Source organism: Rhipicephalus microplus, chromosome 2 (assembly GCF_043290135.1).
Source record: "Rhipicephalus microplus isolate Deutch F79 chromosome 2, USDA_Rmic, whole genome shotgun sequence".
Taxonomy (NCBI): domain Eukaryota; kingdom Metazoa; phylum Arthropoda; class Arachnida; order Ixodida; family Ixodidae; genus Rhipicephalus; species Rhipicephalus microplus.
Genome location: NC_134701.1, coordinates 120,951,080 through 121,239,437, shown reverse-complemented (window position 1 = coordinate 121,239,437; position 288,358 = coordinate 120,951,080). Strand labels below are relative to the sequence as shown.

Genomic DNA, 288,358 nt, shown 5'->3' with positions numbered 1-288,358 from the left:
TCAACAGACGACCGACAGCCACCGTTACAACCTTCGACGACGCTTCGTGGAATACCAGCCCGGTGAACGTGTTTGGGTGTGGACGCCGATACGCCGACGTGGACTAAGTGAAAAGCTTCTGCGACGGTACTTCGGACCGTACAAGGTGGTTCGACGTCTCGGCCCACTTGATTACGAGGTTGTCCCCGACGGCATCACGAACTCTCAACGACGCCGATCGCGACCTGAAGTCGTGCATGTCGCGCGCCTCAAGCCGTTTCATGCACGTTAACAAACTGAAACAGTGTTTTTTTGTATTATTGTTGTATTGTAATTTATTCATTGTACTTTCTTGCATTATTATTGTACCTTCATCTTTAGTTAAAGCATCGGGACGATGCCTTTTTTCAGAGGGGGGCAATGCCACGTTCCATTTCACAAGTTTTTGTTATCGTTCCAAAGCACCGCACGATTCTCGGCGCAAGCCGCGCCTGCAGGTTTCTAGAGGGTTCCGGACTGTAGTAGATCATTTCGATAAGATCACACCCACTGTGCGAACGGTACAGATTGTTCTGGAACCTACGCCACCGCCAGCGATAACGCTAGAACATTCGACGGCAAGGGTATAAATGCCGACGCGCTTCGCCGCTTGTCAGTTGTTGATCGAAGGCCGACGCTGCGTTCGCCGCTATCAGTCCGAGACTGCTATCTGTGCAAGACTGCTGCTGTAATTAGACTTTCCCTTTACTGGGCACAGGTTCGCCCAAATAAACAGTTAAATCCCAACACGAAGTTTTCTGTCTTTGGCCACGTCACGACCCCGTGACAATATAAATGAAAAAGACCAGTCAAGCGAATGGTAGTATATGCCTACACCTGTCTTTTCCTCCAGTACTGAAGCATTCGTGGCTATAATATTATTCGTTTCTGCTTGTGCAAGATAATCCTGCTGTCGGCTATTTAAGACCCTATATGATTGTAGTTTGGGCTTAGAGGGAAACATCTTATCGAATTCTATCCTAAGATTTTGATTCGTAACTTGCGCCGTAATCACATCTCGAATTTTTACATTTATTCTAACTAGTTGTTTCTGGACGAAAGCAATCTGAATTGTTAGAAACCGTCGCCAATGAGCAAGTAAAAAGGTGTCTGGGTCAATTATAAGAGCATATTCACATCGTCTTGGCGCATAGCTATAAAAGTTTAGAAACGTCTGAACCGTTAGGATACGAGAACGGCAAGGCATTGTAGGTAATCGTGCTTCCTGCCTTGGATTTCCGCAGTAGTGTCAAAATAAGCGACGGTTGTACCCTTCGGGAGGTGTCGGCGCTCAGCACTGATGCTAGTGAGCAGCAAGTTTGTGCATACCGCAGTGACAGTGACAAGACCTCGAACAACTGAAATACCGTGGCTATAGATCAGCGAGCTTATCTGGTCGGCAATACCATCGCTCTGAATAGCTCATCCCCTTCTGGCTCATACCCTGCCACCGAAACAAGTATGCTTGATCTTTGCGCGGCAACCACATCGTTATGCATCAGACGTAAAGGGTTATGTCTTGGTTCTGAGCAATCGACTAAAGCAGGGCTGTTGTTGCGAAACGTAATGACACTGTCACAGATGTTGACGACCGCGTCATGTTCTCTCAAAAAAATTCATTCCTATATTCAGGTCTTTAAAGCATGAAGTGAGAACGACGAACGTCGCCACAAAAGTAGAGGCACCGATGTCGAGCCTTGCTGTGCACATTCCGACAGGCATCAGTAATTGGCTGCCAATCATCCTTAGGTGAGGTCCCGTTCACGTGTCTTTACTTTCTTGAGACGTACGGCAGGTTCATCAATAATAATAAAGAAGTCGGCCCCAGTGTCGCCTAAAGCTCTAACTTGCTGTCCATTCATAAGAATAGTAAGGCCTCGGGTCGCAGTTTTGTCGGTATTACGTCATGTCAGCTTTACAGCATCCTGAGGTGGGAGTGATGGGGGCTTTTTTCTTCGTCTTGACAGCCTGCAACCTTACCCCCAGAGGTCGCCGCCTTCATTTTCCCCAGCGTGGACTGGGTGACCTCCCTCCTCTGGTGTCGGCAAAAGTTCGGCGCTGCAACAAAGGTGATTGGGCAGAAGAAGGAGAGCGTGGTTGCTGTCGGAAGCCCTGCTGGTAATCAGTTATATTCTCGTCATGATTGTTACGGTGGCCTTTGAAGGGGGGTCGAGGAAACAGAGGTCCTTGAGAACCGACATCGCCACTGCGGGATACGTAGTCGTTGGCATGTCGAATGTTAAACCGTGGCCTGAGAGGGCGAAACGGATTGGCGCGGTGCCAGCAATAGCGGGCTATGTGACCTACACCTCCGCAGTTGAAACAGAGTGGACGCCTGTCAACAGTGCACCAGGTGTCTCTTCGGCGAAGCTGTAGATGCCGTGACGACTTCTCACGTGACGAAGGCCATGGCAGGTCAGAAGATGACTGGTCGTATGGCTGGATGGCTGTGGGCCACCATGTCTCCTCCTGGGGTGGGGACCAAAAAACGGTTGCAGGTGGCGGGTAGTATGACGGCGGAACGGGTGAGGAGCTTCGAAGGGCGGTAGCGTACGCTATAGTACGTTGCTCGGGGGCAGGATCAGCAGTCGAGAATGCTTGGCGGATTTCATCGCAGAAGAGTTGAGCGACAGATGCCATCGGTGTATCCCCTACCGGAGTCCAGAACATCTGCAGTTCTTCACGAACAATCTCTCTGATCATGTCATGGAAAGAGCTATGATTGTCAAACGTCACAATGGCTGCATGAATTTTGGGGCTGCTGCACAAGCGGTCATATTGTCGGCAGCGTTGGTGAAGTTCCCACTCGAGAGCCGATGCTTCTTTGATGAAGTTCTCTGCAGTGCCTGGCGAGTTGAGCAGAACTCCGGTGAACAGCTGCTATTTCACGCCGCGCATAAGGTAGCCAAACTCCCTATCTTCGGTCATCTGCGGGTCAGCCCTCCGAAATAAACGCGCGATGTCTTCAGTGAACATGTCGACCGTTTCATTGAATTTTGGACCCTTATCTAGTAGCTGGTGGGCGCGGTCACATCTGTCGACATTGGAAAAGGTTTCAACCATCTGCTGGTGAAAGTCGGTCCATGTGGACAGGCTGCACTCTCTGTTCTCGTACCAAGTACGAGCGCTGTCATCAATATCGAAGTGGGCCCGGGAGAGCTTTTTCTGAGCAGACAATCGGTTAATCTTTGCAACACGGTCATAGTGATCTAATTAGTCCTCTACGTCTTCTTGTGTGCCGCCACAAAAGCGTTCAGACTCCAGCTATTCAAAAAATGTTACCTGAGATGGAGCGGGAGGACCGGTGCCGAGAAGTACGGCTAAGGCTGGTGTTAGTCATTTCTAGATGTCTTGTAGATGGCTTCGGCGAGGGGATAAACTCTGGCGGGAGACCTAGTAGCCAACGACTGAATTCATGGACAAGGGTTGCAATAGACACGTCCGCGCTGGATAAACAGCTCCCACTAGGGGTGTGAAGCATCGGGTAGCGTCGTGGCTCAGCACCTCCCAGTGCCGCAGTGCAACGCGAACAAAGGATGGCAGTAGCTTACGGCAGCGAAAAGAGCGTGCATGCATGTTCAAGATCAGCTGTACAGAGAGACGCCTGCTTCGTTGTCGTCTCGAAAAACCCCGGTCCCACTAGCTGGAATGTACAAAACATTCCTATCGTCACTTTTTTTTCATATACACACGTGTCAATATGTTTTGCCCAAGAAAACAGAGTTTGGAGACGTTTTGCGGATATGCGCAGTCGTTTCTTTTTTATTTCTTAGTTGTTTGATGTTTTTTATTAAACCGTGGCTTAGCTTTATCACTCGTTATTTATTTAAATGAACTTACTTGTCTACTGAAACCAAAATTTTGTCTCTGGAATGAATACAAAATTTATTAGACGAGCGAGAAGAATAGAAGGGCGAAAACGTTTTAATAAAAAGTATTTCTAATTCATCATTTAAGTCAATAAACTTTGCCTTACTGTAGCTGTGTATGTTTTACTGTAACTACACAAAAAGTAAGCGGTATGTAAAGGGGCAGTTGTATCACCCTATGATCACTTGAATTATATATTTGAGTAATAGGCCCTATGGTATCATCATAAATTGGTAATAGTGAATTTAGAGTGTTGGAACCACTAGTGAGTTGCTTAACAATTTGAAACAAATTAAAATTCATGGTTAAGTTAATAAAGTCTTTCTCAGTATAGTAAGAGGAGGACAAAAAGGGCCAGTCAAAATTTGGAAAGCTGAAATCACTGAAGGGATAAATGTGAGTGGCAGGACACTGTTTAGAAACCTCACATATAGACTTTCCCTTCACTGTTTCACGAAGAAAGGACCGTAATCTGGTGAACGTTAACAAGTGCCTAATAGTATTTGACTGGAGGGTAATGAACAAACAACCCAAATAATTTCGAGAGTCGAGTTAATATGCACACGAGAAGATACAATGTTTTTGTTATCAGAAACCGAGATGCCGCAACCAAGTTTTTCGTTCTATCGCACCTGTATATAGTAAACTGTTTGTCGTTATCAAGGACGTCTTTCTTAAATATTTCTGGGTTTAGCCTTTCTCTTTAAGTACCAGGATGTCAGATAAGCTGTACTCTAGAAAATAACGCAATTGATTTCGTTCAGGCCAAATACTTAGTCTGTTAGTAACAATAAAAAAAGCGGATAGGGTATCACCGATGAACGAGCTTTATTCACTAGTGAGATTTTTTGCTTCTGTAGCTATCTGGTGCATGTCACGACTGTGTCAGTGGTCCTGAAGTATGTATAGATTGCACTTCCTTTGCGCAGTTTGTCTAGATAACTTAAAATGTTTGTGCTGTGCTATTGCAAAAGCTACTCGTTTTTTCCTTGCCTCACGAGTCACTGGCGAAAAATCTTTGCGAACTGATAATTCTGTTCCTTTATTTTGTGCGCAGATGCAAATATAGCTTGCTTATCCATAAAACATTTAAATTTTGCAGTAATGGGTCGTAGTTTACCTGGAGGAAATCGACCGATTCTATGAATCCTGTCGAACTGCTCGCTTTTTTTGCGATATAACTAGTCTCTCAGAATGGAAAGTCGCTGTTTTTTGTTCAGTCGTGGCCCAATAATTCATGTAGTCTTCGTCAATACTGAAGAATAGCAACTTGTTTGCTGCGGCTTATTTTCGGTGTCCTCGCATCTCGGAATGATTATGCTCAGTTGGTCAGGTATGTCATGCAGTGATAAGCTAGCGCCAGACTCTGCGGCACCGGGAGAAAAAGGCCAGCTTCAAAGCTATCAACTCTATTGGTCAGCAGTGTTATTTTGTCATCAGTGGCTTCTTGCTGAGCCCGAACTCCCCTAACAAGTCCAAAACCACCACCTGTCCAGCTTGAATTCTACAAACTATCTTAACAACAGTTGCAAGAATGACCACACCCGAAGTTGTAACAGGACCCCAGTTTGGTTGAACATCCCCAGAAACCAACAACGTTTTGACCACAACTTGGTTCATAAGGAAAACTAAAAGTGTAGCTCGTTTTACACAATCCCATATTTCGTATGGGCACGACACCGCAATAAGTCACCAATAGTCACTCTAAACACAAGCATTACAAGGTAGGTAACTGACGTCGAATAACATAGGACTTTAGTGCATTGTACTCTCAGTGGTGCTGTGCCGAACGTGCGCAGTCTTCGACGATCGCTTATATACCGCCCATCGCGAACAGGTATCAGCCAGTAGCGGCCGACTTTTCCAGATACACTTGCCGAAGAAATCAGCCACCAGTGATCATTGTTGTCCGGTGTACTTGCTGATGAATCCGGAATTGGACGAATGATTGTTGATTATTTTTGCTTGTGTAACCAAGGCCCTGGTGAACAAGAGTGAATTTCGAAGGGTGACCTGAAATACCACAGGACATAAGTGCATCGTATTGGCAGTGGTGTGGTGCCACGCCCTATGTTAACTCTATGTTAATCAGAAGCGCGTAAATTATATGGAGCTAGTGAGGGCGTTGGCAACTTATATCATACAAGCTACGGTTGAATAATCAGGATTGTGTTCAATAGTTTCGTTCTAAGTAACCTCTTGTTAATTTGAATATAAGTAACTTTGACGTATTGCCTAAAATGTGCCGAATAGATAAAAACTTCAATATTATGTTAAATATTCTCTAGATAATCACTACTATATTGATTAGAATAAAAGCATGGCCAAGAAAATAGTAAGCAAGACTGCAGATGGGATCACTTCAGGCTCTTCATTCTCACAAAATATCCCCAGAGCTCAATACAAGTTGAAATACGCAGCCAGCCTTTTCCCTCGGTTGTTCATGTTCTTGAGAAGGATGGCCGCCAGAGATGCTTTGAACCAACATGTCTGTCTCGAAATGATGACCTAAGAAAACTTGGTTGCTACCTGGATTGCGAATAGGTGGCACGAGGGCTGCTTTGGGTGTAGCTATTGTGGTGAATATTTCTGTCGTGAAGTTTTTATCTGGACGAGGTCTGTATTCTGATGTTAGGTCTTGAACCTTGCGGCTAGCTCGAGGGTGCGGTTTTACATAGTTGTTTCATTGGCAGCGGGGCGTCGTCACTAGCTTCTCGAATGTTGCTGGTAAGTGAAAGTAATATTATTCCCCCACACATGCCATGGTGAATGAGGTGCGAAACAATGCCAAGTCGTTCATCATCCGGCCGTCCGTTAGCCCTTAATGTGCCCTTGAAAAAGCAACACCAGCAGCACAGTTATAGCAGCAAACACGATCACATGATCCCAAAAGTCGGATATGCGGATCAAATGCGGCGGTGATTTCCTGAGGTAGTATGTCTTGCCGAATGTCTTTTAATAATATCGTTGTACTTGCGAAGGAATCGGATTAATTCACAACAAGCCTAATGATCAGACGTGTATAGGTACTGCTGGGAGCGAGCTGCAAACAATTGAAGAGACCACACTAAAAAACACAAAGAAACAAGTGCGTCTTTAAATATGCCCTGCCGACAAAATATTGTAAATAGTATAGTTGTTAATCCAAGCGGGCCTACAAAATGAAATGCCCATGCAGAATATTCCACTTTGAGTGGCGAATTCACTCCATATTTCTTCAATTTGTATTGTAAATTCATAAAAAACCTAGAATATATCGATCAGGCGCGCGGCACGGTTTGAGTTTACATATGTCATCTCCTAAGCGCTGGCCACTGCTTCCCAAATAACTTATCTGTATGCTTCGTTAGTAAGTCAGCATGCATTTGTAATCTCAGAAACAGAACTCAAAGCTGCGTGGTGCACGCGTCGCTCAGACGGATTTAGGATGCGCTACGGAGCACTTGAGTCAAGCTAGCATTATTATTTTACAGAGGCACACTCGTACAACACAATAAAAAACTGAGTTTCTGTTTTGCAAATAGGTGTATTTAGGGTACTAACTCAAGCGCACAGTTTCAAGGGTGAATTTCGAACAACTTTGACATTCCAGCGTGTGTGTGTGTGTTTTCACTTCGCTACCTCCACCTCATTTGTTCCCTCTTTCCAATTTTTTCTCAACACCTCCACCAGGGTACGCTAGCAAACGAGATACTTGCTCTCCGGGTAAGTTCCCTGACTTTCTTCATACCATATGTATCTCTCTAATTTGTAAAGATGAATTAATCCGAGTAGTTTATTTACCATAACAACACTGTGTCCATGAAGAAACAGCCCGTTGTCTTGCACTGCCCATGAGCAAGCTTGTAGTGCCTTTTGATCCTACTGCGAATTTCATTACTCCAAACATGCAAAGCTAGATATTTAATTGGTGTCACAAAAATAATAAAACGCAAAAAGAATGTAATGTCAAATATACTTAAGAATCAGAAATATATTAGGTGCGCAAGGCAGCTGTGTAACAGCAAAGACCTTACAATATTTAATTTCTGCAGCACCTCGACTTTACTCTCACCTTCAATTTCTATATGCTGTGACATTTACATTGGTAGTTCAAACAGCAGCATTTAATCGCCACGCAATAAAAAATGAACAGTGTCTTCTGTAAGACGTAAATACGAGAAGATGCACCTGGTAAATGTCACCATCAGAAGCATCAGAGCGAGAAAACTCAAACGGCTACAAAACGACGAGCATTAGACTTCCAACGACAGCAATACTACAGGCAAAAACAAATGTACAGCAGCTACAAATAAGGTTTGTGCCCTACAGTAGCGATAGACACTGTACAATGAATCTTATAAAGCGCGATTTCGTATGGCCGTATTGAGTAAGAACCTTACTGCGTTGTGTGGTATGATCAACCTTGCACACAACCTTACTGGTTGTGTGCAATGATCGGTCATAGAAGGCTTAGTTAGCAGCCTTACACCGAAAGAACTTATTTACTCTGCTTAATGCATTAGCAAGACTAAACGACCACATTTATCTCTCTCAGTACAACGAGTACAAAGAGGAACATAAAGCAAAGAGATAGATAGTGCAACAGATAAATTATACAGGACAAAATTTATCTCGCCAGTCTAGATTCCATAACCCCTAAACACGGTCCGTAGACGGGCGTCTCAACTACTCGGCTCTTAAGGCGCACTAGTTGAGTGTATCATCAGCCTTCGTGCGTCCTGTGCGTATGGGAAAAGCAATGACGACGGAACCTTCACGCCAAAGCAAAAAACAATTTATTTAAGAAACGTGGCATACAAAAGCATCCACCCAAGCATATGAGACAGCGGCGCGGCAACCTCAATTTCTGGGCAACAGCAATCTGCAGGAACAGGTCACAGCATCCCTCCTTTCTTTCAGCCAAGTCGCCTTTCTTCTAGGCAGCGTGCAGGCTGCGCATTTCTAGAGTGCTGGTAGGCCACGCACAACTGCGCAACACGTGACAATAATCTCAGGAGGAACGGTGAGCATGGTTTCTACAAATTGATTTTCCCGCTCCCCCTTCAAAAAGAACGGTGTGGGGACTGGAGGTACGTCATACTGTCTGGCCACAAGAACCCCTAAACGTAACGGAGACAAAGACTATTAAATGTTTTGTTCTCGCCACCAACAAAAGCAATAGCGTTTTGCACCAAACAAGGAGGTGAACGGAACAACCGTGTTGTTTCAGGAGAAAAAAAACAAGCACGAAGAAAGGAAATAGGTCCTTCTTTTCATGAGTCCCTCTCCCCACTCCTCTACATTACCGCGGAATCAGGTTGTACAACTTGCTCGGTGGTGTCAATGACCTGGTGGCAAAGATCCAATGAGGAATGTCTGGAAACACTAAAACTCCATTTTCTCGTTTTGAAAAATGTTTGAGATTCGAGAAACGAAGAGGAACATACACTTGACAATCTGCGCAGTCCGTCAGATTGTACGAAAGCTGGTATTCTGAGTGAATATACAAGGCCACTCCCACCGTTTAGATAGAAATACTGAAGAACGTTTCAAAGCATTTGGGGGGGGGCGCGTTTCAACACCAAGCCATCAACTCCAATTTAATATTATGTCGATGCTTATATTGCCCTGTCTTTCCCCAAACACAGCGGCCAACCAGCCATGGGCCATCCAGCAGGCCCACGAAGCGGCCGTCAAGTACTCCCTGTCGGTCGCTACGTGGGAGACGCCCGCTACGTGCTAAGCTCACCCTACAGGACAGAAATAAAGTTTTTTCATTCCATTCCCTGTGCGACACATCGAGGTGCTGCCTAGATTGTTGTAAAGCATTGATCAGCCTCTGCCTCAGGTCATCTGCAGACTTTGCATCAGGCCTCCGAGAAGTTGTTTCACACGCGACAGCACTGTGCTTCAGAAAACCCAATTGTTTGTTCCGGTGAAGTTGAGCAAGAAAGAAACCTGCTAAGCGATTCACTGTCATTCTGGTTGCACACACGGTTTATGGCAGTTTTGAATCCCACTCTTTGTGACGCTCAGTAGATGCGACAAACAAAGATTGAAGATTTAGGTTTATTATTTCCATGACGTTCGCTTCTGGGTGATCTACGTAGATGCAATTGTTACCAATCCCCGGGGCGTCACAGAAATTCGAAAACACCTTGCTTATTAAGCACGTCATGTTGTTAACACTTTTTTTTCCAAAGTTAGCTTGTGCAAAGCAGACAATTTGACCCTATTTGTGAAATGGCCAGTAAAAACAAGCAGGTACTGATTTGCCCACAGAGCCATGGTAAACGAACAGATTATTTGACATTGTACTAGCCTCTGTGGTGACGTACTATGAATTGACTGCATTGTTCCTTGGGGTAAACCACCTCACTGTTTCGCCTTTTAAAAAACTGAGCAAGATTGTGCGTAGTTTAACGTATCACGTTTCATACCTGGCGATGTTAACACACCACAAAGATTCGCGAAAGTTTTCGGCCCTCAAGAGTGATCAGCAAAACCATAGTTATGGTAGAACTTCAGGAACAATTTGCGAAGATTGCGGGAAACAGCTACTGAAATGGATGACTCCACATTACCGTCGTCAACAATGAGACGATATTGGCCCAAAAAGCATCTTTCTCCGGACAGGTAGGAGTCCGTCTCCTCGTTACTAGTCCTGTGTCAGCTGGAACACGAGCATCAAGCTTTTGTGACACTATTAGAAATAGATTTGATATGTTGGGTTTAACGTCCCAAAACCACCATATGATTATGAGAGACCCCGTAGTGGAGGACTCCGGAAATTTCGACCACCTGGGTTTTTTTAACGTGCACCCAAATTTAAGTACACACTACTAAAGATAGGCCATCACTCAGCTGCGCTACAAGAAGCTCTTGTTTAGCCACTAAATTACCCAACGTGAATGCAGGGTTCAGGTGGTGTCGTGAGCACGCACAATGTTTGCAACTTAACTTGGCGTTCAACAGACAAACATGCACGCGAAAGCGCGTCAGTGACTGTCTTAGTGCTAGCTATCTTGTAGTCAGTAGTACGGTCATAGCACTGCAAGGTAAGCGCCTACCGGGTCAGTCTGCCAGACGAATTAGGTAGCCGCATCAGCCATGACAGTGACTGATGACCAGACTGAATAACCAACAGAAACCCATCCCAAAACAAGTCAAATTTATTCGCAAAAAAGATTTTCAGGCACTATTTCTTTGTACTTAGTAGTTTTTTTCCTTGCCAGTCGACACGGGGCATGCGAAAGCGAGGGGCGTTAGGGCACCTGTTCACATCTGTAAAGATATTGCGCCAAAGGCCGTAATCACTAGCATTGGTAGGTAAATAAAAGGTTTGTCAAGATCTGGCTGTTGAAGGGTCGAGTCCCTTCTAAATTTAGGCTTTCAGAAGCGCATCTAAAGTTGTTTCTTGCACACTTCTTCAAAGCCACTTAGCGCTTTTTTTTCAGCAGTTGCGTAAGCAGTCTAGACATCACTGCGCAATATGCAATGAGAACAAAACAAAAACAATCATTACCAGAAATCTTTCCAAATTCTTAGTTATTCGTAGCGCAGGAAAGTCAGTGATTGAGTGGGGTTTCTCCGGATTTTGTTGTAATCTTTCTGGACGACAAACCCAACAATGTTAATCTTGGTAATAGCGAGCTGCAGTTTTCCGAGATAGATTGGTTGACCACCTGCTCACATGCGGTATTGCGCTGTGTGCAAGAAATAAAAATTCTCTTCAAAGGAGTACGAACCCATCCTGACATCACAAAGGTTCCAAAGTGCCTAAATAGACATTGCATTACCCAAGATCACATTCACTGTGAGATGATATACATCATCATCATCATCATCATCATCCTTATCATCATCATCAGCCTGACTACGTTCACTGCAGGACAAAGGCCTCTCCCATGTTCCACCAGTTAACCCGGTATTGTGCTTGCTGCTGCCAATTTATACCCGCAAACTTCTTATTCTCATCTGCCCACCTAACCTTCTGTCTCCCCCTAACCCGCTTCCATTCTCTAGGATTCCAGGTTGTTACCCTTAATGACCAGTGGTTATCCTGTCTATGCGCTACATGCCCGGCTCATGTCCATTTCCTCTTTTTTATTTCAACTATGATATCCTTAACCCCCGTTTGTCCCCTAATCCACTCTGCTCTCTTCTTGTCTCTTAAGGTTACACCTACCAATTTTCTCACCATTGCTCGCTGCGTCGTCCTCAATTTAAGCTGAACCCTCTTTGTAAGTCTCCTGGTTTCTGCTCCGTAGCTAAGTACTGGCAAGATACAGCTGTTATATACCTTCCTCTTGAGGGATAGTGGCAATCTACCTGTCATAATTTGAGAGTGCTTGCCGAATGTGCGCCACCCCATTCTTATTCTTCTAGTTACTTCAATCTCGTGGTTCGGCTCTGCGGTTATTACCTGCCCTAAGTAGGCATAGTCTTTCACAACTTCAAGTGCACTATCACCTATCTCGAAGCGCTGCTCCTTTCGGAGGTGTTTGTACATTACTTTCGTTTTCTGCAGATTAATTTTAAGACCCACCTTTCTGCTCTCCATGTTCAACTCCGTAATCATGAGTTGCAATTCGTCCCCTGAGTTACTCAGCAATGCAATGTCATCGGCGAAGCGCAGGTTACTAGGGTATTCTCCATTAACTCTTATCCCTAACTGCTCCCATTCTAGGCTTCTGAAAACCTCCTGTAAGCACGCGGTAAATAGCATTGGGGAGATAGTGTCCCCCTGCCTTACACCCTTCTTGATTGGTATTCTCTTGCTTTCTTTATGAAGCACTATGGTAGCAGTGGATCCCCTGTAGATTTCTTTCAGAATGTTTATATATACTTCATCTACGCCCTGATTCCGCAGTGTCTGCACGACGCTTGATATTTCTACTGAATCAAACGCCTTCTCGTATTCTATGAAGGCTATGTATAGTGGTTGGTTATACTCTGAGTATTTCTCTATTACCTGGTTGATAGTATGAATGTGGTCGATTGTTCAGTAGCCTGTTCGAAATCCTGCTTGTTCCTTTGGTTGATTGAATTCTAATGTTTTCTTTACTCTGTTAGCAATTACCTTTGTAAATAGCTTGTATACTACAGAGAGCAAGCTGATCGGCCTGTAATTCTTCAAGTCCTTGTCATCTCCTTTCTTATGTATTAAGATGATGTTAGCGTTCTTCCAAGACTCTGGTACTCTTCCCGTCAGGAGACACCTCGTAAACAGGGTGGCTAGTTTTTCTAACACAATCTGTCCTCCATCTTTCAGCAGATCTGATGTTACCTGATCCTCACCAGCAGCTTTGCCTCTTTGCATGCTCTCCAAAGCTTTTCTGACTTCATCTGGGTGGTGTCATCTGGGTTACTGCTAGTTCCTATAGTATTAAGGTCGTGGTTGTCTTTGGTACTGTACAGATCTCTGTAAAACTCTTCCGCTATTATAACTATCCTATCCATATTGGTAGTTATTTTGCCTTCTTTGTCCCTTAGTGCATACATCCGACTTTTGCCTATTCTAAGTTTTCTCTTCACTGCTTTGACGCTTCCTCCGTTTTTCAGAGCGTGTTCAATTCTCTCCATGTTATACCTTCTTACATCGCATACCTTACGTCTATTAATCAACTTCGAAAGCTCTGCCAGTTCTATTTTGTCTGTTGTACTTGACACTTTCAAGATTTGACGCTTCTTAATTAGGTTCTTCGTTTCCTGGGAAAGCTTGCCAGTGTCCTGTCTAACTACCCTGCCTCCAACTTCCACTGCACACTCCGTAATAATACTCGTCAGATTATCATTCATTGTATCTACGCTAAGGTTGGTTTCCTCACTAAGAGCCGAGTACCTGTTCTGCAGCGACACTCTGAATTCCTGTACTTTCCCTCTCAGTGCTAGCTCACTGATTGTCTTCTTGCGTATCAGTTTCTGTTGTTCTTTCTTCAAGTCTAGGCGAATTCGAGACCGTACCATTCTATGGTCACTGCATCGTACCTTGCCAACCACTTCCACATCCTGCACGATTCCAGGGTGTGCATTCATTATAAAGTCTATTTCGTTCTTATTTTCGCCATTAGGGCTGCTCCATGTCCACTTGCGGTTTTCTCGTTTTCGGTAGAAGGTATTCAAAATCCGTAAATTATTGCGTTCTGCGAATTCTACTAGTAGCTCTCCTCTGGCGTTTCTAGTGCCGATGCCATAATCTCCTACTGCCTGGTCTCCAGCCTGCTTCTTCCCTACCTTTGCATTAAAGTCGCCCATCACTATAGTATACTGTGTTTTTACCTTACTCATTGCCGATTCCACGTCTTCATAGAAGCTCTCAACTGAAGCGTCATCATGGCTGGATGTAGGCGCGGAAGCCTGTACTACCTTCATCTTGTATCTTTTATCCAGTTTAATTACGATACCTACCACCCTTTCATTAATGCTATAGTATTCCTCTATGTTGCCAGCTATGTTTCTGTGAATTATGAACCCCACTCCCAGTTCTCTTCTGTCTGCCAAGCCCCTGTAGCAAAGGACGTGCCCATTCTGTAGCACCGTATAGGCCTCATCTGTCCTCCTAACCTCACTGAGCCCTATTACATCCCATTTAACACCCTCTAGCTCCTCGAATAGTACAGCTAGACTTGCCTCCCTAGATAAGGTTCTAGCGCTGAACGTTGCCAAGTTCAGGTTCCAATGGCGGCCCGTCCGGATCCAGAGATTCTTAGCACCCTCTGCTGCGTTGCAGATCTGACCACCGCCGTGGTCAGTTGCTTCGCAGCTGCTGGGGACTGAGGGCCGTGAGTTATTGGACGTAAGCATGTGGGAGGTAGTGGCCAGATACTGCACCAGGGTGGCCAATCCTTCTCTGGTGAGGGAGTGCGTTCCCGGCGGTGGTTACCGCTGAGGCCGCACCCCAGGCCTCTTAATGCAGTTCCATCAACACGCGGATTTTTTTTATCCGGTTTGGAACTGCGTGGCACCGGGATTTGAACCACGGACCTCTTGCATGCGAGGCGGATGCTCTAACCACTACGCCATCGCCGCCGATGATACACAGTGAGGTTATAAATCCTATTCACTGTGAGCTGAGGATTCTTGTAAAGCCCAAAAAAATGCGAACCAACTCAAACTTTCATGGCATGTGAATGCAATTCTCGGAACGAACCTCGATTTCCAAGTACCCACGAGAGCACTCTATAGTGCTGAAGTAACTAACGTTTGTCAGTGCAGAGGTTATGATTCATATAGCTGACAAATGACAGAATTCTCTCATCATGACCACGTTAAGCGTGCGGTTGTCTACGAAAAGACGTGCAGTGCTATTTTCCTTTACGGCAGCACCACTGGGTAGGCGCATGAACTTTCGGTTGTGGTGTCGATCATGTCGTCAAGCGCTTCATACAGAAGAGCTCTCTTGTACCAGCTTGCAGTCTCGGGTTGTTACGCCAAGGCTGGGCGTCGCCAGCATTGATGCGGTCAACTTTTATTAGCACTGAAGAGAAGGCTACAGGGGTGCAGGTGTCATGGAAGCAAACTGGAACAGGCTCCTCAAAACTGTAAAACGGCGGCGAAGTAGGATACACGGCTTACCAGTGTACTTCCGGAGCTTCTTTCATTCATCATCATTCACTCTTTGAGTATGCTGTGATTTTTTCCGGTAGTTCTGAGAATACCTATAGCAAGAGAGTGCCCTCCACATGCTCCCAAATGGCTCACCAAAAAGCCGATTGCAAACAGTTCAAAAAAAAGTCACAGTTTTGCCAAAAGGGAAATCACTAAATTCGACAGGAACATTCTCGTATGTTTTACGAAGCAAGGCTTCCGTTCGATTTCATGGAACTCTACAAAATGATGGTGTGAAGGCGCGTTTACACTAGAGTGACCCGACACTGAGACGACCCGGACGAAAACAAGATGATGGCAAACGCAGACCATTGGCCGACCAGTCACCCTTCGACGAATCCGCCATGCCCCATGAACACACTAGACCATCGATCATGAAGGCGCTTCAAACGACAGTATGTAGTCGTAGTGTAACGTAATAGCTGACTAAAAACGCCAGCGAAACGCATTCGCAGAGTTGTCATCAGCGTGTCGTTGCGAGATCTGCAGCTGCGTGAAAATTCGCCGATGTCCTTGCTTCAAACGACCACGAAGGGTAAAATCTTGGGGAAAGTAACACTGCCTCCTTAGTGGCTTTGACGGCGCGCACTGATCGTTGCTGCGATAGTACGGCAATCATAGACGCCCATCGCCCTTGTTCACTCACGAGATAAGCGCACAAGCAGACGCCCCCGGCCCGAAAGGCGATGCTCGCTGCGAAGAAACCGGAGGCTAGTGCATCCTTCCCCCGTATATATATGCATACGTATATTATACGTGAATGATGGTGGTAGCAGCGGCAAAAATCAGCTGAGAGTGCCGACATAAGTTACTTTCGCAGTAAAATACACTCTCTTAACCTAGACTGACGTGTGTACGTTAAGCATAGAGGCTGCTTTAGACTACAGCTTTTTGGAGCGAAGCTCCTGAAGACGCGAGCTGAGTGTACCGTCCTAGTCGTATGTAGACACCTCAGTTCTTGAACCGGCCTTAGCGGGTGGTACTTGTGCATATAACGAAATGTATATACTCTGAAAAATGCAAAAGATACGATACTAGAGAATGTTACTTGCGGTATGATAAATATTAAAAATCACAGCTCATCCATGGTGTGAATAATGATGAAAGGGGCAAAGCGTACGTCACTCCGTACATGCTTCCGGCCGTTCGTTCGTTCTCGCTTCCGTTCATTCGTGCGTCCGTGCATCCATTCGTGCGTCCGTTCATTTGAGCATCTCTTCAAGCGTCCGTACGTCCATGCGTCCGTCTGTCTATCCGTTTGCCCGTGCATCTGTGCGTCTGTCTCAGCGTTCGTCCATACGAATGTCCATTCGGGCGTCAAACAGAGAGACAACGGACGGATGCGGCCAGTGGATGAGTGATCGTTTGACGATAAAGAGTGTGATGCACGCAAAGTGGTGGCGGCTCGCGCTCGAAGATAAAACCCCGATGTGCGAGCGCGCCAGATAGTAGGAATGACATCACACGAAGACGTTGGCAATAACGTGCTCGTCAGCTGCGCCGTACGCTCGGTGGCATGGTGTAGTAAAATAAAAGCAGTTCTAGCGCGAACGGGCGTTCAGAAGGTCGGCGGATCCATAAAGTTTCTTGAAGTTAACTACAGGAGACTGTCACTGCGATCTTTCAGTGACCTTAGGAATGATGGGTAGCACACATTTGCCTAGTCTTTGCACTTGCGGGTGGCGAATCGTACTTGCGCCTTCGTTTATTGCTGCGTTTTTTATTGTTCCGAATGAAAGATTCAACCCTTTTGAATTTCGTTACGCGACTTTGAAAGATACGTCTAAAAGAATAAAGCCGTGAAGAGCAACCACTTAACATTTGCCGATTTTCGGCAAAAAAAAAGCAGCTCCAAAATCACACGAAGACACACTGAGCCTAAAGCAGGCCAGAAGTAAAAACACTACACAAATGTGTGTATTACCCATCATTGCCATGCTTGCTGAAGCGCCGTGCGTTGCAGCTCCCAGAGACACTAGCGCCGGAGTTCCCTCTAGTGTATAATAAAAACTCTATGGGCGAATGGACAAGGCTGCAGAGCAGCGTGCATGCAAGGTGGCGGCGGTTCATGCTCGAGGACGCAACCCCGATGTGCGAGCACGCGAGGCAGAAGCGTGCCGTGAAGCTGCGTGGTGGCACCGACAAGATCCAGGCGTACGAGAACGGGAGGCCGAAGCGGTGCGGTAGCAGTGTGTGGACCCAGCGTCACTCCACTCTCCATCATGCACACCTTGAATATGCTGTCTTTTTTTTATAGGCGTAGCAACAAAATCCAGTCCACAGTCAAGCAGACTGTGAGAAATCATGCGTTCTTTTTTGTAATAATGAGTGCCGAAAGGCACGTAAAAAAACAAAGCATTGATGTCACTTCGAGAATGACTGACAGGCAAAAATCTTGCATATTTAAAGAACGTCAAGGCCCAGGGTAGGAGGACGCGACGGTAGGCGAGAAGGAAAAGTTGGCAAACGTTTTTATTAGGCATTACTTCATATACACATCAGCATAAGGTCTAAAACTGTGTTAGAATTGCAGAAGGATAAGAAGCATATTCACTCCTTCTGGAAGACACTCAAGACCACAGCTTGGAAGGCCATGCACACCACCTGGGCACACACTTCAAGAAGGTTTTCAGTTCATCGCACTACTCTCAAGAGGGACAACGGTACAAGACAAGAGTAGATATACAGAAACTAGATACCAAATGTAAAAAGTATGAGGCATATCACCGACCTTTCTCCTTAGCTGAGCTACAGGCATCTCTACACTTCTGCAGCAATTCTGCCTAAGGATGGTCCATGTGGTTTATGAACTCTAAAATATCTACCCAGGAAACGCAACAAAAACTTACTTTTTCTCTACGACGCCATGTGGCTTTCTGGCACTATCCCTTCTACTCGGTAAAAGGTTATTGTCATTCCTAGTTTGAAACAAAACAAATATGCTTCCTTTGTTGCAAGTTACAGGCCTACCGCACTAACAAGCTCTCTTGTCAACTTTGAGAAAGATAATAACTTTCCGTCGCAGATGCTTCCTTCAAACTGGCAGTCTAGTATACCCGTACAAGCGTGGTTTTTGAGAAAGTAGATATCCACCACTGACCATCTTGTACAATTCAAAGAACAAATCAGGAACGTTTTTGTCCACTAACAGTTCTTCCTTTCAGTATTCTTGGTTGTAGATGTGGATTGTGACACCACATAGCGTTTTGTCATAGGAGAACCCTCACACTTTGGCGTCTGACGTAACATGCCGAACACAATCTAAAGTCATTTGTTCAATCGCACGTTCGCAGTGTGGAATGTTCTGTCTCGACCATTTGTACAAGAAATGGAGTACTGCTAGGCGGTGTGCAGAGTTTACACTTTTTAACATAGAAATAAATGCCTAACACTCCGCATTGCACGCAATATAATTTTTTGCACATAAGCCGATGACGCGCATGAAGGTTTAAAATCGTGCAACCTCGCAGTGTACAAGTACAAGTTTAACTTTGTTTGGATAAGGTAACCAAGTGGACAGCCGAGAATTGGTCCAAGTGTAATCCAAAATTAACCACATGATTGTTACTCTCATCTGGACATTGATCTGCATGGTCAGCGGCTACCAGTTATATTTGAACAAAAGCTAAATGCGCAGCATTTCTTAGCGAACTTCGGCGACATTAATCGTACGTATCTATCTATCTATCTATCTATCTATCTATCTATCTATCTATCTATCTATCTATCTATCTATCTATCTATCTAGCCACCTACGAGTTTTAGCTCTCCTGGCCGTTTAAATAATGCAATCTATGGCATAACATGACTGGCGTAACTGGCATATTCGGTATGGCATAACCTGACTGTATGACGCGCGCAACTGACTAGTCATAACATCAAAATAAAGACACGTGTGCCATGAATACCAAGATTTTCATGTCATGGTCTTGCTGCTCCTGCGGTGGTTTTGTTCCCGGGACATATCGCAAAACTGGTACAGTGTGACATGACTGCATGGCGAAAATACGTTACAGGCATTCACGTGGGAAACACGACACTTTTGTCATGTAAGACCATGACTACAAGCCACCCCTCTTGATGTGCCCATTGTTGTTTTGCTAGCTTCACGTTCACAAAATTTGATATTACATGACAGGAATGGTTGATGAAGGTATATGAGTGGTGCCAAGATAATAAAAATAGCATGCGTGTATTGTAAGAACATGACTACATGCCACGCTCATAATGAGCTCGATGTCGTTTCGCTGGCTTCACATACAACAAATTTGGTATAACGTAACGTGAACGAATGACGAGAGTATATGACTGGTGTAAACATGATGATCATGGCATGCTTTTCACGTAAGAACATGACTGTGAGCAACGCTCATTACGCGCTCGTGAACCGTTCGATGGCTTCATATATATCAAATTTGCTATTACGTTACGTGATGGACCACGAAAGTCAATAACACGTGCAAACATGGTATTCATGATATGGCTGGTATGTAAAACATGACGACATGCTACGCTCATAGCGCCCTCACGTTTGTTTTCCTAGCCTCTTTGATACCCAGTTTTGTATCACGTGACGTGAATGAACGAAGAACAAAACTGCCAGGCACATAAATTAAAATATTGACATGAAAGTCATGTACGGCATAATTTACGCCTGCCAAGTAATGTCGTGCTGATTTTAAAGTGATATCAACCTTTCTAAATCGCGCTTCGCATGTCGTTGATTCCAACGGTACGTGGATTCTGCCAATTGTTTAGGCAAAATCTTTGACAAGAAACTACCATCAGTACATTACAATAAAGATATCAGAAAGCAGGGCCTCAAAGCAATGATTCTACAAAACGTTTTCTTGCGGAAATCTTGGGTCAGCAATATGAAATGCCTCATAAATATTTATAAAAGTCTTATACACATGCGTCTAGACTAGGTAGTAATAAAATATTACTCTGCAGCACCAAGTGCCTTGGTAATATTAGCTTGACCCCGTGCACTATTTGGACATTCATCTTTCTTCGGATGCTTTCTGAACCAGCCAGATTGAAAAACTGTGCGTACAATCAAATGAGTTGCCCCTCTATCTGCAGTGATGTTACCTGTCCTTTGTATACTATCTCGAAGTACACCCAGAAATGCAACATCCGTCATACGCTACAATCAATTATGCATACAGTTCTCTCCTGTCTGAAAACATTCTTCCTTTCGACAGCTTTAATATTTTGTGTTAGGGACGTAGCCTAAGAAACGGTTGTGCCACTTGTGTATTGTTTGATGGCTCCTGCAGGATAGTCACCACCGTGGCAGTGGCAGATCAAATGTGGTGTGTCTTTCCTCAAGGTTGTGACGCGCGCGCTCATAGCACATATCCGCAAATACTTCAAAAAACTGCAATAAAATACACGTCTTGATCTCTTTAAAGAAGCTTCAAAGTCTAACTCATCTTTGTTTCATTCCACTGTCGACCTATTCGCGTCGGATGCTGGTGCTCTGTACGAACATTTTCACGGCAGATTGTTACGCTGTACTCGTAGCCGTAAGCACATCAAACAATGAAAACTAGAAAAGGTAGTAATTTGCTCGAATGTCCTAACTAGGGCAAAGCTCTGTAACTTCTTGAAAAGACACATTTTCACCACATTGGCGAAGCAGTGAATTCCATACGAACAACTTTGAATAAAACTCTGAGAACGGCAAGCAGATCAAAACATGCAGCACGCTGCTCACGCACAAAGAACGCATTAAGTCATCACACACAGGGCGAGAGCTAGCTAATAACGTTTACAGCTCAACACTTAACACACTGTTTAAACAACAAAAAAAACGACACACGAATAATATTCAGAGATACAGATATGAGTGCGAACTATCAAGCGTGTCAGTTGTTACTTCGTGTTGTTTAGAAAATGCGCAGTTGTTTTTCGCGAACGAAGCCTGTCCAGCCACCGAAGTTACCTTTGGGCGCCCAGCAACTAAATGTAATTGTTCTAGTGAAAGCCAAAGGTATGCGATTCTCGCTCATCAGAGGATAAGTGCGCGGATAACGCCCCTTATTCTGTGCATCGCGACGAGCTGGGCGCAGAGCTTTACGCCAAGCGCGTTCACCCTGCTATCTCGCTAGTGTTGCAGAAATCACACTATTTTCTCCGAGATAGGTGCCACCAGCGCTAAATAGTAAATATAAATAGCCTGCCGTTTCAGCAATGAAGAAAGTGTTCTTTCGTGGCTCAGTGGTTAACGCCACACACTCACAAACGAAAAGTCGGACGTTTGATTCCACTCTCCGGAGTCTTTTTCTAAAACGTTTTTACTGTTGTGTTTTCATACACATAGATACGTATACATATGCGGTGGTTAACGGTGATGCCGACGCCGACGCTGGCAGCAAAATCCAGACGATATTGTTCATATAACTGCTATCTCAACAAAAAATGAAACGCAGCCCTGGTTTCACTGTACGCACTAATATGCACAGCCTACACACTCAAAAAACATGCCGTAGTGTTTTTGGTGCCAGGGAATTTCGAGATTCAAAGTAACGTGAAGGCGGACCAGCTACCTGCTTCTGTTTACGCAAGCTAATTAATATTTCTGCGCTTGGCCTGAAACTATCTCTCAAGGTAATACGCAGAGCTTAGTGGCCAATCACACGGGATATAACACACATAAGAAACCACATGTCATGAAGCCACACATCGGTAACTGGCCGCCAGTAGCAAAACCAAGTCACGCAGAAGTACCGCTTACAAGACAAAGAACAAGGCATCCGCGCGCAGTACATATTCATACAATATGTCTGGTGACAATGCACCATTGTGTGAGAGATGTAGCAAAACACTAACAAAGCTTCACACTTTATTCTAATGCCAAAAAATTTAGACACACAAAGAAGACAACACTTTCCACTGCCTTACCCGCAACAAAAGGCAACGCTGCAATCTTCGTCTGCAAGCAACTGCTTTTCACACATGATGCATTGTTGGCTGCTTTAGGAGACGTTCGTACTTTTCGTGTCTGAACACCGGTATTCCGTCGCACGACGTCTCAAAGAGGCAGCTGCTGCGGTAGCTACAGTCGACAAAGCACCAGCCTCGCCGCCTTTGGACGCAAGGGCGCTGACGAGGCAGTTGGGCTCACGTCAAATACTTCACCGTGCTTTCTTTATTACGGCATTTTACCACTCATTCTCACACCATGATTTCATGTCACTGTCATAGTTTATTGCTTCTGTATTTTTGTTCTTCTTAGTACGACAAATCGTAAGGTCCTTGCGCAAGTCTGCCACAAGCACAGAGACGCCGAGAGCTTGTATCGCGCACCTATCGTACCTGCACCTGTGGAAAATGCAGGAGACTATTCGTTTTTTGGAGTCGTCACCATATCAGAAATCTCTTAGCAGAAGCAGTGTGACGCATAGTTGCCTTTTCTTGACAGCTATATGCAAGGACACTCTGTAAGCGTTTCACGTGTATTTACATGGAGATTGTCGCCGTATGTCCTCAGAAACAGCACACTGTACAAGAGGAATTGCGAATGCATCACGGAAAAATGCCTACTCGTGATCCCTTCGACCTTGCTATTCAAATTCTTGAAAGCCTACCTCAATGACCCCTCATCAAGACACCTGAGAAATGCCTACTCGTGATCCCTTCAACCGTGCTATTCAAATTCTTGAAAGCCTACCTCGATGACCCCTCATCAAGACACCTGATGGTGAGTCGAACCTCCACTCCCAATTCCGGTGAAGCACTACAGACGAACGTTATTGAATACCGTACAGCATTAGGTGAAAACTTGTCTCATTGACCAGGGACTCAATATAGCTTCATAAAAAACCGGCAGGCCTCATTCATTATATAAAACCCCCAAAAGCTGCGTTCAGACAAATAGAAATGCATCTGCTTGGTTTGTTTCCGACATCATAATTAGGGAAAAAATGGATTGTAGAAGCGACAAATTATTTGACCCGATGTGCTGAGGCAACACCTTTTGTAAGCGAGACAGCCTTCGAAGTAGCGGATTTCTTCGGCTCCATGATAGTAACATGAGATCGTTCTCCAACAGTAGGTATAACATATCAGTCGGAACAACGTTTACAGCCGATTTGATGCAGTTTATTATTAAAGCTTACCCGCACCTGCGACAAAAAAACTGCCTTAAATGGGCAAGAAAATTAGGGGACTGATTGTTTTATTAGAACACTGATCGAGGTCTTTCAATTTACATCGATTTGTAACACCATGCACGGGACACAATGCTACCATACACCCTTTCCCTTACAATGCCGGATTGCAGAGGGCAACACAAGTGACATCCTTGCAGCTTGTTTAAGGCCGAAAAGCCACCATATCTTTGAATGAAATGCTGCATGTAAGTGACAATTTCACCACTAACTAACTTAAGATCAGTGATTTGACCCAGAGGGCCGTAGAATTATTCCAGATGACACAATACCGCATTGAACAAATGCAGCGCAGGATTGCGGGTTGATACAACTAGCGTTGAACAGAAGTCGAGGATGTACCAGGTGACAGAATATAGATGTAGACCCCTGTATGAAACATAGACTCTCCGACGAGGTTCTTAGTCGTCACTTTGGTGTTACCGATTACTCAGCTGAATTAGCCCCTCAAACTACGAATTTAGGCCAGAACAACAAGCAAGCTCATCCAAGTGCCGACGTCGCGCCGAAACTGTTTCCGTGATTAAGTGAGGTCATAATACCGCCGGCAGTCAACTGCACACATTCTGGGAGCTGTCATACGGTGCATATTGTCAAGATATTTTTTTAAAAGACTATTATACCACTACAGGAAACATATAAGAGCACGTTCTTCTATGCGCCAAGACATGACCACATGATCCATTGAAAGCTTTGTATCCTTACTATATTTGTGTTATTTTTTCTGACGACCCGTTCTTGACAGAACAAAGATGCGTCTTTTTGGTTATTCAATAGCTCTCTGTGCTTCCACTTTAAACGCCTTGACAACAGTCCTGACAACAACACACAAGGAAACGCAGTCATGATTTGAACGTCTGAACCAAAATAACAAATTTTCTCTTGAACAATATTTTCAGCTGTAGTGCTCTCGCCACCATGACAGGTTCTTTTCGGGTATTGTAACAGTGGCTGCCATGTTTTTTTCCTTCTTTGATTACTGATTGTTCTAAATTTTGTGTTTCCAGTAACGAGTCACATATTTAGACATCTTGTTGTCTATAATAGCAGGGCGTTGAGTTGTCTCGATAGTCACTCATAATGTAATAAATTCACCTCCAGCCGCAGTGATTTTGCATAGATGTTTCATCGAAACGCATTGAAAGAAGGGTTCGGTAAAATAGGACGAAAATTTTAAAATAGCGAGAACTAATTTTTATTTCACTATTAGAATTAAAATAATGAATAAAATTTTTTTGGGTACAAGTTATGTGCTACATATATAATGCCAAGCTGCCACCATTCAAAACATTGTTTTAAAAAATAAATAGATCAAAAATGCTCAAGACGTGTTATCTTGCCCCAACCTGCAGGGGAAAACGAGACGCTGCGTGGGGCAAAAAGTGACAGTATGAAAATTTTATTCGTTTTGTTTCTTGCAGTACAAAGACTTGAAATTCACTCATGGGCCCTTACGCAGTCTCAAGAAGACACAGTAATCAAAAGTGTTGGAAAAACTGTTTTTTGTCTGTTAATTGAATTTATTACCTTTTCTGAACCAGAATCAGTGATTTATTTGTCTTAGTACAGTTTACTTGCTCTAAATATGACATATTTTGAAACTTGTGTGGCTTTTTTCCAAGCCCGCATACTTGCATAGCAAAGAAATCCTTGAAGTTCAAGCATCAGCCATCAGAAGAAGATATAGTTTGCTAGCTAGACAGCATTTTTCACATTCGAAAAAGAGTGGACCCAGAACTGCCAGAACGAAGGAAAGCAGAACAATCAAATTTTTTCGCGGGAAATCTATATCGGATTAGTGACGTCTTAGTGGTGTCATAATTAGTCAGGTACCTAAATACATATCATTGGACCGTTAAAAAAGTAGAGCTAGTTTTGTGTAAATTTGACATAGCCCAGTTGCAGGGTGAGTCATTTGTGCATAAAGAACACCTTCCAACATCTGTTATTGAGGCAGTTAAGCCAACTTAACTGAAACTAGCTCATCCAGAATTACTTGCAGAATGCCTCTATACAAAAATGAAATTATTAACGTGTTTTTCGATTGTCGTGTTTGAGTACGTTCAAAAAATGTTTTATTTTCAAGCTTCAAACACTGTAAATATGCACTCATGATACCGTGTTTACTTTTGTAGAGAGTAATACAGCACGTGTGAATGCACTGAAATATTTTAATTTTTTACCAGGGCACTGTACATTGCAGGGCCTACGGGCTCTCTATCTGCGTGGACGTTGCTTTACGGACACGGCTGCATAGCAACCGAAAATCGAGGCCCACCAGTCAAGATATTTTAACATGAAAAGAAAAGGATCTTGGTGATAAGTATCTGGCTGGGGCATTTGAACAAAACCACGAATTTGCTGTTACATCGTTGTAATTTTTTAATAATGCAGATTTGAAGTTCAAATGTGATCACCTCAACACATGCTCCTCAACTATTTAGGTTGCTTTTTCTCAGCAACCACAGTATTTAAAATAATTTTTTTCGGCCACTATATATGTGACCTAATGGAAATAAACTGAAAAATAAATATTGACTGAGGAAATGCATTTTTGCAACACGACATCTAATAAATGTTATGGAGGTATAATTAGGTACCTGAAGTAATAGGTTTACGAAAAATTAGCATTATGACTTTTATTGCTACATCTGCTCAGTAAAAAGAAGAACAACTCAAGATTACAAATGTAGTAAAGTAATTCTTCTATAGTTTATGTAGAAAAAGGTACAAAAACGTCGCCTAAATTACAAAGAGGGTATAAAGCTTAGCCAGTTCCGTTATTCAGCCCCAGTACTTAAGCTTCGAGCTTTGAATATGGGCAGAACACGCTGTTGAGTTCCTTCGAATCCCCTTGCAGACCAAACGCGGATAGTCTTTTTTTCTGCTATTGTTGTATTTCGTTGAACGCTTGCACCTCATTAGCTTATTCAACAATTGGCGGCTAGATATAAAGTGACGTATATTTTCCTCTTGTGCCACTTTGATGCAGAGCTCTAATGCGTTTTGTGGTGATTAACTTTGTCCACCGGGTGTTGTGAGGCAATAAATTTAGATAGATGCTAGATTCAGATTTTGTAGCGCTTGTTTTTCTGTTCAATTTCAATATTGGAGAAAAGTCGGTAAAGCTCAATCCCAATACGTGCTCTGCAACAACTGACTTGCCGATTTTGCGATTTTGATGCATCTATGAAAGCACCAATGCGAACATGAAAAAATCTTCATGCAGCAAGAATAACAATAAACATGTCCTGAAGGACAATGACTGCTTTTTATGGTGTTTTGTTTCCAGGAAATGCGATATCATATTGACGTGTGTGTATGCTGTCGTTCTTTATGAAAGGGAACATGCGAACGCGTGACCTGCACCCTGCAGCGGCTGACTACAGTACCATCAACCGACAGCAAAAGAAAACACGTTTGCTTTCAGTGTCATCTGTAGCAAAAATAAATAAATAACAAGTTATGGCCGATAGACAAGCACTGCTAGATTGCACTCCATCTCTGCTAACGCCTGCACTGCGTAGTCCACTGCCAACATATACAACGTTGTGCGCGACCACAACTCAAGCTGAAGTATTCGCCCGATATTGCTCACCGCCGAAACATAATCTAGTAGCGCTTGTCTACCGGTCATGAATCGTTATCTTACTTGGCCATAGATGACGCTGAAAGCGAACGTGGTTTCTCCACTTGTCAGTTGATGGTGCTGTAGGCAGCCGCCGCAGGGCGCAGGTCACGCGTTTGCGTGTTTCCTTTCATAAGAACGCAAGTGTACATGTGAACAAAAACGACATTAGGGTGATTTCGCAGACACCATGTAGTGGACCTCTGGCTGTTCGAGCCCGAAGAAGGCTATCTTGCTGTTCGGCTGCTGAGCGTATCAATTCTACCACACTGTCCATCATCCACTTATGTGACTGCTGCTAGATTCCACAGACGTACGCCTATAGAAGTCCTTATAAGTACAGCACTAACAAACTCCCCCAAATATCGCCATTTATTATAACCCTGGCGAAGACTTTTGCCGAACACGTAAATAAGAAGTAGCTACCACAAGGCTGCGTTGCCGGGTACTAAATCTAAATTTGTACGAACAAAGATCTGCTCAGGAACCTTCGCCACTGTGCGTGTTCTGTGATGAACTTGAAACATTAGATAATTTTTTAACCTGCAGGTGGTGTAACGCAATACGAAAAACCGTTTTAAAAATACATTTACGTGGTATTGGTAAGAATTTATCTGTGCCTGTCATTTTGTCTATTGCAGCTTCCATTACTGGATTCTCTAATGCGACAATATGCACGGCTGCCCGAGACTACAAAAATGAAACTAATAGGTCGACTATTATTCTGTATTTAGTGTCTAACGTGCCTACAAGACTATATACGCATAAAAATCAAATTACTGCTCTATTTTAAGAATAAATTTGTTTATTTAAATAATTCTATGCATTAGATAAAGCACCAAAATTTTCTAGGTCATCGGTAATCTTTCTATCATATCTACATTATTCTTAATCTGCACAATGTCTTTTAAAACCAATCAATTTTGGCCGATTCCCCACAGCGCGTGTAGGCCACGGACAATCGGTGAACAAGAACGAAATTTTCTTGCTAAGTTGTTGGCTCAGTACTTTTATATTTTTTTATCAATTTCGCAATTGCCACATCCAATCATTAATAAATCACCAGAGTATTTAGGAACGAAGCAATGCAGAAATTATCGGGCGAATTCACCTTATACTCGGCAAATCCCTTCTTTGGGTACAAGCTATGTGCAGAGGGAAACAACAACAACAACAAAGAAGTAGCTGTTATCACTGCGTCAACGTCTCTCTGTCTTTTGTGCGCGTTGCACTATGAAATTCGTGGAGGTGCGGAACCGCAACCCTGTCTAATGCTTCACACTTCCGCTATGAGCCGTTCATCTAGCCTGGACGCATCGCCACCTATTCGATTCTCTTATCATCAGTACAGTCAATGGCTGCCAGGCCTCGCGCCAGAGTTCACTCCCGCTCCGGAATTTTCTTCAAGACGCCGCTCACCTCACCAAATGGTCCACGCCAGTCTGCAAGAGGCGCCCCAAGACACCCCTCTGAGACACCCCTCTCCTCTTTCAACTGCTGGTTCCCGATCGTTTTAGTGGTAGCACCCATGAGACGTTCACGACTGGCTCGACCACTATGAGCGTGTTGCCAAGAGCAATCGTGGTCTGATCTGGAAAACCTCTCATGTGCTTATTTCTTTCTTGACGACAATGCTCGTACTTGGTATGAGAACAGAGAAGGCAGTTGGTCTACTTGCGGCGACATCCAAGAAAAGTTCGTCTATACGATTACCAGTGTCGATCTACGGGACCGTGCGCAGCAGCTCTTGGAGCTATGGGTTCGATACCTAATGAAACCGTTGCGGTGTTCACTGAGGTTATGACTCGTATTTTTTGTCGAGCTGACCTGAGCATGACTGAAGATAGGAAGGTGAGCTACCTAATAAGTGTCATTAAAGAGCCACTTTTCGCTGGGCTACTGCGCCACTCTCCAAGTACCGTAGTTGACTTTATCAAGAAAGCTACAGCTATGGAGCAGCTCCTTCATGAACGCTTCATCCAGTATGATCGATTTTTAGCAGTGCTCAAACAAATAGTGCTTCCATGACTGAGAATCAAAGCTCGTTGCGAGACCTGATTAGGAAGATAGTTCATGAAGAAATATAGAAGTTCCGGACTCCGGTTGCCAAAAAAACTATTGCGTCTGTCACTGAACTTGTATGCGCCGAAATCCTCCAAGCATTTTCTACCGCTGGTCCTGATGACGAGCACCATTCCATGAGCTACCCTGACGCTCTCCGACGTTCAATATCTGCTACACCGCCGCCATACCAGCCATCGCCAATGTACTCTTGCTCACCGCCGCAAGATCTGACACTGAGCCGACCACCAAGCCTATCGTCGTACCACCAGCTGTCCGCAGCAGCGCAATAGACATCGTGGCAAAAAGGAATGCTCAATGCTCAGACGTCCTTTGTTCCGAAGAACTGACGCGTGATGCACACTCGATCGGCGTCCACTATGCTTTAACTTCGGAGGTACAGGCCATATTGTTAGTCATTTGTGGCACCGAAAAGGTCGTCCTGCCATCTTGGGCAATGGTCTGACAGTCGACGTGCCAACTACGAATCTATACCACCTCCAGACGGTGGGTCGTTCTGAGGAGTCCGTACTCACTTTTATGATTGCCGTACTTCTGACGAGGAGACAGTACCTACTCACCAGCCGGGTTTAGGGACACCGATCCCGCTCTTTTTTCTTCACGTGCATATATATATTGCAACGAGCAAGGTTGCATAAAAACACTGGTTATTATTCCAGAAACGTTAGCCGCAACAAGCTGGTACAGGCATGAACCCGGCAAGCACGAGCCACACACGAATGTCAACGTCTTCTTTCACGCTGGCACAGAGCTGGCGCTACTATGCTTCGGTACAATTGCTCACCGCGCAGAAAGGAGCCAACCTGGCGACCTAGGGAAAAGACACGACAAGGGGGTCATAGCACGGTTTGAGGCGTGATATGTGTACTATTTCACGCCCACGGCAGCGTTGGTCCGAAGGTGGATCAATGGGTTCAACTTCATAGTTGACAGGAGATGTTTGCCGCACCACACGGTAGGGGCCATGGTATTTCGACGAAAGCTTCGGGGAAAGACTGGGAGGGGTAGACGGGACCCAGAGCCAAACCAGCATTCCTGGGTCATAGTGTACAGTAGACGCAGAGGAATCGTGGTCAGTTTTCTGGCGCCATTGGTCTTGTGCGGTAAATGAGCGAGCGAGTTGACGACACTCTTCGGCATAAGCAGCTGCTTCGGAAACAGGCGTCGCTTCGGAAACATCGGGCCTGTAAGGGAGAATGGTGTCCATGGAGCATGATGGCTCACGTCCATACAGGAGGAAGAAAGGAGAAAGGCCAGTGGTTGTTTGTGGCGCAGAGTTGTACGCGTACGTGACACAAGGGAGCACTTGGTCCCAATTAGTGTGGTCGTCAGAGGTGTACATGGCAAGCATATCTCCAAGGGTACGGTTAAAGCGTTCCGTCATGCCATTGGTTTGAGGATGGTATGCCGAGGATTTCCGATGGATAGTGCGACATGCCTTGATAGCTCGTCGACGGCGTTTGAGAGAAACACGCGTCCACGGTCACTCAGTAATTCACGAGGTGCACCGTGTCGCAAAATGAGATGGTGAAGAAGAAAGGACGCAACGTCTTTCGCAGTGGTAGCAGGCAGCGCAGATGTTTCAGCGTAGCGTGTCAAATGATCGACGGCGACGATAATCCACCGGTTGCCTCGAAGAGAGTTGGGTAGAGGACCATAAATATCAATTCCGACGCGGTCGAATGGTCTCGCTGGGCAGGTTAAGGGTTGCAAAGGGCCAGCAGTGCTGTGAGAAGGCGTCTTGCGTCGTTGACACGTGGTGCATGACCGAACGTACTGGCGAACGTGCCGATACATGCCGCGCCAGTAGTATCTGAGACGGAGGCGACAGTAAGTCTTAAATACTCCAGCGTGGCCACACTGGGGGTCATCATGAAAGGCAGCGCAGATGTCCGAACGCAAATGACGAGGGATGACAAGGAGCCACCTACGGCCGTCCGTCACGTAATTGCGGCGATACAACAAGCCTTCACGGACAGCAAAGTGTCTTGCTTGACGAGAGAGGGAGCGTGAAATCGTTTCTGACGAACTGTGAGAGAGGACGTCGAGCAAAGAATTGATCCAGGGATCCTTGCGCTGTTCGGATGGCATGTCAGTGATGCTCAACGATGACGAATCGCAAATGGCAGTTGATAAGCAGGTAAGGTCAGGAGGCAGTGGAGAACGGGATAGTGCATCAGCGTCTGAATGTCTGCGTCCTGAGCGATAAACAACACGGATATCGTATTCCTGAAGGCGTAAAGCCCAACGAGCGAGGCGGCCAGTAGGATCTTTCATGGACGCTAACCAGCATAAGGCATGGTGATCGGTGACAACATCAAACTGGCGTCCGTAAAGGTAGGTGCGAAATTTTCCTATAGCCCAAATGATAGCCAAGCACTCCTTTTCCGTGACGGAATAGTTGGACTCTGCCTTCGTTAGGGTACGGCTGGCATAGGCGACAACGTACTCGTCACAGCCATCCTTGCGTTGAGCGAGAATGGCACCGAGGCCGACACCGCTTGCATCCGTGTGAATTTCAGTGGGTGCATTGGGATCGAAGTGGCGGAGAACTGGCGGAGAAGTGAGTAGCCGGCGTAGCGCCGTGAATGCCTCATCGCAGTGGGAATTCCAGCCAGAGAGGTCCGCGCTACGGGAGAGAAGTTTAGTCAGAGGGGCAATTATAGAGGCAAAATTGCGAATGAAACGCCGAAAATAGGAACACAAGCCTACAAAACTACAAAGCTCCTTTAAGGTAGTAGGCTTGGGGTACTCGGCAACGGCACGCAGTTTGGCAGGGTCTGGCGATATTCCTTCTTTTGAAACGAGGTGGCCGAGAATTGTGAGTTTGCGGGCGCCAAAACGACATTTCTTGAAGTTTAGTTGCAACCCGGCTGCCGTAAGGCACTGGAGAACTTGTTCCAGACGGGAAAGATGAGTTTCGAAATTCGCCGAGAATACAACTATGTCGTCTAAATAGCAAAGACAGATGTGCCATTTAAGTCCCCTGAGGACACTGTCCATCATTCTTTCAAAAGTCGCAGGCGCATTGCAAAGACCGAAAGGCATTACATTAAATTCATATAAGCCGTCAGGGTTCACAAACACCGTTTTTGGACGGTCTGGTTCAGCCATTGTCACTTGCCAATATCCAGAGCGCAGATCCAGTGAAGAGAAAAACTCCGCACCTTGAAGGCAATCCAAGGCGTCATCAATGCGTGGCAGGGGATAAACATCCTTGCGTGTGATGTTGTTTAGTCGACGATAATCCACGCAAAACCTGATGGAGCCATCTTTTTTTCGCACGAGGACCACTGGCGAAGCCCAAGGACTGTGTGAGTGCTGAATAACACCACGTTGCAGCATCTCGTCGACGTGTTGAGTGATGACGTCACGCTCAGCCTGCGAGACGCGGTAGGGGCGCTGACGAAGCGGAGTATGATGACCGGTGTCGATATGGTGAGCGACAACTGTCGAGCGTCCCAAGGGAGGTTGTCCGTGGTCGAAGGTGGCGCGGAAACGGTCAAGTAGTTGAATGAGCTGATTGCGCTGGTCTTGCGTAAGGCCGGTGTCTACGCTGCGCAACAGAACGTCTTCGTCAGGTAGTGAGGGCGCGGTGCCAGCTGTGACAGCATCCACGGACATCGGTGTCGTATCAGAACGGGCACCGAAAGGAAAGATGTCATCATAAGTGTCAAGACTCCCAATGCATTCGCCATGCAATAAGGTAGCGGGATAAGGGAACGGATTGCACACGTACATGGCACTGGAGCCATCGGCAAGTGTTATGACGGCAAACGGGACGACAAGGTTCCGGCGACGAGCGCATTCTTGTGACGGCATAAATAGGGCAGTTGAATCGGAAACTGAGTTGCACAAAAGAGATACCGCGGCGACCGAAAAAGCAGAAATGACGACTTCAGCGGCAACGGTCACCTTTTTGGGTGAGCGAGGGAGATCTATGAATGTCGTGCTGAATAGATACAAAACGAGTTGAGCACGAGCGCAGTCAACAACCTCATGATTAGTGAAAAGAAAGTTCCATCCCAGGACGATTTCATGAGACGCATGCGGAAAGACGACAAATTCAACGACGTAAAGCACTCCTTGAATCACAACACGAGCAGTGCATGTGGCAGAAGGTTGGACGTGTTGCGAACTCACTGTGCGTAAAGATATTTCAACCAGTGGAGTCGTCACTTTGTTCAGTTTGCGGCATAACACTTCACTGATTATACAAATAGCGGCACCTGTGTCGACAAGAGCAGTTGTGGCGAAACCGTCCACAAACACGGCAATCTCGTTAGGGGGCGAAAGATGAGGTCTTGGAAATTTCGTCGGTGGCGCAGCTCTTGCCTCAGGAACTGCGACTGTTAGTTTTCCTCCTGGGCGTGGTTGTAACGGCGAAGCATGGGGGAAGGAGACCGAAGACGGGGTGAAGGAGATCGACGTCGGCAGAAGTTTGGTCGACGTGAGCGGGGGTCATGTGAATCAGGTGTCACATGCGATTCTGATTGCCGAGGTATGTTGCCGGAATGCTGCACATCATTAAAATAGAATCCACGGCGACGTCAGTAGCGCGCGACATGTCCTAGGATACCACAGTTGTAGCAGACGGGCCGGTTATCCGGAGTACGCCAAGAGTTTACAGGTGCTCGGGGTGGTGGAAAGGGCCGATTTACCGGATAAACTGAAACTGGTGACCGGTAGTAGTTGGTGGCTGGACTGTATGAAGGGAGCGGCGGTTGGGCAGGAGGTCGGCGGACGGCTTCTGCATAAGTCAGCGGTGCAGCCACTGATATAGGGGATGCGGGCGAAGGGAGAACCTCGGCAACTTGCGTCTGAATAGCACGGCGAAGTGAGTGGTCCAGTGTTGTGGGGGTCTCGTTGATGGTGGCGACAAGAGAGCTGTCGAGCAACTTCCTCACGGATGTACTGTTGAATTTGAGGCATTACCACGCTGTAGTCGGGGCCACTGCTTTTGCACTCCAAGGCCGAAATATCAGCTGTTTGCGTATTAGCGCGACGTGTAGAAACTCGTTGCTTGCACAGCTCATCGAAACTTTGACATAACTGAATCACGGCCGTGACGGTCTGTGGGTCTTTGGCCACGAGCATATGAAAAGCGTCGTCATCAATGCCTTTCATTATATTCTTTATTCTGTCAGCCTCCGTCATCCTGGCATCAACTCGCCTACAGAGGCTGATCACATCCTCAATGTAGCTCGTGAAGCTTTCACCATTTCGCTGAAATTGTCCCCGCAGTCCCAGTTCAGCACGAAACTTACGCATGGCTGGACGACCGAAAAACGAGGTGACGGCCTCTTTGAAAACCGACCAGGTGGGGATGTCGGCTTGGTGGTTGGTGAACCATAGGTTGGCCAAATCCGTCAAGTAGAAGATGACGTGAGTCAGCTTCGCAGGGTCATCCCACTTGTTAATCGCGCTAGCATGCTCGTACTCTGCCAGCCAGTCCTCGACATCTTGATCTTCAGTTCCGTTGTATACTGGTGGGCCACGCAGACGAAGTACACCAGAACACATGACAGGTGGCAGCGTGGAGGAGCCTTGTGGGGGATCGACGCGCTCGGTCATCGCGGACTGAGATGGTAGCTTACGGCTGCGGAGCTCCAGGACGTTACCCAGCACGTTTCCACCAAATGCAACGAGCAAGGTTGCGTAAAAACACTGGTTATTATTCCAGAAACGTTAGCCGCAACAAGCTGGTACAGGCAGGAACCCGGCAAGCACGAGCCACACACCGATGTCAACGTCTTCTTTCACGCTGGCACAGAGCTTGCGCCACTATGCTTCGGTACAATATATATATATATATATATATATATATATTGCGTGTAGCTCTCTAAGAGAAATGAAGCTTGATAGACGCGCAGGCGGTGGGCATTCAAATATCTTGACGCGACATATATTTGTGTCGCCAAATATATTAACCTTCAGGTTGCTATAGCGTATGTCTCTAAAACTAACCAAGTATTTATTAACCAGTAGCCAGGCATTGTAAAAAACTGTTGTCAATGCAAGTTTTTGTGCCTTCAATGAGAGCTTACTGTATGAAACGCTCAAAAGTAGTCCGCAATAATTGAACGACACCATCTAAATTCTAAAGTGTCTTTGGCGAAAGCATGCGGCTATTTCACTGACTAAACCATGTGGTTTCTTTCGGTATTTTTTTTTCGTGTTTCGTTTTGTTTTTTTGTTTTTTCTGCTTTCTTTCTTTTTACAGTGAAAGACGTTATGAGATCACAACTCGGGTACACGCAGTTGTTTTGCGTCACCGCAGCCACCACCGTTGTACGCAACCAGATCACGCGAAATTAGAAAAAAAATTTAGCACCAATACTAGAGTGGGGCTCGAACCCGGATTTCTTGGGTTCAAGCCCACTATTCTAGCACTGAGCTACGCTGGTGCTTGTGACTTGTTGGCAAACTTGCATTGGGCAGGCTGGATGTCGAAAAAGATATCACGTTAATACGACCTATATAAAGCGTTTTAAAGCAGTGAAAGTACAACCAGTCGTCGCACAATGAGAATAGCAATACGACTGGGCCTTGCAATGCTCTAAACCCCTTACAAAAGCTTCTTCATGTTCTAATAACTGTGGCGCATACATACTTCAGCCGTACTTCCTCATCGTCGTCACCCACTGCATGACCAATTGGCCCGAAATTCCTTGCAAGCGCTTAGCGGATACCATCATCTCAGAAGAATGAAAAAAAATAGAAATAGCGAAATCTGGCCTTCAACTCAAATAATTTATTATTAATGCCTTAGTGGGTATCAAGCAAGTGTGCTTGCAGTAGTTACCCAATCAGTGTTTTGAAAAGGCTCTGAAAGGCCGCTCTTCTATCTTTTGTTGTGACTGTGCTGTGGCTTTCGTGCAGGTCGGGCGTTTTTATTTTGCATTGTTAAGCAATAACGTGATTGATGAGAAAGGGTAAAAAAAGAGGACGCACTTCTGGCAGCGACGCTTTTTCTACGAGCCACTGAGCCATCACGTGATTTCTGAGTGAGTGCGATGGGGAGTGGCCTCAGCTAACACCACTCCATTGCACGAACGCGAGTGTGAGACATATATGACTCGCCCTAGTAAAAAACAAAATAGAATATTAATGTGAGGCTGCGCAAATCGTAGCACAGGCAAATGAAATCCAGGTAAAGGAACGCATTGGTTACCATTGGAGACAAAATACCACCGAACATGGCAGCAAGAAAAGTAAAGTGAATTCGGAATGTTTATAAGAGTAAAGTGGAATCAGCTGGCACATATATGATAAGTCAGATATCGTTGGGCTGGCATTTACCACACAGAGTAAAAATTACGGCATATTCACGGGGTGAATGATGATGAATGGGCGAAGCTCCGGAGGGATTCATCGGAAAACTGTGAATCTTCCGTGTAATTCGCCCAGTTGATCATCATGTAAAGACGTGAAAAACGCTGTGTGTGTATATACACAAATCAACTTTTATTTGTTCTTAGACGATGGATGGCTTGCGATGTCCCTTGCCTCACGCGCTCGCACATCGGGATTCTGTCTGCGAGCGTGCGCTGCTGCCGCCTTGCGCTCTCTCCGCTGTGCAGCCTTATCCATCCGGCGACTCCGAGCGCGCGCCAACAGCGAACGGATTTTATTACAACGCTCCCCCTAGCGTACGTCGCCGCACTAAATCGAACGATTGCCTTCAACCAATGACACGCGCCCTATGTGACATCATTCCTATTTTATAAGATCTCGCGTCTCTCATCAACTACAAGTACCGCTTTCTAGTTTATAACATCTTGCATCTTTTCATCATCAGCTACAAGTACCACCATCTAGTAAACACTACAAGAACTAAACGAGAGGTGGCTACATACAGGAGACGGTACCGCCATCTAGTGAACACTGCGAGAACTAAACTAGAGGTGGCTACATACAGGGGACGGCACCGCCATCTAGTGAACACTGCAAGAACTAAACTAGAGGTGGCTACATACAGGCTACAGGGGACGCACAGCCCACGCCCTAAGGAGCTTCGCCCCTAAAATAGTATCTCATACAGTCCGTTGCAGTGCGACTTAGTGTATCGTCTTAAAAACGCAGTGCGAAATTCATCAGTACAAAAAAAAAGAAAACTCAGAAAGGTGGAACGACCCCTTGTTGTTTCTCTTGTGCTCTCTTGTTTCGCTTTTTAACGCGAAAGTGTGTATTGCAGAAGTTAACCAAGATTTCAGTGATGCATTTTCGTTACGGAATTGACATCAAAATAACGCACACAAGCAGATCACCAAGTGCAAAATATTCGGCTACTGGGAGTCACACCCATGATCTCTCGGTCCAAAACAGCACCAGCCAGGCACGCTATCCACGACGATATAGTCACATACTTAGCAGGCTGTACTGACGTGCCTTCAAAACATTATATTTTTTTCTCCCAATACTCTTAGTACACTGTGAAGTAATAATTACAACCGTCGCCTCCACGAATGGCGTCTGCAACAAGTCGTACGGGTCCATTTAATTGGGCAAATTTCCAAAAAAGAAAATGCAAATTTTTCAAGGCTTTAACACTTTGCGAAGTGACTGCTTCAGGCCAAATGTAGGAATCGCTCATAGCATCTTTTCATATGAAAGCAACACTAGCGTCTAGTGTTACCATGACGGATTATGGACCCAGTATCGCGCTGGATACTGCTTCGCTGGAGCGACATGCTACTAGGAGGCACTGAGTAGGCAGCGCACAAAAGCTTCAACAACGTCAGAATAGGAGTGCCTATTCGCCATAACTAACTGTATTAGTAAAACAGGGAATGTTGAGCGCGTTTTAGCAATAAAGACAAAAAAGCGTGTAAAAAAGAACGTCCATCTAGAGCATTGGAACTAACAACCTTCGGAATCTTAACCAAGCCCTTTACCCACTACACCACGCCAGAATTTTTTTAAACATGGTATTATAGAAAGTATGTTAAAATAGTACAGAATATCACGCTGATTTGCACTGTTGCGGTTGTATAGCGACAATAATCGCCCAAGCACTGCTTAGACAGAAATTCAAAGGCTAAAGTCCTATAATCTAGGCAGGGTCCGTCATCATGCGCTGCACAAGAGAAGCGGAGAGACCAAGCCCATCCCCATGATAAGGTACCGGTCCGGTCGACAATCAAGTTTATTATAAATATCTGTTCAGTGAATAACCACTTAAATCAAGCACGTGCATGAAAAGGTGATTGGCCCTGCGTGTCGGCCCTGCATACGCGTCTGCCACAGACTGTGTATACCGAAAAAGAAAAACATCTTTTGATAAAACGCCGTTCTACACCACGCAAGAACATATTCAGGTTCTTTCAATGACTACTTATCAGCGCAGCGAATATGTCATCCGGCTTTATGATTACAAGTCGTAGTCAAGACAGACGCAATATTTCTTTCCGAATAACAACTGCGTCTTTATTAAACACTAACAAATGGCTGCTGAGTATCGAATCACATGTGGATATTGGAAGAGCACAAATTATTTAGTTGAACTCACACCTCACATACGAAAAATATGAAATAGACTGTACCAAATAGCCAAAGATTACGAGTTGTTACTGGCGACTTTTCTGCCTTGTTAGCCGTTTTTCGCTCCTGCTACTGGTGAGCATGTGAAAAGGCTTTATTATGACTTGTCTGGTAAATATATTCGCGTACACGATATAAAATTGAGTATTGTTATTGTATAACTATCAGTTAAAGCGCACGAATAAACGGAAAGGAAGAGAGGACAAGCGCTTGTCCTCTCTTCATTTCCGTTTATTCGTGTGCTTTAACTGATAGTTATACCATGCATATCCAACTAGCGCAACTTTCGATTCTATTGTTATTGTGCCAGTCAGAATACGGCAGTATACAGTGGGCGTCTTCGTGTGGCGATTTGCAGTTTAATCGATGAGTTAAATGACTTAAACCTGAGAAAATACTAATTTAATCTGGTGAAGAAGTATTCTAGTGTTTCCGTTAAATAAGGCATCAATAAATACGCACTGAAAATTGCGCTTTCTTACACACGAGTCAGAGAAGTAGCAGCTAGTGCAGCCGGCAGCTTTCGGTGACAGCCTGCGTTGCTGAAAGCACGACACATCAATCGTCGTCACTCCTTGTGCGGGCACCCCACATCAAGAAAAATGGTTAAATTACGTTAGCAGATGCCTGAGTCATATATTTATTTATTTATTTATTTATTTACAGAATACTGCAGGCTCACTTCAGAGCCCATGCAGGAGTGGGAAAAAAAAATCACAAGCAATCAGCAGTCAAGGCACACAAAATTAATAAATGTACGCATGACAATTAATATTCAACAGCAATTTTCACCACATAAATTAGTAACAATTCGTGACCAAATTAAGTATATTTACACAAAACTATACACACCAATACATATTCGCAATAACATATGGCGCAGCGATAGGAGCATTTTGGGGCTTAACGTTATGAAGTGATAAAATCAAAGTGTTCAATGTTCTGTAACGACTCAAACGGCAGGGCGTTCCAGTCTACAATGGTCCTAGGAAAAAAAGAGAACTTAAATGTATTAGATGAATGTATGTATTAGAACTTAAATGTATAACAGTCGTTCTGACACTTCAGAATTCGAAACATTTCTACTCGTAACTTAAACTGTACCTGAAGTAAATAGAAAGACAACCATTGTCGTTCATGCATTTACGCTGTGGCTAAGTCTGAAGACAGCTGTCTTTCTGGCCTCCGCCATGAAAGCTTGTGAAGTGGTTGAGAGAGCTCATTTACGTCTCGTCAACTTTGCGGCGATGTGGGAATATGCTGTCTCTGTTTAGAACGGCGCCTCGAGGCTTATATTGTTATGGGGAATAAAGTATACACAATGAATATACTGGCGTGCAAATGCGCACAACGCTGCTGCAGTCCGAGCACATTCCCCACAGCACTTCGTCGTCGTCATCCTCAGGCATCTACTTAGCCCGTGACATCACCCGCCGGCGGCAGAAGCACCGTCCCGGTGCGATCAATTCTCGGGTCGTGAGTAGTATGGTTTAAGCCGTGAGACGTGCACTATATCGGTCGGGACTGAAGCTGGTACTGACGTGGTATGGAGTGGAGCTATCTCATAGGTCACGCTGGTGACCTTGCGTACGACGCGATAGGGGCCAACGTAACGGGACATCAGTTTTTCGCATAGACCAACACGACGCGATGGTAACCACAGCAAGACGAGCGACCACGGAGAGTACTGTACGTCGCGGTGCTGGCGATCGTAAGCACTTTTTTGGTTAAGCTGCGAGGCACATAACCGATCCCGGTCGACTTGGTGGGCGATGTGAGCTCGGGCCAGGGCATCACGAGCAGAAGCAGTCGATGAGGGGGCGTCAGATTGGAGCATGGTGTTCATGGGCAAAGGCGGGTCATAACCAAACAGTAGGTAAAAATGTGAAAATCCAGCTGTATCGTGACGTGAACTGTTGTATGCGAAGGTAATGAAAGGTAAGTGTATGTCCCAATCTTTGTGATCCTTGGAGACGTACATCGCTAACATATTCGTCAGGGTACGGTTGAGGTGTTCCGTGAGGCCGTTGGTTTGTGGGGGGTACGCTGTAGTGAACTTGTGGTGAGTAGAGCAGGATCGCAGGAGCTCGTCGACTACTTTAGATAGAAAACAGCAGCCGTGGTCGGTGATCAACTGACGAGGAGCCCCATGACGCAGATTGATATCATGAAGAAGGAAATCGGCTACATCAGTAGCGCAGCTGGTGGGGAGGGCGTGTGTAACGGCATACCGCGTTGCGTAGTCGGTAGCAATAGCAATCCACTTATTACCGGTGGCCAACACGAGAAAAGGTCCTAGATGATCGAGGCCGACTCGAAAAAATGGCTCATCTGGTACTTTGATGGCTGGAGGGTACCAGCAGGTCCCAGAGCAGGTGTCTTGCGGTGCTGACTGAGGTCGCATGCCGCAACGTACTGTCGCACAGTATGGTAGAGGCCAGGCCAAATGAATCGGTGGCGAACGCGGTCATACGTGCGTGACACCCCTAGGTGTCCAGCGGAGAGGGCATCATGCAGCTGGGCCAAAACATCTGAGCGAAGATGCGCAGGAACAACGAGTAAAAGCTCAGCCCCATCTGGGCGGGCGTTGTAGCGGTGCAAGATGTCATAGTGAAGAGCGAACAGTTGTAAGGAGTGGTCAGGGTGGGGGGATTGCAGACCATTGATTGCAGGCACGCAAAGAGGCATCGCGGCGTTGTTCAGCAGCTATGTCGAAGAAGTCGGTAATTGAAAGAACAAGGACCTCTTGTCCATCTTCCATCATGTCAGGGGAATCGACTGGGTAACGGGACAAGCAGTCGGCATCGTTGTGAAGTTGTCCGAACTTATAGGATACGGAAAAAGTGTACTCTTGTAAGCGCAGCGCCCAGCGACCGAGGCGTCCCGTAGGGTCCTTGAGTGAGGAGAGCCAGGAAAGCGCATGGTGGTCCATAATAACTGAGATTGGTCGGCCATAGAGGTACGGTCGGAATTTCGCAGTTGCCCAGTCGAGAGATAAGCACTCGCGTTCTGTGATCGAATAATTTTGGTCCGAGCGCGACAACAGTCGGCTTGCGTACGCGACGACGCGGTGCATTCCTTGTTGCCGCTGCGCTAGCACTGCGCCTGTGCCGTGGCCACTGGCGTCAATACGAAGCTCCGTGGTGGCAGATGGGTCGAAGTGTGCTAGGATTGGTGGATTAATGAGAATCTCAACGAGCGACGAGAAGGCGTTTGCTTGCTATTGGCCCCAGGTGAATGTGACATCCGTTTTGAAGAGGCCGGTTAGAGGACGGGCTACTTCAGCAATCTTCTCGACAAAACGACGGAAATGGGAGCACAGTCCCAGAAAATTCCCGACGTTCTTGGCTGAGCGGGGTGTGGGAAAGTCGCAAACTACTTGCACTTTCGCAGGGTCTGGTTGAACGCCCGCAGCGTCAACAAGATTGCCGAGTACGCAGATTTGGCGTTGCCCAAAGCGACATTTGGACGAGTTTAGTTGCAAGTTGGCACGTCGGAAAACATCAAGCACTGTGGACAGACGGGTAAGATGGTCGTCGAAAGTAGTCGAAAAAACAATAACGTTGTCAAGATAGCAGAGACAGATGGTCCACTTCATGCCTCGAAGGAGAGAGTCCATCATGCGCTGAGAAGTGGAGGAGGCATTGCATTATCCAAAAGGCATCATCTTGAACTGAAAAAGTCCATCAGGAGTCACAAGGACCGTCTTCTCTCTGTCTTTGTCGTCCACAGTGATCTGCGAGTAGCCTGAGCGAAGGTATATTGAAGAGAAATATTTCGCACCGTGTAAGCAATCGAGTGCATCATCTATGCGCGGTAGGGGATAGACATCTTTTTTGGTAATATGGTTGAGATTGCGTTAAGCAACACAGAATCTCCAGCTATTGTCCTTCTTTTTAACAAGTACAACGGGTGAGGACCAGGGACTATATGAGGGTTCAATTATGCCCTTATGAAGCATTTTATTGACTTCTCACTGTTTAATAGCACGCTCCGGGGCTGACACACGATAGGGCCGTCGGCGAATGGATCGAGCGTCACCGGTGTCGATGCGATGGGTTACCACGAATATCTGGCCCAAATTGCGGTCGCCGAAGTCAAAGACCTCCCGATAAGAAGCAAGCACACGGCAGAGAGCAGAGACTTGTTCAGAGGTGAGCTTGTCAGATAGCATTGGCTTGAAATGGTCGGAACAGGAACGTGACGAGACCGACGTTGATGAAAAATTGGGTGGTGTATCGGTGGTTAGGGCGGAAAGTGTGTGGTCGACCAGTGGAGTCAGATGCGCAAGTATATATAATGCGAAATGGTATCATTACAACAATACAACACTGATGCGAAATCGGTATATGTGGGACATGCAAAAAGGCGTCTTTATTCCTGGAACCCACATGGCACTACAAGAATTAGATCTGGTATTGGCAATTTGTGAACAATAAAAAAGTGTGCTAGAAAGCAAAACATTCAGCGTTCGTTGCTTCGTATTACTGACACAATTATCTCCTCATTCGAAAGGAAAAGGTTAAAAATCACAGTGATTCCACATATCACACATGATGAATGTCTTGCGCTTATTTTCTTTTTTTTAATAGACAAATCGTGAGGTATGCTCGGGACCTATTAGGGTAGCATCTAACCGTGCCATTGAATCAAGCGTTTTACATTCAATGATTTGAAACATACCATTTCACAAGCTACATAACCGTGTGCGCCACACTGACAGAAACACTGAATGCTCTAGCATAGGGAACCAAAGATTAAGGTGGCAAGCTTCGGAAAACTCTATAGCACGGTAAAAATTTTTACACCCGAAAGGGTGTAAAAGGGTGCTTTTACAAGAAAGCACCCTTTGCAACACCCTTTAACACCCATAAATGGTCGATTGAAAAAAAAGCACCCATTTGTTTGGGTGCTTGCCTCGATAGCACCCTATAATAGGCTCTAAGGGTGTTTTTGTGCCTGAGAAGGGTGTAGGTGATGATTCATCAGATGGAATATGCAGCATAAGAAGAACACATAATTATATTTGGGATTTTACGTGTCAAAAACCTCGATATGATTATGAGGGTCGTCGTAGTGGAAAGCTCTAGAGATTTTGACCATTTGGTGTTCTTTAATGGGCGCTGATATCGCACAGTGCACAGGCTTCTACCTTTTCGCCTCCATCTGAATTCGACTGCCACTGCCGGCATCGAACCCGCGACCTTCGGACTGGCGGCCGAGAAGCGTAGCTACTGTACGAATATGTGGAACTTGCGTTAAGTGACGGCCTAGACTTAGAATGTGTGAAGGTGCTCTCCGAATACAGCAGAATGCCAGCAGAAGCAATTCGCGTTTCATCTATAATGGCAATTAACTGCAATCCACGTTACGAAAGCTATCCTTAGCGTTGGTTATAAGCTACATGTTTGCTGTGGATTATATACAGGAACATAATGTTCGCCCGAGTATGGGTGTGTGTGCGTGAGCCTGCGCATGTGTTCGCGTGTAAGCGCGATTGTGTGTACACCCATGCATGTGTGCGTGCGCGTGTATGTGCGAGTCCTTGCTTGTGTTAAGCGTGCCTGTGCACACATGTACGTCCATGCATGCGGGCGTTTACGGTCGCGTGTGTGTGTTGCCGTATGTGTGTATACGTGTATGTGTGTGTGCCTGTGAATAAGTATGCGTGTGTATCAGCCCGTGCGCCCTCAAGTTTCGTGTGTGTGTGCGGGGGGGGGAGGGGGGCACTGCTTCTTAGTGTTTAAGGTCCCACACCTGTTCAGACTGGGAGTCTATATGGGAGGTGGCTTAAGAAATGGCAGTGGTCAACGCACTGTACACGGACTATTCAGTACATGGAAAGAGCTGTACATTTTCGTACCTCATCATTGCTTACGAACTTGATGTGGTAGCTGATTAGGTCCGTTGAGGCGCTTCTACGCTCGAAAACGTGGGTTATGACCAATTCACACGGAAAGCTGTCACTGCACTTATGCACAACCATCGTTTACATTAACAACGTTTAACAAGAACGTGCCCTGCCTTTGCTACAGGTGCTTAGCTAGCTCATTGGGCAACCATAAGGAATTATGTGCTGATCATGTGGTCAGCAAAAAGTTTGTTATAACAACCTCGGGACGTTTCGTGGTGCGTGACAAGCCTTCTAAACATCCGCGACTGTGGATTAATTTGTTCCAGCTTCGACTACGCATTCAGTGTTTGCGGCACCATACGCGCAATTGCCAGACACAGACAATGCGAAAAGAAATTCCTCTGTAAAAAGGTGTCGCGATGCTCTCCCACTAATGCCACCGAGGACGAAATAATTATTGTTTCTGGCCATTCCATGGTGCACTTTGTGTTCCGCAAGTTTTGCTTCACTATTTTTCGCCCACTGCAATTGCATTCCGTCAAAATACTTAAAGAACCCGAGGCTGGTAAATAACCTGCGTCGCTGTGCGACTGGCTGGAAGGAGAGTTGCCGTTTACAAGGAGTCATTCCGTGTCGAACGGCCGTCCGCCGTATGCGCCATAGCGTTTGCCTTTCGGTGCCGTCTTGGCGGGTTTCCCGCTCCTCCCCCTCCCCCCCTCTCCGCTCACTCCGGCCAGCGTTGCTCCCACAACGGCGGCGTAGATAAGCGAATAGTTGCGTCACCGAACACCTGCGTCGACAGCTGCGGCACCGCCGCCAGTACCTCCTCCTTCTCTCTCTCAACGTTGCTCACTCTCTTGTCTCATCGTCTTTCAAATGCGTTGCGTTGGTCTGGGGTGTTGGTCGCTGTGTGTGTTCTAGCGAACAGGCGCATATTCAATGGTGGTCACGCATGACACCGTGTTCGAAGTGACGCTCGGATTAAGAAATATTCATGGAGGGGCAAACACAGACAACGTGGGCCTGTTAACGGTGAGTGTACTGTTTTTGTAGGTAGTAATCATACAGCGCTAGCTGGGCGTCTGCAGCAGCTCTGCCGAAGTAGGCTGCCAGCCATTTACAACAGCATGCGTTCGCGGGCCTGTTGCAGATGCTCGATTAAACGTGTGACTTAACGAGTTCACACTGCTATGCGCGATGTTGTGTAAGTGCCTGCATCACTCATACATTGAGTGATGTGATCACTTAACAAGGGCGGGATTAGTTGCTGATCGCACATTGTCTCTACACTGCACAAAGTGATTGATATTGTTTTAAGATGTGCTTTGGGCTACATCGTAATAACATTTCTATTAATACTCAAATGTGCAACGTGCTTCTGTAGGTGTAAGCGTAAAGAAAGAAAGAAAAAGAAAAAATTATGTACAGAGGCGCACTGTACGAAATGGCTTTTTTTTTGCTTAGAGACGGTATAGTTGGAAGTGCTGATATGCCGCGATGCTCCCAGCACGTGCGCCTCGGTCTTTTAAGCTATTTAGGACAAGTGTCACCAGCAACAGGAAAAGATCTAACAGACTTCCAAAGGCGCGTTGTTGTGGCCATCGCCGTGCGTTGTTTTCCCTCGTTTCTGTTTGCTGTTTTCGTGCTTTGCCTTCATCTGCGATAACGTTCGGCGTTATAACAGAATCGAGAGAGTATAGCTGACTGTGGGAGCTATGTGCGGTAGCTCTGGCATAAGCCATGGCTGCTAGAACGTAGTCGGCGTCCGCGCGTGTTGGTGTCGTTCGAGCGCTCCTACTTGGTTGATTGTGTTTAACTGAGTATTTAGGCACGGGTTACGTTTGTAAATCCCGTGGTGAATAATCGCTAATAGCGTGCCCCTGATTGCCATCAGAGGATGGGCTTGGATGTCGAAATATGCCAGACGCTTTTTCTGAAAGCAAGCGTTGAAAAAATTTTTTTAAAGAAATACTTTCATACGTGCTAGGCAGTGCCTATTGCAGGCCCGCAACTCTTTAAAAACTGGACGAGCTATCACATCTTTTATCAAATTACAATAAATTAAGATGATTGAATTATAAATGACGAATTTCTGTGCTAGATTAGGTGCACAAAACACATGTTCGCAGCGCTACGTCTAGAAAGCAGGCAAATAGGAAGCACAGCGTCAAATTTGGATTAGATTCCATTGACGGAGCGTCTTGTGAGGGTAGAAAGAACGAGAAAATTGTTCATTTTTGATGCCCTTATAGAGGCAGTCAGAATTGCACTGATTGGTGACTTGTAACAATTCCTCAGATTGTTAGAGGCGTGATTAAAGTCAGTAAATCTTTTACTTTTTTTTGCAGACCTCTTCGCTAGTGCCACGCCCAAGATCATTTGTTCTCATGTAAAAGAAAAAGCAGAGATGTCTTCACTGTTTGTACAGGAAGAGGTAAGTTTCTTGTGCGTTTTGATTAATGCTACATGTTCTGAACGTTGTACTTTAAGAATTGTTTTTCACACTGGCTCACTACCCTAGAAGGAATTTGATTCTTAGGTGAGTTCAGGCTTTCGTAAGTGCAATTTTTTAGCTGTAGTCTTACACTTCACCTCAGTTCGGGAATTTGCTGTATGCTGGAAAACTCTTATCTTTATCATACGAAATTATTGGAATGTATGGGTTGTATGCTTCGAGTTCAGTGTAATGTCAATTACACGCCATTTCGAAGGATACACACTACACATTCTTTATATATGGTGCTGCCAGAACAGCACGAACATCCTTTTAGGAGAAGTCATATTTGCTCTTATTACAGAATGAGAGGGTGCCGCAGACGTCCTGCGTAGTCTACCCCGGACCCAGCCTAGAGCAAGCCTGCTTCCTGAACCTCCACATGGATAACCGAAAAATCTTCCGTGTCAGTAATGACGAAGAAGGAGTGACAGCACTGATGAGTTGATTTTTTTTATTTTCTACATTGTCTACGGCCGCAAGGCCTTTAACAACCACCGTGATTGAGCGGCTTTTTCTCGGCGTGAGTTTGGAGTTTATCAAAGAAGTTGTTCAGGCAGTACGACGCTGAAAATTTTAGTGTCACAATGCCTGAACAACTTTTTATAGTGTGGTCATGGTAGATGAACAAATATTGTTATTTGTGTTAGTTATTTTGCTTAAATATAGCAGGACCATTCCATGCCAAACGTCCCAGCCACTTTGGCGACCATCTGAATTGTATTTGAAAACAAAATGTGCTGACTTACTGCATTGAAAACAGTGAACTGCTAGAATATTTCAGCGAGAAAAAAACTTTAGTTCATGTGGCTGGCTTATAACTTCCTGGCATAATGCCGTCTGTGTGCTGTATGTGGAAAATTTTGTTTTAAAACTGCCGCTTACTTTTTCTAAAGCAAATTCGGTCTACCTGTTAAGTAAATGTGCTTCTGTAAGGTATTTGAAGCTCAATAATAATAGTGCAATTTTTTCGCCACATTCGCTTCCAAGAATAAAGCCAAAATGTTTTATGTTTGCATTTTTATTGCAATATTGCACTTTGTATGAATATCTGAGCAGTGTATACTTACTCCACAGAAGGTATATTTTGAGGAAAAAATATCTTTATACCTCTCAAGCTGCTGATATATACGAGAAAATATCACGAATTTCTCAAAATCGTGATTTTTGTCCGTATTGAGATGCGATTTGCTCCATGTTGTGATACAATGAAAACTCATCATTATACCTAAACTGTAAAAAATGAAATTCTTTCTGTAATAAAAATCTTATCGCAAAAAGGACAGGAAAGAGCGCTGTCAACTGAATTTTATTGAAGGTGCTACGAGCCTTTTTATACTGAGCACAAGACCAGGGCTGATCTGCAACAACACATGTGGGACCATGACAAAATAATTTTAACCGAGAAAAGAATACTCTTTTTCGGAAAAGATAAGTGAAGGGGTACTGATGCATTGATCCTTGGCCTTCCTGATAAAGAGTTCTAAAATCTCTCATTTTTCTGCTTGCTTTTTTTTTCAAAAACCGTGTTTTATGAAACCTAGGACTACACTTACATTCTTTACAGTGTCCGGCCATGAGACTACTATAGCCCTTCTTGACATTTAAAGCATGCTGTCTTGCTTGATCATTGAAGCATTGCCCAGTTTGTCCTATGTTTACTTTTCCACGTGTTAGCGGTATCTCATACACATTAGATTGGCATTCAGTAAACCTATTCTAGTGACGAATGGTGCAAGATTGACTATTCCTGTTGCTGTAAGTACATGCACTTTTGAAAGCTTGCAAGGGATGGAAAACAACAATGTTATGTCTGCTGGCTCTTTTCCTAAAATTGTGAGACACCTTATGTACGTAGTACCGTGTGACATGCAAAGGTAAAGGTGATTGGTCATTCTCTTTTTCTTTTGGTCCTGTTTCCTTTAACTTTACTTTCTGCAGGAGGGTTTCGCAAACAAGTGTGATCATGCTGTTGGGGTATTGGCTGGTGCTATCAGCCCAGGAGTGCTAAGAATGTTCTGCCTTTTGATAGTGGGCATTCAAAATTAGTAGAAAGAGGAATTGATACCACATGTATTCAGGCCACCCTTCAGAAGTCATGTTAGCACAAGGGTGAGGTCAGGCTTAAAAACCAGAATAAAAGACTAAAAGATGCTGGGTATCCCAACAGAATCATCACACCCGTTTGCAAACCCTCCTGCAGAAAGTAAAGTTAAAGAAGACAGGACCAACAAAAAACAATGACAAAAACCTTTGCATGTTATACCACATCACGTGTCTCACAATTAAAAAAAATAGCCAGCATATATGATATTAGCGTGTTGTTTTCCACCCCTTGCAAGCTTTCAAAAGTGTGTGTACTAAACAGCAACAGGAATAGTCAATCTTGCCCCATTCATCACGATAATAGGTTTACCTAATGCCAATTTAACGTTTGTAGAAGTATTTTTTATCAGGTAAACCAATGATCAGTGCATCACTACACGTTCACTTATTCTTTCTGAGAGGGAGTATTCTTTTCACAGTTAAGATTATTTTGTAGTGCTCACACGTGTCGTCGCGCATGAGCACGGTTATTGTATTCCGTATAAAAGCGCTCGTAGCACATTCATTAAATTCAGTTGACAGTCGGTGCTCTTTCCTGTCCTTTCTGTCTCTTCCTAAAGTTGTCGCGCTGTGACTAGCACACAACCACGATGAACCAACTCTGCCAAATTAAGCTCTTGTTACGTAACACGTAGACCGAGTTTCGTATGGAAAGAAGGAGCGGTGCTTTAAAAATAAAATTTTTCACATACAACACCTAGACGGCATTCCAGGAAGTTCAGAAGGCAGCCCCGTGACCAAATATTTTTCCTCTCCTAAATTTTCCAGGAGTTCACTATTTTCAATGCAGCACGAGTTTTTCGAATACATTTGAGATGGTTGCCAAAATGGCTGGGACATTTGGCATAAAGTACCCAGCTGTGTCATTAGCCATAATTATGCATTGCCTCTTTTGTTTTTTGTGTGTCCTGACTCAGTTTTGTGTTCGTTTTTAGCTTATTGTGTTTCTGATCATTGTATTAGTTTCTTAAGTATTCGCTAAAGTTATATGTGCGAAAACCCGTATATGTTTGCATGTACATCATTTCTCATAGCCAATTGTTATACATCCAGGAATACAAAGCTTAGACCACTGTGATTGTAGACATTTGAAAACACTATTCATATATATTTTTGTGTGCATCACTTCTTGGGAACGATTGTGTACATGAAGGCGTATATAGTGAAATCATGGTGATTGTATATATTTGAAAGAATCATAAGTATATATTTGCCTGTATTTCATTCGTATTAACCGATTGTGTAAAGGAAGGAGTATTAAACTGGAAACCAATGGGATTGTAGATACTTGAAAGAATTATGGGAATATATTAGCGTGTATTTCATTTGTAGTCTCTATGTACTTGACGCAGTATACTAAACTGAAACCAGTGTGATTGTATGTTGCAAAGAATTGGCAATAAAGTGAAACTGAAAAATATAATAAAAATTTGAGGTGTTGCATGTGTAGTGTACGTATACGTGAACGTATATCTGGTGAAAAAGTTGTGTGGCAGAAGAAAAGTTTGTTTTATTTGCCTATTAAATAAACACAATATGCAAGGGCAGCAAGGCTTCATTTTCTGTAACGCGCATTATGCATATACTGTGAAGTATATATAGATCCAGCACAAGTTCATACACGATTGTACGCGTTCATATTTTTGCCCACACGCAATGAATGGAGCTCGACAGGTGGCGCACAATCGATAATCAGGACCACTTTTTTCAAGTAGTGTGTAATCAGTGCATGCTGATATCTATTAGTGCAGTCTAAAAGAATACTGCCACACCTGCCATGGGCACTCAACACCCTTGTGCACCCTTCTCGCACCCTCCTCAGAGGGTGCTAAAAAAGTGATGGACATCGAAGGCACCCTTCGTTAAGGGTGTTTTGTAACACCCTACAGTTTTTTTTACATGTACACTCTATTCTAAGGGTGCATGGTAAAGCACCCTCTTTGGAAGGTGCTCAATTAGGACCCTTAGGGTGTCGTCCACGGGACAAGCTCATTTACACCCTTCTGGGTGTAAAAATTTTTACTGTGTAAGATAGGAGAGGGCACAGGCCATTGAGTGTGTTTCGCCGAAGCGGGACAGCGTGCTACACGCGCAGAACGCGTTCTGACGTCGGTGCAGGAAACTTCGGCGCCGTGCCACCAGCTTGGCACGCTAAAGCGATACGCTTGCTGAGCGAAGTTGCCTTTCCGCGATGGAACAAGCGACTCACGGAAGCGTGAGCGAGATCCGAAATATTGCGTCATGGGCTGCCACAACAACGCAGACAAAACTAAGGTACGCCATTTATTTGTAAAGCTGTACTGGTTCCCCGGCAAGTCATGCGGGGGAACTGAATACCGAGTCGCGTTCACAAAAAGTGGAGCAAGCACGACACGAGAGCCGGAATAAAACGAGGTGAGCACTTCAACTTGACTAGCAGTGGTTAAAGCTCAGCTTGCTGGCTGGCAGGGAAGTCATCGGTCCATGCTAACACGGCTTCAAAGACATAGAATTTTGATGCCTTGACCTTTTAACTTTACTTTGTATTTATTTAAAGCACACCGCAAAGATAACACGTCTAGATAACACTGCTAGATAAGATGTCAAAGATAACACTGCTAGATAACACGTCGAAACATCATTTGTGTGACTTTATAAACGCCAACGGAGCACATCGATAGAGAATGCGGCTTCAGGTCGACAGAATGAGACTTAGCTCGAGGCATACGTCGTACAAGGTATCTTCACATATCTCAGCATTGCATTTCACAATGACTCGGCCATATGCTCGTTTTCTATAGCCCGCTCCAGATCATCAATGCTACTGACGAGCTTTACACCTTTTATTGGATTCGACTTTCAGAAGTGCTAGCTTAGCTCAGGTATATTTTTGAAGCTGCACTGCAAGCGGTACATTGTGAGTTGGGTTAAACGCACCGCGCTGGCTCTGCATGAGCACGTAAGCGAGCGGGAGCGCGTTGGCAGGAAGGGAGACCGCGTAATATACTGCATTCTCAATTTCAACTTTCCTACCACAGATGGCGCAGCCTATCCACACTGGTAGCGCCAGCATGCGTTGCTTGGGATTCCTTGACACCGGCACATTAGCACGAAACTTCCAGCGTTTCCAGCGCTCCCTTGTGTGCGCCAGCATCACAGCAGTCAAGCCAGTGGCCTACACCAGCAAGAACCAGCTATTTTCCAGCGCGCCCACCGAAGTGCAAATGAATACCAGCCTGTACCAGTGTTTCCAGTATGTGCCACTGCCCGAAAACTTGTGTCACGCTGGGGATGCTGGTTTTTGCAATAGGGAACCCTGATGGAAACACAATAGGCACCCGGCAATGCAGTTTACGAGATCTGATGGTAGTGCCAGAACATACAGCCTAGTGAGTAGGCGCAGCAAAACCGAGTCTTTCAATGTGTAGCCCTGCGAGCAGACGCAGCAAATGCGGACTTGCACGTGCATATTATTTTCTTTTTTAGTTGTGAGCAGGGTGCAACGGCTGATTATGTAAGCGCCCAGGAAGCGTTCTTTGAAAACGCACCAAATGGGGCATTGACACTTCAGCATCTCAATGTGTTCAGTGAGAGATTCATTTTCTTGGTATCATTTGCAGTTGGTGCCAACAATACTGAGGCGGCCCAAAAAGCTTCGTCGCGCCCTCTGGTCCACTGTAGAGTGCCTATGGATAATGAAAATTCAACTTCCATATTTCTTACAAAATAGATGATTTCGGCTGAGAAGTTGCCGGTATGTTTGCCTTTACTACTCAAAGTTAGCAATAGAACGGCATGTCTGTACGGGAACACTGTGTACCATCTGAAACGCGCCAAAATGCTTAGCGTCACTGAGATTACGTGAAACAGGAGGAGCAGAAGAGAAGACAGAACATCGCCAAGCTTTTGGCACTGTTCTTTTTCTCTTTTGCTCCTCATGTTTAAAGAAATATTTTTTGCGCCTCAGTATTCTGATCTAACTATGGACCAACTTGCCCAAAGAGAACTTTGTTTTTTTTTTTTTGGTTACTGAGATCATTAGTGTAAGGTGGACTAAAAGGAGACATGGGAAGAAATGCGACATTTTGCTTTTGTCGGTATCTGCCGCTAATACAAAAACTACTTCACTTTGTTTCTTTTTTCTAGCGGCAAGCGCTGGCCTTGTCTACATTCCCATGCGTAAACGTTGATGATTGCTACACAACTTTCGCCTCCATCATAAATGCAGCCGCTGCAGCCACCGTTCAATCGCGCAACCTGCGGGTCAGCAGCCGAGTACCTTAGGCATGTGAAAGGTGCGAAACGCAATTAAAAGATATAATTGCCTTAGAAAGTGTCTCATTACTGAACCATTAACTTAAACTGAATATACAATATGTCTTTGTTTTGAGGGTTTGGGCATACAAGAGAATATTGCCGTGGTGCAACGCGAACAAAAGACAAAGAAACGTTGACACAGCAATAACAGCGGGTCCCCAGCAGAAGAACAGGAAGATTGAGTTCTTCGTTCTCGAGCAGCCAAAGGCCCACTATATGGATTCCGCGAAATCACCTTACCGTCGGTTTTGTCCACATGTAGACACGCGTTATTTTCCTTTCTCCTAAAGAGCAACACCCCGATGCTGGATCAGTAGTGCAGATTTTTTTTTAGGAGCGAAGCTCTTAGGGGCAGCACCCGTTCGTCCCTCATCGTAGTGCATAGCATGTCTTACGCTTTGAACTGCAAGGTGGTGCCGGTGGAGGATTTTTCCTGTGCGTTTTTGAACAATAAAAAATTCGCAGCGTGCACGTGCAATAAAAGCCGAATTCGCCTGTCTCTCATTCTCCATTAGCAGCCATTGGCATGTGAATTGAGCACTATCTGACAAGAAAGGGTTGCTACGTTATGCTCGCTGGCCGTAACCTCTTTGGTTTTAAAAAGGTTTAGCGAACGGTAGGCCACACTGCCATGAAGACAGTGAACTAGTATATACCATGAACTCGAGGTGGTTATAGGTGGGAAGTAGACACGAAGCGCAAGTCGTAAAAAAGTGTGCGTGCGCCACCTCTTGTTTATTCCTTAGAATTTCCGCTGGTTGGTGGTGCTTCTATACGCGGAATATATGATTAAAAGTTGTGAGATGGTTCTTGCAGTGTTGACTAGATGAAGTAACGGATACACAGACAGATGCATGGACGGACGCTGATGGCTGAACGGACGGACGGACGCATGAACGGACGCAGGGGCAGATGCATGGACGAACGCAGGGACAGACGCACGGATGGACGTGCGAACGCACGTACGAAGGCACGCACGGATGGGTGGATTGACGCATGTTCGGTCACACAGAGGGACGCATGGACGGACGGAAGCAAGAATGAATGAACGGACCGATGCTTCGCCCCACTCTCCATTCACCCCGAGGATATGCTGCTATATTTTTTTAGAAAAGTCTTGCGCAATTACTCCCGGACAAAGCTTCATGTGCACTAGGTGAACGAGTTCAGGACGGTGCTCGCGACGCCTCGTATTATACAAACTGTCAGTAAAGACTTCGTAAGCAACATCACTCAGCGTCGAAATAATATGTATTGCCCAAAGTATCTCCTTACCAGCTTTAAGAAGAGTCCTCGTTTCTGTGTGGGCATCCAAACCCATACTGTGTCGACGGTCTGGGAAACGACTGTTCTGCGGTGAGCATTGTAGCGGCCTGAGTCGTACTCTTGCTGCTGCTGGATTCGCAAGCGTTCTATTTGCTTTGCTTCTTCGGCGCGTTCTGTAAACATCTCGGCGTCTGAATCAACGTTGTCACAGTCATGCGATAGCATCGCATGTAAAAATTCATACTTCCCGTTCGTGAATGAGGCTGAACGGAGAAATGCTGGTTGTTTTTCATTTGGCCATGTTTATGCACAAGTTATAAATGGCAAGATTTCGTCCCAATTTTCGTGTTCGACGAGTACGTACCTTAAAAGCTTGTCTTCAGTTGTTTTGCTTAGACGCTCTGTAAGCCGATCGTTTGCGGGTAGTAGGCAGTGATCTTACTATGGGTTGTTCCACTCAGCTTCAGGGCGTCACCCAAAAAAGCTGCTCTAATGCGTTTCCTCTGCCTGTGATTACGATGGTTGGTGCGCCATGCCTCAGTGCAACATCCTATGTAAAAAATTGGGCCACCTGCACTGCTTTACCTCTCTGAATAGCTTTTGTTTCCGCATAAAGAATAAGATATTGAGTCGCGACAATAACCCAGTGGTTCCCAAGAATAGAAGTAGACCCCAAAATATCCAAGCCAATCTGGTCGAATGGTGTTTGTTCTTGGGACTTGCACGGGCTGCACGAGGCCAGCTGGTTTAGTCGGTGGTAACTTGCGTTGCTGGCAGGTAATGATAGTACGAGCGTGGCGCTTTTCGGCTATGGTCGGTCTTGGCTAGTAATTTCCTTGCCGTACTCTGGCCAACGTTCTCGTGTAACCTAAGTGGTCTGAAGTCACCTCGTCACGTGCTTCGAGTACTTCGTAGCAAAGGGCTGCTGGGATGACAAGCGAGTAGGCGGATCCTGTCGAAGAGGTTTTGAATGCGAAGCATTTCTTAGCAAACTTCAGCGACCTTGAGCGTATCTATCTATCTATCTATCTATCTATCTATCTATCTATCTATCTATCTATCTATCTATCTATCTATCTATCTATCTATCTATCTATCTATCTATCTATCTATCTAGCTGCCTACGTGCATTTAGTTCTCCTTGCCGTTCCGATAATGGTATCAATACCAAACTTGGTATGACATAACATGACTCTATCAAGAGCATAAGGGACTAGTCATAACATGAAAATCATATGCATGTCTTGACTATCATGACTTACATTTCGTTATCTTGCTGCTCTTGTGGTGTTTTTTTGTCACATTGCGTGTTGAAAGTCTTCTATAGTATGATATCACTTCATGGAGAACCCAAGTGACAGACCCTAACATGAAAATCATGACATGCGTGTCATGTAACAACTTGATAACATGTCACACTCATCTTGTGCTTGCGGCCGGTTTGTTAGCTTCACATATAGCAAATTTCGTATTACGGGGCGTGAATGGATGACAAATGTATGTGACTGGTGCAAATATGATAATCATGATATGCGTCACATGTCACCACATGACTACATGCCACGCTTATGTTTCGCTAGCTTCATTTATACCGAATTCGGTATTACGGGACGCGAATGAATGAAGAAGGTATGTGACTGGTGCAAACATGATAATCAGGAGAGTGTGTCATGTAACATGACTACGTGCCACACTCATGATGCGCTCTCAGCCGTTTCACTAGCTTCACATATGCCAAATGTGCTATTACGTCACGTGAATGGATGACGAAGGAATATGACTGGTGCGAACTTAATAATCATGAGATGCGTGTCATGTAAGAACATGACTACATGCCACCCTCAAGGCGCCAATACACTTCTATGTGACCCAGTGCGTGTGTGCGCCGGCGTTCGTTACGTCTCGCCAAGTTGCTTTGACGCATGGGCGTTTCAGCGCGCTCGGCATCCCTCCGTCACGAGAGAGCCAGACGCAGTGCTGTCTGGGTAACGTCATCGGCGCGAAAGGCAGTATGTCAGCACGTCGCATTTCACGCCGGTTGTCGCCGGGCCGTGATGACGGATGCTCGACGCGCCGGTCGCGCCTGACGTTAGACGATACAGTGCTCACGTTCTGCTAGCATAGCGTTCGTGCGCGAAGCGTGCGGGGACGTCCACGTTACGTCAGAGTATAATGAGTCCTTCACAATACGCTCACCACCGTTTCGCTAGCTCCACATATACCTAATTTGGTGTTACGTGACGTCCGCAAATGAAGAAGGTATATGATTGATGCAAATATGATAATTACTACACGCGTGTCATGTAAGAACTTGAAAACCTACCACGCTCATGATGCGCTCGCGACCGTTTCGCTAGCTCTACATATACAAAATTTGTTATCACGTGACGTGGATAGACGACGAAGGTAAACGACACGTGCATACATGATAATCATGAAATGCGTGTCATGTAGAGATGACTAATATAGCGATGCTCATTGCATGCCCGAGGCCGTTTCACTAGTTTAACATATACCAAGTTCGGTGTTACGTGACGTTAACGACTGATGAAGGTGTATAAATGGTGCATACTAATCATGATCCACGTGCCATGTAAGAACATCACAACATGCCACGCTCATGACGTCCTCGTGGCTGTTTCGCTAGCTCTACATATATCAAATTTGGTATCACGTGACGAGAATAGATGACGAAGGTAAATGACACGTCCAAACACGATAATCATGGCATGCGTGTCTGTAAAACTACATGCTACGCTCATAGCACGCTCGCGGCCGTTTCGCTAGTTCCACATACACCAAATTTTGTATGAGATGATTTGAATAATGACGACAGTAAATGACACGTCCAAACATAATCATGACATGAAGGTATTGTACGGTGTAATTAACCTCCGTCTCGTAACATTGTGTTGACTTTAGAGTGACGTATCAACCTTCCCCATTCGCGCTTCACATATCATGGATTCCTTCTGTACGTGGGATCTGCAATTTTTTTTGTATAATACTCTGCCCCGTCAAAAAATGATGACAGCCATCTTGCGAAAACACTTGGTGCCTTCTGAGGTCTGCCGTACAAGTAAATACTTAGGCCAAGCAACTCAGACCGCCAAGTTGTTGCTGCTTAATGGCGGTGTTTGCTCCTCAACAGGTAGAGTTTCCGAGACAGTGTGTGAGTGGGATAGACAATCAGCTTCCATTCGTCGGCTACATGTTTACAGCCCGACACTCCAACGTGCTAATTGCCCAGTAGGACCTTTAAAATTCGTCAACCAAGAAAGTGAATAGTGGTCGCTGACGACTTTGAAAGGGCGGCCGTACAAATACGGGTGAACTTTCGTAACCGCCCATGCCACAGCGGGGCATTCCTTCTCAGTCACGAAGTAATTAACCTCAGTGCGTGTTAATGTTCGGCTTGCATAGGCGATTGCTCTTTCTGTGCTCTCTTGCATCTGTGCAAGCACAGATAACAGTCCTACATTTCTGGCATGCGGAGCCAAGCTGACGTCCGAAGATATGCGTTGTTATTCTTGGTGTTATCAGCGATGTTATTCTTGGTCGAGAGTGCTTGGACAGTGCCCAAAAGTGACTGAGGTAACGATGAAGTGCTGAATGCCACGTTATCACTGCGGAAAGCGTGAACGGCATTCCCGGTGAACGGTAAGCCATGTACTGTCTTGGCGGCAATGGGGCAAGCCCGACCTTGTTATGCCTGTGAGTCCACACCAAACGTCCATGCCTCTGCAAAAGGAAATCTGTGTCAAGGCCAGAAATCGAGCCCACCTGACGCAATCAACTCGACGACGTCATCAAGCTGCGGCGCCGGCCTGTCGCGCAATGCATTGCGAGCTCTATCAGCCCGCGAGCCTGTTGAAGCAATCGGCGCCGTCCAGTCTGCCGAGTGTTACGCAATGCGTGTCAACATCCCTCGTCCTTGGTGCAACCCAAGGAGGTTATAATAAAACTTCTGGAGTGTCGGAAAGGCTCCATGGCTTTAGTCCCTTCACCCTAGGCAATCATTGTTTTTGTCTGAATAAACAGTTAAAAAATGAATGAATAAAAGCCGACGCCGCCATATTGATCAGGGCAAAAAACGGATAGGCGCATTTTAGCGTACGTGGATTTCGTGTTGATTTAGTTCTAGCAATGTTGCGTGTCATGCCTCTAATTGAACAAGACGCTTCTGAACACATCTGTGATCCCATTTTGAGACAAGGATGTTGGGCTCTTGGGTAGTATTTGGCTGCGCGAATCGTGTGAAGCGGACACTGGGCTCAGCTTTCAATGTTTAAGTAGGCATGCTTCGCACATTCGCTTATTCTCCCATATTTTAGCGACCAAACGACTGCATTCGCAAATACATATATTTTCTTTTGGCGTCCGGTGGGACAACGACACTAAGAATACTTTTTTGGTAAGCTTCAGGATTTCCAAAAACGTAATATATTGTGCGGCACATAAGAGTGCGCTCTGAAGCGAGAAGACTAAGTTCAAAAAAAAGAATGACGAATAATGGCGACTTATGGCTGAAGTAGGCTGCTTCGATGAGACAGGGTAAATAATGAGACGCAAACTTGTAACATTACTACCGTATTTGCATCGTTATCATGCACACTTACAAAAGCCAGTACGAGAGTGTGTCTAATTAAATGAGCACTTCGTTTTTTAAAGGTAGTAAATGTAGCACCGGCTCTGCAATTCCGGAATATTGAGTTTCTTATATTAGCGTGAGCACTACGCTACCAGGGCCGCAATTTCTGATGTTGTGATATGCATCTCTGTATATAGGAGAAAAAAGAAACGAACTCCTCTGAAAAGTCAAAGAAATACACTTTCGCCTAAAACGTCTCTCATTCATGGAACTGTCAAAACCCTGCCATCCCTAAACTTCACCCACAAATTAAAAGAATGATACAGGTAAACAAAAACAAAAACTGAAATAATCACGAACGGGGTACAATTAACAGCTGAAAAAGAACGGTAAGGCATCGAAGCAATGAGACCTTTTAGAATATATTAAGGCTTTTCGGAATTTCATTCACCAGATAATGGAGCAGAACATATTATCAGATGAAGGATCGGAAGTTTTCCAAGCAACGTTTTCTCCGCATATCCAGAAGCTTCCTAAACGAGCACATGAAAAGGCGTATGTGAATACACCCGCCCACCTTTTTAATAAAAAGGGTTTGCACACACGCTTCACTGTATTTCGCCAAGGGCTAGATCTGTAAGAGTGCCGCGGCGGTCTAGTGGCTAAGGTACTCGGCTGCTGAACCACAGGTCGCGGGATCGAATCCCGGCTGCGGACAGAGGCGGAAATGTTGTAGGCCCGTGTGCTCAGATTTGGGTGCACGTTAAAGAACCCCAAGTGGTCGAAATTTCAGGAGCCCTCCACTACGGCGTCTCTCATAATCATATGGTGGTTTTGGGACGTTAAACACCACAAATCAATCAATCAGGTCTGTAAGAGTGAGACTTTTATTTTCGCTGCATGCCCTCACTGGTAAGTTCTACTGTGAGGCATTTGTGAATATATATATATATATATATATATATATATATATATATATATATATATATATATATATATATATGTGTGTGTGTGGGTGTGTGATATCACTGAGTACGTTTTTTTTTTCTTTTTATAGTGAAAGAAGTTATGAGTTCAGAACACGGGCGTCATGCGTAGAGCAATGTCTGCGGCCGCAGCCACTCGTAATTAGTATCGAACAAAAAAAACTCGGTAAATTAAAAATATCAATGACACAATGAGAGTCCGAACCGGGTCCGCTGCGTGCCAATCCAGCTTACTACCACTAAGCCGCACCAGCGCTTGGAACTCATTTCTAAACTGGTTTTCGGCAGTCTTGATGTCTGGAAATGAGTCGCATTAGTATGAGTAATAAAGCGTTTTAGAACATCACGGAACAGCCAGGCGTCACACAATGCGAATTGCGTAACGACTTGGTCATCCAACATCCCCATCCATTAAAAACTTGTTCCTGATCACCTATTTACTGTGGCGCATAACCACTTCACGCATATTCTTTCATCATCATCAGCCACTGCATTAAAAGATGCGATAAATTTCCAACAAGTGTGTAGTGAATATTACGTACGATTCTCTAAAGAATGGCGAAGGATAGCATAGTGAACGCTGGCCTACTACAGAAAATTTATTATTATTTATGGCGCTGTGGATACCCAGCAGTGTCCTTGTAGCATCCAAAAGAGTGTTTAGAAAAGGCTCTGAAAGGCCGCTCTCCCAGCTTTCGCTGTGACTGTGCTGTGCGTTCCGTGCAGGCCTGGCGTTTTTTGACACGCTTGAAACGCCAAGTGTCCAAAAAAAATTAAAGCAGATGTGCATTAAAGTCGTTCCCACGTTCCCTCGCCTCCTAAAAATATTAAACAGGTGCTTTGGTAGCAATAGCGAAACGCAGGGCAAGCATCACGGCACTTCGACGCAGGCACCGCCTCCTTCTGCCCTGAGCAATATAGCCGCCGCGGCTTCACTTCGAGACATGGGCGAGTGTGCGGGGCCGCCACTCCAGAAGTTTTAGTATAACCTCCTTGGTGCAACCACGCGTAGCGGCGGGCCCCATTGGAGGATTCCGACATCATGGCCAGTAGCGCTTCTGGTAGGAGAGTTGATTACTCAAAGAATCCACCCGGTGCCTATAAAAAGCCCTGCGGCGCGTCGCCAGCAGTATACCTGTGTGTCAGAGAAGCCTCTCGTTGCTTCGAGCCTCTTCGCGGTCGGCGAATCCAGTGTCCTTTGAAGCGGCGAGTTTCGTGCCGCCCTTCGTACTCTGGTCGGTGGTGCGCTTCGTAATAGAGAGAGAAGCCGACGGATGCGTGTGAGAGAAGACATCTCAGCTCATCGAGTCCCTAAGCTGTCGGCCCTTTTGCCGACTATGTAACGCCTATATTTCTATGCTGTCCATAAACCTTGCCTTAACTCACCGTCGTCTCGTCCACTCGTCTATCAGCTCTGCGCAGAAGCAGTCGCGAGCTGAGTAACACACGCTACCAAACGGCTGGTGACCATGTCGGTGGAGTTCGGAGCAGTGACACCTTCGGGGCCGTGTTAGCGTCTCGCCTTCGTAACAACCGTGAGCCATCGAGAAGATCTTGATGCCATCCTCGAATAGTGGCATAGGTGCTCTTGGTTGTAGGAGAGTCATCGGCTCCATGATCGCGGGAAGGAAAGAGCGCAGTAGCGATGACCCATGGAGACGCGCTTGCAGTTCGTACGTCATAGGCCAGTGGAATGAAGAGAGCCAGAGACAATGCCTGTATTCCAGGTTGGCTGTTAATATGCCTTTCGTCATTCTTCACTTCATTAGCCTCGTTCAAGCTCGAGCCCTTGCGCTCCTTCATGTTGCTACATATATATATAATAAATATATATATATATATATATATATATATATATATATATATATATATATATTTATATATATAGAAACATATATATAATATATATATATATATTTATATTTGTCTTGCCTTCATCCTGATGAAGGCAAGACTCTAGGCCGAATTGTCGAAATAAACCACGTTGTGACCGCTCACGGAGGTTATACTGGACTATATGCAACGCTACGGCCACTTAACCACCATGTCTGCATATATATATATATATATATATATATATATATATATATATATATATATATATATATATATATATATATATGGAGCTATACATAAATATATAGTGTAATATATATATATATAAATTTACAGCAATCAGAAGTCTCAAAGAAACTGGCCCTGGTAAAGATCAAATCTCAGCACGACACTTAAAACTTGCAGTAGACAATATTTCTGAACCACTTTCTATAATTATAAACCTTGCGTTCAAGCATGGCAGTTTCCCTACTTCTCCAAAAATAGCTAAAGTCCTTCCGATTTTTAAAAAGGGTGACAAGCAATCTACTTCTAATTATCGCCCCATCTGTATTCTTTCTTCCCTGAGCAGTCATCGAAAAACTAATAATAACTGGGCTAAACAAGTACCCTAATAAATTTAATGTACTGAAGCCCTGTCAATTTGGCTTTCGCGCTGGAAGTTCTACTAACCTTGCTATTCTTTCCCTATCAGACTTTATCAAACACTCCACAGACGCAGGATTTGTAGTAGGGTTAGTTTTCTTAGACCTCACAAAGGCATTCGATATCATTATTCATCTCATTTTATCCAAGAAACTCGAATGATACGGTATTACACGTCCATTTCTCAAATTTTTAAACAGTTACCTTCTTAACAGAAAGCATACGGTTTACATATTTGACTCATTTTTTTTCTACTAAAACAATAAATCAAGGGGTTCCTGTAGGGTCATTACTTGGTCCGTTACTTTTTTTACTTTACATTAATGACCTTCCTGACATTATACACATGGCTCACTGTGTTTTATATGCTGATGATACTACCATTTCCATTGCTGATAGATGTATTGACAGCGTAACTAATAAATTAATTGCTGTTTTTTGTAGCATGTGAAAATGGTGCCAGGAAAATTTCTTAATTATTATTCTAAATAAATCTAAGTTTATAGTTTTTAGATCAGCTCAACGCAAGTTAACTTCCTCACCACAGCTCACAGTTGACTCTCAATTGATTAATATCAGCAACAGTGTATCTTTTCTTGGCGTTCACCTCAACGCTAACCTTAACTTCGCTCTACATATTGTTCACATTAGAAAAACGGCAGCATGCGGCATTCGCGCATTACTCAAAGCTCGCTCATATTTTTCTCATAAACACTCCTTTCACTTTACTTCGCATTCATTCATTCTCATATCACTTATGACATCGCATCATGGGGGAATACTTACCAGCGTCATCTTTCATTCATACAACATCTACAAAATCGAGCAATTCGCGCTATTTTTAACAGTTCTCGCGACAGAAGCGCCGCTCCCCCTCTTCAATGCAATAAAATCTAAACTGTTAGCTCTCTATTCAGGTTATATTTAATTATTTTTCTGCATAAACAATATAAGAAATCAACTTTCTGCTAATTTCATTGATCCTAATATGTTAGTTATTACTAACACAACCAGGTTTGCGGCTAATAATAACTTTTTACTTCCCAAGGTTCGTACTAACTATGGTAAATCATCTTCTCTCTTCTGTACCATCACCATATGGAATAATTTGCCCACTTCACTAAAATGCCAAGTTTCTTTAAATTCATTTAAAAACTCATTAAAAGAGTACCTTTTAAATAGTTGATCTATCTTCTTTGTGTTGTTTTATGCTGTATTATTTGTTTTTTGATTCCATGCCTTTTTGTTTTCATTCTGCTTTGTATATTTTTGTTTCTACAATTCTAACAGCTGCTTGTGCTTTTATTATTTGTAATCATCACCGAGGGTCCCGTTGCAGTCGTGTAATTTGGGACCCTCGTCTGTATATTTTACTCCCTATATATATATATATATATATATATATATATATATATATATATATATATATATATATATATATATATATATATATATATATATATATGTGTGTGTGTGTGTGTGTGTGTGTGTGTGTGTGTGTGTGTGTGTTTCTTTATTTTCATAGGCGTTTCCAGACTAGAATGTTTTATTCGCATCATTACACAGTATGCCAAGTTGCTAAACTTACTGGGCTCATAGGATTGTAAAAGTGTTCTGTAGATCCTAATGCCAAAGCTTACTATGTGGCTGCCCAAAAGATAATATCAAACTGTATTACTATGTCGTATAGAAGATTGTTCGACAATTATTACCAAAAAGGCGCATTCAATGTACGAGACAACTCGTTCTAGAAGGAATGAAAGAAGCAGTTCTTTTTGAATCCTAATGAAATTTTATTTAAGAATAAAGATGGCCACATGTGGTTTTAAAATGTGGGTGAAAAGTAACTCTCACTCTTCAAAGTATTTTGGTGTTATGATTCCTTAACACTTGCCCTAAAAGGAAGTTTTATTGAAACATTTACTATTTTGTCGCGAAATATTATTACGAGGAAGACAGACGGGTACGTAGCTATATTATGAAAGAAAGTTTTGTAAATTATTTCTTCACCTGTAGGCATTATTCCGCTTTGTCTATTTCAGGCTTGGAAGTACAATTGCCGAGTACACAAATCTGAAAGTGAAGATAAATATTGTAATTCATAAAAATTAAGATTACAAAATCTTTCAAAAATAATACAATAAAAATGCTTTGTGCAAAATACTATTAAAAGCACCTAGTTTTCGCATGTTTCTTACTCAAATAATTTCCGTAAAATTTTCAGAGAGTGCTTGTATAATTCTACGTAAAAAAGAAATAAAACAAGTCAACAACAAAAAAACTGACCTCTTATTGGTCTCAGCCTATAAAAAAGTCTTGAGGTGTACAACTTATTGAAGTGTGAATTATGCAGTTGGCATAGTTCGTCTTGAAATGTTGCAGAAAGGGCAACATGTTTCCTAATTCTTTTTTTTGTTTAGTGTCCACTAATGTTTTTTTTTTTTTTGCTGAACGCGTCAATTCTGAGTTGATGGCAGGACAGTTTGCGTGTGCTTGTGAACCCATACGTTTTCAGAATCTCTAAGATAGTGAACAAAAAAAAGTGGTGTTCGGTACTACGACCGGGCCGAATTGGCTCGAAGCTGGTGTAAATATAAACGCAAACATCTCTTGAGCACTGTGTTGATGGTAAGAATTTGTTAACTTTCGGAGCTTCCACTTCTGAGAACTGTCTTTCCCGCATTCATTCTCTTGAAAAAAAGCGTTGAGGGAACTGCTGTGAACCGTAATTTGTGCTTTAGTATGATGACATTATTACACAGCGTGGTCCTATAGAAAGGTTACAAAATTGTCGAGCAACCATTCAACTCTGTGAAAGTGCACGACCAGCCAAACTTGTTCGTTCACAAAACACAGGTGTTGTCAAATTCCTATCTGGAACCGATAACATTCCCTGCAACTAAATCGAAAATTTTTACTCACATTTTCACATTTAAGTGAACCGTTTACCTATTAACTCTTAGATTTCAGCATCATACCTCTTTTCGCCACTACATACGCCATCGTGTTTTCTGTGCGGCATGCAAGTTGGTATGTGACACTGCTGGGTTTCATTTTCCGTCTTCTGTGGGCCAGAAGTGAGAACGTGACTTTGCACTAATTTTCGGCACCAATACTTGTGCTTACAGACAAACAAAACGTTCTCGCTATATGCAGTTCTGCTGGGAAATGTGTAATTTAATACTGCTATAAGCGAAATTAAAAATTTATACCGCTGAACATCTTAAGCAACCATTCTGCTTACAAAAGTTTGTACGCATAGAACAGAACTAACTGGTAGGATTGCATGCAATCTAGCAATGCATGAAAACGATTTTTATAAAACAAATACAGGCTGTTTTTCAAAGAAAGAAAACACGCGGGTGCTTGCCCTGCGCTCTGCAGCGGCTGCCTACTGCTCCATCAACCGAGAGCCAGTGAAAGAAACGCAGGCTTTTGCCGCCACCTATCGGCGAACGAAATAACAAGTAGTAGCCATTGGCCGAGCGTAGATAAATAACACTCCCGCTGTGGTCTTATAACGGGTGGTGCCGCCAAAAGCCGAAGCGTTCTGTTAAGCCGTAGGTTTATGGTGCTGTAGGCAGCCGCTAGAAAGCGCAGGCCGAGCGCTCGCATGTTTCCTTTTATAAACGATTACAATGTACGTTTTAGGTGCATGTAGTTTCGACCGCAATACTTATGTTATTTATTTGAAAGATGGCATTCATTGAATGCCCTGATTCAAAACGACGCCTAATGCTTCATGCTGACTAAGTACTAACACTTACACCTATATACATGTGTAACCCGTTGCTTGTGTTTCGTTATAACCCAGTCTCCTGAGCGAAAGCAATATACGAGATTATTCTAGCTTAGTCTATGTTTAACCAGTATTTTGATGGAAATTAATTCAAACAGGGACTCGCCAGTGCACAAAGCAATCGTACGTTTCTTGGTGCATGTTTTTTTATGAGACACGCACAGGAGCAGAGCAAAAAATTTGAATGCCGAAAAAAAAAGCTCTTTTCATTTATAGTTCTAAGACTTGAAATAGTACTTTCGTTGAATTTGGTTCCCATTCATGAAATGTGCAAGGTACTTTTCCCGCTTTCGAGAAGTACGAGGGAGGGGGTAGATATGGAAAGGCAGGCATTGTACATTGTTTGATTTTGCCAGTGTAACGGTTTATAATGTGTGAAATCTATGTTTCTGCAGTTAACCCGAGCATCTGTAGGCAGTACTTAAACAATTAGTGCCACAGTGCGTCTTCAATGGGACATTTGTCGATTGTCTTGTGAATGGGCTTTCGCGCGACACTCCTTTTTCGAGGCAGAAGTACTGACCAATATAATAAATCAGTGTATTAACACCCGAGCGCAAAACCTCTATCAACAACATGTCTCACCTTTTTCTTGTCGCAGTGAACGCCATCCACAGCGCCGATGAGCATGTTCCCTCCATTTTTGTTAATAAAACATCTTACTATGCATTTCCTCATGTCGTATTTCTAAAATAAGCAACAGCACAGTCGATTATTTGAAATTAGCCAGCCGTAAAAAGGAAACTATGTTTCAAAACCGCAGAACTATAGGTTATCTGGAAATTGGTTATTCGTTATTAGGGGAGAAACACCACAGTAGAAAAAAAAAAGAATGGTTTGAAAAGCCAGATTCCATAGGTTGTTGAAGTAGTCACCGAAAGTTACGATATCGCATATTAGGCATTTTGAGCGAAGATGTTTATATATATTATTACTGAGATCGGTTGATACGCGACAACCTCGCTAAATGAGCGACCACGAACAGGCATATAGTGTATCAGTGAAACCCCCCCACCACACAACTTAGGGATGACGTTATTTTGGATGACACGGCGGCATGTACTGCGGCGACACCGTGGGTGGCAGCCGTGGAACCTTATGCCTCGTCATTGTCGTTTCCCTACATCGCGTTGTCCCCACTATCACCGTCGGTCTATCTATCTATCTATCTATCTATCTATCTATCTATCTATCTATCTATCTATCTATCTATCTATCTATCTATCTATCTATCTATCTATCTATCTATCTATCTATCTGCTTTTCTAGTGCCTAAATCTTTGTCGCCTAGTAATTGTCTAGCTAACCTCGCACATACGATACGTGTACAATATAACGCATGTACAAATAACGAACCATTATGACAGATATGTATATGCCAAAGAATAAATATGATCACATGTGAAGTACTATGAATTGTCTGAAGCAAAACACACACATGTCGGGAAGCAATCATGGTCATGATATTGGCAGTGACTATGGTGACGAGGCCCGTCAACGCAGTACTATTGTTAGAGTGAGGGGAGCTGTCAGCTTATTGTAATCGTGACCTCAGTGACGGGGCCCGTCAGTGCAGTACAATCGTTAAAATGAGGGGGCCCGTCACCGTAAAGAATGGCTACGGTGAGGCGGGGGGGGGGGGGTTGTAAATTTTTAATTCTTCATATAGTACCGATTGCCGATCCCATTAGAGATTATTGCAGGAAGGACACAACTTATATGTATAACAAGGTTTAAAAAGATATCAAAGGCGATTTCATGCAAAATTACGGGATAGTTTTTTATGTATAAGGTATAAAAAGTTATAAAAGAAAATTCATGCAAAATAAAAGAACAGGGCCTGGATTCACAAAACTCACTTACGAAAACATTTTTGCGCAAGAGAAATTTTGTTGCGTAAGTCGATTCACGAAACGAAAAAACGTCGTAAGAGGCCATAGTTGTCACATCGGCCGCTGCAAATAAAGCGCGCTGTGACTGCCCGGGAACATGTCAGCGATGGTGATGCAGTTGCTATATTTGCTTACGTCACCGAAAAGTGCTCGCAAGTGGATTCACGAAGCGAAATTGTGCGTAAAAACAGCATGGCTGAGAGAAAATCCCAAGAGTGGTCCGGACCACTCTTAGGAACAATGTAGCTACTTAGAACCTGCTGCCGCGGCGGTATACTTTGGTGCCCTGGCTGGTTTTGAGTTATTTCACGCCCATTAGGGCTGCTTGATGACTGCTGGTGCGTTTTTATTTCTTTCGGCGCTTTGAGCTTCGCGTGTTGTTTCCCTTGTACGCAGTGGATGGTGTTGACAACCACCATCGTCCAATAAATTCGAAGTCGCAGTAATTGAAGAATTTTATTGGGCGTCAATGGCATAAAACTACGCATGTAAAGATTTGTGGTTGGATGAAAACCAATGTGATACGGGAATGGTCGGTGCATTCGAACGCGACATGACATAGGATCAACCTTATTTTTTATGTTGTTGTGTTGCGCCCCATCTCATCCAATTAAAAGTGCGACTCGAGATCCTTGCCTCATTGGTGGAAATTACCACCAAAGAGGTTAATGGGAGCACATTCTTTGCACGCTATTGGAAATAAAAATGAGAGGAAGTTTTCAGTGATTGGTTCCTAAAGTTTGTGCTCTAGTGTACTTTCATTGGCTCTAACTGTCCAATGGTTGCGATCTCTGAAATACAGCTGTCGATACACTTTGGGACGATCTCGAACAAAGCGTACTTTGTAAACCAAAGCGTATTAGGGGTGCGCGTGATTACGCATGGAACTACAAACAAATCATGCATCTTCACCTTCACTGTTGAGACACCGATATGGACCGTGATATTATGGCAAGCAATCGGAATGAAATGACCCTCGTAACTTTGTATGACACCGAAAGTATGCAAACCCTCACGATTCTGCAGCAAACCTTGGCTGAATTCATCCCTGTGTCAATTACCAGCCATTTAACTTGGCGCACGAACATCATTCAAAGGTAGAGGGAGCCCCTGACATGTATTTTGTGTGACGCAGCGACCACTTCACCTGAGAATAATAGCTTTGCGAAGGCGAATGTCTTATCGCATGCTCTGATCGAAGCAGACGACAAACGCGAGCAGACGACGGCTCGGCCTACGGGCACAGCTTGTGATTGGTTGTGAAGCAATACCCTCTACATCAGCTCAATCCATGACGTTGCCAAAACACTTCTTTCATCTGGCACGCCTGTCGTGTTCGTCATATCACCCCTCTCGCACATAAGAGCAAATTTTTTCACGCCGTCAAAATAGTTCAAGTACTTTCTAAGAGCTCTCTTATTGTCTTATGTGCTGCGCAGTTGTCGAAAACAACATGGCGTCTTAAACAGCGTATCGGTCGGTGCGACTTTCAGCAAACGCTTCTCGCACGAGTTACTTCAGCATTTGACCGGATATGTTGTGATTACAGCAGCCCTTTCGGTGCGTGTAAGCAGTGCGGAAAGCTGTGGCAGTGCAATGGTGTACGGTGAAGCGCAGCGAAGCCTGTGCGTCGGTGTGGTTATCAAGCGGGGATCGGCGTCGATGTATCGACGGCAACTAGCACTCGAGAAGCCTGCAATGTGTGTTTGTGTGCCAGTAACAGTTCGTTCGCTTGACTTTCCAGTCTCTCAGTTGGTAGCTGTGCGACATTCCGGATTGACAGCGTTTTGACACGTTACTTGAGTGACCCCAAGTACGTACGGAAACGCATGAACTACGCGCTCGGTTCTTGCTTCGCCACAGGTTAGCCCGTACGCTTCTATTTACTTGAGAGCAATGTACTGTTCGGAAGTGAAACGATGTTCGTTGTGAACAGTGGTGCTGTGTTGACGTTCCAAGACTTGTGAACAAGCTGTGCTCGTGTGACCGAAAATTGAAAGACAGCGTTAATAACTGTTTTGCCCTGCGAAGTTGTGGTGGGGCAGCTTGGCGCTTTTGTTTGTTAAGTCGTCACTTCTCCTTTTTGTGATAACCATAGTCCTAGCGCTGTGATGTGATCAACCAAAACTGCGAGATGCTACATTCTGTTGTGGATCGTGTTACTTTGGAAGCGCGCCTAGACAGTTCTTCGGTAACAACTTGAGAGTTCTATGTGGCAGCGAGAGCCCGTGAACGTCAAGCTTCCCTCCGGCCCCCAGACCTAGCGCTGTGATGTGATCAACCAAAGCTGCGAGATGCTACATTCTGTTGTGGGTCGTGTTGCTTTGGAAGCGCGCCTAGACTGTTCTTCGATAACAACTTGAGAGTTCTATGTGGCAGCGAGAGCCCGTGAACGTCAAGCTTCCCTCCGACCCCCAGAAAAAGCAAATATTTCACCGGTGCCTTGCTTTGGATGAAGTTGTAGGCCAATATCGCCTAACTACAGGTTTACGAGTTCGTCTGGCCATCGTTTTGCACGGCACTAGAGCCTTGACAACAGCCGGTCATGGCCAGTTCTTACACTTTATCAATGGACGTGCACGCCTGGCCAGCCCTTTATTGCTGTCATTGGCAGCTTCCAGTCTGCAGATGCCCTTTGCCTGTTGGCCGTACTTGGTTCCTCATGACACCGACGGCTACCAAATGCTGCCATCGGTGAGTTCACCTTGCAGAACTAAATTTCACCGGTACTATAATACACGCAGTTCTATAACGTGTGCAAGTTTTTAAGCCCATCAGATGTACAGTTTCTTCATGGTAAGTTGAAGCATGAAAAATTTACTACTACTGTTATATACATACATATATTATGGAGCAAGTACATAAAAAGTTTTTTGTGATTTGATACAAGTGAGCTCTTGTTTGATTATGAGGTTGGGCCTGTCGATTGACCACGTTTGATAGTTGGAAAGTTAATGTGAATTTATTTTTCAGGAGCCAGGTTGCACTTAAAAAATTTATGTTATTTTGGAAAATTAGTTCTATAGACGATTACCACTCTGGTAGTACTATACTTCAGTAGGACATATATATTGCGGTACGTAAATTTTACATGAGGCTTCAGTTAATTACAAAGTGACTATAGCAGATTTTGGTCAATTTAACGAAGCGATAGCTTCCTCAAATAAGTATTAGAAGTGAGTGCTTTTAATGATTGTTTTTATATATCTCGTTTTTGGCTCTTCACAGATCGCAGAGATTGGTTTGTTAAGGTCCTGTGATGCATCGGTTGCACATTCTGGCACATCAATCGTCATCATTACTTGGAGCACCTGTACAAATATAGGAAGGACACGTTCTCCCTAACTGTGCAAGCCTATGTCACTGCTGGGACTGTTATTATTCAGCGGATGTGGCGTGGAAGCATGCATGGCAGCCTCATCTGGAAGGACTGCGATCTGCTTGGGAGCTTCGAGGGCACAAAACTGCCTAATGGCTGGCTGCAAGGTTAGTTTTTCTTTAATACATACGATTACGTGAACACCACTTACTGTGCACAAATTGAAAACCCAAGCATGGTTGCTTTCAGTGGATACCTGTAATATTCTTACACATAATTCTTATTCAACATTTATAGAACTAAATTACAAGATAATTGAGAATGTTGAAAGCTGAAAGCCTGCAGCTTTAAATGAAACTCCAATAATCTGAGACACAAAAGCTTGTGCTTTGAAACGAGCACAAATACTTTGATTCCTTATTGAGCTCTCGAGGTTGTGACTGAACTCTCGAGCTTGAGCTCTCGAGCTTGTGGAAAGAGCAAGTGGGTGAAAATTGCCTGACTGTTCTCAACTTGCAAGGAGAAAGACCTATTGAAGAAGCCTCAGATGGCATAAGGCCAGTAACTGCATCTTTTACCTAATGTAGCTTTTTCTCTCTCAGTGCTGTTGCTTGTGTTTCAGCCGAACATGTTCACCACAATTGCATAGTGATATATATTTTTCTACAAATTGTACCTGACCTAAGTATGCATTGTTGATCTCTAAAGGTGACGTTCAGTGTGTTTCAAAGCCATGGCTTCTCATTTCTCTGTCTGTGGCTAGCCTATTTCAGCAGCAGAGCGATGCAGCTAGCACACATGCAATCCAAGTCATGGAGCGCTCCTTTGGTGTTTTGTGCAGGACGCAGCATATCCATCCGGCAAGACACTGGTATCAACAATAATGGTGAGTGTTGGTGGCACCTGTAGGAGCCCATTGTGTTTGTTGCGTATGATTATTTCCCCTGATGGAGTGCATTTCTGAAAGGTTTTCTTCATTTAGAATAATAGATGTCAGCAACAAGCACTCAAAATACACAAGTTCTTTGTGTCTTCTAGACTTCCCATTTGCTCCTATATGCGGTATGGTGAGCTGGCTATGTTAGACAGCCTTAAAGTTATGAACATTAGCTGTTGTGTTGTAATGCAGTCTAACTTGTGTTTCTTAGTGAACTTATTTGTGGTCTACTTCTCGCACCTAGTGTAAAGTCAAAATAGAAGAAACTCTATTGGCTTTTTATGCCTGTCAGAAGTTTAATGGCTTCATCTATAACATTGTAGTTTTGCTCTTGTACCATATTAAATATATTTTCAGTCTTCACTGTTTGTGTGTGTGTGTGTTGAGGCTTGTCATTGGCTTCTGAAAATACAATATCTGTAAATATAAGCACATAATTGACAACTATACACTCTTGCATGTAGCATGGTTGTAACAATGATCTGTATTTTTCTAAGTTCCAGCAGTAACAAGGGGTTCGGTGCTCCACTGTCATGTACAGTGTATCAAGAACAGAGCACAGAAGGCCAACAAGTATAAAGGGACTGCCAGTGACTGTTCTCCTGCTCAAAGTTTACAACAGCAGAAAGAGCACATTGTGGTGTGCTCTTTCTGCTGTTGCTTTCTGTTGCTGCAAAGAAGTTAAGCTGCTGCTTAACTTCTTAGCAGTGCATTATTCAGCAGTTCATTTGCTTGCATTTGAAATTATTTAAATATTGCATGGAAGATACCAAACTATGACACTAATTTAAAGGCTGCTATAGTGTTAGTGGGCAAATATTTTTGAGATGAACTTTTTAACATGTGTGTTAAGTGCCTGCGTGCCTCTACATTTACATGCCAGAAATCACAGCATCCATGGTCGCCAATGGTAACTAACTGTGTTTGGATTCTTTGTAGTACAAGAAGTAAAGCCATGAATGCAGTAATCATGTACTTAGTCGATGTAATCCTTCTGTGTACACTCATTTGTATAGCACCAATGATGCCATGAGTGTATAAGCTTTGAGAAGTGAATCTATGTGGATTATTTTATTTGGAAGGAAGAGGATCATCACTACTCCTAGTATATCTTAACAGTAGATTTTAGTGCTTGGGTATTATCCCACTGCCTGTCCCTCCTCCAACAGTCTACTTATCTACTGTGTAAGTGTAACTTTTTAAATGTATACGTTGCTCTGATAGGTTTGTTCATAATGTAATTCAAGTGACTTATCATCTATGCAGCTCTACTCAGGCTACAAATAAAAGTATTTATTTTTATATGTAGCTATAGCATGCATTCACTTGTGTTTTTCTAGGTGCCTGTACAATTGTTTAGCCCTACAAAAGTGCTGGTATATTCTAATATTGAATCTGGCATCTTAAAATAGTTTGTTAGTGGAAGTAAGAATGTGTTTATAACCAATATTACTATCCTCAGATGAACTGTGAAAACTCTGTGGAAATTTATTTACATTTTTTTAACTTTGTGAAGGCAAATGTTGTTATGTTCTTTTATTGTGGTCCCTGTTTCATGCAAATGACACATAATTACTTTGCAGTGGCATAGTATTAGTTGTTATTTTACACATATGTGCTGAGCAACTTCGCAGTTGAGGCCAGCAGCAAGACATACATGCAGTGCACTGGAGCATCACCTCACATAGTGTACAGTCTTTGCCCACCAGTAAACTCAATATTTTTCAAGCAGACTAATAGACAGCTGTATGGGAACTGTGTTGATGTGCAAACTTTGAAGTCTTCTTGAGGAGTGTTTTTCATCATTTTTGTCCAAGTGAAGTAGCTACCCAAGGCCACAACTAGTGGGAATGTGGTTGTTTCCTCTCTCCAAAAGCACTCCTACCAGCTGCCTCAATGTTAGCATGGGGTGAATTCACGAACTGGAAAAATAATTGGTCTTTGTTTTCTTGGCCGAAAGAGTCACTTCCACCGTTGAGCCAACACGACGCGCCAGAATAGAAACTTTTAGCTAAATAAAGTTGATTCTACTTTTGAGAAGTGTTTTGGGGAAACGAAATGGCACCTATAGCTGTCAATATAAACACTGTTTGCACCAAGGAGCTTTGTAGCTTATAATTGTATTATTCATGTATTGTCTAGAATTTACTCGCGCTGTGCCAACTTTCAGCCCAAGTGTCCTAACATGCTTTGTTAGTGGGTTGTGAATAAGCAAGCTATGTAAATAAACAGAGTGATATTGCAGACATGTACAAAATATTGATGCACAGCCCTTTTCTTTAGCATGACATTGTCAAAGGCTTTATTCTTGTGTTTTTTATAAAAACTGCTGGTCACTGGGAAACAGCGGAAAACTATGCATCAAGCTTTTGCGAGATGGTTCGAGAAACACCATGTTCAGACATAACAGTGCCGGTGGATTTTTCTCGTAAGTTACTTTCTGTAGTATTTTCAAAATGAGTGTAGTAGAATTGTTGTTTTATAGCCATTCATTTTAATATTTACACCTGAGTGTATGTATGTATGTATGGGTGTACATATGTATATGTGTGTGTGCATATATGTATGTATATATGTATTTTTTAAATGAGAATCTGTTTATCATTGGTGAGTAAGTTTCGTAATGATTTGGCTGAATTTGTTTCTAGTTATTTCTCTTTTGAGCCATTATACATTTCAAATTGTTTTGTACTGCAAAAAAATAAATGTAACCTTACGCAGAATATGTGTGTTCAAAGAATTTGTTTCATTTACCAACCTACAGTCATGGGCAAGAAATTGGGTAAAATGGAACGAACCTGCGAAGATTAGTTTAGAGCATAGCTACTCTACATGGCATATCTCGTACACATTGCGTTGGTTGAATATGTCGATTTCAACCTTTCAATTTTAATCAGAATAAGCAAGCTATCACCCGTGGTTGTATATGTGTGTGATATTTATGCATACTGTGATACCGGTTCGCAATTACAATTAAGGTGACAAACCTAGTCAAGCTGAATACACAAATTTTGTCCATGCACCTTTCATCTGCACTGGAACTGTTGATAATAAAAAATAAACTTCAGTTTAGAAATTTATTCTAGTAACCAAAAGCAGGGTATCTCTTTATCACACAAATCAAATTGCCATTGTTCTGTTCCATTCTGGACAATATGGGACCCTCTCAGCAGAACTCGATTAACTGGTATAGTTCATTTTAACCATTGACAGCGACATTACACTGAAGCGTGCAGCATGACAAATAGCGGGAGAGAAGAGACAAACTAATCACTCTGTTTGCGTCAGCTCTAACTGTCCGTGCTCTTTGGTCGTGCTGCATGTGATGATGCCCACCAAATTAGCACGAAAGCACGTCCCTACAAAGGCCGTCAACTTGGCTGCAAGCAGTTAGCTCACTGCATGTGTAGATTTTGTTCAAAACACCGTGAAGACTGATTGCTGGTCGAATATTCAAAGACGTGAAAAGTAATATACCAGGTATGATGTTGGTATTTCAGCACTGGACACTTTGCGATAAGAGAGGATGGAGGAGAAAATTATGAACCCTGAATTGTTTAATTTTTGAAGGAGCACAGTACAGCGCTTTTGGGTCAAAATAGGAGTGAATGAAGCAAAAGCGAAAGCCTACTTCTCAAAAAATTAGTACCCGCCACCACGCATAATGTCAGGCCGGGCAACCTCTTGAAAAAAAAAAGTGCTCAGTGATTCTGCGAATCGAACCAAGTACCTCCTAGATTGTAGTTGAGCGCTGTAACCGCTCGTCCACTGCAGCAGTGCTTGCATTCGCCCTATTGCTGATATATCGTCATTCCTTCGAATGAAGCCAAATGCAAAAACGTCCGGTGAAACTTTGTCAAAAATAGAAAAAATAGAATGCGTTTGCCCAAGGTTACTAGAAGATAGCAACCGCCACGTGTGACTGTATAACCGTGCGCTATTTATTCTTGTAAATTACTGTCATGACGTTGGGATAGCCGGCTCTAACGTAGGCTACCTTCTCATAGTTTGCCAAATATAAATAAAAAAATAAAAATACATATCGGCCTGTGACAACGCTAATCCACTATTATGAGTTCACTGTCACTAGTGTCACTTTCACTAGATGAATGCTCAGTTTGCTTCCATTATCGTTATCTAGGAAAGTTTTGGCTCATTAACTCAACTCTCCTAATTAGCATTGATTCTCACATCTAAGGACAGTCACACTTCATCTCGCTTTCTGAGTGGCTGTCACTCCCATATAACGCGTACTTCACTTTTTTATGCTCTCCGAGCATCTGACGCTGCTTTGCGGAGACTTTCCCTGACATCTGCTGGGCCAGAAAATTGTCTTTATTATCTATCAATTTCAAGCTTTTGCGAAGCCGAAACGAGAGTCTCTCTCTCTCTCTCTCTCTTCATCCTTTTCGCACGTGTGATAACGTCTCTCGACCTCAAGACTCGTATACACGTCCCTTGCTTTGTTTGCGCACTCAAACAACGCTGGACGAAATATTTGCACCGTGTTTTGTGAAAAGCATTAGCACTGAGACACCTCCCAATCAGTCTCCCTCATTTTACGTAGACATATACCTAAGCGTAAGCGTATGCACGTTCTCGCATTCCGGCTTTATAAAAATGCTGTGGTGCATGGAACCAGCGAAATTGCGCTCACAATTTCATTTGATTACTGCTGTTATCTATTTCCGCACAATTCGTCTGCAAACACCAAAGTCGCTCATGTGTCTTGTAATAAGAATATTGTAACAAAGGCTACCTTTGACTATAGGTACAAAACACCCTTACGTTCACCACAATACCGTGCTAGATTGCACCGAAATAGTTAAGTAGCAGCGCAGCTTCAATGAAATGTAAGGTAACTGGTCGCGTTAAATAGGGGAAGACCTTCGAGGCACATTTTCAAACATTGCATGCATCGATTCATGTGTGTTTTGGGGAAACGAAATGGCACCTATAGCTGTCAATATAAACACTGTTTGCACCAAGGAGCTTAGTAGCTTATAATTGTATTATTCATGTTTTGTCTAGAATTTACTCGTGCTGTGCCAACTTTCAGCCCAAGTGTCCTAACATGCTTTGTTAGTGGGTTGTGAATGAGCCAAGCTATGTGAATAAACAGAGTGATATTGCAGACATGTACAAAATATTGATGCACAGCCCTTTTCTTTAGCATGACATTGTCAAGGGCTTTATTCTTGTGTTTTTTATAAAAACTGCTTGTCACTGGGCAGCAGCAGAAAACTATGCATCAAGCTTTTGCGAGATAATTCGAGAAACACCGTGTTCAGACATAACAGTGCCGGTGGAGATCTCTCGTAAGTTACTTTCTGTAGTATATTCAAAATGAGTGTATTAGAATTGTTGTTTTATAGCCATTCATTTTAATATTTAGACCTGAGTGTATGTATGTATGTATGGGTGTACATAAGTATATGTGTGTGTGCATATATGTATGTATGTATGTATGTATGTATGTATGTATGTATGTATGTATGTATGTATGTATGTATGTATGTATGTATGTATGTATGTACGTATGTATGTATGTATGTGTGTATGTATGTATGTATGTATGTATGTATGTATGTATGTATGTATGTAAGTATGTATGTATGTATCTTTTAAATGAGAATCCGTTTATCATTGGTGAGTAAGTTTGGTAATGATTTGGCTGAATTTGTTTCTAGTTATTTCTCTTTTGAGCCATTATACATTTCAATTTGTTTTGTACTGCATAAAAATAATGTAACCTTACACAGAATATGTGTGTTCGAAGAAGTTTCATTTACCAACCTACAGTCATGGGCAAGAAATTGGGTAAAATGGAACGAACCTGCGAAGATTAGTTTCGAGCATAGCTACTCTACATGGCATATCTCGTACACATTGCGTTGGTTGAATATGTCGATTTCAACCTTTCAATTTTAATCAGAATAAGCAAGCTATCACCCGTGGTTGTATATGTGTGTGATATTTATGCATACTGTGATACCGGTTCGCAATTACAATTAGGGTCACAAACCTAGTCAAGCTGAATACACGATTTTTGTTCATGCACCTTTCATCTGCACTGGAACTGTTGTTAATGAAAAATAAACTTCAGTTTAGAAATTTATTCTAGTAGCCAAAAGCAGGGTATCTCTTTATCACACAAATCAAATTGCCATTGTTCTGTTCCATTCTGGACAATACGGGACCCTCTCAGCAGAACTCGATTAACTGCTATAGTTCATTTTAACCATTGACAGCGACATTACACTGAAGCGTGCAGCATGACAAATAGCGGGAGAGAAGACACAAACTAATCACTCTGTTTGCATCAGCTCTAACTGTCCGTGCTCTTTGGTCTTGCTGCATGTGATGATGCCCACCAAATTAGCACGAAAGCGTGTCCCTACGAAGGCAGTCAACTTGGCTGCAAGCAGTTAGCTCACTGCATGTGTAGATTTTCTTCAAAACACCGTGAAGACTGATTGCTGGTCGAATATCCAAACACGTGAAAAGTAATGTACCAGGTATGATATTGGTATTTCAGCACTGGACACTTTTGCGATAAGAGAGGATGGAGGAGAAAATTATGAACCCTGAATTGCTTAATTTTTGAAGGAGCACAGTACAGCGCTTTTGGGTCAAAAGGGGAGTGAAAGAAGCAAGTGCGAAAGCCTACTTCTCAAAAACTTAGTACCCGCCACCACGCATAATGTCAGGCCGGGCAACCTCTTGAAAAAAAAAAAAGTGCTCAGTGATTCTGCGAATCGAACCAAGTACCTCCTAGATTGTAGTTGAGCGCTGTAACCGCTCGTCCACTGCAGCAGTGCTTGTGTTCGCCTTATTGCTGATATATCGTCATTCCTTCGAATGAAGCCAAATGCAAAAACATCCCGTGAAACTTTGTCAAAAATAGAAAAAATAGTTAGAATGCGTTTTCCCAAGGTTACTAGAAGATAGAAACCGTCACGTGTGATTGTATAACCGTGCGCTATTTATTCTTGTACATTACTGTCATGACGTTGGGATAGCCGGCTCTAACGTACGCTACCTTCTCATAGTTTTCCAAATATAGATAAGAAAATAAAAATATATATCGGCCTGTGACAACGCTAATCAACTATTATGAGTTCACTGTCACTAGTGTCAGTTTCACTAGATGAATGCTCAGTTTGCTTTCATTATCGTTATTTAGGAAAGTTTTGGCTCATTAACTCAACTCTCTTAATTAGCATTGATTCTCACACCTAAGGACAGTCACACTTCATCTCGCTTTCTGAGTGGCTGTCACTCTCACATAACGCGTACTCCACTTTTTTATGCTCTCCGAGCATCTGACCCTGTTTTGCGGAGACTTTCCCTGACGTCTGCTGGGCCAGAAAATTGTATTTATTATCTATCAATTTCAAGCTTTCGCGAAGCCGAAACGAGTGTCTCTCACTCTTTTCAACCTTTTCGCACGTGTGATAACGTCTCTCGACCTCAAGACTCGTATACACGCCCCTTGCTTTGCGCACTCAAACAACGCTGGGCGAAATATTTGCACCGTGTTTTGTGAAAAGCATTAGCCCTGAGACACCTCCCGACGAGTCTCCCTCATTTTACGTAGACATATACCTAAGCGTAAGCGTATGCACGTTCTCGCATTCTGGCTTTATAAAAATGCTGCGGTGCATGGAACCAGCGAAATTGCGCTCACAATTTCATTTGATTACTGCTGTTATCTATTTCCGCACAATTCGTCTGCAGGCACCAAAGTAACTCATGTGTTTTGTAATAAGAATATTGTAACAAAGGCTACCTTTGACTATAGGTACAAAACACCCTTACGTTCACCACTATACCGTGCTAGATTGCACCGAATTAGTTAAGTAGCAGCGCAGCTTCAATGAAATGTAAGGTAACTGGTCGCGTTAATTAGGGGAAGACATTCGAGGCACATTTTCAAACATTGCATGCATCGATTTATGTGTGGTTTCATTTATGTGGTACACCTGGAGTTTTGTTTACTTGTACTTGGCGAGATAGTGCATGGATTCCTCGATGACTTAAGGCCATCGAGCAATTTCGTTTTTAGCTACAGTCGTTGATGAAAGGCGAGTGCTTGGCTTTGCAAAGCCCGCCAAAGCGCCTATTACAACGTACGCGGCATCCCGTAAGCGCTGTAGCAGACGCTCGCGGAACTGAAACTTAGATGCAGCAAATCATTGGCTGTCATCGTATACTCTCGATGCTAGACGCTTTGCGTGCTACCTTGATATTATCGCCACACACTTCTTTCTTTCCTTGTCGTTTCATCAGCTATCGTGTGTCCTCCTTGCCCTCTTAAGTGCCGAATAAGTTAAATTCATACCCGCGCTATAGTAATCCCTCCAAATAAGAGAACTTTTGGCTAAGAAAATGCGTAGCCAAAGAGAAAGCTTTGTGAATTCGGCCCCAGTTTCTTTTTGCTAATGGCAATGTGAAAATCAGTGTAAGAAATCACTTATCGCCATTTTGATATATGGACACGAATAGAGGATAAGAAGGGCTTTTATGGTGTTTCTATACTGCCTATATATGCCTATTTTGGGTGTTCGTGCCTAAATGCCTATAAACGCCTGTTTTACAAATTGAATGCATATATGAGCGTTATTGAAGCCCAAACTTTGTTTCTGAGCGTGGTGTGAAGCCTTCATTCATCTAAAAAAGGCAACATTGATATTTTCGAACACTATGAGGTTTACAAAGGCAAAACTGACAAGCTGCGAGCGATCGGAGGAAGAGCATAACGAGTAAAAAGACGCTATTTTTGCAGCCCTAAGTGGACGCACGTCTAAGCGTCTGCAGAAGTAGGAGGAGGGAGTGATAAAAATGGGGTAAGAAAATAAAAGTGACATCTATGGCTGAGAATGTGGCGATCGCCTTCTACAGATAGCTGTCCAGTGCCTTGAAGGAACTGAAGAACCACCCTGAAAACATGTTGTTGCGGTGGGAAAGGAAGAACAGGTTTTTCTGGGCAGCCACGGGAAGCTGGGGAATGAATAAAAAACCATGAAGGGTTACTCATAGAATGCTCATGTTGATTCAGTGGTGGCGAAGGTCACGAAATTGTAATACTTTATACAGTAAAGCCTGAGACAGGCGCCGTCATGCTTACAATCTATGTGAGCATCATGCCTCTTAACATACCGGAGCTTTGTATGGCGTGACAGTTTATACTCGGAAAATAAAATTCCCAAGTACAATTAGCCTACATTCAAACACTTGTGTCTGCCTTTACGCATGCAATGGACGCATCACCTCGATGTCGGCAGAAGGGCTTCGATATACGAAACGGCCAAGAATTGGGCGAGGACTGAAAGTTACTCTACAGAAAACACGTTCTGTACCTTCTGTGACCGGTAGAACAGTGAAAAGAATTTCCTCCTTTATGAAATTAACTACAGTTCTGACTCGAGTTAATTTGTCTGGCTTGGTGGCGCTTTCAAAAATCTTGAACACCTGTGGTCAGCCACGTCTCTGTCACCACTATGAAGTCAGGGTTAATGCTCAGAAGCAGCGTTTCAAGCGATGTTAGTTTTGGAAGTATGAGAAAGGTTTTTTCTGGGTTGAATTCTGGCGGTGCGACTGCAATGTGCCTCGCTCTGGTTCCTCGTCGTTTTTTATGAACAAGACATATAGGACGCATTCTCGAGGAGGGTTACGTTAGTAAGTGGAACCAATAGTAAGAAGTATATCGAAGGCAAGAGAGACCATAGATTCAGATTGTTTCCTTGTTTTTGCATAGTCTCACAACTTTTTCCGAATGTCACGCACACGAGGTGAAAAATCCTCCCCTATAGAAAAACTAGAACCTTTGAGCCTGTTGCCGTTTTTATAACCTTCGTTTTGTGACAGCACCATTTCCATATTAATTGGCCTAGTTTTCCAAGGGGCAGGTTTCCTTGGACGGTGCATTCATTTTATCGAAATTGTTGGAGCTTAAGAGTACCTTGATGATTTCGTCATTATTTATTTCTTCAAGAATGTCGTCCTTTCACCCCTTTCATCAAGTACGCCGTAAATAATCACGTCAGAGCACCTCGTTTTGTTTTCTAGGTCGTATTGCTTTGTTCTAGTGAACATACTACTTTTTACTAGTGCGCGACCTTGTAAGCACAAGTCGGTATTGCACTTTCCAGGGATGTCAATTTTTTTGCCTTTTCATCAATGCTGTTTAGCTGATTTGCTGTAATTTCATAAGTCATCAGCATTTTGCTGAATCGATTTTGCTAGCTGGGACGCGTCAGGACCCTGATTGCCCCGCCATGGTGGTCTAGAGGCTAAGGTACTCGGCTGCTGACCCGCATGTCGCGGGATCGAATCCAGGCTGTGGCGGCTGCATTTCCGATGGAGGCGGAAATGTTGTAGGCCCGTGTGCTGAGATTTGGGTGGACGTTAAAGAACCCCAGGTGGTCAAAATTTCCGGAGCCCTCCACTACGGCGTCTCTCATAATCAAATGGTGGTTTTGGGACGTTAAACCCCACAAATCAATCAATCAGGACCCTGATTAGCCTCGACGTCTCCCGACAAATCAACACTTTCTTTATATGGCACGGTGGCGTCTATCTAGACGTCATTTTAGATGCCGCGCCTAGCTGTTCTGGTGGCGCAGTGGTGGCGCAGCAGTAGCTGTTCTGGGACGCGCAGTAGGGGACGCTTCGTGTCGAAGATTGTCAGTTCGACTCTCGTTTGGCTATATTTGACTTCCTACTTTTTTAGGACCATGTGAATTTCTAATTTTGAGAATTTCTAATTTTGCTTTTTTGCAAGAAAATCACGTCATTGTTTTTGCCAGTTGTTAGCCCTACCGCGTTTATTTTTCGAGGCCCAGTGGGCACGTTGTTGGTGTGCAACATGTGATGGGTTATTGGTCTGCGGCTTCACTTTGAGCCTGGCTGACCAAATGAACTTTTTTTCTGCTTTCAATACTGTTTAGAGTAATGTTGCTTATTTTAAACGCAACATTCTACGGTGGAGCGACGGGAGAAGCCGCTGGGCAGCGAGAATTCACTGTAAACCAAATTACACCCATATAGGTGTTTTATAGTGTCTATAACTCACACCCCAACACCCCACGAAATGGGTGTATCAAGCAGGGCTACACCTATATCGTGGGGCGGATTTCCGAATTTACACCCTATGGCACAAACATTTCTTCGGGTGTAAAGACAAATGTACACCCAAGTGGCCTTAAGGGAGTGAGGGTGTAAAAGCGAATGTACCCAAGTAATCTCAAGGGCGTAAGGGTGTAATATTGCTATGACACCCTAACACCCTTAAAAAAACAAAAGTAGTGTAGGGGTGTAATTGCTCAAACAGCAAAAAGGGTGTGGGGGTGTTCATGCTGAATAATGCCCCAACACCCATGCAAAAATACCATAATTCGAAAGTTACCCCTTTCCAGTAAGCCCCTGTGGAAGCACGTGAAAGCTTACCCTTTAGCTAGACCTTTTATGTGCAGATGTCCTATTGTAGTGGCTCCTGCCACAGTGTGGTAATCCTGGCCTGAGCACAGCTTTTATGGTGCATATATGAAGCACGGCATATAACACGTAATCGTAGCTTAATGCAAAGGCATCACTCAAAATGAGCTGCCACACATAACACAACGTTCACAAAGTCATGCCATTGTGCAAAACGAATTCAAGCTTTATTTTATTAGGCACAGAGAACATACAGGATTCAGAGACAAATTGTACCTTAATAAAAAGCCTTTTTCAATAGTGCAAAGCAGAATGCCATTTGCTACAAAAGAAGACCGGAAATCAGACATCAATGGTACGGCATGGAGCTCTAACGACCAATGCATGCATATCAAAGTACAACAAAAGAGCCTTTATTTGCACTTAAGAATGAACAACTAATTTTAACATGCTTCAATGCAGCACAAAAGCACAGTGCAGTGAAGCATACAAACAGCAGGAAGAGTAGTGCAATGCAGCATGCCTTGTTTCTCAAATATACTGAAATAATATATCAATGCACACTACAATTACCACAATGATACGCCACAGTTTGCATGTGTTGTGGCATGCCTTATGCATATTATGCAAGGCTAGTGGTATTCTAATGAATGTAATGACAAAACAGTCTTAAAATGGCATTTTCATTTCACAATAACCCTTGTGTGTTCAGACATTCAGAATACTGGGGAAACAATAATACAGGAGTGAAAACAATAGGCAAAATTACAATAGCTTAACAGTGTCACTAGATACTAACCATGCAGAATAATTGATTTAAAGATGTAAAATATCAAGCGCATCACATAATATGTCCCCCTGAAACAATGCAACATCAAAGAACATAAAATGGGCACACAAAACCAGGGTGAAAGAGTAACCACTTACAGCTAGCAGAGGTGGAGCAGCCAAGCTATCATCTGGAGCAATATTTTGGAGCATCATATCTTGCTTTTCTAGGGAGAAAATCTAAATTTGGAGCAGGTTTCAGGAAAAACAAACACAGCATTTTTGAGCTTGAAATTTCAAATTTACAGCATTGATTGATATGTGCAGTTTAACGTCCCCAAACCACCATATGGTTATGAGAAACGTCGTAGTGGAGGACTCCGGAAATTTTAAACACATGGGGTTCTTTAACGTGCACTTAAATCTGAGCACACGGGCCTACAGCGTTTCTGCCTTCATCGGAAGTGCAGACACCGCAGCCATGATTCGATCCCAAGACCTGGGGGTCAGCAGCCGAGTACCATAGCCCCTAGACCACCGCGGTGGGGCTCCAAATTTACTGTAGTACAACAAATTATACTGAATCACACACACAAAAAAGTATATGTAGAAATTATTTAACATACGCTAATTCATTCAAAATACACGAGAGTGCAGCTACTTCAACAAAAGCACTCTTGAACTGTCCCACAGTGCAAACAATGCTATCCTCCCTATATACGAATGCTCCTCGACTTGAATCTCATCCTTCACTTGTACTAGCTGAGCACAGCGCCACCGCTTGTCTAAAAATGATGCTGCGTTTCTTGAGAATCGCAGCAGATTATCCCTGATATTGAGTGACTTGCTCTGCCTAGAGACTGCGCTGGAATCAATATTCTCAAGTCAAGGTGAAGCATTTAGTGAAGGGACGTTCTAAAATACGAGTGTAAAACTCGCAGTAGCATTTGGTGAGCTTGTCCAACTGTTTGACAGGCGACCCAGAAATTCCAGATATTCGTAAAGGAGGAGCTCAAGGGGGTGGCGAAAAGAAAAAAAGTGGCATACGATTTTCTTTATCGTCGCTTAAGGCTGCAAAAACCTCATAAATCACTCTGAAAGACGGCCAGCACTTATACTAGTACTCGTTATTGAATGGCATCTGCATGACAGAGTAATATAGGGACAAAAATATTTTGTGTCCTGTAAATCAAAAAGCACTTTTCCGCAGAGCGAAAGCGTATTCTGGCAAAAGCGACTTAAAAAGCGTTATGGACGTCATAGAAAGGGGGGGGGGGGTAGAACTTTCTTCTAAACTGTTCTACTCTTTTCTTTTGCTGTGAGGTTAGAATATAGTCAATTAAAAGTTACAATTACGGTTGGCACATCTGTATAAGATTGGATGATGATGACCCCACCTCGATGGTTTAGTCGCCAAAGTACTCAGCTGCATTTTTCATGCAGGCAGAAATGCTGTAGGCCCATTTCCTTAGATTTGAGTGCACAAGAACCCCAGGCGGCCGACATTTCTGGAGCCCTCCCCTAAAGCGTCTCATAATCAAATGGTGGCTTTAGGACATTAAACTGCACACATCAATCAATTGGATGGTGATGCCCAAACTTAAGTTGAATAATGGATTTTATGTTTCTTGATACAATTAACAATACTGAGAAATAATTGAGGCTGGTTGGGCATTTCATAATGGTTTTGAGCAAAATTAGGAAATTGTATCCAATTGACACAATTGGCACGGCTGCTATTCTCTTGAACATGCAAATATGAATACGAAAATATCATGTAATATTTTGCTACAGACATTAAACATGTGCTGTGAATAGACATGAATGCCTGAATTGAATAGTCAATTTCACATCAAAACCACAACCGCACAAAGAAAACACATGACCAGGACGGGTGCTCACTAGCAGCTGTTTGTACCTTATATTCATAATGTACTATATATTCATACGTACAACCTTAAAAAGGTGGCAAGCCGGCATGAAGTACTGATCGTGTTCGTGCCCCTAACAAACTAGCAAAATTGCGCCAGTGCATCGCTGAAAATTATGCTGAGCAGCTGAAAGGCTGTAAAAAGAAGCATGCGTGGCCATTCACGAAGTCTGCCACTGAAGTGGTTTACAAAATACCCCTATCGTGCAGAAAGACACATGTTAGCCAGACGACGAGGTGCTACATCAATGATCGAGCGAGGGAACACGCCCTTACGGCAAACAATAACGACGTTGCCCGTTCAAGAGCACATGTCACTTCATGTGGATTCACACCAAGAGCCATTTTGATGGGCTTTCACAAAAGAAAAGGGGTATCAATTGCGTTAGCAAAACTTCACTCATCATGTATGAGCTGGAAGCACGGTACCTAGCGATCATGTGTCCTATAGCGTGATTAGGTAAGGGACGGCCCGAGTAGGTTGCACAAGCGTTGACAAAAAGTGGGTTTATATCAGCCTATTTCCTCAAGAAATCAACAATTGCAAAGGAGTGCCCATTCCGTTTATGTGTTTTCTTCGTTTGTGTGGTCGTCATTTTGGCACAAAATTGACTAATATTTGATGCAAACATGCACCAACTATCCCAACAGCAAGTTCTACTACATATTAATGCTACTGCTGCACATGTAAACAACAATAGCACGTGCAGTTAGTTCCCTTAGAACTGTGAAAAAAGCGGCACTATACAGTGCCTCAGAGGAGGCACTTTCAGTATATTTTTTGGTAAATAAAGGGCTTATTAAGCATAGGACCTTTTTCTGTGTTCATTACTCACTGTTAGGGTGATTTCATGCTAAACGCCCAGCCGCTTCGGCGACCATCTCAAATGCATTCGAAAAATATTGTGCTGATGAACTGTATTGAAAGCAGTGAAACGGTAGGATATTTCGGAGAGAAAAAATGTTTGGTCGCAAGGTTGCCATCAGAACTTTCCGGGATGTCGTTTGGGTGTGTGTGAAAAAATTTATTTTAAAAGTACGTTCTATACCAAACTTGGTCTACATGTTGAGTAAAGGTTCTTGTGTAAGGTGTTTGAAGCTCAGTAATATTATTGCAACTATACTGGCACATATGCTTCTAAGAATTTATCCAAAATGTGCTATGTTTGTAATTTCTTTATTGCAATACTACAGTTTGTATGAATATCTGTGTAGTGAATACCTACTCCACGCAAGGTATATGTTGAGAAAAAAATATTTGAGACTTATCAAGCTGGTAAACTTTATGAGAAAAAATCATAAATTCTACAAAATCGTAATTTTTGATCATATTCAGATGCTATTTACGCCATGTGGTGGCTTAACAGGAAAATTACCTTTATACATAAATTGAAAGCAAATGAACACTTCTTTTCATATACTATTATTGAATTTTTTTGTTTTAAGGAAGAAAATATTTTTTTAGCATTTCCATAGGTGCCTATCTTCCCATTTCGTCATACGACAGCTGCCACCTTGAAATTTCCTATTTTCATCAATGGGAAAGTTCAAAACTTATTTTCTTCCTTAAAACAAAAAAATGTAATGATAACAATTGGCACATGAAAATACCTTTTTTTTTCCTTTCGATTTAGCTTTGAAGGTCATATTTATTTGGACCACTCCACAGTGCAAATCGGGTCTCAATATAAACGAAAATGACGATTCTGCGAAACTCGTAATTTTTTCTCGTAATGTTTAGCAGCTTAAGAAGTCTCATAATATTATTTCCTCAAAATATACCTTTTGTGTAGTTAGTATTTATTAGTCAGACATTCATAACACATGTTGGCTAAGTTCTTGTAGGCGTAGTAGACAAAGAAAGTGCTTAACAGCGCAAATGACAAGAAAGAAAAGATGAGACGAGAACAGAGCCCTGAACAAACAACCAAAATTTATTGCAAACCAACTGCAATATACAGAAAACAGAATCTGTGCATAACCACGCATTATAAGCTGAATTGCACATACATGCACCATACGGCCTACCTTATCGACAACCGGTCATATAAGTGGACCCCAGATAACTAACTTCACAGCAGTTAAAAAAATTGAGGGTGCGCTAAGACAGGAAGCGCCGAGTTCTTGAATATAGAAAGCTTCACCAATCTCGTGCTCGCGCCGATTTTTATATCCCCCGTATTCAAACACTTGTCAAGAATTGGCTGTCAACAAGACTTATTACAATGGTCTACCAAGTGGCTGGGAAGGAAACCTTTTAGAGAGTTAGCGTGCTCCCTCAACCGATCATTCATGCATCGCCCTGTTTGGCCGATGTCCACAAGTAAAGAATATCTTGTAGAGAATAGCTAAAACACATTCAACTTGGTGCATAGCGTGTTTCTTAGTGCATGCTTCTTTCTCAGGTCCTTCGCTGTTGACCCTGCGACATAGGCCAGCGAGCTTGTCGCGTGCGCACAATGCAACTCTTACACCTATTTTTCCAGTGACCTTCTTTAGCCTATGGGAAACTTCGTGTACGTAGGGAATAACAGCCTTGCTAGAATGAGGCTTGTTGAGTTAACTCTTGCTTTGTGTCTCATCAGGCGATCTTAGTGACGTTAAGAGAGTCTTGGCAATAGAAGTTAGCAGGGGATTAGAAAAGCCTGCTTGTTGAAGGCAGTGAACTTAGAACGAGAAACTGCACTCTATCTGGCGGTGACAAGAGTCAGTTAGAATTGCCTTTAGGCAGGAAAAAGCGATGCTTTGCTTGACTAGCTTAGAATTAGTGGACGTAAAAAGAAGGCTTTTTCTTGAGAAAGGTTCGTACCGCCAATATACATGGTCAACCAAAGAAGCATTTCCAAGTCAAGGCATCGTAACTTGTCGTCATGAATCGAACTCCGACTTTAATTCCAGTTGCATCATTTCACGCCAAAAAATGTCTCACCGGTGCAAATGTGTGCAATGGCTCAAGTTTAGCACCGGTTCTTTGTGACTTTTTACTCGCGTAGTATGAAAGAAGTCTCATGGCTAACTTTGATCACACGAGTACAGTTAAAGTGTTCAACTACGTTGAGGACTTTTTAGTGCTTTACCGCATTGATCAATCTGACCCTCAGCGAACCACTGATGAGATATTTGACGTTTTCGGGTGTGAAATGAAGAAACTAGAAATAACGTTGGAGTTTATTTCTGAGGACAAGCTACGATGTCTAGAATTAGAAATGCTTTTTTTTGTTCATCATGTATGTTGGCGGTACGAGTCATGCTCAAGAAAGAACCTCTGTTTTTACGTCCGCCCATTCTAAGCTGATCAAGTGAAGCATCGCTTTTTCCTGCCTGAAGGCAATTTTAACTGGCTCTTGTCACCGCCAGATAGAGTGCAGTTTCGCGCACCAAGTTCACTGCCTTCAACAAGGAGGCTTTTCTAATCCCGAGCTAACTTCCATTGCCGAGACTCTCCTAACGTCACTAAGAGTGGTTGATAAGAGACAAAGCAACAGCTAACTCAACAAGCCTCATTCTAGCAAGGCTGTTATTCCCTACATACACGAAGTTTCCCAAAGGCTAAAGAAGGTCACTGGCAAAATAGGTGTCAGAGTTGTGTTCTGCGCACGCGATAAACTCGCTGGGCTATGTCACAGGGTCAACAGCGAAGGACCTAAGAAAGAAGAATGCACTAAGAAACACGCTACATGCCATCTTGAATGTGTTTTAGCGATTCTCTACAAGATATTTTTTTACTTTTGGGCATGGTTACATTGGCCAAACAGGGCGATGCATGAATGATCGGTTGAGGGGGTACGCTAACTCTCTAAAAGGTTTCCTTCCCAGCCACTTGGCAGACCATTGTAATAAGTCTTGTTGTCAGCCAATTCTCGAGAAGTGTTTGATCACGGGGGATATAAAAATCAGCGCGAGAACGAGATTAGTGAAGCTTTCTATATTCAACAACTTGGTGCTTCCTGTGTTAGCGTACCCTCAATTTTTCTTAACTGCTGTGAAGTTAGTTATCTTGGGTCCATTTACATGACCGGTTGTTGATAAGGTAGGCTGTATGGTGCATGTATGTGCGATTCAGCTTATGGTGCGTGGTTATGCGCAGATTCTGTTTTCTATATATTGCAATTGGTTTGCAATAAACTTTGATTGTTTGTTCAGGGCTCTGTTCTCGTTTCTTCTTTCCCTTCTTGTCCTTTGCACTGTTAATCACTTTCTTTGTCTACCATACAGCACCAACCAGTCGTATCAAGCACATTGTTAGTCTTGGAGGCGTATGTGCCAGTGAAATTGCACTAATATTACTGCGCTTCAAACACTTTACACATGAACTTGTACTTAACATGTAGACAAATTTTGGTATCGAAGCAATGAGCAGTACTTTTAAACTACCTTCCCACAAACCACACTGAAACGACATTCCAGTAAGTTCAGAAGGCAACTACGTGACCGAAAATTTTTTTCTTTTGAAATTATTTTACTGTTTAACTGTTTTCAATGCAGTAAGTCATCACAATTTTTTTTAATACATTTGAGATGGTCGCCAAAAAATAGCTGGGATGTTTGGCGTGGATTGGCCCATTAGTGGATCAATCTTTTAAGCTGGAGACATCTAGGCCATCTCCAGTTTTTCATACAACTGTAACATTATGCATTGTACACAGTTTTCTACACGCACTGCTGCTGATCTGATGGCAAACTGATACTTATATTGAAAATATAAATAGGTATATAGGACACATAGCTTGAGATGAAGCCTTTCCCATCAGAGGAATGTTCCTAAAATGTACAAGATATTTGGTGCACCCTATGAGTAGCGTCCACCACTGCTGTGACCCTTTGAGTGAGGTCGTGAGCCCGGAACAGCTGCTTTCAGGTTGTGATGAAGAGTGCACTGCATTGTCAGCACCTAGTCCATCGTAGAAGACGTAGTGTGCTTTCCTTTCAACATTCTGCATGTAAGAGATGCAGAACATTCAACTAAGCATTTAAAAAATACTGGGAACAATCAGAACCTCATTATGATGTGTCATATAATAAAAAGCTCCAGCTTCTCCACTTTCAGCTTTACCCCTATTCACTTTTACGTTTACAAGCATCTGTACATATTAGTGTACGAATGCAAGTGCCATGTTTGAGTATGGTTTTTTCACCACCGTGGTGGTGGTGAAACAGTGCTTCTCTCTTGAATCATGCACCTACCAAAAAGCTTGAAATATACTGGGAAGCTCAAATTGCAGCGTTTATACCAAGTTTTCTTGCTAAGCTAGAATACCCTAACCAATTGGCCACTACAATGGTTGATACAAAAAATTATATAAACCCATTCAGACAGAAAAGTAGCAATATTTATCATTTACTTTGAAGGATCGTTGTGTAGACATGTACACATCACAGATGTACAATCTACTGTGTGAAAATAGTGTAAAACATCGAGCAAGCCCCAATATGGAAGGATCAACAGCACTTACAATATGACAACTGCTGCTGGAAAAACAGCACTGTGTATTTGTGGAAGCTCACCTCTAAATTTCTTCTCCAGTTACATAAATTTGGTGTACTCGATAATTTTATGTCTTTCACAGGTTGCTTATTGGTCAACAAAATGATTACTTTAGGCCACGAGTAAAACTGACTACTCTCAAGAATAAATAAGACGTGCTAACCCTATTCTTCGAGTGCATGCATAAGCACCTCATTCGCAGTTGAATTTTTTTTAATTCATAAAAACAGCCATGCAACAGATAATGTATCACAAGTAAGTTAAATATATGCTCAATAAGCTCTGAACTGTTGGAACATAAATATGTGTAATTTAAAAAATTCATGTTATATTGGAGAAGTAGCTAACAGGAATATATGAATGGAGGGCTTATTAGTTGGATCAGTGTCCTTACATTCGTAAGGATGAAACCTGCACAGACAAAATGCATGAAACAGACAAGAGCTGTTAGGTCTGCCTGCTTTCATTTACAGCCACCTGTGTCGCCATCCTCATTTTGTTTTTCGCGAGCGTGTTCTTTAGTGGCTAACTATGCCTACACCATTATCATCTGTGCTGTATCAGTCTAACTGAAAGTTTTGTGTGCGTGTTTGTTGGTACACTTTGGCTAAGCTTTCATATGTAACCACATCGCAAAACCCTACACCAAAATATACAGAAACATTCTATTCTACAATATTCTATGTGCCGCAGTACAATGGTGCAAAAATGCAAAAAGATGTGTGCAATTGAGTGTGGCTATTCAATCCCTTATTAAAGCAGATCAATATTTCTATAACCTGATTATTTACGATATACTAGTATAAATATAAACAAACCTAGCAAGGCATAAAAAGCGCGAATCACTGATTAAACAAGGTACATATAAATTCCTTGGTTAGCTGCACGATTTTTAACAAAACACGTCACACCGCTGCAAAGCGCAGGCATCAAAGGGGTACTGATACAAAGTTTAAGTATTTTTCAATTGTTGCTTTAAATAGCGTATTTACTCGCATTAAAAACGCACCCCTATCTTCAGTCATAGAAATCTGGATTTTTTTTTCTCCCGCGTAATAAACGCGCCCCATTTGTCCACTGCAGTCCCGCTAACTGACAGCTGGCGCCTCTTTTACCGTTGATCTGCTTCGTTTTTATTATTATTATTATTATGCCATTTCTTTCGCCCACCTCGGCTCGCTCAGCCCCCCCCCTTTGTTTTCCCACCCGCTGCCGAATGCCGTAAGGTTTATCTGCGCGGGGCACATCCCCCCGTTTTCTTTAACCATGCCCCGAAGCGAGGTTCACGAACACTGCGACTGTTGAGACATCGCAGCTGATAAGCCCACAGCGAGCGAAGGTCACGAAGCTACCGACGCCATGAGACGGTCGCTTCCTGCAATTACGAGTATCGCGGGCAAATCGGGAGTTGGCAGGCAGGAACGCACTTCTGCACTTCGTTGTTCGCATACACGAAAGCTTACCTTTTAAGCAATAGCACGAAATCCAAAAGCGTTCTCCGTGTAGCTCCCAGCGTACAGTCCGTTGATTGCTTGATCGGAAATACCCTGCTTGTGGCGGGCACAAGCTTCAACGAAAGCCGTTGACAGAGGACACACACACCGCCGCACCGAAGTTGTTCTGTACTAGCCGACACGCCACAGATTGCAGTGACACGTACTGTATCTACTGTTAGCACAAGTTAAACTGTGCAAGCCGTATAAGTACGCGTCCCTGACAAAGCAAATGAATAGTAAAATAATAAACCACCGTCAGCCTGCAGCAAACACGCACACGACATGTTACCACCCAATTCAAAGTCTGCGTGTTGACGATGGCGATGCGCAGTTGCCCCGAGACCTCAAAACCGAAACCGAAACCGAAACACATAGCAGTACCGTTTTATGATATAATTTCCAAGCTATGTCAAGCCTCCAAGATATAGTGTAATATTTCATGCTTGACAACATATTTATTTGCTAGCAGAGCTTCAAAGTCTTTTTTTTTTTTTGCCACTGACGTGTGCAGGTGGCAAATGCGTAGCCTTCGTAATGTACTTTTTTTTTTCCCGGGTGAGGCGTTATTGCGGCGTTGTTTCGACATTTCGTAGTCAAAATTTGTTACTTGCGGAACATAGATATAAATAAAAAGTTACGGAAGGGTGGCAAGGAGGTTGTTCCATATTTGACACATCTCCCACCCTTTTTTATGTTCGTTTGAGGAGATATTTTTAATTCAAAATGGGGCAAATCTAGAACCGAAACAAGCTCAACTAAGGCTGCCTTGACATATACATACTATCAACGTTCTTCTAGAACAGTAATATTTATAAATATTGTTTTAATATTACTGTTTTAGAGGAAACGTGAACGTATGTATGAGCCAATTGAGTGTCATTTGAGCTACTTTCGGGTCAGGATTTGGCCCATTTTGCAAAAAAAAAAAAAGAAAGCTTGCGATTCGGATTCGCACGTATGCAACTACAGGCAAAAATTTACATACAAATTGTGCCAGGCCCCCTTTTTTCCTCTTTCTGTTCCCTTGCACGCATAAATCCTAGCAACACCCCTGCTGTACTATTAGCTTCTTTTAAATAACACTCTGCCACTCAGCAAGAACCGGGGGCTATGCTTTTTTTACCGACAAAGTATGAAGGACGCTTGCTTTTATTTCATGTCTTAAATTTTGTGTGAGCATACCAATGTGCGATTATCAGTGCATTGTAACGCGACAGTAACAACTGTCCATTACAATGCTGCAATTAGTCAACTACTCTCCATCTTTGTGGCACGGGTATACTGCGCTAGTGTTGTCTACGATCGTTCACGTCTATATTATACGACGCGCAAGCGTGCATTTCAGTAAATATAAAAAGAGCACTAAATGCCCACAGAGTGGTGCGACCCATTGGAAGAGTTCACCCGTGCTTAGCGTATGTGCGCCAAGCTTGTCCTGCGGCGCAGCATGCGTGCACAGCAGCTGCATCAGAGTAAGCTTAGCCTGTTAATTGCAAACATGCCTAGTTTCGTGGCAATGCGAATACTACAAACATTCAATTTGAACTAACCCATGTTCATAGATCTAAATATAACTCACCGAATAAATCAGGGACCCGTGTATTGATGCTAAATACTTCAGTGTGAAGAAATATATGGACCCCCATTGTAAAACATTGACCCCGTATCTCCATGTTTCTGCAAATGTCGTCAAAAGACGATAGTCTTGCGTGTGGAGAGAGTGAACAGGACATTTATTTGGTGTTCTGCGCAAGAAAGTCGGTTAGTGGTATTCTGTAGGCACTGCGTTTGAGTGCCTCGAGCGTACAGCTAAGGCGAAAAAGAACATCAAATCATGTCGCACGTGAGACGTGAGCGCCATCTGGCAGTCTTCCTAGAAAACAAAGCGTGTGGCTTTGATAGGGGTGTGCCCGCCCATCTCAGAGGTGATAAGGTGTAGAACGCAAGGTGACGGGTAGATTCCACTACCTTAGCAAAGCGTTGGAAACACTCCCTGCTCCGTGCAAGCATTTCATGGTCAGCGCAGCGTGATAAGCGCTACGGCCCTAAATATTACTAATGTATGCTTTTTCCAGTGAAAGACGCACATGCAGAATATATACGTGTTGTTATGGTGCCACAGACATGCACAATCATGGCTTTTTAATTGACGATTGCACAAGCATGAACGCTCAATCTTGAGCAACACTGGTAGGCGCTGCGGATGAGGTCAGCCATTTCAAGTACCAGATGCCGTATAGAGTGGACAAACCGACAAATGTACAGACAGACAGACAGACAGACAGACAGACAGACAGGCAGGCAGGCAGGCAGGCAGGCAGGCAGACCAAAATTTTTGCGTTGAAGGTCCCCAAAAAAGACTATCGTCTTTAATAAATCAGGACCTCTGGTACAAAAAACTTATTGTGATTTCAAATGAGAAAGCGCCCACGATAGCCTGTCGAAAACCGTGTGTAATCGTTTCATGTTATGTTTAAGTGCAACATAATCTCTTTTACTGATGTCTCTGTGAGAATTAGGGAAGAATGGACATAAGCGGCAGCAAAATATTTTTAGTAGGAATCCCAAAAAGTTTACCCATGAATTAAGTCATTGAACATGTGAGGAATCTTCTGAATATAATAAATAGGGGGTGGTTTAATAAATATAATACATAGCACAATATATTTTGGCGAATGAATTATGGGAAATGAAAACGAATGCCGCAAGATCGATATTTTCACCTGACTTTTGGCATGCGGTTTGATTGCATCCGTTGAGATGTGATATGTATTGATGCTCTAAACTATATACGATATGATAGGTGTAACGTTCAAGGAAACACCCTTGGGTGTAATTTGCTAACATATACCTATAATACACCTAAAAATGAGAAATGGGCGTACAAAAGGTGGAATTGCAGAACTTACACCCATGCGGATAAGTTTGGCAGAAATAATAGGTGTAAGATGGGTGATTTATTCAAAAATCCACCCTTAAGGGTGTGAAATGATTTGCAGTGAACCTGGTGATCAGCTAAGTCGAGGTTCTCGCTGACGCATCCGGCTCGCTGAGCGACAGCTGCCGCAGAGCCCTGGTCTGAGCTCCCCTCACCGTGAAATTCACTACAGTACTCCAAGTGACGCGGGTTTTCCCCATTACGATTACAAGCGCATGCACATACACTATATACCGCATCGATGCAATAATATAGCAGGCCATAATGACGTGTAAATATGAGGTGCCCGTTTTGACAACGCTGCCTCTAATGACGTTCCTTAGCGGAGTGCTGCTGTTTGTGCTCTTAATGTAGTTAGCGAGGAAGTTTTTAGTTGTTTTTTTCTACCGCTGCGTGAGGTTACTGCGCTCGAGCTCTTTGCGGCTACCTTCCTTCATCGTAGGACACATCGACGCTACTAGATGCCTGTTCAATCCTGTGTATTCGTTTCATTAGTCACACCTTGTGGTTTACCCCAACAAGCCACCACACCAAGGAGCACTTGAAAATTAAAGCATCCAGACGACTGGTCATGCCCACGACTTCGCGTTTTAATCACCGAGAATGATACCGAACACGTCTTGCCCTCGCAGGACAAGCGTCGTCTCAGGATGCGAAAACAGCTACAGAGAGCACAACACCGTGCGAGTATAGACAGAACCAGAGAAAGCTTTAATATCTATCTACGTTATCATATAGCATAGCACACATTATTGGGATGAATGCGCTGTGCATATCCCCTTGTTTCAAGGAGCAGTTTCGATCACATGAATGAGCCTGTGTGAGCGATTTCGGGCGAAAAAGGCATGAAGTTGGAGCTAGATGCACTGTAGGCATATGTGTTGCGGTTTTGGGGACTCACTGAAACATGCTGTACAATCACACAGCCCTCAGGGTTTAAACACATTTCATGTTGACCTGCACAACGTTTGGCATCAGCCCATACGTCAGCTTTATACAGGGACACGGAAAATACGCGAAATAGATTGATTTGGAAACATCATAGTATGCCTGAAAAATTATTCGTCGAAGCTACGGAATCAATGCAAAAGAACAGAAACCCCGCCAAGGGCGGTTGTTCATTGCGACAATAAAATTAATTTGCATGCATGCAATGGAATCTGCTCGCTCAGCGCAGTCTCGATCGGAACTCTTCGGGAAAGGTCTTCATTTCACGTTTGACGTAAAAGGAAGTCAATATTTTATATTGCCAATAAATGACGTGATTATTACTTAAAAACTGGAATACTTTAAACGATACAGAGGGAAGAAAACAAAAAAAGTGCTCAATTCAAACCGAAGTCAAACATCCATAACACAGCGCCATGAAATCTACGCGGTAGGGATGTCTAACAACCACCGCAAGCAGCTACACTGTTTTCTTGCAGCGTGACCTTCAGACAAAAGAAAAAAAAATTAAAAACGGCAATTTGTACTGACGACCTGCGTCTCGACCACTTCCCCAATGGCGCGTGGAGCCATTACGCCAGCACAGCAGGCACAGCAGCTAGACGGTGGCGTCTAAAACGACTACAAATTTACGGCAACACGCCCCCTCACAGTAGTCATTGCTATCCGATGACGGGGCCGCCACTATAGCTGCATCACTATTCTGACGGGCCCCGTCACTGTTACGATTTCACTACGATGACGCGCACTCTCACTTTAACGCCCCGTCACTGTAGTCACAATTACAATACGATGACAGGTCCCCTCATTTTAACGATAGTACTGAATTGACGGCCCTGTCACCGTAGTCACTGCCCACTATATTAGCATTGGTTTGCCATTATTATTGGCTACATTAGCTTTCTGTGGCTAAGGTTTGACTATATTGACCAACCTTCTGCGGGTATTTGCTTGTGTGTGTCAATTCCAGCTAGTTGTGGCTGCGGGCTAGCGTTGGTTGTATGAGGTCACGGTGGCTGGCAAATAGATGTGTATGCTCGCAAGCATTTTTAGATTCTGGTGAAATTTTTTAGATGCGGAGCATCTTATACTCGCGCCTTGTAGTGCGCCGTCCGCGCCGTCCGCGCCGTCCGCACCGCTTCTCGAACATTCGACAGCTGACGCGCGCGCATGCGCCGTCGCGCCGTCGCCCACTCTTCCACCATCTGTGCATCCCTTCCTCCTCTACACACCGCGCGCGCTTCACTCCTCCACCATCTGTGCACCCTTCCTCCTCTACACACCGCGTTCGACATCTACAATTCTCCTGATTCTCCAGTGGACGCGCATGTGGCGTCGTGCTTCGAGAACATTCAACAGCTGACAGTGCATGCGCCGTCGTGCTGTATATATACTCAAGGTCGGCGCTCGCTCGCTCAGTTGCCGCTCGTCGGTTGGTTTGTACGGCGCGTCGACGTCCAAGGTCGCGGTGAAATGAATTCCAACGAATCCACAAACACAATGATCGACGTCCCTTCGACCAGCGCCGCCCTTTCGCATACGTGTGTACGTGTTCACTCATTTAACACCCCCTCCTACAACCACGTTAACCAATTTAGCCATCGACCCAAGTAAGTCGCAATTTAACACCCCATTTCACAACCACGTTAACCAATTTAGCCATCGACACAAGTAAGTCGCACTTTAACACCCCGTTAACCAATTATATGGTCCGCATCCTCCTCAGTGTTCCCCTGAGGGAAGCTGCGGGCAATTTTTTCTTTCGTCCTATGTTGGTTGTAAACAGGCAGGTTTTAGTGTAACGTTTAAACTAGTATGAATGTGTAATTTATATACTAGCAATGCTCCACCACACAAAAACGAATGAATGAACGTTTCTTATTATATGCATATCAGTTGGGCCTTTTTAAAAAAAGGTGAAAAGGTGTATTACAAAGAGCCACCTAAAAAATGCGCACAAGTACGCAATTATATATTGCGTGTGTACGTTCCCTGTTTTACCTTTTCTAGTACACTTTTCCCTGTTTATATTAATAGCCTGTCAACACGCCCTGAATTTCAATTTCGGAATCTGTTAGCTGAAGCTATTTTTTATTTCTCTTGCGCAAATAAAATGTGAGTTCACATAGAACAGTGGTGCGCCGTGTAATGTGGGAGTACATGTGCCAGCAACAGCAGCCCTGTAACCACCAGCATTCGCGATACACTTATAACAGAGGACGAAACAAACGCTCAGGAATAATTGAACTTGTTCCCGCCTTGGCTTCGGCTGTGATGTTCATGGAAGCCACGACAGACCTACACCGGCACCGCTTTCGCTGGCAGGAGGCCTCGAAAAGGTCAGAGATAAACGTCCTGCACTGGGCCGCCCCCCGAGTCTATGATGTCGCCTGAGTACAGGAACTCTAAGCCACCATCTGAAGTAACCAACGCCAGGCCCGTACTGCTCGAAAATGTTAATGTCATCTCGCGTATGAGTAATGTTGCTACGTGGGTTTTTAGGTCATACTTTAGGCACCAGGCTTTAGTATATGTGTGTGATTGGCCCTCACCATGACTCCAACTGCTTCATATCCACAACTGCGTTCATGTCACTTAATGTTTGTTTCAATTCAAAACATTGTGGTTGAGCCACTCAACTTTGTATACATTTGATAGTATAAATTTTCCTTGTGGTCCAAATTCATCACGTTGTCTGTCACAAAAAGTGGTCTGTGAAGATATAAATATTTCTGTTCTCAAGATTTTTTTCATTCGTATCAGTGCATACATTTCGATCAATACGGATGTCTTCACGAATTTCTCGGTGACTGTTTCTCTTGCCGTTGACGGCACCTATAAGTGTAAAACGTCAATACAAATGAGGGAATTTGCTCTCGTCTTTTACAGACAAAGCTTTCGTTTTCCTTTCAAAATTTTATTGCGATAACAATTACATCGACACTCTCGACTGGATTTTGCCGTCGCCGTCATTGGCGTCAATGTTCGTGACTGCCATCATTCTTCGTATATGTATACGCATCTATATATATGAAAATGCAGGAAAGAAAAAAAGGACTCCACCAGGTTGAATTGAATGTCCTACCAGTTATTTGTGAGTGCATGGCTTTGGCCACTTAGCCACGACGCAGCACCAGCTTCAACACTGAAAGGGCAAGCTATTCATATCTACCGCTTACCACCACTGAGTGTGATCTCGGGAGAAGTATTGTTTTTAGGCAATACTAGCGAGATGGCACAATGAGCGCTCGTCGTCAGATGGTCACGACGCGCTGACGCACGCTGATGCTTTCATCTGCCACGCCTACTGGGCCCCGCTGAGGGGGGCGGGCTAGACGTTCACGCGTGCGCGCACTTATCTCATGGTGGGAAAAATAGTACGCCTTTAGTTTTCTGAAGAGGAATTCCGTTGCAGTTACCGGGCGCTAAATGCTCGCTGCAGTTTCTCTACAGTCCGAATTTGCGAAAAGAGCGCACTTTTCTGAGACAGCAAAAAAACAACTAGGAGACTTATTCCTGTTCATCTGCATCTGTTAGTACGTTTATTGTGTCATTCGTGCGAAAGCAACAGGGGTCACGTTTTGATCTGCTTGATATTCTTCGCGTGACAATTTTTGCTATTGCAATCATTGCTTCGCCTTTGTGGCAAAACAGTGACTTTTCTATTATCCTGTACCTTGAAAAGTTTGGGGCACCATTATTGCAAAAAAAAAAAGCGGTCTGCAGATTGGTTCACGTGAAATCATTTTGTGCATCCTATACTTTCCAAGGAAGGAGCTGAAGTCTCCCTGGAAGCAACACAAGTGAATAATGAACAATGTGTAGAGTCGTTTGAACATTCAAAAATGAATAACGAACCCAATAACGTACTATTCGAAGCTTTGCTCATGTATATAGCACAAATTCAAAATATCAAATATTTTTGTCAAGTTTTCAAGACACGAAAATGCTCGCTTTACTCGTACAAACTGAACGGGGCCTCTATATACGTCGTACCGATGTTTAGCCAAACTAGTGAAGACGTAGCGAGGTGCTCTGAAACTCAGATGATCCTTCACACTTGCTTCAAATTATTATAAATGAAATCTTATATCCGCAACGCATCTTTGCACGCATACAGGACAATCAAACAACACCAACATCTCGAGGCTTTGATTTTGGTGTAAGGTTTTCTTTACTGTTTGTTTTGTATCTAGTATGCAAATTCTTTGAACACTCGTCGCCATCTTCGAAATAGAGCGGATGACTGGGCTAGTTGGTATGGCATACTTGGGTTTTAGCAGCGCGAAAAATGCACGAAAGACAAGAAAGGGACGAGACAAGCACTGACTTCCAACTAAAATTTTATTGACGGGAAGACCGTTAATATGCAATGGAGCACAAAGAGTGAAAAAATGACGTATTTTAAGATACAAATTATCAACTAACGCCATGCCTGCTGCGCCTACCCTCGCACCTCAAGAAACATATCTCTTTATCTGATAGGGCAACTGAAGGCTTGCTTACACATGCACTGCTTTCAAGCTCCATTTGAGCAGCCTCATAAATTATACGCACGTTTTCCTCTTTAATCTTGCATAGAACTGTTGTTTTTTCAAACAGCGGAGTTCACCCACACGTGCTCACGTGTTGCGCTAAGAAGCCATCTTTTCCGCCACGAACATTATTGGCATGTTCCCGTAAGCGATCGTTAAGGCATCTGCCCGTCTGGCCCACATAACATGCACCGCAAGAAAAAGGGGTCCTGTAAACGACGCCTAACGCGCAGTCCACAAACTGCGTTCTGTGCCTCACCATACACCGTTTTCTCAAACTCTTTACGGGGCAGGTCCTGTTTGTCAACTGGGACAACTTATCAGGGGCACTGAAGACCACTTTCACATTGAGGCGCTGTCCTATTTTCTTTAGGCGGTGTGACACAGAATGCATGTACGGAATAACCGCTACCTTTTCCCTCTTCTCCGCTGTGGTGCCATCACTGTTGCAATCAGTGCCCAATCGTTTCCTTTTTCTGTGCATTGCCTCCGCCACGGAAATGAGCAAAGTGCGAGGGTACCCTTCTCTTTCTAGGCGCTCCGACTGTGCCAAGAGACTAGCTGCTAAGACGTGGTGACACGACCTCTCTAAAGCATTGTGAAAACATGATTGAACAATGCCTCTCTTTACTAAATTGCTATGCGCAGACGAGAACGGAAGAACAGGCTTCTGCGAGCGAGGCTCGTAACACCAGCACGTGTGGTTCTCCGAAAAAGAAATCTTTAGGTCAAGAAAGCGGATGCTATCCCTTTCCGGCATCTCGTGCGTCACCACGAGTGGATAGAGGCATTCGCGAAAGATTTGCAACACCTGCATGACCTTGGAATGAAAGGTCTCTAAATCACACCTCAAAATTAACAGATAATCATCCACATACCGAAAGGTCTTTACTACAGATAGTTCACCAAGCTTCACATTCAATGCCCTATCAAATTTGGCTAATAGCAAGTCACTTAGAAAAGGAGCTATGGACGATCCTATTGAGACACCTTCTTTCTGTATATATGTTTTTCCGTTCCATTCTACAAACGTTGATGTGATGTACAAGGATAAAAGTTCTAAGAAACCTTTGGACGAAATACCCGTGGTGTTCTGAAATGGCACCGCGCCGAAACTGTCAATGCATTCATCAATGCATGCTAACAAACCTTCGTGCGGAAGGGAATAATAAAGGTCTTTTATGTCAATCGAAAAAGCTCTAAACCTCGCGCCTGGATGCTGCTTCAGAAAGTTGACGACTTCTCCAGAGTTGAATATTCTGAAGGGGTCTTCTACAGGGAACACTTTCAGCTTATCTTGCAAAAACCGCCCTAGTTCATACTGCCAAGAATTCCTTTCCGAAACGATTGTGCGGAAAGGTGCTCCTTCTTTGTGAGTCTTGGTTGTGAAAAACATATTTAAGGACAGCTTGTCACTTTTGCCGATTTCTCGCGCCAGAACCGGCAAATCTAACTCGGAGCACCGATTCTTCGCCCTCGATCTGATTTTAGCGAGATTAATGCCTTCGCACACCCGAAAGACGGACGAAATTGCTTGGTGGGCCTTTTCAAAGTACAGGCCTCTCGGTAACACAGCAAACCCTCCCTCTTTGTCCGAAGGTACAACACAAAGATCATTGTCTATGAGGTAAGCAGCAACTTTACCTACTGGTACGCCACTGTTAGCTGGCTTACCCCGTAAAAGAACGTCGAGGCCTTCTGAGACACATCTGTCGGTGTCTTCTGGTGGAGCACAGTTCGCGACCTGGCGCACAGTGGCCAAAAGTTCAGTGGGTGTCCGCCTCTTCTCAACCGCGAACTTTGGACCTAGACCCAACGTCTTCATGACGAAGTCTGGGAGGGCTATGTCACCATACGTATGAACGACACCAGTAGAGCCACGTTGCGTCGTTGAAAACTGGGACCGGAGCCTCCGTAATTCACCTTGCCAAAGATAGTCTACCACGTGGTCAATGCGGCCTGTGTATTCTCGCCATCTTGTTTTCTTGTGCATGACATGTTGATCATGGAGAAGAGGAAGGAACAGTGCATCCCTGTACAATCTTGCTTGCCGGAGCCATTCCGCCCTGAGTATCTTGCACACCCTCGTACCATGGCCAATCGAGGGCTGGAAACCACCAAAAACAAGCTTCACCTCCGGGGGCAGCTGCTTCGAGCGAATGCAAAAGGTAAAGGCGCGAGCGCGACATGTTGCGATGGCGATGAGGGTGATCACCACGGATGGATGTAAAGGAACACAGAGAAAAGAGCCCGTTTGACTAGAAATGTAACGTAATAGAGCGGATGGAAGTCAGTGCTTGTCTCGTCCCTTTCTTGTCTTTCGTGCATTTTTCGCGCTGCTAAAACCCAAGTATGCCATCTTCGAACTGTGTTGTACAAACTGGTTCAGAACATCTTACGAGATTCATTCGTTGCGCAGTGCTTAGGGCGGATCATCATGAGCATAGCAATAACGCTGCATATGAATATTTGTGTTTTTCTTTTTGTTTAAGTGGAAAGTTTTATTCTTCGTGAAGACAAATTTCATATGTAGATTATTCAAGGTTGTTGCCATAACAAATTCTAGATCCTACTCCTTGTCTAGCTGAATTTACGCCACTGACTGCACTTTAGGTGAAACTGAGAATTTACTACTGACAAAATGGCTGGGCGTCCTTGATGCAATTTTCACCAGCGTGCTTATGTCACCTAAATACATCACGTACTCATTGGAGTTCGGTTAATGTAGCCTGCTGTCACCGTTATTCAAGAGTGAAATGCAGATTTCGCTCTTATAGTTTACATCGCATGGCGGCTTAACATTCCTTCTAAAGGAAGCCTCAATCAAACAAAACTAACATTATGGCGAGTTTTGTCGACCAAACTAAGCACTTCAATCTGCTTCAGTCGGGTCGATCCTTTCTTGCAGGGCTGTATATGTGATAAGTAGGCATATAGAACGACTGGTTCTTCCAGGCAAAGTGCATATTATTTTGAGCTGTGCGCTTCGTTTTTTTTTATCATCTGTTTATGGCGTTCATAGGTACTTCAGCTCTTTTTTACAGCCAACGTTGTGTATCGCCAGGTGAAAAAAAAAACGTTTGTCATGAATTTATACAACCAATTACGAAGGAAGCGCTGTCAGTTACCTCGTTCTCTGCCTCGCGCGCAAGCGCAAGCGTCGATGGCAGAGCTGTTAGCGGAGCCTTTTTTTCTGTCTTACCCAAGCACACATGCCATTTAAAAGTACCTGTTGCTTGGCTAATTGGTTCGTCATACTGAGAGAAACACGTGCCATTAGTTACCCCGCCGGTAACGTCATCCATTCCTTCGAAGACGTGCTGCTGTAGTTGAAATTTGTAATATGATACATGTCACCCACCTTATCAGCAGTCACAAATGTGTAACGGCTGTAAACTTGCCGACAGTATGTTGTCCGGCTTGAGACCTCTCCAGGAAACTTGCTGGAGTGTATGCTCGTTGTTACAGAATTCTTCTTGATAAGGCACTCATATCTCGGGCGACTGAAAAGAAGTTTGTTATGTATAAAAATGTGTGAAATTTTTGCATTCAAGAAGCTTACTTGTAGACATTGAGGACCTCTCGTTGGCAACATGGAGAAAACTTGTACATGTTTGGCGCTTTGAACTCATAACTCATCATATAGCTGTCTTTAGATGGACAATCAGCTGAGCCTATATGTCCTTCAGGCCAGGAATCAGCACCCTGTCCATCGTGTACACACCCAAGGCTGCGAAGAGAAAGGTAGCGAGTTATGATACTTCTAGTAGGATGAATATGCACAAGCAAAATTAAATACTTATTGCTTCAAAGTATTTTGTGAAAAGTAATATAACTATTCACTGGAAAACTTTTAGCACGTGTTTATATATTTGTCCTTTCCAACAATTTTCGGCCTATGTCATTTGTACCTAAGTTAGCACACTGCGAGTTTTTTTTTTTCTTTTACGTGCCGTCAGATTCTACCGGCTGTTTTTTTAGTTGTTATGCTAAAATATTTGCCGGTACTTGCATTATCCAGTTGGAGGAAAAAAACGTCCTTAAAAACTGAGACCATTTCAGTGCACACTAGTGCTCAATTTAACTGTTCCTTCTAAGCCAAGGCTGGATAGTAAAGGAGCGACAAACAAACAAGCCTAAGCAGTGGCTTTATTTTACCTTAAAGATCAGTCGTATTAAAACATTCTATAGGACACCGAACATTCGCTTACAAAGTTAGAAAGCAAAGGCGTAATAGGGCTCATGTCGCATCGAGGGTACTACACGAATGCAGCACTCATACGCATGACACTGGCCTTTCATGTCACGCTGGAATAGCAAAGGACATTTGGCAAGCGCCGACTACGATGTGATTCATCTCTTTGTACACTCACCAGTAGTTCGATCCGTGTTCATAAAAAGCTTGAAGCACCTGTGCATATGCCCAATTTGAAATGATGGAGCTTTGAACCAACCACTCCTTGCATAAATCGCAATTTTTAATGCCCCTAGAAATTCTATAATTCTGCGACAGAATTTTTCACGCTTTAGGGATTCTTCTCCTTCATCCTTACATTGTAAAAGCAATTTATAGCAAGCACAGTTATTTGTATTCCCGCGGCTTCGTTATAAAACTCCTTCTTACTACGCAGAAGCCCTGTGCAATTCATGCGCACTAGGCTCAAATGTTTTTACAATCGATTTATTTATAAGTATCGCAAACTTTCTCTCACTAATCACATTGAAATTTTACTCACAAACGATGGCGGTGCCACCTATGCCAGAACGATGACTTCCGTAGTACAAGCTCTTTTAGTGTTATCGCGTTTATAGGCCTCGCAACCTCGCCAACCAGCCGCCTTTTTCAAGATGGCAGCATCCATTTATATTTCTCATCTAATCAACGTATGATAAAAACAACTCCAGGCCTGCACGTAACGCACAGCACAGTACCAGCGAAAGCTACAAGAGCAGCCTCTCAGAGCCTTTTTTAAGCACTCCTTGTATAACTGCTACAAGAACACGGCTAGGTACCCACAAATCCTAAATAGTCATAATAATGGTCTAGTATAGGCCAGCATTCCTTATTCTATCCTTCGTCGTTCTTTGAAGAAACGTGATATCTGCTACGCATTTGCTAGGAATTTTTTGTGCAATTTTTGTCCAGTAGCTGACGGCGATGAAGAATTGTGCCAGAAGTGGGTAGGCACCTCTGTTAATAGGTGATTAGGAACAAGTTTTCTTGTCACTTGGACCATTCGACAGTATATACATTCAACAGTATATATACATTCGACAGTAAATATATCGACAGTATGGGATGCCATAATACATGTATATATTGTCACGGCTAAAGGCCGGGCAAGGGAATGACGAAGTGATGAGCGTAGACAGCACCTACGGTTGCTACGAGAAAGACGACGCCGAAGTGGCTGCTCCTTTGTTCTGTTAACGCAGACCTTGTTTATCCTAATCGCACCCGCGTCCTGTGTCCTGTTATTGTCACGGTGCGACGATATATATATATATATATATATATATATATATATATATATATATATATATATATATATATTCAGAGAGAGAGAGAGAGAGAGAGCAACGAACACGTTATTTAAAGGTCGTCAATTCGATTTAATAACTTCCCTTATATATTCCTTGGCCATATTGTCTGTTAAATCTCATTAATATTGTGTCAAAACACGAAACAACGAGCTCCTTGGTATACGCGTCTTTTGCTTATATGTATATATATATATATATATATATATATATATATATATATATATATATATATATATATATATATATATATATATATATATATATATATATATATATATATATATATACAAAAAGTGGAGGACAGGCAAAACGAAAACTTTTTATTTTTCATACGTTTCAGCCGGGTGACCGGCTGAAACCTAGAAAAAATAAAAAGTTCTCGTTTTGCCGTCCTCCACTTTTTGGTATTTTTCCACTGGATCCAACGACACCTTTTTTTCTTATATATATATATATATATATATATATATATATATATATATATATATATATATATATATATATTTCAAGGAAATAAGTGTATACTTAAGGGCTCGTTTTTTCGTGTTTTTACACAGACCTAATGAGATCTAACAGACAGTAATGCCTAGGAAAGTGTAGGGGACGATATTAGACCGAATCGTAAGGTAAATATGAACAAAGAAAAGTGCGTGAAAAGATAACTTGCCATGGGCTGGATGACGCGTTCGATGCTATACCACTGAGCTACCATGACAGCTATCACCCCAGCCACTTTATTGGGTTTATATGTCAATTTAAACGTGGGAGTGTCAGTCAGCGCCACCAGTAGCCATGGCGGCGAGTGTGTTATCTTTTCAACCACTTTTCTTTCTTTATATTTAATTTACAATTCGGTCTAATATCTTCTTCTATACTTTCCTAGGCATTATTGTCTGTTAGATCTCATATATATATATATATACATACGAGAAAGATGTGCTACCGACCTCTTTCTGCGGAGCGAACATCGCCTTTCCAGCCGTAGTCGTTTGCGCGCGCGATTATCTCGTGAGCTAACAAGGACAGGAGGGGGGGGGCGCTTGTGATTGCCGCACTATAGCTTCAACGATCAGCGCGTGGCTCCTTCGCCCACAATAGACGGGAGCTTCTAGGGGCTGCACTCTCTCAACACGAAAAAACGATGCCAAAACTGTACCTACCCTATTAAAAGTCCTGGGTTAGTGGATGCTGGAATTTGAGGATATCGTGGAACTATTAGTGGATATGGTGGAAATATTAGTGGGTATGGTGGAAACTGTCGTAGGCATAATGGTTGATGACGGCGAGAGTGGCAGAATATTGGCAAATGGTGATGGTGGTGGCAAGGCCTCTTCTGTATATTTTACTCCCTGTAACATCCTTTTATGACATGATAATAAACTGATTGATTGATTGATTGAAAAGGCAATGGTGGTGACGGTGGAAAACGCCAGCTGATGATGGCTAGAGTGGAAAAAATGGTGGGAGATGGTGGTGGTGGTGGCGAACCAATGGTGGTGACGGTGGAAAATGCTGGCTGATGGTGCCGAGGCAAAATGTCTTTGGTGGAAGGCTTGGTGAGCAAGGTGGATGACGGTGCTTGATGAAAGCTTGGTGGATGATGGTGGCATGATGAAAAATCAATGGACAATATATGAAATCCCTTATTTCTAGCGTTTCATTCTTATAAGCACAGAGATATATGTTTATGGTCAAAAGAAACCAACGCTGCTCATCACGCTTTCTAGCACGTTTATTTTTTTATCTTAGTGATGTCAACGCTTTTGATGTCAACAACGCTATAAATATATATATTGTAATGAATTAATGATTCTGAATAACGGACCCTCTGCTGGCAATGAAGAAGACGGCGGTGACAGTAGCGTGCTATATGTCCCACGAAACCGCATGCGAAACAGATGGGTCGATTATCCAAGGTGCGCCATGGGCTAACGACTGAAGGTGCAGGTGGCGAAACGGGATGGGGTGCCGTGTATGTAGGCAGCGTCGTAGGGTAGGAGGACCCGGTGCCCTGGTATGCGCCAGAGACAGGTGGGGCTGGGGGTCTAGCAACGACGGCAGCGTAGGTCAACGGCGTAGGGACGGGTGGCGATGGAGGCAGTGCCTGCGTGACGTATGTCTCAATGACCTGGCGTAAACGTGGGTCTAACGAGGTCACTGGCGCGGATGCTTCGGCCACAAGAGAAAGCTGACGCGCAACTTCTTCACGAATGAATTGTTTGATGTGGGGCAAAAAGACGGTGTGATCAGCAGCGACGTCGTGCACGAGGGCGGAAACTTCAGCCGTATCTTCAGCGGCCCTGCGCGTCGAGACACGCTGCTTACGCAACTCGTCGTACTCCTGACAGAGCTGGACAACATCGGTGACGGTCTGTGGGTTCCTAGCGACGAGCATCTGGAGGGTATCGTCGTCAACTCCTTTGATGATGTGCTTGATTTTGTCGCGTTCAGTTAGAGATTCATCGACGCGCTTGCAAAGAGACAAGACATCTTCAATGTAACTCGTAAAGGTCTCGTCCCTGCGCTGGATTCGACTATGGAGACGCTGTTCCGCGCGAAGCAGGCGCACGGCGGGACGACCGAAGGCCGCGGCGATGGTGGTCTTGAAGGCGGACCAGTTGGTGATTTCGCCTTCGTGGTTATTGAACCAGAGGCTGACCACATCAGCGAGGTAAAAGCGCACGTTTGTGAGCTGGTCGCAGGCGTTCCACTTGTTGGAAGCACTTACGATTTCGTACTCAACGAGCCAGTCCTCGTCGTCTTGTTCGTCGTTGCCACGAAAAATTGGTGGGTCGCGTTGCCGAGGTACGCCAGTATAGTAGACTGTCGTTGGTAAGGCAGCTTGAGAGGGGCCAGGAGCAGTCATGGTGAACGGTGAGGGTAGCGTCCGATTGCGAAGTTCCAGGTTGATGGGAACCCCAGCACCTCCACCACTTAAAATACAGGTGTTGTACGTCGAAAAAGGTTGAGACGCAGCTTGGCAAAATATGCTTTATCAGGCAGGTCTGGCTAATGGCAAGCGGCGTGCGCGAGCTACTACTGCAGCCACCAATCATCGTCGTCTTCTTCATTGCCAGCAGAGGGTTCGTTATTCAGATTCATTAATTCATTACAATTTGTTTATATTTCGCTCACGTACTTTTATCAGTTTGACATCCGCGATGTGTTCGTTTGCTGTGATGCTCAGAGGACTAAAGGTGTTACTGTAAACAGAGACAATAAATGTTTAACATCAGCACGAAATTGCCGAGAAATAAATGAGCTCCAGTTCGCAAACGCCCCTTTCAGTGTTAGAGCAGAACACAGTGGTGACGATGTCACCACGCTAGAAATGCAACCCTTGACAAGTTTTGCGCACTCTATTGCTTGAGTCGTACTTCGAGGTTAACAATGTACGTGCGAATATGCATAAACTTTCACTTTCGACATGCGTCGATACAAGCCCCAGTGAATTCGACTTTCACCATTATTTCCACCAAAGGTTATTCATACCAACCGAGCCCGTACAAGTGTTATTGGTGCTTCTGAGTTTCAGATTGCACAATTTTGACGAGTGAAAATGACAATACAGCACAGCTGTGGCATCATTTCACTTAAATGAAGCCTTTTCATTGTATACGGTGCCCGCGTAAGAAGCGACAAATATCGAGGCAACGCGCTTGCAGTACTTCCACCAAATGTACGCCTGCCCTCACCGACAGCCGCCGGTCGCACTCGCCGGAACTTCACTGGCTCTTATGTGGGAACACAGACTCGTCAATTCGTATGTTTACGGAACCAATATGATAGTATAACGTTTCTCGCGCACTGCATTCGTTTTGGCAAAGCCGTTATGTGGTTATTACAAATGACCGAGCAACAGCGGTGCGCTGGCACGACTGCGCTGTGCGTGGCGCGAAAAACATCACAATTAATTGTGTGGGCGTATCTGTAGAATGAACATAGAAGCGTCATAAAGCCTGAACAGATATCGCCTCTTGAAAGGAGCGAGAAATGGATATCAAACTTAGCAGTAACCGCCGATAAACTCTACCTGCTCCTCAGTCCACTGAGTTGTTGATTTTCTTGCGGTTGTAAATTGTATTAAAAACATTGGGCTGTTACCATTATCGCAGTGGCAGTCTTTACAGGCAGCACTTGTTTGTGTTTATCAAATGTGCAAATGTTAGTAGCCGGTGCAGATCCCGTCTATCTCGAGAAAGCGAAAAGCAAAACTGAAGTGCAAGAGTCAGTTTTTGAGTTGACTATATCCGTAACATTAAAACCGCCATCTGCCGGCATGGCGCACTGGTTAGTGTGCTCAGGTAAAAATCTGAAGGTGGCTGGTTCGATTCCGCGCAGTCGCGCATTTCTTTTGCAGGTGCTTTTTACATGAATTTTCATACAATTATTTTTATTATTTCTTTACTGGCAGCTCATCACGGTGGCTCTGACGCTGCTTCGCGCTCCAGCACTGCCGGCTGAAGCGCGTTATCCACCATCCCCTCCACCATACGCCACCATACATCATGTACCACCGACATTTCCACCGCCATATACCACCAAAATGGTGGATGGTGAAATCCGTCATTTCTATGGTGGACGTTTTTTCAATAGGATAGAGCGGACGTCCACTATATATGAGCTCTACACACAAACAAATTGCCACCAGTGGTGACCCTCGACTTATAGCCCTCAGTACCAGCATGCACTGCCCTCGGGAGGCGCTTTTAAATAACGCCACCTCTACGCACGAGCCTTGTTTTGGGCATCTCCTGTGGCTACGCAGAAGGACACTTGGTTACTAAGCAAACGCATGTTTACTACAATTATTATTGCTCCTAAAAATGGTAGCCTTGCTTCGTAAAACATTCGAATATGTCGGTATTGCATTCATCGCTTCGCCGTTTTGACGAAACTGTGAATTTTTACTCATATTAAGGGGGTTCTCTTTCTGACATTGAGCCTGCCTCAGGTCAGTTTAAAAACGAGTTCAAAGCACCGGCGTGGCTCAGTGCTAAAATGCTGCGCTGACACGCGGAGGACCTGGGTTCGAATCACATTGTGTCCTTATTATTTGTTATTACTGAGTTTTATAGTGAAGCATTTCTCAGCGAACTTCGGCGAATTTGGCCGTAACTATCTAGCCACCTTCGACTTTTACCTCTCCTGGCTATCTGGATTATGGTATGTACAGTAAGATTGTCATGGCGTAACATCGGTCTATTGCGAACACAAGCGACTTTTCAAAACCGGAAAACAATGACTTATGTGCAACGAATGTCAGGGTTTATATTTTTTCGTCTTGCTGTTTTTGCGATGGCGTCGTTGCCATGACATATAGCAAAACGGGTATGGTATGAGATCACTGCATGGCGAACATGAGTGACGAACCTTACCGTGAAAATCATGAGGCGCATGTTCTGTAAGTCTTGACTAAACGCCACTCTCATAGTACGCTCACTATCCTTTCGCTAGCTTCACATGTACCATATTCGGTATTACGGGACGTGCATGCATCACAAAAGTATGTCACTGCTGCAAACATGATAATAATGAGGTGCGTGTTATCTAAGAACACGACTACATGCCGCACTCATGATGCGCTCGCGAATACCCTATTGACATATACTTCTCATATACCAGCTTCACATATACCAAGCTTGGTATTACGTGACGCGTAAGAACGACGAGGATAAATTACATGTCCGAACATAGTAATCATGACATGCTGTTAGGTACCACGTGACTATATGCTATGCTCATAGCGCACTGCGGCAGTGTCGCTAGTTGGTTATATACCAAATCAACAATCACGTGACGTCAATAAATGACGAAGGTAAATGACATGTCGAAACATGATAATCATGATGTGTCTATCATCTAAAACGTGACTACTTGCTGCGCTCATGGCGTGCTCGCGGCCTTTTGCGAGCTCAAAGTATACCAAATTTGGCATTATGCGACTATATTTAACGACGAAGGTAAATGACACGGGCAAGCATGGTAATCATTGTAGGCGTGTCATGTAACACATGACTACATGCTAGGCTCACAGCGCGCTTGCGGCCGCTTTGCTGGCTCCACATATATCAAATTTAGTATGACGTGACGTAAACAGACGAAAAGGGTAAATGACACGTCCAAACATGATAACCATGATATGCATGTTATGTAAAACCCCACTACATGCTACGCCCAAAGCGTTCTCATGGCCGTTTCGCTAGCTAAACATATACCAAATTTGGTATTACTTAACTTGAATAGACGATGATGGTGAATGGCACGTGCAAACATGATAATCCCTGTATGCGTGTCATGTAAAATATGACTACATACTACGCTCTTAGCGTGCTTGCGACCATTCTGCTAGCTCCACATATACCAAATTTAGTTTCACGTGGCGTCAAAAGACGACGAAGATAAAAGACACGTTCAAACATGATAATCGTTTTGTGCGTGCTCTTTACAACTTGACAATATGCTGCGCTCATAGCGTGCTCGCTGTGGTTTTGCTAGCTCAAAATATACCAAATTTGGTATTACATGACCTGAATTAACGACGAAGCTAAGTGACACGTTCAAACAAGGTAATCATTATATGCGTGTCATGTCAAGCATGACTACATGCTACGCCTATAGCGCACTCACGGCCATTCCGCTTGTTCCACATAAACTGAATTTTGTATCACAAGACGTGAATGGACGGCGAAGGTAAATGACACGTCCAAACATGTTATTCACGACAAGCAAGTCTTGTATGGCACAATTTACATCCGCTCTGTAAGGTGTGGCGTCGCAGGTCAGTGGAGTGGGTCGTCTTTGTCGCAAAAAGGCGCGCTTCCCAAAGAGCCGATTTTCGGGCGACAATAATCTTGACGTAAGCGCGCCCGCTCTGGCAAGAAGGCTGTGGTCGGTCGCTGCATTTAACAACTAGCTAAAGGGTTCCCGGCCAGCGGATTGCCGGCGGGGGACGTGAGGACAGTGACCCATCCATCATTATTAGAGTCAGCTGTACAGCTGGACAGCGTAGACATCTCGCGGTAATGGCAGGAGGACCGCAGCCGACCGGCGCCACCATTGTGTGCGTTCGCAAAGTTCGCAGAACGTAGTGTGCAGGCCGGTCCTTTCGTCTCTCTCTCTCCGACCGAGCAATCGAGTGCTGGAAGAAAAGAGCGAGAAGAGAGGACGGGAAGAAGTGTTTAGTCTGTCCAATAAACGGACTGAATTGCTTTGGTTGGCCGTGAGGAGAATCGGGAGGGGCAATTGAGGGGTTAAAACCTTGCTCCCGAATCCTCACAGTCGTTCTGGTCTCAGCAGAGTGCTCTGCACTATCGGCTCTTCCGAGGCAGCATGCGATGGTTCCAATGGTGAAAGTGTCTTGTAAATATGTACATAAGTTCCTGTACATAAAGTTGAGCTGTTGAAATGTATCTAAAGGCTCTGGTCTCCATCCTTCTCAAGCAGCAGCAGCTACGACAAGACAAGACGGACACCAAGCAATCAACCTTCCACTCCTTTCTATAGCAACAGCCGCTACGCAGCTGAGAGAACTCTCCTCAAAGGGACAGAGGGAGTGTGTAGAAGGTTGAGTTTTACTCACTCGTATCATTGTGTTGATCTTAAAGTGGCATATCAACCCTCCTCGTTCATGCATCTCATATCATCGATTCCCACTGTACGCGAAAGTTGCCTTTTTTGTTAGATTCGTCGGGTGAACGGAGCCAATATCAGCTTTTAGGGCGGAGCTTCTAAAGCCGTGCGTCTGTCTCTTATAACTCGTACATGACCACCTAGTTCATTACTCAATAAGCAGGTGCGGAATGACGAACGGACGAACATACCGTGACATACGACCTCATGGACAGACGGAGAGCCACACACACTGACAGACGGAGAGCTGGACGAATTATTCACGGTTTACCGTGAATTATTCACCGATCATAGCCTTCGAAGCTTCACCCCACTCATCAACATTCACTCCGTGGATATGTTGTAAATTTTTTTGCTTAACGCTCAGGCGTTAAAATACCCAGATGTGTTCACAGTGTTCCTGGCTAGATATGAAGTGTCAATCACCTGTACCGCATACCCTCATTACCCACGGGTATGTGCCTATGTCTGGGTGGAAGTGTTTGACGACGTGAGCGACGCCTTTGTGACATTGATGTTATGACCAGCGATTCGTCAAACCATCTCATCTTCCCATACCTATTTATGTTTACTTCATCTTAAAGAAGCAACCAGACGTAGACGGCTAGGTGATAGACAGATACATATGTAGATAAACGGCAAAAGTGCTTGCAATACGCAAAGGATTGCTACGAAATCAATGCATAACTCTTTATTTTGGCGAACGTTTGAACCAAATGAAAGACAAAAGTAAAAAAAATTGCAAGCTCACACTGACAGTCGGCCATCGGTTATATGACTATAGAAGAAACGTGTATTTTCTATAAAGCAGTCATTAAATCATCTAGCGTTATGACTTTAGTGCACACGTCAGATTTCAAACAAACGTGACTGCTTGCCTATGGCGTAAAAGCTTCGATGAATAATCTCACACAATTTTGAAGCTGCCCCAAGCAATGCGGCGGAATCTGAATTGAGCGTTCCTACAAGTTTTGTGTTTGAACCACGATTACATCAGAATAAGGCAACGAGCGCGCGTTAGAACGCCCTTCTATAAAAACCATTGGTGCAGTCCCTAAAACAGAACAGGGAAACAATTGTGAATGTTTTGAAACAACTTTACACTAAAAAGAGCAAGAACTGGTGTCCGGAGTTTTTGTTTACGCAGATAGAACGTTTTAATTTACACCACACCCATGACTTCAAGTCTTACCCGGTGCCGCAGAGAGTCGGTCATTCTTTGGGGATAAATTCCTATTCACGAGTCTGTATAATCGAGTGCCTTACAAGATTAGATGTACTCTCAAAGGAGCCTCTCGCGTCAGGGTACAGGCAACCGAGCCAAGACGCATTAACCAAGTTCATATTCCTTGAGGCCTGGTACAAGATTGTAATGGTGGTGGTCGTACTTTTGCCGGTGATTTATCGAGGTTTCGAGCCTTTTCCGCCCGCTGTAGGTTGGCTGCGACATCGAAGCTTTCGCAGTTAAGCACCTTAGTGTCGCGGATTTTTCGTTTTTCGTTGTCCGGCACAAGACACTCAAGGTACCCATTACACGACCACAGTAACTTTTATGAAGTTCAGCAGCACTCACTATGCTATTGGTCACTCTGTTGCTAACTGAGGTACCCTCTACACCCCTGTCAAAGATTATTTGTACTTCGTTCTGTGGCTGGTGCAAAAAAACGGGGTTTCATACTAAACAATTTCTCTCTTCCATCAACGAACTTTAAATTGAACGTTCTTTAACTAGCGAAAGTCAACTTTAACGAAGAAAGCAAGCTAGGCCGGAGACGACACTTCAGGAAACTTTCCCACTATGACAAAGCCGACAAGCTGTTACTCTGGAAGCAAGAGCGCGGCATGCAGTGGTTCAACATCTACGCAGACTAGCAAACTACACCACAGGCGAGCGCTTGGGAAGCATGAATTACTCATCCGGCGGCACCCGGTTTTGAACATCAGGTGTTTACTCTATAAGCGAGAGCTCGTGAAGTAAGAATTCTCCTCTATTCGCCTCCCGCTAATAAAAATCAGGAGTTTGACGCTGATGTTCATGAGCGCATGCCATGAGCGCATGGCAACAGGCAGTACGAAAAAGGAGAGGCCAAATGGCGTGTTGAACGTCTCGATAGACTTTCAGAAAATGGTTCAATCCCTTCCTGGGAACATGCGAACAAAATTTGGCATGTCTTACTATAGACAAGCTTTTGAGGAACATTTCAAAGTAATGAAGAGTCGATTCCTCACCTGTGTGCAAGTTCGTGCGCAAATACGAATACACCATAGTAGCTGCCAACTCTTTCTTCAGTCATCCCTACTCTCCACTGTGTACAGGCTCCAGCGAGATATGCAAAACCTACACGAGAACATCGAGGTTTACCTTCTTTAACGAATACATAATAACAATGATGAGATTTATACGAAGAAAAATCATTCTCGCACCAGTAACTTTGTACCTGAAGCAACATTCCAAAGGAATGTTGTAAAATAAGACATAGAATGAAGAAATAGTGCGCATGAAGCGACAAAAACTAAAATTACCGTACATTGTTTCAGGCCTAGACAAAACTACGCATGACTGTCCGCGTTTAGGATTTAATAAAAACTCGGGAAGTACACAATTTTTAAGTGCAAGATAATTTCATTGGAAGTAGACTTCATGTCTGTTGCATACAGTAACAAGTTAAATGCATCTAGACCTCTGTCTCTGTCTAACAATCTTTATTTTTAAACTCCTATTTGCATTTTGTTATTTTTTGATATGTCAAGAATTTTATTTGTTGAGGTATTCGTTATTTATAAGTAATGCCGACATTTCTGTGAAGTCGTAGGCAGGAGGAGGCTACCGACACATTCAACGTATGTTCTTCGTTGGAAAAAAAAAACAAGGCGCGTTATGGTTGAGGGTGTTTGTCTTTACCATGAGGGAAGACACAAACAACACTGAAGAGCCCACTTTGTCGGCACAATACGCCATCAAAACTCTCAGTGCGCGGTACGTTTTCGCACTATATTGGTTTATTTTTTGTACCACTCCGTGAGTCAGCCAAACGGCGCCGAATGCACGTGCTTTGTTTGTAAATTTCCGGACACTGCACACCTTAGTCTCCTCAAACCTGCTTCATTGCGGCATGTCACAGTCAAAGGTCACTTGGTGGGACGACACTGCTGGCTTCAAAACAGATTGACTTTTCAGTGTCGTCTGTTAGACGTATTATTCCATCTTTTCGTGTTTCCATCTTCCACAAATTTTTGTGTGAGCTCCACCTTACACTACCACATAGACATGTGCTGCCATCTCGTGCTGTCGAAAATCGAGAAACATGAAAAACTATTCATCACGTGAATATCTGCATGGTGGTAGAATGCACCACATCAGTGTGCGAGCAACAATGTCTTGTTGGCGGTGCCATAAACTCACCTCACCCTCGGAGAAGAAACACATCTTGCAGATACTTTCGTGGTATTGGGAAACACGCAAGAAGGCCACGTTTGCTTGTATTGTGGAAGCATTTAGTCAGTATCAACTAGCTCAGCTAATGGCATCAGTTTCCCACGGACATCTGACGCCACTATAGCAAATCAGGAAAACCGTTCAGTCTAGCGTGGCAAGGAAAGTTCTGAAGCGGGGCACGAGCTTCCCTTTTCTTAATCGCCCTCAACTCGCACGTAAATGTCTATGTTTACTCTCTCTGCGGACCTCCAAGGGCGTGCCCTTGAGCGTCAAACAAGACATACCATTGTATTGACAAGTTGCAAGCGTTTTACTCATATAAATTTGTTTGAAACTTTCAAACAATATTCATTACGAAAATTCCTCATTTGTCATGCTCAGAACCAGGACCAAGAAGCCTCTTCACGGGTTACCACCCCATCTGAATTGGCAGGAATGGGCTAGTGTACAGGGCAATACAATATCTTGTGGAGTGAAACACAACATATCTATTTCAAAATTAGGTCATACAGACATCCAGAATAGCCCAATAATTTTGAAAAAAAAATACGCAACACTGCCACTGCAGTAAGCGTGGGGAAAGTATTGACATTACGTAAGTCGAACATACTGTCGCTCAATTTCAACTCGGACCATAAAATAAAGGTACACGTAAAAATATAGATATGCCCAAATAGAGACACATCAAAAAGTACAAGTGACACAAAGCGAAAAATAAACCTATAAAACAGTGCACCAACCTTAATTTCAATATTACACAGTATTTCAATGGGACTGTTAAAAAGGGAAAAAATGCAAGGTATTACTTGTGTAAGACAAAAAGGCATCTTTACCAATATTTCCATATAGTTTGATTATGCAGATGAAATGGCTGAGAAGGCGCAGCACCTTCTTCCCATATTTAATGCGAGCGCGTAGAAGACATCACGTGTGAGCATCACGAGCGTTTTGAAAAGGGTCCGGTGGTTCATTTGAGCAAGTGTCACCAAAGCTTATCACTTTTTAGTCCTGTGTAATATTGTTTAATAGGAATTTTGTGGTAGTAATCTGGTAGGGTTAATAACTTTATTCTGTTAAAAAGTGGGTAAATGAGACTTCCAAGCAGAACATCTTCAATGGTGTGCACTGCCTTTCTCTGTATCACATGTAATCTGTGATTGTTCGTTAGAGTTGTCGTACACCAACCCAGGTGACAATAGTTTATGGGCGATAACAACAACCATTTGTAGAAAATAGGTCAACTTTTTCTGGAAGCAGGAAATGCATCCTAGACATAAATCCGGCTATTTTGGATACGGTCGAAAACAGCTTTTGAATGTCAGTGTTGCGTGACATATTTTCGCCAAAAATTACACCAAGATATTCAACACTTGGTTCTATCTGAAGTTCCGGGGAGCCTCGTGTCAACGGCGCATGCAGAGGATGAGGTTTATTGCTAGGCCTGAAGGTAACAGCTGTTGTTCTTAAAGTGTATTATAAAAAATGAATGTCCAGGAAGTAAACTTCAATATTATTTGGTTTGCACATTTATTAAATGTTTATACCATCTGGCATTGAGAAGTAAGGTTCTGCCATCTGCGTTTTCAACACACTTCGCCGATGCGTTATTGCTTACTATATCACTAATATATACGCAGAAAAAAAGGCGCAAGGATACCGCCTTGGGACACACCTGCAAATTTTTTTGTAAATTGGAGGTGTGATCATTGCTGACCAACGTCTGCTGACGATACCTAAGGTAAGATTTAATCGATTTCATAAAGACACCTCGGAATCTCTAGTAACTGCATTTAGGTAAATGTGTGACGTGATTTATAGTATCGAAAGCCTTTGAGTACTTTGTAATTATTCCTAGTCTGTGTCGTTCATATTCGAAAGCATCTAATACGAACTCCTTCTGTGCCAAGAGAGCATACTCAGTTGTGCGGCCTTTCATGATTGATTGATTGATTGATTGATATGTGGGGTTTAACGTCCCAAAACGACTATATGATTATGAGAGACGCCGTAGTGGAGGGCTCCGGAAATTTAGACCACCTGGGGTTCTTTAACGTGCACCCAAATCTGAGCACACGGGCCGTGCGGCCTTTCATGAAACCCAATTGTGATAAGTAATGGTACGGTGCTTATCTAAAAAGGAAATTACAAATTTACGAATCAGTTTCTCGAAACCTTTTGATATTACTGGCAGTATAGATTTAGGCTTGTGGTTGTGGCATGCCGCCTTATGTTGGCGCCGTGCTCTATAGGCTGCTAAACATACGCTGCAGCTACGCTAACACACACAGGAATCAAGGTAGGACAGGCCAACGGCATTTCATCACGCTTACTGAAGGTTGTTTGAAGCTGTTACCGAATTTCTTCCCCCCGTGTCATCTCTCATGCGTAACTTTCAGCGCACTCATTGGTACGAGCGTGGTAGAAGACCGAAGCCCTTAAAGCTCCTTAGAGTTTTATCTTACCCTATCTGTTGTCCATCAATTCACAGTTAAGGTTAGCAGTGAACCATTAAATGAGGCAGTAAACTTCGATTGTGCGGTTATCCTATAGTTTTTTTTAAGTAGATAAAGACTACTCCTACCACTATGATATTTTCACTCTATTCGTCCAGGTACTAGCCAAGAGAACAGGTGGTTTCACAAATCGGACACTTCAGCTGAGCCACTACCATCCCAGTTCCTTTGGGGAACGTCAGCGTCTTACAAAATCACTCATAATTTGCTTGCAAGATTCAATAAAACTCTCGCCGATGACTTCGCTTGAAACCTTCTCCAGCTAATGAGCGCATTATACCCCATCTATGCGGCAGGCATTTTTTGTCGTGAGCAATCACAATACATTGTTTAGAATATAGCTGACTTCAAGGACACTTTCAGGTGCCTTGGAAGATGAAGTGCGGTCTACAAGACAACGCCGTAGTTTACAAGATCGGACGAACTCACTGTGATGCTGACTGCTTACAAAGTGCATTATTTCAAGTGCCACTGCATAGCGATATTGACATAGGCAGCTTTTTGGAGATCATAAGGGCTGACGACTGCAGCAAACAACAGCAAAAGGACGTGAGATTAAGAAGCCTGGCCTGGTATATGGAAGGCTATGATACCCAAGAAACTCGAGCGAGGACTAGCGTCTTTTTTTATTGCCAAACGGCGTGTTCTTAAAGAAGAACGTTCTATCCTCAACCTGCTACCTAGTCGTTCTTTCGCCATTCTGACCAGAAAACCTGTGGGCTCTGTACTGATGATAAGTGTTTTTCAATGGCGCAAGGGCTAATTTATGGCCAAAAAGCGCCATTTCAAAAGCTTAGATCTATGAACAATGATATAATGCATGGCTGTGAAATGGCCTTAAAATTTCTCGCGCTAACGCGGGTAAAAACCTAGAAGCAATAAAACCATGACATTGACGTGAAATACGTAAAAAATACTAAATGACGAGACTTCGTGATAGTGGGACAGTGACGGAGTTGCAGCCACCGCGGCAGTGACCTATCTTCAGAGATCGTGCTACGAAGCGCCTGAATATATGGCATTAAAAGTATGTACATCTGTTAAAAACGTCAGTAATGATTTATAAGGAAAAAGGGGTTCTCCACCGATGAACATTGATGGGTGCAAGGATATCTGTTGTAGAAAGGGATATAAAAAGTGCTTTTTTTAGAGAATCTAAATCACTGCACTGGACAAGGATGTGGAGAACCGTGAGCGGTTGTCCACATCTCTCGCATAATGGTGCATCGCCACCAGGCAAAAGGTATGAATGTGTCGAGTGTGTGTGTCCTATCTGTAGTCTTGTAAGTGTGACTTGTGTGTAACGTGATCTGTATACTGTTGGCCGATTTCCAAGTCTCGGTTCGACAACATGCAGATTGTTTTCTGTCTGCCGATCTCAAAGGCGCTGCCAGCACGCCCTGAACTCCCGTCTTAGAAATAGTTTCAGATCAAGCGCCGGGACAGCTACAGATGTATTGGCTCAAGTGTGGTCTTGGGCAGATGTGGCCAGCTGATCCGCCAACACGTTTCCAGCAATTTTGCGGTGCCCCGGCACCCAGCAGACTACAACATGCTCTTTAAGAGCGCATATCGTGCATAACAGAGAGTAGAAGGGCACACGGACGGGATTTTTATGTTTTCGCAGAGTTTTCAGAGCCACCACTACGCTCAGCGAATCTGTGTATATTACCGCGCGTTGTTGTTGCAGTTTCTTAATATGCTTGACAACCACAAATACCGCGTGAGCCTCAGCTGGGAAAATGCTTGTTTTGGAGTGCAGAATACCGGAGTTGTAGAAAGATGGGACAACAGCTGCATAGGACATATCAGTGTGACCCTTCGAAGCATCTGTGAAAAATTCTGGGCAGGTGTACTTGTGTTGGAGTTCGAGGAAGTGCGTGTGGATATGTACAGAAGCTGCGTGTTTAGTGACTTCCATGAAAGATAGATCGCAGTATATGATTTGCCACTTCCATGTTGGCGGATATACTGCTGGAGCCATCAAAAGTTGTTCTAAAAGTGGCACAGCTTTTTCCGCAGTGAGCCTCCTCACGACACGTGCAACGTGCAACCGACAGCCATACTCACGAATTGAGTATGGCTGTCGTAGCGAAGGACGGTTAACGAACAAGGCACAGTTGGACAGATCATTAATTGTGGAGTGAGCGGGATGTTCCTCATCAGCATTAACATTGATATAGCATGTAAAAGACAGGTAACACCTCTGAAGCCAGGTGGAGCGACCATTTATTTGATTCTACGTACAGACTCTCTATGGGGCTAGTTCGAAAAGCACCCGTATAGAGAGGCGTATGCCTAGATGGCGGACATGGTCGAGAATCTTTAAAGCTGATGGTGTCGCAGACTGATAGTTTATAGCACCATAATCTAGGCGCGTGCGTACGAGGCTTTTATATAAATTCATCAGGCATTTCCTGTCACTACCCCACGTATTTCGTGATAACACTTTCAAAATATTCATCGTTTTTAAACACCTGTCTTTTGAATACCTGATGTATGGGACGAAGGTTAGTTTTGTGTCTAATATTAGGCCCTGAAATTTATGATCTGTCTTAACAAAGAGACGTTGACTATGCACGTCAATCTCGGGATCAGGATGAACGCCCCTCTTTCGGCAGAACAAGATGCAGGTACTCTTTTGCGCATTGAGTTTAAAACCACTTTCATCTTCCCATTGAGAGACCTTGTTGAAACCTAGTTGAACCTGACGTTCATACAATGAGAGGTTACTGGACTTAAAGCGGACCTGCACGTCGTCAACATATGTACAGTAAAACATATTTCGTGGGATAACGAGGCGCAAAGTGTTCATTTTCAATATAGAAAGTGTACAACTTAGTACCCCTCCTTGCGGCACTCCTGTTTCTTGAAGAAATGTATGGGACAACACAGTGCCAACTCGAACACGGAATGTCTAATTAGACAGGTAGCTTTCGATTATTTTCAACATTCTGCCCCGCACACCTAGAGGTGACAGGACTCAGAGTATGTCAAAGCGCCACGTAGTGTCATAGGCCTTCTCCATATCGAGGAACACTGGCAAAACGAATTGTTTGCGAATGAAATTATCATAAATATTTGCCTCGATACAGACAAGGTGGTCAGTAGTGGACTTAGCCTCTCGGAACCCGTACTGGTATGGGCCAAGCAGGCTGTTTGTTTCAAGGAAATGCATCAAATGTCTCTTCAGCATTTTTTCAAGAACCTTGCATAGGCAACTTGTCAATGCTATGGGCCTGTAGCTAGATGCTAAAGATGGGTTCTTGCCCTGCTTAAGAATCGGAATAATGGTTGCTTCTTTCCAGGTGAAAGGGATCTCACCGGAATACCAAACGGCATTATACAAAGAAAGGAGAGCTTTTCAAGTTTCATGAGGCAGACGTTTGAGCATGTTGTATAATATACGGTCGGAGCCTGGGGCGGTTTTGTTACAGCAGTTTAATGATGCTTGTAACTCAGCTATGACGAAAGGTTCATTGTATGCCTCATTGTCTGTGGATTTGCGTTCGATTTTCTGTTTTTCTATTCTTGCTTTGTATCGTTGAAACGCTAAACTGTAATGGGACGAGCTGGAGAGTTCAAAGCATGAACCGAGGGAGTTCGCTTGGTCTTCCAAACTATTGTCTTGTGTGTTTACAAGATGAAGAGGATGTGGTTCTGGTCGTAATAACCTACTGACCAGTTTCCAGACTCTTGCTTCATGTGTATATGTGTTGATTCCTGATAAAAACCTCGGCCAGCTCTGCCTCCTGGCCTGTCGACGCGTTCTCCTGGTTTGAACTTATGTTTTTTAAATTGACAAGATTTTCAGCGGTCGGTGAGTCTCGAAGCAGCCTCCATGCTTTGTTCTGTTGTTTACGAGCATTTCGGCAGTCACTGTTTCACCAGGGGGCTTGTCGTTTTTTGCCCAGACCACATGTTTGCGAAATGCACTTAGCTGCAGCTTCAATAACAAAAGCAGTAAAGTATTGTACAGCTACATCTAAGCTAGAACCGCCTATGTCAGTCCAACTTGAGCTAGCAGCCTTGTAAAACTAGTCCCAATCGGCTTTTTCTCTCAGCCATTTGAGAACCTGTAGAGGACTTTCATTTGACACTGCTGAGCTCAGAACTACAGGATAGTAATCGCTTTAAAATGATTAATGACTTTCCATTGTAGTAGTGGAAGTAGCGATAAAAATACAATGCTTAGGTCGATCGATGAGTAGGTATGGTTAGCGAGGCTATAATATGTTGCCTCTTTCCTATTGAGGATACACGCGTCAGAGGAGAAAATAAACTGTTCAATCAGATGACCTCGTGCATCGCAACGCGAGTCACACAACAAACTGCTATGTGCGTTAATATCTCCAAGGCAAAAGTACGGTTTTGTAAGTTCATCAATTATTGCCTGGAAATCTTGTTTATTAGGTTGGTGCTGAGGAAGTATATAAATAGAGAAAATTGTGACCAGTTTATGCAAGATAACGGTTCGGACGGCTGCTGCCTCAAGAGACGTCTGAAGTGGTAAGTGTGTACCGGCAGTTCCTGGATCCACAACAATGGCAACACCACCGGATGACGCGACTGCATCATTCCGATCCATTCGAAACATAGCGTAATGACGCAGAAAGTTTATGTGTTTCGGTTTCAACCATGTCTCTTGTAGACACAGCACTTTTGGTGTATATTTGTGTAAAAGTTTTTGAATATCGTCGAGGTTTTTCAGCAGTCCTCTGACGTTCCACTGTAATATTTGTGTCATTTTACTCTGTGTGGTGGTGTGTGTACAAAGGTGTTGCCTTACGTTACAGGGTCCTTAGGAGGCCCTGTAATTTGTAGTCTTTCTTTTTTTGTGCGCTCCAAAGAGCTTCACCTCTCCTTCGGCGTCTCGGGCACCGGAGGAGTCATACTTGTATCCATCGCCTCTTGTGAGGTAGTGGATGGTGCCTGCTCGGCAGGCACAATCACAGATCTTTCGGGCCTAACTGCGCTTGCAGTGGTCCGAGGTCCGGCAGACTGAGGAGTCTGCTGTCCCGCTTTGTTAGGTGGCGGAGCAGTACTGGCTGCTCCAGCCGGGGGCGCTTGTGACGCGCCCGCAGTCTCACTCTGTGCGATTTTAGCGGGCACGGAAGGATGCGGCGCGGCGCCCCGGCGCGTCACATCAGCGAAGGAGAGACTGGACTGATGGATGGGGATTCATTTACGTGCTTTTTGTAAGGACAGATTGAACCTCACTTCAATCTCAAGGATTTGTTTTTCTTTCTTCCAGATAGGGCACGATCTCGAGTATGCAGCGTGGTCTCCTTCACTGTTCGCACGGCATGATGTGTTTGAAGTACACGTATCTGATGCGTGCTCGTTAGACGCACATTTAGCGCAAGTAATGCGCCCTCTGCAACTTTGTGACCCATGTCTAAAGCGCTGGCACTTGAAACATCTGCGATGGTTTGGCACATAGGGCCTGACACGCAGCTTGCTGTAGCCAGTTTCAACTGAATTAGGTAAGTCACTGGTACCAAAGGTGATGATAATGTGTTTCTTGGGTGTTTCTATTTGTCTCTTCGTATAATTATTCGTTAAACATTGACTACATTCTGGTCTTGATAGCCTTCTAATAATTCACTTTCGGACAGTACAAGCAGGTCGCCATCAGAGACCACGCCGCGCACTGTATTCATTGATCTGTGCGGGCCCACTGAGACTGGGATATTGTGGTGTAGTATACTGACGTGGTGGTGTTTGTGAAGTGTGGTGGCACCGTGGTGTTATGTACAACGTGCTAGGAGGTGACAGGAGCGGGGCTTCTCGATTGAGCAGCGGAAAGACGATGACAACATTGGCGCGAAACGTCACGCATGAAACTGTGGCCCACCAAAAGGAAGAGGAAGTTTGTGCGAAAGGTTGCACTGCCAATGCACAAGAGAGAAGAAGAGGAAGACGAGTCCGGGGCAAAACGAGATCGAGCTGGCTGGAGTGCAGATCCTGGGCGTCGCGCGACTGCGATGTTGGGTTCCGGACCCGACCGCGTGAAGTCAGCCAAGGCCAGGACGCTCCAGCTGCCCACGGTGTACTCGGAGGTACGCGGCCTTCCAGAGTTCCGGCCGTGACTGTTCAAGGTCATTTCCCAGGTGTTCGTCAGGCCGTGACTCTTCAAGGTCACGTTTCAGGTGTCCGGGCTTCGACTCCAATCCCGAACCACCCGCGGAGGGTGGAACCTTCCACGTGGTAATCATCTCCTCGAAACGAGCCAGCATCGGCAAGAGGCCGCAGTTCTTGCTATGGCAAGGGCTACCTCGTCTTCCGCCAAGCGTCCTCGTTCTGGTCAGTGCGTGTCTCCAGCTGCTGAGACATCGCCAGTGTCCGCCGCCTCCACCCACCAAGCCACCGCCACCATCAACGCCACCGGTGACTGTTGATTTTCATAAGCATTAGAGCTGGACAACTTACAGGACATGTTTTAGTTTGTCAGCTTAGACTCGGTGTATGTACATTACAACTTAATCTCTTTTTTCCCTCTTAATTATGCTTAAAGATTCTACTTTTCTTTTCCCACCTTAAACGGCTTCGTCATTTCTTAGCTCCGAGGCTTTCCCTCCGAGCAACAATTTATTAAACCGTAAACCTGCATCACAGACATCCCCAAACGCTACCAGTTTAGGTAAGTTATCATATTGGAGCTTGTCGCGAACCTCCAAAAGGAGGTCGCCGCTTCCCAACTTCGTTACGCGAAATCTTGGGCCCATTGCTTCAGTGAGTGTTTTCGAAACAAGAAAAGGTGAGATTGCTCAGACTGTTTTGTTCTCTTTTTGGCTATGCACGACATGAAACTTCGGGAAGGACTGCTTTGGTTGAGAAAAAAGAAACGAATCTTCGGTGCGCCACTTTTCGGGCGGCGATCAGAAAAGGGGGGGAAAAGTTCGCCATACAGATTGTGTACAATTCGGTGGCGATGGTGGCCACCCACCACCGAGCCCAACAAGGGGACCTTCAAGGTTGAGTAGTGAACACTTGGAGACGCCAGCCATGCATCGCCGCTACAACCGAATATAACTACCCAAGGTTGGGTAACTACACAGGGTAAACCCTCGCCACCAGGAAATTTGGAAGTAAACAGAAGAGAGAAGATGACAGGACAGATAAAATGTGAGAGATAAAGACAAAGATTAGGGGGAGAGAGATAGGAAAAGGCGACTGCCGATTTCCCATGGGTGGGTCAGCCCAGGGGTGCCGTCTACGTGAAGCCGTGGCCAAAGGGGTGTATTGCCTCTGCCAAGGGGCCTTAAAGGTCCAAGCACCCAGCGCCAGATCAATCCCAAGGATCCCCTTTTCCGCGAACACGGCAAAGTCACGCACGGCTAGGCGTGGGAGGGAGTCGAACCCCCCCCCCCCCCGTTAGCTCGTGTCCGTGGTGTCGATACTCACCGAATGCCTGTGCGCGTTCGGTGAGTATCGGTTTGGTGAGTATACCAGGCGCCCCTGTGGGGTGGGCTCTGTACTACAGCACAATGTCTGGCCCTTTGAGTAATTCACACTTTTTTTTTTTATTTGAATATACTGCAGGCCCTTCACGGCCCAAGCAGGAGTGGGTACACAGATACATCGAAATACATACATTGCCAGAGAAAAAAAAGAAAAAGAAAAAAAATGAACAAACAACAAAAAAAAATAAAAAATCATGGTGCAAATTCAATACACTGTATGCGGTTGATGAAAGAGTCAATCGTACTACAACAAACAATGTCGTTGGGTAGGCTGTTCCAGAGGGAGATAGCTGACGGAAAAAGTGAATGTTTGTGAGCGTTTACACGACTTAAAGGTTGGCGTATTGTTTTAGAATGATTTAGTCGGAATGATTGTTTAAGTGGATCTTGCAGATAATGAGAGCGTGATATGTGGAAATGACCATGATATAATTGGTAAAGGAATTTTAATCGTGACATTATTCTGCGTTGAAAGAGTTGTTTTAAGTTTGCCCTTGCGAGTAAATCTGCGGTACTGGACTGCCTCGCGAATTCTGAATATACGAACCTTACTGCCAATTTTTGTATTCGTTCTATTTTACTAATCAGGTACTTTTGATGTGGACTCCAGATGAGATCGGCGTACTCTAAACATGGTCTAATTAGTGTTTTGTAGGCATTTATTTTAATATGTGGTGGTGCATTGCGCAGTTTTCTTCTCAAAAAAGATAACTTCTTTTCCGCTTTCTGACACATGGCCAAGATGTGTGGTTCCCAGTTGAGATTCGGCGTGAGTGTAATGCCTAGGTATTTTACTTGATTGCATTTTTCGATAATTGAGTTTCCAATCCTATATGTATAGTTAAGGGGGAATTTCTTATTTGTAAAAGAAATGCAATGCGTTTTTGATGTGTTTATTTCATGCCCCAAGTATTGCACCAGGAATAAATTGCCTGAAGTGAATTGTTAAGTTTAGTTTGGTCGTCTGAATTGCGCACGACTGTGTACACGACACAGTCGTCGGCAAACAGACGCATCTGAATAGGGTTCTCAACGGAAAAGTGGATGTCGTTAATAAACATTAAAAATAGCAGAGGTGCAAGAACCGATCCCTGAGGTACACCAGAATAAACATCAAGTGGTTCTGATAGCTGATTGTCAATTTTAACGCTTTGTTTCCGTTTAGTTAAGAAGTTGTTGATCCAGGATATTATTTTGATATCAATACCAAAAGCCGTTAGTTTTTTGACTAAATCCAGATGTGGGACAACGTCGAACGCCTTAGAAAAGTCTAAAAATATAGCATCTAATTGGACGTTATCGTTGATTGCGTTGGCTATGTCATGAGTTAATTCAGCTAATTGGGTTATAGTTGAGAGGCCTGATCTGAAACCATGCTGTTGTTTGTAGAGAAGTTCGTTTGTTTCTAGGTGAGTTATTATGGCCTTGAAAATTACATGTTCCATTATTTTGCAGCACGAGCTCGTAAGTGACACTGGGCGGTAGTTGCTTATTTCTAGTTTGGGGCCTGATTTATGTATAGGAACTACTACAGCATTGCACCAGTCGTCTGGTATCTGTGAAGTTTGAAGAGATAACGTGTATATTTTAAAGAGATACTTAGATGTCCAATTAGCGTATCGGCTTAAAAATGAGTTACTGATTTGATCGGGGCCCGTAGATTTCTTTTGATCAAGCTTTTGTAATAGAGAAAGTATGCCCTCCTCATTTACGATTAATTCTTCCATGGGTATTTTCACAGTATAAGGAGGTAGTAGCGCATTACTGGTATGTTTCGTGAAAACTGACTGAAAAAACTTGTTCATCTCATTAGCAATGTGTTCGGGATCTTTAATGATTTGTTCCGAATTTTTAATTTGTGAGATTGAGTCTCGTTCATCTGATAAGTATCGCCAGAATTTTTTGGGACAGTGCGCCATAAACGAAGCTAACGTAGTGTTAAAGAAGCGGGTTTTTGCTTCTGACATTTTATGCTTTAATGTCCTGATAAGATCACGTACGTTGTTTTTGGTTCCCTTTTTCTGCCGTCGTTTTATTTTTCTTTTCAGTTGAATTATCTCGCGCGTTATCCAAGGGTATTCTCGGTTGATGCGTTTCTTTTTATTCGGAATGAATGTGTCTTCGCAATATTTAACAGTGCTTTTAAAATGCGCCCAAAGTTCTTTTACGTCTGTAAGCTCAATGAATTCATGAAATTGTGTTTCCAGGAAACGTAGCACAGCAGGGTCATTTGCACGTGCGTAATCTTTAAAGTAAGTAGGTAGTGGCTTTTTGTATTTCTTCGCGCATGAAATAGGGCAGGTTAAGGTAATCGATTTGTGATCGGAAATGCCATTCTCGATGGACGCAGAAGAACCTTCTAATGTACTACTTACAAACGCTAGGTCAAGTAAAGACGATGACGTCGCAGTGATCCGAGTGTTATCAGTTACTAGTTGATTCAATGAAAACGCGAACGCTACGTCCAGTAGTAATTCTGAACTAGCAACGTCACGACCATCATGTGAACCATTGTTCCAATTTATTCCGGGAAGATTAAAATCCCCAGCAAGGATAATTTTTGACCTAGAGTTAGTATGCTTTGAAAGATAATCATGAATCACTTCAATGTAGTCAGGTGCCGCATTTGGAGGCCGATATACCCCTCCTACAATTATACTTTTATCATAATATGTTATTTTGCACCAGACGCTTTCGTGGTCGGGAATGCCATCGAGTTCAAAGGATTTGATATTTTTTTTAATTGCTACCGCTACGCCCCCGCCTCTTGACCCTCTATCTTTACGGAGCAGTCTGTATGAGGGAGGGACGACTTCCGAGTCACGTACTCCGGAGTGAAGCCAAGTCTCTGTTATTATTAGAACGTGAGGTTGGTAGGACAAAATTATGTTCTCTAGTTCATCAAACTTGTTTAGCACACTTCTGGCATTGAGGGAAACGATTCTAAGTGTTTTAGTACTGTGCTGTCAGTTCGAGTTTTTCTTATTTGTAGACGTTTTATGCGTAGATGAAGTTGGTCGGTTGTTTCGTGGTGGACCCGCTTTCTTCGATATATCTGTTCTAGCATTCTTTACTGGGTCCCAAGTATAAACTTTATCATTGACTTTCAGTTTATCGAACGACAGTTTGACTTTTGCTCCTTTGGCCCTTTCGTTTGCCGCAGAGTGCCATAAGTGCGCGCGCATTTCCCTTACTCTTTTGGAAAAATCTTCGGAGACGGATAAGGGCGTACCCTTGAGTTTATAACAGCAAGATAAGATTTTGTTTTTTTCACTGTAGTCGAAGAGACGTAGGATGATTGGCCTTCCCTGGCTGGTTCTATGGTTGCCTATTCTATGAATCCTTTCGATGGTCTTTACTTCGATACCGAGTGTTTGTTTCAGAATGTCATCTTTTACTTTCTTTTCCAGTAAGATAGCATCTTCGTCAGACTCTTCCGTTACACCATAGATAATCAAGTTATTACGTCGGCTTCTGTTTTCTAAATCATCCAGTTTAAGTGCAAGACTTCCAATTTCATCTTTCATGGTGACGTGCTTACTTTCATACTCGGCCAATTTTTCTTCGCAGTGTTTAAGTCGTTCCATATCAATTTCGATTTTAGTGAGCCTGGTTTCCATATTATCCACAGTTCGTTCAACCTTTTTCAAATTAGCCACTACTTCCTTTAACGTTTTATTTGTTTTAGTTTGTTCTTTGAGTATTTGTTTTAAAATGTCATTGTTGGGACGGGTGTCCGATTCTGAATCAGAATTCGGACCGGGATTTAGCTCAACATCACCCGATGTTAGTAACAGCAGCTTACACACATCATAGCAATCAGCAATCAGGGCAACAAGAAAGCGTGGACTTGGCAGCACCATCAGGGTTACATCATCGTCTATTAATGAGGTTACCGAGTAATTGTTACTAACCTGCACAACGAAAAGAGCAGGAATAAGCATCGGTCCCTGGTCGGTGCCACCAAGTCCACTGAAGTGTCTCGTGTCATGAGCCAGGCTTTTATACTGTTGGGCGCCTGCTTGCGTCGACGAGATCTCGTCCGTGGCGTGGTAGCTGCGCTGTAGAGGTGCGTAGAAGATCGCAGGCGCTTGCGCAGATTCGTTCCCTGTTGTTGTGTCATCGGTGATTACTGGCGTAGTTCCATTTGTGTGCAGATGCGTGACCAGCCCGGTAGAGAGGCCTTTAGGCCATAGCGCAATCTGCACAACGAAAAGAGCAGGAATAAGCATCGGTCCCTGGTCGGTGCCACCAAGTCCACTGAAGTGTCTCGTGTCATGAGCCAGGCTTTTATACTGTTGGGCGCCTGCTTGCGTCGACGAGATCTCGTCCGTGGCGTGGTAGCTGCGCTGTAGAGGTGCGTAGAAGATCGCAGGCGCTTGCGCAGATTCGTTCCCTGTTGTTGTGTCATCGGTGATTACTGGCGTAGTTCCATTTGTGTGCAGATGCGTGACCAGCCCGGTAGAGAGGCCTTTAGGCCATAGCGCAATCTGCACAACGAAAAGAGCAGGAATAAGCATCGGTCCCTGGTCGGTGCCACCAAGTCCACTCACTTGCCATCAAGTCCATCAAGTCACGGTGCCATCAAGTCCACTCACACTTGCTCCCTAGGATACACGAACTTCGCTAATTACCACGTCTTATCGTTAGCGGAGCCAATACACGAGGACATGCTGGGACTCTAGGACGTCTGCGAATAACTTGGTCATCGTGGCTACCAACATTATTTTCCGCTACGCCGAAGCTGGGGCCCTGTCTCTAAGTAGTGGCACTGATGCAGTTGAATTTGTCATTCAGAGCATTTTACTGCATTTAAGCTATAAAATTATTACTTTTACGGCTCACATAGTTAAAGCAATTTGGAAATACATCTGCGTATCTCAGCGAAGAACAACGTGCGAGTGAGTGGCTTCTCCCGGATTCTCAATAAAACCCTCGCTTACATGCAGGTAATGCACGTCGATGTTAAACACAACACTTGGAATATCATCAATTTGTATGTCACATTGACCTAACACATGGACGCGCAAAAAACAACCTATCGTACACCGTTCACGCTGGTTTGACGGAGGCGCTCCGCAACGACGCTTCGCGCCATGACTTTTAACGTCACCAACGAAAAAACTCTCGATGTCGTTGCTAAATTAAAACGCGTTGAAGACGCTTGGGAGGTTCCACACCTCCATATTGGGATGCATCAAAGGTTCAGTTGCCGTAAATACATAATTCCCCACCATCACCTCAAACATTAAACAATAGCCAAAAAGTTTGCGTCACTCATGCACCGATACACCACCGCCGACTCTACAGGAACCTTCTTTGATGATAGTTCGCCTCCCTTTCTGATATACTGTGTAGCTGCAATGAGCATCTACCCCCGCCTGATCTCTTGAACACTCCCTCGTCCTAAGCATGGGAAGCGTACTCTGTGATACGGGCTAAGACGAGTAGCTCCACGCTATACAGTGAGCTGAAGAGGTGGCGGCCAGGCATGGCTTCTCCCCATTCATCCGTAAAATTTCGCTCTAGCATAAAGTTGTTTCTCTCTCTGTGCAGACTACACGGCGTACCTCGACGTCACCGCGTTCAAGGCTGTCCCTGACGCTTCACTATAGTTAAGCAGCGCCGGGCACACACCCACTTCGTGCACGTTGTGTGCCTTAAACGGTTTTATGCGTATCAGTGAACAATTCGTAATCTGTTATTCACTTGTTACTGATTTTCCCTTAAAAATGTTCCGCAATTCATTTAATTGCGGGACGTTTTTGAACAAACTAAATGCACTTCGAACCTATCTATCTATCTATCTATCTATCTATCTATCTATCTATCTATCTATCTATCTATCTATCTATCTATCTATCTATCTATCTATCTATCTATCTATCTATCTATCTATCTATCTATCTATCTATCTATCTATCTATCTATCTATCTATCTATCTATCTATCCATCTAGCTTCAGAAGTGCACGCAATGTGTAAAACAAGTGCTCTCCCCGTAAAACCAACGCTGCTCCACCACTGCTTCAGCCGCGCTGGACCGTTTATGGCAGGTGAGCAGACAGTTCCAGTACTTTCTCTGTTCCAGTAATTTTAAGCGCGTCACGCTCGGCTGGTTCAATACTGGCGTATTCGAGCAATCTCGCAGTATTTTAGGGACAAAGCTCCTCAAGGCGTGGGTCAGTACACCTTCTGAGATATGAAGTTGTAGTAGTAGTAGGTAGGCACCCGCATACCAGTGGCACATACCCGCCCTGGGGCACATATCCGCATGTCCACATGTTAGGAAGAACTTAGCACGGCGTCATATTACATCGGTTTTATCGTTGTTAACAAAAATTGGCTGATCCCACGTAAAGTGGTAATCGATGATATGCGAAGCACGAATGAGAAAGGTTGATATGTCACTTTGAAATCAGCACTACGTTACGAGGCGCAGGTAAATTATGACGTGCATGACTTGAAAGTCATGATTATTATGTTGGGATTTCTCCTTTACCTTCCTCATGGAATCACGTCACGTGATACCAAATTTGTTACATGTGGAGCTAGCGAAACGACCACGATCAGGTTATGAGCGTGGTATATTGTCAATTCTTACATGACACGCGTGTCAGGATTACCATGTTTGCACCAGTCTTATGTCTCGTCGTCCATTGACCTCACGTAACACCAAATTTGGTATATGTGGGGCTGAAAAAACGGCCACGAGCGCATCATGCAAGGCCCAATATACACCAACGTAGCGTTGACACACGCGCACGCTAGGCTCTGTGACGCTATGTTCGCAAAACGCGAGCCCTCTATAGTCTGACACCAGGCACGGCCGGTGCGACCAGCATCCGACGGCGCGGCCCGAAGGCAACCGGTGCGAAATGCGACATGCTGCATTTCATGCCGATGCATACCGAGACTGCACTGCATCTGCCTATATTCATGATGAAGGGAAGCCGTACGCGCTGCAACGTGCGTGCGTCAAAGCAACGCAGCGCGGCGCGCGCTGGCAAGTTTATGGCGTGGCCGGAACCTAGCGTGGCAACGCCGGCATGACGCGAGAAAACAAAAGCCCGCGCGCACGCGCACCGGGTCACGTCGAAATGTGTTGGCGCCTTGACTGTGCCGTGTAGTCGTGTTTTTATATGACACGCATCTCATGATTATCATGTTTTCACCAGTCACATATATACCTTCGTCATTCATTGACGCCACGTAATACCAAATCTGATCTAAATGAAGCTAGCGAAACGGCCATGAGTGCATAATGAGCGTAGCATGTAGTCATGTTTTCACATGACACGCATTTCATGTTTATCATCTTTTGACCAGTATCATGCCTTAGTCATCCATTCACGTCACGCAATACCATATTTAGTCTAAGTGAAGCTGGCGAAACAGCCACCAGCACATCATGAGGATGGCATGTAGTCATGTTGCTACATTACACGCATCTAATGATTATCCTATTTGCACCAGTCACATACCTTCGTCATCTAATCACATACCATAATACCAAATTTTATATATGCGACATTAGCGAAACGGCCGCCAGCGCATCATGAGCGTGGCATGTAGTCATTTAGTTGCATGACACGAGCGTCATAATTTTCATGTTAGGGTCAGTCGCTTGTGTTCGCCATGCAATCATATCACACCATGCCAGTTTTGCAACATGTTATGTGAACGAAACCACCGTAAGGGCCGCTAGACCATAAAATGTAAATCATGACATTCATGACATACATGTCATGACTTTAATGTTATGACTAAACAAATATGCTCGTCACACAGTCATGTTAGCCATGCCAAGTTTGGTAACGATACCAATATTGAAACGGCCAGGACAGCTAAATGTCGTTGACGGCTAGATAGATAGATAGATAAATAGATAGATAGATAGATAGATAGATAGATAGATAGATAGATAGATAGATAGATAGATAGATAGATAGATAGATACGCCCAAAGTCGCCGAAGTTCGCTAAAAATGCTTCGCATTTAATAGCGCTGACAGCAGAAACGTGGTACATACTCTCGTATAGTACTAGGATTGTCCGCTAAACCGTGGTGCTTGTATATGATGAATTTCGGATAAAAAGAAACGAGATGTTGGTACTGGAAGTGTTGACCATATGGACAGATGGACCCACAGACAGACAGACAAGCAGACGGACAGACAGAGAAACACACTGACGGACGGACGGATCGACGAACGGATGGATGGACTGACGTACGGAAGGATGGACACACGAACTGGTGCACGTATGGACGGACGAACGCAAGGACGGAAGCACGGACGGTTCGATGGACGCTTCACCCCACTCATCATTATTTATTTCGTGGATATGCGTGATTTTTTATGTGCTTTATATTACCTATTACGTGTGACACACTGTTCCGATAAAGCTGCAGCTATTTTAAATGTTCATTCAAAATTTATGCTTCGTAGTTTTCTTTTACGCTAAGGAACAAAGTCAATAGGTTTAAATAAATGGACCTGTATGTTTCCTCCTGAGATTGAGGAGGGTATATAGAGCTAGGAAGGTGGGAACAGATTTCAGAAAATTGAAAGGCAGGGCCTTTAGGAACTCGTGTTGTAGAAAACCCAGCGCCACAATCGGCTGCATTGTCGGTGCTGAACCTCTTCTATTTTTCAATGCCAGCCAGGTGCGCCTGATCCAGCCGTTCAGCCCCCTCTACTCCAGCCCTTTCCTGCTTTCGCCCATCACCTAGCATTCCTGAGTGCTTTGCGTACATGGTGGAAAGAGCCCATCATGTAGTGCCCCACGACGAAAATTATATGAAGTAATTTTTGTTCAATTGCGTTCAGATCCGTGGGGCGGTGTCCTGCAGAGCTCGTGTTCCTTATGATGGCTGTCAACCTGACTCTGCAAAGGATACGGCGTTTTGTGGAAGCGTGTCCCCATTCGTGGCGCTATGCGGGCAACGAATCAGGAAGCGTTACTACAACGCAACTGCATGTGCCGACTTGGAGAGCACTGCGATGCAGCGACGGCGTTGCTTCAAGCCACAAAAAAGCCCAAAGGAGCAAATCTGGCAGACGTTTGATATCAGAGTAGAAAACCTGTCTGTCACATCTCCGGGCCAAAGTACTCGTAAGCACGTGAAACACGAGCTGCGCGACCCATCATATAGCGCTGCATCGCAACCACTTTTCGAATTAAGGTGGACTGGCGGCTCCCGTTGAGAAGCGCGTGTTTGCACCGACATTAAAATAAAGGAAGCGCTTGCCTGTGAGTAAAAAGTAGGACGATTGCATATTTAGATTCACGCTTCGAGTATAAATGGAAATCTGTTATTGCGTGTGGCAGTCAGCTATTTCGCCGAAGAGACATAGAAAAGTTGGATACTGCCTCAGAAAGAGCCGCTATGCAAGCAGATTGTCCTAGAAAAAGAGTGAACAATATTGTAGGGGAACAGATGCGACCAGTATGCAGGCATGTTCTCCACTTCTATCAATCGCCTAAATATATTCCAGCCTTCTTCAACGCTGAGCCATGCTTGCTTACATCTTCAATGACAAGACATTTATACTCAAATCCCAATGGAACCTCACTTTGACCTAGGAGTGCGACAAACATCTGGTGACGTCATCTTCGCACCTTCTTTATTTGGACTGGAAGACATGATCACATGCATTTTCTTCTAGCCTTCGAATGCTTTGGCAAGTGGCTGCACGTCCGGCTCGGATAAATGCTGGGATGGTCGATGACGGCGGCAGTTGAGCAAGAACTGATGACAACGCGCAAACCAGTAGGTCGCCTTGCGCAGGTAATTACTCCAGAACAAAATAGAACGTGCTGTTCTATAAAATAAAATGAGCGCTTGATATCAAGATAAGCTGCTGGGAGACTCAGGCTTGCACCACAATATATATATATATATATATATATATATATATATATATATATATATATATATATATATATATATATATATATATATATATATATATATATATATAGTGAGATCTAACAGACAGTAATGCCAAGGAATGTACAGGGGAAGTTATTAGAACCAATGGAGTGTAAATAAGAAGAAAGAAAAGTGGATGAAAAAGTAACCAGCCGTGAGCGGGTTATTTTTTAACCCACTTTTCTTTCTTCTTATTTACCTTCCATTGGTTCTAATAACTTCCCCTGTACATTCCTTGGCATTACTGTCTGTTAGATCTCATTAATATTGTGTTAAAGTTGGAAAAACGAGCCCTTAGGTATACACTTCTTTCCCTTATTTCATTAAACGAGGGTCTCGTACTGGCAGACTTGGTGTCATTAGGTTGTATACGAGGGACTATTAATCAGCTGCCCGCTCATAATAGGTTCACGGGCTAAGTGACGCCAAACATGCGCATGAAAAAGTGTTTTCACACTCGTCGCTTGGCTTATAGATGGCACTGACTGTCACTTCTACTTCTAAATTCACATATAAACCCAAAAAAGTGGATGGAGGGAGGGCCCCTGTGGTCGCTCAGTGGTTAGAGCATCGAACTCGTCATTAGAAGGTCGTAGGTTCGATTCCTGCTCACGGCTGGTTATTTTTTCATCCGCTTTTCTTTCTTCTTATTTACATTCCATTGGTTCTAATAACTTCCCCTGTACACTCCTTGGCATTACTGTCTGTTAGATCTCACTAATATTGTGTTAAAACATGAAAAAACGAGCCCTTAGGCCTTAGGTATACAATTCTTTCCCTTATGTATATATATATATATATATATATATATATATATATATATATATATATATATATATATATAAAATGAGTATATTATTTTAGGACAAGATAAAAATGTTTTGTTTTGCAAGAGTCCTTGACCACTGATGAATAGGCATGAAGCAATGCAGGTTGTATGTCTTTTTAAAATATCATAGGGTACTTCAGGTAATGCTTTGAATTGTGTTACGTGCAGCGATCTGGCATTATTCAGCAATTCAATAGAGCTGTTCACACATCATTTGCCTGAATACTGTACCACGACGTATGAGTAAGTGTATTGACTGGTAAAAGAGACCTTAATGAGTCACAGATACATTGCCTAAAATGTTTTTTTTTTGCTAAAATGAATCCCTACTTAGAACGATAGTATTGTTTGTAATAACTATATTTTATAATTACTGTTAGAGATATAAGAACACATTACCTCCACAATTTCCAATGAGTTCGTTGTTATTCCAGCGAGACATATTTCTCCTAAAAAAAAACAGGTTGAATCATAGGATCATGCGAGGTGTTAAAGCAGGAAAAAATGTTCTTATGGCCCGCCATACACAACAGAGATAAAAAGCATGATGTGATGTATATATATATATATATATTCATTTTTTTATTTCTCTTCTTTTCTTTTGTGTTTATCAATTGATGATAAATTGCATTCCTTCGCTCAAGGCGGCTGGTGTATGTTTTTTTCAGCGTGCGTGCTCACATTCAAATCATCTCGTAAGAATACTACTGAAATATCTCAATTTGTCAGCCTATAATAAAATTTATAAATCTAATGCTTACGCTTCGACTCTGAACATCACCGACCTCAGAGTTACTTGTGTATCTTTATTTTGGGTGGAATAGAATTTTGAATGGAATTTTAAGAAGTGAATTTCTGCAGTGCTTGAAATAGGAGGCTTTGTCTTTGTGCCTCAATTCCGTTTCTTCAATGACTGGCACAAAATATTTCACGAGCACAGTGAAATAGACGGCGAGCTCTGAAGATAACCGAGGACGTTTTCGATCTCTAGAAATAAATTTTCCTATTACCGTTTTATGGCTCAATGGTATACTGCACTATGAAATAATTCATTATTTAACCGCTTCTCGCATTACACCACCCTTTCGCTACTTTTTGCTGACCTCATGTAGATAAGTGAGTACAGGCCAGCCTTCTTAACGTACGCGGATTCAATATTGCTACGCATGTTCATTATTTGGTCATAATTCACTTTTCTTTTAATACAGCTGAGAAATAATTCTTTTCATAGTGATTGTCATTTAAATGCACAGAAGGGATCCTTCTATGGATCTAGGAAGTGTTTTGAAAGACCTTAAATCACTTTAGTAGCAGCTAGAAAGAATAGCCCTCCGATATCTGACAGCAGATTTTATGTTAACGCTGGGCACGTTTTCTTGGCAGTGAATGCTCCCGTAAGGGATACATTTCGGGCTACACCAGTGTCCATTGAGAACTGGTAAATAAATTATTGCAATATACTGCTCCTGGGCATTACAAAAAAGCTTACAGCACTTCATACTGAACAGCGTTCATCATAATTTGATCAGAAGTGTGAGTTTATGCAGCACATTTCCCGATATTGCAGCTAGTGTCCCGCTGTCCCGTGAGCTTTATTGAGCGACAGTGTTTTGTTCTGCTTTCGATTGAAAGCCGGCTCCCGGGCACGGCAAGCTTGAACAGTGCCCCCAACCCTCTGCGATGCTATGCTGCAAATGCCTATGTTTTGCTTTCATTGCCTTTATTTATATCGAAAACTGTGGCGGCTGCATTTCCAATTTAGGCGGACATGTTGTAGGCCCGTGTACTCAAATTTGGGTGCAAGTTGAAGAACCCCAGGTGGTCGAAATTTCCGGAGCCCTCCCCTATGGTGTCCCTCATAATCATAGTGTGGTTTTGGGACGTTAAATCCCACAAATCAATCAATCAGTTTATATCTAAAAAACTTTCTTCCTCTTCCTGTTATTCTTGTGTTTTATTTTTGGGATCTTTTTTTTACCATTCACTAGCCCATAACGATGCAATCGTATGGTTCCAGCAGATATTTCTTCAGGCATAGCTGCTGGATGGCCTTATTGTTCCGACGAACACCCTTGAAACGTGGCTACCTGCAGCCTTCTATCCCTGTCTGAAATTTTATTCTGTATTTATTTTCATTTTTTTATTCTTACTCTCTACTTCCCATTTCTTCTCGTCCACCTTTCCTTCCTTCTGTTACTTCGCCGAGCAGAATTCTCACCCAACGCTCAACTCCCTCTTCCTTCTCCCAGCACTCCTCATCTTGCTCACAGTTTTCCATTACTCTTCTTCACTTCACTCGAATTAAATGCTATTGTTTTGCCTCGGACGTGCTGGGCTGGGAAACCGGGCTTGTCCAATCTGTGGTACATACACGCCCGAGACTCCACAAACTCTACGCAGGCATTTTCAAGCATCCAACAGCTCGGCTGTTATAAGTGGTATTTTGTCTCCAGCTATATGCTAAGTCTTAATGAAGTGCGCAGCTAGGCAGTGATATTTCTCTCTTTTCAGTTTTCTATTTCTGTCCTCATCTCTTGATTTCTTATTCGCTAATTGAATTTTTTACATGTTGTTACTCTTGATTGATACTTAGTCATGTTTTTAATTCTAGTGTTTCGATTTCTTTCTCTTTTTATGTCTCGTTTGATTCAGCCTTTAATTTTTATACGTGGTTTATTTTGTGTTTTTCTGGCCATAGTAATAACATCCTGACTGCATATAGTCATCGAGATGCTCGAAGAGCAAGAGAAAGAAAGCTTTTCATCGGCGCGAGTGGCTGTTCAATATGCGGCAGTTTGCTATGCAATATTTAGTTTGCCTACGGTATTATTATCATCGAAGCGCTTGATGAACAAGATATAGAAGACTAGCTTTAAGATAACTCTCAAGGCGGGCAAATAACAAGAGGCAGAATAATTTTTGGCACGAGCGGAGAATTCATTTGCTACAGCTGGATTTTCTTTATGCGGTGTAGCTTGCGTTACTGCAAGCAACGACGGCAGCGTACGGGAGCTATGTCCCCTAAAGTGCTCCACACTAAAAAAAGTAGAGTTTTGAGTTTATGGGAGCATTTGTGAAAACTTCACGTCACGTGCGTCAACACACAATTCTTATTTATTCTGAGTAAGCATTATGTTGAAATTCAGAGCTGATGCTATTTGGATGTATATATATTCTTGTCTGTCCGTGCAGCAGAATTTTTCCGGCTGAGCATGTCTGTACTTCAAAATATACAAAAACGTAGAAAGCCTATGCAATCAAATACGAAAAATATTGTTCGTTACTTACCCAGTAAGCAGCATTATAATGTCAGACGTGGCAAAATAAGCTTGCTTGGCAACGAAATTCATAAAGTTTCGTACTGTTTCTCCATAAAGCACATTTTTTGTTGCTTCATAGCCAGATACTTCCACCATGTAGGGTTCATCAGAGCGCTGAAAAAACCAAATTTATGCCACTATATGTTCAGCTTTGCACGGTAGAAAAGATAGACAGTTCATACAGCTGAATACATATTCACCAGCTAGATATCTATTAGTAGAATTCAATGGCAGTAGACTTGTCATTCATTATAGCTTTATCGCTATTGCATTCGTTTCTCTTGACAATACATCTAAAGGTAATTTTGACAGCCTAAAAAACGAAAATCTAATGCTCTGATTTTTTTCACTTAAAAATATAATAAATGTACATGCTGAATGAGGGAAATATGACTGACACCAAACCATCTCATTGAAGTGCATCAGAATTGGGTCAAATGAAAATAACTTCACTCAGAACAGTTCACCTTTCATAGGGCCACGAATTACTAGATAGAAGTGTGCATAACTTTTCAAAAGTCATCGAACCGAAGAAACTTGTCAGGATACCGTCACGTTACCACTTATTTTCACGACAAATGCAAGTCATCTTCTGAAAGTTAAGACGCAGAAAACTTGAAAACAAACTTTATTATTGTGCGTCATAAAGCTTCGCTCTAGCTCAACTGTGCTTGAAGAGTCACACCCGACATTGGAGTCATAAGTGTAGGAAAGGCTTACTGTCGATTGGCCTAACACGCAAAAGCAGATTCGCTGTCATGTCGTCCGTTAATACATCATAAATTTTTTTTGGTATTGTAATATGTTTCAAATTACACAGCAGAAGCTTTTAGAAATCTCGCATGCAAGTCATAAATGAATGTACTCTTCTCATTACAGTACATTAATAGTTCATATATCTTAATTATTTAGAACACTAGGCATATCTGCTGCGTATGCTACGCCTTGAATCTCGACTGTGCCCCTTGCGAGTGAATGGCTACTGGAATATCATAATAGAATTAATACTCCGTTATGTATGAACAAAATCTTGTGCTCTACATGTAGACACAGGTATAAGCATGTAACAGGTTTAAAAGTCACGTCAAGGATACTGAACGCAGGTGAATGTAGACGGTTAGCTCACCTCTAGAAGGCATACTGCCCCAGAAAAGGCCTCTATATTGGTACTGCGAGTTACTGTAAGAATATTTGTCGCGTTGAAGTATTCACATTGTGATAGTGATTGTACGTGGGTGAGTACTGTCGTTCAAGCTTCTTTCTATATGCACAGATATCTGAGGATGTCATTATAGTGCGCACCTGCCAGTGTTACCCAATGAGGAGACCATACCTTATGGACTCACCTCTGCAGACAAAACCGAGGTAATCAAGGACGGCTTCATCTATCTATCTATCTATCTATCTATCTATCTATCTATCTATCTATCTATCTATCTATCTATCTATCTATCTATCTATCTATCTATCTATCTATCTATCTATCTATCTATCTATCTATCTATCTATCTATTTATCTATCTATCTATCAACGTCTACGCATGCATGATCTTGTGTGTACCTCCGTATCCTACTGTATAAAAATATTTGCATATTACGACATAACTGTATCACAAACATGACTGACAGAAGATGAAGTGAAAACATGAGGAGCTTGTCACTAACGTACGCTAAACAGATTACCTGGTAGGCGAATATCAAACTTTGCTATTGCCTTCGTCATGAAGTAAATTCACCAAGTCACATGCAGCTAGTTTATTCCAACCTACCATAGGTACTGGTATGTGGCTACGCCTCACATGCGAATCCAAATCATTGTCGACATCAATATTCATTTAAAAAATTAGCGATTTAGGACTTTAAAGGCCACTTTTGTGAGCTAAATAATATAAACACAGAGATTTTCTTTATTTGTCATTCTAACGTACTTTTTATGGTAGATGTTCTGCAACGCGAGTGGCGATGTGCTACTCGCGTCGCCACTTGCTATGAATTCTGAATGACTGTAGTATAGGAACGGCTATCTGACACCTCTTGTTATAGAGGAGCTTGTCTAACGTTAGTGCTAGCCCCAGTTCTGTCTTTCCACTTTATAAAGGTAAGCGTTCGAAATATAAGCTTTTATTCAACAGTTATATTGTCAAATTTCTTATCACCAGAGCGCAGGCTGCTTACAGAACTCTGTTCCCCCTTTGCTTCGTTGAAAATTGACTTATGTGCTATAACGTTAGGGCCAATGTTTCATGGTAGATTTAGCACACTTCAAACGTCGATGTTGCATAAAAATCACGGCATTTTCACGGATTGAATGATGATGTGTGGCGTCCTTTAGTCCGTTCATACATTAATCCGTGCATCCGTCTGTGCGTCCGTCAGCCAGTCTGTCCGTTCATTTATTCGTTGGTGCGTGCGTCCATCCACCTGTCTGCGCGTGCGTCAATTCATCTGTCCTTCCGTGCATCCGCCCGTTCATGCGAGCGTGCGACCGTCTGTCTGTGAGTCCGCCATCCGCACGTATCTATGTGAGTCTGTCGTCCGTACGTGCGTGCATTCTTCTGTCCGTCGGTCCGTACGTGCGTGCATTCGTCTGTCCATCCGTGCGTCAGTGCTTTCGTCCATGTATCAATCTGTTCCTCCGTGCGTCCGTCTATCTGTTCGTCCGTGCGTCTGTCTATCTTTCTGTCCGACCGTGAGTCTCTCCGCCCCTCCGCCCGCCCGCCAGCCAGCCAACCAGCCAGCCAGCCAATGAGTCCGTTCGTTTGTCCACTCATGCTTTCGTCCATGCATGTGTCTATTCATCCGTCCATTCGTCTGTCCCTCTCTCTCTCTGACTAATTGTTAGTCCGTTCATCCTTGCATCATCTGTCTGTCTGTCTGCCAATTCATATGTCCGTCTGTCCGTATGTCCGTGCATCTGTCTGTATGTCCGTCCGTCCGACTGTTCACCCATCCATCTAGTGAACACTCCAAGTACCGTGATCTCGCATCTTTTCATCATATATTCATCATATACAGTTACCGCCACCCAGCAGACATTCTAAGGACTAAAGGAAAGGTGGATACCTACTACTACTACTACTACTGATACTACTACTACTACTGCTACTACTACTACTACTACTACTTCTACTGCTAGTAGTTCTACGCGGAAGCACGACAAACGGCGTCAGGAGCTTCGCCCCTAAAATATGTAGTAACTCACTGATATCTTTACATTCACCAAGTTCTTCTAAAGAGGCGACAAACCTCGTGGGACTCAGATTAAAGCACAATAGTAAAGGTTACTAACTCAGAAGTTACTACTTACAGCTTTTGCATAGCGAAGTGGCTATTGATGGGTACACAGCGTTGTGTCCATCTACAAATGCATGCCATGCTTTTCCTATCTTGACCTGAAACTCCTGGAAGTAGGTTGAACTATCGCAACTGACTTTTTGCCCGTTCTCTTATTTGAATTAGCGCTGTTCGCCAAATCAGTGCATTTCAAACAATCTTTCGACGCCAATGAGTGACGTGGGTTCCTGTATCACTTTAAATGCTGAGTGACCTAATTCATCAGAAAAAACGTTATCGAAAGACAACATAGACTAGGGTTGCGACATAGTTTTGTCTGTTTGATGTGCTGATACACTAATAAGGCCATAAATTTAGGACAAAGGTAAGGCTCTTTCTAGATACCACCAAAAACGTCGTCTTTATTGTTTTTCGGAATTATAATATGATAAAATGCGACGAAGTCAGATGGTGTCGAAGTTTTCGGTGGCAATATGCAAGGTCCCTGAGACTGCAGCGATATAGTCTTTTTCCCGTGGGAAAACGATAATTGCTTGCACTATTCCGCAATGCGTTTGATATTGGCTTTGAAGTACCAAAGGCGTTGTTCAAGGAGACTAAAAATGTGCTGCGGCCTCCGCCAAGCCTCTAAAAGGTCAGCAGTGATCTAGGACATTCTCGATATTAAAGGTGTCTAAAGACTGCAGTAACACAAAAGCTTCAATGGTAAAAGCAAATACACACGACGGTGTGATGCCGTTAAAAGCAGATTGTTTGAGGTACAGTAAAGCATATAAGTCTGTTGCATTAAGAGCACTATAAAATGTTAGAACAATACCTTTTGCGTCATGCTGATTCCAACAATGGTCAACTGTACTTTTGGCTGGACCATGCTTCGGTACCGCAGATTTGCCTTTCAAAAGGGAATATAATGAGGTAATCGGTATTTACAGAAGAAAAGCAAGCTGTACATGGTAAACATGCTCGACAAAAAATACGTAGCAAAATTTGGCCATGTGCTTCGTCAGTTTTTCGCCTTGTTGCTAATAGGTGTAATAACGTTAAATTGAAACCCTACCAAGCAATGCATCATTAACAGAAGTCTTTTTTTCGTCCAAGAAAAGCGGTATCTGAATTGCCATTGGCTCTGTCTTCACGTTACGTACATAGTCACACTTACACGACACTCTCTGCTGTGTATGTTCGCCAGACGCCGTAACCTACTCGTAATCTTTTCATCATGTTTCATAACTTGTCTGCACAAGCACCCGCTAAAATTCAACCTCCATTCATCAGTCACTACAAAAAAAAGTTATAGCTTTGCAGCCAAAGCGAAGCAATGAGCGCGATAGCAAGAAATGGGAATGTCACGCGCAAAAGGACAAGCAGATTGAAACATGCCCGCCGTTTTTCACGCAGAAATAACGCACGAATCAGTACTCACAGGCACTGATGAACGTGAATAAACCTCTCAGTTGTTACTTCGCTGTGTCTGAAAATAACGCTCTTTTCGCAAACGGAGATTGTGTAACAATTGCAGACACCTTTTTGCGCCCGGGAACTAGAACAGAATTGTTCCAGACATTTACGACTCAGAGGTTCCACGTTCGATTTTCATACGTATGCATACGTATACATATACAGTAGGTGACGGCGACGCCCAAGTCGACACCGACTGTGAAATACATCGGGTGTGTCTATATAATTGCTATCGCATTAAAAAAAAATACTGGATGAACTAAAACGGCAATATGTTGAAGCTTCCAATAAGCAGCGAAACGCTTCAAACAACCGAACTGGCAATTCTGCTCATTAATCATGTTGCCTTTAGGTTGTTTGTATGTCATTGAAAGCTGATCCAGGTTACTTCTAGGTGCTTTCTTGGTCTTTACTAAGCTTCAGCTAGGATATGGTAGGTTGTTTCATGTTGATTCTTTGAACAGACAGGTTAGAGAAAGGTTTGACAATCTCAGACGTGGCACGGATGTATAAACTTCTGACAAAGAAAAACTTGCCCATAATATTGCCCTGATAACGTAGCCATATCATGCATGAGAGGCACATTCACACCACGTATGTGTGGTATAGGCCCATCCTCGAAGCCGTAGACATTCCAAGCTAACGAGTCTTCTTGAAGCCCCCATTGCGTTAACGATCTATAGTATTTTCTCGGTGTATATGATGGGAGACTACGGCTTGCCGCCATTGCTTTGCATAAATTCTTTGCACTACTTCTTTCTTCAACTTCAGAGGGCTAGTAGTGAGCAGTGAGGTGTACCCCACTTTCGTGCCAGATACCCTTATGAAGGTCATATATTCCGGGATGAGCTAATGAGAAATGACTTGCCGAACATTCTCCCTGTTAGAAACTCACAGGGTATAATATAGATGTGTTTAAGACGACTCCTACGTAAAAAGAAGTGTTCTTTTATTTCGATGGACGTTATATCAACACAAGGGGCCGCTCTTCAGACTCTTGAATAGAAGCCTGCCACCTACTCCATCTAAGCACGCACTGGTCAAGTCAGCATGACATCCATGATATTGAAAATCAACATCACATACAAGCAGTCTTTTATCAAGTTTAGAGGCATGTTATGGCATTCAAAAGCATCAAAAAGATCGAGGGACAATAGTCTCTGATCCTAAAAAGGCAGTGTGACAAAAGTTGCGCTTGGACGTGCGTGGGCGCGCTTAATTCGGCACACGGCAATCAGCCTCAGTCGAACGTGACACATCTTTAAAAAATTTGCAAAAGAAAATTGTTTGATTCTCAGCTTGTTTATTTAAGAACAACTATTATAAACAGTGCCAACGGGAACAAGCACACCTGATTCTAATGCAGCATTTGATGTATGAAGGTTATTCGCCAATAAGCATGCCGTGCCTCTTTCAACGTCCGGTAACAGAAATGTTATATTGAATGACAGGCACACGTCCACTGATGAGATTGAAAACATGCCTTTGGATGAAAAAAATGGAACCTAGGACCTGCGTTTGTAACCTAGACGCCACACACAGGACTGCATAATTTGGCTGAGTATTTCGCTGCCCTGTCCGCTTTATACCGAATGCGGTTTTTTCAACAAACTCGAGGAGTGCTTCATGACCCCTTTCAATAAAGAGGCACTTGCATAGTTGAAAATCGCAGTGCGTTCTTAAAACACGCACAAGCAAAAACTCTGACAATTAATATTTAGAACTTGTGCTGTCCATACCACTCCGGTCTTTCATACTATATCTCTTACTAGCCTCGCAAAATGTCTTTGTAATTGTTAGAGATGATGACACTTATACGTCACTGCAGAAACAAAACAACAATAACGAAATAGCTCCACTTATGCTAACTGAAATAAAACTTGCAGTCACCTTAGTACAAACGAAAAGTTATGTCTCACGTTTTCTGAGAGGTAAATCATGTTCTTTTGGTTATATTTATGGAATGCGAAACAACGAGAACAGCTGGCGTATGGTGCAATATACTCAGCAAACAATATGTGGTAGAAACATTGACGGTGCATTAAACTGTCGCCAGAAATTTTCTCCTTCATGACAAAGCACATGCTGACACCGCAGCCCACTATCATTCTTGACGGACAAGACCAAAGAGGAGCTACAAGCGCTGCTAGTGACCTTAGCGTCAGAGTTTAAAATTTGATGTCGTGCAACTAAACTGAGCCATGGGCCACTTGTGCTTTAGTGTACAAGGACCCTGTCGTTAATCTTTGAAATCTGACAGGTGCAGTAAAGTGGACTAATTGAAGACGATTAGTAAGACAGGGCACCCGGTGTGGTAGGGGTTGTCTTCCCGTGTTAGTATCTATTAGCTCGAACTACCTGGAGCTGGTAGGAGGTGGATCGCCAGGTAATATGAAGTTAATCGAAGACGTCGTCGAGGCGGGTAAGAGGGTATACACTGGGCTTGGTAATGATGGTTAAGTGGTGATAGTCTCAGCGAAAATGCTGTAGTTGTGTTATTCGTTTTTCATGGAGATAACAGGGGACTACGAGAACGTGTAAAATATGATGCCATGCTTTATTTTTCACTTGATGTGACGTAGGAGAATAGTACAGGTTCATTTTCTCAGTAACAGCGAAAAACACAATCGGAATCACCTCAGAAAGCACGATTATTGGTCTTGAGTAGTGACATCATTTAAGTCTAATTAAAGCTTACTACAGAACACGGAGTCATCACCAAGCTGCCGAAAAATGCAGCCTTCAAATGTCGCAAGTTGAAATGTTGCAAGAACACAGCAAAGTTAACGACTCAACAGGACGCCATCAAAATTCGAAGCAAGCTGCCTGGTACGTTGAATACCAGTACAGTGAATGTCGAAAATCAAAAGCCCAGTAAGGTGTGTGTTCTCAATTATATAAGGCACGTTTCAAGTACACTGCGTTCTGTACCTAGGCATATTTCACACCCGTGGTTTTTTTTCTTTCTTCGAGTTTTCTATGGTTCTCGCCACGCTTATTGTGCTGCAGACTTTTAATTCATACCAGGCTTCAGAATGCCAACAATATTATCCGGGGTTTCACATCAAAACCACACGAAATCTTGATTAAAGACGCGGTACTGGTGGGGCTCCGAAATTTCTGACCACATCTGCTTCATTGAGGTGCACCTATATAAAAGTACATAGGTCTGTATCATTTCTCTTCTACCGAAATGCGACCGCCATGTCCAGGATAGAACTGCCGACCTCTGGATCAGAAGCCAAGCACTATCTACTGCTCGACCAAGGCAGATATGCTTTCATGTACTGTCAGAAATTGTCCTACTTATCGAGAGACATCGACTGGCACACGGTGAACCATCATGCATACTAAATCGCACAGTGGGGAACTACAGAATTTGTTAAGCTTACTATGATTAAGTCAGTAATGTTTATCATGTATTTCATCCTCGCATGCCTTCTCACCGTACATTTCACGCGAATATTTACAAGTGTTTTTTTGTTGTACAAAAATATTCATTGTGCATGCATACGCTTCGAGAGTTCCCTTTGGTAAATACTATCTTGTTTGTTCCCCACGATATTATTAGCCTACAAACACAGTACACTTATGTTAACTCGAACCATCGCCTTAAACGTAGTGTGAAAGTATACACCGTATATTTGAACTAATGACAACGTTCCAGTTAGCTATCCGGAGGAAGCACTTGGTTCGGAACGTGGAGTAAACTTTGAGCTACGCTATGTATGCGTGGTATATCGCGAATGCCATTCTCGTTGTATACACACTGACATAGTGTTGCATTCATGACATGTACGTACAGAGTTTCCTAGAATAGCGATGTAGCGTGAAATCTTGTGCTTGTTGAACTTCATTGCTGAGCAAATATCGAAGTCGACTACGACGAAAACCTCCGGACGTATGAATACAGGTATGCGAAGGCCTGAAAGCAAACCACTGCGTTATTCTGGAAACATCTTGTAGTAGCCAAATGCACTAAAAGACAATCACGCATGAATAATTATCTTAAAAGAAATAACTTACACAACCATTAGAATGTAAGAGTGCCAAAGGAAAAAAATGAAGAGGTTCGTTTTTTTGTAAATGTTGCTCTTTTCTTTTTCTCAACTTTATGAGAACTACAAGACAATAAAAAAGAAGAATGGAAGAAATTCAGGGAGGTTAACCTTGGCTGACCCCACAAGGCTACTCTGCACAGTACAGGAAAGAGAAACAAGGACAAAAGCAGAAGAGTCTTGAAGCCAACAGAATTCGAGAAGATTACTTGCAGTAATTATGATATAAACGTCACAATATAAAGCGAAATAAAAGAAAAGGTATTGTCGACAGGTAGTGTACCTGCCAACTTGAAGGGAGTTGTTCGATGCTTTATTACTTGAGCTACAAAGATGGTCAATTTACCGGCTTTGTATGTGCTAATAAAAGAACAATAATTGAAAAAATGTTGTTTTCACGCACTTAAGTTAAGAACTCGTGGTTCTGAGTGATAAGATTACTACGACATACTGATTGGTAATCGTGAAAAAGGCACAAAATTAAACTGTTGCTGGTGACGTCACCATAAAGTTTCAGCACCAATTACCTTGACATAATGGGTTTTGACGGTGTGTAGAAGGTGATACACAGTCGCTTAGTTATTGGTATAAAGGACGTTTAGCCACCAAGTTCTAAAATTCAGCGCGCGAGCGCCGACTGCCAGTCGATAAGCGGCGTTCAACGGAGGACACGGCAAAATAAACGAGCCCACACATATGCCTGTGATAAACAGTCCTGTGCAACGGTGTTCTGCTAGGCAGTTTGAGGAATAGGAAACCAGGGGTCTGGAACAGGCACCTAAAAATTTGGTGGTTGATACTTGCGCGTCCATGTTGGAAAATGTGTGGCTGTACATCAAACATCGAGGGCGCCCTAACGTACCATATTTCTGTAAACTTCACAGAAACAATGTCGCCATAATACGGAAAACACAGTTGAAATTTCGTGCCATCACATTCCTCCATCTTGACGTGGATTCTGACATTTTGGTCATGCCGTTGATATTCTCCTGTATTAATGTGCATGTGACATTGAAATAAAGAGAATAGGAAAGGTAGTGCTCCTATATTCACTACAAATGCAGTATACCTACAAAAAGTATCTGCGTAAAAGCGTGCTCCACGACAATTATCGAAAGACGATAGCCTCCTGTCAGCTTTCTTTTCCGCGTAGCGTCATCTTTTCCGCACAGGCTAAAAACACTTTGGTCTTTAAAATTACATATCTGTATTTTCTAGTAAAAGAGCACACCACCTAATACTTACATAGATATGTTCGGCCTCAAATATGTTTAATACGTGCTTTTTAATGAACAACGTTTACAAGTACGAACGCAGCCACCGATTCAATGTGGCTGGGCGTTTACCAGTTGGGTAAATTTGGGTCCGGTGGCTGATTTGTGTGACGTAACGACAGAAAGGGAACCAGACCGATAGGCAGACTGACCAAAGTTTCTGAGTTTTCAGGAAAGACTATCGTCTTTAAAACATGAACTGGACTTGCCAGCTGCGAAAATTTGTGTGCTGTGATTGCGGACCTCCTTACGTTTCGCCTGCAAATTATCGGACTTTTTGGTCGGGAGTGCTGCCGCTATTAAATGCGAAGCATTTTCTTGCGTAATACAGGAACTTTGAGCACCCATACATCCGTCCGTCCATCCACCCATGTGTCCATCCATCTATCCAGCATTCGATCAATCAATCAATCAATCAATCAATCAATCAATCGAGCAGTCTGTCCGTCCATCTCTCTGTCTATCCATCTTTCCACCTACGTTTGAATTCTTTCGTGATTAACCTTTTAACTTCAGGTAAACCAAAACTAGTATGATAAGGTAAAACTGTTTGACAAATAAGGCCTCGCAGGTGATGGTGTTAATGCGACGATCCCGTCCGGTATGTCAATATTTCATGTCCTTCAGACATTTGTGACGCGTACGCATATATGCGCCGAGGAGATTGAAAGTTCGAATTTAGCCAGGAACGGCAAAAATAGACATGGGTAAGATAAACACGTGGGTGGTAACAAAATCCAACAAACATCAGCAGCGCTGACCTGATGAATGCAAAGAATAAGTGTCCGGGTCTCAGTAGAAATTGAACTGCAGCCATCTGCCTCTTCTCTATTATTCTACCAAAGAACCACACCTGGCTTAAGAAGTACTGTTCAAACAGGCTGTAATGTTTGTCAAACGTCGATTCTAAGTGCACAGTTGGCTATCCAAATCTAAAAACGATACTGCTATCAGTTCTGCTTAATAACAGTTGCAGTTATGTGCCAATTTGCTGGAGTTCATTTGTGTACCTGTGTCCTGAGCTGTCATCCTCACGACCACCAATGCAAGGTCTTTTTAAATACTCGCGAAGGCTCGGGCGAAAAGCGGTTCAGAATATATTTTCAGTGACATCAGCATGGAGAGTTATGGGAGCTGTGATTGAAGCGCAACTTTGTGTGGAGGGAAGAAACACTTATAGTAAAAAAGCAAGTTTCATTCAATGTCGAAGCAATCAATGAGTGTTAGAAAAGAAATTTTTTCCCCGACAATAATATGTAGGTGTAATAAACAAAGAATTTATTATGGTTTAAATATTACGAAAAATCTTTTTCTAGCTCCCTCTGCCTATGCTAATATTACTCAGTGCAGCCCTTGCACTACATGGGTAGGCCCGCTCGTAAGATTCTTCTGCGAAGACACACCCTTTCACGTGTTTTAGTGTTCTGCGCCTACTTGTGTATTCTGCTGTGCCCTAAATTAATAGGTGCGTTTTATACTTAATGAAAGTCTTCATTGCAGTGTCTAATGGGCAGCGGAACAATGCGAATCACATTAAACACCGAGATATGCGAAAATTTTCTGCTGTGCAAGGACGCAGTAGTTACAAATGTATCCCTGGTAATTCTTGTCTTCAAGATAAGAAACAACGACAATGGTTCGGAATGAACTGCTCGCTGGATTTTCATTCATCAATAATCCTGCAGTATGGTTGCCATATTGAGCATGCAGTGTCATCTTGAGCATATTTTCCGTCAACGAAAGTGCTCCTCGCGAATATTGCATTCAAACTTCTGTCGCCGCTATCGGTGACCTAAGTTCTACGACAGCGTCTTCATTCGCGTGTCTACGTCCCTCGGGAGCTGTCTTCGCGACTACACTCGTGGACAACTTTGTGTGGCAATGAAGGGAAAGCTAATTGGGCGGATCTACAGCTCCTGTACTCCTCCGCAAAGTAGTCCGGTTTGGCTCGCAATTGGAAAGATGGGCTGTGTTCAAGTAATATCACAGCACACAATTTGGTACGTCTGCTTAGACAGCTCTTTGTGATTGAAATTCGACACAAGCTTCTTGGGCGAGTCGTCAAAACAGCTGGAGGGCGACGAGCGTTCACTTAAAGACGAAGACAGCATTTTGACTGTAAAGTGCACGTAAAACGTGCGACTTTTTCAGAAGCACAGAAACGTGAAATGATTCATAGAAAGGAACAAACGCATGAATACCTCTTCGGTGCACACAGCGTCTCTTTATAAATATCAACTATTAGAAAATAATGTTGTTCTTTTTAATTTTTTTCACGAGGAAAACATGAATGCATTGATGGCACTATATTCCACACTAATGGCACACTGACACTTTGGCTCCGTAGACCTCCCTTAATCAGCACAGAAAGTTGTCCCCAAGTATACTATGACAGCGGATTCTCCACTATTTTACGCTATGCCAGTTGATCGCCCGTCACGTTCCCTGGCTCGCACATCGTCGCACAGGCGTTCGGTGAGCATCGCGTGCACACGCGTGCACCCGCGTGCTTTACGACGCAACCCGGCACGGTTGCGGCACCGTTGCGTCGTGGATGGTCGTAAGCGAGAAAGCTACAACCTTTTGTCAACCACTTCCTGCTACCGACATCGAGGCAAGTGCAAGAGGCCTGACGTTCTCGGGGAATGCCTGCAGCTGTATTAGCACCAAAGCCTCTTCGTTTACAACGGCGACGCTTATATCTAAACATTGGGTTCCCGGCACAATTGATAGACTCCGACTTCTTCCTTGCTCGTCGCAGATGGTGTCAAATCTTGCACTGTGACCAACTTACCCTGCACACACGTCACTGACCAGCAGGGCGTACTGCTGTCATTAGACACGGAGCCTAAACTTGCCGACATATCATCATCATCATCATCATCATCAGCCTGACTACATCCACTGCAGGACAAATGCCTCTCCCATGTTTCGCCAGTTAACCTGGTCCTGTGCTTGCTGCTGCGAATTTATACCCGCAAACTTCTTAATCTCATCTGCCCACCTAACCTTCCGTCTCCCCCTAACCCGCTTCCCTTCTCTGGGAATCCAGTTAGTTACCCTTAATGACCAGCAGTTATCCTGTCTACGCGCTACATGCCCGGCCCATTTCCATTTCCTCTTCTTTATTTCAACTTTGATATCCTTAATCCCTGTTTGTCCCCTAATCCACTCTGCTCTGTTCTTGTCTCTTAAGGTTACACCTACCATTTTTCTTTCCATTGCTCGCTGCGTCGTCCTCAATTTAAGGTGAACCCTCATTGTAAGTCTCCAGGTTTCTGCTCCGTAGCTAAGTACCGGCAAGATACAGCTGTTATATACGTTCCTCTTGAGGGATAGTGGCAATCTACCTGTCATAGTTTGAAAGTGCTTGCCGAATGGGCTCCACCCCATTCTTATTCTTCTAGTTACTTCAATCTCGTGATTAGGCTCTGTGGTTATTACCTGCCCTAAGTAGACATAGTCTTTTACAACTTCATGTTCACTATTACTTATCTCGAAGCGCTGCTCCTTTCCGAGGTTGTTGTACATTACTTTTGTTTCTGCTGATCAATTTTAAGACCCACCTTTCTGCTCTCCTTGTCTAACTCTGTAATCATGACTTGCAATTCGTCCCCTGAGTTACTCAGCAATGCAATGTCATCGGCGAAGCGCAGGTTACTAAGGTATTCTTCATTAGCTCTTATCCCTAACTGTTCCCATTCTAGGCTTCTGAAAACCACCTGTAAGCACGCGGTAAATAGCATTGGGGAGATTATGTCCCCCTGCCTTACACCCTTCTTGATTGGTATTCTGTTGCTTTCTTTATGAAGCACTATGGTAGCAGTTGATCCCCTGTAGGCTTCTTCCAGAATGTTTATATATACTTCATCTACGCCCTGATTCCGCAGTGTCTGCATGACGGCTGATATTTCTACTGAATCAAACACCTTCTCGTAATCTATGAAGGCTATGTATAGTGGTTGGTTATACTCTGAGCATTTCTCTATTACCTGATTGATAGTATGAATGTGGTCAATTGTTGAGTAGCCTGTTCGAAATCCTGCTTGTTCCTTTGGTTGATTGAATTCAAATGTTTTCTTTACTCTGTTAGCAATTACCTTTCTAAATAGCTTGTATACTACAGAGAGCAAGCTGATCGGCCTGTAATTCTTCAAGTCCTTGTCATCTCCTTTCTTATGCATTAAGATGATTTTAGCGTTCTTCCAAGACTCTGGTACCCTTCCCGTCAGGGGACACCTCGTAAACAGGGTGGCTAGTTTTTCTAACACAATTTTTCCTCCATCTTTCAGCAGATCTGATGTTACCTGATCCTCACCAGCAGCTTTGCCTCTTTGCATGCTCTCCAAAGCTTTTCTGACTTCTATCATTACTAGTGAATGTCATCTCGGTTACTGCTAGTTCTTATAGTATTAAGGTCATGGTTGTCTCGGCTACTGTACAGATCTCTGTAAAACTCCTCCGCTATTTTAACTATCCTATCCATATTGGTAGTTATTTTGCCTTCTTTGTCCCTTAGTGCATACATCCGACTTTGCATATCCCAAGTTTCCTCTTCACTGCTTTGACGCTTCCTCCGTTTTTCAGAGCGTGTTCAAATCTCTCCATGTTATACCTTCTTACATCGCATACTTTACGTCTTTTAATCAGCTTCGGAAGCTCTGCCAGTTCTATTTTCTCTGTTGTACTTGACACTTTCATGCTTTGACGCTTTTTAATTAGGTTCTTCGTTTCCTGGAAAAGCTTGCCAGTGTCCTGTGTAACTACCCTGCCTCCAACTTCCACTGCACACTCTGTATTGATACTCGTCAGATTATCATTCATTGTATCTACGCTAAGGTTGGTTTCCTCACTAAGAGCCGAATACCTGTTCTGCAGCGACACTCTGAATTCCTGTACTTTCCCTCTCAGTGCTAGCTCATACATTGGCTTCTTGCGTATCAGTTTCTGTCGTTCCTTCTTCAAGTCTAGGTGAATTCGAGACCGTACGATTCTATGGTCACTGCATCGTACCTTGCCAACCACTTTCACATCCTGCACGATTCCTGGGTGTGCAGTCATTATAAAGTCTATTTCGTTCTTATTTTCGCTATTAGGGCTCCTCCATGTCCACTTGCGGTTTTCTCGTTTGCGGCAGAAAGTATTCAAAATCCACAAATTATTGCGTTCTGCGAATTCTACTAGTAGCTCTCCTCTGGCGTTTCTAGTGCCGATGCCATAATCTCCTACTGCCTGGTCTCCAGCCTGCTTCTTCCCTACATAGCCGACATATACGCTATGTCTACGCGAAAACGCTCACTTCCTAACGAGTCGGGCGCAATCATGCGGAAGATAAAATGTGTAGTGATTGAGCGTCTCACGAATGCGTCGCTTACCACACCATCGTATGACGTGGTTGCCGAGGAGCAATCGGTCACTCACGACCCAATGGTACTATCGAGTACGAGTTTCAGACCATCCTCTCTATGTCGCAGAAGCGCCGTCGCCGAACCTTGACGTATCCTGGACCTGATGCGCGCACTGGAAATAAATATTTTTGCCACTGCAACAACGGCTACACCTGCCCACGTTACCCTCAGGCCTGCAAATGCACCCACCGCGACTCAGAGCGATCTTGCAGGGGTACTTTCCGCTGCAAGTATTGTATTGATACTCGTCAGATTATCATTCATTGTATCTACGCTAAGGTTGGTTTCCTCACTAAGAGCCGAATACCTGTTCTGCAGCGACACTCTGAATTCCTGTACTTGCTATGCTGCCGTCTTCGTTGTTGTTGCTAGATTCGGGAACTGTTTTTCTTTTCTCGACCGGCAAACGCTGGCGCTTGCTTTCATCTTACCTCACACTTTGCCATTGCGCAAGCTTTCTCTGCGCTGACGGAAGTCAAGGAGGTGTGACTAAATGCGAAAAGAATATCGTGGCAGCAGACGCCACTTCAGAAGAATGAGTGCATCGCATCTTAGCCTCAACCTAGCTCACAGAAATACCTCTGACACGCGTCCTTATGCAGACCGTTTACAAATTAGTTGTGTGGTGAAAGGCATCAGTGGTGACTACACTGACGAGACCTTACTGGCTGCCATGATGTCCGAGGTGCCAGTGACTTCAGCCATATCACAAGGGACCTCACTAGTTTTGAAGTTTGCTTCCTCTGTCCTTTTCGCTCGGGTCTGCCTTTATCGCATGGTGTTATAAGTAAGACCATATCCCGACCTTGCCCGTTCGGGGCGAGGTCGGGTTGGGTCAGAGCGGTGCCTACAGTGTAGTGGCTGCCATGCAGAAGACGCTAACGGTACCAGCCAATATCCTTGCACTGCGGCAAATCAAAATCAGCTAACTCCGCAGACTGCCAGCTGTGCCAAAAAAGTGGCGCCTGATCATTATTAAGGCATCCGCTTTCACTTATCTGACTCACCGTGAGGCTTAAGCAGCCTTTCTGGCAAGCCCTAGAGGGATGTGTGGCTCTCAGCTAACTTAGACCACAGGCAAGAGCTACACTGCCGCGGTTGAGCTCTATTATACGTAGCAGTCAGCTCGACCCACCCACGCGAGTCAGGCGCACAACAATGATGACCTCCTGCTGGTCCCAAGCAACTGGACTCTACTAAGCCTCGCTCAATCACGAAGGCACTTTGCCATCTGCTTGTAGACCAGAATACTGCAAACTTGAAGCTCCCGTTAAGAGCAGTTGCAGACCTGCTGCACCCTGAAAATCGGCTGCGCTCCAACTGCCTTCAGGCAAACGGCGTGCATTCTAATAGCAGCCATGGCTGACACTCATCTGCATGCAGCAGGGAACCACTGCCACCACTGCGCAAGTGTGGTTCAGTTGAATGCTCGCTGGTTACGGTGGTGGCATGCTGACCTTTTGTCACGTGTCCTGCAGAGCTAGTATTGTTACCAACAAATAGAACGCCTCTTGGTAAATTCTATTTTTTCAGCGCGAAATTGTGAGCGAGAACTTAACAAGGCAACCTCACAAACAAAATGTTCCTCGCTAGCCACATGAACCTCTTCCACCTCTTCTTCCCCCACGCAGCCAAGATCTCGCTACACCACGAGCCGTTATACTTCCTCTTTAAGTATGAGGAGGAACTTGTGACAGTATTACGTGGTTTCTTTGCAGGAAGTGTAAATATCAGTGGCTCACTTGCTACTTCCTGTATACATCGGCTACCACAACGTCACGTCGTGTATTCTAGACTCGTGGCAAGACGCGCCATGCATGGCGAGGGCACATACCCCGCGTTTACCACGTTGTGCAGTGTACGTGCGACGTGAACTACCACATGTACACATTAAGATGGCCGATGTTACCGGAGGTGCTCTCGAGTGACAGAGCGAACAGCAGTTGGATGCCACCATGCTTCTCCAGCTCATGAATAGATTCGGAAGTGGCTACCTATTATTTGGGAAAGTGAACACTCATCACACTATGTGGGGGAGTCGCACGTGATCCTCTCGAGGAAGGGATCTGGTGAGCGCTTTTCATGAACTGCACCTGCAAATTTGAACACCGGGTCCTCTACATTCTTACGCAAAACAGGCCGACCATCGTGCTGCGCCATTTACGTCCCCCTGATCAGTGAAAAACACCTGTACGATTGGGCAACGCAGCCTGAGGGCAGGGGATCAGATCACCTTCCGCTCGTAATCTCACCTGTGGGAGCGAAGATCTCAAGAAAGAAGCTGTGCAGTGCAGTATATTGGCACACTTTTTGAAGGCAGTTTCAAGACTTCCGAGGCGATGAGGATTTCCTAAATGTGGTAGCAGACTATACAACTATCCAATGAAGGGCACACAGGATGGCACCGTCTGGCACTGGATAGTGCCAGAGCACCACCCTGTGCTAGAGTTCCATCACCTTAACTTACGGGCTGTGAGGTGCAGGGCTTAGAGTTGGAAGCTAAAGGCATAGGACCCAGCACATCGTACACTCTTTAGGTGTGGGATTGCGGTATGCCTACGACATGTCAACCACCGCAGGCAGCAAAGCTGGCACGGCATCTCCCACTTTTCCGGCCAGGCCAGAGGTGGCGCTAAGGCATGGTGCCTTCTACGATATCGCGCCTTCTGACCAATGGGGCAGAAACCCGTCCTTGCGGTGGCCACCCCATTGGGCGTCAGTGAACAAGAACTAGCAGAGCACCTGGCTGATCATTTCACAGAACTGCCACTAGCCTATCATGCTGCCCTCACCACCACACCTGATCTTAAGCTGCCGCAAGGCCACCATCCTGCCTAGACGGCCAGTCAGATCGCCCCGCTAAAAGCCCATTCTGAAACACGAAATAATTCATGCTCTAGCCAAAATCAAGCACCGTAGTGGCCCTGGTGCCGATGGCATCACATACCAGATGCTGCGCAGCTAGATGTGAATCCAGTCCAGAAACCTGGCCGCCCTTGTAGCACCATCGCGTCCTACAGCCCCGTCTTTCTCACCTTTGCTGGCTGCATGCTCTTGGAAGCCATATCACTGGCACGCATAATTTAGATCGTGGGGGCAAAGCAGTTTTTACCCGAATAGTAGACGGTTTTTTGGCGCTACAGCTGCACAGCATAATCAATCGTGGACCTCCTCTCTAGCCTAGAAGAGGCCAGGGGCAACAGCAAAGTGGCCCTTCTCGTCCTGATGGAAGTATAGAGCGCTTTTCACCGCCTGCCCCATATAACCATGAAAAGTGCTTTGGACACAGTGGGCTGCCTTCGTACCTACATCATTGCTTTTCTGGCTAGACGGAGCCTCCATGTTAGAGTCCGACGCACGCTCAGTGATCCACGGCAGGTGACAGCTGGCATTTCACAGCCTTCTGTCGTGGGCCCCTTTTTGTTCAATCTGGTGTTAGCGGGGCCACCAGAAAAAATACCCGTTGCCAAGCGCTATCCGACGTAGTGTTCCTTGTATTCAGACTTTGTGGCACTGTGGGTTAATGGGCCTAGGCGGAACCTCACGGCAATCAGGCGCTCCCTTCAAGGCTCTCTGGATGCTGTTATTTTTTTTCTTGAAGGCAATCGAACTGACCATGTCACACATGAAGGCGGAGGTGCTGCTAGGTCACCACAGGCTCTCAGCGCAGAGGGTCATGTGCAGAGAACCATGAGCCAGGTAAGTCACTGCATTGCTCCACGGGAGCAAGGCAGTGACGTACCTGGGACTAAGGACTGAGTACTGCCTCACTTGGATGCTAGCCATCAAACTCACTTCCTTAAAGGCTACCAGAGTAGAGGCTTCTGTCAGAAAGCTGTCCATCAGGGCCAACAGATTCACCTCAGAATTGGCCATTAGGCTCTACGAGGGGGCTGCATTGGCGACAAAATTTTACGTACTGCCCCTGGTGCAGCTGGTGTCGCACCGCAAAGAGCAGCTGGAGCGGCAACACCGCATGGTGATTTGGCGCTTCATAGGACTTCCGTGCTAGTCTCCCATGGCTGCAACACTGCCCTGCTTCCCTTCTTTGGAGACGGCCAAACGAATTATTTTCATGGGTGGAACATATCTACGCTCTCTATAAAGAGCTGGTTCCTGAGGCGCTCTGTCCTATACTGCTTCTCTTAAAAATGGCATACGGTTTACTGGCAAGAACTGAGGCTTAAACATTACGAACGACATTTATTTTCAGTTGTTTTGGTCTATTCCTGGCTGCAAGTGCCCGTGAGCACAGATTAGCTTGTGGAAAGAGGTGCTTCTTCCTCGGTTTGACGTGGTGCTGCACTTGAATAAACATACTCCCAGCCGCCAAGTCACTAGTTCAGCTCGAGCGAATAAAAGTTTTGTATCGGCCTTGTGGTAACAACCCCTCGCTGTTGTTGGATCTTCCAGGAACGGATATGGTAATCAGCTCCTCTGTAAACTTCTAGAACCTTTGCAAGTTTCCACGTTTCTCGGTTTTTTTTGTAGACTGTGACGATGTCTCCTGCTTTAAATTCTTTGGTGGGTCTTGAACGCGAGAAGTGCGTTGATCGAAGTTGAAGCAGATATTCTTTTGTCCACCGGTTCCAAAAGTTTTCATTTAGCTGTTTCTGTATGGATGACATCGTAAAGCTTCCGTGCGAGTTAGGTTCATTGGCGTGTGATAGGCGCCCTGTGGTAGCACCGTAACTTTCCTTCCAATAATTAGGTCTGCTGGGGTTCCCGCACGAGGTTCCCCGTTGTCAGATTCTATGTAGGTGAGAGGCCTTGAGTTCACAGCCGCCTCTACTTCCGATAGCACAGTAGTCAGCTCCTCAAAGTTAAGTCGAGCTTTGCAGAGAACCTTTTTAATTGGAAGCTTGATAGTGCGGACCAGACGCCCCAACCATCCGCCCCACCATGAAGCGCTGGAAAGAATAAACTTCCAGGTGATCCTCTTGTGACCCAAGTATGCTGATACGTCCTCTTGGGAGACCATCCTATAGAGCTTCTCGAAGTATCTTGACGTCTTGAACGTTCTTGATTTGTATGAACAAATTACGTGAGGGACACCCTTTTGTGCTACAAAACGTCGTAAACACATGATGTAGGCCTTTGAGGTCAGGCTCAAAACCAGTTCCAGGTGGACTGCTCTGAATGGAGCACATAGGAAAAGTACTATGTAGCATTTGCACCCTATGGCCCTGGCTGTAGTCACAACAAAGAACGGCCCTGCAAGGTCAACTCCAGTGACTTCGAATGGGTTCATTGTTGTGAAACAATGGCGCGCTATATGAGCTGTCGGAGCGTCGCCTTGGCTTATACTGAAGCGTCTGCACGCACAGCACCCATGTATCACTTTCTTCACCAGCGTTTGTGCCCGGCAGATCCAATGTTGCTCTCCTAACTGTGACAAAGTATCTCCCACGCCTCCATGTAAAGTTTCGCAGTGTGATTGTACTGTCAATCATGTGCAAAAGCGATGATTTTGCGGAAGTATGACTGGATGTTTTACCTCTTCAGACGCTCCAAGGTGTAAGAAGTGCCCACCAACGCGGAGGATACTGTTGTCATCCAAAAACGGGTTGAGGTCTTTGATTATAGAGTCCTCCTTTGCACTTGTGCTTTTTCGAATTAAGCTTACTTCTTCTATGAAGGATTGTTACTACAAATGCCTGATCTAATAATTTTCACCTTCTGCAATATCTTCAGCTACTAGAATTCCAGTGTGCGCAGCGATTTTCATTCGGCAGCGCTCAATGAGTTTGAATACCTAAGCCATGACCCTGAGTAGCCTTTCAATTTTGCTGTAACTGTTTATGTCCAGGACTGGTACCGACGTTATCTCACTCAATGTCGCCATGTGCACGGCAATCATTTAAGAAGAAATACTGTCATCAGTGCTGATAGTTTCTGACGGTGGTTGAGGTCATCCTTCTTCTGATTCGCATAGGCAGTCTGGTCCATGTCGCCACATGTTACTGGATAATGATTTCTCCATAGAAACTCCACGTGTGAGCAGGTCGGCTGAATTCACATGACAAGGGCGATACATCATATTAGAAGGGTCTGTTTTTTCCCTGATCTCTTTCATTTTGTTCGGCACAAACTGCTTACACTTCGTCACGTCACCTTTTATCCACGAAAGTATGAGTGTTGAATTCGACCAGAACTCACAGTGGATCTCGAAGCTCGTGAGTGTACTTGACACATAGCAAAGTAGCCTTACTTCAATCAAGGCTTCTAAAAGATCTAGCCGTGATAGGGTCATTGTCTTGATAGGTGCTACACGGGCTTTTGGCATCAGCAACGGGCTTCGCTGAACACCTCGGTTCAACGTAAAGCGCTGCAGCGTATGCCGGCAGGCTTGCGTCGCGCCTGTAGCTCTCAGGGGGAAGTGGGTGATTTGACTCCGCTACCAAGATAAAGCGGCACGAAAACATTCTGCAAAAGCGCTAGTTGATGCACCCATTCACGCCACTAATTCTGAAGATCCGGATGTAGGTGAGCAACCCATGCTTTTTCACGTGTTTATAACTTCTGGAAGAAGATCCTTATTGCAATGGTGATTGGCGCAAAAAATCCCTTGAGGTCGAATATTCTGGAAGCAGCTTGAAGAACGAACCGCTTGGTATAAAGTTTTCCTTTCCTAAACTCGAGAAGGCCTCTCAAACAAAACGGAATTTATCCGTGTGTGGATTTCATGTAATTCCAAATACTTTCACACTTGTCTCACAAAGGATAGCCAGTTCATTGCCTGCGGTCTGTTTCTCGTGCTCTATTGCGATAATCAATCTATCCAAGTTAGACGTTCATTTTCTCAGTGTCATTCGTGCTTGCTGCATATTCTTCTTGGCTTCTCTGCAGATTTGAAGTGCTTCTTCATCTGACTCTGCTCCAGCCACTAGATCGTCCACCTAGAATGATTCACTGAGAAGTTTTGCTTAAATGCACGCTCCTCAAATGGTGGAGTATAATTGCCATAAGTAGGTAGGGACTGCATGTCGCTCCGAATGGCACTCTCGTCATTCTCCACTCTTTAATTCCCTCCTCTGAGAAATGCACTGCTTCCTTCTCTCGAAACCAGAGGACCCTGAAGGCATCTCTGTCTATCTCAGCGATTGAAATTTGAAAAATTGCCTTTATATTGTTGGCAAGAAGAGCTATACGGTGCCTTGTGAATCGTAATAATATTTTCACGAGTTTCTGGTAGAGGTTTTCCCCCTTTTCCAGGCATTCATTCAACGAAAAGCACCCTTTTTTCGCAAGAAGCGTCGAAGATGATCCGGGCCTTTGTGGTGGGCGCGTGCTATCGGATCACTTCTCTGTGCGGTATATAATAAACTTTTGACGGATCCAGGGGTAGCCCGTCGACAGCTTCTGCGTGTCCCGCTCGTAGGTACTTCCGTATGCTTGTGTCATACGCCTCCAAGAGTCTTTGCTTTATGACAGTCGGGAGACAAGTTTTCAAAGTCTTGTCATAGCCACTTGATTGTTACCCGAGAGCTCTACGTCTTCCTTCCAGGGCAGCGTCACCTCGTATCTTCCGCTCCTAAGGCGGACGGTCTGTTCAAATTGCTGGAGTGCTGAACTGATCTTGCTCTCACTGTCGACGGCGTCTGTTATTCCTACGTTCTCGAGTTCCCAAAATGAACAAAGGATTCGTCGCTTTCTTGTACACTGGTTCTCCATACACTGGCGATATTCCGTGATTGTGTAACGTCTGATGCCATGCTGGTGTTTGCTTGAAACATCCAACCCAGCTTCGAGTTCATAGCAATAAGCGTGTATTTGCCTGCGCATCGAGTGACCTCTCCTGTCATCAACGTATACAATTGGTCGGAAACGATGAGAACAATGATGCTTTTTTCCCGGCAACGGATCCGTATAGTAGTTGATCAGCGGTGTCTTTTCCTGCTCCGTGTATTTCCGCGACGAATGGTGAATTTGTTGTACTTGCTTCGATATGTTGGCATATGTTCGGAATTTTCCAATTTTTTCAAGGTAACTTCAGTGTGTGAAAACTCACTCTTCAATCGAAGCTGCACAACACGTCACCTTTGCGCTGCTCGACTTGACTTGCTTGCGAAAGTGTTGAGCGCAAATATGGTGTATCCCACACATGGCCACTTCAGCTGCTTTAATAGCCTCTCTATGTTGAATGTGCACTGACTTCCTCCATCTATGACACCTCTGACATACCGACATGTAACAACTGTTACGGCACAAGCCCGAAACGTCTGAAGAAGTACACTGGTCGATAAACTCTCGAGGGTATGTCGATTCTTCCTTAGAGATGCACATACAGTCGTGTTGGTGCTTCGCTTACTTGTCGGTATTCTAGTATTTGTCCTACCTGTTTCTCGTGTCTTCTGGCCTAATTTCTGCGGATCACACACGTTTGGGGCATAAAGCCCTTGACAGGTAGAGTACGTAATATTGCGCCTACAATCATACGCCCTGTAACCATCCGTCGTTCATCGAAAACACCTCATGTCTCTTGATAGAATGCGCTTCTTTCCTGGTAGCGGGAGATCCAACGAGCACTCTTCCGTGGAATGTTGCCTCGATCTGCAAAAGACACAGTTCTCAGGTACCTTGTTTGTGTTGTTATGGAGAACTGAGGACGTGAGTTTTGAGCTACGAGACAGCCGTGATTTGTTCTGCGCATTCTCATTACGACTGCCTTTTCCACGATGGTTAGCGAACTCACTCTTCCCTAAGCTCTCCACTTTGATAGAAAAGAAACTTAATAGGCGTTCCAGCTCTTTGTTAGAAGCTTCATTACTGCTTTAGCTCGCCGCCCGATTGGCGCATGACCGATGGTACTGTACAATGAGATCATGTGGTAAAGCCCGCAGCAATATGTCGCACAGCATTGCCGAAAAGAACGTCTTGTTCACCCCAAGGGTCCCCAGTCCTCTGATGTTGATGATGACCTGGTCGTACAGCTTGCGAAGTGCCGTCGGGTCACTTGAATGGACTGAAGGCAACGTACGAAGCCTGAAAAGTACTATATCTCGGGTCTCATTCTGTCACCAAAGCGTTTCCTTAGTATGTCGATGGCGTCCTTGTAGCAAGCTTCTGTGGTTGGCAGGCCCACAATAGCTGAAGCTTCGTCAACCCTTAGGACGAACCTCAGGTAGTTGAACTTGTCCATTGCCGTAAGGTTTCCGTTCCTGTGAATCATCTGGTACAATGTGTCCCAAAAGTCGTTCCTCTGGCACAGGTCACCAGCAAATGGGGCGATGGTAAACTTGGTAAGCTTGGCACCTGAGGCTCCAGCGTTACTCGCTACGGACGAAGTCTGAAGCTCCGGTGCTGATGACGTGGCCGCAAGAATACGGTCGCGCTTGCTAAGACGCTCACTCATGACGCTGCTAGCGCTGTCTTCGTATTCAGGGATAGTGTCGTACTCTTCCTCAAACTCTTATTCTGGTATGTGGCTCTCTAACTCCCTGTTGATTTGGTTCAGCTGATCATTGTTCGCCTTCAAACGTCCGTGCACGGCGTTAAGCTGATTGTTGGTGGCTGTCTATCGCCGAGAAGAACTCTTGCCTTGTTGATAATCCTGGTGTTGAGAGATCGTCTCCATGTCAACTTTGGTTTCAGCCGCTCCATAGCGTTCAGTTTGCTCGTAGCCACTTGCAGTTGTCCGTGGTCTCTCGTAACAGTTTCTGGATCTTCGGCACTACTTTTTAAAATAGCATATGGTTCACTGGCAAGAAGTGAGGATTGAACATTACGAACGACATTTATTTTCATCTGTTTTGGCCGATTCCTGGCTGCAAGTGCCCGTGAGCACGGACTTCCTCGTGGAAGGAGGTGCTTCTTCTTCCTCGGTTTCACCTGGTGCTGCGCTTGAATTAACAGCCGCCTTCACCACACTTTCAGCTTCTGGACGTACAATTCGGGCTAGAAAACTTCAGCAAAAGGCGGAGACCAACGGGCGAACTCTACCAGGCAGCCGTGGGAAAACTTCATCACAAGCTGCGGCGCACTTCTTGACGTCGACGGACGGGATCATTCGGGACACGCCACCCCTCCCTCGGCCGCGGCTGCCTGGATTGTAACTTCGACTAGAAAAAAAACAGTGCCATCTTTCGTTCCACGGGAACTCCACTGTAACTAAAATGACCAGTCTTCGCCTGGCAGCCGCCTACTTCGCTGCTGCGTCACCCCAGCTGCCCGTGGCAATTCTGTGTGACTCCTCACCAGCTCGACAAGCACTGATTGAGTCAGACCAAGGAGGCATCCCTGTGGCGTTGCTGCACGCCAAAGTGACCACACACGAGGTTGCAGCGTGCGCCTGTATTTCCACGGGCTTCCATCACACGTTCGGATAGCTGGCAGCGAGAAAGATGACGCCACTGCAAAGGCAGCAAACCTCTTCGACACTTCAGTCACAAAGGTGGTAGCCCAGTCAGATTACTCCTGGCAATGATTGCGGCTGCTGCTAACCAATGGCCCACTCTGACACGTGGTGGAAAGCTGCAAGCCTTTGCCATTCATTCCAGTGACTGGCCTGTACAGATGCTAGCAGCATTTGTTGGTTTGCCTGCTCCCGTAGTATCTGTCCGCATGTGTTCCGCAAGTCGCATGTATTCGCGAGTCGCTATTCAACGCCTGCTTACCCAAAGTGCGGCGACAACAAAATTCTGCACCATACCTCTTGTTTGCTCTTGCCCTGCCCAGGACACAGAGCGATGCGTGATGGTGAGGCAAAGCTAGCAGGTTATCACCTGCTAGCTTTGCCTGCGACTACCATGGTAGACATCCTTTTTTTCGTGCGAAGACGCAAGCCCTCCGAGCCTTCCTAGAGTTCTGTGCGTCTGCGGACCTTGCTGCCTCATAGACGAAAGTTTACGCTTCGTACTACTGACTGCACTGAGAAAATGTTTTTTTCTTTCTCTCCTCTCTTCTTCTCAACATCTTTACTTTCCGCTCCCCCCTCTCTAAATGCACTGAGCCACCCTACCATGAGAGGAGGCGGAAAATAGCGTTCTTTTTATCTTTCCCCTTTAAAGAACCCCTCCCTTTCATTCTCAACTGCTTTAGGTTAACTGCCCACACGCCCTAACCACAGCATCGTTGTTAGTCATGACACTCCGTCATAGCTATGAGCGCGCGCAGCTGCTAACTACGCCTCTGGTATATGGCACTGACAGCATCAAAGTGGCTGCTCCCTGCTACGTTGCGAGAGAGGCTTGGAAATCCGCGGCGTCTGGGTTTTCTGTAGGGTGGACTTGGCTTTGTCGCTGTGGACGGTATTTTCAATAGCGCAACTTCTTGCCAATGTTGTCCGTGGCAGGCGCATTTGACGGCTTCCAGAAAACCTCAGGTGTGATTGACATTTATTTGGCTGCAGCTCTACTCACAGGTCTAGACACTGTGCATATGCAATTGCTTAATATCAATCAATAAATCATTAGGTTTATTTTGGCATTCGTGACAGCAAAATAACGAACACGAGGACAAGAACCAAGCCTGCTATAAAGCAGGTTGCCAAAGGACGTTGCCCCTATTCTGGACAGCCAAAAAAATCAACGTATTATGCATACACACATATCGTGTTTTACATTTCTATTGAGCTTTTTTGAAACCCGTATGTAGAAGAGCAGTTTAGAAAAGGAAAGATATACATCAAAAGTAATAAATGAAAATTATGATGTACACTGATTGGTTGCACAAAACAGAAAACGTAAAATAGTGCATCCCGGAAGCACAGCTAATGTACAGTAATGACTGTGCACAGATTATTTCACATCATTGAGAGAAATTTGTATACGCTGTATGAACCAATAATCATTGATATATACACCTCCTAACTATGCTGATAATGAATGAGTAATTCAATTAGTCAACGTCAAAAAAACTGATAATTTCGGAACGGGACATGTAACTGACAAATCGTTTATAGTGATAGCGTAACGCGCACTACTGCCATGAAGACAAGTGCCCAAGTACATACCGCTTGATTGCGTTTTGTGAAGAATTTTCTAAGTGACTGCAACTTCTTTCAATTTCATTGAGCAACCATGGCACACTCTATGACAGGCTGTTCATTCCATATTTCTTGCGCGAAAAATGTATGAGGCATTTGTCTCTTTTCCTTATGAACGCTATGCGTATAGTCAGATTGCAAAAGGACAAAACTATTATTGTTACTTCGGAAGTTTTTGGGCATCTTATAGCGAGGGTGAGATTATAGAAATTAGCAAGTGGCCAGATCTGAAGGGCTGAAATTAGCTCTGCAGTATTGGGATCATACTGAGCATTTGCTATGCGGTAAACAGTTTTTTTTTTCTGAAACACGCTCAACCTATACAAATTCACTTGTGTAGTGTCACCTCATAATAAGTGACACTACGTTAATTGAGAGGAAAATAGACTAATATGAATCATGAGTTCAACACTCTGTGGTAAAGTATAGCGCAGTCTACAAAGCACTCCGCAGGCTTTCGCTAAACAAGTGGAAATATAAACAGCTTAATAATTCGAAGTAAGAAGATTATTGGAAAGAACGCTAAGGCTTTGACGTTTTATGCAAGTTCTATGCGAACATACTCAAGCTCTACTCTGAAATCTTTAAAATTATGTCGTTATGATGGGGTGAAAAGTACAGCCTTTGTTTTTGATGTATTAGGTTTTAGTGAGTTAACGGAGCTCCATTCGGCCAAGTGCATTAGCGCAGTATTAGTGATGACAGAGAGAGTGGTTATTTTCTTTGACCTCACAATAATGCTAGTGCCATGTGCATAAACTATGGAGTTATCGTCGTTATAATTGTTTGTTATGTCATTGATAAAAATGTTGAATAGATTAGACCCCGGTATGCTACCTTGCGGTACTCATTCAGGTACCTTTTTCACTGCAGAATGTTCTGACTTGATGCCAACGCATTGTTTTCTGTTCTTTGGATATGAAATAATAATGTAAGAGAAGTTACACCAAATCCTTAATACTCTCGTTTCGTAAATAAAGTGTGGTGATTCAGACAGTCAAAGGCCTTAGTGTACTCAACAAAGATACCCAACAGAAATTGTTTATTTTCAAAACTCTTCAAGTTTGACTCCTTTTGTTTCAGTAGAGCAAGCTTTGTTGACTTTGCTCCACCACAATCGTACCGTTGACCCGTTATGATGAAGTGTAACACAGAAAGGCGTAATTTGTTTGGAAATTATTTTTCTAATTCATTTGATATAACTGTAAGGAGGAACACTCGCCGAAAATTATAAAATACAAGTCTATCACCAAATTTTAAAATGACGCTAACTTTAGCTCATTGCATTTCCAGAGTAAAGATTCCAGTAGATATTGAAAGGTTAAACTTGTGAGTAAGTGCAAGTGATAAGATTTCAACCACAAACTTTATCGGTCTTATCTGTAACTTTTTGTCACGTGCCTTGCTGTTTTTAAGGACACGAAAGTTTGAAAGACTTCGTCTTCATTTGTGGGCGGTAAAAAGCCGTATGAGCAAACATGGACCTAGATATTTTGCTAGGTAATTCTAAAATCACTTTTTTCTAAACTTGAAAAGTGATCACTAAACATTTCTTCAACTTCTACGCCCCTTAGGGTCCTGTCATAATATATTAACTGAAACTCATTATTTTGGTGGTTGTTAGGTTCAATATCTGGCTAATTTCGTTCCAAAGTCGCCCTGACTGCCCATTTGACTGAAAAGGTTTTTATAGTAAACTTTCTTAGTATGTTATAAGAACTTAGTTACCGGGTTGTGATACTTCTTGAATGCCGTAAACATACTTGGGTTCTTTGTTTTGCGAAATCAATAATATAGTGAGTTCTTTTTACTGATTACAACTGCGCACTCCCTCTTAAGCCAAGGTTTACGACTTTTCGCGCATTTTCGCAAAATTTTAAACTTGAAACACTTATCATGAATACCTTTTAGATGCGTATAAATGTGCTGTATCCTTTATCAGGGTCCGTACGCTATAGGACGGTTGTCGCATCTACGTGTTCGATTTTATTACGGAACATGCATAGTGTTTCAAGGTTTATTTCCTGGACAAGAAAAGTGTTACAGTGACGAGCAGCCCGAGACGCAGTACTCAATGAACAGAACATATATATTGGCAAATGATCACCCATGTCAGCTACAATAGTACCTGCTTTCGTGCCTTGATTTGTACAGTTGTGAAAAAATCAAGTAGGCTATCGTTAGTGTTGCTAAGTCGCGTAGGTGTTCTTGTCACAATTCTACAATGATATGACTGAAGAATAAGTTGCAGATTACGCACACTTATGGTATTTTGCAAAAGGTCATTGTTAAAGTCACCACCTATCGCGACGTATCGGTCATTTAGGTAGATGAAATTTAGCAGCTTGTCGAGAAAAAGAACACATGTGTAAGTATTTCCGTTCGGTTGGCGATACAAAACGACGAAAACATGTGTTTTACACTGCACGCCTAAAACTTCGTAGTCTGGCAATATAAGAGACAATTCCGGTAGCATCGTGCATGACAGTTCACTCAATACCAGCTGTCGCACGCCTCCGCCACGACGTGTTGAGATGCCTAAGAAGACAGTTTTATATTCGGGAACGCAGAGAACGTCGTCATATTATATATACCAAGTTTCTTATAATATTATTACATCAAACTTGAAACTAAATGCATCAGACAAAGTCAACTTATCGAATTTATTTCTCGCGGACTGTGCATGGCAATGTGACATTTTCAGATAGTCGCCATGAATAGCAACATCCAGTTTTAAGCATGGTTATTACAAAAATCAACTAGACTGCAGGAACTCGCCCTCACAAGAGTGTGAATAGTTAGTATATGTTTGGTCGAACATCTTTTCTAGGTCGGATTCCCATGTAATCCGCACAGGGCAAGACGTTTCCGTTTTTCACGCGAAAATTTTGCCACCTTTAGCCCACGCAAAGTGCCAGTTTAGTTCAGTTGAGTAGATTCACAATATGTTGAGTTAGCCACGCTGCACACGCAGGATCAAGCAACGCTGGTTTGCTCTCCAACCCCTATGTGATGAGGTGGGGACGAGTTTCTGAGCCAAATATTGACGCACTTTTGCTGTTATGGTCATTCCTGGTGTCATATTGCCCAAAAGTGGTTGCCCAAAAGTGGCAAGGTGGTGGTCCGCGGCAGGTCGCCGCGAGCACTGGAATCAAGCCAGTCAGAAGTCATGCCACTTGCAAAAGAAATCATTGATCACACTGGCCATAGCCGTCGCTGGCACGTCGACTTCTTCTATGGAGGTAGCATTTAGACCACTTTGCTTGTAACAAACTTATACGGGCTCACCTTACGATAACTGCCGTGACATCCGGGAAAATGAAGAGGCCTTGTCAGGGCTTATCTTGTCATTCGTTATTCCAACATGTTTCGTTAATCTGGACACCTGCTCATTCAGGCCTAATATATGGTTAGGAAGTAACCCACGCAATTACTCGGTCCCTTGCGATCCAAGCACAAGCTTGCCTAGGGGATGCTTCGGAAGGCAATGACCTTCGTACTGCACTTACATCCATAGAAAAATTACTTCCATACAACGGCATTCGTGGGCACTATAGCCTGGGACGCCAAACCCTACCTTCGTTGCTGCGTCAGTCCTTCCGGACGCGTAATTATTTATAGCGTAAACTACAAACCCGGACTTTTTCTTCCTCTGTCTTACGCCAAGAAATTTACGCCACACTTACACCTAATTATGACTGCAAGATTTACACACTCTAGAAATTAAGCTTTATTGACATTACACACAGAAATGTAAAACTCACTCCCTCTCCCGAACTTTCGTAATAACGAAGTAGTCAGGAGCTGTGGGAGGTTCTCATACGTAACAACAACCCCGATCTTCAAAAGGTCAACTGGAGGCGGGCTGAGATGTTAGAGGAAGCCTACAACGACTAGGATTCCTCACCTTATCGCAGACTCTCTGTGTTAAAGCGTCATAATAAAATGGTATTGCTATCTCTCGATTTGTCACCATCAACGGACTTGCCTGAAATCTGGAGTGGCGGGTCATTTACTTTGATGCGGCCATTCATGACAACATATCGACGTCTTGCTAGGCCATCTAGTACAACGAGTGCAAAGGGCCTTAGGTGCCGTGGAGATGGGGAACTTACGGTCATATTTTTTGATCGATGAGAAGAGAAGATGCTCTCGGGCACTGTCGGATGTGATCTGGCGTCAGCTGCCGAGGCAGATTCATAGCATAGGTTGAGCACGGTGTCTCTACGAGGCGCGGCAGCACAGATCTCTGCCGGTTAGCTGCAGCTTGCAGTTGCGGCCTCGAGGTGAGGCTCCTCCTGGGCTTCGTCCTCGCTGGAGGTCAAGCTGGTCTTTCTGGAGGCTCAAAAAGTTTTCTGAAAGTGACAATCAGGGCTGCACTGTATTCTGATCAGGCCTGCTATGTCAGGCTCTCGTACTTCTGCGATGCCACAGCACCGTCTTGAAGGTGCTCTACAGCCACGGACGATATCTCCTGTTCTGTCAGAGCAGCACAAGTTCCTAAAACATTCATGGTCACCACTAGGTCATCGATGTCCTTGATGTAGCTGTAGTACTCGGGTATTTCGCGAGTGGCTGGTGACAGTGGCATGACAAGCTAAAATCCAGTAAGTGCTGACGCGGAGCAGTACAGTTACTGGTGGAGTCACGTGAGGGTAGTCCAAAACTGTCTATGTTACTAGAGTAGGCCAGGGTCAAGGCCGTGGGAGGCGGCTGCATTTAACAATGCGATGATAGTGCACAGTTCTGGTGTCATCTCAGGGGTTAGCTCAGAGACCAACGCTGTCAATTCGTTAATCTCAAAGCGTAGGTGCGCAACGGTACTCAATAACTTCTTGACGTTGTCAGATGACGTGCCCAGCAGTGACAGTTCACATCTACGGATTGCGCAGTGGTGTCAGTACTCGGCAGAGAGACATCTACGTTAAAAGAAGCCTGAATAACGTCCCTTGGCATCCCACATGGCGTAAAACTTGTGGACATGGGATGTACACCCCGGCATTTTCGCGACGTTCTCGAACCAGAGCAGCTCGCCAGGATACGTAGAGAAAGTTGATAGGACGATGTCTCTCAAGCGGCACCCGGAACCACTCAGGAGGCCTCAACGCTGTTTGCTGATCGTATGGTTGTCAACTGCAGCACGAGTGAAGTTGAAGTTGCTACCTCTACCACCAAGGAAGTTGGGACGGTGTTTCTTAAAAGAAAAGATGCGCAACGCCGATGACTCACGAAGGCATGTGGCTTCAGATTGAATATTCCGTTTTTTTTATAGGCTGCACTATTGTAGTAAGCTAGACAGACACAAGAACCGTTCGTCGGGTAAGCTGTTCTCCTAGTCCACCGAAACTAATAGTATCATTCGGAGAGCGCAGTTATTGCACGAGCCTGCTAATCTTGCCGCTTTAAGTCTGAACTCCGCATGCTTGCACCAGTCTGCCACGTCAAGAATATACCTCTGTTTTTTTCCAAGTGACCAAACGCATCGTGAGCATCGGGTTCACGATGATCGCTATGTAATCCACCTTCAAGCATTTATGTGACGCTGTTAGGTATCGATGACGCAAATGAAGTTCAAACAGACGTTCCTCTCCAACAAAGACACACGTGCTTGAGCAGCTTGCTCCTGTGCCGTAGGCCTTTAGTTCGATCAACCTTGCTTGTACGCAAATTATGGTTCTGGTATTCTGCGCCGTAGTTAGGTGGTTTTGCCAGTAGAAATTTTTCAATTAAAAAGCTGGCAGTATAGATCGGAGCAGGTTTTTTTTGTCTGCATACAGATAAACCTAAGGCCTCGAATTAATAACGGCCCTCACTTCCACCAGCATTGTTGATAGGGGTTCGCTATCGAGCGATTGTTTTGGAGTGTCTGGCGAAGTGCTGACTTCACTGACTATAACAATCTCTCTCATAATCCTCCTTTCATGGCACACTGGGTACAATGACCTCCCATTCGTTGCAGTGAGAAGCAAAGAAAGTTACAAAGGGGGACTCATTCAACCCGCTACACATGTCTTTCAAGTCTCACGATGCCCTATGAAAAGCTAGGACATTGTCAGAATAAACAGTAAGATCAACTTTTTTTCGTGATATTAATCTTCGCAACGCGAGAAAAATTGCTGATGACATCCACTTCTCGGTCAAATATGTACCGCTCTGGTTCTCGCACAAATGAAAAGCAATATGACAGACTTCGCGTTGCCAGACTGCGACTCCCGTTGCAGACCTACAATGTCTACGACAAGCACTTGAAACGTTCGAAACATTCTCATTCTGTCTACGGGCATAGAAACATACTTGACAGCACCAAATTTCGCCCTTCATTTTTTGGACAAAAACATGACCTCATTACTTTTTAGCCTATTGTCTTCCTTCAATCAATCGAAACTGTTGTCGCTGTTGCGTCATTGTGCTGACACATTACCATATAAACACGGTAGTGTGGGTCTGTCGCAATGAATTCTGTTAAGTTTACATGGCAGACGGACTGGATGCTTATATTTGTCAGTACCATCCAACTCCTAAAATCTTCCGCCAATGCGAAGTTTTCCTTCGGGACGAATAAATGGATATAAAAGTCTCAACACAGAATCCTTCTTAGTCGATTTTCTGCGTGACTATTGACAAATATCTCTTTACCACACCTCTTTCTGCATTGGAAGGATCTATAATTTTTCAGCGTTCTTCTTTCCTGATGCTGCAATTCTGCCTTGAGTGGTTTTTGCTCATGTGGGCACCTTTCAGGAAAGCGTAAAATCATCGTGGTGGCGCGCAGTAATCTCCGTAGGTCATTGAATGTCGTTATATTGATGAACGTGTCAGCTTTCCTTTTGGTCTGAATGAGTACAATAAACACCCAAGGCTGCGTTTCTAGGTCAATACTTTCATTTTCCCCTGAGAGGTTGAAGGGTTTCGTAGGCCATTAGGAACTCTCCCGTGTGAGCCACTCTGGATGCCTCCACCAGACGCATCATTCCAAAAGAGCTTTTGCAGACATGCCATACGTAATAAGATCTGCGTGGTTTTTTTTGTCCAGGACAGTAACGCTATTCTTCTGGAACAGTTATACTTAAGGTTTCCTTGAATTTATTTTTGGTAACTTTATTCAGCTTATGCTCGCTTTCTAGGATCCAGTTGAGTACAACAGTAGAGAATCTTCACAATGTACAATAAAACTGTCAAAAGTACAATGCAGATCAGATGTGCTTCAGAAGCCTTGCTCCGATAGCTACAGCGACTTTGAGCGTGTGAAGGATTTTATCAGTGCATTCTACATTTTGCCGTTCTGAATGCAGTTATAGGCACGCCTCGCAGATTGATTGCCTTCAGATAAGCACATGCAGCATTCACAAAAAGTCAAGTTTCGCCGTATCTGTGATTCCTTGTAGAACACTTGTTTCACAGCGAGGAATCTTAACCGATATAAGCTGCAGGACGCCCGTGAACCGCGTTTTAGAAAGTGTGACAACTTTTTCGGGTAACTCTTCATTCCACCCAACAGTCCGGACCCACGATTGTTGAAATAGAAGCTTGGCTGTCAATGTGAAAGGCGAAGGTACTTCAAGAGGATCATAGATTCTTAATGCCGTCTTCCATAGATGTTATTCTGTTTTTGTCTTTGTGGACTGTAACTCTTCATTACTTACTCAAAATTCAACCAAAAATAGTCGCAATTCGTTTTCCACTGGATGCCCAAAACAGCCGTGTTCTTGGATGGCTCCGTCTACCGGCTTTCTTTCTTCATAAAATCTTCTTGGAGTTTGTTTTCATTCGTTTTTTAATTCTGAAGATTCATCGCAACGTCGTTCATGATTGTCTTCGTTTTTCCATAAACTTCTTGGGCTTCTTTGAACGTATCTGATCTAATCAGCAAGTCATCAGCATGACTTCTTTAGTCTCACCACCAGCTTCTCCTCTTTATGATTAATGTCGGCTAGGTGGATATGGATGGCAGCTATCAGCACAAATGGATTTGACGTTGACCCAGAAGGCATGCACGTCATCCGCCACTCGGCAACAATAGCATACTTTTTCTGCGTCTTGTCAAACCAAGGCGTTTTGGTCTGGTTTTTGTATCTAGATTTGCAGGGATGTTCTTTTATGTCCGCGTTGAGAGCGATTGAAAGCCATCGAATACGAATGCATGCAGGTGCCATGAATTTAAGTTAGCTCTTTTTTCCAGGCAGTCATTAAGCGAGAGTAGACCTAGTGTATAAAAAGGTTCGTCGAACACAGCTCAGAGTTTGGTGGCCAGGAACCCTTCTTTTATGACTCCCCGGTGTGGCATGTGATAAACCGGGTGGGTATCAATACCATTCTTGAGTACAACTTCTGCGTGAGCATGCAATAGGGTGATTCCACGAGAGATCGACACGGGTCCAAAAGTTGATGTTTTATATTTCATTGAGTATTTTATATTTCGTGCAACTCTCACCAGGTTGCCCGAAAGTCAACTTCGTTTTATGATGAACGGCATAACTTACGAGAAAAAAATATGAAACTTCACATGGAGGCACTGATTTCGTCACCTGTCATTTTCAAAAATTGCAGATGCTATAAAAAGACAAATATATTTGTTTCAAAGAAGATATATTTTACCTGAAATGCATGTCTAATGGAGAATGAATTCATACGGTTTCAAGTTTGTAGACCTTAAGAAAATAGCTTTTTAAAATGTCTAATTTTGCGACAGTTTGAAATAAGTTACGTATTCCCCATTTTTTTTCTCCGAAAGTAATGCAAGCAGCGTTTTCGAAATTGACAAATTTTAAGGATATAATGTGTTCATAAGGTACGTAAACTATTGCTGCCGTAGGAAAAATGTAAATTTTTTGTATATTGCCTCAAAATTCTCATAATGGCAGAAGTCTACTTCACTGAAATTTGAATAATAAAAAAACCCTCTTCAATTTTTCTTAAAATCTCGTAAATAGACAACCGAAGGCCATCATACAGTTACATAGAAAAACATGTTGCATTATTTTGTTTTTAGCGACAATATTTATGGTACAAATTAGAGCTTTTCGAGAATGCGCTGATAAGTTGAGAAATCTAGAAATCGGAACGGAAAAGCGGCAATAAGCTTCAAACGCGAATAAACGCGACCGCATTTGGTGAAGAAAGGCTGTTTTAGCAGATAGGAATAACTATTTTGAACACGGTATTCTACAGTATCTGAATTCACTCTTATACGTAGAGCACTGAGACTTCTAATATGTGGTGCCTCTCCATTACTGACACACAGATGGAGCTGCTATGACGGCCATGTGTTTGCAACACGTTGAGTAAGAGAATTGAATGTTGAATGAGTTCACAAATGATTAATAACAAATTTTTATCATTTGGGGCACGAAGACTGCCGCATTAGACTGAAGAACACGCTTTAGGGCAAAATGTCATCCGTCGTCTGCCCTACAGAAGAATTGCTGTGCGCCGCATCTCGAAGTCAATGCTTTCGATCATATGGTTCAAAGTAGGGACAAAGATTACGCCTCCCGTAATTTTATCGACAAAAACATTGTGAAATTCATTTTAACGTACTATGCTTCAGTTTGGCATTTGGACTCTGGATACTTGTGCGCAAGTTTGATATTTTTTTCTCGTAAGTTATGCCTTTAATCATAAAACGAAGATGACTTTCGGGCTACCTGGTGAGAGGTGCACGAAATATAAAATACTCACTGAAATCTAAAATATCAACTATCGGATCCGTGTCGATCAATCATGGAATCACCCCATAGATACTGTCATGCGACTGCATTGTAATGGTCAAGCAAACCTTCTTTTTGAGATGGTATGTTCACTGGCTTCTGCAGGTGGTTGACAGGAATGCCGTGATTATCACCTTTGAGGTGCTTGCAGTCCTATTTTGTGGCAAAGTGGCAGAGAATTTGTCGTTGGACTTTCGCCTGGCCTTACAGATGTTATCAAGGGAATTTTGCTGTGAACGACTCATAAACTACCTCAATGCCCATTTGTTTTAGTTCCAGAAAGATTGTAAAGTTTGCGAAGTACTTTGATCTACATATTCTCTGAAGCCGAGTCGCTTAACATGAACTTGTAAGACAGCGATGCGGTCGTGAAAGCCTCTCTCTCGAATCCGTGCTTTGACATTCCATCCGAAGCAAATGTTGACAGCTGTAAGGCCTTGACTTTTCGGGCTGCGAATTACTTTTCCAGGTAGATCCAATGAGTACAGAAAGTGCTGGCTCATCAATTTGCACGAGCACATGGTCGTGAGCCAGAAACCTGCCTCCAAATGGAACTGTTGCCCGCAATGGCCGTCAGCTGAAGGCGCAGCTATGTTGTGCTATATCACTGGAACCATAACAGCTTGTATAACGTACGGTTGGGTACCTTGTTGACTGCGTAAAGGTACTTCAACGTTTGTACGACGTTCAGTTCGAGAAGAAGACGTGCTCCTGAACGCGTCTCTTTCTCCATACTTGTCTCTCCGAAGACAATAAAATTAATATTCATGGCTTTTTCAATAAAGCACCTCGTACTTCCACCATTTAAAATGTATCTGACACAAAGGTGCTTGTTACGGGTGATCAGAGCATAAAAGGTCTGCGGAGACATTTCGTTTCTCTTATTTTCTGCTATCCTGCAATGATTTCTGCTCATTGCACGATAGCTCGGTGAAATTTCTTACTTATGTTTTTCGGTAAAACTGCTGTGCAACTCTCTGATGCCTCTGCACTAACACGAGGCTTACAGTACAATTGATCACAGAAACTCGTTATTCGCCCTTCACAGCAATATGAGCATGTTAGCTTACATTGACAAGCTCGTGCCTTGAGGCACCTGCACGCGGATCGAAAGCATCTGTTGTCCTTGGAGAGCTTCTGTTTCTTCAAAACAAGGGACAGGTCGGTGTCACAAGCACGTGTGAATTCTTCTTCCAGTGGCAGAAGAAGCAGTTCACTTTCTTCGCAAATAATTTGTGCAAAACAAAAGCTGTTGAGCCTGCTACTGTCATTTCAGGTCATTCACCACGTTTTTCTCTTGGCATCCTGCACTGTTCACGACTTTGCAACTTGACGAGAATGAGAATTACAGCTCCTGTAATGACCCTCGATAGAGGGTTGACAGTATTTTGAAATAAAAAAATAAAAGGTTAGTAGTTGTTTCAACTTGACATCAGCGGAAGCCGCTGCAGAAGTTGTCTCTGATAATGCCTTGAGTGCCGTCTGAGGCGTCACTTATCAGTGGTTTAGCTTTTTTCTGTCCCGTAAACCTAACCACACTGTCATATGGTAGAAATTTTCGCAGTATGCCGATTAGCTGGTAGAGAAGCTTAGTGTAGGCAGGTTCAGTGTTATTGATAAAGTGATAGCACCTCCTTGGTGACTGACACCCGTTTGAGTCTCTTTCTTAGTGATTGATTCTGATTGTGTTGACCTCGTAGTGGGGCCTCTACGCAAGGACTCTTCTATGAAGAATATACTTGTGCCCTGTTTTGTTGTGTGCATGACAAAAGGAGTAGCAACATTGTGGACGCTGAACTATTCTGCCATGCCAGTAGTGCTTTCTCGCGGGATGAAGATAGCTCTGTTTTACGAAGCCTCATGCAGCTCGATAACGGCACTAGTTACAGACCTAACCACCTCTTCCTCTCCTTGTGATAGTCGCCATAGTTAAGCTATATTGCTCGGTATGATCAGCAAGGCTCTCCGTACAACGGAACGGCAAGTGCTGGTGCGGGTCGTTTCCCGACATGTTGCTGCTTTCGACTTCAGACATTTAACTGCACCCCTTCAGTTACTCTCGTTCTGTGCTCTTAGCAGAATAGACACCGGCTCTGCACAACCCATCCGCCAAAAGCCCTACTGAGTGTCATCCTTTACGCGGTCACTTCTCAGCGAACAAATAAAGGGCATGCTCAACAAAGGTGCCATGCAAGAGTCGTCAAGCCCGCAAGCAGCTCCAGTAATTCTTGTCAGGAAAAAGAATGGTTCCTGAAGATTCTGTGTAGAATACAGGCGTCTAAACACTATGACGAAGAAAGATGTTTATCCTTTACTACGAATGGATGACGTCATAAATTGCTTGCATGCTGCCTCCTATTTTTAAACGCTTGATTTCTGATCAGGTTATTGCCAAATACCTATGGAACCCGCCGACAAAGAAATGACTGCTTTCGTAACTCCGGAAGACCTATCTGAAGTTATTGTAATGCCTTTTGGCCTTTGTAATGCTCCTGCCACCTTTGAAAGATTTATAAAGACAATATTACGTGGTTTAAAATGGGAGATATGCTTGTGCTACCTTCACGAAGTTGTAATCTTTGGCCGCACGTTTGAAGAACATAACAGCTGCGTCAGTCTTGTTTCCGCCTGTATCGAAAAACCAGACCGATTCTTATTTCCAAAAAAAAAATGTCGCTTTGGATAACGTCAAGCTCCAGTGCTGGGGCACTTAGTCGGCTAGGATGACGTAAGAACCTATTCTCGCAAAATAGAAGCAGTGAGCTCTTTCAAACCACTGCAGTCCGCACGCAAACTTCGCTCATTTGTCGGCCTATGCACATACTTTTGTTGTTTTTTCTACAATTTGAGGGGATCTTGTACCCGCTGACAAGCATCTTGCGACGGGATGCGACCTTATACTGGAAACCAGAGTGTGCTGCCGCATTCTCCCAAATTAATTTGTATTAACGTCAGCATCACTGTTGCTTCACTTCGACCTGTCTTGCCCGACTGAAGTCCACGCTGACTTTATAAGTATCGGCGTAGGAGCGATGCTTGTACAACGTCACAGTGGCGCAGAGCATGTTGTGGCATATGCCAGTCAATGCCTAAGCAAATCCGAACGCAATTATACAGTTATGGGACATGAGTGTCTGGCAGTTGTTTTTACCGTACAGAAGTTTTATTGTCATCTTTATTGGGTGCCGTTTAAAATGATTTCCGATCATCATTCGCTATGCTGGCTGGTCGGTATGCGTGATTCCTCTAGCCACTTCTCACGTAGGGCGCTGCGACTTCAGGAATACGACTTCAAAATGTCGTGCAAGAGTGGCCATCGTCATGCTAACGCAGACTGCCTCTCCCTGATTTCCTTTGCAACTACAGACTGCGCTGCCGAGAATTACGACGACTGCCTTGCTACTGTTAGAAGCATGTTCTTCAGCGCGGTTAACTTCCAGAGAGAACAACACAACAATCTCAACCGGAATTCTCTTTTTGCCACCACCCGTATCTCCCAACCAAGCTGGAAGCTTTACGGCTCGATAAATGTTGCTCTTTAAGACTAACTACTCCAGACGTGCAGCACGTTTCCTGTTAGTTGTCGCCGCGAGATTTTGCTCCAATGTTCTACGTGCTATGCGTGACGATGCGACGTCAGGACACTTCGGTTCCATGTGAACACTTCACCGCACGCAGGAACGCTTTTACTGGCCGAAGATGTACGAAACAGCGAAGCGTTAAGTCGCTAGCTGCGAGACATCATTCATTTGATTGATTTCTAGAATTTACCGTCCCAAAACTACCATACGGTTATGATGGACGCCATAGTGGAGGGCTCCGGAAATTTCGATCACCTGGGGTTGAATAACGTGCACCCAAATCTGAGCACATGGGCCTACAACATTTCCGCCTTCATCGGAAATGCAGCTTAGCCTTCATCGGAAATGCAGGATTCAAACCGCGACCTGCGGGTCAGTAGCCGAGTACTTTAGCCACTAGACCACCGCGACGGGGGGGGGGGGGGGGCTGCGAGACAAGCCAACGTTACAAGCATCTGGCCGTTGACACACCAACTCCCCTTCAGCCATTATCACCACCCCGCACGCCTTTTGAACAACTGGGAATCGACATTATGGGTCCAATTTTGTCATCTATCAATAAGAACCGTTGGATAATCGTCTGCGTGGATCATCTTACGTGGTATGTCGAAAACGCAGCCATTCCCTCTTCTATCACTGCTTCCGGGGCAGACTTCTTGCTCCACACCGTGGTCCTTCCCCGTGGCCCACAACGTGTTATTATCGGCGACCGTGGCCACCAGTTCACTGCTGATGCCGTTGAAGAATTACTTTGCATGTGCACAACACAGTTCTGTCATTCCACACCGTATCATCCGTAGATGATTGGCCTCGTTGAACCGACAAATACAACGCTGACAAACATGCCTAATTACTGAGATGACGTGCTGCCTTTTATCACAAATGTGAACAACATGACGAAACATGAAACAAACTTTAGCCCATTTTATTTGTTGTATGTCATGCTGCCACTAAGCCCTCTGGACACTTTCTTACCCTTCCTTCTGCACAATGACGATTCTGTATTGAACACCTTGAGCCTCACGGAAGAAGCCCATAAAATCGTTCGTCTTTGGACTCTGGCCTTTCAACATTTTTCGAAAGAATGTTACGACGACCGTCACGAAACAGTATCATTCGAAAAAGGGGACTTGGTGTTACTTTGGACACCGCAACGCAAGCGAGGATTATGTCAAAAGCTTCTGTCACGATATTCAGGCCGATTTGTAGTTTTGGAGCGTCTCAGCCAGCTCACCTACGTAATAGCTCGTCTTTTGTCCAATGGTCGACGATCGACCAGAACGCAGCTCACTCACATTGCTCGCCTTTCTACTCACCTTTCTACCGTCCTTGTGCATCATAACTGGCCCTACGGGCTTCGTCTGCTCGCGGAGGAATGTAACGGAGACGTTACAGGCAGAGAAGAGAAAGAGAGAAAGAAGAAGAGACTTGGAAAGGTTGAAGTGCGTATTGCGAAGAACCGTCGCTCACCTCTTTGTAAATAAAACCTTTTCGTCACAACTTGCTCTAACAGTATATAACTTTTTTCGCGTTAATATTCCCATATTTTGAACTTTAACGTATCGTGTTCTCATACAATGTTTACCACTACAAAGAAAATATGAAGGCAACCATTATATGATGTTTTTTTTTCTTATTTTTGAGATTATTTGCGCACGTTTAATGCAAGAGTCTACCGAGTTTACCAGCATTCCAAACGAGTGAAATTGAACAAAATTCATGGTAAATTCCACAAAGAATCAGGCTAATTTGGAACAGTCAAATGTATACAAACCATCCTGAATAGATATAGCGCTTAAAGGCTTGAAAATAGTCTTGTTTTTGTTAAATAAATCAAGAGTCTCAGCAGAATTATTATGTCCTTAGGAGTCAATAGATCATCTCTTTCCTAAATTTAAACAGGTACGTTTTGTTGAAAAAAAAAGTCAAGCATGTGGAACATTGCTCACCCTTAGCAAACAGCAGTCTGGATTCAGGCATAACTTTCGTTTCATTTGGCACAGCTGTAATTCAGAAAAAAGGCGTTTGATTGAATCTGCTGTTCAATTTTAAAGCTATCCACACATTGTGCTTTACTAGCTTGAGATAATGCATGAAAACAAGCGAAGAAAAATCTCCTGCACAAGCTACCTGCTCGGATTATTGTGATGGTGGTTGAGCAGTATGTGTAACTGCATCCATTTAGCATTATTTTGCAGTTCTGAATCACATTAGGTACAATTTTTCAGGCTCTAGTTAATTTTAAGAAAGGTTGTGATAAAAATGTCTTTTTTTATTGTGTTAATTCACCTTTCAATATATTTAACGCGCAATGCTCGCAGAAGTACGTGCTTTGTAAACGCGCAAACAAAACGCTCTTGAAGATGTCTTCTTGCAGTTACCGCACCAACCCACTGCAATGTCGAGGACAGACTTCATTTCAAACTGACTGTTCCTGCATATATCCGAGTGAAGCCTTGTTTCCTGGTCTAAGGCCAGCAGTTGACTCCCGAGCGGCAGTTCGTAAAACCGTGCCTTCCAAGACCACGTTGTGAGTCCTTGTCTTAAACGCAACAATATAAAAACTACGGGGGCTGGTCAATTTTTACATTGGTAAGACGTATGTAAGTGTGACCACGTGGTTTCTACACCAGGTGCATATCACTGTTCTGTATACCTGTGGAAAAATTGTGTTTAATGCGAAGATTTGTGAGTAAATATTCGTTGAAGCAGAACCAGTTCTTTGCTTCCTGACTGCCTAAGTTAGCAGGCGGAGTATTTTGGTCTTCTAAGGCGTTGGTTTTCCAATATCTACCTGATTCCTATGTTTTGATTTGTAAGAAGACTTTTGAGGGGTCGAGATATAAAAGTCACTATGACATTGAAGAATGCAGCGGCGTCTTTTAGGGGCTACATATTGATTGATCAATATAAATGACGCCCATCGTCATCTGACGACAATAAAGCTCACTTGACAAAACATTTGGTTTAAAACTTTCACGTCATGGAGACATCCGCACGCAAAGTTTTCGGTGTGAAATCTAAAAACGAAAGGTTTGATAGCTTTATCTGCTATTTTAAAATACAATTTGAAACAACCCAACAACCGCGTTGGCTCATTTTCCTGGTGCAGCACTTTTCTACTATTTTAGGAGGGGAATTTTTTCACTAAGACATGCGTTTGCGTCGCTAGTACTCGTTCAAAAACCTGAATATTTCGGCAAAGTTCAGAAGACTCCGACATCACTTGTCTGCACAGCGTGCAATGTTCGGCACTGATCACAAAATAATTGTTCAAAGCGTGAGGCGAAAAACGGAAACAAAGATATAGTTGTACTGGATAGAGTACTCTGTCCTGTCCATCTGTGCGTTCCTGCTTCCGTATTTCGCCTAGCGCTACGAAAACGTATTTCAACGGCGTTACCGAAAAGCCCCATTGCGACTCTCGTCGACTGATGGAGAACTTTTAGTGATACAAACTTCATTCATATTCACGTGTAAGTGGCCGCCATGTCTTCAGCAATATGTGCTACTTAGTCGTTTCTTCTGCGTGGGCCTGCAGCCATGCCCGATGATGACGGCCAATAGACGATGGTGTTTCATTTTAATAACTGTATACTGTCCATTTTTATGACGTCGGAATAGGCCATCTTTCGATTAATTTTTGTTTTCTTGTAATGAATTGCAGAACTGGTTTCCTTTCAGTTTCAGTCACTGGCAGATGTAAAAAGCGCTCTGGTGAATCCGTAGCACCATGTATAGCGTGCGGGAGAATCGAAGAGAACAATCGCGTCGCCATAATTCCTTGAGCTACGCAAAGTGCCGTTGCATCTCGAACTACAAGGTCTTTAGACTTTTCGGACCTTCGACTATATATAGCTGGGTGCCACAGCCAACGCTCTAACGGGTTCTTTTATATTCCGCAGAGGAATATAAACTGGCTGTTAGAGCACGGCGCGTACTACCGTCTACTCTTTAGTGAAGCTAACACTTTTCACATTCATCGCATGACACAGAAATGGTAAACACGGCAAGCTGACGACAACTTCACCATTTTGGTGATCAGCCTGGTGCAAACATCATTGATTACAGAGATCGAATGAGCACCACAGAGTTTGGCGCTAGACTCTCCTTACAGTTGCAATTTTAACAATTTCAAAGCTAGTCTAACGTTCCAACTCCATCATCGACGCTTCAAATTTCGTGGTTTTACTCTTAGAACTCTTTTACGCAACCACTGTGCAAGTTTTTACCACGCTGGAAAGCTTCCATGACAAACATCGTCAGGTAATTCGCAAAACGTCATACAAGATCACCGTACTATCAATGCAATTCAAACGCCGAACAACACGCGATTCCCTTTTGACAATGCCAAGTGGCAGCGAAAATTCGCTACATTGCACGAACGCGCCGCGATGCCTACAACCGCATGTCGGCGACAAAATTTCATAGTTGCTTGAACAAAATTATCGCGTACATTTCCCATAAATATTGAATAGGTGTTTGAAAGTCGGTCGATGACAACATTCTAACTTTATTACTGTCTTCTGTAGAAGCGGGAAAGCAGAAAAGCATTTCACGACCTTCTTCTTTCGCAATCTTTGGCTTAACCGTGGCAGGCTGTGCAAAAGCACACACTATAACGGCTACGACGCACTTGCCATGACGATTCGCATTGGAGCAAGCGGCCATATTGTCACAAGCTACGGTTCAGATATGTAAAGAAACCTTCGATAATGAGATTTATGACAAAATACGGCTGCTCTTTCACTCTCCGCGTGAGATGTGAATGTAGAAAGAGGTAGTCGATACCTTTCATTCCTCCAAGTACGCTCGGATAACAAGCATCAGGAACAAATTCTAACCCGAAAGGAGGACCAGGGGCGCAGCCATGTTGCAGGAAATCGCCTCGCTAGCTTCCGGGCGACAAGCGATCGTTTTTGTTTTCCGGGTACGGATGACGCGACCTGCTGCGGTGACAGATGGGCTTCCGCGACAGCAAATCTTGTCGCTCGTCACTGTCGTGTGTTGCTGTCAACAGGAAATCGCGTGCATGCGGGTTAGTGATTAACTCTGTTCAGCGTGTAGCCGTTCATTCTCTCCTTTTTCACTTGCTCATCATTAAAGCATAGTGAAGCCACTGCTCGCGCAGTCTAAACATCGCTGATGCACTATGAAAGTGAACGGCCCCTTGCACATTTCTGTGATACAGCACGCCCTATTATCTATCAACCATCAACCCACCAACCGAGAGGCGTCGATGTCCACATTACATCATGCGAGCCCACCATCTGTGCGGTTTCATACACACCGACGCCCCGCGACAGCGGCAGCACTGCAGACCCTACGCTCACTATACTATGTTACATGCCATATCAGCCCTATCTAGGGCAACGTTTCGCAAGCTGCTCGACCACTGATTTCAAAGACATCTTCACCCACGCTACGGGCTGCACTCCTAACGTAAATGGCTTACCAGCTACCTTGAAGCCCGCGACTACAATAGCCCTTGACGTGGCACGTCGGCGTCTGCTGACCAATTAGATTAAGGCAATGCGTTCAGTGGCTTGGTGCCCTTCACACCGCGCGATGTTTCCGCTGCTGACTTGCTGGGGGTCCCTTCAGAGCATATCCATCGATCGTTTGGCACCGGTGATGGACGCCCTTCACTCTATGCAGACGCCGGGCCTGGATTCCTTCAAACGTGCCGTAAAGCTGGTCGCAACTTTCGCCATTATAAAATCTCTACCAGCTAGCTTTTTTTACAACCCGATCCGCACACTTGCGTTCAATTACGACAGCTGCAACATGCAATAGTACCGGCTTCTTGCCAGAGGTTTTGTACAAGAACAGCGCTATTGTTACCGTCTTCACCAACCATTACCGAAACTTTTCATCGACGGGCAGCGGGCTAGAGCCGGCGTGAGCCACCATGAGGCACCCTGACAGAGTTTAGCAACGTTGAGTACATGGACCCAATTAGCTTCAGACGATACCCTGTGCAATGGAAGGCATTTCGCACCTGTGGTGCGGCCCCGAAGAAGTACCATTCTAGTTTTGTACTGAAAGCGCGCACCTCTGGTAGGGGGTTTTCGCACTGTAGACGCGTGCCACTTTCGACTTCTGGAGTATGCTCACTGTGCTCCGAGACACTCGTCCACAACGATAATCTGAGTCTTAACTCCAGAGCTAGCAACAGAGAATATCCTAACCGCCGCGCATGCATACAAAAATAAGTCCTCCTCATTCTGTTTCGTATATGCTGTATTTTTAATCGCGCAACCCAATGAAAGAATCGAAATAGAAAATAGCCGCGTGGCTCGCGATCCTATACAAAATTTATGGCTAATTATGCTTACATTCTGTCGCGCAATATGTTTAGTCACACGTACGTCCACTCATATGCACTGGAAAACGCCTCAGTTTATCGAAATTAAGAGAGAATTCATTCTTTATGGCCTTCCTGGGGATCATATACCAATTTTCAATTAAAAGTCCTGATGCCATTGCTCTCCCCTGCTTTGTTTTTCCTATTCGTTGGCTACACAAGTGTTCACTTGGGTAGACGACCGCAAAGTTCTACCTGCCAACAACCTAACCCTATTGCAACTGCGTGCGCATAATGTATGACATATCGCTGCTTGCTCTGAAAATGTAGTCATTTGCGTCCTTTCGTTTCGACTAATCTGTCCTGGATTGCAATTTTGCGTTCTTACACACACTAACATATACTCTACAGAGTATATGCTAATCACTGCTAAACCTATCAACAAAAATGGCGTGAAATATCCCTTTCGAGATGTCGCCTTCACTTAATAGTTTGGAATGCACGAGTTCTTAAGCGAGATATGCATTTTGTCTATTACGTGTAAGTTACTTTATTATCTGAGCGAAGAGCGTACGAGAGTTCAACTGAAAGTTCAGCACTCTTCAGGATCAACACTACTTTAATGTGTTATGAGGGCCCACAAGCATAAGTGACGTGTGCTGGGAATGATTGCGGTGAAGATTTCAGTTTGGATTGTAACGCCGATTGCCGTAATGCCTATGCATTTGACGCCAGCCCTTCAACGTGTAACCATTCAAAAAGATAATTTCAAGTGCTTTAGGTGCCATCGTCAAGAAACGTTCCTACGCTGGTCAGCACAGTGGCATTTTAGGTTGTGCAAGAAGCAATACATTGCACACAACTTCATGACAAATATCTAAAAGCCTCCAGGTGGCACTGATCAAGAAACTTGTCTCTGTCTATGCGTCTACATGACGTATTTACATTTACCTCGTGGGAAAGCGCGCGCTTTCAATCACCGTTTCCATTTTACGGTAGTGCGACAGCGTAGTTGAGAGGACATGACTGTCCCTTCGAGACATGAGTCAATAAAGCCTCTTGCGAAGGGATTGAACACCCCCTCGGCTGGCGCTCGCGATTCCCCTTTTCCAGTGCACGGAACGGGTTTTCCTTTTCTAATCGACGGAGCGTATTCTTGTCAGAAAAGGAAAAATCGGGACGGTGAAGAAAACTAGCCTAATGGCGGCTGGACGCTGTCTTTGACACCAACCACCGAAGTCGAAGAACGAACCCGCCACTCCGTGGGAGCCAAGCACGACAACGACCGAGGTGTAAGCGTCTACCATTTGCTATCTGAAGTCCCTCTACACCACATTTACACGTTATTGCTGCAGTAGCAATAAAGTGTCGTTTTGTTGACCCAGCCTGTTGCCTTATTCGCCCGAACCCGTGTAGCTGCGATGACTTAAGCTACGAAAAGGGGACTTCATTAGTGAATGATACTGCATTGCAAGCGGCGGTTACCAAGAGCTCGACAGAGACGCGCCAAAGTTTTTCTCGAAGGCCCCCGTATTGACAAAGACACGGTAATTGCAGAGAGAGGCACGAGTACGCGAGGAGGAAAGCACCCCGAGAAAGCGAGTTACCACCCCAACGGTACAATATGCCGCGCTACAGGGAAGGTCGATGCGCCCGCTTTTGGTAGGGGCACGGAGCCTGCCTCGGCAACAGCCTATACACACAGCAGTCGTCGCTGTTGTACGAGTACGATACAAAGTTCGCTGACCACACCAGCCACACTACGCTGGGCGAGAACAAAATTGACGCGGATGATGCACGACCCTGAAAATGCAATCTCCGACCGATCAGCTTGGCTAAGTGGAAAGCCCTCGACCTCACCTTAGCGAACTCATCAACACAGACGTAGTTGAGAGGTCAAACAGCCCTTGTGGTTTCCCGGTAAGTCTAGTTCCATAGAAAGATTATACATATCGCCTTACAGTAGACGACTGCAGGCTGAATGAGGTTACGAAGAACGACGCGTACCGTTTTCCCTTCATTTCATCATTTGTATGCAACCTAGGCGGAGCAAAGTACTTCACTACGCTAGATTCTAGCCGTGGATATTTTCAGGTTGAGATGAACCAGCGGTATAAAGAAAAGTCAGCTTTCACGGGCCACTGAAGATTTTTGCAATTCAGGGGAATGTCTTTTGGCTTGGTGGGTGCTCCCGCTACGTATCAAAGGCTATAGGATGGTGTTATTGAAAATGCAAAGTGGTAGCATGCACTTGCGTATCTAAACGACGTGGTGGTTTACTCGAAAGCGTTCGAGGAGCACTTGCGCCACTTGAGAGACGTTCTAGAAAGACTGAGGTGTGGGAGCACCACTCTGAATCCAAAAAAAACTAAGATAGCGGTGACCCGAATACCATTATTGGGGTTCAAACTTGACGAGGGGTGCATTTTGCCGGGTAAGGGTAAGCTGTAAGGAATAGTTAGCTGTCCCTTGCCGAACAATATCGGTGAGCTCAGGCGCTTTCTGGGGATGGGGAAATTTTATAGCCTGTTCATTCTTCAGTGCGCGGCAGTGCAGGCGTCTTTCACGAAGCTTTTAAATAATGGCGAGCGTTGGGCTTGGAGCCAGGAGCAGGATGCCACACTGCGTCGCCTCGCGTACTTGCTGGCCAACATGGCCGAGCTGCAGCTACCCGATTTGAACAGCAAGTTTGTAATTCACACTGACGCAAGCGACCTGGGGTTTAGGAGCAATTTGTTTCAGGAGCATAAACTTTCCTCGACTGACTGCGTTCACGAGCCGTTCGTTGACGTCGACAGAGAAGAAGGGCTCGGTAACCGAAAAAAATGTGTCTTGCGAAACGTTTTGCTCTCCGCAAGTTTGACTTTTACATAGACGCATTTGTGTTTGTCATTGAGGCTGAGCACATGGCTCTCATGTGGTAGAGGCGCTTGAACGAACCACGAGGCCGCCTGGCTGGTTGGGCTTTGCTGCTGGAGCGTCACGACTTCACCGTTCGCTACCTCAAGGGTAAGAACATTGCCGCGGCCGACGCACTATCGCGGGCTCCAGTCCGACTCGAGGCAAGTCACGCGACTATCCCACAAGGTTCTGAGAGTGAGATACTCGCGGTAACGAAAACAGCGGAGCAAACGTTAGTTTAAGGCGAAATCGGGAACCACGTAGAGGCTGTCGTTAGTGCAGAGAGTGTTTTAACGGGAGGGAATTGTTAGAAGCTCAGTAGAAAGATACATTTTGTCGAAAGGTGTTTGACGGGCTTTGGGAGCCGTGTGGCAGTGAGGCCACCACGACATTGGGCAGCTCGTATTGCTGTCGGTGCGGAGCGCTCGGCAACAGGTGGTAGTGCAGTGAGTGCAGTGTATTCATATCTGCTCAATTCTGACGGCGTCCTGTTGAGGTACATACCATCCAACGATGCCACAATTAAGTCAATCAAAGTCGTGATACCGCGTCCTTTGAGAGGAGCGCTTCTTCGCTACCTTCATGATTCGTGCATTTATTGGCATGGCTCTAAAGGCTGGTGCACACAGGCGACTAGCAGTGGTCGCGTGACCATTTGCGACTGGCGACCAAAAAGCGACTGATGTTCAGACAGGCAGGGGCTGCATGCGAGCGACCAGAAGTCGCACAAGTGGAGAGTCACGTCCGGATAGCGTTATCAGTGAGAGCTCTAGAGACCGGTGCCGATCATCCGAGCACTGCCAGCTGAGTGAGCAGAGCAAACAGCTCCGCTCACTCAGTTCGATTCAAGCGAAGAACAAGACATTGTCATGATGCTGATGCACTGTGCCATGGTGTCAGCGCTGGCATCACAGATGCCTCGAAAGAAAAAAAAAAGACGGTAGTGGGTGTGACCGTCCTTTCGATCGCGGGAGTTGGCCGGTCATGCAAGCTGCTTGCCTCCCGAGCTGCGCTGAGACAATGAGGAGTATTTCCGAGAGTCGTACGTATTCAGAAACGGTCTTCGAATTTAAATTGACTTTCCACAGCCTACAATAAGCACAAACGCATCTCGAACGCGGATTCTTAAGTCGTTGCCAAGGCATGAAGCACAAACAAGTTCCAAACGCGCGGCATTGAAGGCGGTGACGAATCAAGTTCAAGACAATAAAACGGTTCTGAATACGGGGAAAAGATAGTGCACAATTTATTTTCTCTTTACTTTGACGATTATTACCTTTTTCCGAATAACACCTCGTAAATTCTACACTTTGCTCAAGCTGCTGCGCCCCGCCATCTCCAAGCCAAATATTTCGTCGTGGCCATGGTGCCACAGACCCAGAGGAAAGCACTCGTTTGTACCTGGCGGCAGGAAGCCAGCGCAATGAAAATGCAAAAGAACAAAAATTGAGCATCGCTGATTGGTTCCAGCAGCTTTGCGACTGCAGTCGCGCGACTGAAAAATCGGTCAGGAAGCGACCAGTTAAAGTAGTCGCTTCGCGACCATTTGCAACCGTTCGCGACTGTTTGCGACCAGTCGCAAATGGTCACGCGACTGCTGCTAGTCGCCGGTGTGCACAAGCCTTTATCTTATACGCTAAGTCGTGTCACCTCGCTACCTGGCTTGGCACAAAGCGGAAAATAATTCACTACGCCTGTTCATTTCGTGTGTGCGAAAGCAAGAAGCCATGAGGCGAACGTCCGCCTTTCGTCATGCAGCCAAAATAACAGTCAGACTCCCTGGCGAATTGCGACATGTGACGTAATGCGCCCATACCCCACAGCTCCTAGCAGAAGCAAGTTTTTGCTGGTGATCCCGCATCGCTTCACTTAAATAAATAGAACTTTTTTCCTTTTAGGAAGTTGACGGCTCGAGTTATCTTGGAGAAGTTAATAGATGTTTTCACCAGGTTCGGGTTCGCTGAGCAGTTGATAACAGATAGCGCGTTTTATTTCACTGCAAGGGTGTTTGTTGACATGTGCACCGCGTTGGGCATTAAACGCAAGTAAACAACCACCTACCATGCTCAGTCGAGCTCAATGGAGTAAGTCAATCGCAACACCAAGCACATACTTGCAGCGTCTTTGCAGGGCGTAGGAATTAGGATACCTACTTTCGAGAGATCAATTTCGCATTGCGATCGACCGTGAACCAATGGAGACCGTCCACGCCAGTCGAACTGGAGGGCCAGTGGCGACATCAGCACACGCTGAACACGCAACGCAGAAGCGCGAGAAGATATAACGGAAGCTTTACATAAAGCTCGGGATATTCTCGGAACTGCTACGGCAGAGCAGAAGACGCAGTACGAACGCACGCATCGCAACATACACTAAGAAGTAGGTGATCTGGTGCTGCGATGCCATCAAGTTCTCAGCGATGCTAGCAAACAGTTGGCAGCCTCGCTGGCACGGAAAGGTCCGGGTCGTACCAAGTGCGAGAGAAAGTTTCCTCACTTGTTGATCGGCTCGCGAGTATGAAAGGCAAAAAAAGCGCCGGACCGGTGCAGTTATGCGACCTGAAACGCTACGTGTCACGGGAAGAGCAGGAGGACTAGAGCCACTAACCCTCCGTCCGTCCATCCGTCCGTCTGTCCGTCCGTCCGTCCGTCCGTCCGGCCGGCCGGCCGTCCATCCATCCATCCATCCGTCCGTCCGTCCGTCCGTCCGTCCGTCCGTCCAAAAGATGCAAGATGTTATAAACTAGACGGCGGTACGTGTAGTTGATTATGAAAGATGCGAGGTGTTATAAAATAGGAATGATGCCACATATGGCGCGTGTCATCGTTCGATATAGTGCGGCGACGTACGCTAGGGGGAGCGTTGCAATAAAATCGAGTGGGCAAAATGTACGGAGGATTCATGGTTTACCAGGTTTACCTCCGGAGCTTCGCCCACTCATCATCATTCACTTCGTGGATATGGCGGCATTTTTTTTTCAAATGCGAAGCATTTCTTAGCAAATTTCGCTGACTTGGAGCGTATCTATCTATCTATCTATCTATCTATCTATCTATCTATTTATCTATCTATCTATCTATCTATCTATTTGTCTGTCTGTCTGTCGGTCTAATTATCTATCTATCTATCTATCTATCTGTCTGTCTGTCTGTCTGTCTGTCTCTCTATCTATCTATCTATCTATATATCTATCTATCTATCTATCTATCTATCTATCTATCTATATAGCCGCTTACGACTTCAAGCTCTCTTGCGTCTTTGGATAATGGTATCAATACCAACCTTGGTATGGCACAACATGATTGTGTAGCGAGCATATTTGACAAGTCGTAACATGAAAATCATCAAATGCATCCTATGAATTTCATGACTTGCACTTCATGGTCTTGCTGCTCTAGCGGTGGTTTCGTTCACATCACATGTTGCAAAACTGGTATATGACATGATTGCACGGCGAACACAAGCAACAGACCCTAACATAAAGATCATGACATGCGTGTCATGTAACAACATGGCTACATGCCGCGATCATGATGCCTTCATGGCCATTTCGTTAGCGTCACATACGAAATTTGGTATTATGGTACGTGAAGAGATGACGAACGTATGAGACTCGTGAAACATGATGAACATGACATGCGTGTCATGTAACAACATGGCTACATGCCGCGATCATGATGCCTTCATGGCCATTTCGTTAGCGTCACATACGAAATTTGGTATTATGGTACGTGAAGAGATGACGAACGTATGAGACTCGTGAAACATGATGAACATGACATGCGTGTCATGCAACAACATGGCTACATGCCACGCTCACGATGCATTTGCGACCGTTTAATTAGCGTCACATATACAAATATTGCGATTACGGTACGTCAATGGATGGCGAGGGTATTTGACTGGTACAACGATGATAATCATGAGATTCGTGTCATGTGACAACACTACTATATGCATTGAGCAAGGCGCCAATACACTATGACGTGACACGGCGCGCGTGCGTGCTGGCTTTCGTTTTATCTTGTCGCGCCCGCGTTGTCACGCCAGTCGTCGGTCGTGCCATTCACTCGCAGGTGCGAGTCGCGCTGCGTTGCTTTGACGCATGCGCGTTTCAGGGTGTTAGGTGTCCCGGTGAAAAGAAGCAGACGCAGAGCTGTTTGGGTAAAGCATTGGCGTAAAATGCAGCATGTCGCACTTCACGCCGGTTGGCGTCCCGCTAAGCCGACAGACGCTGGTCGCGCCGGTCGTCTCACTATAGATATTTCACGTTTTGCAAACATATAGCGTCACTGTGCCCAACGTGCGCGCGCGTCAATGTTACGTTGCATTATATGGGGCCCTTCATGACACACTCGCGGCCGTGTCGCTGGCTCCACATATACCAAACTTGGTGTTACGTGACGTCAACGGATGACAAAGGTATAGGACTAGCACAAACATTATAATCATGGCACGCGTCTCATGTAAGAACATGAGACCATACCGCGTTCATAGTGCTTTCGCGGCCATTTTGCTAGGTTGATATATACTAAATTCAGCATCATGTGACGTGAATAGATGACGAAGGTATTCAACACATCCAAACATGATAATTATGACACGGAAGCCTTGTACGGCATAATTTTCCTCCCCCTCGTAGACTGCTCCTTCCACCAGATCACCCGCAACACTATCCGTGTCGCCATCGCGGCTCCACGCAATCAAACAGTGCCACTTCCAATTTCCTCATTGCCCTCATCACCCAAACTTCGCGCAAAAGGTGCTATGGTGACCAACCGCCAGCGCAGCCCGAAGAGCGAGCTGCCTCGGAGTCGCTGTCAGCGACGAGCCTACGTAACTGGCCCATGGCTGTCCGGGCACCATTATGGCCTCTGCTACTTCGAGGCCATAGCACTTCACGCCAAAAATGATACTCCCGAGCCTGCCAGACCAGGGGAGCCGTGACCCGATCAGGCAGCAAAGACCATCCTGAAGAGAGCGCCCTGGGCCAGTGCTGAATGAAACCCATCACGAAACTGGCTACTCTCACTCGCCACCAACGACCTTAGTTGCAGTAACGGCGGCAGAAGTGACAGCAGTGGCGGTCACTGGCCATGGTTCAAGTGGGCATGGCAGTGGTGGTGGCTATTTTAGATGCAGTGGCGATGAGGGGGGGCACCGGCGGCACCTACGACAGAAGGTCAACCACCAGAGAACAGAAATTGTGACCCATCGTCCTAGCATTCCTCGATGATGAATACCAAGATATTTTCATATATCAGCCACTGTCGTTCGGGGGCCTCCTTTTTTGGGTGGGAAAAGTGAGGAGGAGCACGTGCGCCCAATCACCCTTTCTTCTTTTGCGGCAGCGTGACAGCCTAGTTGCGAAGACATGACTGTAAGTGTAAGTAAGCGTCTACCCTCGGCTATCTGATGTCGCTATACGCGACATTTACGCATTATTGCTACCGTAGCAATAAAGTGTCGTTTTGTTCACCCAGCATGTAGCTTTATTCGCCCGAACCCGTGTAGCTGCGATGACTTAAGCTACGGAAAGGGGCGTTATTAGTGCACGGTCGACTGTGTGCGGCTGGAACATTAGCTAGGCTTTTGCGTCAGCCGTACATAGGACGACACCCCTACAACTTTAAGCACCCACAGGGTGTGATATTCATCAGAGTTTCAAGATAAAATCGGTGAGAGGCGTCGGCACGGACGTCTGCGTGGGGACGAAACGCGCGGAGCGTTGACGGTGCGCGTTTCTTTCTGTTTTTGTGTGCTTGCGTACTGAAATAAGGTGAGTGTGGTGTATCACAAGAATCCGCAGGTGCGAAAAATTTTGAGAAGTGGGGTAGGACCTTGAGCACCATGACCTGTGTTGAATTATTTCATTGTTGATCTCACCCACGATACGGCCTCTTTTTAATGTTCGGAGTCACTGCATAAACTGCTTAGGTACTTTCTTTTGTAATGAAGCAAAGAACTGATCCAGCCTTGGGTGCTTCGAAGGCAAGTATGCCGCTTGAATTTCAGCAGCGGAACGTGCCAGCTGCGTCAAACCTCAGCATACTACACTGTACGACCACAAAAGGTCTAGAATAAATAGGCGTGCTCTCAACGTCACCAGAACAAGAGAGCACATAATGTTGTGGGGGCTAATGTTGCTGGGCCGCTAGTTTTTTGTCCTACTTACGGAAGTTGAGAGGCATCTTGAAATACGTCAAGTTTAGTCATAATAAAGTAGGCTACCACTTTTACACGACACGTAAAGGTTATCATTGAACTTGGGGATTACCAGGAAGAAAGCCACTAATAAATCATAATAGTAAAAATATTAACCGATCGGTAATTTGTCAACATGTGAACGGGCGCAGTGACATAGTGGTTCTACCAGTGGTCCTCAGCTGCTCACCCGAAAGCTAGGAATACGATACCGGACGCTGTAGTTACGTTTCAATTACAGCGAAGTAGTATGAACAATGTACCTAACGCTGTCAGTCACTCTAAATACCTCACGTGGCCAAGACTATACGAAGGCCTTCGCTATGGTACACATTGCCTGTGCCACTTTCGTGTGGCAAAGCGTACAAAGCAGCCCAACCTTATTTTTATGTTCTGAATGCAGGACGGTAAGACATATGCCTGCAGTCTACAACGTTAGTGAAACCCCATTTTGCAATAAGCGCATGAAAAAGCATGCAGGTGTCATTCTCGTAAACAGCACAATAAATATATTTGGCTAAAAAGTGGTATCACGGCTATAGTGTACCATGGTAATAATTCACAAAAATAACGGATCCTCGGGCAAAATATCAGACTGTAGTAAAACAATTCTTCAATAATATATTTTCGTTAATAATTGCATTTATATATCAAGTAAAAACACATGTGCCACTATTTATACTTTTGTGCAACAAGTTATCCGACATCCGACATCTACCTTGAAGCAAACACTTTGTAACTGTCTGTTTAAAAATGGGATCGCTACTAATAGGCATGTGTGTAATTAAAGCTCAGATATGGCCTCTAGCAAAAGTTGTGATAATCACTTAAAGCATTTTCTGGTCTTTTACTCGGTGTTCCAGCAACGCATCTGTTAGTAATAAGTATATCACCACTTATTGAGTTAATATTATCCGCATTGTTATGACACCAAAGCGGTAATGCAACAGCTCACAAATACTTCAGCGACAGGAAAAACAGCAATAAAATACATATGACAAAGCAACCGCGAAAAAAAATTTACGCATCTCCACAAAGTGAATGATGACAAGTGGGCGAAGCTATGTTGCAAGGTCGATAATGAGTACGTTGTAGTCACCGGCTAGTGTGAAAAGAGAACTAAAGTCAAACAAAAATTTACGTCAGAGTGAAAGCTCAATCTATGACGACATATAAAATGGCGATTTTATGCAGTGCCTGCCTTACGGAGAAATTGAGAAAAATAGACAAGAACACACGTGCCAAAGTAAGACATTCTCAAAATGATCTCGATGACATCCGACTAACTACCTACCTACAATTAATTAGAAGTAATTAATCTACCTTCACGAAACATAGAACCTGCCGTGCATCAAGACACGCAATAAAATGCCACTTTTTGTTTCTGTTTTATTCAAAGAAAAAAGGAACTGCCGGGCGTTACCATGGAGAAAGGCACGAGTGGTTCGAAAATTCCATCTCTGCGTCGTTACAATAGACAGGTGGTGCTATTTAGCGGGGCGAAATTGACTCAAAATATATCTTCAATCTTGGAGCGAATGGTGAGAAACTGATGAATGGCCATAGTTGCCTTCCGTGCCTCCCGCTGCTTTTGGTCTTCTGGTACAAGCTCATTAAAGCCGGGTGACGTTGTGCACGGTAAGAGTGACGTGATTCGGTCCGGTTGGTTCACTTCTTGAGGCGGGTATTTTGAAGTGCGTTAACCCAATACGGACCACCAAAGCATGATTTCATATCACAATAGGTCCTTCCTTGGCATAAAAGTAACCCTACGAGGTGTCTGAACCAATATTTCAACAATCAACGTCGATTTATTAGTTGCCTTTAGGGTACTTTTAAGGACGGACACATCAACAGACGGACCATTGCATAGACGGATGAACTTGCAGGTATATGGACCCAGGAATGCATGGATGGACAGATGCACTGATGGAAAGACGAACAGCGCAGGTGAATATATTTTGTGCTCTAAGGTACATCGTAGATTACACATAAAGTCGGTTTTCACACAAACATTTTTGTTTTTTGTTGTGCAGGTGTTCGGTGTGGGTTTCGATTTGGCCGAGCGTGACGGACGCCAACAGTTCTCGTTTCTAAGAAGCTTTTCTCATAAATGTTGTTCTGGTTTCGATCGCATAGTCAGGCTGATTATTATTATTATTATTAATATTATGACGATGACGTTGATGATGACTTCGCGACTCTTCCATCTGCGAGGATAGACGGCTGTCCTCGAAACCATCGCGCTCAATGGTTATTTGAAATGCACCCTTTTTCTCTTACAATTACCTCATTCAAAGATGCCTTGGTTTTGGGAAGGGGGGCAGGAAAGCTGTCGTGTAGCATCAATGAAATGAGAGAATTAACTTCTTAGTCGCTAAAATGTTTATGAGCAAGTGGTTTGGGTCCTCCATCCAGGTTTCCGCTGACCTATTCGACTCGCTGGGCTTGGTCGAGCAAAACCAGCTGGTTTTCTGATCCTTGCCAGCAAGCCAGGTCTCCCACAACCTCGAGTGAAATTAAGCTGCATCATGACACTAACGAATGTCCCACAGCCAGCGCTTTGGCGGTTTTAGGCTTAGGTGCATCGCGGGAGACGCCAGCAAGCGTACGCCTACACTCGTTCCTGAGTCAAGCTACAAACTGTCCTTGTCACGTACTTGAGCACTGTTTTGTTAAGCATGATCATAGGCCGGGATGTGGCACAGGCATACGTTCCGGCGTTTCTGCAAGCGCACAACACGAAAATCTTCTCGCGAAAATACGAAGTTTTCAATAAGTACATTTGGTGTAACCTACCATTGTTATAGGTACCTGCAATATTATGACAATGTGCTTCTTCATGATATCATGGCGTGGGCTCAAGCGTAGGCTGTGCCCTCGTGTGTGTTAACTACTTCAGCATCCACACGAGAGAAATCATGATGGTTTGCGTTAGCTGTGGTGACGTGAATGTGCAGGCTAAGCGTCAGAGCGGTTTCGTTCACGTCAGGCGGCGGAAAAAACTGAAATACATTGTGCAAGCTCTCGTAAATAAACCCACAATCTATAATGTGCTGGTGAAAACATAGTTCGCTTTTGTATTATGCAGATTCATAATATCGAAAGGTGAAGCATGTTTTTTTTTTCATGCTAACAAAGACACGTGAGTATAGTTACCATAATCATTAGGGTTGAGGCCTTCACCATCCGCGTACTCGACATCGAACAGAGTGTGAGCAACCTGGCCATCCGCAGATCGCTCCCTTCCTTCCTCTGGCTTTATGCGCAATGTATCTCCAAGAACACCCTCCTAAATGAAATAAAAAAAGTTTCTGTCAGAAAAAGAAGAAACAGGAGGAGGAGGTAGGTTCATTACAGGTAAAAGACGAAAATTGATTGGTCCAAAGACAAGGGCCCTAATGGTAATGACAGCTCACCGAATGTGCCACAAAAATACCAGCAAAACCTCTGAGTCTCAATTTAAAACTTGAAATGTTTGCGGATAACTTGCATACTTACAATGTTCTTTCCCTTTTGATATAAGATTTGTACTTCGCACGCCCCTACTGTTCGAACTCCTACCTGGACCTGCAGTGTGTCTCAAATAAATGGGTGGAAGAAATTACATAGCAAGGTGAAATTGTAATTTCTGCTAATATTAACATTCCCATCAATGGCTGTATGGACAGACCGTTGGACCAGCCCATTCTTTTTGATGGCATTTGTATAATCGGGCTCGACAAGTCCAGTGCAGGGTTATGAATGAACTCGAAAAGAGCATACGAGAACAATCATTGCTGTCCGACCAGGGATCGTCACATCTTCAGACGATGGAAGCGCATCGATGGGGAGTCCAAAAATCGTCAACTATGGCAGTAGACAACGTACTTTGTAGAAGAATCTCTGCAGCTTCACAGTCAAGCATAGCGCCGCATTCATCAAGGAGGCCTATCCCTAAAATTACGTCGTGAGTTGCGCGAGCCAGTACTGTGAATTCAACTCGGAGATTTTGTCCACCAATCGTGGATACAACTGAGCAAATACCAAGAGGACATAACGCTTCGCCTCCAACTCTACGAAAAGTATCTTTACGATCCCATGCAAACATTACTTCGTGACCGAAGAAATGATGCTTGAAACGAAGACTCATAACTAAAATAGCTGCACCTGTGTCTCCAAGAGCAAGAGTGTCTACACCGTCTATACACACACACACTTTGTTCACCAACATCAAAGCAGGAAGAGGAATTGGCCAAACTGACTGCCCCGCGACCGCACCTCCATTGGCCGCACCAGCTAGTTTCCCAGCTGATGCGGGGCAGGCGACCGACGACGCACAGACGGCGACGGGCGGGAACGTGTCGGAGACGGCGTCAGGCTTTGCACGGAGGCGGGGGACTCGCTGCAAAATTCCTTAGGTCATTGCTGTCGGGGATGGTGGTCGGACGGGTGAGTGGTCCAGGTTTCGTGCATATGAGGCGGGTACGTCGAAAAACGTGGCGGCGCAGGCGGCTGACTGGAACAGAAGCGTGAAATATGCCCTGGGAGACAGCATGTGTAGCAAATTGGGACTTGTCGGCGCACTTAGCAGGAGCAGAGATAGCAGATGTACGCGGAGACAGGTCGTGCATGCTCTGCAGGAACATTTCGTGATGCGCACATCAGTCTTCTTGTAGAGGCCTGGTTGATGATGTTTGGAGGTCTGCAGCGGCACGTCGAGATGATGACATCCGTTGGTGACCGTGACCGTTGGGGAAAACGGAAGCCGCGGGGTGAAATCTTCAGTTTCTGTGCGCGGTCAGTTTTCGACGTGGCGCTTTCGCATCCATTAGGGAAGTTGTTCGGGGCACGCGGCGAACGAGCATTGGTGGTGAGCGTCACCTGCTTGACGCAGTACGAGCTCTTCTCGAACTACCCGACGTACAAGGAAGGGAATGTCTTCGCAGGTGGTGACATCTATACTTCCAACAGTGGGAACATTGTCAAAGCGCCAGAACTTGGGTACATTCTCCGGGTCTTCAACGCCTCGAATGCGCGACACTGCTGCCTGGAAATAGGAGTGTCCAAGTTTTCTTTCGTTACGATAAAATTGTACACATCCTCAGCGATTCCTTTTAACAAATGAGCGACTTTGTCTTCGTCAGACATATTTGCGTTGACAACCCCGCAAAGCTACAATACCTCTTAAATGTAGGTTGTGTACGTTTCACCATGCAACCGAGCCCTACGTGACAGCGCTTGCTCAGCTTTCTTTTTCACAGAACTTGTGTATCCAAAGCAGGCCTTCAGTTCCTCAACAACTATATCCTAAGTGGTTATATATCCCGGTGGTTCCCAAACCAAAGCAAAGCGGTCCCGGCAAGGAAGAATACTACGTTCACGAGCTTCACCGGCGTGCCCCATTCGCAGTTGCGGCCTAATCTGTCGTAGTGTTTTAGCCAAGCATTCACGTCTTCCTCAGTTTTACCTGAGATTATCCGTGGTTAGGCACCCAACAGTCTGGTTGTCAAGGCCGACGGCCACCTTGTGCCATGTCGATCGCTCTGGTGGATGCAGCAGCGTAGTACGCCAACGGGATTTCTGTGTCATCGTTCATGCTGGTGTTGTTCAGGGGTAAGCCAGCTAAGCGTCTGCTTCTTTGAAGAACTTCTGCTACGGGACCAGGACGGCGAATTACCAAGCACCGCTCCACGTAAAGTGTCGTGGATGTGGTGGGTTTATTTACACTGAAAATGTAAGCGCTCAACTGTCACTGCTGAATCCCCATCGCTCGAGAGCGTCCCACTTCCTCTTCTTTCTCGCTCTTTCAGTCCGCGTTACAGTATAATTGCTCCGCCGCGCACATAGGCACAGCAGCAAACTAGAGCACCAGCCGAGTGAGTTGGACGTTAGCAATGCTATTGGATGGAGGCGAGTCTTTTTCATAATCGCTTCTGGTGAAAAAGTAGCCATCCCGGTGACCTTGCGAGTTTTAGGCAGAGGTACATGGTACGGCTGGGTGTGAGAAACATAGACGTCAGGTACACGCCGGCGCAGGTCATTCAATAGATAAACTGGCTCGATAAGAAAATAATCAAAGAAGTTTTCTACGAAACCGCCTAAGGTCCCTCGTACCAGGGAAAAGCTTCGGAGAGAGTACCATAGCTTGGTTTGGGACAGATAGCCACACAAGAAATCTGACGGCATGGGTAATGCATATCCCACCATAAATGGTGATTGCGAAGCTATGACACGCTCACAACTGTAAAATAAGTATGACAGGGTGACTTAGCGTATCCGTTGATTTCATGGTATTCCGGTTAGATATTAGTATACATAGCGATCGGAAAGATTAGCACAACACGGCAAATTATAATTTATGGTTATGACCACCCACTGACTACGTCGGTGGCTTTCTGAGAGTGACGTTTCATTTCAATGCAGGTTAGGTATCACAAATTATGTAGTGTTATTCTGTATTGACACGCAAAGCCCCTTACATCAGTGAATTGAAAAATAAAACAGCAGCATAATTAGCCTAGTCTTGAGAGCATCAAAGCATACTCAGTGTTTGTACATTTACGGCAATATAATGCGAAATGTTTCTGTTCAATTCCCAAGAAAATTGGAAGCCTCCTACTACAGTGCGCCATTTTTTCCTCTTTTGATTCGGCTGCATTTAAATAAAAGAAAAAAAAACAAATGAGTTCTCCAAGTACAACCTACGTCAGTAGGTTGTACTTGGAGAACCAAATCCACCAACTTGTAACGTTTGCTTAAGAGCACTCGTAGCACTTGTAGTTTGGGAACTTGTAGTTTATTGAGTCGGGTGTGGCGGGTCAAATTGGGCGCAGGAGGCACCACACAAGTTATTCAGAGGTATATATTTTTTTGAATGACTGGGCCCTAGATTAGCTGTAGTCGGCGGTTCAGTCACCTGAAGTTCCTTCACTGTGCAAGGTTACAGTTATCATGCATGAGCTGCAGCTGAACCGCAAACTGTGTGGGCGAAGTGACACCTGAGCAGCACTGCATGGCGCCTGAAAATTGCTGTGTCACCGTATGATTCGGAAGTGGCACGCATGCAAAAATCAATGTTGGCCGCTCACTATCCTACCTTTCTTGAATCTAGAGGAACTCTTACCACACTGAGTGCTTGTGTATGTCCACATCTGTGAAGTTTGTGTTAGCTCAATTTCAGTTGCGCCAAGACAGAACATAGCTTTACTCATAGGCACCCCCCTTATCTTGAGCAGAGCTTCGAACATGTCTTGTAGATGTAATCGATGCTGCTGGCTGAAAAGTCGTAAATGACAACTTGGGCATGCTGTAATCTCCGACTTGTCGCTATATTAGCTGCAAAGCAACATAGAATCAGTACAATTCAAAAGTACCAAGATTGCGTGTGAGTATGCTGCTGATCTGAAGTCAAAGACTCTCCTGTTATACTGATGGCATCAGCTTTGAGTACCCACGAATAATGTGATGGAGGATACATTTCCATGAAAAAGTAGTGAAGTATGTTTGACAACTTCTGAAGTGTAATATATAACGATAACATAACTACATGTCTTGCAAAATGAAGCGTGTCAGCATTTGTGTTTACGTTTTTTTCCACAAAGAATAAATACAATAATTTGGCAGTGCGTTGTACAGCAGCATTTCATTATTCAGAACCACAACTTTTTACGGGAATGACGTTAACTTAGGAATTATTTGTCTAATTATTGAAACAAAGAAATTTTCAGCGCAGTTTGACGTTCTCAATATTAGAAAAAGCTTCAGTGCACTGAAGATCATTGGCGAACTTTGCAGAAGTTGAACATCGGTAGTGATATTGTGAAATAACACGTGCAGTCTTACTGGCACTGCACGTAGAGAACAAGGAAAGGTTTATTATTTCATTTTACAATACAAACAGATGGGATATACGTACAATAGTTATGCCATCATCTTCAGACAAATGCACAGATGCCATCTGTTCTTCATCATGATACAAGTTCTTCTCCAGTTCAGAACCCCTCATCTGCAAAAAAATATGTTTAAAAAAAGATTTTACGGCAAAACATACAACAACGTGGTGGTCACAACAACGTTGGAGGACCCTACAAACGAATAGATTTTTAAGAGGCTCTGGTAGAATCTTTTTAAGCGATACTACCGATAAAATAATTATGTCAGTGGACATGCGCACGCACCTCGTTTATAAAAAACAACTGCCAAATATAGCTCACCACGTATGCAAAATGAATTGTAAAGTACTTGCAATTTAACTATGCGATAAACACAGCTCGTTCCTCACAGGGACATCAACACGGCTTTAACGTAAACAATTGACAACCACATACGTGACGGCTTTGTGTTGACTACTGCGTTTGATGCGAGTGCCTTTTGAAGCAGTTTTAGACGAGGCGCTCAGTAAATGCGTTGACGTAGCTGGCGCCCGCCACAAGTGCATGATTACTTTATCAGCACACATGACAATATGAGCCCCCAAAAGACCGCTCTGTTATACCAAGTCTCTTGGGCGTTACGTTGCACAAAACCGTAACAGGATACTAGACAAATGAATGAATTAGAAGTTATGAGCATTCTCGGAAACATCACGACGAGTCCCGACAAAACTAGAACAACGTTTCAACCTTATGATATAGAAAAAAAAATCTAGTGTTCAGTGTATAAGTGTAAACGAACCATACGGCATGAGGGGGGGGGGGGCATCTCGCTGCTAATGAAGAATCAATTTTTCTTGTCTTCTTTTTCCGCACAATACCGAAGCCAAAGCTATCTTTTTTGTGAAGTGACGTGTGACTCAGAGACTGTATTCAGTGCGTGTTTTTATGGGAAGATGTCCTCTAGTTATGAAAGCACATTCACGATTCAACGATTGACGCAACACAACATGCCAAGCTCGGAAAGATTGGTGATTAATGATTTTAGTTTGGCTGACGAAGACTGAAAGGCTATGAATGAGTCGTCGTCAACTTTGAATGCTTGCTTAACATTATTTTTGCCTATCTTTTGACATTATTCAGCAATTCTTCAACGAGGCTACACGCACGCGAGATGCCGCAAAAAAGGCTCTGAATCTTATTCTTCTTCGCCAACGCTTTTCAGTAAGTGCTAATAAATCGATTGTAAATATTACCATTACGTAAAACTAAGAACAGCAATAAGGTTCATGATTTACCAATGCACTAATAAATCGTATTGAAATATCAGTGAATAAAGACTTTCAAATGTGGAATGACACCAGTATAATAACGCGCTGACACAATGAAATAATTATCTATTTAGACCTCAGCCATCACGCATTACGCGACATAAAGAGTTTCCGGATTACCTGAAACTAGATTGCATTTTTAAATGCGAAGAATTTCTTAGCAAACTTGGGTGACTTTGAGCTTATCTATCTATCTATCTATCTATCTATCTATCTATCTATCTATCTATCTATCTATCTATCTATCTATCTATCTATCTATCTATCTGTCTATCTATCTATCTATATATCGATTCGATTTGTGGGGTTTAACGTCCCACAACCACCACATGATTATGAGAGACGCCGTAGTGAAAGGCTCCGGAAATTTGGACCACTTGGGGTTCTTTAACGTGCACTCAAATCAGAGTACACGGTATCTATCTATCTATCTATCTATCTATCTATCTATCTATCTATCTATCTATCTATCTATCTATCTATCTATCTATCTATCTGTCTGTCTGTCTGTCTGTCTGTCTGTCTGTCTGTCTGCCTGTCTATCTATCTATCTATCTATCGATTCGATTTGTGGGGCTTAACGTCCCAAAACCACCACATGATTATGAGAGACGCCGTAGTGAAAGGCTCCGAAAATTTGGACCACCTGGGGTTCTTTAACGTGCACCCAAATCAGAGTACACTGTATCTATCTATCTATCTATCGGTCTATCTATCTATCTATCTATCTATCAATCTATCTATCTATCGATTCGATTTGTGGGGTTTAACGTCCCAAAACCACCACATGATTATGAGAGACGCCGTAGTGAAGGGCTCCGAAAATTTGGACCACCTGGGGTTCTTTAGCGTGCACCCAAATCAGAGTATACGGTATCTACCTATCTATCTATCTATCCATTCGATTTTTGGGGTTTAACGTCCCAAAACCACCACATGATTATGAGAGACGCCGTAGTGAAGGGCTCCGGAAATTTGGACCACCTGGGGTTCTTTAACGTGCACCCAAATCAGAGTACATAGTATCTATCTATCTATCTATCTATCTATCTATCTATCTATCTATCTAGCAGCCTACGACTTTCAGCTTCCTGGTCGTTTCAATAATGCTATCGATACCAAAGTTGATATGGCGCAAGATGACTCTATGGAGAACATATTTGAGTAGTCATAACAATAAAACCATGACATATATGTCATGAATGACCTGATTTACATTTCAAGGTCTTGCAGCTCTTGCGGTGGTTTTGTCCCTCGTAGTACGTAACCACCAGTGGCACATACCCGAAATAGGTATAACATTTGACTGCCAAGGTCGTGCCGGTGAGAGACGTCTTTTGTGCTTTGTTTAACAATAAAAAATAGTGCTCAATGTACATGCCAATGGCTGCTAATGGGGAATGAGAGACAGGAGCATTCGGCTTTTAGTCAACACGCACGCTGCGATCCCCATTAGCAGCCATTGGCATGTACATTGAGCACTATCGGTCAAGAAAGGGTTGCTACATTATACTCGCTGGGTGTAGCCTCCTTAGTTTTAGAAAGGTTTAGCGAGCGTTGAGCCACAGAGCCATGAATATAATGAACTAGTATATACCACGAATTAATTCGAGGTGGTTAAAGGCGGGAAGCAGATACGAAGCGCAAGCCGTAAGAAATAAAAAGCTGAATCCTCCTGTCTCTCATTTCACATTAGCAGCCACTTCCATGTACATTAAGCACTATCTGACAGAAAAAGGTTGCTAAGTTATACTCGCTAGGCGTAACCTCCTTGGTTTTAGAAAGGTTTAGCGAGCATTGGGCCGCAGTGCCATGAATACAGTGAACTAGTATGTACCATGAACTCAAGGTGATTGAAGGTGGGAAGCCGTAAGAAAGGGTGCGTGTGCCACCTCTCGTTTAGTCCTTGGAATGTCCACTGAATGGCGGTGCTTCTATATGGGGAATATATGATGAAAAGATGCGAGATTATGGGACTTGGAGTGTTGAGTAGATGGACGAACGGACACACAGACAGATGCATGGATGGACGCATGAATGTACGCAAGCGCGGATGCATGAACGAACGCAGGGATGGGCACACGAACATACGCATGAACGGTCACACAGACGGACGCATGCACGGACGAATGCTTCGCCCCACTCTCCATCATTCACTCCGTGAATATGCTGCCATTTTTTTTTTCATATATTCACAGGCGTGCGCCGCGCTGCGTTGCATTGAAGCATTCCCATTTCAGCTTGTCCGGCGTCCCTCTGTCTCGAAAAGAGAGAGACCCATTGTTGTCTGGGTAACGCATCAGCGGGAATTTCGGGCCGTTTGCCATCGGGCTGCGCCGACGGTCGCTTGGCGTGAGACTATAGAGCGCTTGCGCCCCGCCGTGGTGGTCTAGTGGCTAAGGTTTTCGGCTGCTGACCCGCAGGTCGCGGGATAGAATCCCGGCTGCAGCGGCTGCATTTCCGATGGAGACGGAAATTTTGTAGGCCCGTATGCTCAGATTTGGGTGCACGTTAAAGAACCCGAGGTGGTCAAAATTTCCGTTGCCCTCCACTACGGCGTCTCTCATAATCATATGGTGGTTTGGGGACGTTAAACCCCACATATCAATATACAGTGCTCGCGTTTTGCTAACGTAATGTCGCTGTGCCCAGCGTGCGCACGCACCAACGCTACTTTGTAGTATATAGGGCCCTTCATGATGCGCTCGCGGCCGTTTTCCTAGCTCGACATATCCTAAATTTGGTGTTACGTGACGTCAATGGGTGACGAAATTTATGACTGGCGCAAACATGATAATGTTAATACACGTGTCATAGAAAAACATGACACAATACCACGCTAATAGCGTGTTCCCAACCATTTCGCTAGCTCTGCATATACTGAATTTGGTATCTCATAAAGTGAATAGACGACGGAGGTAAACAATACATCTAAACCTAATAATCATGACACGGAAGTCGTGTACGGCATCATTTACCTCCACCTCGTAACGTTTTGCTAATTTCAAAGTGACATATCAACTTTTTCTATCGGTGCTTCTCACATCATCGATTCCCACTTTTCGTGGGATCTGGCAATTTTTTCGTATTGGTAACTGTGCCCTCCTGCCCACCAAAAACTAACTAAAGGTCAAACCCATGGGTCACGCACAAGCCGAGATCCCGCATGAATTGGCCTTATGTAACAGTGATAACTGGCCAAGGGTGTCCATAAACTTGAAACTGCAGTACGTTAAAGCTGATTTTTTAGATAAAGCCATGGCAGCAAACGTCCAAATTATGAACCTACATCCATCGAATTTTCTTGAAAATAGCCGCTACAGGTAATGAAAATGCTTCAGAGTAAAGATGATAGTAGAGCAACTATCTGTCGAAGAAAAATATTGAGAAGCTGATTGCACTAATGCATTTTTTCAGTCAGTATTCACAGCTGAAACAGATATACACTCAGGTCAGATCGCGCATTATCACGAGCATGAACCTTCTGTTATAAAATTATTCCGAAAAATATAGTGGTACCATTAACATTACGAATGCATTGCTTCGAGGTAAGCAGATTGGAATAGCAAATATGTCGGGCTAAGTTTAGACGCGTAGCATTTCCTTGCGTACTGCTGAACTTTGGGCGTATCTATCTATCTATCTATCTATCTATCTATCTATCTATCTATCTATCTATCTATCTATCTATCTATCTATCTATATCTTTTATCTATTTATCTATCTGTCTGTCTATCGATTGATCTATTTATCTATCTTTTCTTCTCCTTGTCTGTATGTCAATCTGTCTATCTACACATCTGTATATCTATACATCAATTCATCTGTATCTATCAACTATCTATCTATCTGTCTATCTATCTGTCTATTGATTGATCTATTTATCTATCTGTTCTTCTTCATGTCGGTCTAACTGTCATTCGATCTATCTATTCATCTATCTATCTATCTATCCATCTATCTATCTATCTATCTATCTATCTATCTACCTATCTATCTATCTATCCATCTATCTATCTATCTATCTATCCATCTATCTATCTATCTATCTCTTCGTCTGTCTGTCTGTCTGTCTGTCTGTCTGTCTGTCTGTCTGTCTGTCTGTCTGTCTGTCTGTCTGTCTGTCTGTCTGTCTGTATAGTCACTTGCCCTGCTGCCGTGGTCTAGTGGCTTAGGTGCTCGGCTGCTGTCCCGCAGGTCGCAGGTTGAAGTCCCGGCCCTGGCGATCGCATTTTCAAACAAAGCGAAAATGCTGTAGGCATGTATGCTCAGATTTAGTTGAACGTTGAAGAATCTCAGGAGATCGGTATTTCTGGAGCTTTTCGACGACAGCATCTCTCATATTCATACAGTGTTTTAGGACATTAAGCCCCATATCTCAATCAATTATACAGACACCTAGGTCTGAATGCCCCTATGATAACTTCCCCACCTTCGTGTCAGAAAAAATGTTTATAAAAAGGTGAGAGGGTATGACGATTGAGACAGTTTGGACGTCACATAAAGAATTGAAAATTTCTTAGCGTGCAATGTAATATCCTTTCTTCTAAACGCGTATGCCACATACCAGTATACCACGGGCCACAGCATGTGTGTAGGCGCCGCAGGTCACTAAACGTAGTGTATATCTCTTATAAGTACCTGGTGCTAACTACTAAAACATATAATATGAAACACACCATAGTTTTTCTCAAACGACTACGCGTTTTCTACCAAGCCTGCACGACTTTTGGGTTGGTATAGGAACCATAACACAAATGACCAAATTTGTGCATGAAGTTGCACATGGCCTCTTTATCTAAAATGAAACAGATATGATTCTAATGAATTTTGTAAAAGCATTTGGCACTGTTTGTAATAAAAAATAACTGCATAACTGCAAGTCATGTTGAAAATCAGTTCACTTACATGTAGAAATAAACACTTAGAGCTTAATCAATAACAGCTGTATTTTTGGACACACGACATCTAAAGCTGTTTTCTATGTCATGGGGGATACCACAAAGACAAGTACTTCCACCGTTGTTATTCACACAATAAATATAAACGATATTTTTTTCAATTCAATTCGATTATAATTTTCTAGTTTATACATGCTGGCCACGTTAATACATGCTAACTGGGTTAAAAGCTACATAAGTAGCTGGACGAGACCCAACTACCAGACTATACAAGACAGTAACGACAAGCAGATCCGTGCATTGGCGAGCAAACCAGATAGTAAAACAATTTAAATGGGATATTATAATTACACATCATTAGGGTTATATAATTCCAGCGTGACAACTCCACAAGAAATAAAGTGAAGTAAAATAAATACATGCGCATAAAAATCTGAAAAATTTTACGTACAATAAAGTATCATAAAGAGAGAAGCAATAAACAGAAATATCAACAATACAAAAATGTACACCGTAATATTATCAGCAAAAAATTCATACCGCCGCAAAAAATTCATGTAGTCATAATAACTACGCTAATAAAAGGTATCATTGACGCACTTTTCAATTGCGCAGAATGTCACAGTATGTGACATAATATGTGAAAAATATATAAACACAATTTTTTTAATTAGGCACGCGAATTTTTCATATTTATTTTAAGTAGATCGCAGAATATATACCAACGACTGGTGTTTATAATGCGTCCTGGAATATGAAACCAACCATGTTTCAGGGTTCCTAGTGTTCATAATACTTGCACGACGTTCTAAACAGGCCAACTGTTTCATGTATTTCTTGAGATATTCAGAGGCATATTGCGCAGTATGTAACAAACGAAAATTATAAAGGTTGTCAATTCTAATACCATTGTATTTAGAAAACCCTTCTCTAGGGCTGAAATAATAGTCTGTGTAGCCAATATAGCAAATTCTCTTCCTCTGTGGCATCGAAACTCTACGTATGATAGCTATAGTAGTTGTGCTCCGTACTAAAGAGCAATTATTTAATTAGGCATGAAATGAAGCATTGTAGGCGTGCAATTTGTTTTTTCTAGGACGCAAACAATGGCGTCGTGATAGGACACCTGTCACAAAAGAGAGATTTTTCTCAGGTAATCTACATGCCTGTCCCAAGTGAGCTGGTAAGAAAAGTGCACGCGAAAATTTTGTGCCTTTCAAGAATTTCAGTTTTTAACCTTCAGATGAAATCGTACTATTTAACTGAAGATATTTATTTTTGGAGCGAAAAATGATTACTTTAGTTTTCTTCGCGTTGATCTTGAGTTGATTTAGCTGAGACTAGATAGACTACTTTCTTAGCAATTCATTACAATCAGTTGTCATGTTACGCAAGTTGTTCGCACAACGAACATCTATTCTATCCTTAGCCTTTTTGTTGAAGTCTGTTAGAGACCTCGAAATCAATAGCCATATAGACTACTTCGCTCGGAGTGCTTACCTAACCACAATATCAGTTTCGTGTTAAACACGGCAGGTATCAACAAACCTAGCGAAATTTCTACCGTGACAAAGAGAATCGAAAGATGCCTCACACTTCGCCTAGGTTGTCGACGACGCCATGTTACCCGATGTAATCGAACATAAATATTGAAGTGTGATGCTTACTTCATACCTTAAATGCAGCCAACACTTTGATAACGTTACCACAAATTATTTTCGGGGCGAAGCCGCCTAAGCTGTAGGTCATGCGTCCGCAATGTATGTAGTAGTATTAGCAGTAGTAGTAGTAGTAGTAGTAGTAGTAGTAGTAGTAGTAGTAGTAGTAGTAGTAGTAGTTGTAGTATAGTAGTTGTAGTATAGTAGTAGTAGAAGTAGTAGTAGTAGATGTAGTAGTAGTAGTAGTAGTAGTAGTAGTAGTAGTAGTTGTAGCATTAGTAGTAGTAGTTCTTCCCAATGGCAGAAAGTTTGTGGTCTGCAACGCGCTTTTCCTTCGTCGTCATGAGGGTGATCGTCATTGTCGTGGACGATTACGGTGCGACAGAAAACAAGCTTCTTTCGTAAAGCTGCTTTGCATCTAACATTTTCCTAATCACGTAACGCTATGCATACTTCCATCCTCAAACTTGTCGATTGACTCTTTTTGGTACAGAAAGAACACACATGGCTTGATTTGAACATCTTCCAATGCTGTTTTATATGCTGTTTTAATGGCAGTTTTATTGTATAAATGCCGTTCTACCTCTCTCCTTTTTGCTTTAGTGTTGTTACAAATGTATTCAATTTCAGTGCATGCATTTATGTGATCACTATTTATTTATATATATTGTAACATCTTCTCCCCAGCACTGTTGCGTATTTATTGTTCTCAACACATTCCCTATATTTTACCAATTGCCTCTCCCTATTTTCACGCTCTCATATGAGAAGAGCAGTATTTGAAAAAAATAAGTAATGAATAGGAAGTTGAACACAGCTTCAATCGTTGAAATAAGAAAGACCAAAAGGCTGAAGAACCAAATAATACATCCACATAGTCCCTTAACAGGTTCATATAAAAGACTGTCCAACATATTCCTTCAATATGTTGTAAAGCAAATGGTGGCCGACTATATGAACCAAACTACCGAAATTATTTTGAAATAATAAAGAGAAACAGAACGTTTACAGAAGTGCTCAAACCGTATAAATTTACCTGATGAATTGTTTTTGGTGATAACGTCTGGCATTCTCTATAGCTGCAGAATGTGTTCAAGACTGTTGCTTTTATGTAAATGAGAAAAACGTACTCTTGCGACGACTAAGCCAAAAGAAAACAATGTAAAATAGGACTTACGTGGTAAGCAATTGGTACCCCATCCCGAGTGCTATGAATGAAGAACTCTTCTGAGAAAATAGAACTTTTCCGCAGAGTCAGTGTTATGTCATCTGATATTTTCACAATCTTTGAGCCATCTTCAGCTCTGCTTTCTAGCATTCTTGGATAGAAAGTTTCAGCGGCTGAAAAAGAAAACTTCATTAATATTCATCTGCCGAACTTTTCCCATTTTCGTTGAACAAAAGTCCTGATCCGAGTGAACACGCTGAAATTTCTACTCAACAATGGTTAATTGCCCACATAACAAAACTGCGCCTTTGCTCTATGTGCACAATATATATATATATATATATATATATATATATATATATATATATATATATATATATATATATATATATATATACATGCAGCGTTTTTGGCTCCCGTGTACCCTTCAGTGAGGCACAGCAGAGAAGCGGGCCCGATTTTTCATAGAGAACATTGTGCTGAGAGACGGTGCACTGTTGATCATTATAACAGATCGTGGAACCAGATTCACGCCGCGCTTTTAGATCATGTGTTGGTGCTCAGTGGTAGTATTCATCGTAAGTCGACAGCCTACCATCCACAAACCAACGAGTTGACCGAGTGGCTCAACAAAACTCTGGAAGACATGCTTTCAATGTACGTGGGCATTGAGCACAAAAATTGGGACAATATTTTCCCTTACATAACGTTTGCATACAGTACTGGTAAACAAAAAACCACACGGATGACCCCATCCAGCCTGGTTCACGGACGATAAGTAAGGACGATGTTGGACATCATGCTGCGATACGAATGCGATGACAACAAAAGGAGTGCCGACACGTTCACTCAACGCGCAGAGGAAGCCAAGCAGCTTGCACGTCTGCGAATGTCCCAACAATAAGAGTACGACGCAGGTCGCTGTAACCTACGTCATACACCTGTAACGTACAAAACCGGGAACAGGTTACGGGTGTCGACACCTCTACGAAGATGGGGGCTATCCGAAAAGTTGCTCAGAAGATACTTCGGGCCTTACCGAGTGCTGCGATGAATAAGTGACGCTAGCTACGAGGTCATCCCCGATTGCCCAAGCAGTAAAAGGTGTCACCAGCACCGACCTCAACTTTTGCACGTAGTGCGCATCAAAATATACGTCATCGAGTGTTTCTGCGAAGCACCATCGCTTGTACAAAGTGACTTTATGCGCAATTGACTGGTTCAGCTATAACATCCGGGTGATGCCACGCTCAAAATAGACAGAGAACGAAAACGAGGTGCACGCCAATGGTCTAGTAAAAAGGGACACTGATAAAAAACGACTTGCTTTTGTTTATATCTTTGCCTTTGGCTGCTGCATAAAAACTGTGCGTCAGTTCTCGGATTCAACGTCTCGGTGGTCTGCTCACGTTGAATTGCGACAAATGTTCTCTAAAAAGTGACAGATCGTAGGGGAAACACCTTGTGTAGTAAATTAGCCACAGTGTGCTCACACAATGACGTGGTTATGTTGCGCAGCACATGTTCAGGCAATGCGTTTCATTCAATGATTGCCGGATGAAAAAAATTGTTTGGTGGAGTTGGTTTGGCAAGAATACTCGATTGGCTTAAACTATCTATATGAATCTGTAGGGCACCGGTAATGTGGCTTATTATACGAATCCCTGTCTACATTACCCCCTCATAATTATTTAGGTAAAGTGTTTTAGGCCTCTCTCGATAGCTTTGTGTTTCAATTCTTTAGAGCTTCTTGTCCTGTATTAGAGCACTATTGGATCTGTGACGACGGCCCTAATAATTTCTTATGTATGTTTTCAGTTTCACAAACGTTTTATTAGGTGTAAGGACCCCAGAAAAGAGTAGCTTATTCTAACAATAGTCTTATGAAAGTGTTGTACGCCAAAAATGTTATAATAATTGTAGATTCAGCCCCAGTTTTCCTCAGGTAGCTGAGTTTCTTCATGGTCTTTGTTTAGTGCGAGTTACCTGCTCATTTCCCTTAGGGCCGACGCGACAACTAAACCAATAAATTTATACTCATTGTAAGCAATACATTATGAGCAATAACTATATAGCAATATTAGCATAAAGGTCTTGTGGGCCTAACCAGCATATAAATATGAGGCACATCGTAGGGAATATTCCGGTGTTATTCATACCATTCGGTGGTCATTAGTGAGTGATTGCAATCGTTTCAAGCAGGTGTACCGTCGTATCATCCACCACTACTTTACAGCCAAATGTCTCAGCAACCTAAGTTTCATTGGTCATCATCACAAATGAGAATGCTCACAGTGTTCGCGAATAGTTGAACTTTATTTGTACGAGGTCGTTTGAAATGCTATGCGCTTACTAGAAATTTCATACAACTCATATATTCACTTTGAATTGAACTCATATGCAAAAATATAGGTGTGACATATTCTTCTTAACCAGTGTGCTATCCGGGTGATCAACGAGTTAAAAGTTATGAAGTAATCATGCTATAACGATATGCTATAGGAAGGGGAACAGCACTCTCACGCCAGCTATTGGGATTAAAACCAGTACCTATGGTTTTCTGAATTTGTCACCGCAAATGCCCAATTTCTTATTTTTTGTGCTCCTGAACAGGACACATAAATGAATTTTCAAATTTTGCTCATATCTCCTGCAGTAACGTTGTGTACTACACAAAATAAGCCAAGGCATGTGATGTTCCCCCTTGTGCATGATAATAACTTCACAAACAGCACTCATTTTACTTCACTTATCAGCTTATTGCTGCCATAGATAATTTGCTAAAGACGCTACCAAGTCCAATGCGTCAATCTACAAGCCCTTTTCTGAGAGCAACGTCAAAATTATCATTTTTATCTGCTCAGATTATGAATTTAACCTAGAAGAAACATCTAAGCAATTTAAGATATACATTGATGTCCAAGATCTATGAAACATGCATAAATTCTGAATTGACCCACATTCGAGACAACACCTGCTGAAAGAGAATAGAGCCACCGTATTATCGCTTGCTTCATTGCAATTGAATGTTAACTGCCTTAGCATAAACACTGAAGTGTTTGCATGAGGCCTTAATTTCTGTATTGGGTGCATGCTTTGCACCACGAGCAAATATGCGTGTGAAATCTTTTTGAACTTGTTATGTGCGCAATTCCTGGTCTTAAGCTTGAGAAAACTCGCAGTACCGTGTGTGCCCCACGTGATGGGTGGCCGGCTGTAAACGACGAAGTTGTTATGAAAATCGCACGTTCAATCGCTTATACAACGCGGTATTAGTAGTGTGTGCTACGACTGTTGTGTGGCATGAACGCATTTCGCCGCCTGATTCTTTGCACATCGACCGTAGTGGAGTGCTGCAGTCATTAAGTACACAAATTGCGGCGCGCAAGAAGTGGCATGCGCGTAAGATCCTCCAACGTACTTTTAAAAGCGAAGCGTTTCTTAGCAAACTTCAGCGACATTGACCATATCTATCCATCTGTCTATCGATCTATCTATCTATCTATCTATCTATCTATCTATCTATCTATCTATCTCTCTATTTATCTATCGATCTATCTATCTATCTATATCTATCTATCTATTTATCTATCTATCTAGCTGCCTAAAGCTTTTAGCTTTCCTGGCGGTTTGGGTATTATCAATATGAAAATTGGTATGGCACAACATGGCTGTATGGCGAGCATGATTGACTAGTTGTATCATGAAAATCAAGAAATGCATCTCATGATCGTCATGATTTAGATTTCATGATCTTGCTGCTCTTGCACTGGTTTGTTTACATAACATGTTGCAAAACTATGGTATGGCATGACTGGATGGGGAACACAAGTGAGAGAACTTGACATGGAAATCATGACACGCATGTCACGTAACAACATGACTAAATTTCACGCTGATTATGCACTCGAGGCCATTTCGCTAACTTCCCATATACCAAATTTGGTACTACGTGACGCGAACAGACCGTGAAGGTAAATGACACGTCCAAACAAGATAATCCTGAGAGGCATGCAATGTAACCACATGAATACATGAAGCAATCATGATGCGCTCGCGGGCATTTCGGTTGCTTCACGTACAAAAAATTTGGTATTACGGGACGTGAATGAATGCCGAAGCTATATGACTAGTGCAAACAAGACAATTATGAGATGCGTGTTTTTTTTTACCAACATGACACGCTCACGACGCCCTCAAGATCATTTCGCTAAGTCAACATATACTAAACTTAGTATCACGTGAAAGAGTGAGGGAGTGACAGAGAACAACTTTCTTATGGCCCAGTGCAGACGCTGAAGTTCCTACGCGTCACGCGGCTACTCCCACGTGAGGACCAAAAGGTCTAGCCTGACGGCCTTGTCGTGGGCACACTGGATGGCCAGGATTTGGTCCTGAAGTTCTGGGCCATGCAGAAGCGCATCCCATTCGGGCCTGCTATAAGTCGGCCCAAGCGAACCGCACTTCTAGGGTATGTGCGCTAATGTAGCGGTCTGCCCGCAAGCGGTGCAGTTGGCATCTGGGAAGTGGAAGGATCAATTGAAATTAGGTATGCTAACGACGGGTACGAACGGGTTTGAAGTAAGCACAACGAGACGGCCTGTGTTCTATTGAGTTTGCAATGTGGCATTGGGAATGCCCGCCTCGCCATGTAATCTCGTAATCTCGTTGTGTGTGGATGTAACTTCATAATCTCATTGTGTGTGGATGCGCAAGCCACACACAACGGAGAAGCAGCCATACTACTTTCACGTATCAGTGCTGCCAGTAATCTTCGACGACTTGCGCGTGAAATCACTTTTTCGCTATGGTGCCCACCAAGCTACGAGATGAATAGTCAACACCACCTGTCCTATTTGATGGCTCTCCGCATGCCTACTGAGCTCGACCGAAGAGAAGACACCCTTCTTCACGCTTATGGCTAGGGGTGTCATTTGCAAAATTCTATTGATTTGTCAACGGAATGGCCGACAACCCTCTTTACGTTGCCTGTCATTGCGAAGAGATGCTACACTACATCTTTTGAGACTGTCCGTTGTATGACATCCAGAGACAGTCACTGGCATCCGTTCTTGCGCGCATTGACAACAGCTTTCAGTGCCCGAGAGAAGACATTGTAATAGAAGGCGACAAGTTATTGTTGGAATTCCTTCTCGACACGTACTTGAACAAGCGGCCGTAACAACAATGTCACAAACCACGAAAGACAAGGCCGGACTATGACTGAGTGTGCGCGTGTGTGCTGCCTAATGTGCTGCGTTTATCTCTCTTCCCTCTCTAATTTCTATCTTTCATCTCGCCATCTCCCCCCCATGTGCAGGGTTGTAAACCAGCTGGCCATAGGCTGGTTAACCTCCCTGCTGTTCTTTTCCTGCTATTTTTCTTCCTTCGTTGTGTGTAGTAGGTGCGCCTTTATGTCCCGCGTCGTCAGCACTGAAGCCGTCACACCGGTCGAGAGCAGAGCGGTCTGTGAGCGCGTGCGCTGCTGTGGGGGCCGACTTGTTCGGGTTCAGTGCAACGCCATTTACGGAGCTGACATGCGCGGACAACCAATATAAGGAGTGAGGGACAATCGTTTCGCTGGTGAAGCTGTTCAAGATCCTGGCTGCCTGTGTTGATATGCGGCCCTATCAAAAAGGCTCTGACTGTGGATTTGGAGTCGCTGTACACCTCTTCGCACCGATCACTTAACAGAGCGAGTGTGATTGCCACTTATTCGGCTACCTGTGGGTTCGCTGTGCGTACCATGGTGCAGTTCGTAGTCGAGCCCGTCTGGTCCTCGACCACCGCTGCGAACTGTTTGCCGTCTCGATATGCTGCAGCATCAACGAAACTTGCAATTACGCCTCCTTTGACCAGTTACTTCAATAGAGCTGTCGCCCTTGGCCAACGACGTCCCTCATTGTTTACAGGGTGAGTATTGCGGGGTATTAGAGTAACAACGACGTTTTCATGTATATGTGTTGACATACGTAAGTTATTTGTTTCCAGCTCCATAGGGCTAAAACATAGCTCACTAATTATGCACAACCAGCCGTTGTAGTGGACAACTGAGCCAGCTGCAAGCGTGTCTGCACTTCCACGATCTCGGCAGCAGAGTTCAGCACACCAAGCGCGAGCAATTTCTCGGTGTGTGTGCGTAGGGGAAGCGCCAGTGCTTTCTTGGCGATCTTTCTAATAATCACGTCGAGCTTGTCCCACTCTGGCCTAAGCCAGTTGGGCATGGCAATAGAGTAGGTAAAGTGGCAGAGCATAAACGCATTGATTAGCCTTGACAAATTGTCTTTCTTAAGGCCCCTATGTCTCCTGGAGATTCTTTTGACGAATCGAAAAGCGTTGTCAGTCTTGAAGACGATCTTTCGTAGAGCGGTGCCGCTGCCACCCTTCGCTTCAATTAACATGCTGAGGATCCGAATGATGTCTACCCTCGAGATTTACTCGCGCCACTTGTGTAAATGTGTACATCGATTTTTACGATGGGTTTCCATCCCTTAGGTCAGCCACCTCGTTCTTTTCTATCGAGGAGGAGCTCCGACCTGGCTGGTGAGCATCTGAGTCCCGTTTGGTGCAGGTACAATTCGACCTCGGCGCTTGATGTGGTTGATGTTGTCAAAGGCCTTCTCTAGACCTAGGTCAAGAAGAGCATTTTTATCTCTAGAGTATCCCTCAAGAACTTGGTGCTTAATAAGCAGCATTGCAGCCTGCGTAGAAAGGCCGGTATGAAACCCTGTATTATTGTGCATCTAAGTCTCATTTCTTTCCAGGTAGTCGTTAAGTCTGTTGAGAATCGCGTGCTCTGCTACATTAACCACGCACTACGCGAAGGAGATGAGGCGAAGATTCTCAACGCTTGGAGACTTTCCGTACTTGGGAGTAAGTACGGTGTCAGCTAGTTTCCATTCCTCAGGAACACTGCCCGTTTCTCATGGTTCATTGATGTAACCAGTTACATGTTCTTTGGATGCGTTGTCGAGGTTTCTGAGGGCTCTATTCGTGATCCCGTCTGGCCCTGGTGCCGATTCTCGATTGAGCATTTTTATTACTCTTCTGATTTCAGCCTCTGAAAACTCTCAATCTACTTCAGAAAGAGGGGGCCATCATACTCTGGGAACACACCATATTTGTGCTCTCATTAGACTGTCAGGTACTTGGAAAAAAATTGGGTAACGAGTTCGTCAACGCCCTGTTCTTTAGTGGCTTCGTGTTGGACATAGGCTAAAGTGTGTCTCAGGTTGACCCGAGTGCTGTGCTCGTTTAAAAGGTGCTTCATGGATGCCAAGGTCATCTGGCAAGTCAATGGCAAGTTCATGGTGCCAGGACTTGCCATTTCTGACTTGACCGTCGATGGACTCAGAGCTCGTCTCACTGCTGCTTGCACAGTGTGTCGCAATGTTGTTCCCTTCGTTCAACTGATACTCTTTGCCGCAGCCTACGGTTGTGCCTCTGCTCCTTCCATCGAAAAATTAAAGCTGCCTTGGCTTCGAGCAGGGAGGCAAGCTTACTGTCCATCTTCTCCACATTTAAATAAGTGTTTATCTTCTTGGTGGAAGCAGTCGTATCTCAGTGAATGCCTTCGCATCATTCTTCGAAATTGTCAGGAGCACTCGCCCTTGTACCACGAATACTTCGAAAACGTTCCCAGACAACCACCGTGAACTCTAGTATTCTGCTACGGTCCACTAATTAGAAGTTTGCAGAACGTAGTGGTCGCTGTCAAAATCCATGACGGCGTTGGCCCGTGTAGTCGTTTAAACATCCTTGCTGAAAGTGAAGTCTGGCTTCGGGTCTGTGCTCGCAGAGTTGCCTATCCGCGTAGTAAAAGCCTTATCAGTGATTAAGGTAAGGTCTAGTTCAATGGCGCCCTGCCAGAGGTCTCGACCCTTTCGCGTCTCATACACGTATCCCCATAAGCCATGTGGGGCATTGAAGTCACCGAGTATGATGAGGGGCCGAGGACCGGCTAATTCAACTGCCCTCTCGAGCAACGTCTTGAACTGCTGGTGCCTGGGCCTGGTGTTACTGTAGACACAAAAGCGAAAAACCCTGTTTTTCCGCTGATAGCGCTGTGGTGTGTCAAGCAGAATCTCTACCGTTACATATTCCATATTGCATCTGGCCAGCAAGTCGTGGGCAACGTGTGTCAGCTTTTTACTTATTAGTGTGCAGACACCTCGTCCTCCTGACTGGCCAGGGACTGCCAGGTAACCAGAAAGAGACGCTGCAGAGCCTAAAGTCTCTTGAAGAGCTATACCTTGAGGTTTCTCAGCCATTGTTCTAAAGTACTGCTGCAGGAGTGCTCTTTTACCAGCGTACCCTCCGCAGTTCCACTTCCAATTACATACAGTAGGGTTATAGTCATTCATCATGGATTCAGCTTTCATCACCGCCCTGGGGGTCAGTGTGGCTCGAAAAATTGGTCCCTCTTTGTAATGAACTCCTGGGCTTTCGATATTTACGGGAATGGCCATTTCCACGTTGCCAGGTGGCAGACCCCGTGGCGCAGATTTAGGCGCTGTGGCGTGATTTTCTAGCGTAATGATGTGCTCCTTCATTGCCCTTAGCTCCTCAACTGGGTCACTGAGTGCAGCATGCATCTGCCTAACACTCTCTGTGACGCTAGTTTCACTCCCTGCTACCATCCTAATGTTCTCTGTATTTGTAAACCAGCGTTTCCGTAATCTCCTCGACCGGGGAATCCGTGTTCCTAAGCTTGCTCACTACCACTCTGCGTTTGGTTGCCATGGACCAACATCCACTAAAGGCCGGCACTGGCGTGTCGGTGGTTTCGCCTTCAGTATTGCTGTGCATCGTGCTCAGCATTCTTTTAAACTCCGTCATTTCATTTGAAATCCTATTAGACGTATTCATAAGCTCGTCGTTTTCCTTTTTCAATCGTAATATCTCCGCGTCTCTAGCATGCTCTGGAAGCGGATCGCGTCGCATGGGTTGCTCGCCGTCATTACTATGAGCCCTGTCGACCCAGGTTAGGATTGACTTTCCCCTGCTCTAGTCTTCGGTGGCATGGACTGCCCCAGACATCTGGAGTCCCCGTGCATGCCCGCAGTCTGCCCTGTGTGAGGGGTCTGGTCCGGTGCTGGGGGCATCAGCCTTTCCCTGGCCAGGTCCGAGACTGGATCCGAAACGGGTACAGGAGCTGGGACGTGGTGTGATGCTACCTCTGAATTGAGACCGTGTCTTGGACATAGAGCGGGCCGCGGATCTCTAGCGCGACCCGAGGCGCTCCCTGGACGTGGAACGTCTCCTGCAGCTGCCTCTAGTTCTTGATCTCTCTCGTTATTTGAATCGGCCTCCAGGAGCCGATGGTCCGGGCAGGCCCTGCTGATGACAGTCATTGAGATCGAGGATGCCATTGACATTGATGGATGGAGACCTTTTCTGAGGGGTGTGGGCTCTCAGGCTTCATCTGCACCTGACGACATAGGGTATCTGATATCAGTGCTGGCATTTCTTGTATGCGGTGAGGTGTTTACCGTTACACAAACTACATATTGGTTCACAAACACGACCCTTTTCGTGCGGGACAGCTTGTATGCAAGCCTTGCCGCATGAAGCGTTGGGCACCAGGGAGACCTCAGAGCAGGGTCTTTTTCGGCCGCCGGCATAGAAAACATCAACTTGCTTCCTGTAAAATTTGCACTTCATGGGGGTGCCGCCTTAGGAAACATAATTGGTAACCTTGTACCCGTCGAACAGCACTATGATGACGCCAGTATTATGGATTTTTAGGGGCGAAGCTCCTTATAGCGGCACCAGTTCATCTCTCGTAGCCGTTGTAGTAGTGTGTAACAAGTGTAACATTATGACCTCCAAGGTGGTGCCGGTGACAGATTTCGTCTGTGCGTTGTTGAAAAATAAATGATAGTGCTCAATGTACATGCCAATTGCTGCTAAGAGGGAACGAGAGACAGAATTCGGCTTTCAGTTAACGCGCACGCTGCGAATTTTTTATTGTTCAACAACGCACAGAAGACAAGAAAGGGTTGCTACGTTATACTCACTGGGCGTAACCTCCTAGGTTTTTAGAAAGGTTTAGAGAGCGTTGGGTCGAAGTGCCCTGAATACAGTAAACTAGTATATGCCATGAACTCGAGGTGGTTAAAGGTGGGAAGTAGACACGAAGCGCAAGCCGTAAGAAAGTGTGCGTGTGCCTCCTCTCGTTCAGTCCTTGGAATGTCCGCTAGATGGCGGTGCTTCAAGGTGCTTCAATGTCCACTAGATGGCGGTGCTTCAAGGCTGTCAAGGTGGATGGACGTGTTTTTTGAGCGCTCCGGATCGACTGCGCAGATAAGTGTTGTTGCATGTTTTGAGCTTGTCTTTATAATTATAAGGCAGCGGTTGAAATCTTCGTAGCACTTATTTTATGGTATGGCTTTTTCGGGGGCCAGTCACCAGGTATTTATTAGTTAGTGCGGGTGTGTGTGTTTGAAATTTTTTTGTTGTTGTTTTTTTTCTTTTGCCACCCCGTTGGGGAGGTGCGCGTACATTGAACACGCAAATTTTTGTAGTAGAGCTTAGACTTTCTTTTTTTTCGTAGTGCAGGGCTCATGTTTAGTAATTATCGAGTATAGGGACAATTGGTGTCAGAAAGGCATGGTTAAAAAGACTGTAAAGTGTTCAGGATGTGGAGTGGGTTTGAAAGTGGACCCAAGCGTAGAAGCGGATGGAGAAGAGGCTGACGCGAAGTGTAGGCAATGTGAGGTCGAGGAAAAAATGGAGAAAATGATGGTTGCCCAGAGTGAACTGCTGATGAAAATCGCCAAACTCGAGACTGCGTTGGCGACAGAGCAAGAAAAAACGAGGGTAATGGGAGAAAGACTGAAGTCCGCCAAGGAAGTGCTAGCGAAGCTGAACAAAGAAGCGACCTACCGAGAGAACAGTAGGGAACCGGCAACCAGAACCGTGGAGAAGGAAAAGCAAGCAAGCTTGGAAAAAACGGGTTTAGCCGGTTCAACTGTCGCAAGGCCCAGCTTCAGCGAGGTAGTGGTGGGGCAGGAAGGGAACAAAGCAGCCAGCGTCACAGGTGCAAGTAGCCCCCAGGTGCAGAACGCTCCAGCGGAAAAGTCACAGCATGTGATAATCGCCGGGGACTCAAATTTAAATCGATGCACAGAAGGCATCAAAGAGAGGGTAAGAGGTGACAAGAGGGTTGCAGTAGGGGCGTTCCCAGGACGCAAGCTGGAAGCAGTCATGAAGCAAGCGAGCGCAAAGCTCAAAACGAAAGCTGATAGACGCAACCTCGTGATAATTTCAGGCGGTTTAAACGATGTCCTAAATGAAGATGCAGCAGGACTAGCAGCCACACTGGCGAAAGGCGTCGATGACATGCGCGCCACTTCTCCTAAGGTGCAGGTAGTGATATGCACGATACCGGAGGTACCGGTGCGTGATAGCAACCTGCAAAGAGCGGTGGTCAACGCAAACCAAGAGATATGGCGGATGAGTCGAGAGAAAGGCTTTGAGGTGGTGGAAATAAACAGAGAGGTGCATAGGTGGGGGGGTTTTCAACGAGATAGAATTCACTTCGATGGGCGGCTAGGTCATGAGGTGGGTTGGCGACTTGCAGGACGCGCAGTAGCTTTTTTGGGGGGCAAGCGAGCCCTTCGGGGTGCAGGATAGCTAGTAACGAGGAAAACAACCAGGGAGACTCTTCGACAGGTGGTATGGACAGATACGATTCCAAAGTGGCACCAATATCTAAGATACGTAGAGTCCGGGGCATAAATAGACGTAGCCACGAGCGCCGAGCCAATTCAGACATAGGGTATATTAACATGCAGGGTGGTAGGAACAGGCTGAAGTGGGAAGAGATAGAAGAACAGCTAAGGGAAGAGAGGCCGATGGTATACGGTTTCGTAGAAACACATCTCAGGGACATGGAACAACCTCCGAACAATCCGGACTACGCGTGGGAGTATTGTAATAGAACAGAAGGCAGCAGAAAGGGGGGTGGTATTGGGGCATTCATTCATAAAAGTACAGACTGGCAAAGGGTCAAGCAGGAGTGCAAGGAACATTTATGGCTAAAAGGGAAAGTGGCAGGTCAAATGACACTCCTTGGTTTCGTGTACTTGTGGACGGGAGCAAAGGCCAGAGAGGAAAACCAGGCAATGGTAGAGTGTATATCAAAGGACATTCAGGAGTTAGGAAGAGAGTGCGAGATAATTATACTAGGAGACATGAATGCGCACATAGAAGATATAGATGGGTATACCGACCCGACAGGCAAAATGATCATGGATATGTGTGAAAGGCTTGATTTGATCATTTGCAACAGTACCGAGAAGTGTGAAGGGCAAATAACATGGGAGGTAGAAAGGCTTCAGTCGACGATAGATTATGCACTGATGTCACATAGGATGTATGATAAGCTCAGGGAAATGCACATAGATGAAGGTGGCTCCACAAGTCTGGGTAGCGATCACAAACGTATCAACCTAAGTTTTGGAAGAGCAGTGAAAGTGGGAAGGAGACAAGATGAGCAACTACAGGAAAATTTTTATCCAGAAAGGCAAATTGAAATAGCCACTAAACAAATTGAGAAAGTAATCACGGAGGATAATAAGACAGTGTGGACATACACGAATCTAATTAGACTCTTTGAGATAGAGCTTGCTAAGACGCGTGACAAGTCACCCCGGAAAAGAAGACACAAACCCAAAAGTTGGTGGGATGAGGAAGTTAAGAGAGCCTCAGCAAAACGTCAGGAAGCCTCTAGGGAACACAGACATGCTAAGCAGCGGGGTGAACCGACAGATGATGTGGAAAGAATATGGGCAACCTTTCTAAGCTGTAGAAGGGATGCATCCCTTCTGATCAATGAAAAGATTAGAAGGAAGGGAGCTCAGTGGCTGGCAGAAGTACATAAAAAAGATAGAAAGGCAGCTGCGAATTTTTGGAACCATCTAAACTCCCTAAGAGATGAGACTAGCCTAGAGCAGAACTTTATAACTACAGCCCAAGGTGCTAGGCTAGAAGGGGACGAAGCTATTGAATATATAAGAACAAGGGTGACAGAAAAATTTCAACAAAGAAGTAATTTATGCACCACAATAGACAAAGACGAATCAAGTGGTGCAATGGCTCCATTTTCACAACAAGAGTGGGAAAGGGCTGAGAAAAGGGTTCCTAGTAGTACATCAACAGGCCCAGATGGCATTCCAATTAGGCTGATAAAAACATTAGGTCCGAAGTCTAAGCAGGCTTTGAGAGAGGCAGTGAGTACAATAATAATCGATGGTGAAGTTCCCGATGGATGGAAACTTAGCAGGATGAGCATGATCTATAAAGGAAAGGGGGACAAAACTGACATAAACAACTACCGTAGCATAACAGTGACATCAGTGGTCTACAGGCTGGCTATGCAGATTATAAAGGAAAGACTGCAGGCGTGGATAGAGGATGAGGGGGTGCTGGGGGAACTGCAGAATGGGTTTCGGAAACACAGGAGGTTGGAAGACAATCTGTTCTCACTGACGCAGTGCATCGAAATAGCAGAAAAAGAACACGGGCCCCTGTGGCTAGCATTTTTGGATATCAAGGGAGCGTACGATAGCGTGGTTCAAGAGGAATTGTGGGGAATACTGGACACACTAGGCGTGGAACATGTAGTCACTAATCTTTTAAAGGGTGTCTATAAAGGTAACACGGTAGTTATAAAGTGGGAAAAACAGGTATCCAATCCTGCAGAGGTAAAACGGGGGCTTAGGCAGGGGTGCCCCCTGTCACCCTTATTATTCATGATGTACCTACAAGGATTAGAGGCAAAATTAGAGGGAAGTGGACTGGGCTTCAACCTCTCTTTAGTCAAACAAGGAAAACTTATTGATCAGGCACTACCAGCATTATTGTACGCAGATGATATAGTGCTAATGGCCAACAACAAGGAAGATTTGCAGAGATTGATGGACATCTGCGGTAATGAGGGAGATAGGTTAGATTTTAGATTCAGTAGGGAAAAATCAGCAGTCATGATTTTCAATGACAACGAAGGTAGTGAGCTTAGAAAACAGGAGGTCACGCTAGAGATAACAGATAAATACAAATATCTGGGCGTATGGATAAGCAATGGGACCGAGTATCTGAGGGAACACGAAATATACGTGACGACTAAGGGTAACAGGAACAAGATGGAAAACTGGGCTAGTTGGTGAGCATTCATCGTGGTTAACAGCGCGAAACACCCGGACAGGAGCGATAGAAGGACACGGTACAGCGCTGGGTAACAGGAATGCAGCAGTCATGAAAAATAGGGCACTGTGGAATTACAATAGGTATGATGTTGTGAGAGGAATATGTCATGGTTCCTGGGCTGACGTTCAGCAATGCGGGCTTGTGCATGAGATCAGAAGTTCAAGCAAGATTAGAAATTAAGCAACGTGGAATAGGTAGGCTTGCTTTAGGAGCTCACGGGAATACACCAAATCAGGGAGTACAAGGTGATATGGGATGGACATCATTTGAGGGCAGGAAAGCTAGCAGCAAGATAAAATTTGAGGAGCGATTGAGAGAAATGGGGGAAGAGCGTTGGGCTAGGAAGGTTTTCAGCTACTTGTACATGAAAAATGTCGATACAAAATGGAGGAAGCGAACCAGGAAGTCGACTGGTAAATACTTAGAAAACAGCAGGTGGCCAAACCAAAAAGAACTATCGGTTAAGAAAAAAGTGAAGGAAACGGAGACTGACATGTGGAGAATGGGCATGATTAAGAAGTCCGCACTAGAGATCTATCGAACTTTTAAGCAGGAAATTGCCAAGGAAAGGATCTATGATAATACTCGGAGTAGTTCTCTATTGTTTGAGGCCAGGACGGGAGTACTGCGAACCAAGACATATCGGGCCAAATACGAAGGGGTCGACACAATATGCAGTGCGTGTGGAGAGGAAGAAGAAACTGCCGAACACTTGATAATGTTCTGTAAAGGGCTTCACCCTATAGTTGAGGATGATGGCGCAGAGTTTTTCAAAGCACTGGGATTTAGGGACAGCGAGGGCAAAATAGACTTTAAGCGGGTAGACTTAACTAGAAGGAGGTTATCTGATTGGTGGCTAAAGTCAAGGCACGAGTGAAAATTAAACCCTTCACTGCGAAGTACGAATCCTCAACTTCATTATTTAAAGGAAAAAAAGATAAATGTAATGGTTAGTTCACTAAGTATTACGGCTAGGTGGCATTAGCCGCCGCCCGATCTTAAGGGTACAGCCACATCCATCCATCCATCCATCCAATACATGATGAAAAGGGGCGAGATGGTGGTACTTGGTGTGTTGAATAGGTGGACGAGTGGACACGCAGACAGATGCATGGACGGACGCACAGGTGGCTGCGCGGACGGATGGACGCATGGATGGACGCAGGAGCGGATGCATGGAAGAAAGCAGGGGCGAACGCATAGATGAACGTCTGGACGCACGAAGAGACACACGCATGGACGGGTGGATGGACGCACGGGCGGCCACACAGATGCACGCATGGATGGACGGATGCTTCGCCCCACTATCCATCATTCACTCCGTGGATATGCTGCCATTTTTTTTGCTCCGAAGGCCAGTGCATTTCTTGCGTTGACAATGTTTCGGTCGATGGCTCCTGGACCATCACTAAGAGATATCCCATGAATGACTCCCTTGTAGGTGGCATGCGGAGCAGCCACATATGCACTGACTTCATAGCGCTGCGCAGGCACCGTAATAGCTTCAAAGTTAACGTAGCGCTTACCATTCTCTTGGCTCGAAGCACTGCCGACCATAATATCTTGCAGGTGATTAGGGCACATTGTGTCCGGGTTTCTTTCGTCCGGACTGAGCTCGCCACAACCCATATGGCCTCTGCCACGACAGACGTGCGAGCCTTGCTAATACACAGACCGCCTATCGGCCTCGCGACGACCTTAGTTTCTTCACATAGCAGCAGTAGCATCTTGCTTTCATTACAAGGTTTTTCTTGAAATCTCTGAAGCGGCGACGGCCGGATGTACGCTCTTGAGCGTTTGTCTTAGACGCCAGCGTTCTGGTGCCAGCAGCTCGACTGGCTTTCCTCACGCCCGATAGTCTTCTAGTTACCGTAATTCATCCGGAATCTTTTATTCTCTTCAGTGTCCCCCGGAATATTCGATGACTCACCTTCCGTCTCTTGATGTGGCGAGAACAAGTCCTTTTCTGCTTGAGACGCGGCACCTAAGCAGACAGCGGTGCGTCCGCGCCAAATGATGGCGTCTGTAGCTGGACACTCGGCGTCGTCGTCACGAAAGTCACTTATGAATGTACAAATCGTACACACACCGGAGCGATTCTTGTGTTCACAGCGTCGCGATGATATTAGAAGTCCGCTGCGACCCGATTTCGCGTGAACGCGGCCTCACATATACCACCAAGAAGCGAAGAAATCACCGCAGCCGATCGCAACGCGTCCGACCTTCACAGCGACATTCTAGTCAACCCTCTTATCACGTGACATCAATAGACGGCGAAGGTAAATGATGAATCCAAACATGATAATCATGGCATTCATGCGACGTAAAACATCACTACATGTTACTTTCATAGCACGCTCGTGGCGCTTTCGCTAGCTCCACATATACCAAAAATGTTATCACGTGGCGTGAATGAACGAAGGAGGTAAATAACACGTCCAGACATTATAACCATGTTATACGTGTCATGTAAAACATGACTTCATGATGCTCTCATAGCGCGCTCACGGCTGTTTCTCTAGCTCGACTTATACCAAATTTGGTATCACTGAACGTGAATAGACGACAGTGGTAAATGGCAAGTGATATTCAAGACCTGGAAGGAATTTACGACATAATTAACACCCACCTTATAACGTTGTGCTTATATTGAAGTCACATATCAACTTTACTGAGTTATGGGAAAAAGTTGAAGTAAAAAAGAAAGACACCTGCACACAGCGCACATATCAAATTTCCTCATTCGTGTTTTGCATGTCATCACTTTCCACAGCAGTGAGATGTGTCAATTTCAATAAATGCAGTTTTCTTTGTGCATGCCCATAAATCACGTCTACCACATGATGTCAAAACCATTGAAGAATTACATGCCAAAGTAATGAGTGTTGGCTCCATAAAAGCCGTTGTCAATGAAAAATTTTAAGAATTTTGTATAAAATCTATGAAAAAAAGTGTGTGATCCACACAGTGAAGCTTTATATAATCGACGATATTACACACGTTACCTGAAGTTAGAACTTTTCAAAATTACTTTTGTTCTCTCAACATGGGCAGAAGTGCATGGTCTAAAACAGCTGGTAATGCGCTTTTAAAGCACACTCCGCTTCGAAGACTTCAAATTTCCAAATATTGGCAGTTTAGTTCACTTATGTTCCACTGCGCCAATATAAAAAATGGTCCTACTCATACGTAAATGTTTTTGTAGATCCTTGCTTGATAAATACTTTTGAGAGATGCTGCAAATTAGTTCATTTAGCCAAAACTGCTGCTGGAAGGTTTGCTATATGTGACGAACTAAAACAGCCTGATTGCCACAGTGAAGATCCCCACTTTTGGTGTAACAGAGCCAAACACGGTGGTGGTGAAAGTATTACGTTACTTTGAAATAATAAATGCTGACCTACTGCCGGAAAAAAAGAAGACACAAAAAAGCAGAAGGACGTGCCTCATTCTGATATCTTTGTCAAATTTTTTTTTCATTCGTTGGTATAGCACTGAGTTATTTTAGAGTGACAGAGCCCACCCATTTAGTAACATTGTTTGTGGAGTAAGCGGCGTTTGCTCAGAAAAACTTGTTCAAAAGCGTGGCGAACCTGGAGGATGTAATTAATATGGGGGGGGGGGTAAATTTGAAACTCCTCCACACTAAAAATATTTAATGTATAAACTTTTCAGTGGTTCTTAAATACATAAACGCACTGAAAGCGACCAGCGATTCCAGAAGTTTATCGTTCTGCACCACCCCCCTCAGAAGTAAATCCTGTTGGCGATGATGAGTATAGCGCATTTCATCACAAACGCACAAAGTCTTGCTTTTTCAGCAGTATGAGGTCTCTAATAATATTTGAAGTCATGCATAGTGAGACAAGAGATGCACCGCGCACAAAAACACACAGTTCTAGGAGGCAAAGCAGGGTATTGTCAATGAGACGGGTTCATGTGAGTTAACTGAACTTAGCGGTTGTCTTAGCTTCAGTAGCAACGGTTGCGACCTGTAGACCTATGTGAAACAAAGTGCCACCATGCTGTCTACCCTTTTGACACTTACTAAACGACCAGTTTTCGGCTTACAATGACCTCATGCTGAAAAGAGATGAGGAAAGCGGCACAATATAGGCTTTCGATAGAAAATGAGAACTGGTTATATTGCCAGGCGCGTTTCTTATATACACATATGCTTCCTTCGGTTTTTGCCCAAAAAGCCTGTCTGGAATGCCCAGTGCGAACTGTGCCTCGTTTTGTAAAGGGTTCACAATTATTCTTGATCGTTCTGGTAAGATCGGTCACAAGACGCAAACAGTCGAGATTAATCAAGAGGTGGCGCGAAGACCAGTGCTAAGGCTTGCATATTTGAGGGTACCTGTATAACTACCGACATGCTTTGCCGCGTGTCAGTTGGCCAACGGCCGATGCTCTGTTCGTCCCTACCAGTGCCAGTGCCTTGCTGTGATCTGACATTTGTTTGACGTGGCTACAAGTTGGGCCCAATAAAGAGTTCCAACTGAACACCCCGTCTGTTTCCTTCAGCCACGTCATGACCTCGTAACAACATGTAGCTTAGGCTAAATAACAGATTGGCTATATATACAGCCACGCACTATATTATGCTTCAGATAACTCTGTACGCGAAGAGTTCAAGACTTGCAGGTAAGCGCATTCCTTCGTCTCGGCTCCCTGACTCAGCCTCAGGGTAATATAAGCACGTGTAACTTGTTTAGGTGACGTACAGCAAGCGCGAAAGCATGCGATTAAAACAAGATGGGCCTTTTGGAAAGCATTCTGATCCTCCGCAAGACTGGCACATTAAAGCTGAGTTCTCACTCTTATAAATATGGTGATAAGTTTACTTATACTTGGGTTTTTTTTAAACCATCGATCACATTTGGGCTCATAATGATCATAATGATCATTGGAACGAATATCGTAGACTGCCAACAGAACAAGCGAATGCTTCTATTGCGGTTTTCATACTTCTATACGTATTGTAGTTCGCTAGTAGCCACCTATGTAGTATTTATTTTATTATCATTTATTTGTTTGACAATGTCAACCCGTGGTTGGCATCATTATGGGGAGAGTGTCACATAGTACATAGTACTCACACAACAAAGCGGTATTTGAAATCACACAGGGATACCAGATGAATAATCATTGTTACGAAAATAAGAAACAAACATAAGTGACTACGTCAATTAAAAATTGAGAAACAAATGATGGCAACAGAAGTTAGAATTACCGCTGCAAATAAAGCTGTCTAACGCGCCTTTAAAGTTGACTGACGTCGTTTGTTCCACAGTCCAATCATGTAAGCTATTCCACATTTCTACTGAGTCTGGAAAAACGAGTGGCGGAAAGCATTCGTGCATGTGAATAGGGTTGAATAGCTCTGCTACTATAAAGACGACGAAATTGCCTTTCAGGTGGCTCAAGATATAAAACCGTGTTTATTTTTCCCGCTTATAATCGTAAAAAGAAATTGGAGACGTTGTTTGCGTTTAGGATATTCTAAAGACTCAAGCTCGCAGGACTCTGACACAAACTCTGACACGGACTCTGACGCAAACACTGACAGATTATCCGGACCACTTCTTGTCTTCACGTCTATCTCGAGCAGTAACTAAAAATCATCTTCACGTATAATAATTAATGGCTCGCTTGCGGTGGTTTCATCGGTGCTGACGGATGCTTCAATCTTATCTTGATGGTCTATTGTGAAAACCGACTGAAAAAAAAGTATCGGTTAAGTTTTCAACTTTTGTCAGAAAACGCTCCTTGTGATCAATCAGCTCAACTCTTTCCCTTCTGTCACTGAAGTGATGCCAAAATTCACCTGGAAAACTTTGAAGAAGTTAACAAGCGTTTCACCAAAAACTTCTTTTTTGAATTCCCCAGGGCTTCCGTCAACTCGATGTTTATTGCTGCCACTTCAGCGGCTCTATCTTTGCTTTTTCTGAGTTTTTTCATTTGCCACTTCTTATGTATAATGTTGCGTGTGTAATCCAAGGATTTTGTTTACGCGTTTCCTTAATGTGAGGAGGAACATAGCGATCAACGCAAGTCACGACATTGCTTGTAAATATCAGCCACAATTGCTCTACGCATTCGAAGCCAGATGCTCACTCGAAGTCATTAAGTTGCTGTTCTGAAAAATGTAATATGGAAGTGTCATCGGCCTTTTCGATGTCTCCTACTTTTACCGGAAGGAATGGTCTTTCTAAACGGCATGCACTAGTCTTTATGACCAAGGTCCACAGTTTGTGGTCGGATAAATCATCGAAAGTGTCTAGAACGCAGTTTGGTATATTTTGCGAGAAGAAAACGAGGTCTATTATTGACTTCCATGAACCTGTAACCCTAGTTGGCTTCCGCACAATATTTTTCCGGCAATGGCAGAAATTAATTTCCAACAGTTTTTCTGAACTAATTGTTTCAATTTCACCGGGCATAATATTTTGGCAGCCAATGTGCGGCAAGTTGAAATCTGCGGTCATTATCATGCCTCGTGTTCCCGTTAACGTGGTCACTCAAAAAATCAATTAGCGAATCTAGAAGCCGAGGCGTAGATGCAGGTGGTCTATATACTGAGCCAATAGTGTACACTATACCGTTGAAAGTAATCTTACACCACACAGTTTCACAAACATGGCATTCAATCATTGCAGCTGGTATGCAACTTTTAACAATAATAGCTGCACCACCACCTCGCGTATCTCTGTTCCATCTCAACAGCTATACCCAGGAAGAACAATGCAATCACTGCGTATTTGATCACGCAATCATGTTTTTATATAGTGCAGCCCAAAGCGCTGCTTTCAGACCGCACAAAATTTATTCAGCAGCTAGGCGGACTTGTTCAGGTTCTGATTGTAGGTAGTTTTTTGTAGGTCGGTAGAGTCCTGAAGCAAAAAATGCCTGGGCGAAATTTTAGCACAGCTGCACATTCACTCATGCTGCATGGCGCATAACAGGTGTAGATACACTGACAAAGGCTCAGCAATACAAGCCTTTGCCTGCTACCATGCAAGGGCTACAAATTCAGGTGCTCATGACATGTTCAGTACAAACTGAACATCACCCGGGGAGAATCAGCCGAGATTCGGTGTGGCCACCTTGCTCATTCTGATGATTTATTGATATGTGGGGCTTAACGTCCCAAAACTACTATATGATGATGAGAGACACTGTAGTGGAGGCCTCCGGAAGTCCGACCACCTTGAGCTCTTTACCCTGCACCCAAATCTGAGCACACGGGCCCACAGCATTTTTGCCTTCATGGAAAAAACAGCCGCCATAGCCTTGATTCGATTCCATGACCTCCGAAACCACTGCATCGGGTTTGCACTGCTTCCTTCTGGTACCCTGTAATATTAGGTACAGCAGTACTACGTGTTGTAATGTTAAGCCTGCCGTGTATATACCTGACTTGTATGGCTGTAAAGCATGAAAGGTATTTTTACTGCATTTCCAAGCAGAAAAAGTGCGTATCGTAATAACTATGTTTATTTTTACTTTGTTTGTGCCCTAACCCTCCTTGAACCTATATGAGGTCTGCAGTATTGAATAAATAAGTAAATAAATAAATAGATAGATAAAGTGATATTCCCTTCACTTTAAAGCAGGCGCATATCTGTAGCTGTGGGGTGAAACACCTGCTTGTCAGGCAAGCGGACGATCCCCCCTCGCACCCGTCAATTTTCAATATTTACTTATTTTGCTATTTTATTATTATATTGTTCACGAACATGATGATTTCTCGCTCACAAACCTCGATGACAAATCAGATAAACACGAAGAAACCAACGTCAATGTCCAATTTCCTGCGAAAGGAGCTCTTCAACGCTATCGCGTTAAATAATCCACGATGAAAACAGGGTCGAAAGCGGAGTCCCTTCGTGGTGGCCTACTATTCTAGCGCATAGCCGTGCTTCTGCCTAAAAAACTCCCTAGAACACGCCATTTTGGCTTCATGTCAGCAAGGAAGCGCGTTAACTTGAGCATATAGGTTTGCAGAATAGTAAAATTACAAACAGGAGTACACAGTGCTGATTTCTTAACAAGGGGGCGTGAGACCATGCGAATTGACGAATTTTGTAACCCATTAGAACTGATTATTTGATGTGATTGATTGTTATGCGGGGTTATAATTATGAGAAATGTCGTTGTGGATGGCTCCGGAAATTTGCACCATCTTTAACGTCCACCAAAATCTAGTACACGAGCCTACAGCATTTTCGCCTCCATCAAAACTGCAACCGCCGCAGCCGGGACACGATCCCGTGACTTGTAGGTCAGCAGATGAGTACGTTAACCCTAGACTAGCGCAGCGGGGCAACTTATAAGAAGGGTGCAACTATAATCGTTCACAGTCATCAGCGATCACATCAACATAGTGCATATAAGGACTTGCAGATGTGTAGCAGGTACTTCTGTTTTTTACAGAATGACGAATGTATGTGTGTAGCAGGTGATTTTCAACTTGATAGAAATTATGATTTATGAAGTTTTGGATACTTCGCAAGTATGATTGTAATGGTAGCCATAAGAGATTTTACACTAGGCTCTAGAGATGCCGCTCTTCCTTCTTGCAGGTGTGGTTTTTGAAACGGTCACTGAAAATGTTCTTGCACACTTGTCATGTTGATACAACGTCAATCCTGGTTCTGTTGTTGCTATCCATAAAAATGCTAAAAGAACTGCTTATGAAGTCAGCGTGAAGGAATACGGTAACAACGCTTTATGATATTGCCACGTGCTAGGGGCAGTCGAGGCTTAGAAGGAAGAAGTTTTTAGCTGCTGTAACGCGGCTGCACGCAGAAGACAGAAGAAGGCCTTCCTATGCCGTCAATGCTGAGGGCGGGCTTGCTCTAAGGTTTTGGACCAAGAACGTGTAGTTGCGGAGCTTTCCGTGTCTTTTTCTGTGTTCGTTCAGTGTTCTTATACATTAGTAAGGACAGTTAGTGCCAGAAAGAGCACACAGATTCCTTGAAGAAGAACGGCTATTTGGGCTAGTTGGTTGGGATTCATGGTAATAAGGGCTGCAGCGCGAGCACGAAGGTGCTAGAAGAAACGTGCAACAAAAGGCGAGGCAAGGAAAGCAAAGTGTCCTTTCCTTGCCTCGTGTTGTCCTCTTTGCTTTCCCTGCCTCGCCTTTCGTTTCACGTTTCTTTTAGCACCTTCGTGCTCGCACTGCAGCTATTATTACCACACAGATGCCGTTTTCTTCACCTGAACCAGGGGCTTCCCTATGGTCTGCTTCTCTTCCGCCGCCGGAGATACCAGTCGATCAGTTTATGCACAACGGCATCCCCGCAGCTCCTGAGGCACTTGTCCCAAAAAATTATGGCTTCATTCGAATGACGAATTTTCAAGTAGTCTTGGTGGAGCATAGGGTTGCTACGTCTCACTGCCACAGCATCACACTGGTACGCCAGTTCAGCAGAGGTGGTATTCTGTGCTTTTCATCTGACCAGCTCTGGGTCCAACACCTTCTAAAGTGCTCGATGGTCGCAACCAGTCAGTTGAGCACTATTGTTCCCTTGCATCTGGTATGTGGGAAAGTTATTGCTCGTGGTGCCGATGTTAACATGACCCCATCTGAGGTATCAGTGATATTTGCTGAGGCTGGTGCGATGTCTGTTTATAGATGTGCACGTATCGTAGAAAAGAAGATCCCGACTGCGCCTCTAATTGTAACCTTTGCTAAAGCGAGTTTTCTAAACGAAATCAAGGCGTGGCCATTATTATACAGAGTGGAGCTGCTATCACCACGTCCAGTCCAGTGTGTGAAGTGCTGGCGATATGGTCACACTACATAAGAATGCAGGTCAGCATTCAGATGCCGGGTGTGTGGTGACCAAAACAACTCGAGTGAGTACCAAGGTAATGAACAGAAATACTCTTTCCAACAAACCACACTGTGCAGATGGTCCTGATTTCTTCGCTAAGGCTTGAGAAATACAAATCCTCGCAGTTATAGGGCGTAGGCGCTGTTCCAGACGAGAAGTATAGAAAAAAAAACAGGCCATAACTCAGGAGTATGCTAGTGTGGCAGTTCGTCATAACTCTGTAATGGATAAGTAGATTTTCCTCAATTTTCGTAGGTCACAGAAAATTCAAGCTAACCACAAGTTCTGGCCACCTAGATGACTCGCATATTTCGTACACAATGAGAGTCAGGCTTGGTTTCCCAACTTGTCGAAATTTCACGACCAGTAATTGACAGTAAATCCAGAAACGCGTCATTGCATTCGGCGTCTGCAGGACCCTCTGCAGTCGGTATCCAGAGCCAAAGTGACAATAAAAATGCGGACACGAAATTCAGATTATATGAATTCAAAGCCAGATCACTCAAGCGATGGAGATCCCCCCCCCCCCCCTGTCAAAGAAAAGTATCTCACCAAAACAGTCAGAGAACAAAAAGTATCTGACGGAAAAGAAGGGCTTTTCAAAGAGGTTTTTTTGAAGAAAGCTCTCTGCAAAAAGCAGTAGCGAAAGCAGCTCTTTCGAAAACATAGTGTCGGTTAGGATAATCTATTGCATTTGCCCATCAATTTATTTAGTAATTGCAGATTTGGTATAATTTATTTTTAAATTCGCTCTTGATAATATAGCATTACGAGAGACATGTCTATTTGTCACAATTTGTTTGAGTTAAATGCCTTCCAGTTAGTTCGATTAGGCTGTTCATGGAGAAGTCAGGGATTATCTTTCTTTATAATAATGAATTCAGTATGAAAGTCCGATATTCATAAAAATTTATGTCAGTATGCAAAAGCTTGGCAGTAGACATTGCAATACAAAACTGCATTACATTAATTTAGTTATATAATTTCCGGGCGGAGTTCAAGACACACAAATTGTAAATAAAGCTACAAGGCCATGTTGCAAGGACAAAGTTTTAGTTGGAGGCTTCAACTCTCGTCCCACGAATTAGGGTTTCTGAACAGATGTGGGAAAGCGGTTATGAGAGTGGGCAATAGGTAATGGCCTGATGTGCCTCAACGTCAGAACTCCTACGTTCATTCGTAAGCGCTCCAGGTCTTTTTTTAGATTTCAGTTCCGTCAGTTCGGCTATTACTGTTTCTTGTAAAGCGCTGGCCTGCGGCACCAACAGTCACCACTTACCAATATGTTTCGTTATTTCTTTTTCGACAATTCCATCTTGTTCTGACGTACGAGTGTTTGTAAACTACAATAAATTTTTGAATGATCTGAAGTCAGCGTCAGCTGCTCACTTGGAAGAGAGCGATGGTACGAAATCAATGAGCAAAGCAAAAGAGCCTTCAGAAGAGAGGAATTCACTATTAAATCTACAAAGGGCATATAGCCATTCGTGGAAGCATGCATGTACTCGAGAGCACCGACGAAGTCAGGGCGTTTGGAAGCCTCTTACATGATCAGTCCCCCGAAAATCAGGCACATTTTAAATTAACTGCAGTGGAATGTAGGTGAACGTTAGCCCAAGCTAAACAAGAATATGACAGAAGGCATTAGGAATACCTTTCGACGCCTAAACATGTGAAAGCACAGTTCTGATATATGAAAGCTCGGAAAATCTTGCCATCACTCGTAAATGCAGCCTATGAAATTGTGTCCGCACAAGAAGTGACCCCAACTTAAGATTAAATCGGTGAATGTCTGGAAAGCAGATTTGCCTCAGTTGTTCCAAACAACGGCCACAAGTCGACGACACTGACTGACTTGGACGAGGGCACACACGCTAAAGTATCTAACGTGAATACATATTTACACTCAGCGGCTCCAGTCCCAAATAGAAACACAGTTACCACGAATAAAATCTATTCACTTTATCGTTCAATTTATCACCGAGTGACGTAATCAATGTTATAAACTAATACTTAAAGTCTCATGTGTACCACATGAAGATGCAGGTCATTTCTACACTAAAAAGCAACAATTAGGATTCACAGTCCTTATTATCAGGCCCATTTCAACAATTGGCAGCTCAAACTAATAAAAAGGGTCCTACATGGCTGAGTAAGTACTTGTATGGCAGACAACTTTGTATTAAAAACTGAACCAAATTGAATTCTGTAGAGATTACTCTATTTGGGGTGCCCGTGCGGATTTATAAAGCTCATTTCAGCTTGCTCGAAACAGAAAACAAAACGATGTGTTAGTAACGCTTCATATAGCCAAAGCTTATGACAATATGGAGCACTTCATTTTTTTTATTATGCTAAGGAATTTGAGTTTTCCGCATAATTTTATTCAGTGGGGAGAAGGTGGTGGTGGTGGTGGTGTTGCAGCAGGCGCGGTTAGCCTGGCCTGCTTGGCCGGCAATTGTCTGCCTGAGCAAATCGCGAATTCGGGAATTGTCACCACGTGTCAGACAGCCCAGTGTCTTGCAGAAAGACAAACAAAATTTGTTGCACGTTCCTCCTAGTTTCCGCTGGTCCTTCAGGAAAAATGACGTCATTAGCTGTTCGGTGCCAATGACAGTCTTTTTGCAAGATGCGGATCACCACTACTCTTTGCACATCAAACTGTGGGCAAAGCAAAATGAAATGTTCAATATCCCTGATGTCACTGCAGAAGGCACGGAACGGGGAAGCGTATCTCCCAGTCTTGAATGACCAGGCCGGGGTGTATGCGGAGCTGGTTCTTATGCGGCACAACAGCGTTGCTTGTTCACGAGAAAGTCTTTGAATTACACATGCTTGGTGTGGAAACTTGTAGACCACCTTGAAATGATTGCGTATCACATCTTTGTTGTTCTGGTAAGTCTTGGGAATTCTTACTGCTGGAACAGAAGTCCGTGCTTCGCATGCAAGGGCATCAGCCTTTCTATTGCCTTCAATGCCAACGTGGGATGACATCCACTGAAACTTTATATTAACACTCTTGCCGATTAGGTGTTTAGTTAGTGCCAGAGATTGCCTGGTGAACATTTCTTGAGGTAGGCTACGATGCAGTCTTTGTAGCGCCGGTTTGGAGTTCATCAGCATTACAACATCTCGTGCAGAAAAAGATCTCAATTTTCGCAAAGTCGCCGTGATTGCAGCGCTTTCTACCGTTGTGAACGAAACCACGCGATGCAGGCGGCCCGACCATGACACGCCAAGGCAGGGTATGCAGAAAGCCACTGCGCAGCTATCCGTTTGTGTGCACAATTATCCGTCAGTGTACACTTGTAGGTGGCTGTGGTACATGGTGCTCAAGTGGTCCAGCACAAGAAAGTTTTCTTCCGCGGCTGGAATGGTGCGCTTCGCTGGTAGCTTGGGTACGCTGAAATTGCAACATCCACAAAAGACCATGGCGGGTCCATAGGGCGCCGTTTAGGCAGTTTCAAGCCTAAACATCGAAATGTGTTCAGTGCCGCGTTGAAATGTGAGCCAGTTTTGCTCTTAGCCGCCGGAGAAGCGCCATGCCTGCGAAGGACTCGCCCAGTCTGGACGGCTGCATCAATAAGGCCTGAGACGCCAAAAGGCGGAGAGGAAGAGACTCGGCTTCATTGGTTACCTTCGTGTTTGAAGCCTCCAGAGGAACTCCCATCGCCAAGCGAAGACCCTTTCTGTGCACTGCCTCTGGGCGTTCAAACTGGCTCGGTGATGGTGATATCAGGGGCAGCTGATAAAGAATGCAGCTTGCTATAAGGCATTCAATTTAAGCAAGGACATAGGATTGTTGCCCCAACGTAGCCCTGCCATGAGACAAAGAGCATTCATCCTTTGCACTGATACATGCCTATACCATCAACCTCTCGTCGTCATAACCGCTTGTTGTCGATGGTAATGCCCAAGAAACGGACACTTGTTGCAAAACGAATTGAGTGGCCTCGAATATTCAGCGACAGACGTGTTGACGTCCGTCTCGCTCCCGGTAAGAGCATGAAGGCCGATTTTTCCGCTGGTAAAGATAGGCCAATAGTCAACAAGAGACGCTCATTGATTGAAATAGCGCTCTGTGCTATCCGGGCCAAACGTTTGTGCTGGTACCCTGAAATCCAAATGCAGATATCATCGACGTAGATGAATATTTTAACTTCTTTCAGAGCTAAGTGCACAGTGTCAGGAAGGCTGGCTATGGAAGCGTTAAAAAGCAAGGGAGATAGAACACTTCCTTGTGGGACGCCGAGGAAAACGCGTCTTTGTTCGCTCGTTACATTTCCCAGCTTAACACGGACACAGTGGTCTCTGAGAAATTCATGTACAAACCGAAGAGCATTTCCCGACACACCCATGGCTTGGAGTCCGTTCACGATGCCTGCCTAAAGCACACAATCATATGTCTTGGCAACGTCCATGAATACGGCAAGTGTCGAGAGTCCTCTGACGTGGTGGTGCTCGATGTGGCTTAATAGGTCCAAAACACAGTCCTGGGCACTCAGTCGTGGGCGAAATCCGGTCATACACGATGGCCATCGTCTTCCTTGTTCAAGGTACCAAGTTAATCTCGTACATACTAATCTTTGCATCAACTTAGATATGCGTGATGTAGGAGATACTGGTGAATATAATGCGAGGCTCACAGGATTCTTTCCGAACTTTAGGACTGGCACCACTCATACTGTCTTCCAAACAACTGGGATCTCTCTCATGCTCCAGACATGAATAAATGTGTCCGATAGGGCGCTTTTTCGCTCATATGGCAGATTTGTCAGCGTCTTCTTAATTTGCTAAGTGCCATATCCAGCTCTCGAAAGGTGGATGGCGTATTCGTCGTGTGAAAAAACAGGGTTGACAGAGGAATCGCCACTCCTGCTGATCTACTAGATGTGTACACGTCTGCGAAATCCTCTGCAAGGGTTTGCAAATCGTTCCCTTGTTTCAAAGCGAGTGCTTAGAATGGCCTGTGGGATCGGTTCTTCCCAGAAAGTCTATTTATTTCTGCCCATATCCTTGTCAAGGGAATAAACGTTGATGAACCCTCGCAGAAAGCGGCCCTTTGAATTCGGCTTAATTTTTTTGCATGGCAACGGATCGCAGCGTTTATCCTGTTATATTCGGTTTTCGCAGACAGATTTCCTTTTGTTCTCATTAGTTTCCGCTCCGCTTTTCTACGTGCTGCGCAGGGGTTCTTCAATTTCACGTCAGGAGCAAAAAAATGGCCATGCAGTTTCAGCAGCGAAGTTGCCGCTCGCTTGCTTTGCAACATATCTGCGAACAGCTCACCAGTGGGTTTGTCCAACGCTTCTCTGTAGGTGTCCAAGCGTGTTATATTGCAGAATTGTCGACCAGCACTTCGAAATCCCAGTATACCGGTGAAGATGGTAAAATGGTCGCTGCCCATCCTGTCTGGAGCCATGGTCGACGACACCAGAAGGTCCGTGGAGTGAAGTAGAAGGTCTATTGCACTCCATTATTCTGAGGGCCTGAAAAATATAGGTTTTCCATCGTTTGCCACACATAAGTTGGCATCATCCGCAGCTGCTAGCAATTCCTTGCCTCAAAAATCTACACTCTTATCTCCCCAGAGTAGATGGTGCGCGTTTAAAATCACCACAGGTTATTCGAGGAGTGGGACATTGAGTGCAAAAGTCCTTTAGGAAAGCCTCCATTGAGACCTTCTTTCGTGGGCTTGTGTACGCCGATACCTCACTCAGTTTTTGGTTTCCCCGGCACACTTGTAAATCAGCGACTTCCAGTGAGTTGGAACAGAGGTATTGCACTGGTAAAGCGAAGTGAGGTATTTCTCGCCTTATGTATATCGTTGCACTGCCATTTGCAAATGAAGTTATGCTCGGGTTGCCGTGTCGGGTGTACCCTGGGAGCGTCATTGCATTCGGGAGACCGGCTTCTGAGAGGACTAGAATTGGTATTTCAATGTCGTGCAGGAAAAAGTTGAGTTTACACAGACGTTTTAAAAGACAGGCGCAGTTCCATTGCATTATTAAGGGCACTTTTGAAGGACGGAATAGACGAAGTGGGCGAGACATTGCCATTACTCTACTGTGTGTATGTGAAAGCAGAGCAAAGTAACACTGACTCTAGAGCCAGGACTGCGTCCAACATGTCCTTCGTTGAACTCGAAGGCATCTTAGCGTGTGTGCTTCCAGGTGGTGCTTGAGATGGGCTCAGTGCATCAATATAGGTGCGCTTGGCGGACTCCTTCGTGATACATTTCTCACCAGCGTTGAGTACTTGCGTTGACTCAGTACCAGCTTTTGTAGGATTTAGGCGCGGAAAATGTCCTGCGTACTCACTGTCCAAACCACCATGTTCTGGTGCGCCAGACGTCTTCTTTGTGAGCGATGGTTCGTTCACAGTCTTCAGGCTGAGGACAAATGTCTTATTTCTTCGCTACGCAGGTGTTCGTGCTAGACATCGGTCGTAGCTAGCTGGGTGGTCGCCGCCTCAGTTTGCACACACAAGTTTTTCTTTACTTGTACCCGTCTTAAACTCATGAGGCCCACCACAGCGCTTACACATCTGTTCCCAATGACAGTGCTTAGCAACATGTCCAAAACGCTGACATTTATAGCAGCGTGTTGGCGTCTCCACGTAGTCTACAAGCCAGTGTCTGAAGAAGCCAAGGTTGATCTTCTCTGTGCGTTCCGAATTGGGAGCGAATGTGAAAACCACAGAGTCAGTGTGCCTTGATTCCCATTCGGAGGATGAGGTTTGGACCCGTCGTATAATTATTCTTGCGTTGTATACTCCCTGAGGTCTCACGTAGCATAACAGATCTTCGTCCGAGTACCAACTTGGAACTCCTTTTATAATACATGTATTTTTCATGTAGCTGTGTGGTACAAGGGCAGATATGGCTAGGCCGCAAATAGTATTGGTCTCTGGAAGCATATTAGCTTGGTGTTCCGTCTCTATATCCAAGAGCAGGGCTCCCGGTGCAGTGAAATGGCTCTTAACTGGGGCTTCACCAAGAATCGTTTCAATTTCAGAGTATAGGTCAATAGGGTTCACTTGCCTCAAGTTATCTCTTTCGGATGTTAAAGCAATTAACACAGGAATGCCCACCGTCCTGTCTTTGCGATGTTGCACAAGCCGGAAACCATCCTCGTTCATGTCTAGATCTGTGAGGTTCGCCACGTTGTGGTACCCGATGACAGTTGATTTGTCCTCCGATTCAGCGCTGTGTTGTCGCTTGCAGTCAGGCATGCTTGCGCAAACCAGCTGGTGCTTATGACCTGTAGTCACACCTTGGAAGGTCATAGCGGCGCTCTCACTGATGCTTGTTTCGGTTCTTCTAGCAACCTGCGACGTGCCGGGCTGCGCAGTCCCCGTCGGTCGCCGGTATGGCAGGTACCTTTTCGAGTCGTCCGACGTCTTGAGCAGTGTTGAGTCGTAATATAAACAAAAATAACAATAAATACAGACACAGCTACTTAGACAATTGTTTGTTTGTTTGTTTGTTTGGGACCCGGTACTTAGACAAGTAGCAAGAGCTTCATCGTCTTCTTCCTTCCCCCCTGAGTGGGTAGAACGAAGTAGAATTCCCTTGATTCAAAAAAAAATTGAGTGGGTAGAACAGTTTTTGAAATCAACGGAATTCTACTTCGTTGAGGCTGGATGTCCCTAACGTAAATTCAAACAAACATGCGGAGTTCGCCGAGGAGCAGTCTTATCTTCAGTAATATGCAATGTCTTATTGAGCACAATTTCAAAAGAACAGAAAGTTATTGCCCACATTTATGCCTACGACATTGTGTTCTTCGCTGCTCACTGTGATATACACTCACTACAACTTAAATCAAAAAATACATTATTATGTCCCTAAATGCCAGCCAAAGTGCGCTCTTGGTGTTTCGGCTTGCAAACTCGATTTTAACTCTAATACTATTCCCGGAATCCCGTTCAGCACGTAGACTCTATAAAATATTTGGGAATTATTTCTAAAGAAAAGCTTATCTGGAGCCCAAACATAGAGTATATAACTGCCAAGGCACAACAGGCCTCAGGCTTATAGCACAAGCTGTGTAACCGTGAATAGAAGTACGGGCACTCCTTCGTATTGTTATACAAGATGTGTATGCGCCCAATGCCGGAATTCAGATGCATACTATTCTCGAGTGGCCCTGCTTAAAAAACAAAGCCCCTGGCTGTCTTGGAACGAGAAACACTGTGAATGTGTCTGGGACTCCCCAGGTTTGTGGCTATCAATGTACTGTATCGAAAGCACGCCTGCGTACACTACTTGGTTGATTTCGAATTTTGACAGTACAAACATAATAAAAGCTTTATATCTTACGGGCACGAATATCGCAATATACTTTTATCTCAGGCCCAGACGCCCTCTTTCTTGCTCATTTGCCATGGTTTCATACATGCCAGATGATGTTTGTGCAAAAAACTACAGAGTATAAATGTAAACAATAGAAATGTAATTGCGACTAATGACTCGAAATGTAACCTTATAGACTAGTATGATAATATTTGCTCCAAAAAGTGAAGTTGCAGTCTCTGAAATCTTTAAATAACATAATATTAAATTGCCTGGTGAAATAAAAAACAAAAAATATAATAGCCACTTATGCTTCATTGAACAATCAAAAGTCAGATGTAGGCATTGCCTTTTGATTTACTTGACTGCTCCTTCTCAGTGCGACTGCCTGATGTAACTTCGATTTTCGAAGCTGAGCTCAGGGTGCTTATTTTAGCACTTCGAAAACGTTCGCCAAATGAAAATACCGCAGTCATAATGAGAGATTTTCTTTCACTTTGCGCAGCTCTGACAGCTTCTGAGAACTTTCGAACTCTTAGGGACATTCCGATCGTTCGTGCCACCAAAGTTGAGAAACCTGAGGTTACTGTGGGTTCCAGGGCACTGCGGATAATAAATAAATGTACTGGCTGATTTCATAGCTTGAGCTGCGCGTGATGGCTCAACATTACCCGAACTGCCGTAAGCTTAATATATCGCCACAATAAGATGTAGAAAATTATCCATCTGCACTGAAATGATAGAAACAATATATACATGGACAGTATATACCAGCTTAAGTTTCTATGGTGGCCCCAGTGAAGTCAGTACAGAAAGCTCGAGGTTTTAATTAATAGATTTCAATGCCGTGTCCCCCCTCTTAGCTTATTTTTACACAGAGCTGGTCAAGTGATATCACCCTTCTGTGTACTTTGAGGAAAATTAGAAACAATATAACAATATATTCTGTCTTGACGCTGATACTCTATACTTGTAAGAAGGCTTCTAGCTATTTTCTTGCTGACAATAGGCGTTAGACTGATGGCGGTAACCGTACTTAACTTTGGTGTCACAGTTATGAGACATTGCCACGGGGATGCTTTCAGTGCCCTTTGAGATTTTACTCGTGCATTCAAATGAATTTCATACTAATTTACAAACACATTTTTATCATTGTGTGCCATCAAACGGTGTTTTAACATGGATTTTGAATGCTTAGGTGAAGCAAACGCAACTTTGTGGTCATCTCAAAACCTCTTATCTTAAAATCTCTCAAATCGATGTTTCTATTTCCCCCCCTTTCCTCTCCTTTTCTGTATTTTTCCATACAATATTTATATTTTACTACGAATTCATTTTTACCCTTAGTTGTTTTGCTCACACAAAAGTACTGTATGATTTCATAATCTCAATAAACTCATAGTCTCAAGAAAATAAACAAAAACACAAATAGCCAATCCCCAAAAGTGGGTATGATCCACTGGTTTTGTAGGACAAACAAATGAATGCCTTCATACTACATAAAAATAATGATGATTTATGGCATAGTGGGTACTCTGCAAGTGCTTGAAGAGGTTACCGAAAGAGTGTTTAGAAGGGTTCTCAAAGGCCTTTCTTGCACGTTTCGCTGTGTCTGTGCTGCACTTTCCACAAAGATGAGGTTTTCTTTTGTTTATTCAGTACTTCCGCTCACTAGTAAACAGTTTACAGTTGTCTCTACTATTTTCCCTGGCACAGGTACATTTTCCCAAAATCTGTGAGATTCAATTTTTCATAACATTAGAGGGGACTAATCAGTAGGACTGGAGAATTTTGCTCTTCTAAATGTTACCTGTGTAATTTGTCTGAAATGTGGGCCTTCCTAAATAAGGAGCACAGAAGAGTAAGGCATGGGTGGATTTGTGTTTACTGTACCACCAAGACGAGCGAGTCATATTACGTATTCATCAAAGACAATATCCAAGTAAAATGAACGGAGGTCTTCGAAAGGGGAGCCCTGAAGTAGCCAAGTTCACTTATCAGACAAGTCCAGTTATCGTAGCGCTCACGACTGATATTTCGCAATCGCTGAGCATGTATATGGCTCGAGGCATGCGCCTTTCAGTAGAGTTCCATGTTTGCTGTACAACAACATCCTATAGGACTGAAGTGTGGCATATAACAATGTTATTAGTAGGTTTACCTTTGCTTTCGTGGACAACCGCGAGGACAAGGACACACCATTTCACTGCGTTCAGCCGCATGGTGAGAATAAGCAGTGCCTGGTGATTCATAATAATACATGCATTTATAGAAGCCATCAAGTGTCCTTTCAGTATTTATGCACTTCAATATTCAATAGGTAATCTGGTATTCTTATTCCAAAGTGGCTATACGCCGAGACATAAATTACATGACAAAAAACGTGCCATATATATATATATATATATATATATATATATATATATATATATATATATATATGTATATATATATATATATATATATATATATATATATATGGCGTTATCTATGTCAAAATATGGCATATAAATTTCTAGAAAAAAAGCATCGGTCAGGACGTTCAGTGCAGCGAATGTCACCTCACAACTAAACAAAAATTCACCATCACTTTGCCAAGATTAAACGTCAACAACTGAAAGCTATCTTGAGTCGTAATTTTCGCACATAAAATAAAGTTCTATGTCTGACTACCCTAATATGTCGCCTACAAGGTCACCGCATGTTTGTTTTCGCGTCTTAAGCTTGGTGTATCGCGTTTGCTTCAGAACATTTGTTTGAGAAACCTAACCCCCACTTTGCTTTAAGGTCGAAGTGGTGTCTTCATAATTTGCAGCTGTATTTTTTCTGAGAAGACTTGATTTTTTTATTATACAATGCTTTAAAAAGCGTAATTAGTAGAATAGCTGCCAGAGCTCTAAAACTTTTCGAGGAGTTATGAATGGAAGCACGACAGTATAAAAGTTATGTCACCTCACCTACAGTGCCTTGAGTTTATGAACGGAATCCTCAATTCAAGTCATGGGTAAAAGCCACCTGCAGCGCTGTGCTTCTCATTCGTTTTTTTTTGTTAACAACGAATCCGACATCTAACGGTAATGATGACTCCCAAGTGCAATTTGTCATTGAACACAGGTTTGAAGAGAAAGGTATAATTTTTTCTAGGTCTTGATTCACTTAGTTGGTTGCTCATTAATTGGCAGAGGGACCACACAAAAGGAGGCTGCGAACCACCTATGGAATCCTGGCAATGCATGTAACTATACCAGGACTTCGAAATGGTGATTAAGCGGGCTTGTTATACTCACGGACAACTTTTCTTAGCAATGAACGAAAAGGCACAAAGACGGATCTTCTGCACATGCACCGACAAGCGAAGTGGTTTGGTAAGACATGCGCTCCATACCACTATGAAAAATTACAGCATATTCACTGAGTGAACGATGATGAGTTGGGCGAGTCTTCGGAGGGTTTTATTGATAAACTGTGAATCATCCGTCTGTCCGTCCATTCATTCTTCTGTCTGTGTGTATGTCCGTTTGTGTGTGCGTCTGTCAATCTGTCTGTATGCCCATTCTTCTATGCGCCGTCTGTCTGTTCATTCATCTGGATGTCTGTCTGTCTGTCTGTGTGTCTGTTTGTCAGTCTGTCTGTCCGTCCACACCTGCTCAGTGAGTCACAGAAATAGGCGGTCACGTACCACGAGCTCGGAGGGACAGACCCACGGCTTTAGGAGCTTCACCCGAAAACGTGATAGCTTACGTGACCAGCGTTTTATATCGACGCAGACACCACCTTGCTTTAGAGGTGCACGTTAAAGGGGCGACTTTTTCACGCGTTCAGAAACGCGAAGTGGCAATGAATATATCAAAACATATACAAATATTTTACTGGTGTGAGCTCCGGCCTGTGTCAAATTGCTACCTAGAAAAATTGTAGCGAGTACTTTTCGTATCTCTTGTTGAAAATTAAGCACAGCTGTACTCTCTTAGTCTCGTTTTATATACGTTCAAATAAAGCAGTCGTAACTGGAACAGGCAGAGTTATATAAATCAGAGCTATCTCACGAGTCATGTTCGGAAGAGCAGCTCTTTATAGTCGGGCTCGAACCCAGGTACGCTGGGTGCAAGCCCAGTATTGTACCACTTAGCCACGCCAGTTCTTGGTACTTGTTGAGAAACTTACCTTAGGCAGGATTGGTCTCGGGAAAGAAATCGCGTTATACGACTTATAAAGATTTTGAAAACAGTGAAAGAACAACCAGTTGTCGCACAATCTGAATAGCGTAACAAATGGGTCTTCTAATGCTCCAAGACATTACAAAAGCTTTTTCTAGTTCACCCATTAACTGTGGCGCATACCCACTTCAGACATTATTCCCCATCGTCGTCACCCACGGCATCAACAATTGACTCAGAATTCATTGCAAATGTTTAGCGGACGCCATGCTTCTCAGAAAAATGACGAAAAATGTCATAGCAAATGCCGGCCTACTATCCAAAAAATAATAATATTGTTGTAGTGGGTACGAAGCCAGTGTGCTTGCAGCAGTCACACAAAGAGTTTTTAAAAAAGGCTTTCAAAGCTGGCTTTCTGGCTTTCGCTCTGACTGTGCTGCGCCTTCCACGCAGGCCTAGCGTTTTATTTTTGCTTACCTATGTGAAATGTGACATATGTCTTTGAGGCCTGCGATTTTTACTGTTAATAACTAGCGGTTTTTATGATTGTTCCACTTACAATGACAAAGGGACACCCTATACGCTTCGCGTGTTTCTTTTAAAATAAAAATCCAGTTTACACAGCTTACGCGCGTCGGGCAGGTCAACCCTACGAATCCCTTCATTGATTTCGAAGCAACCGAAAAAAGCACTCTATACACGCGGCTGGCGTTCACGAAATAATGACTGCTGAGCCTCCAGGTATCTCGGCAGCGGATGTTCCTGCAAACAAACGAAAGCATGTCCGTGCACTCTCAACTACACTCTCTTCACTGGCAGTGCGTTTGGTGGTTATGAAGCTGATACGTGCTATAGGTCCACAGGCAACGTGTGCTATTTTTTTTTCGCCCGTAAATGTGTATGGTTTTCCGAAGCTTCGTTCCTGTTTCTAAGACGATTCTGGAGGCTCTAAAATTATCGTGAACAAGTTTGCCGGTGAGGCTTCAGACTACTGATTCTGCAATCGCTTCACAGAGGCGAGTGACGGGCATTCATGTTGCTTATAAATTAGCGGCAATGTAGAGGCAGTCTTTGTCCCATTTATTATTTATTTTACTGCCAACCGGTTAAGCAGCTCGCTTTCTAAGCAATATTGGTTTATTTGGATTAGAATATTAACTCCAGAATATTGTAAGCACAATATTGACAACACACACACAGCACACACAAACAGAACCCACGTTGGGGTCCACAACAGTACTTCGTCTCCAGTATTAAAGTGAACTACGCGGTGGACGCCATCGTAGCGAGTCTTCCGCTCTTGTTGGCTTGCCTGTGTATTGAGGTGGGTGAGTCGGCGACAATCGGCCAGGTGAGAGATTAAGTGCTCTCTCGATGACGATGACGAGTTCGCAGGGACGTCAAAAAAGGAGATGTCGAGCAGAGATGTTGATTAACGGCCATAGACGAGAAAGAATGGGGAATAGCCCATGGTGCGCTGCGTAGCGGTATTGTACGCAAAAGTCACGAATGGCAGGATGGTACCCCAGTTGGTGTGGTAGGCGTTTATATACATAGATATCATGTCGGTCAAAGTTCGATGGAAGCGCTCTGTGAGGCCTTTAGTCTGGGGATGGTAGCTGGATGTCGTCTTATGAATCGTATTACATTCGTGGAGGACTTGTTCGAGTAGTTTCGAGAGAAGCGCCTTGCCGCGATCGCTCAATAAGATGCGTGGTGCATCATGCCTTAGAAAGATTGCCTCCAGAAAAAATGTGGCAATGGCCTCTGCTGATCCTGAAGGAAGTGCAGCTGTTTCGGCGTACCTCGTTAAGTGGTCAACTGCTGTGTCAATTCAGTGCTTGCCGCTAGCTGATATTGGTAGCGGTCCGTAGAGGTCAATGCCAATGACATCGAAGGGAGTGTCAGGACACAGAAGAGGTTGTAGAAGACCGGCCGGGAAGGAAGTGGGTCGCTTGCGGCGTTGGCTTAGCGAGCATGACGCAACATATCGCGCTACGCAGTTGAAAAGGCCAGGCCAGGTAAAATGACTGCGGATGCGTTCATAGGCTTTTTGAAAACCGAGATGACCAGCCTTGGGGTCATTGTGAAACGCCTCCAAAATCTGCGCCCTTAGAGAACGAGGAGCAACAGGAACCCAGCACTGTCCTTCGGTGTGGAAGACAAAGCGGTAAAGGATTGAGTTTTCAGTCTTGAAGTTCCGCAGCTGTCGATGGGTGCGAGCGTTGGGAGGACGAGAGGAGTCTTGAAGGCGCTGCATTATGGAGCGAAAGTAAGTGTCGCTGCGTTGGTGGGATGCAAACGTGTCGTTGTTGAAGGTAGAAAGAAAATCGACAGCGGCGAGTGAATGAACTGACGGAGGCACTTTGATCAGTTCACTCACAGTTGGCGACAAGCCAGGAGTGCCTGATGAGGATTGTAAAGGACAGCGGCTAAGGGCATCGGCATCGTTGTGTTTCTTGCCGGATTTGTAGATAACGTCAAACTCGTATTCTTGGAGACGAAGTATCCAGCGACCGAGACGTCCAGACAAATTCTTCAACGTCGACAGCCAGCACAAAGCGTGGTGGTCAGCGATGACGGTAAAGTGGTTGCCGTGAAGATATGGTAGAAACTTCTGGATGGCCTAGACAACGGCGAGGCACTCCTGCTCGGTGATGATGTAGTTTTTCTCTGCTGCTGTGAGGGTGCGACTTGCGTATGCGATCACACGTTCGTCATAACGCTCGGTTCGTTGCAGAAGTACAGCACCGAAGTACAGCACACACAAAGCACACAACGCAACAGCAGCATTTTACCTGTTGTTTTTAACACTTCGTACTCAGGGCTGAACCTTCTTATGATGCAGGATATTGTAGGCATTCATGTAAGCCAAGTAATATGAACGACAGTAAAATGCAAATTGCGTAGCTTTACTGCGATTTTTAATGATTTTGCAACCTATGTATTGATGCTAAATGGCCCTGTATTAGAGCGTGGTTGTTTCCATATTCACTTAAGTACTTTCAATTAGAATTTTCAAGCACAATAAGTGCATAAATGGTTTAACTTTATGGTTATCTCGAGGCAATTTTGTATGCCAGTTATGGTTAACGTAGCTGACATATCTGTCATAACTTAAGCCGCGCATGTGAGGATTATGTTTCTATATATCTTACAATATATCTGAACTTGTAACTATCAGTTGTTATTATTCAGTATATTACAAAAGCATGATAGGCATGTATTCGTGGAGCACAAATACCGGCATGTTTAATAAAAACATACCTGCATAGTAATGCAGGAAACCAACTGTTTTTAATGTTTTTTAACGCCACGAGCATTTATTTTCTCTTTAGTTTCATTCACTGTTCGTCCACACAGCCTGTCTTATCGAAAAATGAGGTGCAGTTTGCACTGAACAGTTAAGTTTTGTGATTATTGTAGCTCCATCTGTTAAAATTGCGTTGAAGACGTGAACGCTCGAGATTGTACCAGAGCTTTTACGATGGCCAGTGATAAGGCTCTAATATTCGATGGTTCATGTATGAATGCAAACTCGCTTCGCCGCTTTTCACTTGATCGAAGGTCGACGCTCTATCGCCGCTACATGTACCACTGTGTATTACGGTAATCTGACTTTCTCTTTATTGACCACAATTTCTGCTTATAGTTTCATTTAGAAAAAGTTGTCTGAGCCTTCGCAGACGTCACGAGCCCATGAAAGTATTATACTGAGAAACGACAAACGAATGGTTGCCTGTTTTTCGTTTCTTAACCCTTTCGTCACATTGCGGTTTTCCGCAGAACTGACTTGCCATACTTGTGTCTGTGTCTTATAGTTTCCTAAATGTACACTAGAGAAAATTATGGCGCTAGCGTCTATAGGAGCTGCAATGCACGGCACTTGAGCAAGCATGGGAATGTTGGGTATTACACAGCTTTGTCTGATCTTCATACTTTTGGCTTCATTTGTATTCGTGTGGCTTGGAGCTGCTTTGTCACGAAACAAAAATGAGTGAATGTTCAGTGGTTGCACTTCACCACCTCCCTAATTTAGGCCTACCATTTCAAATCGCGTACCGAAGTTCAAAATGGTCCGTTCTTTCCTGCGAAACAAAACCAAAACACAGCCATGAACGAAGCCACGAGTGCGATTCGCCACCCGCTAGTACTAAAAATAAGCAAGTCCATGTACTATTCATCATGCCCATGGTCGCTGAACGATCGCAATGTCAGAATAACCTATAGTTAATTTTAAGAAACTCTAAGGTCTATGTGGTTCACGCTGTCGATGAAGTCGCATCGCGCTGTCAATCGCTGACTTCCTGGTTAGCTCAGATGGTAGAGCAACCGCCCAAGGAAGGCGTTGGTTCCGGGTACAAATACCAGACCGAAATGAATTTTTCGGCAACTAAGAGGCATTTCTTTTTGCGAAATTCATACGGATTTCCTTGTAGCTGCGTGCTAGAAACGAGTGGTTGTCTTTTGTTTTTCTTTTTCTGCACCCTTCTGCTACCATGCGCGTGTCCACATAACCCGTTTGTAGAACAGGGTGAATCCTCTTGTGGCTTTCCAGTTCATAGCCTGTATTCTCTCATCGTTTTGTTAGTACCACTCGGCTCCGCCAAGGTGGTGAAGTGGTGATGTGACCGCTTACTACTCGAAAAGCTCGGGTTTGAATCCCAGTTGTAGATGTTCAGTATTTCTTATTTATTGCAACCCGCTATGCCAATTCCTCTGCTTCATGAAACTACGTTCTGTTGGTAGGTAATGTAACACAAAGTGACTTAAAGGGTGAAGTAAAATTAATTAATTTTTCACTGAACGTAAATATATGCAGCTCTACCGCAAGACATTAAAAAAAACGTAATGTGTGGCCTCTGAGAATTCACGTATTTGTAGAGATCTCGGAGCCTGCTTTAAGTTTTTGATAAATGTAGTACAGTGGCACTGCCAATAATGCCTTTCATGTCAAATTTCTTCATTATCTCATTTTAGGTTCATTTTGGTTGCAATACCTCACATACGAAGCTAGTATTAGGAAATAAAAAAAATTCTAGAAGAAGTCTCACTAAAAAATAAAACTCAACGTCCGTAGCTTTAATTCTAACTCCGTTCTTTTGAGAGGGAAGGTGGCATTCTATCCCCGCACTCTGTGCGCATTTTTTCAGTACCTGCTTCTGGTAACTAACATAAAACACGGAAGGCGCCGACAGTAAGGCCACCCAATATACATTGAACATGAGGGAAAACTTTAGTCAACCAGCTTGCTGTGAGTATCGTAAGGTTAAAAATCAGGCAAGGTTATAAGCCACTGTACCCTCAAGAGCATGTCAGGTGGTTTTGAAGCCGCTTTATGAATTCCCAGAAACTAATTCACACTTTCGTGCAAATACGCTCGCACAGGCCACGCATCTTTCTCGAATCGCTAGCTTGCATACTAGATTTACCAGCAGCATAACGGCGTCGAAAGGTGTCCCGCCTTCGTTATCAACACTTAGGAACCCAATTCCTTATGGTTCTATTACAAATTCGTTCTTTATGGCTTGTAGCAGCACATCCTGAAAACGAATCACTCCAAACGATGCAAAAATGCATGACCAAGGGTTTCCGTCACTCTGCAAATAAAGAATTCTTTCCTCATAACTAAAAGCCTGCTTGCCTTCCAAAAAGTTCGAACATGGAATGTGCCCGAATGCAGTTTCAAAAAAGCTGTGTCGCAAGGCTGCTGACGCCTTTTATGGACTCTCCTTAAGGTATTTTAACTTGGGCCTCCACTGTTTAAGGACAGGTACAGCAGCACTAGGAATATAATATCACTTGAAGCAACATAAAATATCTTCGTTTGACAATGAAACTATAATCTAGAGAAAACGGAAAAATAAAATATGTATACTGGATTCTACTTCCTTGTAAAAATCCCCTATCACTTCCACACATTCTTCGGTCACCACAACAAATTTGGGGAGCCGTCTCCCTTGTCTTAAGTAATATAGTGTGCGCAACAAAAACTGACTAACTAGCTGACGTTTAAAGACAGGACCAACGTCGAGCGCCCCGTTTTTTACCCGGCTGCACCGTTCCCTCTCACCGCAAGCCAATTTACCCAGTTTGGACTGCGCTTTTCGAAGCTCCTTCTGTGCACTCCCCTGTTTTAGTACATCCTATAAATAGATAGCAATTTATATACACCATACCTAGCAGGCGTACACCAGTCTCGGGGAACATCAGAGTGCTCTATGCATTAGCCGGTAAATTTTGCGAAAGGCATGCTTGGTGTACGCTCTTCCTTCTGCAAGTCAAGAACAACTGCCATGTCTTCTCCGTGTCAGCTGCCATGTTTGCGCCCACGGCATCTTAACGGTGTTTCACCTCTCAACTGTGGTTCCGCTGATAGACACTGGATAGGAGCAAAAACGTCGGCGCTCTGGCTTCGAACCTTTCAAAAACTTGGTGCCGTATCTGCACGTTAATCTGCAAATGTCGTCGAAAGACGATAGTCTTGCGTGTGGAGAGAGTGAACAGAACTTTTATTTGATGTTCTGTGCAAAAAAGTTGTTGAATGGTATTCTGGAGGCACTGCGTTAAAGTGGCTCGAGCATGCATTGTAGGCGAACGAGAGCATCAAGTCACATCATACGTGAGACATGAGCGCTATCTGGCAGTTTTCCTAAAAAACAAAGCGCGTGGCTCGGAGACGGGCGTGCGCACCCGTCTTAGAGCCACGCGCTTGCCACCACCGTGTCGTTTTAGCAAAGCCTTGTTAACACACGCCTTTTCGTGCAAGCGTTGCATGTTCAGCGCAGCGTGATAAACGCTACGGTGCTGAAAACTACGTATGCAAGCCTTTTCTAGTAAAAGACGCACATACAGAATATATAGGTGTTATTATGGTGCCTCATATATGTGCAGGAATCGCTTTTTAGTTCACAATCACAAGTATGAACGTTGAATCTTGAGCAACAATGGTGGGCGCTGCGGATGGGGTCGGTCGTTTGGGGTATCGACTGGTGCCGCTTCGAGCACCTGGAACCGTTAAGGGAAAACAGACAGACAGACAGACAGGCAGACAGACAGACAGACAGACAGACAGACAGACCAAAATTTTTCGTCGAAGGTACCCAAGAAAGACTATCGTCTTTAAAAATGGCAATACGCTAAGGCGAGCGCACGCACCGAGGTAAACTAGCTCGGCGTCGCGCTCAGTGTGGTGCTTGCGCTCGTCAATGGGCACTTCGCCATACGGATCATAGCCGCCCATGCACGTACGCTTCTCTTCTCATTGGGGCATTTTGTACGTTGTGTCATTACAATGGAAATATTGCGTTTTATTTACAAAATGAAACAAGGCCATTTCCATAGATGTAGAGTCCCGTTTGCGAAGAGTGCTCTGTTCAAATACAGTGAAGTAACTGTGACACTTTAAACACGCTTGTCCTGTATACCTGTGAGTAAACTTTATGGTTTTTTTGAGCTTGAGAAGGATGTTCAGTGTCGACCAGTGATCATGGTCATTCAGCGCTCGTCATGTGTGTGTTTCTTTTATGCACCCTTTGAGCTTCAGCAACTGGCTTAACGTTTCGATATGCTTCCAGTTCAACATGCGACATTCTAGTCTGTTGCTTGTGCATTTATTGGTACGTCTTTCCGACAAAACTGTGACTTCTTTAAAAGCCCGAAAATTTATGTCAGGACGAAGGAAAAATGCAATGACAGCTAATCAGTATAATTTATGCAGTAAGGCTAGCAGCTCACCGCTAGAGCTTACGGCATGGCGTTAATCAGTGAAACGCTGGCGTAAAGGCTGAAGCGAGTGAAGTGGTCTTCTTGTTGACTCTTCTTTCATCTCTTCAAAATGAACTGTGTAATAAAAGGCAAACACACACAAAAAAGTAATACCCGCGCGCTTATGTCTGCAGAGGAATGTATAATTCCACCCAAGTCCAGTTGAGTATAATGCGTTGCTTTGCAACCCCTTCTAGCTCCATGATTCAATCACTTCACGAAAGACGCCTAGCGTGCACCATCATCGCTATATAAGCGTTCATACAATGAAGGTGTACAAATGCCCAGGATTTTGTTCTCGTTTCATACATTATAAAGCGCTGAAATCGTTCAAGGCATCCTGGAGGTGCTGAAAGCCTACAAGAATACCGCACCCGTCTCCACCTTCTAGCAATAATCAACGCAACAGTATTTTTCGACCACTCCATCGTCTACAAGCCAAAAAAGTTCATCGCTTGCACAAGTACCCTCCCCACTCCATTATGGAGGGCACAAGTACCGTCCACTACGAAGAAACACTTCGTAAATGAGATAGCTTGTTTTTCTAGCACAATTGCTCCGCCATATGTCGGGAGGTTCTGTGTTACCTTATCCTCACCAGCAACTTTGTCTTTTTGCATTCATTAAGGAGCCTTTCTTACTTCTCCTGTCGTTACTGTTACGATGTTCAATTCTTGTGGACTATATAGTATTGTTTCTCGTTATATCAACCTTGTTGTTTTGGCTTCTGTGTAGCTCTCTGAAAGGATTCTCTGCCACCTCGACTATCCTGTCCCTATTGGTTTTTACACTTCCTTCTTTTTCCCTTGATGTATATATCCTATTGTTGCCAATGCACAAGTTTGCCTTCGCAGCTTTTACGCTTCTACCACTTTTTACAGCTTGCTTAGTTCTCTCCATGTTATATCTTCTGATGTCAGCTACCTTATGCCTAATCATTAACTTCAAAAGTTCTATCATATCTAATTTGTCAATTGCATTTTAGGCTTTCATGGTTTGTCATCTCTTGATAAGATTTTTGTCTCCTCGGATAGTTTGCCAGTGTCCTGTCTAATGACTGTACCTCCGAATTCTATTGCACGCTCTTTTATTATCAATGATAAATTATCGTTCATTGCGTCAACGTTAACGTCGGTTACTTCGTTTATTGCTTCGAATCTATTTTGAAACAAACTCTGAATTCTTTTACCTTCCTGCTCACCACTATTTCAATAACGGACATTTAGGGTGACAGCTTTTGTCTTCGCTTTTCTAATTCTGCATAAATACAAGCTCTTACCATTCTATGGTCACTGCATTGAATCTTGTTAACAACTTTTACATTCTGTACAATGCCAGGATGTCAACAAAGAATGAAGTCTAGTTCATTTTTAATTTCATCATTAGGACTTCGCCACGTCCGCTTACGTTTAGCCCGCTTTCTGAACAAGGTATTCAAAATCCATAAAGTATTACGTTCTCCAAACTCTAATAATAATTCTCTTCTGGAATTTGTAGAGCTGATGCCATAGTTCCCTACTGCATGGTCTCTGGCATGTTGTTTGCGTTACTTTGGCATTGAAGTTGCCAATGAGAATAGTATATTGTACTGCACATTGTTAATGGCTGACTCTACGTCTTCATATAATTGTTCAACCAAATGGCCATAATGGCTCCAAGTAGGCGCATAAGATTGTACAACCTTCATCTTGTGCATTTTGTTAAACTTAATTATGATACTTGCCACCCAATCACTGAAGGTATAGTATTCCTCTATGTTGTCAGCGATATTCTTGAATATAAAAAAACCCACCCCTAGTTTGTTTCTGTCCAATATTCCACGGTAGCATATTACATGTCCGTTCTTCACCCCTAGTAATTCTTATTCAGCACGCTCTAACTAATAGAATAGGACAACTAGACTAGTCTGACTAGATAGCTTTCTAGCTTTGAATGTAGGCAAGTTGAGATTCAGTGGTGGACTGTCCGGACCTACAGATTTCTGGCGCCCTCTGCGGTGGCGCAGGTCCCACCACTACATTGGACAGTTGCTTCAGAGTCGCTGGAGACTGAGGGCCAAAAGTTATTTGCTGTATTTACAGCAGGTTGTGGCCAGATACTGTACCATGGTGGCCAATTCTGATCAAGTTAGGGAGTGTGCCCGCACTCCCAACCTCTTGCTTTTTTATTTTTCAATGATTTCTACATCACGCGTTTTATTTAAATGTACAATAAGGATGGTCCGGTCTCTGCAATCGATCCGAACATAGTCATTCCATGCAAGGGTGCTACGCTATCTCTAAGTAGGGGGTTTCGTTGTACTTTCTTTGTACTGTAGAATACCACCTGATCACCCATGAACTCTCGACGTCGCCTGACTCGTAGCTCCCCTGATCTTCTTTTCTAGAATGCTTAAAAATTTATTTAAATATAGACTCTGCACAGTTTTAAACCTTCCACCTTGCCAGCTTAGGCCGGCTTATTGCCCTGATGACCCTCCTCTTCACGTGTTTATTCTTTTCCTAACTTCTTCCTGTGTTGCTCAATTTTGACAATGTTGGCTTCAAGGTGTCCGCAATGGCGTAGTTTTGCTAATTCCGAGTGGCCGCGCGCCTACTTTGACGTCTTCTGTCAACTGACGAGTTCGCGCACATGTTTTGCGAACTAATCGGCTACTTCTATGCAATTTTTATGTTGAGCGTGTACGTTGTGGGTGGTAGGAGTGCATGAAAGTTAAACTCGAAAAGTGTAAAAGTACTACGGAATAGACAGAAGCTGCCTTTAAGGCTGTACCTTACCTTGTTGTTGCCATTTTTTAGTATTATTAAAACTCTAGTGAGTATATATATATATACATATATATATATATATATATATATATATATATATATATATATATATATATAGTAGCCCTCGGTCGAGAGTAAGCTATCATCATCATCATCATCATCAGCCTGACTACGCCCACTGCAAGACAAAGGCCTTTCCCATGTTCCGCCAGTTTACCCGGTCCTGTGCCTGCTGCTGCCAATTTACACCCGCAAACTTCTTAATTTCATCTGCCTACCTAATCTTCTGTCTACCCCTAACCCGCTTGCCTTCTCTAGGAATCCAGTTGGTTACCCTTAATGACCAGCGGTTATCCTGTCTACGCCCTACATGCCCGGCTCATGTCCATTTCACTTCTTGATTTCAACTATGATATCCTTAATCCCCATTTGTTCTCTAATCCACTCTCCTCTCTTCTTGTCTCTTAAGGTTACACCTAGCATTTTTCTTTCCGTAGCTCGCTGCGTCGTCCTCACTTTAAGCTGAACCCTCTTTGTAAGTCTCCAGGTTTCTGCTCTGTAGCTAAGTACCGGCAAGATACAGCTGTTATATACCTTCCTCTTGAGGCATAGTGGCAATCTACCTGTCATAAATTGAGAGTACTTGCGAAATAGGCTACACCCCATTCCTATTCTTCTAGTCACTTCAATCTCGTGTTTTGGCTCCGTGGTTAATACCTGCCCTAAGTAGACATAGTCATTTACAACTTGAAGTGCACTATTACCTATCTAGAAGCGCTGCTCTTTTCCGAGGTTGTTGTACATTACTTTCGTTTTCTGCAGATTAATTTTGAGACCCAACTTTCTGCTCTCTTTGTCTAACTCCGTAATCATGAGTTGCAATTCATCCCCTGAGTTACTCAGCAAAGCAATGTCATCGGCGAAGCCCAGGTTACTAAGGTACTCTTCATTAACTCTCATCCCGAACTATTCCCGTTCTATGCTTCTGAAAACCTCCTGTAAGCATGCGGTAAATAGCATTGGGGAGATTTGTCTCCCTGCCTTAAACCTTTTTTGATTGGTATTCTGTTGCTTTCTTTATGAAGCACTATGGTAGCAGTTGATACCCTGTAGAATCAGATATATGTACTAGTAATTACACCTCCAGCTAGCCTAAGCGGCGAGAAAGCGGCAAAAAGCTAGAAAGGGGCGAAGAGCCATAACTTTCTACCAAAGTAATAACGTGTTTGCATCATTCACCACAAAGCGTCAGCGTGAGCTCCCGGACCCCGACTATTTTTGGCACCCAGATCATACACGACGATAAGGCCACGCGACATGTACTTGTCTTCAGCAGTTCGAGAACTAGGAAAAATAAATACAAATACAATAGTGATCACAACTCATACAATGTTCGGGGGTGACACAATTTTTTAATTTGCTCCTGGTCTCGACTTTTCGGCTTGCCACTAAATAGAGTGTGATTGATGCGAACCGTATTTCCCCGAAGACTTTTCAACGCACTCTACCGCCTAGGTACGAAGAGGTGCAGTCCGCGCTGTTGCAGAAATCACACCAATCACATGCGCGCACAGGAACGTAAACCCGGCCATGTCTTCTGCACCGCACAACGGTCGGAATTGTGGTGTACGATAATTACTTGTCTTACGGTCAGAATAAACTTTCAGAGATGTAAATATTTGAGGCTTTGACATTCCTCCACGTGCCTTCGCTTTTCGATTTCTGAGAGCATTGGAGAATGTTTTTTTTTTCTCTGATGCGGTGAAGCGAACTGCTATCGCTGTCCTGTGTTCACAAGAGCATGCCTCGTGTATCAGACATTTTATGACAGGTGGTCGAGGACCGAGATGTGGCGAGGATGGTTTTGGCGAAGGAATGAGGCCTCACAACACCAACATGCACGACTGTTGAAATTGCACATGTGTGGCCAAGACTATAAACATCCTCAAAAATGCTCCAGTCCCTCTGCGACAACGAAACATATCTTACGACCATTGTTCTTGAAATTCTCAGGCATTGATCTAGCGCGTCAAAGTGCTTTGAGCACTTTCGCCACAGTACTATGATATAAAAAGAGGGATAACAAAATTTTGAAGGACTACTGCTGTCGTGCATAAGAACGAACCTGTTTTAGCAATAAAACATGCATGTAGAGGGCATTTGTTAGATGCGAAGCAGGTTAGGGCGTAGTTCAGTCCGGTGGTGTGCGGCATGATCACCCTTAAAGCGCATGCGCAACAGCTGGCGCAAGCACTGCCAAAATGCGTTCAAAACCGAGTGCTTTGTGACCTGTGTAAGGGGCTGGGTAAAGCTGTGTTCAGACGACAGATGGTATCGTGATTCGAGCCTGCGAATGTCGTACTACGCCACCACACATCAGGTGCTTCAGCGTGCCAGCTTCTGTCCGTGTGTAGTTATTCGAGAACAGGCGGACAAAAAATCACAGTTGGGAACTGGTTGGGATCATAAGGGAGCAATGCCGAAATTCTCACTTGCAGCTTGAATTAAGCCCCTGGCGGGTGAATGTTGGCTATGAAGGAATGCGTATCACGTCAATTGCCATGTTACTGATCCGTCCGCGATGACGTCCATCGTATGAGTAAAGCTTAAGGCGCTGTGCCCTTTTCCCCTTACACTCTTTTAGCAACATGTGATGGCGTCACGCAACGATATTCAGCAGACGTGTGATTAACCAATGCATTCTATTCTATACTTTGCTTCATTACCCTGGTTCCGCACTAACCATAGACGCTCCTAAAAATACCTAGAGGAGACTCTGGCGCTACGATCGTTCAGCGACCATGGCAATTACGGGTGTGAATATGCCTAGTCTTCGTGCTTGCGGGAGACGAATTGCCCTTGTGCCTTTGTTTATCGCTGTGTTTCGGTTTTCTTTCGTAGGAAAGAATAAACGTTTTGAACTTCGTGAGCTGATTTGAAATGGTGATTCTAAAAGTTGAAGGTGGTGAAGCGTAACTCCCGAACGTTTGCCGCTGGTTGTTTTGTGACAAAGTAGCTTCCAGGCTCGCAAAGCCAGAAGAAACCTAAAGTAGGAAGACAAGGCATATCCATATATCACCCATAACTCAAGCTGGCTGAAGTGCCATGCGTTGTAGCTCCCATAGACACTATCGCCAGAGTTCCCTGTAGTGTATATTGTTACAAGGCTATTTCATGCTGAAGGAGCAAAATAGAAAGCAAGAAACGAGACGTGGTTCTTGGATGTAGGACGTGCTCCATATATCCGTATCGTCTTCCCCTTGGCGTCGTATAAATACATCACAAGTAACGCCTTGTTTTCCCGTGTGCTCTTCACTAATAGTTTGGTGAAAGGTGCGTGGTAGCAAAGCATGATAAAGTTTCACAGAGGATACGAAGTTGCCGCTTCCAACATGTCTACCGACGGGTGCGTAAGCAGCCACGCCCAACGCACTAACGGCGTCCACCTCCCCTGTGATCTTTGAGACCTCTTCACCACGTGATCCTGGTAACTTTTCGGGCCTTGACACGGAAGATGTTGATGAGTGGCTTATACTGTACGAGCTAGTCAGTAAAAATAACGGGTTTTACCCAACCATTGTGCTTGAATACCTTATATTTTACTTGAAAGGAATGGCCAAGGCGTGGTTTAACAACAACTTGGAATCTCTCCAGGTGTGGTGTCTGTAAGATGAAGTTACGCGAGGTATTCGGCTAATCTGCCGGGTGCAATCAGGCCACTAAGAAACGACCTGATGCATGCTTCTAGACATTCATGGAGTCTTACCTGGCCTATATTGAAGTTGTCTTGACCGTCTGGAGTAAGTGAAGTTGATGACACTATGAACGAAGCCGACAAGTTAGCGCCTTACTCAAAAGCATCGCTGAAGGTGCCTTGAACCTCCTTGTAGTTTAAGGCTCTTCGACAGTCCAAGACCTCATTAAGGAGTGCCGACGCTTTCTAGAGGCTAAACACCGTCGCATTGCCCACCACTTTACCCGTCTTCTCGACACCGCTGCGACGGCAATTTGTGAGGACCTCCGAATCAAGACCCAGCCCAATCCACCGTCTGATGACATCACGAGATTAGGTCAACACAAAATGTAAGCTATATCATCAACACCCTTGAGGGCCCTGACACCAAATGATCCTTCGCCCTCACTGTTCATTATACAAAGTTCTGTGCGCCAAGAATTCGCAAACGTGGGCCTTCAAACAATCTGTTCTCTGCAGTGCACCGCATACCTTGAACACCCGTCAGCACCACGGCCTTCCTGGTCTATGTAACTGAGATCAAAATGCATGGAATACGCGTGAAGACAGGCCCATTCGCTTTCGGTGCGAACGAGTGGAACACATTTCACTGATTACCAAAGCACGCGGACCTCACCATCACGCACAAGCCCAAACTTTGCAAACATCGACGCATCAATCCGCTCTTCAGGCCAAGAACCACGGCACCGTGATGACTTGGCTCATTACGATATGACCGCTACGACCAGTGTTCAGTACAGCCACACGCCTTCAGCACGTCGTAGATTCTCCCGGTATCGTTCGCCACACTATTCACCATCCCCGTCCTTCGCCCGACTGTTTCCTTAGGAAAACTATCGAATGCAGATCATGGAGGTGACACTGCTGCTACGACTTGCACTCGAGTTCTTCTGTTGACGCTCCCGCCCAACCAGAACCTGATTGGTGTAAAAGTGGGTGGTTTATTTGATGAAGCTTTAGTTCACAATGACACCCAAATCTTTGTATGAGCTTGTACATTCGGGGCCTTCTAAAAAAAGTCTTCCCTCCAGCCTCTTCACACTGTGTTCGTGTTGCTGACAGAGGTGCGGATGCCGTCATTGGTGTCTGCACACCACGCATTAATATTTCCGCACATAATACCACCGTTCTCTTTACTGTTCCCACCCACTGTACGAATTACGTTTTATTTGGTATAGACTTTTATTATTACTCTTTATTTCGCATGTGTCAAAAACAGTTACATGCGAGCGAAATCAGGCAAAAGGAAAAAGACGTAAGTCTTTCCTGACTGGGCCTACATCCCGGCACGTGAACAAAAAACAGGGACAGCAGTTAAGTAAGCGAATACATCTAGTGCAGCACAACTAAAAACATCACTGTAAAATTTTAAAATGAAAGTATATAGAGCAGACAATATATGCAGCTATGTACTTGAAACGCAGTAGAGTTGAATTAGGGAACTGAAGCTGAGATTTGAAGGGCTAAAAAAGAGATGAACCCACACAAAAATGAAGAAAAAAAGCATTTCATCCAGGGTCAAAGACCATTCTTACTTTCTTTTTAAATATAACACAGATCTACTATTCCTTGATAACTCAACAACAAAAGAATACTCTTGCATATGTCTACTATTTGACAGTCAAGTGATTGCGTGTCATTTTTAGTCCTAGATATAGATGAAACAAGCGTCGTCCTTCGCAAGTCGTACTCTATGTCCCGAGTGAGGTACATAATGTTGAATGAAGCAAAATCTTGTTTTATGCGCTTATAAACAAAATCACCAGTTCAAGTTTGTAGCATTCAATAGTGCGCTATACATGAAACACAGAAAATAAAGTGCCATGGCTATCTGGTCTTGTTAATAGTTTAATTTTGTGCATTAGTCTTGTTGCATGTGCCCCAAACTAAGTGTCAGTATGTAAGGTGCGAATGAACAAGGGAAAAGTATAGCTACTTTGCCACTGTATGTGGAAGAAGATGTTTAATGTGGCTTAGAACACCTACGGATGAAGCCATTTTCATTTTTATGTGACTGACGTGATCATACAAGCTCAAGTTATTGTGGAAATTTACGCCCAGAAACTTACAACTACTATTGGATGCTGAATTACTAGAATGAAACTCTGGGTTTTGGTTTATTGCTTTTTTTGGCATGGAATAGTATGAAATTGCTTTTTTTATGCTTAATCTCAGTTGATTTACTCTAAGCCGTTTCTCTAATGTCTGCGAATTTGACCTTCATTCCTCGAATTTCCGCCCGTTCGGCTGGCACGGTGCAACTTCACCTTCCCTGTACCACTGATACGCCCAGCCCGCCCAAAGGTCATCTGTGCTCTTCTGAACATGTTCATTTGTCACCGCAAGCAGTTACCTGCATTTCCGTTACACTCTCGCCACCTATACTTGATGGGGACTACGTGCTTGTGCCCCTCACATCCGTCCTACTTACTCATGTTACTTTTCCGCACACTATTACCCAGTTGTGGGAGAAGCGTGCTAGCATCCCTGCGCTGATTTTTGCTCTGCGACCGCAAGTGCTTCCATTTCGGCTAGCCCTCGCCTCGCTGTCAAACTTTCACGACTGCATCATCTAAACTCTGTTCCAAAATGATGTTCGTCACCCCAACTGCACGCAAGCCTGTTCTTCGACAGCGAATCCATTTATAATTTATTTATTTATTTTATTTATTTTCAGATTTACTGCCAGCTTTTGAAAAAGGCCTTTGGCAGGAGCGGGCAGAACAAATAAAATAATGCGAGAACAAACGCAAATACGTCCACAAAGCAACCGCAACAATGAGCGGGAACAAAATAAAAATAACTTATACAATTACGCAATCAACAAAGTGACAGCAGGTACTATCAACAACTTGTTTGGTACCAAGCCAAACCTACACTGATAGAAACAAATAATAATATACAAGACATGACGGGAAAGAGCAGGAGAAATCTGGATTGTACAAGAGGACACTGTAATTAGTTACACCACCGAGGTGCACCGCTAAAACAAAGCAGAGTTACAATGTGACACACTCAACAACAACAACAACAACAACAAAAAAAAAAACATCAGAACGACATTATTGTTTCACAATCACATATCAGTTTCAGATGTCGCGATACTAAGAAAGCGGAGTGACGACAAAGATACCGAAAAAATTACAGATAATCTGACAATGCTTTAGCAAAAGAATTTAGTGTATTACAATCAATTACATTGGATGGAAGTCGATTCCATTCACGCGTTGTTCTCGGAAAAAAAGAGTTTTTGAATGTGACTGTTTTACAGCTAAAATCCTTTATCTTTTTCGTGTGGTGTGGTGTGAACCCGGTCGATAAAATTACTCTTGTCTATTGCCAGCTTATCATGGTAAAGGGAGTACAAAAACTTAAGCCGTTCACGCTGACGTCTCTTTTGCAATGTATCCAGCTCTGATTCTGCCAAGATTGAAGTTACAGATACTTGCCAGCGATAGCAATTATGAACAAACCTGATACCCTTCCTTTGAACGAGTTCTAGTTTATCAATGTTGTTTTTTGTGTATGGATCCCTAATAACTGATGCATATTCGAGGGAGGGCCTAATGAAAGTTTTTTAAGCCAGTAACTTTATTTCTTTGGTTGATTTTCGCAATGACCTTCGAAGGTATCCAAGTTTACGCATGGCTTTATTTGTAATATACGAAATGTGTTCATTCCATCTAAGGTCCGAGGTAATAATTACGCCTAAATATTTGTACCTTTCTAAAACGGAAAGAGTGTGATTATCTATGGAATATGGAAAGCTTAGGGGATGCTGTTTACGCGTTATTGACATCGCTACCGTTTTAGACTTGTTAACACTCATTTGCCACGTTGAACACCAAGTTTGTATTTTCGCTAAAGAAGAATTCAAAAGAACTTGGTCGCAGCGGCTTTGAACTTCATGATAGAGGATGCAGTCATCTGCGAATAGTCTAATTTTAACTGGTATATCCTGTACTATGTCATTAATGAACACAAGAAACAAAAGTGGCCCAAGCACCGAACATTGAGGTATACCGGATATAACTGTCTCTGCTGGAGAGCACGTACCATCAATTGTTACACATTGTCGTCTTAAATTTAAGTAATATTTTATCCATGACAGAAGTGTATCGTTCTTCAGTATGGGTTGAAGTTTTAAGTGCAGCTTTTCGTGCGACACGCGATCGTACGCTTTCTCAAAATCTAGAAAAATAATATCAGTTTGACCTTGCCTGTCAAGGGTTTTGGCGAGTTCATGTACTGTTTCTAATAGTTGTGTTACGGTAGATAGACCTTTTCGGAAGCCATGTTGTCTGGGGTCAATAAGTTTGTTTTCATCTAGAAATGTTGATAAGTGCTTAAACATAATATGATCCAATATTTTTGCGCATGTACACAAGAGAGTGATAGGTCTATATGAAGTAACCAAATGTGGAGTGTTCGCTTTAGGTATAGGCGTAATTTTACCGTATTTCCAGTCCTCTGGGATCTTAGATTGGGATAAGGATTTGTTAAATATAAGATGCAGATAATGTGAGCTCCATTCAGCGTACCTCACCAAGAAGTGGTTAGCAATACAGTCTATTCCGGGTGTTTTCTTACGATCAATTTGAAGCAAAAGAGAAAGGACACCTTCCTGGGATATCGAAATGTTGCTTATTGGGGGAATGTTCTCGAACCGATTGACTGAAGGTGTAATAGTGTCATCTTTCGTGAATAATGAACAGAAGAAGTCGTTAAAAGACGTTGCAATGGTGAGTCGGTCAGTGACGGTTTCCCCGTAAACTACAATGTTAGAAATTGACTTCTTATTTGAGGAAAAATAGCGCCAATGTGGAAAAAATGAGCGCGTCAGACTTTATGGTGCTACAAACGGCCGTGCTCCATAGCGTCCCAGAATCGTACTCGCATGTATTCGGCTTTTTTGACCGTCTACTAGGTCAAACAAGCGTTGTGAAGTACCGCATTAACACTAACGATGGATCTGCAGTCCATTGATGGCCGCAACGCGTCTATCCTGCAGAAAGTAAGGTTGTTCAAAAAGAAGTCAACAAAATGCTTGCCGAAGACATAGTTGAGTCGTCTTTTAGAACATGAGCTTCACCATTGCGGTTGAACGGAAAATGACAACAGTTGGCGATAAACATAAGGTTCCAGTATCCCACAAACGTTCGTTTTCAACGCCCTGATTTCAGGTCGTATCAGCGTAATTTTGACTCATGCTTGTAAATTGGAACCAGTGCTATTGTCGGAGGCCAGATTTTCGCAACGTGACAGGGTTATTTTGAGCATTTGCGCATACAAGTAATCATACTAAAATCACTGCACATGCACGGAGTGAATGATGATAAGTGGGACGAAGCTCCAAAGGCTTTTATCGGCAAACCACGAATCATCCACTGGCCGCGTCCATCCGTCCATCAATTTGCTAGTTTTTCTGTCTTTCTGCACGTCCATCCGTCCGTCTGTCAGTATCAGCTTATTCAGTTCCAGTTTATTTTCAACATTAAGGTACAGCGCACAGAAATGTGGGCAGTGGACAAGAAGTTTCTAATATGGGCCTGAAAGCATCCACGCATGGACGTCCTTTCACCTGCCTGCCTGCCTGCCTGCCTGGCTGCCTGCCTGCCTGCCTGCCTGCCTGCCTGCCTGCCTGTCTGTCTGTCTGTCTGCCTGCCTGCCTGCCTGTCTGTCTGTCTGTCTGTCTCTCTGTCTGTGTCTGTTCATCCGTCCATCCATCTGTCCATCTGTCGGTCTGTATGTCGGTCCGTCCGTCCATCAAGTGAACACTCGAAATATACTTTCATCTCGCATCTTTTGATCATATATTCATATACATGTACTGCTGTTCAGCGGACTTTGCAAGAACTGAAACGAGAGGTGGCTACTACATACACGAGACGCACGACCCAAGACTTAAAGAGCTTCATCCGTAAAATTTAGGTTGCGTTTGATTCCCTGTGCTTTCTATGTGCATACTGTCGGAAGGCGTCCCACGGCGACATCCCGCTCCAGGCGCCTGCGCTATACTGTGAACTGTAAAACCTCTCTGTCTTTCAAGAGTAGCGACTTACACTCGCCAAGCAATACATTAAAATGGAATAAAAGAAATACCCCTCAATATTGTTTGTAAAGTGCAGTTATAAGGCTGCGACTGTATAACGCCGAACAACATCGACACCAGAGGTCGAAAACAGACCTCGATGTGGCAACAGTTTAGCCCTTAAATTATGGACAACAGTGTCTATATCGACCTGTCAAAGATAAGTTCAAAGAAGCATTAGCCCTGTTTTCATGCATTTGCTAACCCTCCTTGTAAGGCTTCAGCTGGCCTTTTGTATACTGAACGCTATAAAATTGTATGTGAAGTGGCAGTGCAAATGTTAAACACATGAACAATGCGCAGACTGCGCGACGCACTGACTTTGAGCAAATATATTTTTTGGAAGGAGCACTTGCTGGAAGGCCAGGCAGAAAGGTCAAGAGGAAGAAATTTACTGCTGTGCGAACACAACACAACATTCACCAATTCGTTTAATGGAATACAGGACGTATGTGATATTTAGCCTAGTCGCAGAGAGGGCCACGGGTCTTTTTAAACGAGTTCTCTAACCTATACACCTGTTTAAAATTTCATGAGTATTGTGAAATTGTAATTTTCATTGCATTATACTAATAGCATGGTCTTTACTCCGCTGCTGTCTTCGCAAATGCTCATAGCGTCAATGCTACTGGCTACTGTCACTGGCAACGCAACTATCCTAACAAGCATGTTGCTATGGTTGCTGAAAGTGTCACAAAGGTGACAAGCAATGATATTGTGAAAACTACACCGGTTTTCTCGAAGTGCTGTTTAATGTATCATTTATTCCGCATAGCAGCCCTATCAGATATCTTTGTTTGTGAAGGAGAATAAGTACGTGCACTAACAATGTAAGAAAATTGGAAAGCTTCATTTTTCAGTTTGCCTTTATACATCAGTTTTATACACTTCATAATAGTGCCGCTCGTCGAGCAGGAAGATTTTTATAATTGTTTATAGCCCATGCTTACATCATTAGTATTTTACTACTCATAGAAGGAACGCAACAATCTAGTATAATAAAAAAGGCGCATATTCGGGGTCGCATATGTCTTGGACTAGGGCATATTTTAGCGATGTCTATCAAGTAAAGCAAGCATGCGCGGAACCATCTGCTGGATACAACTGGCAACGCTACTCATTGCAATGAAAACAAAACAAATTGTAAAAGTTTTTGTGTGAGTCCATTTTTAAGAAATGTTTATCATTAAGCAAGAAAAAATACAGGTGATTTGTTCCAGTGATATATCAGGATGAAAAGGGGGGATTACACAAAAGGTCCGTAAAAGCAAGGTCCACCGATTTCACCTTGATATTCATATTGTCGCATCGACATGATGATCATTCTCATCATCTCATTTACAGATTCTAAATTTGTTTCTTGCCTGATTTCTGTCTTAGTTTGCTTTAAAGCGCTGCATATGCCGCTTCACCTTTACGCTTTTTGTTTTTTTTCTTTAAGTAGTAAACGTGTATTTGTGTTAAGACATATAGAGGTTCATAATGTCTTAAGAGCCTGGGCATTGTTAACAAGATAAATCATTATCGACCTTCTCAAGGCGAATTACGTTGTCTCCTGATATTCTACAAGTCGAGCTCAATATTAGTTATTGTCATAGTGCTGAAAAAAATATACGTGAAAAGGCGTGGGCGAGGAAAACGGCGTGAATGCATTTAGCACAAAGATTCAGTGGAGAGTTACTGCTGCTATCCGTCACATGTCTCGCTTGGGTCTTACATAGATAATGTATCTCTAAATACTAAGTGGAACAAAATATTTTCTGAAATCACTTTTAAATAGGAATATTGTTTTTTTCATGAACTGGATACGACAAAAGTCTCATAAATTTTTTGGTGTAATGACTAGCAACGTATCTACTTGACTGCACAGAACAAAAGTAGTATTTGTTATTTTTTTCAATTTCAAGAAAACTATTGTGAAGAAAATATCACTTAAGCTCACTAATGACTAATATTAGGTCAAGTAGAGTCCATTTCAGTACCTAGAATGAGTATTTCGAGCGATACCGTTGAAGGGGTCGTTTCTCGAAAATTGCGCCATTGGCGTCGTTGTCGACGTGGCCATCGTCGGTTGTTAGCAAAACATTATCTTGTCTGTGACCGAAAAATCGAGAAAGATTCATACAGATTAAAAAAAAAACATCTTTGTTCAAGTGAAGACTCTACCTAGGTGGTTTGCATGGCAAGCAAGCATTCTACTACACAGCCACGTACCTTATAAAAAATGAGTGAAAAAAATAATTCTTTATACAAAAAAATATTTCTGTATACAACATTGAGAATGGTACATGTTATATCACAGTAAGATTACTTGTTACAAACGTGCATCGCCGTCGTGCTTCAAAAAAATTGACTATCATATATGACTTTATGGTTTCACGACAGCCACTCATTACAAAAAAACACACACGTTATTGCGCATATCCACTTAAGCCCACGTGGTAGGCGAATAGACCGTTCGAAAACATTTCAGGCGCATAATTGCTCGTGGTTTAAAGCATGCTACCTATTACGCAAGCCACTTTCAACTTTATCCAATACACTGTAGTAGACCACAACTGAAACATCTTAAATATCATCATATTGGCACGAGACTTCAAACGTGTAAGGGTTTTTGTATCAGCCACAGAATAGCCTTTTCCCGCAAAACGCATCCGTCATGGCTGGCTCTCGAGCGAAGAAGCACATGATCTTTTTTGTCTTTCAGGGCAAGAGCCGATTGTGGCTGTAGTCCTCCACCAACAACGTGCAGGTGGCACTATCTCCCTATAGAAAAAATAAATACAAATAAAATGAAATATAAAATCGCTATAAAGGGATTTAAAAAATAATTAGTGTGAAAATATAGAAAATGCCAATGAGAAACAAGGAATTTCACACAAAAATAAACAACACAGACTGGCAAACGAACAAAAATCATAGCATATTCATGGAGCGAGTGATGATGAGTTGGGTGAAGCGTCCATCTGTTCGTCCATGTCCAATAACCTCACCTAGTTATATTAATCCCTAGATGGATGAATGGATAGATTGATATGGCTGCACCATTTAGATCGAGCAGAAAATACACACAACGCCACCCATTGAGCAAGTAGAAAAACTAGAGGTGGCTACACACTACTACTACGACTAAGAAGGATAGAATGACCCACAGTCTAAGGAGCTTCGCCCCTAAAAAATTGCGAAAGCGCAATGAACGGTTCGAAAGGGTACTGACACCTTTTTTTTTTTTTTTTGGAGACGAGTTTGCTCTGCCTTTAAAATCTTCTGTATACAGACATGGCTCTGAACAAGTGTGATGCTCAGCAAATGCTGGTAAAATAATTTAGCATCATGTTCGTGTTCATTAGTGAACGTCTATTCTTTCAGTCAAAATTAATAGCCCTGGCTACGTTAACAAAATGAATCAATCGCTACATTTTCCCGGCAAATTACATTGTCTCCTCAAATTTTATAAGACGAGCGTTATAATATTTATTGTCATAAAGAATCTTAACTTGCAGGCTCACGAGACATCGGATCTTTGTTTTTATTAAGCACAAAATAAAGAACCTCATACAGTCAAGATTCGTTGTCTAATAACATTGCCAACAAAGCTACGCATTATCAAGCGACAAACATTGCCACAGTTCACAATCATTCTTGACTCCGACCATTGGCCAAGCAAGGCCTACATTATTGGTAGCACCACTGACTTTCTAATAACGTTTATTATCTACCTATTTTATTTTGAGAGTAAAGTTAAACTTCTCGAAGCGCACCTACGAACATCGACATTAACTTGACTTTAGGCTATAGCACTAAATCTCGTGATTTCATGCTAGAGCCTGGCTAGTTGTCATGACGTTAAGCACAAAAACACAAAAACGGATCGTGCGCGTCACCTTCTCGATGGTGTGCTTGCGCCTTGCGGTCACTGCCATCCAGCGTACCTGTCGAGGGAGCTAGCGAAGTCTGGAATATGGTGCACGCGTACGCGAATAGATTATATACACTTACCAGACGGAAAGGGGATCGTTTAATTTTGAATTCGTCCTCTTGACGCCAATATTTAGCCCTGCAAATAGGCTTACACCTGCGCAATGGGGGAAAACAGGTACAAGTTCCCCCGGCTCTAGTTTGATCCACAGCTGAGGCAAGCGTGGGTTGACCTCGTGCAACGTGGCTGAGGCGGATACTGGACGCCAACCAAGCGGAGCTTACTCTGTTCGCTCCGTACGCATACACGTACAAGATGCAGTTGCTACCCAACTTCGAATTCGACTAAGAAGCTACGCCCTAAAGAGCACTTAACACATGGTGTGATTCGGCATCCAAGTCGGCGTGTGATGGCGCACGCGGCGTACTATGATTCACAAAACATGGGGAGAACGAGCCATCAGTGCCGGTATCCGCCCACATACGGAACCTTGGCTTGCACGCTCGTAAGACATGTATCTTTTGTTTTGATAAGCACAAAATAAACAGCCTCACACAGTCATGCTTCGTTGTGTAATAACATCGCCCACAAATCTGCACCTTCGCGAGCGACAAACATTGCCACAGTCCGCATTCATCCAGTCCGCATCATCATCCGCATCCTTCATCCGCATCATCACAGTCCGAGCGTTGGCCTAACAAGGCCCATGTTCTTGGTAGCACCGCTCACTTTCTAACATGGGTTCATTATTGAGCACTTTTTTGCGAACACAACAAAAACGTCTAGACTTATACGACGCTTTTACTTGAGCAAGTGGCTTTCTCGATGGCCTAGATGTATTGATTGATATGTGGGGTTTAATGTCCCAAAATCACCATATGATTATGAGAGACGCCGTAGTGGAGGGCTCCGGAAATTTTGACCACCTGGAATTCTTTAACCTGCGGCCAAATCTGAGCACACGGGCCTACAACGTTTCGATGGCCTAGATGTAAAGAGCAAGGGTGGGAATTGAGGGGGCCGGTCCACCAAGACGGTTAGTGGCACTGTTTGTATATCTGCAGAATGGCTTGCCAGCACAGTTCGATATCTTGTTGGTGGTTCGGAAACAGACGTTGCGTTGCATAAATAGCACACCTCAAGCATCACTTCATTCAAGGCTGTGATATTTCACGTCATAAACAGTTTATCCACTGCTTTACATGCCACCGGCAACGGAAATATTCCGAAATACCAAGGCAATTGGGGCCATCAGGAAGGCAAGAGACAAACTTGCGACGGGCACCTACCAGTGGCGCCCTTGTCGTGGTTTCACGCAGATGCGGCTGTTGGTACAAACTGCCTGCCGTAAGTCAAATTGCATTCGAAAGCGTGCCCTGTATCAAGCACTGAGGTGATACCATCCAAACGTTTAACCTCACTGCCGCGACAGTTCCACACGTGTGGCGCGCAGCAAACGGAGCATAGGATTGAAAAAGTGATGTGCTAACGAGACTACATCAAGCAAAGTTGCGTATAAACATGCTACCGCCAGATGGTGGCGCAGCTCATGCCATGGCTGTGTTCCTATACTCACTGCAGATGGCTAAATAGACAGCGAAATGGATGGCGGCCATATTAAGTCTCATTCTAATTCTCACGTAGCCGGCAAAATAGACAGCTCCGGGAAAACCACGTCGGAGACAAATACAATGCAGGCTACTTTGCCGTTTAAACAACATGGCGGCTCAGCGAATCGTTTAGATCTCACCGAAATGGTCGTCTGCACACAAGCTGATGCTTTCCCAGACGCTCAATGATAGTAACGTTCATTTATTTTTGAGATCAAGACGAAATAAGCAAGAAAATACAACTGTTACGTTTGTTTATTTTAGCTTTTTCTTCTCGACACGAGGTAGCGCAGCGTCGCGTAATAGCCGTCCAGAAGCGTTCCAGTTCTAGAAGAACATCGGCTCGGTGCTGTCTTCTATGCAATGTGCGTGGACTGTCTACGTGCTGTCTAAGAATTGAAACACACCCCTTGTAGGCACGACTAACAGCACCAGAATCGCAACTGTATTACAAAATGGGGCACCGTGTAACTGCATTAGGTATGGCACTGTGAGAGGGATTCGGAAAGGTGTCATGGTCCCGGGTTTGATGGTCGGCAATGCAGTCTTGTGCATGAACTCAGAAGTTCAAGCAAGATTGGTTATTAAACAACGTGGCATAGTTAGAGTTTCTTTGGGAGCACACGAGAATACCCCAAATCATGAGGTACAGGGAGACATTGGATGGAGATCGTTTTAGTGCAGAGAAGCTAGCAGCAAGGTTGAATTTGAGGAGGGATTGAGAAAAATGGAAGACGAGCGTTGGGCTCGGAAAGCTTTTAGTTACTCGAACATGAGCAATTTCGACACTAAAAGGAGAAAATGGATTCAAAAATTGTCAAGCAACTATTTAGACAACAGCAGAATACCAAACCAAAAGGAAAGATTGGTTGAGAAGAAGGTGAAGGAAACAGAAAGCAACATGTGGAAAATGGGAATGCTTTCGAAATCATCACTGGACACCTACTTACCTTTTAGGCAGGGAAGTGCAAGGGAAATGATATACAATAATTCTCGGGGTAGTTCTCTGCTATTGGACGCTAGAACGGGATTATTGCAGACCAAGACGTACCCAGCAAAATACAAACGCACACACACGGTACGTAGTGCCTTGCAGGGGAGGAGGAAACGGCTGAACATTCGATAATGTTCTCTAAAAGGCTCCACCCTATAGTCGAAGTTGATGGCGGCAAATTTCTACAAGCATATGGGTTTAGGTACAGTGAAGGCAAAAGAGACTTTAAATGGGTAGAAATAACCAGGAGGAGGCTAACTGAATGGTGGCTACAGTCGATGCGCGAGTGAAATTCAATCCTTGAACATACAGTGATAGTACTTAACGTTATGGCTAGGTGGCGTGAGCCACCGCCCGATCTAAAGGGCACAGCAGGATACATCCATTCATTCATCCATTCATTCATTCATTTATTCATCAGGAGTAGGAATCGAAACTCTTTTTTAAGGCATGCTGTAATTAATTTTTCAGGGCAAACCCAGGCTTACCGGTACGTTCTCTGCAATCTAGAGTGGTTCGTCTGTATTTTAACGCAAAAACAGTAAGTAAAAAATTATTAGTCAGGGCCTCTTTAACGCGCACAACATCAACTTCGTCCGGGCTAAGTCGTGTCGTGGTTCATGCCTGCGATGTTAATCTGGGATCACATCGTAGTTGCAACAATGACGTTAATGAGCACTTTCTACGGGCGAAAATGGTGGCTAGGTAATTTTTCTGAGCCATCGACGGTGAATTGCGTCCACACCCAAACTTCGTCTCCGCGGTTGTAGACTTGTGGCGAGTGGTATAGCTCATACATCTGCCTGCTGCTGCTGGGTGATGTGCAGTCATGCGAGCTATCGAGGTTCTTCGGCAAGCTGTGCAAATTCCTCGGTGTCAGTTCCGACTCGTCGCCGTCTTGAGACCCTTGCATAGGGTTCAGCATGATCTGCACTTCGCAACCAGACAGAAGCCTAAGTGGCGTGAATTGCGTAGTGTCTGGCACGGTGGTGTTGCTCTACATCGATATACATAGCGATGATGTCTTCGAGCGTTCTATTCGATCGCTCGGTAAGCCCGTTGGTTTGCGAATAGCACGCGGTTGTGTTTTGGTGTCTGATGTTGCTTAGCTCAAAAACTTTGTTCATAAAGTGCACTGTGAACGCTGTTCCTCTGACCATTATTACGCTATAGGTGAACCGTGACGCAGCATGATGTGGTGCCAAAGAAATTGCGCTACCGCAGAAGTCATGGTCCATAGAACTGCCTGAGTGTCAGCGTAGTGCGTCAAGTAGTCCGCCGCCATGATCACCCAATTCTTGCCGTCAGCAGATAAGAAATTGGTCCGATATTGTCCTTGCCGGCTTGGACGATTGGCGTGTAAGGTGCTTCAATTGGCTGAGCTAAGTCAGCCGGCTAACAGATGGTTGCTTTCGGCAATGAAACTCCCGAAAGTCTTTAACGTACTGTTTCACGCTTACTGAAAGTTCGGGCCAATAGTATGTCTCGCTCACTCTAGCAAGTGTCCGTGTGTAGCCCAGGTGCCCAGATGTGGCTTCGTCGTGGCAAGAAAAGACGTCTTGTCGCATATGTTGAAGAACCACCAGGAGGTAAGTACGGCCGTAACTGGTTTTCTCTTTTTACAGCACACTGTCTCGCAGACAAACCAAAGTCAACGAGCGGGACAATCGTGGTCCTCCAAGGGATCGATGATTGGTCAAATCTCTTTGTCATCTCGTTGTCGTCTGCTCAAATTCAACAAGGTAATGACACCCAGAAAACCTTCGTCGTCCTCTGCTTTCTGATTTACGAGACGAAGCGGCGTAAGCGACAATATTTCACCGTTTTCATGCTTACAGCAGTTATCACTGAACGACTGTGATGTCCAATTCCTGTAACCACAAGCTCCACCGTGCTAGTCGTCTAGAAGTTTCACGCTTGTTTGCCAATCAACGGAGTGCATAGTTGTCCATTACAGTATTGAGAATCCTGAATCACTCGATCAGCTCGATATTAACGATTTGCACAGGTGTAGGTTTCTAGAAGCCTACAACAGAACTCGGGTCAAGCAGGCAGGTGCTCCTCGCGATTCTGATACCACTTATGTGTACCGTCCTCCAGGTAAAAGCAAACACGTCCCAGTTTTGCCGCGTTGTCTCATTGGTTGAAGGCTGATGCGCACTTTTAATCGGACATTCAATCTTCGATGTCTTCGCGCTCCATGCCGTGGAACGTCATCACGATCTGTGGGCTCTCCAATGAATTCCGGTTCGGCATCGAGGTTACCGTGCCGGGTTGAAGCCATTTGAGCCGATGTGCTTTTCATACCTATCGAAGTAAAGAGATTCGTATCGTTGACATCCGGAGGAAATCCCCTTAATCGGTGCTGGCCCGCTGCATGGGGTTGCCAACTGGGACTGGACTCGTAGGGCAACTTTCTGAAGTGGTCCGTACGTTCGTGAGGGCTACCGAGCACCTTCACTAGTTTGTCACGAAGCTTATTATTAGGCATATAAACACCGGTGGACGTCCACAAGACAACCGCTTCTAGAGGTCTCGATCATCGACAGGTCATGCGCAAATCACCGATAGGCGTACAATAAACATACGCAGGATTGTAAGACGCATAATAATTGGCAATCCAGCGGAAGTCCTGTGGGTGACCACGGTAGATATGCGGATGACAACGGATGCATAGCACGTTTTATTTGAGGGTTGTGAGACACTTTTAATAAGCCAAGAAATAGATGGCTCTCACAAAATGCGTCCGTCGCGGCTGGCTCTGAAGCGATAAAGGACGCGATCTTCTTTCCGTTGAGGGCAAGAGCGGCTCTTGCTTTCAACCTAATATCTGAAGGTGGCATTATAATAAAGTTATGCGTTAAATAGGCAGAGGAAATGGACATATGAAAAATACAGAGAAGTCAATGTGGTAAACAACTTGTTTGCTACCCTGTACGGAGGTGGGGAAATAAGGGTCGCAAAAAGGATAGACAGAGACAAATAAAATAAATCAATAAGAGATGCGCACATCACATGCACAGTGGGAATCGATTATATGCTAAGCACAAATAAGGAAGGTTGAATAGTCACATTAGTAGTAAAAGTTTACGAGGTGGACGTAAATTATGCCGTGCATGAGTTCCGTTCATTCACGTCCTGTAATACAAATTTGGTAAACGTGGAGCGGGGGATGCGGCCGCTAGCGCACTATAAGAGTAGCATGTAGTCATGTTTTACGTGACACGCGTGTGGTGATTGTCGCGTTTCGATCTGTCATTTATCTTGTTTCATTCACGTCACGTCATACCAAATTTGGTATATGTGAAGCTACAGAAAGAGCCGCGAGAGCGTTATCAGCGTAGTATGTAGCCACGTTTTTACACGACACGCATATTATCATTACCGTGATTTCACCGGTCATATACCTTCGTCATCTGCTAACGTCACGTAATGTCAAATTTGGTATAGGTGAAGCTAGCGAAATGTACGCAAGCGCACTTTGAGCGTAACATTTAGTCTTGTTTTATATGACACACATGTCATCACTAAAATGTTTGGACGTGGCATTCAGTATCGCTGTCTGTTCACGTCACGTAATAAAAAATTTGGTATATGTGAAGCTAGAAAAACGAACGCGAGCGCATCACGAGCATGTATTGTAGTCATGTTCTAACATGACAAGCATGTCATTATTAAAATGCTTGCAGCGGTCATATACCTTCACCATTCACCATTTCCGTATTACCAAGTTTATATATAGGGAAGCCAGTGAAATGACGGCGATTGTATCATGAGTGTGGCATGTAGTCATGTTCTTAATTGACACGCATATCATGCTTATGTTTCCATCAGTCCTATACCTTTCTCATTCATTCACGTGGCGTAATAATAGTTTTGGTGTATGTGAAGCTAGCAAAACGGCCGTGAGCGCATCATGAGCGTGGCATGTATTCATGTTCTTACATGACACGTATGTCATGATTTCCACGTGAAGGTCTGCCACTTATGTTAGCCATGCAGTCATGTCATGCCATACCAGTTTTGTGATATGTCATGAAAACAAAACTACCGCAGGAACAGCAAGACAACGACATGTAAATCGTGACTTTCATGACATGTTTTTCAGGATTTTTATGTTATGACTAGTCACCTATGCTCGTCATACCGTCACGTTATGCCATACAAATTTCGGTGTAGATCCCATTATTCAACGGCCAGGAGATATAAACCGTAAGCGGATAGATAGATAGATAGATAGATAGATAGATAGATAGATAGATAGATAGATAGATAGATAGATAGATAGATAGATAGATAGATAGATAGATAGATAGATAGATAGATAGATAGATAGATAGATAGATAGATAGATAGATAGATAGATAGATAGATAGATAGATAGATAGATAGATGCTGAAGGTCGCTCGAATTGCTTCTCAAAATGAGATGAAAAAATACGCATGCACACTCATTCAGAGCATTCTGTCCTGAGTCGCTCGGAGAGACCAGTTGAACGCTGAAAGCGCTAAGTGCCTGTGCAGCCTCCTTTTCCGACGCATATTCCTGTCGGTGACGCAGAATTTTTTCTTCCTAAGGCGTCTGGTTGTCCCGTTGAGCGAATGCATTGAAAAGCCGTATTCGCACAGAATACGCTGAATTGTTTCGTCACTGTCACAATACAGGCTACGGCGTTATCGATTCTTATGCAGAACGCGTACATATTGGTCATTGGGACACCGAACCGTAACCTCTACAGTAGGGTTGCGTCCCGACGGTGAAGTCCTGGGAGAATTTTAAGACAGAGAGTTGGATCTAGCGTATACAGGGTCTCCAAGCTGTTTTTAACCAGAGTTAAAAAATATGCGGACACACGCAATGAAGGCACAATCAAATACACGCTCTTATATTTGCTGGAGTGAGCAAGACCTTTTTTTGTGTTCTAATACACAGCATAATTAGGCCACTTACTGATCAAGTAATTTTTAGTCAGCAAAAGTGCGCCAATAATTTCAGTGAAGAAGTTGTGCATTGGTTTGCAAAACGTACGCATGGAGAGTTTCGAGCTTTGTATCTGTTAATTTTTAGTGTTTTCCTGCGAACTAGAAAAGCCCGCAAAATACGAAAAATACCACATCACAAGCCCGCTTGCGTACCAGTGCGGCCGATGAATCTAGGGCACTCTAGCGTTCCTCGTTCGAACGATAGCATTAGCCTTGTTGTGCTGTATCAACACAACCGAAATGGTAGTGGTGGCTTTGCGATCAACACGTTTCGCTATCGGCCTGGAAAGTGGTAACTGCTATGACTGCTTTTCGCTGTCATAAACCAGTGCAAGTTAAGGAGTACCAAAACAAAGGAATACCGGCACGCGTAGGCGGGCGAGTGGTTTTGTCTCAAGATAGTTTCTTATTTCGCGGGTGTTTCTAGTTAGCAGAAAAAACTCTTAGCCGACCTAAACTTCAGAACTCTTTTATGGGACCTTTTGCAACTGATATACAAGTTTTTCATTTAAATTTTCGACCCACCTTCGTTCCTTCAAACATTACTTCATTAAAAGGTCCTGACTAAAAATATGTTCAGAACAGAAAAAAAGTCTGACTCACACCATAAAACAGTCACTAACATACATTTCTTTGGTCATGATGTCATCGCGTATGTTGTCGTAGGTTTAAACTCTGGCTAAAAACTGCTGAAGCACCCATTATAGACGTCCGACTATGCCCAGGTGGTGCTGCCCCAAATTCCGCGAAGAGAGCCGTTCGTATACGAGAACGCGCATAGGCACTCCTCTTTTGTTGCTCCTGAGGGATGGTTTCCCGAAAAAAAGGGTCCGTCAAAGTTTTTACTCCTATCCGACCTCGCTTCAGAAAAGTAGGAATCTGAGCAATGTCAACTGCGGGTACGATAGAAAAAACATTTCAGTGATTTCTGTGTGCTGCAACTCGCATTTTGGGTGCAAGCGAGCATCGGATGATATCGAGTTCGAGGCAAGCACTACGACGTGCGTTCTGCAACGCTAAACTGCGTTATTTTCAGGCGTATATATGATGCCAAAATGATGAAGTTATGTATGTATGTATGTATATATGTATAAATGTATGCATGTATAATGAAATATGCGCAGAGCGCAGGTCACACGCGAACGCGTGACCTGCGCTTTGTCGTGGCTGCAGCCCCATCTACCGACAGATAAGAAAAGCTTGATTGATTTTCACGTCTTCTGTTGGCAAACGGAACAAGACATGACCATTGTACAAGCGCTGCTGGATTGTGCTTTCGCTCTGGTCTCGCAACAGGCGATACCACTAAAAGCTTCCTTTATATATAAATTGATCGTGCTGTCGGCAACTGCCGCAGAGTGCAGGCCAAGCGCTCGCACGTTTCCTTTCTTAAAAATTGATATTGTTTGTACGTACACACGCCTGCAAAATATGTCGGGGCACGCGAGCTACGACCACAATCTGACAAAGCCAAGGAGTTTTAGGGGCGAAGCTTCTATGGCGTAGATTTTGCGTCCCTATTTGTCGTAGTGCGTAACCTGTGGCACATACTCGCATACCAGGGGCACATACCTGCCTTCGAGCACATATCCGCATGTCCACATGTTACGAAAAACGTAGCACGGCGCTGTTATCACACTCTCGGTGTTAACAAATCACTGACAGCAGAAATGTGGTACATACTCTCGTTTAGATGGACTAAATAGATGGATGGACGCATGGACAGACAGACAGACAGACAGACAGACAGACAGACAGACAGACAGACAGACAGACAGACAGACAGACAGACAGACAGACAGACAGACAGACAGACGGGCAGACAGACAGACACACGAACGATCGGACGGACAAACGGACCCATGGACGCACGGATGGACGCACGAACGGACGCGCGAATGGGTACACGTACGGATGTGCTGACGCACGGACGCACGCACGGAAGGACACACACATGGATGGATGCACGAATGGACGCATGAAGGGGCGCTCGTACGGATGGAAGCACGGCTGAATGGACAGACACTTCGCCCCACTCATCATCTTTCATTCCTTTGATATGCTGTAATTTCTTTATACCTCCTTGGAAAAAACAGCATCACCGCGACATCTAACGGGGTGAGTGCGCATTCGCGTCCTTTATTTCTACATTCACATTTTTTTACTCGCTTGCAGTAAAGCAGGTGATTACACGTAGTGTTCCGTGCTAGGCGTCGTTTTTTTTTTTTCTTCAATTCATGACACGCAGAATTCGACAGGAGCACAGTAGCGGTAAAGTATGCGCGGCTCACTTCACAAGCCACGTAGAGCTGCGTTTAACACTCTAGTGTTAAAAACTCCTTTCGCAGAAATTCCAGTAAGCGTCGTTAAGTAGAGCACGAAAAATCAGCGTCATCCGCTAATAAATCTTCAATTTGGAATATCGAGCCTCGGGCGCATCAAACCAGCGCGTTCTGCGTGGTAAGAAGGTGTACTGTGTTACGCGCACAAGCGTTCTTTTCTTCAAAGCAAGTGTAAAAAAGAGCTGTATTAATGTGTGTGGCACCGGTTCGCCACTGAGATAAGGCAGGCTATTCTTTATTCAAGGCATAGTAACCTACATACCATTCACCACCACCGTGCCCCCACCGACTGAGTGCATCGCAGATTTAAGAAAGTCACGCCTGGTGCACAACGCTACATGTAGTTACTTGGTCCGCTGCAATCGAGGAAGAATAATGGATACAAAAATAAAAGAACGGGCATGCGCATGGACTATGTCCGATGGCGTGGCGAGGCGTTTTTATCAGATTGGGGTGGGCGCTCACACATCCAGATTTATTTTTCAGGAGGGCGTACATATATACACGAGCAATATGTCTTACAATAAGTGGTGCGAAACTCAAATCACCAGATGGCTCGCCGATTTTCGCTTTTGCATTTCTCAAGGTTCCTGTAGAATGTACTATTTTTTTACACATTCTAGAATCGACAGAGTCGAAAATGCTGTTGGCTCGTCAGCCTAGATATGTATGCACGTTAAGGAACCCCAGGTGGTCGAATTTTCTGCAGCCCTCCGCCATGCCGTCCCTAATCATGTGGTGGTTTTGGGACGTTAAACTTCACATATCAATCAATGATCAAATTATAGAGTTTTCTGTTGATGGTTGTCTTTTGTTTGAATATACGCCAAATAGGGATGCATGCATGTCCACTTTCTCTGTGTACAATAATCTTTTTTGGCTGCAAAGAAGTAATTCGAAAAGAGTTTTTACTGCCCGTTAGCACTGTTTCATTCTACGCACATGTGTTTCATTCTACGCACAAGCACTTGAAGTACTAAAAAAATGGCAGCATATCCACGGAGTGAATGATGGATAGTGGGCCGAAGCACCCGTTGGTTCATTCGTTCTTGCTTCCGTCCGTTCATGCGTGCGTCTGTGTGGCCGCCCGTGCGTCCATCCGCCCGTCCGTGCGTGCGTCTGTTCGTGCGTCCGCATGTTCATCTGTGCTTTCGTGCAGCCATCCGTGCGTCCGTCCATTCAACTGTCTGTGTGTCCGTTCGTTCACCTATTCAACACTCCAAGTACCACCATCTCGCATCTTTTCATCATATACTTCTCATACAGAAGCACCGCCATCCAGCGGACATCCCAAGGACTGAACGAGAGGAGGCACACGCACACTTTCTTACGGCTTGCGCTTCGTCTCTACTTCCTACCTTTAACCACCTCGAGTTCATGGTATATTC

At 44.1% G+C, this 288,358-nt stretch overlaps 2 protein-coding genes across 3 annotated transcripts; one reads left to right on the top strand and one right to left on the bottom strand.

Moving 5' to 3' along the window:
• Nucleotides 1-64,849: 64,849 nt before the first annotated feature.
• LOC119170766 (venom metalloproteinase BumaMPs1-like) lies at nt 64,850-250,852 on the bottom strand. 2 transcript variants are annotated; one of them, XM_075886733.1, is made up of 15 exons: nt 250,748-250,852; nt 216,244-216,407; nt 207,221-207,310; nt 202,483-202,615; nt 185,861-185,914; nt 151,701-151,822; nt 147,257-147,331; nt 143,114-143,259; nt 140,225-140,274; nt 117,876-117,984; nt 106,033-106,200; nt 105,832-105,973; nt 67,369-67,470; nt 64,995-65,057; nt 64,850-64,879 (listed from the first exon to the last, which is right to left on the bottom strand). In XM_075886733.1, exons 1-14 carry the CDS (start codon nt 250,836-250,838, stop codon nt 65,004-65,006), a joined length of 1,500 nt encoding a protein of 499 aa, XP_075742848.1. In that variant the 5' UTR covers nt 250,839-250,852; the 3' UTR covers nt 64,850-64,879; nt 64,995-65,003. The 2 variants fall into 2 exon arrangements, with proteins under 2 accessions (XP_075742848.1, XP_075742850.1); XM_075886735.1 differs by lacking the exons at nt 64,850-64,879; nt 64,995-65,057; nt 67,369-67,470 and adding an exon at nt 101,455-101,723.
• Nucleotides 70,075-81,877, top strand: LOC142784031 (uncharacterized). The gene is made up of 5 exons (XM_075882655.1): nt 70,075-71,369; nt 71,904-72,161; nt 72,836-72,880; nt 73,429-73,571; nt 81,836-81,877. Exons 2-5 carry the CDS (start codon nt 72,065-72,067, stop codon nt 81,875-81,877), a joined length of 327 nt encoding a protein of 108 aa, XP_075738770.1. The 5' UTR covers nt 70,075-71,369; nt 71,904-72,064.
• Nucleotides 250,853-288,358: the final 37,506 nt, after the last annotated feature.

Coding starts and splice junctions, on each gene's coding strand:
- LOC119170766 (XM_075886733.1), bottom strand. CDS start 250,838: ATGAATCACCAGGCACTGCTTATTCTCACCATGCGGCTGAACGCAGTG. Junction 216,408..250,747: donor GGTTGTCCACGAAAGCAAAG/GTAAACCTACTA, acceptor TTTCTTTTTCAG/CCGCTGAAACTTTCTATCCA. Junction 140,275..143,113: donor ATTATAATGCTGCTTACTGG/GTAAGTAACGAA, acceptor GTTTTTTTTTAG/GAGAAATATGTCTCGCTGGA.
- LOC142784031 (XM_075882655.1), top strand. CDS start 72,065: ATGTGGCGTGGAAGCATGCATGGCAGCCTCATCTGGAAGGACTGCGAT. Junction 72,162..72,835: donor GCCTAATGGCTGGCTGCAAG/GTTAGTTTTTCT, acceptor TGTTTTGTGCAG/GACGCAGCATATCCATCCGG. Junction 73,572..81,835: donor AGCAGAAAGAGCACATTGTG/GTGTGCTCTTTC, acceptor CGCCTTCTACAG/ATAGCTGTCCAGTGCCTTGA.